The sequence below is a fragment of the Periophthalmus magnuspinnatus genome, chromosome 21 (assembly GCF_009829125.3).
Source record: "Periophthalmus magnuspinnatus isolate fPerMag1 chromosome 21, fPerMag1.2.pri, whole genome shotgun sequence".
Classification (NCBI taxonomy): domain Eukaryota; kingdom Metazoa; phylum Chordata; class Actinopteri; order Gobiiformes; family Gobiidae; genus Periophthalmus; species Periophthalmus magnuspinnatus.
In genome coordinates, this window is record NC_047146.1 from 4,056,690 (window position 1) to 4,313,332 (window position 256,643).

Consider the following 256,643-nt stretch of genomic DNA (forward strand, 5'->3'; position numbering starts at 1 on the left):
GCAGGCTCCGGCCAGGCAACGCCTCCACTGACGCTCCTCAGCCGAAACGAGGGTCCTGTCGATCTGGGAGGTGGCGGGGCAGCGCGTAGCTCCGGCGAGACCGGTGATCGGCGTCCCTCTCTCTGACGCGCCCGTAGCCGATTGTCGATCCGGTTAGTGAGGGTGATGAGGGACGGAGGGTCGGAGGGTTCGACACGAGACACCAGTTCCTCTTTCAGATGCTCGTTCAGACCCCGCACGAAGACGGCCCGCAGCGCGCTGTCCTTCAAGTCCACCTCAGCCGCGTGTGTCCAGAAATCAATAGTATAATCCGCTACCGTCCTGGAGCCCTGGTTGAGAGTCAGTAGGCAGGAAGCCGCATTGTCCTGGTAGTGCGGGTGGTCGAACACCTTGAAGGTGGAGATGAACTCGTTAAAATCCAAAGTGTCCGCAGGTGTATTCATTAGCCGTGCCTCAGCCCACTGGAGAGCCCTTCCCCGAAGTAATCCACACATATAACGAATCTTAGCGGCCCCAGAGGTAAAGCGAGTGGGACACTGCTGAAACATGAACTCACACTGGAACAGGAATCCCCGACAGAGGTGAGGCTGACCTGAATATGGCTCCGGGTCCGTGCCTCTCAGCATGACGTGGCAGCACCCCAGCTGCAGCAGGCGGGGCAACGAGAAGCGCGGCCACTTGGTGGTTGAGCTGCGCCACTTGTTGAGACAACGTCCTGTTAAGATCCAACAGAGTCCGAATAGATTGTTCGTGTTGTCCTAACACCACCTCATGGTGGGAGCGCGCTTGCCGGAGCGCCTGGTCCGGGCCCCAGTCCGCTTGGTCCATGATGGCCAGACCGTTCTGTTGTAACGGCTTGTGCGGGTGCGGACCAAGGAGTGCAGACTCAGGGCAAGTTGACAGTGTTTATTTACAGAATAGTGAATTTCAGTCTTTAACAGTTCAACACACACGAGGAACCAGGGAGCGGGAGGCAGGCCAGGCGGGCGGAGTGCAGGTCGGGGACAGGAAAGCCAGAACCAGAGTGAAGACAGGAGCGGGACGAGACCGGGACAGGCAGGGCCGTCGTAGTCCAGAGAGCGGGACCCAAGGCAGGAGGCAGGAGGCAAGCAGCAAGCCGGAGACCAAGACAGGACAGGTGGCAAGACAGAGGGATGACTGTACCGGAGCTGGAGCGCAGAGGCAGGAGCAGGAACGAGCGAGGGCAGGAATCTGGAAGGTGGCAAAAAATCCAATAAGAGCATGCAGACGGGCAACAAAGATGCAAAACTGAACTGGAGCATTCACGTTTACACGCGGACGGTCTGGCTCCGAGTGTAGTCTGCCGAGCCCTCATGTACTCAGCAGCAGGTGAAGGTGAATGCGCTGATGCGCTCCAGGTGCGTGCGGGAGGAGTCAGGGACTCCGCCCAGCTCCAGGCAGACAGGTAGGGAGGGGAGAAGAGAGCACAGCAGGACAGAAAAAAACAGGCATCATGACAACTCTACCAACTGAGCCACAGTCGCCACATGCCTGAAGCTAACTGTAGGCACTGCTCTGTCTGAAACTCTGTCACTCAGACGAACTTTATTTTCCTCCAACTGTCGAATTGATCAGACTCCTGAAAATGTGATTTTTAAATGCATTTTGTATTTTTTCTTGAGGTTTCGGACAATCTTAACACTTTCTGGTTGGGTTTTCTAATATTTGCATAGCGTAACCATGACAACTGCTGAATATCCATCATAGAGATCCATGTAGAAACCCCCTCAACAGGACGCCCTCCATCTGACATTATGACATCACCAAATTATAGAAAGTCAAATTCCCTCTGAGAACGAGAGGCTGTGATGTCACATTATTATTATTATTCCACACACAAACACCAGGGGGCGTCGGCTTCACTGTGGTCACCTCCTGAAATAAAAATATGACGACTTGAACCAGCCGCACTTTGTCCTTCAGCGTCCCAGTTTAAACAACCCTCTGATTATAGAGCAGAGCGCCCCCCGCTGGGCCGACCCTCTGCCTTTCACAAGACGGACGCCCCCTCACACACACACACACAGAAACACACACACACACACACACGGAAACACACACACATACACACAGATATATATACACACACACGGACACACACATACACACACACCTCCTTAAAGGCCCTTGATTTTTCCCATGTAATTGAGCACAGTGTGTCTTTCCCAGTATATATATATATATATATATATATATATATATATATATATATATATATATATATATATATATATATATATATATATATATATATATATATATATATATATATATACATATATATATGACACGTCACTGTGACACGCCCACTGTGATGCACTTTTTATTTATTGATTTGATTGGGACAGACTGTATTATTGATCACACATGGTAGAACACTGTTCAAAAAGTCTCCACCTGGATTTAACTAAACAAACAGGTACGAGCCTCGTGTTGGAGAATCACTGCAGGGGCGATTATCTTTCAGCATTTCTTAAACAACCATGTGGAAAGACACGTCCTGTGGTTATGGATAGAGTCAAATCATTGGCATCAAGCAGAGAAAACATCTGAGGAAACTGCAGAAACTACTCAAATTGCCCAGGGAACTCAAGGGACTGAACAGCTGTGTAGCCTGAAGAAAACCACTAATCAATGAACCGACCTAACTGAAAAAAAAAGCCTTTTTTTCCAGCCTAACTGGAAAAAAAAGGCTTCAATTTGCTAGGGAGCATAAAGATTGGACTCTGGGGCAATGGAAGAAGGTCATGTGGTCTGAAGAGTCCAGATTTAACCTGTTCCAGTGATGGGCTCCTCAGGGTAAGAAGACAGACAGATGTGACGCCCATCAGGCCTAGTGCCGACTGTACAAGCCTGTGGAGCAGTGCTATGATCTGGGGCTGCTGCAGTTGGTCTGGTTGAGGTTCAGCAGCAGAATGAGGTCAGCTGACACCTGAATAGACTGAATGACCAGGTTATTCCATCAATGGATTTTTGGGCATATTCCAAGATGACAATACCAGGATTCATCGGGCTCAAATTGTGACAGAGTGGATCAGGAGCATGAGACGTCATTTTCACACATGGATTGTCCACCACAGAGTCCAGACCTTAACCCCATTGAGAATCTTTGGGATGAGCTGGAGAAGCTGCAGCGTCAGACTCGACCATCATCAAACAGGTGAAACATTCATACAACACCGGATGGAAATGAATCTTGTAACATTGCAGAAGTGAAATCGAAACAATGTCACAGCGAATGTGTGACATAACCAAAACTACAGGCGGAACAACCAAATATTAGAGTGTGTGACCTTTTTTATTGGTGGTGACTTTTCTTTTTGTCCAGGCAGTGCAAATACAGCGGATTAAAGCCAAAGGATCATCTCCATTGCACAGTCCAGTCGCTGCACTCGTCTGGTCACTGGTCAACCTCCGAGTTCAGACAGGTGGATCAGCCAATCAGGGACATAATAAAGGAGAAATAATATCATAGACTGAAAAATATGTTGGATTTCTGCAGAATTTGCCACGTAATATATTTTGTCCTTCCTTATTAAGCTGTGTTACTCTGATGATCTTTTATTACATTATTGTTTTATTCTGTCTCGTTAAATCGTTGCACCAAAACGCCCAAACTCATCACAAGTCTTTTTTTTTTTACAAACTTAGTTTTGTGTTTTTTTGTTCTAACAGACTCTACATGTCTGTAACTCTCTGAGGAATCACACATGAAACATTTAAACGTCTCTGGAGCAGAGTTTAGGACAGGACATGTGTTTTCCATTAGAGACAGAGGAGCACGTTATGTCAGATTATTATTCTACTCCAACGCACTGATTTACTTTATACAACAGTAACACAGGGAGAACATGCACAATCCACTCAGACACATCAGGAGTCGAACCCACAACCTCCTCACTGAGGGGGGGAGACAGGATAACCACTCTGCCGCAGTAAAACTCTCTTAAAAGTCAAAAACTAACTTTATAACTTTATATTTTGGTAGAAGAACAAACATGGATGTAAATCATAATAAAAAGGACAAATTAAATGAAATGTGTTTGATAAATGTATTTATTTTATTTAATAAAAGTCGTTAACAGTGTTGTGGATCTTTTAAACTGACAGATCTGAATCTGGCTGGATGTTGAATCTTTGTCTCTTTAAACTTCAGACTCTGGCTCCAGTTCAATTCAGGAAACGTCTCTCGTCCGTCTCAGACTCGTCATTTTGGTCTTAAATGTTCATATTAACCCTCTACACGATCCTGGGGTTTTTACTTCACTATTGTGTCTGTAAATCAAGATATGAACATAAATAACAGACAAATCAGCGTCTTCATTTCCCAAGGTCGCTCCCGCTAGTGTTAGCAACAGGTTTGATTGACAGCGTTGCTAAGGTCCTGCTCGCTGTTAAACCACTGGTGTGGGCGGGAAGGGGCGTTACCTTCTTCAGCCTCGCTCCTGATTGGCTCTTTAGTTGCTATGATACTCGTGATCGGAGTTTGAAATGTGGTGCTACAAATTCATCCTTATAACTGCTCCAGCCTCGATGAGCTTCATTTGACTGAAGGCAAACGCTGTGGGTGACGTCACACTCACTCAGTCACTTCTTTATACAGTCCATGATCTGAACAAGTAAAAATAAAAGTAAAGGTTTTTCAGTGTTTGTGTCTGGACATGAGGTATGGGGCCCTCCAGAGGATGTACGGAAATTTTTAGAAATTGTATTATTTGTGTAAGGGAATGTTTTTGTGAGAGAACACAAATACAAATTAAAGCCGCAAGCGGCATCGAACGGCCCTCGCAGGCCGGCCGCAATAAAAAAGACGCGCCACTTGTCCCTTTTTTATTGCGGCTTTGGGCTGCAATTGTCACCAAACAAGTCAAAACACATTGGAAGTGCTGATGCACAAAATGCAAAAACATGGGTTTTCCAGGCATCGCCATGGCAACACCGTGCAAAATACAAACTTGGCCCCCGGGACTTTTTTGTCGGGGACGACCTGAAGAATCACTATGCCAAATTTTGTGTTCGTCGTTGACGGTAATATGTCATTATAAGACTTTGAAATGTACGAAAATTTGGAAATTTTCCCATTAGGATAACATGGGCGCTTTCGCGCATCGCCATGGCAACCCAGTGAAAAATATGACGTGGGTGTGATTGACTTTTTTGATCAGGATGACATGAAGAGTCATGGTGCCAAATTTCACATTATTCCATGAAACTAATATTTTTCCCATGAATGGGAAAAATTGGGAGGTTTCCCATTAGGATAATATTGGCAGTTTGGTGCATCGCCATGGCAACACGGTGCAAAAGACGACATAGGTCTGATTGACTTTATTGATTGGGATGACCCAATGGAATTTTGTGTCAAATTTGGTAACATTTGGGAAAACTAAATTTTCGGTCCTCCATACAAATGTATTAGATGTTCTGTAGGGGGCGCTATCGTGCCAATTTACTTTCTGTGATAATGAGTAGCTTTAGGCCCGAAAGTTTTACAACTGATTTGAATTTGAGCCAAATCGGACTTTGCTTGCGCAAACGGGAGCAAATTTTGACTTTTGAAAATTGCAAAAATTCCGATGGAATTTTGTGGCTTCACCGCACGGAAACCGTAAAAGGGATCATCATAAATTGGATAACTTTTGATGCCCCACTTGTCTAGATGATGTACAGTGAATTTCAGCCCTGCAGGTGAAGCGCCTTCAGAGGAGTTGACGAAAATGTGACGTCAGCGAAAACGCTGACTTTGCATTTTGGAATTTTCAATCCAAGATGGCCGACTTCCGGTGCGTCAGAGGGCGTGGCCATAATAATCTTTTTTATTTGGCATCACTTGAAGAATGCGTGTACCAAATTTCGTGGCTCTACGCCAAACTTGACGTCGCGACGTCTCCCATTGACGCAATGTATTTTGACTTTTGCAGGGGGCGCTGTCGCACCATTTTTTTATGCCCAATGATGCACCACATAAAAAAATAAATTTTTCGGCAGACCTGAATTTTGGGCAAAATTTGGTGAGTTTTTGAATTCCTGAAAATGTGCCTTCACTCATACAGAGATGGGTGTTCAGGGACAGGGAAACTCCTGCTCTTGTTCAGTTCACTCTGTGTGGCTGCTCCTTTGTGCCCTGTGTTCAGGTGATGTCCCTGTACTTTGACCTCAGACCTGAATCTCTGCTGAAGCCAGGCTGCTCTGACTCTAAGGATCAGAATAAAAATCTGCTTTTGTGCATGAGAAGGACAAAATACACACGTATGTATCCTGAGCATATAAGGCACGTTTTGGACCTCCATGTGGGTGGAGCCTCGCACTGGTGCCATGGGGAAAGTATCCGTGATACCACAGAGCTGTGTGGTACAGTTGGGACAGTCCATAGTGTGTACTCTGCTGTAGTCCAGAGGAAAAGCAGCATGTGTCTGATACAGAGACAGAGAGCAGCTCGGGTTCAGTGTGGACACAGCTCCATGTCCTGAGGACGGCTCTGCGGGACATGTGCACAGAACACCAGAGTGCACCAGGACAAGACGAGAGCAGAGTGTCCACACACCAGAGGCCCGGTCAGACACACAGCAGCAGTGACCAAGTCTCACTCTGTCCATGTTCACTTTGTAAATAAGACGTGTCTTGTGTAAAAATGAGGCTCTGGGCACGAGCTTTACACGCCTCACTCTTAAATACATCACTTTCATCTGAGCCTAATTTGAATTATCGAGGTGATTAGAAGTTCAAATGGATTCATCCACAGCAGTTCTCCTTGTGCATAAAACTTTTGGAAATAATTCTCCAGTAGTTTCTGCATCTGTCGATAAAACCTCTGCATTCTTTTGAGCCAGTGCGTAAATCTGTAGTTTTATTTTCCAACATCAAATGATCCATAAAGAGCTGTGCCTATACTCCATGTTGCATTGCTTTTATATTTGCGTTACGTCGCAAAAGTATTGTGTTCACCCACATGTTTTATTCTCACTCCGTCCCCTGGAGGGCGCTGTAGTTTACAGTATCTTTTGTCAGTTAATTTCATTAAATCCTGAGGAGTGAATCCTGAAGCAGATTTGATTTTTTTCAAGATAAAACAAAACAATAGTGATATGAACAATAGTGTTACGTCCATCAGGACAGACACGTACACTTCACTCCTTATGTTTAGGGCCCGCTCTACCTTTCAGGGGCCCCTGACAGAGGATGCCTCCTGGTGATTCACATTTGACACATTCTGACTCTCATCACTTTGACCTGTTGTATTTGTGTTTATCTGAACATCAGACTGAAAACATCCAGAATGACACAACTACAACAGACACAACAACAACGCAAACATATAAGAACAACACAAACATAGAAGAACAACACAAACATATAAAACACAAACATATAAGAGCAACACAAACATATAAGAGCAACACAAACATATAAGAACAACACAAACATATAAAACACAAACATAGAAGAACAACACAAACATATAAAACACAAACATATAAGAACAACACAAACATATAAAACACAAACATATAAGAACAACACAAACATATAAAACACAAGCCCTGTGCCCAACAAAACCTGATATTATATTATTTTCAATATAAATGTATGGGCTCTTGGGGGCCCCCTGGTGGCCTCGGGGCCCTAAGCAGCTGCTCAGTCTGATTCTAGTCTGGACCGGCCCTGGTTAGATTGATGTTATACACTCACCTGAAGGATTATTAGGAACAACACACTAATACGGTGTGTGACCCTGTCGCTTTCAGAACTGCCTTAATTCTACGTGGCGTTCATTCAACAAGGTGCTGATTCATTCTTTACAAATGTTGGCCCATATTCATAGGAGCATCTTGCAGTTGATGGAGATTTGTGGGATGCACATCGAGGGCACGAAGCTCCCGTTCCACCACATCCCAAAGATGCTCTATCGGGTTGAGATCTGGTGACTGTGGGGCCATTGTAGTTCAGTGAACTCAGTGTCATGTTCAAGAAACCAATTTGAAATGATTCGAGCTTTATGACATGGTGCATTATCCTGCTGGAAGTAGCCATCAGAGGATGGGTACATGGTGGTCATGAAGGGATGGACATGGTCAGAAACAATGTTCAGGTCGTCCGTGGCATTTAAACGATGCCCAATTGTCACTAAGGGACCTAAAATGTGCCAAGAAAACATCCCCCACACCATTACACCACCACCACCAGCCTGCACAGTGGGAACAAGGCATGATGGATCCATGTTCTCATTCTGTTTACGCCAAATTCTGACTCTACCATTTGAACGTCTTAACAGAAATCGAGACTCATCAGACCAGGCAACATTTTTCCAGTCTTCAACTGTCCAATTTTGGTGAGCTCGTGCAAATTGTAGCCTCTTTTTCCTATTTGTAGTGGAGATGAGTGGTACCCGGTGGGGTCTTCTGCTGTTGTAGCCCATCCGCCTCAAGGTTGTGCGTGTTGTGGCTTCACAAATGCTTTGCTGCATTCCTCGGTTGTAACGAGTGGTTATTTCAGTCAACGTAGCTCTTCTATCAGCTTGAATCACTCGGCCCATTCTCCTCTGACCTCTAGCATCAACAAGGCATTTTCGCCCACAGGACTGCCACATACTGGATGTTTTTCCCTTTTCACATCATTCTTTGTAAACCCTAGAAATGGTTGTGCGTGAAAATCCCAGTAACTGAGCAGATTGTGAAATACTCAGACCTGGCACCAACAACCATGCCACGCTCAGAATTGCTTAAATCACCTTTCTTTCCCATTCTGACATTCAGTTTGGAGTTCAGGAGATTGTCTTGACCAGGACCACACCCCTAAATGCATTGAAGCAACTGCCATGTGATTGGTTGATTAAATAATTGTATTAAGGAGAAATTGAACAGGTGTTCCTAACAATCCTTTAGGTGAGTGTATTTGCAGATCCTGTAACAAACCCAGTGGGTTCTGTGGTTATTTTTGTATAAAATAAAGTTAAAGCTCTTAAACAGATCTGTCTCTTCAGTGTTCTTCCCTGAAGCAAAGGAACTGTCCTCTCTTTAACATTCACCTGTTTCAGCTGAAAGAACTGAGGAACCACATCCCACCATCACAGCTCATTTCATTTTTCATAGTTTTTATTAATATCATATTTTTTCAGACTAAAATAACATTTAAAAACAGATGAAAACTATAACAGTGAGTGTTGGGAAGTAACTGAATGTACTGAGAATACACATTCAGAGTACTGCATCCTGGTCCAGTTACTCTTTCATTTGGTGGTATTCAGAAAACAGTCACTTTCCTAAAATCCAAAGAAACACATGACAGTATTTGATCATGTTTAGACTTAATGAGACTTTTGACACATGACGATTTTAGATTTTATTGGACAAGTGTTTGCCCCGACCACATGGCACTGATGAAATCACCAAAACACCTCTCCCCTCCTCTCTCCCCCTCCCTCCCCCTCTCTCCACCTCTCCCCCTCTCTCCTCCTCCCTCCCCCTCTCCCCTCCTCTCTCCTCCTCTCTCCCCCTCTCTCCTCCTCCCCCCTCTCTCCTCCTCCCTCCCCTCTATCTCACTTCTTTGTCTTCATCCTCTCTCTCTCTCCCCGTCTCTCTTTTTTCTTCTACCTGACTCTCTGTCCCTCTTTATCTCCCTCTCTTCCTCTCCTCCTCCCTCCCCCTTTCTCTTCCTCCTCTGTCTCTTTGTGGTTTGTCCCCATTTGAACTCGTTCCTCATAAACTGTGACTTTCCTGTCTGTTCCAGATCATTTGGTTCATGACTGGAGGATTGTCCACCCCTCTCTCTTTCCCTCTCTCTTTCCTCTTTTTCTCTCTCCCTTTCCTCTCTCTCTCTCTTTTTCCTGCCCTGTCTTTTTATCATCTTTTAACCCACCCCCTCTCATGCCTTCTGTCCATCTCTTCACACTATCTCCCTCTTTCTCCGTCTCTTTTCTTTCACCTTTTTTTGCTCTCCTCTCTGTTCCCTCTTACTCTTTTACTCTCTCTTCACTCCTCTGTTTCTCTCGCTCTCCAATAGCTCCGCCCACATCGTTATAGTCCTGGCTGTGATTGGTCTCGTTGATCCGTTCTGTGTTGTTTTTTTTTTCTTTTTCTGTTTTTATATTTGTTTGAAGCACAAGGACAAGAACATCTGCTGGTATTTGTCGGGAAATAAAATCTAGTCGAGTATATTTTTATTGACCTTCTTTTAATGCACTTTCTTTTATTTTGTAGCCACTGTTCCCACTGACAATTAAGATTCAATTACAATTTATCCCCTGCACATAAGGAATTAAATGTATTCCCTTCACCTCAGCTTCAGACCTCAGGGGAGACCTCAGGGGAGACCTCAGGGGAGACCTCAGGGGAGACCTCAGGGGAGACCTCAGGGGAGACCTCAGGGGAGACCTCGCTCAGGTTCAAGATCTGGTCTGTGTAACGTCAACACAAAGGTTCAGACTACGGACCGAATTCAGGAAGTCAGAATAAAGCAAATCCGAGAAACAAGAAAACAAATAACTGAAGCTTCACCGGCAGAAATAAGAGCTCCGCCGTTTCCTCAGCACGAAGACGACGACAGACTCTTGACGGAGATTTGGTCAGATGAAAAATGTGAAGAGGCAGATGAAGAACACTCACAGAAAAGGCGACGCGTTTGATGTTTTTCCAGTCGTTTAGAGGAAAGAGGATTTGAGGAGATGACGGGCAGTGTCGATACGCTGCCGGGTCACTTCAGGTAAACACATTCATCACTCCGAAGAGTCAGGATACTTTTTTTTTAACGCTTAAAATCTCCTTTTGTTTGATTTTAGGCGGCGTCATTCTGGTTTGGCTCAGCGGATCGTTAAAAGTCAGCTGCTGTGGAGAGCTGTGTCTTCCTTCAGTGTGGTGCCTCATTAGCCCTGGACAGAGGGATAAGAGTGACCGGAGGGACCTCACTGATGTTCTGGGACAGTGTAGGAAAAGACACTTATCAAACCCATGGGCCGCGTAATGTCCTGTCCCAGGGCAGTGTTCACATCCCGAAAAGTTGGGGTAGTTACCAACAACACCCTGCAAAATGACAAAGTAAAAACCTTTCCTGTCGTACTAATAATCTGCTGAGTTCTGGGGAAAGCCAAGATGCCGATATTTGTCCCATCACTGCACCAGCGCACCGCGGAAAACCTCGTCTTTCCTTGAAACCGGCTACAATCCCTTTGAATCTCTCCGGTGATGGAGGTGGAGGTGAACAGGCTTCAGCTTTAATGGCTTCTTTGCTGTGACTACAAACATTGACACGGCCGATCCACATTTGAGACAACAGACGCCTCCACAGACGCACAGCAACACGGAGCTCCACAGATGTTACGTGTTTTTTTTTTTTCGTGAGTTTTGGATGTAAATGATCAGAGAGAGTAGTAAAGGTGGACTTTCTTTTTCTCGCCAACCAAAAGAAGAAAAACGTACTTTCAAAAACACAAAGGACTTGTTGATCCACAGGAAAATGACTCACTCATGAATAAAAGTATTGAAATAGTTGTTAAAATATATACGAATACACAGATTTGTATATAACCTGGTAAAATATAAAATAAATCTAGGCCATGTACAAGAGCTGGGGCAAAGGAATACAGAACAAAGATCTAAAATAATAATACAGTCGTCCCTCACTATATCACAGTTCACCTTTCACGGTCTTGCTATTTTGGGGATTTTTTTTAGTGCAGTTTTACATGTTTTTTCCAGTTTATGATCGTGCATTGTGTTGTGCGTCCTGATTGGCTGTTGGACTGTAGACCATTGTGTCGTGCGTCCTGATTGGCTGTTGGACTGTAGACCATTGTGTCGTGCGTCCTGATTGGCTGTTGGACTGCAGACCATTGTGTCGTGCGTCCTGATTGGCTGTTGGACTGCAGACCATTGTGTTGTGCGTCCTGATTGGCTGTTGGACTGTAGACCATTGTCCATCAGTCTCCTCCGTGCCGTGTCTCCTGTCCAGTACAGAATGTGTTCAGACAAATTTAAATAAACGTTGGATCTCAGTGTGACTCTGAAGTGCTGTACGTTTGCAATTTGTTTTCTCCCCGACAAAACTCACGATGTCGATGAAACGTTCTGCACCGACAAAGACGCCTACGAAGGTTTGAACTTTGAGAGGGTTTAAACGAGAGAGAAATGTGAGAAAATGTTAACGCCTGTGTGAGAAAAGTGTGTAAAGTGTGTGGTGAGGGGTTTGACAGACAAAAACAGAGAGAATAACTGTAAAAAAATAAAGGTAATACTTTGCAGATTTCGCCTATTGCAGATTATTTTTAGAACGTGACCCCTGAGGGTCCACTGTAGTATCTTTGACATAAGTTTATCTGTTACTTAAAGAACCTTACAAACTACTCACTTCTCGACCTTTGACCTTCCGTACTCTCCTGTTTATAAAACAACCGGAGGGGACGAGCTCTGGACTCTCAGCCTCCACTGAAGCGTCTCCTGTAAAACAGTGGGATGGATTTAGCAAAAATAAACATATACATCAATTTACTGAAAAATACTGAAACAAAAGTTCATTTGAATGAAAAAAACGTCCTTCTCCTTATTAACCATCGTTTACACTTTGTCCTCATGGAATGTTCTCATTCTCCACCTGAAGAGGTTCAGATCTACGCCCTCATACCGGCTGGAGTCAGTGATGTCGTACATCTGAACAAAGACCTCGTGGTGACATCAAAAAACACAAGGACAACTGTCCAAAGTACAGTGAAGGAACCTTTGAACTTAGTAACCTGCTGTTTGAGCTTTACACAGGACTCAGGATGTTTCAGTCTGGTGAGGATCATTTCACACCTTGGACACACTGTCCTGGGCTGTTATTGTTGCAAAAAGATACATACTCCAGTACGTCCAATAATACTGCACCACCAGGACTGAACCAGGAATAAACCAGTATTATTGGAGGTATACTACCTACCTTCAATGTGATAACCACATAAAAAACAAGTTAAAAATGTTCAGAGAAAATTAAGGGAACCTTAACACTCCAAAAGTAACGCTCTGCTCACCTCAAAATGGACAGATGCACATTAGTCCTGGACACATCTGCAGCTGTCGTCCGTGTGAGTGGATCTCTCCTTCACTGTGGTTCTCCTCGAGATTTCTCTTTTTCCCTCTGGGGCTTTGAGTTTTTCCTTGCTGAGAAGGAGGGTCTAAGGACAGGGAGGGAATGTTTATTTATATAGTTCAGAAGTGAAGAAGCGGTTTGGTCGAGCAGCATGAGCAGAATTTTATTTTATTTTACTATGGAACGTACCTGGATAACACAAACAGGTGTGTTAGCTTCACTGTAGTTCGCTCAGAGTACAGTGGTCCCTCAGAGAACGACGCAGCACCACACAGATACATCAAAGGCTTTAATACAAATAAACACAAACATAAAAGTTATAGTGACGACTCACCTCTTGATTTAAATGAGACAATGACAGACTGAATTGTGTTACAGTACGTCATGAGGCTGCAGCTGTGTTTTTTTTAAGTATGTCTATGGTAAGTGCGTGAGGACACTTATCATAAAATGCACATTAAAAGAGAAAAGTGCAGAATAAAACCCTTTCAGTCACATCCACAGCTAAATAGAACCGTTTGAGCCTGGATTTAAACACTGTCAAAGCAACAAAAACACCACAGGTACAGTAAGAACATCATATTATGGCCCCGCCCTAAACCCTACAGGAAGTCGGCCATATTGGATCAAAATCACTCACGATCGTTTCCTCCAACAGTTTTCATCAAAAACACTTCAAACGTGGTCAAATACATAAAATCCATGTGCAATAAAAGGTTAATATTTGATTTTAAGTAAAACGTTGGGTGTAGTCATGGTGATTTTTCAACAAAACACCAGCGTATACTGAGGTGATGTTGTGACGACGTGTGAGCGGGACGTAACTGAAGGCCCAAGGGTGAAATACACACGGACCGTCACTGCCACACACAAATGTACAACACACACACACCGACACACATGTACAACACACACAAACACAGACATGTACAACACACACACTGACACACACACATGTACAACACACAAACACACACACACGTACAACACACACACACGTACAACACACACACTGACACACACACACGTACAACACACACACACGTACAACACACACACTGACACACACACATGTACAACACACACACACCGACACACATGTACAACACACACAAACACAGACATGTACAACACACACACTGACACACATGTACAACACACACACTGACACACACACATGTACAACACACACACACACGTACAACACACACACTGACACACACACATGTACAAGACACACACATGTACAACACACAAACACACACACACATGTACAATACACAAACACACACACACATGTACAACACACACAGACACACACACATGTACAACACACACACACACGTACAACACACACACTGACACACACACATGTACAAGACACACACATGTTCAACACACAAACACACACACATGTACAACACAGACACACACATGTACAACACACACACTGACACACACACATGTACAACACACACACATGTACAACACACAAACACACACACATGTACAACACACACACATGTACAACACACAAACACACACACACACATGTACAACACACACACATGTACAACACACAAACACACACACATGTACAACACACACACATGTACAACACACAAACACACATACACATGTACAACACACACACATGTACAACACACAAACACACACACACATGTACAACACACACACATGTACAACACACAAACACACACACATGTACAACACACACACATGTACAACACACAAACACACACATGTACAACACACACACTGACACACATGTACAACACACACACTGACACACACACATGTACAACACACACACACACGTACAACACACACACTGACACACACACATGTACAAGACACACACATGTACAACACACAAACACACACACACATGTACAACACACACACATGTACAACACACAAACACACACACACATGTACAACACACACAGACACACACACATGTACAACGCACACACACACGTACAACACACACACTGACACACACACATGTACAAGACACACACATGTTCAACACACAAACACACACACACACATGTACAACACAGACACACACATGTACAACACACACACTGACACACACACATGTACAACACACACACATGTACAACACACAAACACACACACACATGTACAACACACACACATGTACAACACACAAACACATGTACAACACACACACATGTACAACACACAAACACACACACACATGTACAACACACACACTGACACACACACATGTACAACACACACAAACACACACATGTACAACACAGACACATACATGTACAACACACACACTGACACACACCCCTACAACACACCCACACACACACACATGTACAACACACACATGTACAACACACCCACACACACACATGTACAACACACCCACACACACACACACATGTACAACACACACACACACACAGGCACATGTACAACACACATGTACAACACACACACCCACACACACCCCTACAAGTGTCTCTGTCCACACACACACACACGCCCCCCCCCCCCACCACACACACACACACACACACACGAACAGGTCAAGCGTTTCTAAATGTCCTCAGGTAAGTTTTGATTGACAGGACCAAATTGGATTTTAAAATGAGGTGTCAGTCTGGTTTGAAGTGTCCTGTTTTAGAAATGTGGAAACTGTGTCCCCACTGTCAACATTTGTGTCCTCGAAAGACCCAGTGTGTTGAGAAATGTGACTTTTTAAAGAGAAATCAATTTAACTTGATTTTAATTTGTTTACGGGCTGTTCAGCACCACGGACAGCGAACAACACGGCACTGACCAAACAGAAAAAAACTAAACCAGGACTGAACCAGGTCTAAACCAGGTCTAAACCAGGACTGAACCAGGACTAAACCAGGTCTAAACCAGGTCTAAACCAGGACTAAACCAGGTCTAAACCAGGACTAAACCAGGACTAAACCAGGTCTAAACCAGGACTAAACCAGGTCTAAACCAGGTCTAAACCAGGTCTAAACCAGGACTAAACCAAGTCTAAACCAGGACTAAACCAGGTCTAAACCAGGACTAAACCAGGACTAAACCAGGTCTAAACCAGGTCTAAACCAGGTCTAAACCAGGTCTAAACCAGGTCTAAACCAGGACTGAACCAGGACTAAACCAGGACTGAACCAGGACTAAACCAAGACTGAACCAGGTCTAAACCAGGACTGAACCAGGTCTAAACCAGGTCTAAACCAGGTCTAAACCAGGACTAAACCAGGTCTAAACCAGGACTAAACCAGGACTAAACCAGGACTAAACCAGGTCTAAACCAGGTCTAAACCAGGACTAAACCTGGACTAAACCAGGACTGAACCAGGACTGAACCAGGACTAAACCAGGACTGAACCAGGACTGAACCAGGACTAAACCTGGGTTAGACTGGCCTCTTGTGGTCTGTTACTCTCTAATACACACTGTCCTTTAACAAAATCAATCACATCTCTTGTAGATTCTGTGGTCTTGGTTGTAGTTTAGTAGTTTAGTCCTGGTTCTAGTTGTTTCTGGTTTCTTCCTGGATAAGGTTTGGTTTTTAGTCCTGGTTTAGGGGGGAGCGTGGGAGAGGGAGACTGGAGACTGAGCCCAAACATAAGCACTACCTGCTTAACCCCAACCTGAACCCTGAGCTTCACCTGTTTGAACCCAGATCTTAAGCTTTAAACCACATCAATCTAATAAGTCAAGGGTTGAGTAACCCAGGACCAAATCAGGACTAAACCAGGACCAAACCAGGACCAAACCAGGACCAAATCAGGACCAAATCAGGACCAAATCAGGAGCAAACCAGGACCAAACCAGGAGCAAACCAGGACCAAACCAGGACTAACGTCATGGGCCTGATTTTTGTCCCATAAGAGAGCAGGTCCCCATCGTGTGTGCACAAAGTTGAGCTCCATTTGTTCAGTTTAAATTATTCATATTTCATTTTCTCTGAGCTGGAATCTGACAGGAGCCTAATGAGAACAGCTTTAACCTTTTAGTTTGAGAGCAGAGGAAGGGTGGGACTGGGACCAGGCCTGGACACTGGACAGGTGCTGGCTTACAGAGGGACAGAGATGGCAAAAGTAAAAAAATAAAAAAATAAAAAAATCAATCACTTTTGTCCCTAATAATGGTCAATCTTAATTGTCAATCTCCAAAGTCTTATGTCTGCTCCAAACCAGGAGGATTGTCTATAGATCTCTCCATTAAAAAGGGTCAGGGGAGGGGCCAGGTGAGGGAATGGGGAGGGGCTAGGTGAGGGGAGGGCCAGGTGAAGGGAGGGGCCAGGTGAGGGGAGAGGGCCAGGTGAGGGTTCAGGTGAGGGAATGGGGGAGGGGTTAGGTGAGGAGAGGGGGGAGGGGCCAGGTGAGTGAGAGCAATTAATCAACAATCAGTTTACAGATGGTACCTTTTATGAGGCTGTCACCTTTTCACACCTCCCTCCCTCTTTCTCACTCTCTTTCCCTCTCTCTCTGTCTGTTTCTCTCCACACTGAATAGAAGACCTTGAAAAACGGACGGGTATTATGCAAACTGTACTTTTTGGAGGGCATCTGACACACAGGGACCCGAGAGGCTGGGAGGGCATCTTACAGACGGGGAAGGCAGGTTTCTTGTCCTCTCCTGTTCCAAAGTTTATCCTGTTTTTCTGGGCTGTTGCTCCGGTTTTAAAAATGAAAAATTCCGCTCTGCTCTTCATCCTCATCATCATTTATTCAGGCTGACCCAAAATGGCCGCCACGGAGCCTCAGTTTCTCAGTGAAGACGGCGTTCTGCTGCGCTCACTGGAGAATACTGTGCCAAAATATGATCCATAATGAATAAAGTCACATGCATTTATTAAACCTGAACCAGGGCACACACAGACAGGGAGGAAGAGGAGGAGGAGGAGGAGGAGAGAAGAGGGGGGTACGGAGAGGGAGGGAGGATGAGAGAAGAGAAGAAAGAAGGAGAAGAGGAGGGCACAGGGAGGAAGGCAGGAGAAGAAGAAGAAGAAAATGAGGAGAGGAGGGGGAAGAGAGGGACAGAGGGCAGAGAAAGGGAGAGCAGAGAAAGATGAGGAGAGGAAGAGGAAAGGAGAGAAGAGAAGAGAGGAAAGAGGGGAGGAGAGATGTGAAGAAAGAAGAGGACAGAGGGGGAGGAAGAGAGATGGAAGAGGAAAGGGGAGAAGAGAGGAGGGGGGAAAGATGGGAGGAGAGATGTGAAGAAAAAAGAGGACAGAGGGAGAGGAAGAGAGAGGAGAGGGAGGACAAGAAAAAAGAAGGATGGAGGGAGAGGAAGCCTGTGCACAGAGGGAGGGAGAGGAGGAGGGGGAAGAGGGGGAGAGAAGAGAAGAGAGGAGAGAAGAGAAAAGAGAAGGACAGAAGGTGAGGTAGAGAGGGAGCACAGAGGGATGGAGAGGAGGAGGAGGAAGAGGGGGAGAGAAAAGAGAAGAGAAAAGAGAAGCACAGAAGGTGAGTAAGAGAGAGGGCACAAAAGGGAGGGAGAGGAGGAGGAGAAAGAGGGGGAGAGAAGAGAAGAGAAAAGAGAAGGACAGAAGGTGAGGAAGAGAGGGCACAGAGGGAGGGAGGAGGAGGAGGAAGAGGGGGAGAGAAGAGAAGAGAAAAGAGAAGGGCAGAAGGTGAGGTAGAGAGGGAGCACAGAGGGATGGAGAGGAGGAGGAGGAAGAGGGGGAGAGAAAAGAGAAGAGAAAAGAGAAGCACAGAAGGTGAGTAAGAGAGAGGGCACAAAAGGGAGGGAGAGGAGGAGGAGAAAGAGGGGGAGAGAAGAGAAGAGAAAAGAGAAGGACAGAAGGTGAGGAAGAGAGGGCACAGAGGGAGGGAGGAGGAGGAGGAAGAGGGGGAGAGAAGAGAAGAGAAAAGAGAAGGGCAGAAGGTGAGGTAGAGAGGGAGCACAGAGGGATGGAGAGGAGGAGGAGGAAGAGGGGGAGAGAAAAGAGAAGGACAGAAGGTGAGGAAGAGAGAGGGCACAAAAGGGAGGGAGAGGAGGAGGAGGAAGGGGGTGGAGTAGCGAGAGAGGAGGGAGCAGATGAGACAAAGTTTTACAGGTGCAGTTTGAAACTTTTCTGCTGGAGGCTCTGTCACCTGCTTGTCTCCATGGGGATGGAATGTCCCACAGTACGGCTAAACTCAAATTACAGGTGTATTTATTGTAACAAAACCTGCATTCTTACTGTGAGTGGAGTCGCCTCACCACAGATCTGACCTGTAACTGGCGGTGTTACCTGCTTGTCTCCATGGAGATGATGTCAAAGCTTCTTATTGATCCTGTTTAAAGGCGTGTGTCACTTTTTCTTTCATTTAAATAAAGTAGAAACAGCTGGGACACGTTTAAACCTTCACTCTTTCTCTATCTCAGTGAGAATAAACTGCTCAAAATGTGTTTATGTTTCATTTTAGACGTGTCCATGTTTTAATGACGGTGCGTTTATCGTCAATCGGATCGAAAAAAAATGTTTAAAAAAAGTGTAAAACTAGAACCTGCAGATTATGGTCCAGAAAAGCGCGCGCCTGCAGATTCCTGTCCCTGTGCACGCGCCTTTGCACACCGCGGTCATGTGACGCCCACGAGGCAGGTCGCAGCGGAAGCAAACCAGCCTCGTGAGCCTTGCGTAAAGTGCGCAGACTCCCTCGTCCCCGGTGCGCGCGCTATGCGGAAACAGCGTAAAGGGCTTTGGAGAGTGGCGCCTCGACTGCGGCTGCGGACGGAGCTTTTTGGTACCGAGCGGAGAGGAGATGCACACGGCACTCGAGTGAGGTAACGATATAAAAACACGGCTTTGTCCCCCGCGCGCTCATACCGCGTGGACCGGGCAGGCTTTACGCAGCGTCACGGAGCTCTCCACACAGACACGCGCGCTTCTGTTTGACACTTTAAAGTCACAGCTGTTTGAAAAGCTCAGGGCTCGTGTCCAGAGTGTGCTCCGTGTGCTCCGTGTGCTAGCAGCTTTAGCCGCGTCGGTGCGTAAAAGCGGAGAGTTTAGCGCTTTTTGAGGGGCTGTGGTCAGACAAACCTCCAAACCTCAGGACGCGTTAAGGCCTGAGTGGCGGACAGGTCTGAGCGCAGAGACGCGGAGGGACACGTCGTGAGGGGAACGGGTCGATAACTTGTGGCGCATTTAGTGGAGGGTGACGGGACTGCGGCACGGGGGCAGCCGGAGCTCAGCGGGTGTGTGCGGGCTACTGGAGCCACGGAGCCCCGCGCCCACCACCACGAGTCCACAGCGCTTAAAAAAACAACAAAAAACACTCTTGTTCCACGGGTTCAGCGCGCACAGAAAAGTCATATTTGATGTATAGTGTTTATTTTAGAAGTTGTGTTGAATTGGGTAGTACATGTTGCATTTTAATACACTGGATCAAAGTATTTAAATAAACCTGGATGTTGTGTTCTATACTTGGTGCTCATGACGTGGTTAAAGCTTGTTTCCGTCTTTAGGCCCTGATCTGTCCCTCTGACTAATGGTCTAGAAACAGAGTTGCCCTTATTTAGTCGTGTCTAAGTCCTGGGCAAACCTGATCTTGTACTTTCAGAGCCTCAAGGTGGAAAAGGGCTGTATAAAAACTGTTTTGTAACCGTTTAGTCCTGGTTAAGTCCGGCTTTAGTATGTCCCCCTCCAGTCCTGGTGTGAGTCCCGTCTTGGTCTGAGTCCTGGTTTGAGTCCCAGTGAGTGCCAGTTTGAGTCCCGGGCCTGGTCTGAGTCCCGGCCCTGGCCCCGGCCCTGGCCCCGGCCCGAGTCCCGGCCCGAGTCCCGGCCCGAGTCCCGGCCCGAGTCCCGGCCCGAGTCCCGGCCCGAGTCCCGGCCCGAGTCCCGGCCCGAGTCCCGGCCCGAGTCCCGGCCCGAGTCCCGGCCCGAGTCCCGGCCCGAGTCCTCTTTTCTCACACAAACCTGTTGAGTTGAATGAACTTAACCCTTTAAGTTCCGACTGTAAAAGAATAATCCGATCATTTCCGTTTGAATTGCATTAAAGCATATTTCACATTTTTTTCAGCTGTTTGAACTTCCAGACATAAGATTAAGATCTGAAGGTTTTTTTTTTTTTTTTTTTTTTTTTTACTTTGAAAATGCCAAACCCACATACTTCAGTTTGTGCAGAAGTTCACGTTACCTGTAAAAATGGAAAAACGTCGGAAGCCAAAGTTAAAGAAAAGCTGACCAGAATGGGAAGAAAGAAAAAATGGTTCAGACCTGGTTCAGACCTGGTTCAGACCTGGTTCAGACCTGGTTCAGACCTGGTTTCAAACTATTTAAATCTTAGTATTCTGGTTTTGAAGCTAGTTTAGACCGTATACTCCTGGTTTAGACCCTGGTTTTGTCTGAGGCACTAGAGTGGACCTGTCTTGGGCAGATTTTTGGGCCGGATGCCCTCCCTGTCACAGTGGAGTGGGGGTGGGGGCTGGAGTGTCTTGCCCAGGGACACAATGCCAGTGTGTGCTCAGGGGTATCAAACCGGCGACCCGTGATTAGCTGTTGAACATGTTACAGAATGGTAAGATTATCAGATTATAAACTGATTAAATTCTGTGATTATGTTCAGAAGTAGCGCAGAGCGAGCTAATGCTAATCCTCACTGTTCTGAATGAGACTGTGACATTAGCGTTAGCATATGGTTAGTACATGGGAAAACATACAGAGAAATGTTTATGTATGAAGTGAACTGAATGAACTCAAAAAGGGCAGTCCTGGTTCAGTCCTGGTTCAGTCTGGGTTTAGTGTTTATTCCTGGTTTTGTTGTAGTTCAGTACTGGCTCCATCCTGGTTTAGTCCTGGTTTAGACCGGTTTTAGACCCATTTCGGTCTAGTTTTGCATTGACTGTATTGGAATTACCAACCACCACTCTCCCCCAATGAACTGGTTTGTTATTCTAAGAAGGTCTGAACCAGGTCTGAACCAGGTCTGAACCAGGTCTGAACCAGGTCTGAACCAGGACTGAACCAGGACTGAACCAGGACTGAACCAGGACTGAACCAGGACTCATTCCGGTGATGTCTCCCATGCCCCACCCCCTCTTCTCTCTCTCCTTCCACCTTCTCCCCCCTCTCTCTCTTTCATCTTTATTCAGCTGTGCTCCAGTGAACACTTCTCAGGCGTCTCTGACCCAGGTACAAATTACTACAAGCTACTGCACTTTTCAAAGGATTTCAGTCGTGTACATCTTGCTACTGCAGTTTTTAAAATATTCTCTGCGTGTACTTCTCGTTAATGCATTTCTTGTGAGTGTTACTGGTATTTTCTGTGTTTTCAAATCCTTCTGAAATGAGTTAAATGCTTGTGAATGAAATCATGCACGCTCAAAGACACAGCACTTTTCCATTTAAAGGATCAAATTTGAGATCAGCTTCATATTGGCATTTTGTTTTTAGGGATGCACCGATCAAACTTTTTCAGTTCTGATACCGATTTTGATTCTGTGGCTTTAAGTATCCGCCGATATTGACCGATACCAACTCCTAGAATGAAAACAGCTTTTTATATTATGAAATGGCATTTATTTTGTAGAAGCAAATGTGTTTTGTGGCTGTTATTTATCTCTCAAGTAACAAAACAACAACAAGGACATAGTTTTACAAAGGTCCCTCGTTTTTCGTGAGGGTTACGTTCTAAAAATAACCCGCAATAGGCGAAATCCGCGAAGTATCAGCTTTATTTTTTACAATTATTCTCTCTGTTTTTTGTCTGTAAAACCCCTCACCACACACTTTATACACTTTTCTCACACAGGCGTTAACATTTTCTCACATTTCTCTCTCGTTTAAACTCTCTCAAAGTTCAAACCTTCGTAGGCGTCTTTGTCGGTGCAGAACGTTTCATCGACATTGTGGGTTTTGTCGGGGAGAAAACAAATTGCAAACGTACAGCACTTCAGAGTCACACTGCGATCCAACGTTTATGTAAATTTGTCTGAACACATTCTGTACTGGACAGGAGACACGGCACGGAGGAGACTGATGGACAATGGTCTACAGTCCAACAGCCAATCAGGACGCAGAACACAATGGTCTACAGTCCAACAGCCAATCAGGACGCAGAACACAATGCACGCTCATACGATGTAAAAAAACATGTGAAATTGCGCAAAAAAAAATCCAAGAAACAGTGAGGCCACGAAAGGTGAATTGCGATATAGTGACATTTACTCTATTACATCCGTTTTGACGCCCAACCAGGATATGGCTGTACTCATATTTTCAAGCTGATCCAGTACTTCTTTCAGTATTTACAATTTTACTTCCTGGTTGGAAATCATGACATCACGCTAGGAAATTCCGTAACTGTTACTGGGCTGGAATTATGATTTGAAAAAAAAAAATACAGGTAAACATCTTAAAGTATCAGAAAAATGTGTTTCTTTGATATAAATTATGCCTAAAGTTTAGAATTCTCCACGGTGTAATGCCATTGTCAATCTACAAACTCTTTAAATCTGTACTTCCTGTCATTTTAAACATATTTTTTTAAACTTTTACCTTGATAGTTTTCTTCACAAATCGCTTCTTGATCATTTATATTGACAAAAGGTTTTATCCCACCTAATGAAGTCAAAATGATAGACTCATAAAAACCTGTTGTAGGCGTTTTTACGTATTTTTCCTTTTTGTGCTAAACCTGTTTTCATTCTGAGCTGATGTTGTTGTTGTTGTTGTTGAAGGGAGTCGTTTGCACTTTCTTGGTTCAAAGTTCAGGGGTCAGACTAAAACTCTTCACATGGAAACAAGCTGAACTAAACGGGATTATTATAGAGAAAAAAGAGATTGTCCTTGAGAGTGAAAGTGGATCTGAGGAGGAGGAATACAGCAGGAGTGATTAGGTCAACGTAAGTAAGAACAAAGGAAAAACGATTGTGTCACAGCAGAGATAAAACTGGTTGTTTTAAAGCAGACATAATCTACGACACCCGTTGATCATCGTTTTAATTTGCACGTGTTAAATCAATATAATAATCTAAAACGACTTGATAAAAGATACAAGGCCGCTAATTTCTGCGAGCTGACGTCTCCGTAAACGAGTGAGTAAATGGTGACGGGAAACTACTGCAGCAGGATTAAAAACTCTGACAAGTCAAGTTTGCCGGATAGTTCTGATTTAATTATTCAAATTAGAAGATTGTAGGTTTGCGTTGACGTTTTAAAAATTTGATGACGTTATAATTTCAGACGGAGGGCTTACGTAACTCTTAAAAGAAATCTCCGAACTGCTCTGCAAACGGTGAACTTTCCCGTTATTTGTTTGGGATCGGCTCCGCAAACTTTATATATATACACACACTAATCTTACGTCGTGAAGTCCTTTCAGCTGACAACGCTCACGTCTTTGCGGTTTGCGTAACGGCTCCACTTTCTGAAGCTGTCGCGCGAAAATCGTTTGACTTTTGTTTATTTACACTGACAGAGAACACGCTGAGCTTTGTAATTACTTGTGCCAAAAAAAAAAACAAAAAACTGGCACAAACTTGATCATAAACCAGCTCAACAAATCTGCAATCGAACAGTTACACAGCAAATTCCACCTGGGAATCCGGACCCGTCTCCGGCTCCGTTTAAACCGCAGAAAACAGAAACGTTACCTAGTGTGTGTTTAATATTTAGCAATGCTGTGTTTTTTGTTCTGTATCTGTGTTCTCTAATGCAGCGTGAATGGCCCTGGTTGTGTTTTGTGTTTCCATGTGTGCTCCGTGCGGTGGTCAGGTGAGGGTCTTGTGAATGGGCTTACAGCTTCTCTCCGCAATAACAGTCCCATTGTCAAGAGACCTACTGAGGAATTACATAAGAAGTAAAGTTTTCAGAGCCAAGAGGGCGCTGCGACGTTACTACTAGTATCGAAACTAGACTCATTCGAGCAAGGTATCGACAATGAACCTTTCCTGAATAACTTTGGAACGATGTCGAGCTGTATCTTTCAAAAGTATCCATGGATCACTACGACTGAGGGATTACACAGATATAAGGCCACGCAAATATAATGATGTATTTATAAAAGAAACTACTGCCATTTAATGTTGAAAATCACATTCTGTCGTTTAAAGAAAGTGTTTTTTTTTATTTTCATTGTGGCATCTGGATCAGTAAAGTTTGTAGCAGTTGCAGTAGCGATCGCTGATGTAGTAGTAGTACTGTTTACTTGTATTGCGATGTGGTATTTTGACACAAAGGGGGCGTGGCTTCACAGATCAGCCTATCAGAGTTCGGGGGGGAACTTCCTGGTTTTGGTGGTTAACAGGCGTGAAAAGGAGAGGGACAAATCAAAACTACTACTACTACTACTGAGAGAGGAGTACTACTACTGCTACTACTACTACTACTACTGTTAATACTACTACTGTAGAGGGAGGGGCGATATCAAAACAAAAGCAAGGAGTGAGAGAGTCCAGAAAGAAGTAAATTTAAGGAGGGAGAGAAGGAGTGAAAGAGGAGAGAGGGAGACTGCAGAGAGGTGAGTGAATAACAATACACCACATGGTTCTCAAACAGCGGGGTGCGGACCACTGGGGTATTTCGGATTAAGTTCAGAGTGTTTGTTTCCAGGTTTAATGCTGCACTTTTGACAGTTGATGCTGGAATTTTTAGTTCTGGTTTAATCCTGGTTTGCTCCTGGTTTAATGCTGATTTAGTCTTTGTTTAATCCTGGTTTAGTTCCTATTTTAGTCCAGGTATTAGTCCTGTTTTAGGTCTGGTTTTAGTCCTGGTTTAGGTCTGGTTTTAGTCCTGGTTTAGTCTTCTGTAGTCCTAGATTTTTTAACTTGATAGTCCATTGAAGATAAAACTTTTCAAATGCAAACAGTTTGATTCTCTGCATTTTTTTCTCCCCAAATGTGACTTATTTATTTTGCAAATTAAGCACTTTTTCTCTCTTAAACGAACAAATGATCCGCGTTTATAGTCTCATAAAGAGTGAAAGTCCAGACCCTTCGGAGAGGCTGTGGTCATATAAACCTTTATGTGATCGGTGTGAAATATGTGTGACAATTGCTGTGACTGACTCTCTGCACTAAACATAAACGAGCAGTAAATCAACCAAAGTGACCAGATTTTTATTTTTGATTGGAAAAAATATCAAATTGCGTTGTTTTTTTGTGTGTTTTTTTTTTTTTTTTTTTACAAGCATTGTGAATATATGTGCAATTTATGTTTTAATAATCGCTGTTCAAAGTTCACATTTTAAACACATCCAGAAGAATTCACAATAAGCCTGAAATCTGAGAAAATAACACAAAAATCACATTTCAGAACATGTTTGTACGGATCTAAACTACAGAGTTAGCAGTTTTCATGCCAAATTAGATAGGACATTTTATTGTTTGAAAAGGAATTAATGGTACTTCAAAACCGTAGCCTTGCATTCATTCAAATTGCGATGAATCTTGCTGTCCTAATTTTTGGTTAAGACAAAACTTTGAAAATTAATATGAAAATTAGTTAGCTAGTGAGTTCTAATTTGTAAAAAACTAAACTGAGGCTTGAAAATAAATTACAAGTAACTACGCTTAAACAAAAACACAAAAGGTTTCTGTTTTAGAGTCTCTGTGAAGAGGTGGTAAAAGCCAAAAGTTTAATCTGTCAACTGGACAAATCGTTGTAGGAGTGAAGATGTTTCGCTGCTCGTTCAAGCCGCGTCTTCAGTTCTGGTCAAATTACTGCTGGACACTGCCTTATATCTGTCATAAGGGAGGAACTACTGAAACTGTAAATAGCTATTGTTTCAGTTAATGGCCTATATTCAACCTGTAATGGCCCTACTGGATCGCCCCATTGTTCTCTTTGTTTTCTTTGTTTGCTTTGGTCTGAGGATGGAGTTATATTTTGGGGACAGGTGATGTCTAAGACCCCCATTCCTGTTCAAGAAAGAATTGTCTTTCCTAACAAAAATATCATCTTTAACTCTCCTCTCAAACCATTTCTTTCCTCTGGCTCTGATCTGACCCTCACTCTGTTCAAAGGAGTGGTCAGTGTCTTTGAGATGTAGATGAACAGCAGACTGTGGTCCTGAGCTGCTCTCTCGATGGTGTTGGTCCATTCTCTTATGGAGCGTCTGTTTAATTTCTCCAGTGTAACGCTCACTCTTCACTGAATGGAGTAAACACATTACTTTGTTTGTGGCTGTAGGTTTTGTCCTTTGGGTGAGTCAGTTTCTGTTTGTGTTTGTGGGATTGAAATGGACCAGAATCTCATACTGTCTGAAAATTCTCTGAAGTTTTTCAGACACACCCGCTGTGTAGGGAATGGTAACACCTTTTCTTCTGGGCTCTCTGTTGTGCTGTTTTGTTGTTTTTTTTTTAGCTCTCTTTGATCTATTGAAGGCCCATTTAGGACATCCACAAACAGAGAGGGCTTTCTCCACATGTTGTTCCTCCTTCACTTTTCCCTCTGTGTTTGTGGGCACCACTTGAGCTCTGTGGTGTAGTGTCACTCTGAGTTTGTGCTGCAGTGGACGGTGTGAGTCAAACAGCAGGTATTGGTCCGTATGTGTGGGTTTCCTGTAAACTTCTACCTGGAGTCGCCGTCCTCTCCTATTGTTACTGCACAATCTAAAAAGGCCAGTTTGTTCTCCTTGGCTTCTTCCCGTGCGAACTTGATGTTTGGATCCACAGCATTAATATGTGCAGTAAAAGGCTCCAGATCCTGAATTTTGATTTTAGTCCAGTTGTCATCCACATATCGATACCAATGTGTGTGTGGAGTACCTGGAAATGCGGTCAGTGCCTCCTGTTCAAATTGTTCCATGTATAAGTTTGGCACAGCTGTGGATTTGCCTGTAAAAGTTTCCTCTAAACTGAAAGTATGTGGTATATAAACAAATTTCCAGCAGTTTCTGTGAAGAGATGCTTTTTTTTTTTATTAGCTGTGATCTATAAGATTAGTTGTTGGAGACCTGAAAGTATCTCTGTGCGTCAGATGCCCTCCCAACCTCCTATATCCCTGTGTGTCAAATGTCCTCTCATCCTCCTGTTGCATATCACTGTGTGTCAGATGCCCTCCCCGTCCTCTTATATCACTGTCCTGTTACACTGAGATGGGGGCAGGTCAAGTGTCTGTAGTTGATCTGCAGACGTGGTTGGATAAATGTAGTGGGAGATTGGACCTTGTCACTGATAAAAAATGATGAGGGAATGATTTGGCTTTGTTTTTTATGGCTTTGTTTTGGTTCATTCTGGTTTTATGGTCGGTGGTTTATGCCATGACCTGGTTTCTTAGAGAGTATGTCTGAACTGGGGGACTGAACCGGGGGACTGAACCGGGGGACTGAACCGGGGGACTGAACCGGGGACTGAACCAGGGATTGAACCAGGGACTTCTTTTGTTCTGGCATGTACTTTTCAGCTTGTTTTTCTGTTCTACTAAAATATTGAAATCTCAAAATTTAAAATGATGGTTCTTTCTCCCTAAAGTCCTTGTTTTAAAGCTTGTTTGGGCAAGTCCTGGTTTTGTCCCTGTCAGCTACTCTAGTAGACCTGGTTTAGTTCTTATTTAGGCTTATTTTTGTCAGTATTGGTTTAAATTTAATATGCTATTGTGTAGTCACGATTTCAGGTTTAGTCCTGGTTTAGTTACTTAGTTATATTTTCTATTTAATTTTTATTTTTTGCCTTTTCCTATTGCACATTTTAGTTGCATATTTGAGCGAACTTTGGGTCAGAAAAAGCTGCAGTGTCTGCGGTCTCATGATCACTTGACTTCCCCTTTGGGCTCCTTAGACAGAGCTCATATTTCCGACTTTGCCTACGCCACTGAATTCACCGCAGGCTCCTGGTCTCATCAATGAAGCCTCTGTATTTTCATAAAGTACTTACATTTAGAGAAACCCCATAATGTGCGGCCTGGTTTATGATTAATATCTCTGTAAGTACTGGGCCTATTCACATGAAACAAAAACTGCTAAAATCATACTAATCTCGCACTTGTTCAGTTACTGGTGTTTTTATTGGGGAAAAAAATACCTTGAGAAACATTGTAATCCCTCAGTCTTTCATGTATGATCCATATTAAAAGAGAAATTCAATTCTGTCAACTGGGCGAAAGTTTTAGAGTGAAGATGTTTCGCTGCTCATCCAAGCGGTTTCTTCAGTTCTGGTCAGATTATTGCTGGACACTGACTTATGTCCATCTGAAGATAGAATCACACTGAAACTAACACAAAGTTTCTGTTTCTTAGCTAGATCTTTTAAACTACACAAAGCGAGAACTGTGCCTGAGTCATATTTTGCATTATGGTTCAGGCCCTCATGGTGCTCTCAGACCTATTAGCATACTGGCTATCACATTGTTTTCCTTGTTTTGATTTAGGGCTGAGGGTGGAGTTATAGATAGGAGATCAATGACTCATGATCAATGGCTAAGATCTGTACTTCATTATTTTCAAAGGAGTAGTTAGCGGCTTTGAGATGAAGATGTACGGCCGATTGGGGTCCCGAGAAGCTCTTGCGATGGTGTTGGTCCATTCTCTTATGAAGTGGCTGTTTAGTTTCTCCAACGCTCACTGCGCTCTTCACTACGCTGGATGGAGTAGACCGCATTACTTAGTTTGTGGCTCGGGGTTTTGTCCATTGAGCGAACCTCCTTCTGTCTTAAAGTGTTTTTATTGTACATTCTTACTGTCAGTGGGCTCACCTCTCCACAGATCTGACCTGTAACGGGGCCCCGGTGGCATCAGCTGCTTGGCTCCATGGCGACATAGTGCACCTTTGAAAAGTACTCAGATTCTGATGAGATATTGGTTTTATCTTTGATGCTGATTAGCTGTGATTGTTTGATCAGTTTTGGTTTATCACTGTAGATAAAAGAGACAAAGTTTATCTGAGTGTCTCCAAACACGTCAGGACCGAGCATTCTGTCAAATATTTAAATGTTTGATCTATTTATCCGTCAATACAGTATGATTATTGCAAGTGGATTTCAGCTTCCTTTCATAATGTAGTAATAAGGGATGTAGTCTGCTAAAGAAATTCTTGGTGCTGCCGATCGATTAGTCAAAAAAAAAAAGGAGACTTGGCAAAAGCTCTTAAAACTATCAATTATCCCTATGTATCTGACCCAAACTGCACTCAAGACTACACCTGCAGGGGGAGTTCATGCAAAAAACTACTATTTATGCAGAAAAAAAATACTAGGAAACAACGCATTTACGCAAAGACTCAAGATTCAAGTGGTGAATCGTGAGTTTAATCTGACTTTTTACATATAAATACTAAAAAATACCAAATCTTCAATGAACTCACTCACTCATTTTTCCTTTCTGTTAACCAAAATTTGTATCAGTCCACTAATTATGTTGACTAATACTCGAAACACACTGCATGAGCAAACGAGCCATGTGTCTTCTGGAGTGATGATACACAGTAGTGAGCTTAGACGAGTGGCCAGAGCTGCTGTCTCTCTGTTTCTCTTTGGTGAAGTCTAGACCAGAGTAAAGTCCAGACAACAAGCCTATCCAAGCAAAAATGTGTTTGTCTTCAACATCTGTTAGCTGGTTAGGTCAGACGTGAGACTTAAAGAAAATAAAGTGTAGTATCACTGTCAATCCGAGCCATTCTTCCCTCTGATGTTTAATGAACGTGTGATGGACCCATACTTAGGGCTGGGTGATATGGGGGGGAAAAAAGAATCACCATTTTTTTTTCGCCATATGGATCGATCTCGCACCACACGTTTCGCTGTTGAGTAAAATGTGCTTGACTTATCGAGATCGGCCAAAGTTTAGACAGCAATCTACTCATCTTTTGTATTTTGGCACAGCTGTACCTGTACTATTGATCCTGATTGATGTATCAGTAAAAGCATCATTTCTGTGCATTTTGGCTGAAACCGCTTCACTGTGCGAGCCTCGAGCGGGAAAAATGTGTATTTTGGATTGGCGAGTGGCATCGGCTGTCTGCACACCCCAGTCTGATACACTAGACGTATTTGTACTTGTGAAAGCAGCCTGGCGACTTCCTGCATGGACCACTTGGCTTGCCGTACCACTTTAAAATGCGCTTGCAGTGTGGTTCAGGCTCAATTTTAAAAAGTCCAATCATGATCTCATGCTTGTGATGATCTGTTTTGGTAAATTCAACTCTATTTCTCTATTTAATAAAGCTGTACGCTCAAAACATAGACTTCCCAATCCCCTCTCCAATTGATTAGCCTCTACAATACAAATATAGAAAGTCATCATGAATTGTGATAAAATAGATATTGTTATCCCGCTCCCCGAAAATCGCACACCCCTATGCAGCATGTTCAAATACATCTACATCAAATTAATTAAAAATACATTTGGAACCCCAAGCAATATTGAAAATTGACTTGTAATTTATGTCAAACTCTTTCTCTTTTTAGTCTTTAATTATTTTCTCTTCTCTCTTCTTCTCTGCAGAGCCCCTTGTTCAGGACCATGTTTGTCCAGATGTCCTCAAAGTTCTGCCTCTTGTGTTTCCTCACGATTCTGCTCCAGCCAGTTCACCGGTGCCACGAACAAAACGCACCCAAACTCCACCAAAAACATCACCACAACCACAGCCACTCCCACAACCACTCCCACCCGCACAGTGCTTCACATCCTCCGGGGGGTGTCACTCTGGAGGAGGAGCAGCAGTTTTACATTGCGCAGCTGTTTCGGCGCTACGGCTCCAGCGACCGGTTGGACTTCGCCGGTTTCCAGAGTCTCTTGTTGAGCTTGGGTCTGGGGGAGGTTAAAGTGGTGGAGCTCGACCACGAGGAGCTGGGGCACGACCATGTGGCACATCTAGACGTCCTGGACATTCAAGATGGCACCCACTCACACGTCGCCAATCCACACGGACACGGACATAGCCACGGAACGCACGTGCACAAATCTGGCAGAACGCAAACCGAGCAGGCGCCGACAACATGCACGTCTCACACCACGGCAGCGAGTCCGGAGCAAAAAACGACCAGACGAGACGGGAACGTAACGCTAAATGAGCAGAAACATGCACATAAACACAGAAAACAGGATCCACATTTGCACCACGGACACGGGCACAGCCATCACCACGGACACAATCACCATGGACACAATCACCACGGAGACGGGCACAATCACCACGTAGAGGGGGCAACACAAAATGGCGACCATGTTCACGAAGAGGATGTGAGGCCAAATGGAGGACAGCTAGAGACTGAAGATGGTGCGAATCAGCGGAAAGAAACAGAACTTGATCACCACGACAATCATGGACACATCGACAGTGACCACGGCCATGACGATCACGCCCACGACGCCCACGACGGCCACGATGGCCACGCCCACGACGGCCACGCCCATGATCTGGGACAAAATGGAGCAGGTTCTGAAGGTTCAACACATGACCAGGACCTTGAGTTGGCACAAAATGGCCGACAAGAAGAAGCAGAGGATCACAAGCTTTTGCAGGATTCTGAGAGTTTAAAAAGCCAAGACCTGAGACCGGATCCCCACAGCTCCACAGTGCCTCCTGCAGGTGTAGAGGAGCAGGCAAAGGAGAGGAGGAGGAAGGGCAAAGGGCAGAAAGGTCGTGGGAGGGCTCAGATGGGGGAGGGAGGGGGGAGGAAGAGGAGAGAGGCTGTAGCAGACCTGAGCACGCCCACGGTACCTGCTCTGATTGATCCACGGCATCAAGGAGGCTCCGCCCACCAACACGAAGAGGTGAGACATAAGTTTTTAGTTAAAGTGCATGTGACAGGTTTGACTACTTATTTCATGAACATTGTTAATGTCATATTTAAAATCTGAAGAAAAATCTTGCCTAGATTTTTCTGTTATTTTTATTATTATTTTGGTGAAGGTTCTCAGTTTAAACCCATAACTGTTGCCTGGCAACGATAATGTGAGGGACAAAACCTCTCCAGACTGCACAATCGCTATGATTAGAGTAATAAAAATAACACCTTTATTCCACCAAACCAAGTAATAATTAGAAAAACATGAAAACCTATCATATTCTCTTTAAATGTTGCAATTACATGACATCACTGAACAACTCTATAGGGATTGTACAATGTGCTTCCGGGACCATCTGGCTGATTTCTAGGGCCCTGTCCCATTACTCATCCTTGCATTTGTGAACTTCAGATACGCATTTCAGGTGAAGTGTGCATCGTGTCCCAATTCTTTTGAATAATTTGATCCACAGTTTGTGGCCAATTCAGCAAATGATTAAAACAGGCCCACAGCCTGTGGGTTTCTGATTAATTAAATTAATTGAACAGCTGTTTTATGCAGCTTGGATGGTTACTCTGCCACTGTCACTACTCGAGTTATCTGAACTGCAGACTGTCCCAATTCTCAATTTTTTCACCCCTGTTCCTTGTGCATTTGTGCACTTGACACACTTTCAGAAAATGCACACTTCATTGATGTGTCAAAATTCTCAGGTGCTGTTTAACTGTCAGATTGCTAATTTGTTGGAATGGTTTATGGTCAATATCTCTAATTATATGTAATTACTGGGGCGACAGTGGCTCAGTGTTGGAAGCGAGGCTGCCAATCTGCGCCATCTGTCAGTCTGCCCCAGGGCAGCCGTGGCTACAGTAGTAGCTTACCATCACCAAGTGTGGAAATGAATGAATAATGACTATAGTGTAGCGCTTTGACAAGCCTGTAAAGCGCAGTACAAGTGTAAGCCATTAGTATTATTGTTATTACTGGGCTTATCCACATAAAACAAAAGCTGGCACCACGTTCAGTGTTAACCATAACCCCTCTCTGTCTTCAGTGCCTGAACCTGACCCAGCTCCTCACAGACTTTGGTCTCAGTGCAGACTCGCTTATCTCTCCAGTTCAGTTCTCGTACCTTTGCCCCGCCCTCCTCTACCAGATCGACCGCCGCCTCTGCATCCGCCATTACCACCAAGTGGAGGTAGAGAGCCAGGCCCTGGATCCGCCCAGCTCAGGTGAGATCTGAACTGGGACTAAACCGGGACTGAACTGGAACCGAACTATGACTGAACTTGCCTGACCAGCCAGTCCCTTCTAAATTCAATTTGAATCCAGAAGGGTCTGGAATCGGCCATAGAGAGTGAAAAAAAATTCCGTCCTAACTTGGGACAGCCCAATAACAGCCACTAATTTGTAGAGCGTGTCTCTCAAAAAGACTCAAAAATTCTTGTCTCATTCAGAACAAAATATATAACTTCTTTAACTTCTTCTATAACCTGAGCAGAGATAAATAAGAGTTTGGTGCTTCGATTGTTGATTTTGCACAAATCTGCTGCTTCTTAGTGTGTTATTTTTATTTTCTTGTAAACTCCAATGTTTGTTTTTGCACAAATGGACCAGGCGTCTCTCTGATTTAACCCACCTGTCAATCACACCCTCTGGAATTGGGAAGACTGTTCCAGACCCACTCGTCTTTATAAAATTTTGTGTGGTTCTGGGTGGACAGGTCAGGACTGAACCAGGATTGTAGGAAAGTGTGTCCTCATTTGACCCATCGTCCTGCACTAGAGGAACAAGTGCCACAGTTTGAGAAACACTGCTCTAAATGATCAAACTGCCTTGTAGAGTTACTCAGGTGTTACTCTGCTCCTGTCCCTGCTCCTGTCACCGTGACACCTGTCGCCAGGCGTTGTGTCGAGTTGTGTTTTTGATGGACAGGTTTAATGATGGGTTTGAAGGATGAGGGAAAAGGACAGCACAGACCAGTGGAGCAGAGGAGGAACTGCGCCTGCATCTGTCAAACTCAAGGACAAAGACAAACAGAAAGAAAGAGGAGAGAAAGGATGAGAGAAAGAAGAGAGGGGCACAGACCGTGTTAGGTTACATGAAGGTTTGGACCGAAAACTGCGATGGTGCATTTTTCAGTTGCCCACCCTGAACCCCCCTCTCTCTCTTTCTCTCTGTCTCTCTCTCTCCCAGTCTTGGTGTGGCTGGGGGGGTTCATCTCCATCAGCCTCTTCTCCCTCCTCAGAGTGATCCTGGTGCCCTCCCTCGCCCTGTCTCCTCTCTTTCTCGCCTATAGTTTCAACCTTTCGCTCTTTTTGTCCCATAGTCTGGGTGTGGCTGTGGGGCTTCATCACCATCATCAACCTCCTCTCCCTCCTTGGAGTGATCCTGGTGCCCTCCCTCGCCCTCTCTCTCTCTGTCTTTCTCTCTTTCTCCTGTAGTTCTAACCCCTCTCTCTCCCTCTCTCTCCCGTAGGTTGGGTGTGGCTGTGGGGCTTCATCTCTATCACTATCATCAGTCTCCTCTCTCTCCTCGGAGTGATCCTGGTGCCGATCTTGGATCAGGGATGTTTTAAGTTCCTGCTCACCTTCCTCGTGGCGCTGGCTGTGGGCACGCTCAGCGGAGACGCGTTGCTCCACTTGCTGCCTCACGTGAGTACTGCACCGAACCACTCCATGACATCACCAGGTAGAACGGAGCAATTCAGTGTCTTTAAAGTGCACCTTTGCCAAACTCATTCTCATTACGTCACTTCACAAGTAACCAAATTTGAGGCTAACAGCTATTGCTTTTAACCTCGTTTAAACTGCTCCACTCCTCAGTACGTCAGCAGGTGATGTTCTTGTGCCCTCTGCTGACGGAGGACAGTGTGGTCTGTATTAGTTTTCCATACGTACATTAAAGTGTCACTAACAAACATTTACACTTCTCCCACAACCACATTTCAAATAAAGCTTCTAACCTGGGTAGTACCTAGAGGACTAAAGGGGAGTGTGAGAGGGGAGGAGGGGAAGCACCTGCCTCTTTAATAGTACTTGAAAATTTTGACCAAGCTGCAAATTTACCCAGTTTGAAAAAAAAAAAAAGACTAGAAACAGTAGATCATGCTATTAAAACACTGCATACACAGTCAAGTAGGAAAAACAAGTTATTTAATGTTACATAACGTAAAGTGGAACTAAATACAAAGTTTTTTTCTAACACCATGCAAATTTTGAAACGTACATCCTGTTTTAGTTTTGGAACCTGTTATCAGTTATAAGTTAATTTTAACATACATTTTTGTGCATTTGTCTTTCAGTCCCAGGGGCAGCATGACCACAGCTCTCCTCATGAAAAAGGCTCTGATCTGGGCACAGAGTTCGACGGCGTGTGGAAGGGACTCACAGCTCTCGGAGGAATCTACCTCCTCTTCATCATCGAGCACTGTCTGGGCATGTACAAGCACTACAAGGACCACAAGGTACGGCCTGGTTTAGTCCTGGTTTAGTCCTGGTTTGGTCCTGGTTTAGTCCTGCTTTAGTCCTGCTTTAGTCCTATGTTTTCTGTCTTTTTCTCAGTCTAAGCAGAGCAGTGATGATGGAGGAATTGGAAGGAAACTTTCAGACCACAAACTGAACCGACGCTCGGATGCAGAGTGGCTCAACCTCAAAGCTCTGCCTGAAGGTAAAAATGTCCTTTCAGTAATGGCATCCCTTTTGGAAGCTTTTGTGAAAAAATAATTTCACTTTTGTTTATTTAACAGAAGACATTGAACTTCATGCCACCTTGTTTCATGTGGATAGGCTCAGTAATTACAAATTCTAACCATAAACCAGATCAACAAATTTGCAATCTGACAGTTAAACAGCAAATTCCACCATAGAATTCTGACCCGTTTCCAGCTCTAACAGGATTCTACCATGTGCTGATGTCATGTGTCACTGTTCAGTTTAAAATTCTTAATCGCTACGGTAACAGTCCTAATTTTTCATTATTTTCAGACCCAGACAGCAGCACAGCGTGTGATAATGGACTCAGTGACACTCAGCTCACAGAGGTCCAGACCCCAGACTCCCCCTTGGCTCAAACTGACGCCCCTGCACCCTCCCCTCCACCTCCTGCACCTAAGAAGAACGGACATAAGACCCATGGACACTCCCACGGGCACTCCCACGGGCACTCTCACGGACACTCCCACGGGGGGAACTGTCACTCAGACCAGGACATGAAGGACGCAGGCATTGCGAGTATCGCCTGGATGGTCATCATGGGAGACGGGATGCACAACTTCAGCGACGGACTGGCCATAGGTGAGTTCTCTCTTTTGCCTGTGCTCCTGTCTGCTCCTCTCTGGCCCCGCTCCTCTCTGGCCCCGCTCCTCTCTGGCCCCGCTCCTGTCTGGCCCCGCTCCTCTCTGGCCCCGCTCCTCTCTGGCCCCGCTCCTGTCTGGCCCCGCTCCTGTCTGGCCCCGCTCCTGTCTGGCCCCGCTCCTGTCTGGCCCCGCTCCTGTCTGACCCCGCTCCTCTGGCCCCGCTCCTCTAAACTTGTTCTTTTTCAGGAGCTGCATTCAGTGCTAATCTGACTGGAGGCATTAGCACGTCTGTGGCTGTCTTCTGTCATGAACTCCCTCATGAACTGGGTAAGAAACTGCTCTTTCTTTTTCGAAAATATGACTTAACATTTCAAACTATTCTTGGCTACTTTGGGGACTTTGTGAAGAAAATATTATTTTATATGCAAAATTTCTCACAAGAAGTGCAGCTGGACATTCAAGTTTCTCTTTTAAAATCAGGATTGAATTCATAACGCTCTACAGCACCACCGTTTTAGAAAAGACTGAAATATGAACTGTTAAACTAATCCAAGAATCCCATGCATTTCAGAACATGTTGTGGACGTTTAACTTCAGGGTTAGCATTTTTTACACAGATTAAGCCCCGTGGAGACACAAGGAGGGAATCTGACACACACAGAGAGGGCATCTGACACACACAGAGAGGGCATCTGACACACCGGAACATTTAGGACTCACAGCTGACATGAGATTACCCAATGAACTGCAGCACTGGAATTTGAATGGCTGCATTTTTAAGAGTTTGATTCGTCATTTCTCTGCTGGAGATTCACCAAATGCTTTTACTTCCTGAGCTCCTCTCTTTGTCACCGTCTCACCGCATAAGAAACGATTCTGTTCATCAAAATGTTCAAAGTCAAACAACATCAACTATGAGACAACAGAGCTGCAGAGAGGAGGGGGCGCTATTGGCTCGGAACCAGGGGGGCTGAACCAGGAGGGCTGAACCGGGGGGCGGAACCAGGGGGGCGGAGCCAGGGGGGGCTGAACCAGGGGGGCTGAACCAGGGGGGCTGAACCAGGGGGGCGGAACCAGGGGGGCGGAACCAGGGGGGGCAGAACCAGGAGGGCTGAACCAGAAACCAGAGGACTAAACCAAAGACCAAACGACGTCATGATTAAGACCAATGAGACTAAACCAAGGTTAAACCAAGACTTCTTCAGGGCTATGGCACAGCTTTAAAATCTAAAATAAAATAAAAAAATAAAAAATAAAGATAAAAAAAACAAAACAAAATGAAATAAGTACACAGCTGTTCTGTTCTTAGCAGCTTGACCACCACTACACTGATAAAACTGATACATTTCTGTATAACTCTGGTTTTGTGTAGGGATATACAATATAAGTTTCCAGTATCAGCTGATATTGATATTCAATACTGATATTTTTAGTGCTTTTTGAACAGAATAATGATTCAAAGTGGAAATAGAAGAGCATTGATATGGCCGTATGTTACACAAATTCCTGTAACAAATTAATTTATATCCCAGATAAATACATTTTGCTTCTATTTTTGCAAAAGTGAAAAGTTCAATTGTGAGCTTTAATTTAAGAATGGGGCTGGTTGTGGACGTTAAAAGCTAAATATTGGTATTGGCACAAGACGATATCGGAGATCGGTGTCAACTCAAACACCCCACATCGGCCCTTCACTAGTTTTGTGTGTGGTTTTCCAGGTGACTTCGCGGTGCTGCTTAAGGCCGGGATGAGCGTGAAACAGGCCATCGTGTACAACGTCCTGTCAGCTCTCATGGCGTACGTCGGCATGGTGATCGGCACTGCGGTCGGGCAGTACACGCACAACCTCACCAGCTGGATCTTTGCAATCACTGCGGGAATGTTCCTCTACGTCGCCCTCGTCGACATGGTAACAGAGCTTTACTTTTTAATATTCTCGAGGTTTAATCTAACTGTTTGTCTTTTGAAATGCAATGGTTGGCACTTACAACGAGAAGGTTGAGGGTTGGATTCCCAGACTGTGAAATTTGCATGGTTTTATATTTGTCAAAAAACTGGCTGAGGCAGAGGGAACCCACCCAGGCACAAGACATTTTGACACAAGCAGCATATAAATGTTTTAGTTTGAAGAACATATCATCACAGCAAAAATATGATCCATCACCCACGTCTGTATCGCTATGGCCAAATCTTGTTCCCAAATGCAGCAATGTGATTGGCTGATGTAATAACCCTTTGTTCCATGCAAGTCCAATATGTTATGAATAATATACCTGTTCTACCCCCTCCTCTCTCTCTCCTTCCCTACCTCTTTCTCCCCCTCTCCCCTCTCATCCTCCCTCTCTCTCTCTAGTTGCCGGAGATGCTCCACGGTGACAGCGAGGATCACAAACGTTGCCAGGTTGGTCACTTCCTGCTGCAGAATCTGGGCATGCTCAGTGGCTTCTCCATCATGCTGCTCATCGCCATCTTCGAGGACCAAATCGTGTTTGACTTTGGATTCTAGCTCCTCCTCCTCTCACCCTTTGCTCCTCACCCCTCCTCATTGCTCCTCCCCCTCTCCTCCTCTCTGTGGCAAACATATCAGCTCAACTTCGCACATTCTTGGGACATTTATGGACTGAAGAAATGCAGGATCTAAAACTGCCCAGATGTTGTTGCAAAAAAGGAAACTCCACACTCACCAGTTAAGTGACTTAAATATTTAGTTTGAGTGGTTTGGGTTTAGGTTTATTGACTTTTGATTGATCTGAGTATTCAAACCAATAGAATAAAATGGGTTCAATTGTATTTTATTTACATATTAGTTTATAAACAAATGTATGAAGTCCTTAAGCAGTTTCCTTTTTTGCATCAACATGTTTAGTTGATCAGTCTGACGCTGTTTCTTCCAAAGCTGCTGTCAATGTTGTGTGTTTGTCCTTGTTTTGTGATGTCATCATTCTGCACCCATGTGTGTCCCGCTGTGGGACATTATAATTATAAGTCCTGTCTTTGTGCGGAGCCCCGCCCCCTGAAGCAGCAGCACAACTTCTGTGTTTTATTTTGAAATAAAGCTGGGCCTCATTCTGCGAGATTTACAGCACCAAAAGTGCAGTCACATTTTTTCCGTGGAAGCAATAAAATATATAGGTTTATAAATAAAAAAGGAAAGCACAATAAAAATACTAATAATGATGTGTGAAAATCAAGCGATAATTTCCTGGAAAATGTCTAAAATGTATTTTTTTTTTAAAACCCAAGTCAATTTTTTTGGTGGTAAAGCACATTTGTGTCTTATTCGAAAGGTCATGGGTTCAAACCTGAGTGCACAGTAGTAGTATTTTTGTAGTAATACGTTTACATGAACCAATTTGAAATGGCGTGTAAAGAACAATGAATGAGGCCCAGTGTTAAACTAATAAAATATTTTTTTGCCAAAATGAATAAAATTTGCTGCTGTCATTACTTGTTTTATATATTAGATTTTTCACATGTATTTTTTTTAGTGCTGCACTGTAAAAACTGTTAGAACTAATAATGAAATGATACCCACACGTGTCGTTTTTCTGAGGCTGGAAACGCTGCTGCCACTTTTTTTTTTTTCTTTTTAGAGTGCCTGCCGAGTTTTGGACAATCGTTCAGTTTCTGTGCGTCCCTCATGGGGGCGCTGAAGGTGCTAACCACTGCTGTATGACACTGTAAATATTGACTTACTTTAGGCTGTTTTTTTGTTTTTGTTTTTTTTTGTTCATAGTTTTATGAATTATTTTTGTCAAATGCTGATTTTTGTTGCAGACAATCTTTTTTGTTTTTAAATTATGCTGAAGGGGATCATTTACATGTTGTCCCATAATGCATCAGTGATCATATTGTTGTCATTTACATATTCCATCATGTTGTATTGGAGTACTTCTGCAGAGTATAATGATTTTCCTTTGACAGCGCAGCTCCTTCAGAAGTTCTCATGACCTCTGACCTCTGCTCTCACATTCCTTTGTGGGTTCTTTACTGTCACTGTGTGACACAGACTCACTGTAAAAATGAATCATTACAACATTTAATACAAAGGTGTGACTCATTATGTCACATTTATGGCTGTACAAACGAGTTTAAGACTGAACCACTCTGAGGCACCTCCTGACCAGGGCTGGGGCTCAGATCTAGAGACGGTGGGTTCATGTCTTTCTAAATGAAGGTCCATTCTTTTAGTTGAATAAATGTTTGTTGTGGTTTAAATCTGTGTAAATGTTAAGTGCCATTGATGCTGTGCTTCAATAAATGAGCATTAGTCAAACTACATTCTCATGTCTCTTGTCTTCAAAATGACTATTTTCTTTGGAAAACAACTTATTTTTGTTCCACATAGAATTGATACATTGAATTGCTCTTTGGTTTAATCTTTTTTTTTTTTAATTCAGAGAAAAATAGTGGAGCTTTAGTGACATTTGTAACAGGAAACAACTACAGGTTCAACTAGACGTATTCAGGCCTTATATGAGCAAAATCCTTAAATTAAAATTGGACGAGCACTGCTTTAGTTTAGTTGTACACTGTAAAAAAAAATAGATGCACAAATGATGAATTCAGAATATAAATGTTTTTGGTCTGTTTATCTGTTAAATAAGCAGAACATTTATGGACAACGGGCCTGTTGGGTAATCAGACAAAAAATAATTATAAGTCAATAAAAGCCAAATGATCTGGGACTTGTGAGTAAAAACTTGACCATGTAAATATTTAAATACCTAAATGATTCTACATTTAAATGGGTCAGTCACTATAAATTCAGTTGTTATTAATTGAACCAGATACCGTCAAAATGTGTTATTGTGATAGGTCTAAATTCAAGTAATTTTCAGTCATGTAGATTCATTCTTGTAACATGTGGACAGAATGCATCCCTCTCCTGTGTTGTCTTTAGTACTGCAGTAGTGGTAGTATAAGTAGTATAGTAGTAGTATTTATGAGCTTAGCTGGCAGAGCAGAGCCACGCCTCTCCTGATCCAGTGTTCGGGGGGTACATCAGTGTTCAGCGTCATGGCGATCACGTAGTTTGTGGAGTGTCCGGTGGTCGACAGAGTTCCTCGTCTCTCGCTCGTCTTGTAAACAGGAGACAGGTAATTCAGCCTCTGTGGGATTTCCTGACGCTTACACGGCTTCAGCCACATCTGAGAGAGAGGGAATCAACATCAGCATGCAACTGTGTGTCAGATGCCCTCCCGTCCTCCCGTATGGCTGCGTCAGATGCCCTCCCGTCCTCCTTACATCCCTGTGTTTCAGATGACCTCCCATCCTCTTATATCCCTATGGCGTTTAAACTAACTGTATGTAAGCTTTCGATTTAAAATGATATAAACCCAACTTGTTCAGCTCATAAAGCTCAGTGAGTGAATTCTGGAGGTTCTTATCTTTCACACAAGACCTGTCCATAAAGTTGTTTTTTTTAAACTGAGTGCAGCTACGTACAGTTCCTTTAACTGAGATTGGGGCAGGTCAAATGTCTCCAGTTAATCTGCAGATGTGGTTGGATAAGTGGCTGCTTCTGATTGGCTGACAGGAATAATTTAGTTGTAAAAGAAATAGTCTAAAAAAAACCTCTCTGGGTTGGTTAAGTTCAGACATTGCACAGGGACAATAGACACATTATTCATGAGAGAGTCCCTGTGCGGTTTAAAAACATAATGAAATCTGATGGAGCCGCGTCCAAAACCAGAGCCTGTTTTTGTTTAGGAGCATTTAAATAAATCACATTTTCTTCAATAAATAATAAAGCACTTGTCTCCAGTTCCTGTCTCAAAGTGCTGCAGCTCAGAGGAAATAAGGGAGTTTATAAAAGACTTTCAGCTACATTATTCAGTGAAAGGCAAAGACTCAAAACTATTCATTTTTAAAACTTCCTGATTTTATTTGTGATTTTAGACCTTTTTCAGTCCTAGTTGGGATCTCGTCTAGTCCTAAATTAGTCCTGCCTAAATCCTTGACTTCATTGTCCTACCTCAGATCTGTTTAATCCTGATTTAGACGTGGTTCTGACTCGCACTTCTTATAGCCCTAGTTTAATCCTGGTTTAGATCTAGTTTAGTCTTTGGTTAGACCTGGTTTATTCCTGGTTTAGTCTTGGTTTAAACCTGGACGAGGGCAGGACTGAACCAGGTCTAAACCAGATGTTAACCAGATATTAACCTAAATATCCTTAATCCTTAATAAACTTGGTTCAGATCTTGTTTAGACTTTCTTTAGTGCTGGTTGTTCATCTGTTTATAACTCTATAAAATGTCAGTGAATCTAAACAGCCTCCAGGACCTGGTTCAGTCTGATTCTTAGTAAATCTAATCAAACCTTGCCGTATGATAATTATGTAAATTAAAAACAGTGTAGACCTGTTTTCATTACTCTCATTACAGGAGCAGAAATGTTGTGACAGCTTAAGGACATGTAGCAGACTTTGTAATTTAATTTAAACCAATAAAAATATAAATATCCAAAGGCAAATAGATCCGATTAATGTAATACCAACATTTACAGTAACAAGTGAACACCCAGTGAAAGTGATATGAAGCAGTCTGGTGAAGGACTTAAAAAAACACCTGATGATGTCATAAGGTGTAACAGAGTGAGCTGTGCAGGGGGAGACAGACTAAAGCTGCAGGTTTACCGAAACGTGTGAATTAAACAAAACACAACTCCAGGGATGTTTTTGAGGAGGACACTACATTAGATAAAGCTCCACTGCGGAACAATTGATGACATTAGAACAGGGGTAAAGAGAGGAAAGGCAGTGTATATGATCTTTACGTGAAGTGATTTCAGACCCATGTACGAGGAGGCTCACCGGCGGCATGGTGTCGTGCAGCTCTTTGGGCAAAGACTCGGTCAGCACTTTGGTCTTTCGGTCCCAGCGTGCTCCATCCAGGAACAGGCCTCGGATGTAAACGCCTGAAACATGAAGAGGGTTAAATAACGGCAGAGCACAAACATTAAACCATAAAGGATATACACAAATGTGGAAGATTGTCCTCTCAATTAAACCAATGAAAACATATTGTCCTATTAGCAGAAGTACAAAATACATATTTATGTTTTTTCAATCATATGACTTTTGACCACTCAATTATTACATTATTTTGTTAAGAATTGTTCATTGCTACGGCAACAGTCAGACATTCATCATTCTCCAACCCAAAATATACCCACTGTAAATGTTTCATTACAAATGTTATTTTTTGTCAGGCGTTCCTGCAACAAACCAATGGTAGGTTTTAATTCTCGATGGCCTTCCAGTCAAAACTAGTGAAGTTTGTGAAGTGTCCAGAGACACCACAACAGAATACATGTGAGTGAGATGTAACCCAGCTTGAAGTTAGTAATAATTTAGAATAATAAAAAAGTGAAGAGTGAAAGAGTGAAATAAGTCTGTAAAATAAATACCACAGACCCATAGACCTAAAGGCTTTGAACAGAGCTCCGTGTCAGACCTGACCTCAAATTCTGCAAGAGAAAAGAAAAGAAACAAAATGTTGTTCTACGTTCCTGATCTGGGCAGGACTAAGTCTGGACAGGAAGGACTGAACCAAGACTATGGACTGGGGGCATTTGAGCCTCACGTGAAGAGCAGCTGCTTCAGTCAGTAAAAAATGTTTTGGTTCAAATAATGTTTGGATTTCCTCTGCTACTTTTCAAATAGAGAATTAATACTTTAAAATGACAGAAAGCTGTTCAATCATGTTTGAAATCAAGATGATGTGGGTTTTCTCATTTTTCAGAATTCTTTATTGTCAAATTAAAATAGACAAAAGGTCATACACTCTAATATTTGGTTGGACCACCTTTAGCTTTGATTACGTCCCACATTCATGTGCAATGTTTTGATTTCATCTGACTGCTGCACAAAGCTTCTCCAGCACATCCCAAAGATTCTCAATGGGGTTAAGGTCTGGACTCTGTGGTGGACAATCCATGTGTGAAAATGACGTCTCACGCTCCTGAACCACTCTGTCACAATTTGAGCCCGATGAATCCTGGCGTTGTCATCTTGGAATATGCCCGTGCCATCAGGGAAGAAAAAATCCACTGATGGAATAACCTGGTCATTCAGTATATTCAGGTGTCAGCTGACCTCATTCTTTGAGCACAGACTGTTGCTGAACCTAGACCGGACCAACTGCAGGAGACTTGTACCTATTTCCTTGGTTAAATCCAGGTGGTGACTTTTTTTTGGCCAGGCAGTGCATTATTCTTTGCTCTGTTTTTTTCTCTGTTAAAAGGTCATCAAATTTTCATCAAATATAAGGCAAAATCAAGTTGTTTATTTTGTCATACTCAATAATGGCTCAGTTGGTAGATACAATCCCTGCTTAAAGAAATGTATACTCTTTTCATTTGACGAGACACTTCTCACTCCTCACAGGTTTGACTATGATTGGACATATGACCAGAGAGTGACTCAGTAAAAGAATAATGCTCCAAATATTAAAGAAAAATTGCTCTTGTTGTAAATTTGAGTCTTGTCAGAAAAGTCAAAAATGCTCTTAGGATGTGTTCATCCAGGCACATGGACCACATCGACATTGGTATTTAATTGGAACTAAATTTGGAGGCCAGAACCAAATCAGGACTAAACCAGGCCCAAACAAGGACAAGTGTGAATGTGCCCTTAGATTGAGGTAAAAAATGTATTGATATTGGATGATGATGAATGACTAAAATGAAATCAATCACAATAACACCAAGATTTTCTAACAGAAATGTGCATTTTTTGTGATTTCATCTTAGTTTTTTCTATGTAAAGTTTTTTTAAGAGTCTGACTAGGCATACTATAAAATTAACCCAAAACATTTTTTTTGAAGTATCACAATTTTCTCCACAAACCACAAAATCTCCTGTCTTATTCTGCATAAAAACTGCTACTCTAACTGCTAAGGTTAGATCTGTACAAACATGATCTGAAATGTGATTCTTGCATTAGTTTGTTCATCTTTCAGTCTTTTTGTCAGTTCCTCTGGACATGTTTAAAATCTGAATACTGAACACAAATCTGCAAATCTAATCGCAATAAAATCTAAATAGCAATTAAATATTTTTCCCAAATAATTCAGCCCTAGCAGTTGATGTGAGAGACAAAGTGTTTCAAACTCTTCCTGTTCAGCGTACCGTCATTTGGAGCCTTGTTGTATGGCTTGTCATCCAGGACCTCGAAGTCAAAGCCCAGAAGGTCGATGGGAACAGTGTACTTCCGAGCGTAGTTCTGCTGCGATCCAGTGAGGAACGCCTGAGTGAAGAAGAACCCGGAGACCCAGAACACAGCAGGAGTGCCCTCATCAAACCAGTCCTGAAACAACAGACACACAGTAAGAGGAGCAGAGGAGCAGAGCCAGAGGAGCAGAGCCAGAGGAGCAGACAAGAAACAGGTGTATCTCACTGGACTTTGACACAAAATGATTCATTGTTAAAGAGCATGAAGTGTGAAAGTGGTTTGAGCAGATGGCTGCAGTGTGAGGGGAATCTGAGTGAATGGAGACTTCAACTGTGGAGCAGTGGAGGAACCAACTCAGAACCAAAACAGAGAGAACAAAGAAGATCCAGTCTGCAGCCAGGACACAGTGGAGAATACAGGCTGGGCACTAGGGTTGTCAAAAGTATCTAAAATCAGATACTAATCAATACTAAAACTCATATCGCAAATAGACTCATTTAAGCAGATATGGATACTAAAAAAGTCACATTCACAGGATTTAAGAATGAGCTTAAGCTGTATCAGAACAAGACCACATAGACTAGTGTACTCCCATGGACCACTATGGAACTAACAGATTACCCAGATCACATGGTAATATAAAATAAAATACTATTATTTAATGTTGAAAATCACATTCTATTGTCTAAGGAAAAAGTGCTTTTTATTATCATCACAGTACTGGAATCAGTATGGAGTATCGAGTCTATTCCTTAGAATCGAAATCAAGTTTGAAAGTTTTAGTATTGTGTTTTACTATTGTGACAACACTACAGGGGACAGAGGGAGAGGGGGAGTGTTTGGGTGATAGAGGCAGGGAGTGTTGTAGTGGAGGAGGTGGGGGGTGTTGTGTTTTTAAGGTTAAAAAATGTCTGCGTGACTAATTACAGTGCTTACAGCTTGCAGTACAGTAGCCTCATATGATCCACATGTGTGTATCACCCAGTATCACATGTTCACTGGGATTATGAAGTCTGGCTCTAGAAATATGAACAGCACAAACAGGCTGATGAAGTCTGGACTGGAGAGATATGAACAGCACAAACTGAAGCTCCCAGGGGGGCTCCGTAAATACCAAAGGCCTGATATGGACTGAGCACATGACATCTGACCTTTACAAGAACAAACCAGGACTCTGTGGCCAATACCACAGTGTCTCTATAGAACCTACTATGTGAACAACAGGCTAACCCTCCAGCTATAGGTACTCCTGACCAGGGTCATGGCTCAGATCTGGTCCACTGCCCCTGACAGGTTTCACCCAGAGACACTGGAAGAATACAGTTTACAAATACAAAAATGCTAGGTCCATCCTTCATGTCCACAACATTACTACTTGAGTTTGTAGAATAATTCAAACGTTCGCACAGAGATTTGTATAATATTTGATCAGGACACAGCAAGAGTAGCATGTGTTTGTGTTTGTTCCCATGGTTACGCTGTGTCACCTGGAGGAACTTCAGCCTCTCCAGAAAGTCATTGACGTAGCTGCCCAGAGGCTTGAGGCTAGGGTAGGACTTTTTCTTCCACATGGCAGGGATTCTTCCATTCAGGATACTGTTCACCACCTCCTCCAACTCTGCAGACATCACCACCAGACCCTGGGCACAGAGGAGACATCACAGGGTCAAGCTAGAGCTGGGTTTCAGATGACATTACAACATTTTATATTTCAATAATATTTAATACAGATGGAAGCAGCTAAAATGAATACTATTAAAATGCACATTTGTGTTGTAATAAAGTAAGTTCTTAGGTCTCATCACTAAGAAAAGATCAGGTTCAACATTTGTGAATTTACCTTTTTTCACTACAGATTTAGCACAATGTAATCAACAAAACGAACTGTCCCGTCGGGGAGTATGACAGCATCACATCCTAGAATCTGAAAACCACAAATTGAACTTGGGCACATATGTGTTACGGGCAGCTTGAGTGATGGAACAACGTAATAAGGTGCTGGGTCACTACTGGTACATAAATACATGAATAAATAAATAATGATGTAGGCTTGTGTCAAAATTAATAGAAAGTAAAATTCAAAGGTTAAAAATTGTCATAATTTGTTATATCACAGTTGGTTTAGTCCTGAATTAGATCTTAGTGAGTATGGTCCTTGTTTACAGCTGTTTCGCAATAGAGATTTGTCTTATTTTAGTTATGTAGTGGTACAACTGCTTTAATCTTTACTGTAGAACATCACATGTCGCATCACGCAAATCTAAGCTCAGGTTTGTGAATGAGGGAGATGCTGCTGGGCAAAACAAAAAAAAACAAAAAAAAAAAACAAGAGCAGACAACCACATTTGACGGAAGCCCAAGATCAAGAAGAGTGAAAAGAAGAAAGGTCCTGTCTTAAGGCGAGAGACGGAGGAGGGGAGGGGGCAGTTTAAATAATGAACTTAAAGAGGGGGTATTATGCCTAAATTTCCGGAGCTTTGTACCTTGTTATCAAGTTGTTTCCTTATCTAAACACGCCTCCAGTGGCTTTCTGAATCATTCGTGCATGTTGGAGAGAACTTGTGGTCTCTCATGGGCACTATTCAAACCCTCATAGAAGTGTAATACCGCCGCTTTAAATTGCTCATAAGAAGTATTTTTACACAATTGCTTTAGGCTTTATGCATCTCAAGCACAGACGTCAAAGTGTTATCCTTGTTTGATCCTGGTTTGAGCCCAGTGTAGTCCTGATGTAGACTTAGTTTGGTCCTGTTCTAGTCCTGGTTTAGTCCTAGAGTCTAGAGTTTCCCAGGGTTGTTGCGTCACAGGCAGAAACCCTGAATAGTTTTTAAGCCTTGAATGCTTATATATATATAACATGTTGGGGGGATTGTTTTTTTTCGCCATGGATATTCCTTTACTGTTAGTAGATGTAGACCTACACCAGATTCCAATATAGGACTCCCAAGCTAAAAAATAATGTCTGGTTCAATACATGGTCATTATTTTAAGTTCTAAAATATGAGCTGGCTAATAACAGTACAAAATAAAGCATATATGTGTCGTTTAAGTCTCAGTTTTGATGAATTCACCCTCATTTCTGTTACGATATTTTGCCATTTAGTTCACTGCATATGCCATCCCCCTGTTCCAGCTGCAAAATCCATGTAGTAATCTTCTAAACTCTAAAATGTTAACAGATTTCATAATTATGCTAACTGTGAACACCTTACAAAGATGGCCGACATCTCCACACTGGGTAAGAGCTCTCTTCTGCATTTGGTCTTTATTTCAGACACATCTGAGCCTGTTTATTCACACAGTTGGATGTCCCTGAATGTGGCGTAATTACTGCTAATAATGGCTCTAATAATCAAATGTTTTTGAGCAAATTTGATACGAGCTAAAACTAAATGATGCCTGAGTGCTTTCCGTTCAAACTCTATGGTTAATTATGAACAGACCCAGCGTGATGAGAGATTTTTGCGTCCTTTTTGAGACGGTGAAGATGAGATGTGATTTTTGGAAACATCGGTTGATTTTGAAAAGTGAGGGCTGTGCTGTTGTGTATAGAGTATAAATCTGGCGCAGTGGATCCATAGAGAGAGAATGTGGAAATTTTGGACAAATATTGCGCTTGCAGCAGCGGCGTCAGATGGTGATTCATAGCGTGAGTGTTTATCTACGGCAGATACAGTGATGAATGGACTCAGCAGATGGCCTCTACAGTAAATATTTGAGAAAACAATGCACTGTGCAGTTCAATTTAGTGAAGTTACAAATGACAACCTGGTGTAATAGGTTTGGACTGTTGTCTGTAGGATGAACATGGGACTATAGAGAAGTGGTGCTTCAAACGTTCAATATGTAGTGCAGTTAATGCTGTGCCATTAGTAATATAAAACTGACAGTAACATAATAATACTAATACAGTAACACTACTAATAAAACTGCTACTATACTACTACTAATAATAATAATATATTTTTTAAATGTATGAGCACCTTTCAAAACACCCAAAGACACTGTACAAAACAAGTTAAAAACAAAAACAAAAAAACATTGTACTGTATTGGCATGTTCCATGAAGCAAAATAAATATATCTGTGCTGCAAATTATCACCACAGTATATTCTATAGTGCATATACTACATCACAAAATGCTTTGGAAATAGCATGGTACTGTGTTTTAAAATTCTGAAAAAGAGAACTATCCATCCATCCATACATTTTCTTCCGCTTATCCGGGGCCGGGTCGCGGGGGCAGCAGTCTAAGCAGGGACTTCCAGACGTCCTCCAGCTCCTCCGGTGGGACCCCAAGGCGTTCCCAGGCCAGAGAGACATAGTCCCTCCAGCGTGTCCTGGGTCTTCCCCGGGGCCTCCTCCTGGTGGGACATGCCCATAACACCTCCCTAGGGAGGCGTCCAGGAGGCATCCTGAGCAGATGCCCGAGCCACCTCAACTGGTTCCTCTCAACGTGTAGGAGCAGCGGCTCTACTCCGAGCTCCTCTCGTGTGACCGAGCTCCTCACCCTATCCCTAAGGGCCACTCTGCGGAGGAAGCCCATTTCAGCCGCTTGTATCCGCGATCTTGTCTTATTAAAGTCTTATAATGTTTACATTTTTATTTATACTTCAGATGTTCTGTAATTATGTGAGAGATAAATAACAGCTAAATAAGATAAAACTGATCCATTCAAATTTTTATTTTTGTGCTAATGGATAACTTCGGGTATTGGCAAATACTTAAAAATATAGTATCAGAATAGGCATCGGAACTGAAAAAGCTGGATTATGTCACGAAAAGCTAACAACAACTAGAAAAAAAAGCTTTATAATTAGATGCAGACAGTACACAGCAGACTTATTTTGAGAGTGGTTTGTACAATATATCTGTACTGGGGCAGGACACATTTTGCTCAAATACAGGGGAAAAACAGGGCCTTTTAACTGTTTGCACATGACATCTTGTGATTGAGTGCTCTTGAGCTGTTTTCCAAAGAGTATTTTTGGCTATAATGAAACTTCAAAAGCAGTTTACAAAGCCTAAAGAAAACAATGGACCACTGTATTTTCCAAATGAAACATTAAAAGCGGATCTTTTAGCTCTTTTCAGTGATATGTGCTTAAATGTTAGCTGTGTAAGAGTTAGCACCTTGATGGCCTTCTGGAGGTCCGCACAAGAGCTTCGGATGGTGCGCAGCAGGTTGTTGAAGCGGCCCATCTCCTGCACCAGCACAGTGTTCATGCTCTGATCGTAGCTCGTGGGGAACTTCATCATCGCAGTCTCCAAGTCGAAGTCAGGAGGAAGTTTACTCAGAACGTCAGCCGCCACATCGAAAACCATGTCATCAGAGGACTGGCCATCCCCACCTGTGGACCGGGACTAGACAGAGACAATACGGTTAGGACCGGCCCACAGACAGGACATGCAGACTCCACTCAGAGAGATCAGGAGTCTAACCCACAAACTCCTTACTGAGAGGAGAGAGGAAAACCACTCAGCTTATGTTGCTATAAACCTAATAACATACCACGCTTGAATAGATTGAATAAATTAAATGCAGAATTAGCCTGTTTGGCCTTATAATGCCGTGTCCTATATAATTTGGCGTGCGTAATTGTATTCACCTCTTGTTTCGATTGGCTGTGTCTTGCTCCATCACGGCTTGTTTATCTGTCGGCTTTACAGCAATCATTAATTTGTCCTGTCAGGGCCGGGCTAGAGCAGGAGAAGGATGGTGTTGTGGTTTAGCGCTCAGATGAAGATGCATGGATAAAGGCTGCACGCTCCACACATCAGTGATATCACATCTGAATCGCATTTATCCCTGTTCTAATCGCAGCATAGACACACGGGGCTCGCAGCTCGCTCACCCACTAAGCAACTATTAGGATCCTCGTTAGACATTTGTTAAACTGCAGCAGGAGATGAAATGATCGTGATGGCTGTTTAAGTGACCGTAAAGATGGCATTATTTCTCCGTAGTGATCAATCCTCACTCTGACCAACCACAGGTGACTATTTAAAATAGGGAGGGCTTTATACTCCGTTCAATGTCTCTGATTGGTAATTTAATTTAGATTTTTTATTTAGTTTAAAGGTCCTATATTACACAGTATTAACTCTCGTGAGCTTTAAGTCATGTTGTAATGCTGTTACCTCATCAAAAACATAACCTAGTTGTGTTTTGCTTCATTTACACATGTTTGAGTAACACTTTATTATTAGTCTGTCTACATCTCCAAAGCTCAAAATGTTCTGTTCCACCTTGTGATGTCACGTAGAGGTAGTTTTCAAGTGAACCGCTCCTTTTACCTTTAGCTGAGAGATTGGAAATTCCAAGGCTGAAATTATCCAAATGATTCTAGTGATTCTAGTGAAGGTGTGTGGAGTTTAAAAACACAGTAGAGCACTTCCTGTATCGCCCATGACGTCACAAGGTGGAACAGAGAGTTTTCTGTTTTGCGAGAAGAACGCAGCCTAAATCTGCAGGGTTTGTGTGTTAAACATGTGTGAATGAAACAAATCACAACTTCCGGGATGCTTGTGATGAGGAAACAACAATATAACATAGATCAGAAATGTTTGTAATCAGAAACACTTGGCTTTAAGCAGGTTAGTCTTGCCTGATGTCACATAGTACATAAAATAGCAGTAGCCACTGGAGCCAGGATACACTTTTGACTGTTTTTGATCGGAAAGCTGCAAATTTACCTAGTTTGCACTAAAACGGACTAGGGAGAGCACTATGCTATAAACACAATGTACACAGTTTAGTAGCAAAAGCAATGATTTGGTGTTTAGTTTGGCTTTAAAGTTAAAACTGAGTATGTGTGGTTCGATCTGGTTTAGTCCATGTTTAGACCCATGGCAATCCCAGTTTTGGTCCTGTAGTTGTTCACACCTAGGAGTAAGTCCAGATATAGTCCTTTAGACCTGGATTCGGCCTGGCACCTTGAATTAAATTTCAATTCAAGTTTTGAAAGTTCAGTTGGTTAAGTTGAGTTGGTCAGACCGAGTGCAGTCCAGTTTAAACCTGGTTTGGTCCTAGTTGAATATGAATTGAGCTCTGAGTGAGTTGATTCAATCCTGTTTTATAGTTTAGTTATAGAGCTGGGTGGGTCTTGATTCTAGGGCTGTGGTCTGTCATTCATTTTAGTTGATTAATCGGTTGATGGTGTCAAAATTTGTATTAGTCTAGACAAATATTATAAGGATTTATATGAGACAACAGCAGAAAGGAGAAGATATGGAGTAAGTTACCTGAAGATGTGAAAGTTAATTATGAGTTTAACATACATTGTTTCTTGGTACTTTTTCTGCATAAATACTTGTTTTTGCATGAACTCCCCCTGTGTACTCCTGTGAGTGCAGTTTGGTCAGATACATACATAATAGTTTTGGGAGCTTTTGCCATACCTCCTTTTTAGTGGACAAATCGATCATCAGGACACGTCTTTAGTCAACCAAGAATTTCTTGACTACAGTCCTACTTGATTCGGTGCTGGTTTAGACCTACCGTACTTAAGACCTGTTCAGTCCTAGTTGAAATGGTTAAATACATTTTCACTGCTGGTTCTGAAAAATAACTCATAAGAAAAGTACTGAAAAAGTGATAGGTTTGTGAGACATTATTGTGCCCTGCAGCTAGGGCCCAGGCTGTTCCAGCACAGATCACACTGTTCCTGATCAAATAGAATCGTTTAAATGTCATTTACCCCACGGTGCAGGACATTCTGTAATAGACAGATTAAAAAGTTTGTAGGGACTGTGCCATATCTGCCACTTGGGCGACTTAGAGAAGACATAAAGATAAGATAACGGAGTCTGATGAGGACCGAACCATTTGGGAAAAATAGTCGGCCTTTTTGTGACCCTAGCCCCTTATAAAAAATTATACTACGGGTAAAATCCAGTGTTTTTACATATCATGTATCACATATCATGTCTGTTCATTAACATGCACTGTCCCAATTAAATAAATATCTGTATTTTTGTCTGATTAGATTTGCCATTTATGTTGGAATTACATGATTCTGTTCAAAGTTCACATTTTAAAACATGTCCAGAAGAACTGACAAAAACACTGAAATCTGAACTGACAAACTAATGCAAGAATCACATTTCAGAACATGTTTATACAGATCTAAACTACAGGGTTAGCAGTTTTTATGCAGAATACGAGAGGAGATTTTGTTGTTTGTAAAGGAAATACAGCCTTTGTGATTTGCTAATTGTGGGTTTGATTCAACTGTGATTAATCCTGCACCTCTAGTTCCTGAGTAAATCAATGATGACCAAAAATGTGGACTGAAGCAGAACTAAACCAGGTCTAAAGCTGGTCTAAGCTGTTCATTACACAAAACACTCTCACCCAGAGGTTGACTATATTCAGTTTAATTTGTTAAACTGTAAATGGCCTGAGAACTGAACTAGGTCTTAATCCAGGAATACTTCAAGCAGGAATAAATAAATAATGTTTAGGCAATGAAAAAAAAATAAAATGATTTGAATAAAGGGAAGTTGCAAAATGTCAATCCTCTATAATGATTATTTCTCATCCTGTACCATTAAAAAAAAAGTGTATACAAAGACAGAAAGGACCACAACTAATATAATCCAGGGCAGAAAACACACGTAGTGAAAATAATGATATTCACAGGGAAAGTGAGAGCCGGTCTTAAAATCCCTGCAAATATTAAATCAAACCATTTTGACAGTTCTAACTGTTGGACTCAGTAATGAAGCAAACCAGGTCTCAACAGCTCTAAACCAGGACAAAACCGGGATTTACAAAATACAAAAACATGGACTAAACTAGGTGTAAATCAGGCCTAAAGTAGGTAAAACAGGTCTAACCAAGGTTGAAGTCTAAATCACAACTAACCCAGGATTTAAAAGACTAAACCAGGATTTAGACAGTTTCTTTTAACTTTGGTGTCACTAATCTTTGTTCTCTATTCCACCCCAGGTCTCAGGAAAGATACACACAGATTCAAATTAAAGGAGAGTCCAGAGCTGCAGCAGAGAGGATAATGGCATTCTCACATCCACAGAGAAGGTTTGAGTTTAAGACAATGAGATCATCCATGAGAAGATCAAACTATTCTAATCCAATATTAATCCTGAGGTGAAAGTGAGATTAAACAATGGACTAAACCAGGTCTTAACCGGGTCTAAATCAGGAAAAGAACGTGTCAAAATGAAGACCAGGAATGACACTAAAGGAATGAACTAAAACAATGTTGATTAAGATCTAAACCAGTTCAAAGACGTAGAGTTGAATGTAAAGTCAGGTTAACGTTCTTATTCATAAAAAGTGATTTGATAAAGCTGGTCCACAGACTAGATGAATGGTGGATGCTGATTGATTAGACAATGTGAATGAAGGATTTCTCTGTTGTTTAGTTTAGAGTAGGAACAGATTTTTCAGACAAACATTGTGATTGCGATTAGATTGGCAATTTATGTTTTAATAATAGGATTCTGTTCAAAGTTCACATTTTAAATAAATTTAAATAGACAAAAAGCTTGAAATACAAACTGACAATCAAATTTCAGAAACATTTGTACAGATCTAAACAACAGGATAAGCTGATTTTAGAAGACTTTTAAAGATTTTTTTTTTTTTTTTTTTTTTTTTTGAGATTTTGTTTATGGAGGAAATTACAGTACTTCAAAAATAACAGCCTATATGATTTGATAATTACATCTATTCAAATAGTTTATAGCCCCAGTGACGGGAGAAACATCTCTACCTGTAAATTGCTGTAATCCCTGTTTCTGACTCTGTGACACATCCTAAAATGAACATATAGACAGACAATATAATCTAAATGAAATCTAAATATTAGAACCATGGCATTGAAGGAGTTTTGAAAATCCCTGTCTTAGGGAGCAGGGGGAGCAGCCGCCTCAGCAGGAGCAGACTTAATGAGCCTCCTCACACAAAGCCAGAGCAGAACACGGTAACGAGGATCGGCCTTTGTTCTACGTCAAAGACATGTGCCTTTATTTATGAATGTGGCTCTAATGACAGCAGAGGTGGTGTAGCGGACAGGAGGGAGATGATGACAGAAAACAGCAATGATCTGCACGAGTACAATGGAAGAATAGACTGTGTTTGAAGCTCATCTGTGTGATCCAACTCTGAGCTCTGGAACAGAATAGTTTCAGTTGAGTTTTTGCAGAAGGTTTTCATTTTATGGTTGGGTAAAATTACAAATAAAAAAAAGAAATGTAAGACCTTCCATCATACTGGTCAATACACGACTTTTGATGTATTTTATTTTCTTCTTAAAGAACAAATATAATAATCATCATCATCATCATCATCATCATCATCATCATCATCATCATCATCATCATCATCATAATATAAGGTTTTTATTCTGCACTTTTCTCCTTTAATGTTAATAACAATAATAATAATAACAATAACAACAATAATAATAATATATATCTATGCTAGCATCAGTGTTGGTGATAATGAGAAAGATGGTTCTATGTTTACACGATCACCACAAAAGCATGACGTATTATCAGAGAAAATACATGTTTTTTTTCTCATTTTTAGATTGTCTGATGATATCGTCAAAATATTGGCCACAACAAAAAGAGAAATACTGTATATTAGGGGAAAAAATCCATCCCTAATATCTATGCTAAATATGAACTGGGTCTTATCAGGAAAAAGGTTTAAACTAGAACTAAACCAGGACTAAGCCAGCACCAACCCAGAGGAGGGTTTGAGAGGGAGCAGAGGAGATGATGAAAACATAAATGATGTGAGCTGTGAGGAAAGATGGTTTGGAGGTTGGTTGTTTTGTGGATCAGACGTGTGAAGCCAAATCTGCACAGGATGACACTTTCCTTCTGAGCTGAGCAGAACAAGAGTGGTTTTCTGAGTTTGGCTACTGCTGACACAACACTTTATTCTTCTATGAACAATGACATTTTACAGGTTTCTAGTCATGATATGACTCAAATAACGACTTCTACAGTTGGGTAGATTCTGTTTAACAGTTATCGTTATCAGTAAATTAATTATGCTTGTTGAGTATTCTGCATTAAGGTTTCATAGAAGTTTAAATGCAGGAAGCTCATGAAACACAAATTGGTCTGGTTCAAAGCCTGAAAATAAGTGTCCAAAACATTTGCTGGAACTGTACATACAGATGGGAGCATCTTGTCCAGTAGTCGCCGTGTTCCAGATAGAAAGTGAGTGATTTGGCTTCATCGACTCCAGCTCCAAGTCACCAATTCTCCAATCAATAATAAAACTAGTACCGAAACTAGATACTCAGGTCAGGTATCAATATTATGCTGAAATGTAAGACTGTAAAATGTAAACTGTGAAATAATTATTATTCTATGGAGATGCAGGAGTTTTCTGTTTAAGACTGTTGCCCCAATGCGTCTTGATGTTAATAAAAAAGTAAGAGCACCATCTGGACACCCTCCAGGACCTTTTTGCTGTGAGTGCGGTGCTTAAACCTGTTACCTGTGTGAGGAGAATAGATTCAAATAGCAGCTGCGTCTCCGCCTGGTCTTTGGTGATGTCTGCGTTTGAGTTCATCCCAAAAATCTCCGGAGATGGATTCAGTGGGAGAGCCTTTGTGTACTCGATGTAACTGTCGTACTAAAGAGAGAAAGAAAAGACAGAATGAGAGATGCACATTTCAACATAACAACAAGTGGCGTAATTACAATCAGTGCAGCAGCAGCCCTGACGTTTATTGTAATGAGTATGTAAATGAGCCCGATGAATAAAACATGGAGCAGCAGGAGGCGAGCAGGGAGTAAAAGACAGATAAACTGTAGAAGATGTCGAGTGAGTTAACAAATAAATCAGTTTTTTGTTTTGTTTTTTTGGTAGTGGAATCCCGCTGTGAGCCGCTATCACTTTAACGACTTTTTAAAGGTAGCGGCGCCTGCAGTAATGAGATCTAAACAAACAGCATTAGAAGAGTTTTACAAAAAGGAGTGGACAGACTGAGGATGAGGAGGAGATGGTGATTAGGAGGAAGAGCACAGAGGAGAGGCTGTCGGAACGCACATAACGAGCATGCATCATGCTGACAGTAAGGACAGCAGTGCACTGATACCAGGAGCTTTTGTTTGTGGAAATTGGGACAAAATATGTGAAATTAATGATGGTGAAAACTGATAGATTGGAATGGAGACATTTAGATGGATCTGAAGAGGCTGAGGCTGGTTTGTCATTGTTGTACCTCATTTATCAAAATGACTGTAGGCTGTGGGCTATAAAGAACAATGGTATTAGCTAATGACTATTGAACATTGTAGAACTCCTCTATAGCTCGTTACAGGCAAACATGGACTTGTGCATTTCTATGCAGTTTAGCTGAATGTAGTTACTGTGCAGTACTGTATTCATAAAATCTGAGCTTAAAGAGGGAGTATTACATTTCTATGGGGTATTCATTGTTAACACATAACATATTTAGATCACTGTGTTACCTTTTATTGTTTTAAAATAATAAAATATTCACATTCATTCATATACAATATATACAATCAGCTGCATCCTGCTAATGAAACTACTGCACATTGCATCAGGTTTGAGAAGTTGTAGTGTGTTGTTTTGTATTGTGCTTTTTAAAATTTTGGGCAGAGCATTGGACAGGCTCTTACTACCCATAAGGATGGTTCAAAGAGCACCTGGAGAGATCACTAGATTACTCAAATAAAGTTAGAGCATAGTAGAAAGTTCCAAAAAATCCACTTTGCATAATATCCACTCTTTAAACCTGTAGGGCTAATTTATCAATTCTTATGGCCACGTAAGTGCAACATTCTGCTTTGCCTTTAATCTGGTGATATGATACATATCACGATATGCAAGCCAAAATACATCATGATATATCCTGATACTAAAGCAAAGGACGATATATTGCTCATCCACAAGATTTCCACAATCATTTTTTTTACCCCCCTCCTGCACCAATACAGGTCATAGTATGAAATTGTATTTTATTATATTATAAGTGGTGTGTGCGTAAATGATTGGTGGTGGTCCATGGCACAGATTGGCTACATATTATTATCAATCATATGTAAGATATGCGTGCAGCTTGTACTGAACATCGTTATGTGGTTAGTCCTTTAAATGATGTGACTCACATCGCCCTCTGGTGGTGCATAGTACAGTCCGCTGGGGTCAAACCTGTACCCCGGGTCGTGAACCATCTCTGGGGTGTAGAAGATGGACAGGATGGTTCTGAGTGTGCGGCGGTCCCAGTCGTCTGTGACCCGCCCTCCATAGTTACACTCTCCAGTCAGATACCTCAGAGCGTCAAACGGTACCTCCTACAACAACAAGATATTTAAGGTCATTTACAGTTGAAACTGGAAGTTTACATACACTATATAAAAAGACACATGCTTTTTTGCCACTGTCTGATATGAAATCAGGCTAAACATTTCCTGTTTTAGGTCAATTAGGATTACCGAAATTATTTCTATTTGCTAAATGCCAGAATAATGAGAGAAGGTTTGTTTTTTTAGACCATTTTTCATGACTTTCTTTAAAGTCAGAAGTTGACATAAGGTAAAGTTACTATGACTAGGAAAACTATTTTGGAAAACCCAGATGATGATGTCATTTCTTTGGAAGCTTGTGATATGTTTATTGACAACATTTGAGTTAATTAGAGACAGACTTGTGGAAGTATTTGAAGGCACACCTGAAACACACTGCTTTTTTGAATAACATTATGGGAAAGTCAAAAGAAATCAGCCAAGATATTAGGAAGAGAATTGTGGACCTGCATGTCTGGTTCAGCCTTGGTGCAATTCCAGATGCCAAAAGGCGCCATGTTCATCTGTTCAAACAATTATATTTAAGTATAAACACCATGGGAATATCCAGCCATCACGCCGCTCAGAAAAGAGACAGGTTCTGTGTCCCCGGAGATGAACGTGCTTTAGTCTAAAATGTGCAGATCAACCCAAGAACCCAAAAACCTTGTGAAGCTGCCGAAGCTGATAAAAGTGTGTCATTATCCACAGTGAAACAAGTACTGTGCCAACATTGGCTGAAAGGCAACTCTGCCAGGCCACTCCAAAAGAAACATAAAAAAGCCAGATTACAGTTTGCAAATGCACACAGGGACAAACCTGAATGTCCTGTGGTCTGACGAAACTAAAATTAAACTGTTTGGCCATAATGAGCATCATTAAGTTTGGAGGACAAAGAGGGGAAGCTTGCAAACCTGAGAACACCATCCCGACTGTGAAATACGGGGGTGGCAGCGTCATGTCGTGGGGTTGTTTTGCTGCAGGACAGACTGGTGCACTTCACAAAATAGATGCATCATGAGGAAAGAACATTATGTGGAAATACTGAAGCAACATCTCAAGACATTAGCCAGAAAGTTAAAGCTTGGGTGCAAATGGGTCTTCCAAATGGATAAAGACCTGACGCATACTGCCAAACTGGTTACAAAGTGGCTTAAGGATAACAAAGTCAATGTTGTGGAGAGGACATCTCAAAGCCATGATCTCAATCCTCTTGAAAAAGTATGGAAAGGCCTGAAAAGACATGTATGAGTATGGCAGCCTACAAATTTGGCTCGTTTATACCAGTTCTGTCAGGAGGAGAACGGGTCAAAATTCCTCCAACTGTTGTGAGAAGCTTATGGAAGGATATCCAAAACATTTGACCCAAGTCATACAGTTTAAAGACAATGGTAACAAATACTAATTAAATGTATGTAAAGTTCGGACTTTGAAGAAAGAATCTGTGTAATCCCTCAGTTGTCCAGATCTGATCCATAGCAAAAGAGGAAATTTAAATCTGTCAATTGAACAAATCGTTGTAGGATTTGTCCAGTTGACAAATTAAAATTTTTTCTTTTACTCTGAAGAAAGAAATGATAAATTGTCAAAAAAAAATCCTTCTCTCATTACTCTGGCATTTTTTTTATTTTTATTTTTATTTTTATTTATTTGAAGGACAGTGTGCAGATGCATTAAAAAGATGGCTGCACCAGATTTAGCAAAATGCTAATTTCCATCTGTAGTCCTTAGTCACAAACATTAAAAACAATTTACATATGAAAAGTGCAATACAAAAGATAATATACAAATGTGCAAAATGTTCTATACATGGTGCAAACTACAAGTTATTAAAGTGCAGGACATAAACAACAAATATCAGAATAAATACAGTGTAGTCGCTATCAGATGATACCCACGAGGGCAGCATCTGATAGCGCTGTACCTTATTGGTATTGTGAATGTAAACAAGACAGTAATATGACACTAAAACAGTACAATAACACTCATGATCTGGTAATCTAGTGGCCATCAGATGATACCCACGAGGGTAACATCTGATGACCGAATACCCATCTGGTATTGTTAGTGTGAGCAGGACTGATGGTCAAGCAGCCAGTTTTTAAGAGCCCCTGAAAAACTGTGATAATCTGCTATGTTCTTAAGATTTTCTGGAAGCCCGTTCCATTCCTTAAAAGAGAAGGCAGATTGAGAGAAAGCGGACTTTCTTATAGGAACATTGCAGTCACCCCTAGACACGGACCTTAACACTCGACTTGTTAGTTGAGAGCGAGGCTGTACATATTTCTTTAGTGGGGGTGGGGCTGCATCATGCAAGATTTTATGTACCAGGCGAATATCAGAGAACCTGATCAAGTTGTCAAAGCTTAATATTTTAAATTTGTCCAATATGTTGCAATGATGGTAACGTCTGGGCTTTTTATCGAGAATTTTCAACGCCTGATTATGCAATGATCTGAGAGGATTTAGTACTGTTATTTTGGCTTGAGACCATGAGGAGATACAATACAAAATGTGAGATTTAATCATAGCGTTGAGATAGGATTTTGCTGCTTCTAATGATAATGAGCTTCTAATATGTTGGAAGTTAGCGATGTTGAATTTCAAGACATTACAAACCTTTTTAATATGTTTTTTAAAATTAAGGGTAGGGTCTAATATGATTCCCAGGTACTTAACTTCCTCGACATTTTTAAACATGTAACTATTGACAGAAATGTTTGGACATACAAGTTAGCAAAGAGAAATAATTTTGTTAATTCTAACTGACCTAAAACAGGATAAGTTTACTCTGATTATTTTTTTTAGTTAAATGGCAATGTTTAAAGGTTTTTAATACTGCAAGCAATATTTATTTGTTTTTAGTAAGATTTAATCAAAATTGTGATGAATAAAGACAGACAGATAAGAATGGGTGATAGAAAAGGAAAAGCCTGGATGCTGTCTCTCATTGCACACATTAAAGGGACACTGAAGCAGTCCCCTCGGTCAGGTGAGTGTTCGAGCTGCTGTTGTTGGGGCATGAGCAGATGTTGCAGTGTCTCCTCCTTAGATTATGTTCCCGTGTGTGTGTGACCATAGAGTTGGGTCCAGATGGTGAGTGCAGAGACAAGACTCTACAGAAACATATCCCTGCAGCCTCAGTACCGAGCTGCAGGGGAATACACAGACCATATTTGTGACTGCAGCAGCACTTAAGTATTCAATCAGTGAGAGTGCATTTACATAAAGTCAAGGAAAGGCACAGGTATTACAGTTTAATGTCATGTGAATCAGCATGTTCATGTATTTTGAGTTAGAGAGGTTTACTATAAAGTCAGTGCCACAAGTGTAACATGGGCATAATCAGGCAGTGTGGGTTGAATGTAAAACATTGGGGGTATTTAATTGTATATTTATTTATTAGACTCCAGTTTCTTTATACTCAACAATAAATGTGTTTCCCTGTTAACTAAAGTAAATTGTTGCATTTGATGCATTTCTTATTGAGGTTGGTGTTGATGACTGGGCATTCAGTATGAGACATATCCTGTATTCATGGGTTTCAGGCAGATAATTTCTTTGTGATTTTAAGGCTTTTGCGAGGACTTTTCTCCATATAATATTCAGATTTGAACTGCTTAATTCGTAATGGAGGACTGTGACAGCGACTGTGGCTCAGTGGTTAGAGCAGTGATCCCCCAACCCGAAGGTCAGAGGACCAATTCCTGCTTGGACGAAGTTCTATTGTTATGTCCTTAGGCAGGTAGCCTCACTTCCATCACACTGCCCCAGGGCAGCTGTGGCGACGATAGTAGCTTACCACCAGAGTGTGGAGTGATTGAATAATGACTACAGCGTAGTAGTTTGAGAGGCTTTGTACAAGTGTAAGGCTTTATCATTGTTATTCACACATTAAATTGTTGTAGGATTAGTGTTTATGTATTGTATCATATGTACTCTGTGGGCCAGACCTGGTACTGCTCTAAAAACATGTGCAGCTGCTGGACAGAGATGCGTAGGTCGGTCTCGTTGAACTCGTAGGGAATGTTCCAGCCCAAAGGTCCAAACTTCCTTCTCTCCTGAGTCAGAGCGTGGAAGAAGCACAGGCCGTACAGCAGCTTCTTAAACACCGCCTGAAACCAAAGAGGAAAGACATCAGGAAAAGAAGAGGAGGGGGAAGGAGAAACATGGAGGATCACAAAAACATGAATATATAGAGACTGGAGAGGACCACAATGAGCACACAGAGACTAGAGAGGGAAGAGAAGAACATCTGAACTCTGTAGGCCTTTAGTCAATTAATTGGTGGATGGCATTTTAGTCGACCAACATTTTTATTAGTCTTCTAATAATTTTAATTAGATAATTACAATTTATATGGGACAATAGCAGAAAGGAGAAGTTAGTGGGTGAGTTAGCCGAGTATTTCTGTATAAATAGTAGTTTTTGCATGAACTCCCGTGCAGGTGTAGTCTTGTGAGTGCAGTTTGGGTCAGATACATAATAGTTTTGAGAGTTTTTGCCACACACCTTCTTTTTAGTCAACTAATCGATCGACATCTTTTTTCTTTCATTGCGCTGAAACCCATAGTTCATAGGAGGGCTTCAGGGTACTGAACATGTCTGTCTGTCTTTTCTTGTGTTTGTTGTTGTTGTCATGGCTTCATTCTTTTTTATTTTATTTTTTATTAATTATAATTGTTTATTCTTTTAATTATTGTAATTATTGTAATTTTTTTGTTTTGGTTGAATACAAAAACAAACAAAAAAAGAAGCTCAGAGGGAGGACAGTCTTATACACTGAGACACTAACTACATTCACTAAATGATGAGTATAAACTATCAAAAAGGAGAGGTATCATTTCTTCTGAGTATGTTCCAGTCATGTCACAGATAGCTAAACTATATTGATAAACTTGAGTTGCAGGTTTGAGAAGCATGTACCGGTTTACAGGAGCTGTCGAAGAACTCGGGGTCAGAGATGGGGTCCATGAGGAAAGAGCGTGCGATGTTGGAGCGTAGACCTTTAGGGGCTTCGTTGGTCATCTTCACCCCGTTTTGGAGCACTGCCACTGGGAATGTGGGCGAGGGGTAACTGGTCAGCCACAGCCGGAAGTCTGGGTGAGTCGTGTCTGGATTTAGCTCCTGGACAAGAGAAACTGGTCTGACTCTTGCTTTCCACTGATAGTAGCTGATATTTAACAGCAGTAGAACTCTGTGGTGTGACTAAGTCCAGTAGTGCATTAGATTAGCACTAGACAAACAAAAAACAAAAGTGAGTGATATGAGCACACTTCTGTCCCTCACATGGAGTTAAAAACATTTTAAAACTTGAATAGTGAATTCATTGTGCTCATACTGTACTTTAGTATTGGTACATCTATAGTCATTAGCAGTAATAGCACTTTAGTAAGAGTACAGTAGTATTACCATACTAGTACTTTAGTGTGGGTATATATATATAGTGGTATTAGTACTCCTAGTACTTTAGTATGGATACAGTAGTATTAGCTGTACTAGTACTTCAGTATGGGTACAGTAGTATTAGTGGTAGTACTTTAGTATGGGTACATATACACTGTAAATTTTAGACACACTTTGAACTTTGTTGCCTATACAACAGTGCTGCTAATTTATAGATTTTTACTGGCTGCCGGGCGGCACTTTCTAGCAGTAAAAACAAAAGTGAAACAGGGGAAAGTTTTGATTTTGAACTGTCGTTTTGCTCATCATGCACACATCCTCATCATGGAAAAGACACAAAGATATGCAAATGATGCAGCTTTTAAGATAAATGCAATCGATCTGGCATCAAAGAAGGAAATAGAGCCACTGCACGTAAGCTTGGCGTTAATGAATCGATGGTGTGATGTTGGAGGCAGCAGCGGGAAGAACTTAGTCAATGTAAAAAGATGACAAAATCTCTCAGAGGAAATTAAAGCAGATGCCCCGTGTTGGTGCTGTTTTATTTTCTAAACCTGAAGGTATATTCATTCCATGTTGATGGCGTACTGCTGATTTTCAGGCACAGTTTGAAAAAAAGTGTGTCTTAAAACAAAAAAATCCCCTCCGTGTACTGTCTTTTTGTGTAAATATCTCAGGTTACAACATGAAAATCTGTGGCTTATATTCAAGTGCGGCTTATATATGTACAAATTTATTTTCTTTTAAAATTTTGCTAGAGCGGCTTATATTCAGGTGCACTGAAAAGTTCGAAAATCACGGTAGTACTAGTACATTCTAACCTCACAGACTCGTTCCACTATGCTCATGTTGTTCTTTAGTCTAGATAAACCTATAGTAGTATTTGCAGTACTTTAGTACGGGCACATACATAGTAGCAGTAGCACATTCTAACCTCACAGACTCGTTCCAGCGTGCTCATCCAGGATGTGGCCAGGTGGCAGTTCTGAAGCACCACCCACGTACCCTCTTTGATGCCGGTGGAGATCATTCCCATAGCGATGGGGCCCTGGCCTTGTCCCAGAGACAGAGAGGTGAGCTTGTTCCCTGTGAAACCCTACAGGACATACACGTATCTACAGTTAACGCAGTTAGATACTCTCAGCTGCGTTTTACAGACAAACAGATTGACCACATATCTGACAGAATGAGTAAGATTGACTCAAACCAGAGGCCGTCAAGCCCAATAACAAAATGGTTAAAAGCTCCTAGAAGTTGAATAAGTTAGTGGCACTGTCACCCTCTCGTCTCCAAACTTCAGTAGCGCAGCCATGGGGTCAGACCCGGGGGAGAGGATGAAGATGAGTGGAGCACAGCAGTGACTGTCTCCAAACGCCTGTGACAGGTTAAAGGGCGGAGTCTCAATGAAGGGACGGCCTAGAGAGTCAGTGACAAACTCCTGCACCATTGGGACCACCTGCATATACAAAATTTAAAAAACAACTATGATGATTTCAATTAATAGATAATCATGAATACGACTTCTTCTATGATTCCACAGGCCCATCTCTTTTAGAGTAGATTAGACTGTTTTTGTTATTGTTTATATTAGAATAAATCTTATGTTATAGAAGTGTGCTGTATAATAATCTAAATGTAGACTTGCCTTGTCTGGGCGAAGGCAGCGGATCACTAACATCCGCTGGAACTGGCTGAGTTTGTCCTGCCAACCCTCAGGGAAGGGCGTCTGGTGAGGGCTCTGGCGGAACACAAGGAGATATATATATATATATATATATATATATATATATATATATATATATATATATATATATATATATATATATATATATACACATATACATATACATATACACACACACATATGATGGCCGTTGATGGTTATAATACCAGAACTGGAATTTCTTGGAATTTTTGTGGTACAAATAAAGGTTCTTTTATCTTATACAGGTTAAGTGCCTTTGTTACTTTTCAGTCACATGACTGAACGCACCTCAGAGTGTCAGTGTCAAACCTCCAAATATTTACGGTAAACTTCTAAACTACTTCAGATTTTTACTGCCACGGCTGTTCAGAAGTAGACAGCTGTACGTCATTCTCTCTCTCTTTCCCATTCTTTTCTACCTGCTCTGTTGCTTCTCTTTCTCTCTTTCCTTCTTTCTCTCTCTCCTTTCCCTCTCTTTCCATTCTCTCTCCCTTCTCTTTCCCTCTCTCCCTCCTGTGGTTCTCTCTTGTTTGCTCCTCCAGTCATGTCAGTGTGATGAACAGCTGTGTGCCTCAGAATTAAATAAAGCCTGATTTTACAAGTGGAGCTGCGCAGGTTTAATTAGAGGGAGGTGTCTGTGATTGGAAGTACACGGCGACGCGGGACAAACTGGTGCGTAGCTGATTGAACATCTGCTGAAGCCAGAGAGAGTGGAGAGATTTGATGAGAGAAAGATTAAATTGGCACTGATTCTGGCATCCACAGTATCAGACAGACAGGTTCACTGCTGGTGTCACAATTGTACAGAACTGACAAAGAAATGGAACGCGTCTAAAACAGGAGACGACGCACAGGGCCACACTTCTATGGTTTAATCCACGCAAAGACAGATGTCACAAAACAGGAGGAGATATTCAAGATGACAACGCTGTTTGAGAGTTTAAAGCAGTGACAATTTAAAGGCCGCGTGTGACAAGGCGTTCATTTTACAGGAAAACTAAAAAAAACTGTCCAATCTTTGATCACTCTCTCCAAACCAGAACACTGACAGACACGAGGCCAGAGCTGTTTACTTTTAGTGCTTTAGAATATGCATGCACTGACACTAAAGAACACATATTACGCATTCTTATGGCTTTAATCCCATTTTAAACATGCCTTTAGTCACTGTTCAACCAAGTATTTCACATTTTAGAACGTAAAACACTTTTTAATGTTCAACTCCATTTCCAGTAAGATATTCATGCTGGACTCCCTCTGCTGTCAGCAACAAGAATGTACATTTAGAAAGTAACTGTAGTTCTCGAGAAGTCTGTGTAAGTCCTCCGTCATCCAGGTCTGATCCATAGTAAAAGCCAAAGTTAAATCTGTCAACTGGACTACAACCTTTTTGTCCAGTTGACAGATTTAACTTTGGCTTTTACTATTTAGAAAGTAAACAAATGAAGTCCGTTTCCCCATGAATGTCGTGTTAATAGAGCCAAGCATTCGTGGTGAACTCAATTTGACCGCAGAATGAGTCCAGTGATGGTTTATGGGAAGTCAGGAGTTTTGTCTGTGATGCAACTAAATTAACAAAATGCAAACTAAGCATTTATGAGAGTCAGAGATGACTTTAGATTCATGGATTAATGAAGCAACTGTGAATGGCGCAAAATACAACTCCAGGTATGTTTTTGACAAGGAGATAACAGCAGAACATGGTTAAAAGCATTTTTTTTTTTTTAATTGCTGAAACCCAGCCATAATGTATAAGTATATAGTGCAGGGGCCTCTAAACTTTTCCTCCGGTGTGCTACCTTTACAAAACAAAAATTCCATAAAGCTACTAATTTTATTGAAATTGAGTTGATAAGAGCCACACCATGCCTTAAATGCCTCTAAAACATAAACCATTACCAATTTATTCGTGCACAAAGTTAAGCATGAAATTAATCACATTTTAGTTATTCAGCACAATATGTATATTCAGCTACTTGCGAGCTACTTGGAATGGAAAGAGCTACTGGCCACTCCTGGGCTATAGGTTGAGGAGTCCTGATATAATGTATATAGTGTATAAGTAATTCTAGTATATACTATATAAGTAAGTATAGTATATAGTATATATGTACACTACTACATAGTACATGTAATTACAGTTACACTCACAGTACTGTCATAGACGCTCTTCCACTCATTGCGGAGCCGGACCAGGTCCTGTCTCAGGCCTCTAAAGTGCTCCATGTTGGACAGTCTGCAGATCTCGTCCCAGGACGTCTTTGGGAGCCAGGTGCAGGGGTTAGAGTGAGGGTTATCCAGGCCTACACCCCCAGTGAGAAGGAATCTCCACTCGGACTCATCCACCTACAGCACAGAAGAACAGGTATTATACTACTGAGATCTGAGCCATGAGTCTGGTCAGGAGTATCTAGCGGGAGGATTTGCCTGTAGTAAAGCTTTAGGCCTAAGTAGATGGATAAATGTGTTGTTGAAAGATGCAGTACCACAAATAGCCTCCTCATGGCTCCTGGTAACAGTTCACAAAGCCCTTGTTTTTACAGCCTCACTCGAGTCATGGCTGAGGATAGAGTGAGTCAGTAACTCAGGCAGCAGCTGTTCACACAGATGTTCCTGACAAACAGCCCTGTATTACTCTGTCTGTGCGACACAAATGGGACACATAGATCTCCTGTTATGGTATTACATAAAGACTGTTCTGTTGCTTTAGGGGCTGATCGAACCCCTCCCTCTGAGATGAAAAGCACAGATTTTATATTGCCAGGTTCAGCTGTTCTGAGCTGATTAGGACTTAACTGAGAGGACTGTGACCAGATCTGCCTAAATATTTTAACACATTTTAAGCTCTGTATTGATACTTTGCAGTGACATCACGTTGGGGACGTTCTTCATATATGTCTATGGCAGAATGTTTAGCAGGCAGCATATGACATGATGTACACATTAGCAAACACTGCCTGATAAGTTTTAGATTGTCTAAAAACAACGAAATGGATTTAAACAACATTTTTTCAGGAGCCTGTGATGAAAATGTGCATTCATGGTCCTGTTTGGGTGTTATATGTCTATAATGTCAGTTGAGAGGGATTTGTTTAACAGCACAGATCAGGTCACCTACTGTAGGTCCAGCTAACTCAGTTCTTTATGATCAGATTGTGTTAAATCAAAGCTCAGATCAAAGTCTGTCTTGAGTAACGAAGCTTCAGATAGAGCTGTGCCTATAGATAGCTTCACCCCAAGAGAATGTTGATGACATCAGCTGCAAAATATCAATGGAAAAAGTGAAATGGAATATCTGCAATTTGCTCAGCTAAAGTTGCAATATGTTGCGCAGTGGAGCTGTACAGAGGGGACAACTCCAGTTTGTTGTGAGGTTGTGTTTGATGGAGTTGTTCTAGTTTGTTGTGAGGTTGTGTTTGATGGAGTTGTTCCAGTTTATTGTGAGGTTGTGTTTGATAAAGTTGTTTCAGTTTGTTGTGAGGTTGTGTTTGATGGAGTTGTTCTAGTTTGTTGTGAGGTTGTGTTTGATGGAGTTGTTTCAGTTTGTTGTGAGGTTGTGTTTGATGGAGTTGTTTCAGTTTGTTGTGAGGTTGTGTTTGATGGAGTTGTTTCAGTTTGTTGTGAGGTTGTGTTTGATGGAGTTGTTTCAGTTTGTTGTGAGGTTGTGTTTGATGGAGTTGTTTCAGTTTGTTGTGAGGTTGTGTTTGATGGAGTTGTTTCAGTTTGTTGTGAGGTTGTGTTTGATGGAGTTGTTTCAGTTTGTTGTGAGGTTGTGTTTGATGGAGTTGTTTCAGTTTGTTGTGAGGTTGTGTTTGATAAAGTTGTACCATTTTGTTGTGCATTAGGAGGTTGATGCTGAGGCAGAAGGAGAACAGAAGCTTGTCCTTTTCAAACAGAGAGCGACACACGTTCAAGTACAGGGAGTAAGTGAAGTGGTCCTTTAAGATCTGCAACCTGAAAAATAAAATAAAAACTTTGAATAAAAAATTGAAATTATGGAAATCCGCAGTGTATTTGGTCTACACAAAATAAACATGAATAGAACAGAGCAGGTGGTCTGCAAAATCTGCAATTAAAATGTGAATCAGGAGAGGGTACTGCGACTAAAGAAAACTACCGGTAGTTGGGGGAAAAAAAGAAAGTTACCAAATCTTGAAACAAACCCAAAATTAGAAAATGAATTGAACCAAAAGTTCTGAATGAACAAGGAAGGCTCTCATTATTCATTATTTTAGAGCATCTGTGCACATTTCAGTGGAAGTGCATGTGACAGTTGATTGTGGGTTTTGTGTTGGAGTTTTAAGTTTGTTTTAACTTTGTAAAGCACTCTGAGTTACCTTGTACTGTATGAAAATCGCCTTATAAATATAAAAGTTGGATTGATTGAATGAAGTTACTTAAACTGTCCCTCGCCTCTGTCCCAAGCTGAATTTGAACTGTAGATCTCATTTGTGAGTCTCAGATCTTAAAATAATGATTCTCTCCTCTGTCCAATTTTATATCTTATTTTTATATCATATTCTCATCTCTGCCCACACCTTTCTCCCAGGTCGGCGCTCTTCTCTGAGTTGTCGATGGAGCCAATGAACAGGTTGATGAACCAGGTGAGGGAGTACTGGTACATAGGCTCGATGTTGGCCAGGTCTGCGATGGAGAAAAACAAGATGGCCGAATGCACTGCGATGGGCGTGTACTCCATCCGTGTGGCGTCAATCTTCTTCTCCGTCACCTCGGCGATGCTCTGCTTTTCTGAGATCTCATTGGCCAGGACTTTGGAACAGGATAGAATCTTCACGGCAGTTTCATCGTCTAGAATGTTCCCTTGAGATGAGGACAGCACCTCCAAGATCTTGTCCTCGATCTCCTTCAGCTGTCTGTGAACAAGTTAACACCAGGTTCGTCTATTAGAGCAGCTCAATAAGTATATCATTATATCATTATCAGAGGCATAGATTAGCCAAAAATTGTACACAAGTTAGAGTAACCTAACTTCAAAAATAATATTACTCAAGTAGAAGTAGAAAATGGTAGTTCAAGAAATTACTCAAGTAAGAGTAACTGTCGGAACATAACATCTAATTTCTAATTTGAACTTACAATAATTTGAAGAACAAAGCATTAAATGATGCAGAAAATCAGGTAGTTTTAAAGGATGAACACAAAAATGAGACAAACTAAGGAGCGTCTGAAGGAGCGTCGCAAGAAACACAAATGTTCAAATCATTCCTATTGTCAACATAAAGCTTTTTTCACTTGTCACTTACTCACAGAGGGAACAGTAACCAAAAGATTTACTCAAGTAAGAGTGCAGTTACTTCAATAAACACTTTACACAAGTAGGAGTAAAGGTATTCTGCTAGAAAAGTACTGTTACACAAGTACACAAGTAAATGGAGTACGATCCACCTCTGATTATTATCACTGTAAATCAATTACAATATTCAAGAATCTACAGTAAATGCATGATTAGCTATCAGTAATTAACATATATTAAACCCATATACAAACATGGATTTTTATAAAAGTAAATCCATGTTTCGAATAAAATAAAAATATACCAAGGTGTAGTGGTAACTTTCGTATGTTGGTCTTAATTTAGCTTTCTTACTTTTAACTAAAAGTGTCAAGATGGCGGCTGCATCACATCATTATATCCTGTGTTTATGTGGCATGTAGTCACACTTCATATTCCATGTAATTTTACTTTACAATAATATGTCAATTCAAACTACAGCACGGTGAAGCAAGTGCCTTTTTAGATCAATATATATTGCTAGCACTTAACCAGATGTGCGGACCAGGCAGAAACCAAATATAGAATGTAATTGGGCCGCGTTTCGTGCAGGCTTGTGGTGGATTAATAGTTTGTGGCGTTGAATGTGGGTCATTACAAAAGAAAGTAAAAGAGCACACTGAAGATGAGAATAAAACAGGGCCAATGTGAGAACTCCGCAGGGGAAAGCCACACTCACAGTCACATGGGAAATACAGGGAATAATACAGAGATGCTCCCAAAAGCCTCTGACTCTGCTCCTGCTCCTCTCCTTCCCCACTGCACCTCTCCTCCTCCTCTACTCCTCATCCTCAGCTTTAGTGTCCAGTTACCTCTTGTTCCTCACCCCCTGTGATAGCGCCCCCTCTCTGTAGCGTGCAGTTACCTCTTGTTCCTCGCTCCCTGTGATAGCGCCCCCTCTCTGTAGCGTGCAGTTACCTCTTGTTCCTCGCTCCCTGTGATAGCGCCCCCTCTCTGTAGCGTGCAGTTACCTCTTGTTCCTCGCTCCCTGTGATAGCGCCCCCTCTCTGTAGCGTGCAGTTACCTCTTGTTCCTCGCTCCCTGTGATAGCGCCCCCTCTCTGTAGCGTGCAGTTACCTCTTGTTCCTCGCTCCCTGTGATAGCGCCCCCTCTCTGTAGTGAGCAGTTACCTCTTGTTCCTCGCTCCCTGTGATAGCGCCCCCTCTCTGTAGTGTGCAGTTACCTCTTGTTCCTCGCTCCCTGTGATAGCGCCCCCTCTCTGTAGTCTGCAGTTACCTCTTGTTCCTCGCTCCCTGTGATAGCGCCCCCTCTCTGTTGTGTGCAGTACCTCTTGTTCTCAGCTCCCTGCAGGATCAGGGCCTGCTTCTGTTCCTCTAGGTCGGGTCTCTCTCGGGCTACGACGATCCCGAGCAGCTGGTCCTGGATTCCCTCGGGAGTAATCATGAAGTTCAACAGCGTCACCTACAGGGTGCAAGTGGAACATGAGGACATTTTTACAAGACTTCACCAAAAATGCTCCAAAATAATGATTTAACCTCTGGCCAATAAAGAGATCCCTGAGGAACATTCCATGGATAGCGCCTCAGTGACATATCATTTATTAGTTTATAAGAGCAAACAGATTTTTAAAACTTATCATTCTAGTAAACTCTTTTCTCTTTTGTCCTGATTAGTGTTTCTGAGTGCTGCTACAGAACTTTATTAAGTTCTGTTTATTTTAAATATAGTTTGATTTTATGTTATTATTGTATGTGTGTTCATTAGAAGTAATGCTGAACATCATTGCAGAAAAGGTAGAGTACGTAACTTTCTGAAGGTAGAACATCACCGGCATGATTCCATGGAAACAAAGTTTCATAAAGTAAAAGCCATACTTCGGACCATTCTCCATGGAGCTAGATACGTTTTATGCCATACTGATGATGAAGACTGTATACAAATATATCTATATATACATATTATTTCCATGGAAACAAGCAGCAGCAAGCTCCAGGTCAAAGGTCAGGTTTGTGGAGATGCAAGCCCACCCACAGTAAGGATGCATGTTTTTCAGTGCAATAAACAAAACCAAAAAAAAAAAACAACCCAACATGCTTTTATTGAAATATTTTTCAGCTAAAAGGTTACATACTGAGGCTTTAAAGGCAGAATACACTGCACCTGGTTCAGACCTGTACAGAACTGAGCAGCTTTGGGCCTGTGCAGCGGGACTCATTCAGTCTGCATTTGAAGCATTTGTGTGTCTGAGGTTAAGAGCCCATATCTGCTCTGGAACACACCCAAATGAACAAGTGCACTTTGCCTAATCCTATTTCTATCGACGCCGCGCACTCAACCAGCGGCTGTTTACGGAGCTGCCGCCTTCTCACACCCAGCGATAACTGCCCCCGTCAATAACATGAGCCGAGGAGGCGAAGGGAGTTAAACCTGATATAAAGGACGTGTAAGCACATTACAGTTTAAATGATTCGATAGATATAGATTGGCCACTAATTCACAAGGTAATGGTGGATATTATAGTGATTTTTGTTATTGGACGTGTTCTATAATCTTTAGACTTGCACTCAGGCACTGTCAGAATCACTGTCCCGATTTTGTGCCTAATATAGTCAAGGTTTAGTCCAGGTTTAGTTCCTGGTTTGGTCCTAGTTTAATCAATAGTTGAGTCCTGGTTTAGTCCTGTGTTCACTCGTTTAATCTTGATTTAGCTCATCCCAGTTGAGTCCCTGGTTTACTTCCTGGGTTTGTCCCTGGTTTTGTCCTAGTTTAGTTGTTGGTTTAGTCCCTGATTTTGTCCCTGGTTTTGTCTTGCTTTAGTGGCTGGTTTTGTCCCTAGTTTAGTGCTGGTTAAGATTTGATTTGAACATGGTTTAATCCCTGGTTTATGTTCAGGTTTAATCCTGGTTTAGCCCTGTTTTAGACCCGGTTTGGTGCTGGCTTAGTTCCATGTAAAGTCCATGGTCTAGTCCTGGTTTAGTCCTGGTTTAATATTTAGTTTAGCCCTGGTTCAGTCCACGTTTAGCCCTTGTTTAGTCCCGGTTTAGTCCTGGTTTCGCCCTTGTTTAGTCCTGGTTTGACGTTGGAGAGAGTTCCCTAAAATGACCACACACAGTTGCACATCACACAGATTTTATCAGGGGGCCAATATTAGTGCAGTGCAGATTTGGTTTGATTCTTAAGCACAGCTCGTGGCGATAATAATATCAAATGTATTGTGCGATGGAGGAGAGCCGGGGGCACAGATACGGTGAGGGATGGTTGAGTGGTTGTAATGGCCGCCCATAACGAGCTCCGAGCAGCAGCACAAGTGAAATGTGATCTGGGGTAATGCGTTTCAAAGCCAAGCGCTCGCTAATGTTATTTAGGCTAATGCTCTTTCTGTGTGCAGGAGAGGAAGAGGAGGAAAGGAGGGGAAGAGAGGAGGAGAGGCAGAGAGGAATAGAGAGAGGAGGGAGAGAGGAGGAAGTAGAGAGAGGAGGAAAAGTGGGTGAGGAAGAGAGAGGAGGGAGAGCAGAGAGGGGGAAAAGAGGGTGCAGCGAGAGAGGGGAAGAGGAGGGGAAGGAGAGATGAGGAAAGAAGGGTGAGGAGAGAGAGGAGGGAGAGGAGGAGAGAGAGAGAAGAAAGTGGAAGCTAAACACAGCAGGAACAGTGTAGATACAGTGTGTTTATGTAATATATGTAAGATGTATGAGATTTGCACAACATTATAGAATCCCCATACTTTAAACTGAGCTGAGGATAGGTCAGAATTCTGTCAGACTGCAGATTTTTTGACCTGGTTTATGGTTAATATCTCTGTAATTACTGGGTCTATCCATATGACATTAAATTCAAATTCTAAAAAAAAAAACAACTTTGAATATTATGTTGTCAGATTCAAGAATGTGAGTGACACCTAATGGGCAAATGCCTTTTTAATTATTGGGGCTCCGGGGGCAAGCCATTTAACATGTTTTACTCTGGATGCCCTTCCTGCAACCAGCCACATTACTGTGAATGGAGTGGTCAAAGTGAATATAGTGTGGAGGGACATAATGGCAGTGTGTACCTCAAACCAACAACCTTCTGCTCTGAAGCTTTCAAACTGTCAGCAGCAAAGCAAAGGACTGAAAATGTTACATCCTGGCATCTCGTGGTAGTTGATGTAAATGTGAGGTTGGAGTAACAGCAGATGTCTCTGTTCTTCTTGTAAGTTTAATATGTATGTAGACAGTAGCAGCAGACTTGGTGTTTTTCAGATTGTAGAATGTGATGATGTCTTACTCTCAGATGGGAGCAGGAGTCAGGTTCCTATTGATTACTTTGTCTTATAAAATATGTGATGTCTGTGCACTAAATGGGGTCTTAAGTTTTACATATAAATGTTGTGAAAATAGTGGTTTACTTTCCATAACTTGTTTTATAATGATAAGAAGGACCAGAGGAGAGAAAGAGAGAAGAAAAGGTGAGGAGCCTCTGGATCAGAGGGAGGGAGAGCGGGGGCAGATGGCACTGCACACACAGAGAAAACGGACTTTTAGTCAAATTGTGAGGATTTAAAACTTTGGAAACTCAAGGACACGTGAGGAGACATAAAAAGACAATCTGTGGCCCTGACTCAGAGCTTTCACCTAAACAACTGAACAGTAAATCCTCCTCTTCAGTACCACACACTATTACTGCCACACGACTGGCTGTGGACCTGGTGATTAAAATGCCTTATTGTTGAGATTGCCCAAAGTTCTGATCGCAATATTTCAATTTTTGGCACAGCCCTAATTGGAAGAATAATAATTTTAGCTGTTCCCTAAAAATGTGAAAGCAGCTTGAATAAATACCTGATACATGGTTGTACATGGTTGATGGTGGTGAGAATAGAGATCTGATGGTAGATAGAACATACTGGGTACAGACAGTTCCTTTACCTGCCATCTCAAACACACACAAGTACCCCTTCAAGACTAAAAGTGTAGTGTTTCTGACAGGAGACCAGCTTATTTTTACTTTCACTCAAATAAAAATTGGAAAAGGAAGGAAAATATGAACCCCATTCTACGGTTTGCTAAGTATTTTTGACCACAGTGGAAGAGGGTGAGACACTGCAGGTGGTTTGACAGAGTACAAGGGTTTGGGTAGAACAGCTGTAGCAGAACCACTCATATTATTAGAAGCAGAAAAAGTAGAAGTATTAGTAGCAGACAGTAGTAGCCGATTGGATGACAGTAGGAGACTATTTAAAAAAAACACACAATAGACGTGATATAAGAGTCAGGTTAGAGGAGTGCAGCACAGAGAGTACAGGGAGTTCCTTCATGACAGAAAAATTACCACTGTAAGTATTACATATTGACAAGTTTGGAAAGTCACTGGAAGTTTACGAGAACGATGAGTAAAGCACAAGAAGTCAATATAAAATAAAATCGCTCAGAAGTTAAAAATTATAGTAGTAGAAACAGTAGTAGCAGTAGCAGTAGTTGGACTTTGATTCCTGCACACTGTAGTCTAATTGACGGTAATGTCTCCATTTTGAGTATTTTTTCCTCAGGCTTCACTCACAGCTCTGAGCGGGCCCAGGTCTAAACTCATTATTCTCATAATCAGCGGTCTTTAACATATTCATGAGATAATTTACATATTCATGAGGCTGAGAGAACTATCAACACAATCAGGGCAAAACGGTACAGTATAGACCTGTCGTTTTAGAACAGCGTCTACTGAAGGAAACAACTCAAGAATGCACTGCCCTAAAACTAGACTGTCAAATGTATTTTTTATCATAAGTTCATAAAGAGTTTTAAAATTTCAAGAAAGTGTTTGTGTCCCAAGGACATTCAGTCTGATTAAGAATTGTCTGTCTGTGGCGCTGGGAAAGTAAAATGTAATAAAAACTGTCTCCCATTGTCTTTTTCAGTAATTACAAAATTTCATTAAAAAGGTCTAGAAGAATGAGAATTTCAAGTAACAGTTTTGCAGTGACATGATTGTCCCATTGTGTTTCATTGTGTTTTTCGATGACCCTCCCAGCCCTCTTGATCTCTGAGTGTGAATGCCCTTCTTGTGCTACTGTGGCAGAGTGGTTATCTTGTCTCCTCCTCTCAGTAAGTAGGTTCTGAGTTAGACTCCTGATCTCTCTGAGTGGAGTTTGTTATTGTGGCAGAGTGGTTATCCTCTCTCCTCCTCTCAGTAAGTAGGTTGTTGGTTTGACTCCTGATCTTTCTGTGTGAAGTCTGTTCCTGTAGCAGAGTGGTTGTGGGTTAAATTACCTTGACAGATGTCTCGGGGAGATAGTGAGGGTTCCTGAGCTTGGTGGTGATGTAGAACCTGAAGTCTGGGGCGTACTCAATGGTGGAGTCTCCCAGGCGGATGCACAGAGCTCCTCCCTGTTTGAAGGTCTGTCTGAGCAGCAGAGGCTCCAGGATGGGGTCCAGCTCCTCTCCAACGTTCTCCAGAAGAACTGCACCAAAAGCACTTGGTTTAAAATGGAGACACTGGGACTGACAGAAATGTACTTGTGATCGTTTCAAAGTTCATCTTATCCATGATGTTTTTATGGTCGAAATCACTGACACTTATGATAGCTCTAGCACTCTGAGACACTTTTATGCATTCTCTCCTCCCTTCCCAGTAACACTTGGGCGATGCCACAGCTGCCCCGGGACAGACCAACAAATATGTGGCTGGCATTCTGTGGGTTAAGTGTCTCCCTCCACTCTCACTCAAACATTCACAAAAGAAGAAAGAAAACACTGCATTTCTGCTGGGGATGTGCAGGGTTACTCAAACATGCAAGAAAACATAACTGTAGGCATGTCTGTGATGAGGATAACCACATTAGAACAGATTTAAAAGCTCAAAAACATTGATTTACTAGAATATTAGCAGAACAGAGTATGAAAAGCGGTTTAGTTTTTAATACTTGGATTATATACATAAACATCTAGCTCCCACAGATGAATATTGTCATTGTGTCCTTGGGCAAGATGCTTAACTAACCTTGCCCACAGTGTCTGCGTACACTGGTGTATGAATGTGTGAGTGAATGGTTCATTGATGTAAAGTGCTTCGAGTGCCTTGAAGGTGGAAAAGTGCTATATAAAAATGTGACCATTTACCATTTTCCTCCTCTTTAAACACCACTGGAGAAGTGCACTCTTCTCGTCCTGCTGCTGAGCTCCCTTCAATTGTTTGCCTTGTTTTGTTTCTCTGCTCCTGTCTCTGCTCCTGCCCTTGCTCCTGTCTCCTCTCCTGTCTCTGCTCCTGTCTCTTCTCCCGTCTCCGCTTCTGTCACTGCTCCTGTCTCTTCTCCCGTCTCCACTTCTGTCACTGCTCCTGTCTCTTCTCCTGTCACTGCTCCTGTCTCTCTGCTCCTGTCTCCACTCCTGTCACTGCTCCTGTCACTGCTTCTGTCTCTCTGCTCCTGTCTCCTCTCCTGTCACTGCTCCTGCTCCTGTCTCTTCTTCTGTCTCCGCTCCTGTCTCTGCTCCTGTCTCCACTCCCGTCACTGCTCCTGTCTCTTCTTCTGTCTTTGCTCCTGTCACTGCTCCTGTCTCTTCTCCTGTCTCCTCTCCTGTCACTGCTCCTGCTCCTGTCTCTTCTTCTGTCTCCGCTCCTGTCTCTCTGCTCCTGATTAATCTGGTAATGATCCTTAGAGGTAATGCAAGCGTGTGATGAGCTTTACAATCTGCCATAACTGTGGAATCCGAGTGCTCCCCTGGGCTCTGCCTCTGTACAATTGTTCCAATGTGTTTTTAATGGACTCGACTCGTGCACATTCGCAGAGCCCACACCGATGCACCGTTTCCCCCAGGCTGTTGCCGTGCTGGGGTAGTTAATTAGGCCAATATATGTGAGGCTACAACAATAAAACATCATGACTGTCAAACATTAAACCAGGGCGAGAGTCTTTAATGTCAGCTTGACCTGATAAAAGTCACTGGATTTGATTGTGATAATGATGAATGGGATTTGCATATTGATATAACACACACGATGCTGAAAGTAGTGGTAGGCTGGTTAAAGGTAAGATTCCCCCTAAGGTGTGTCTGACAGAGGAGAGAGGAAAGAGGAGATGCTCAGTGCTTTCTGTGCCACTGCAGAACAGGACAAAGGCTGTTTTTCAAGTACGAGCTGTGAGAGAGCAAGAGTGCCCCCAACAGGCAGCACAAAGAACTCACACTGTTCGAGAGAGAGAGAGAGACAGAAATGAAATCTAACAGAAGCTTCAAACCAGAGAAGACTGTATGTTATTGTTCATAAGTAAATTAGTGCTCAAATCATTATAGCATCTGCATCTAAGATATAACCAAGATGTACACTTCAAATACTTGCCATTAGGAGAGCTCAACTGTGCACACCGCCCCATGAATGCCATTTTCATCATTCTCAGTCATATCTAAAAAAAAATCTGCTCATTAAGAGTTAAAAGGCCAAGTACTTATGGAGCAACTTGTGCTCATAATAATTTAATTTAATTACAACAAATAATGTTAAAATAAATTTATAAATTCAATAAAGTGACATATAGTTTTGTTTGTTTGTTTGTCATTTTATGGTCATTAAAGACTTACTTCTCACTTACTACTTTCTAGTACCTAACACATAACATATTTATTGTAACCTTTTTTTGGTTTGAAAATACTATATTCACCGAAAAGATCCTATTGTGGCGACAGTAACTCAGTTGGTAGAGTGTTTGTCCACTGATCCGAAGGTTGGCGGTTCAAATCCCGCTCTCGATATAAACATCATTGGTTGAGCGGTCAGATCCACTGATCCATAGGTTGGCGGTGCGATTCTAGCTCACACAGATGAATGCTGTTGTTGTGTCCTTGGGCAAGACACTTAACCCACCTCGCCCTCAGTGTCTGCGTACACTGGTGTGTGTGTGAATGGGTGAGTGGTTCCTTGTTGTAAAGCGCTTTGAGTGCCTTGAAACGCTATAGAAAAATGGGACCATTTACCATTAACACGTGTAATAAATTTCATTTTAGTTTTTGACGCTGAGTCTCCCCTCCCCTTGCTCCCCGCACTAAGTCACTCCCCCTTCAGAGCACTATCACAACACAATCAGCATGCATCCCGCTAATGAAACTATTATACATGGCTTCAGGTTTGTGACGTTGTAGTGTATTGTTTGGTATCATGCTTGTGTATGGTTATGGAAAATTGTTGTGTGTGAACATGGGTGACATTGGCTTGTGGATGGAGCCTTGTACAGGCTTGTACTGCTAACCATAATGAGGGTTCAAATAGTACCCGGGAGAGATCGATAGATTACACAGACGTGCATGGATGACATCCAAAACCTCTTCAGGCATTTTTTGACGAGGGAACGTTACAACATGGTAGAAAGCTCCAAAAGGAAAGCTCAAAGGTATGAAGCAAAACAAGCAGAGGATGGGACAAGTGTGTGAGCATAATAATGATTTAAAGTGTGTTTGTTAGTGTTTGTACCTGGAGTGCCAAACTGAATGCAGTTCTCCAGAGTCCTCACAAAGTCGCTGTCGCTGAGTTTAATGATGTGCAGACTGTTGGCCTTCTCCATGTTCTTCACCCATTTATTCGCCTGGCCCTGAGGATCGATCATCAGAGGCCACCGCCGTGCGTTTCTGTTCAGGCAGAAAGTACCAGAATAAGGAGCAGACAGGAACTGGCAATAGGAGACAGGAGCAGACAGGAGCACACAGGAGGAACAAAGGATGTGGAGGAGATAGTCAGAGGGGCAGAGGATGCAGAGGAGAGCGCATTAAAGGAGCAGAGGAGAGCGTCAGATGGTGCAGAGGAGAGGGTCAGAGGAGCAGATGATGCAGAGGAGATGATCAGATGGAGCAGAGGAGGAGAGACGGTTCCTTCTCACGATATCATGATGCCATTGTCGATGGAGAAGCTGTCTGAGGGCAGTCCTGCAATTGTCCAGGCCCTGATCTTAACGGGGTCTCCCAGGGAGTTCATCAGGGACATGTGTGGGGAGCAGGGGATGGCTTTGGACTTACACAGAGACATCCACTCCTGTGTCTGTTCCTGTGGGAAACATGGACAATATAGGTAATCAGTGCTCTAATGCCTTTCACTGTGTCTTTTCATTTTACATGTTAATTGGGCATTTTCAACCGTTTATAAAGGGTCATTATTACCGTATACATTTAGGTTAAGGCTGGCTATTGTCCCTGAGGCCCAGTACCTGTCTGTAGCTGGAGGTGAAGGCTCCCAGATAGGCCACAATCCCTGCAGAGATGAGGATGTCTCCAATCAGGTTCTGGTAGAGTTTCCCCAGGTTCAGAGCCATCTCACTCCAGCGGGTCTTCTCTCCTCCCAGCCCTCCAATCAGCTGTTCCGCCCGCTCCATCTTCTTACTGCACAAGTCCACCTGCAGGTGAACAACACAACTGTAACCAAGATTTAAAGTGCATCTGACAGGTTAGACTACTAATCTCTCTAAAACATAATTATAACCATTCTATTTATGTTTTGCTAAAAATCTTAGTCTAATCTAGTTTTGTTATTTTGGTGAAGTTTATAATTTTACTTGGCTGGACATGGGCTGCAGATGTGACATATACCGAGGTACGTTACCAAGCCACCATAATTTAAACTAGGGCCACTTAACCTAATTACACCATAGCTATTATATGACAAATAAAAATAAATGACAATGCCATTACTTTCTTCCATCTATATTTAAACTGTCAGAAAAATGTTTTCCTTGCGTATAAACTGTTGCATTTTCGATGGATTTGATGACAGTTGATGACATAGGTACAGGGATTGTGTTTTTTAATTCATTCACTTCCTACATTTATGTACGATTTGTTTTCTACTTGTCTTCACAAAGTGCGACTTGCCTGATTTAAAATTAGGATGACTATTTACCACAAGTACTACCCCACCAAACCAGCTAATAGTAAAAAAAAAAAAAAGAAAGAAAAATAAAGGAATCTGTCAAATGCAACCAGGAAGTAAAGCTGTTGACTAAAAACATGCCCAGTGTATTGATTTACTTATCAGGATCTCACCAAAAATAGAAGTACTAATTAACACCCGCTTCATGAAAAGGCAGATTAAACTGTTCAGCCACTCCCAAAACTCCAGCTATAATACTCCATGTTTTCTCCTTTCTGCTGTGGACCACAAATCCTTACAATCCCTTTAAAACCATTAGCTCTTTGAAAGATCTCTGTGTAATCCCCCAGTCGTCCGGATATGATCCATAGAAAAATTCAAATCTGGACAAAGGTTTTTCAGAACTGAAGAAGCCGCTTGGATCCCTCTTCGAACCTTTGTCCAGTTAACAGAATAGAATTTTTGTTTTGTTACTAATAATAACTAGTCATAACATTAGTCAAATAATAACAAGTTTGGTTGACTAAGACACCATCGAGCAATACATTCACTGATGGAAAAGGATTACAGCCAAACCAGCTAATAGTCAGCTACTTTGCCTATAAATGACTCAAGTCATTCATATAAATACACTCTTTACTCCAACACTCTATCTCCACCACATCTCCACAGCAGCTGTACGATCTTCACCTCCACAGTGCCCTAATAGTCCCTGATGTCTAAATGGATTTCATAGTTCCCATCTCTGGACAGGAGGCAAAGTTCTGTACTTGGTACCTGGTTCTCGAGGTCAGCCTTTTCTTTCTTGTGGGCCTCTAAGGTCTGCTCCAGTTTGCCCAGTTTGTCCTGCACTTCTTTCAGATCAGCTTGTTTCTTCTGTAGACCCTTCATGGCCACTCTCAGCTCTCCTTCAGCCTGAGCCAGCTTCTCCTTCTTAGGGGCTACCACCTTTGCCACTCTGCAGCAAACCACAAACTGTTATCGACACTTAGACTTAGACACATGAAAGCATGTTGGCACTACTGTAAATTAAGTTCAAGCTGAAAATGTACCCAGATATAGAGTTTATTTTTGTTTGTTGTTTTGTTCTGTTTGTATTGCCTTTTCACTGATGTGCACTACTACAGTAGATTATCCATAGTACATTGATTTGTTCTCCATTACACTAGTTTTAGACAGTGAAGTGTTCAGGGGGCAAAAGCATGCATTTTACTGTATACATAAAAGAACTAAACATTATTACACAGTGTAGCTCCATGTGGCGTCCTGTGGGGGGCACTCACTTGTCGTACTTGTCCATGGCACACACCCACTTGCACATGCCCTCTGCTGCAGCAGAGGCTGTTCGGATCTTCTCGGGGACAAAGTCTGGGTTGGTGATGTACTTGTTTCGGATGACGGTCATTAACTGTGGGGGGATGTTGTCTTTGTCGTACTCGTGCAGACTCTGGAGGAACCTCATGTCTCCCAGCAGCTTTTTAGCAGGACCCCAGAAGTCCTCCACTTTCTTCCCTGATCCCGACGGGTCTGGGATACGGTCCGGTTTGATCCCCTTCAGGATACAGATGGCCTCCATCACCAGCTTCACTGCAGTGGGAGGGCTCTTCATGGATTTCACGACCGTGATGTCCTACAGAGGAGACAAAACTCATTAAATACATTAAGAAGGCAGACTAACCTTAACCATTGCTCTAACCCTAACCTTAACTTTAACTTGTTTTCAAACTTAAAAAATAACCCTATTGCTAAACTTCACTTTGAAAAAAAACAATCACACCATTGTCCTTTCTGATCTGACACTCAACATTTACCTATATAAATGTATCAGAGTGTGGCAGGCCCCTCCGTGTAAAAACATGTACCTGATTTAAAAATGTACCAGATATAAACATGTACCTGTGGGGTGAGAGTGTTGAGTGCAGCCAGAGCAGATTCCAGGATGGGCATAGCCTCTGCCAGATCCGCGTCGCACTCGTCTTTGATAGCTTTAGCCGCCATGGCCTGTTGGTTGGCAATGGCTTCATCCACCTTCACCACCTTCTCTGTCTCTGCCGCCTCCAGAGAATCATGCTCAATCACCACCATAATCTCGTCCACCTTTTTACTAGCCACACGGAGCTGAGGCTGCAGCTCTTCCAGCTCCATCTGCATCAAAGCCACCTGAGACGCTGCAGACTCCAGCTTCTCCAGACCCACCTCATAACGTCGCTTCATCGTCATCACATCACTGTAGAGAGGGGCAAGAATACAGCAATGAACCAGGTTTAAAATAAGGACTAAACATCAAGACTGAGCCAGGACTGAACCAGGACTAAACATCAGGACTGAACCAGGACTAAAACAGGGCTGAACCATCACTAAAACAGGATTAGTCCTTGTACAGTCCTGGATTAGACCTGGTTTAGTCCTGGTTTAGTCTGAATGTACTCACGCTCGTTTGGTCTTGAGCAGGGCCTTGAAGGTGGAAATGAGCTCCAGGTAGGAGGTGGGGGTGACGTAATTGTGGCGCTGCAGCTCTGAGTGGAAGCGCTCTGACAGCTGGATGGTGGAGGTGTGGAAGCTCTTGCACATGTGGATACAGCCTTCTCTGGACTCCTCTGACAGCTCCACATCCGCCAGGAACCGACTGGCCACAGCCTGCAGAGCGTCCTCAGGCCAGCTCTGGGTCAAACAAAATAAACCAGAGATCTTGCTGTAGTCTGTCATGATAATACATTTTGAAGTGCAACATATTGCACTAGAAATATTGACAATAAAGGATAACCTTGAAAGTAATTTATGCCAAAAATAGCAAAAAGTTTCACTACTACAAAGAAAAAGTACCCATGATAAATATTGACCCCTAAAAATGATGGTTCCATCTGTGTATTGAATGTATTGAATGATAAGTTGATACAGTTATTATCATGACAGACCTATGTATAACTCAGTCTTAAACCCAGTCTAACCCAGGTGAAGCATACCTGGAACCAGTTGATGGTGCAGCAGTTGATGAGTGCGGGGAACCTACGTAGCCGGTCCCTGAACGCGTCTCCAATGGGGCTCATGGCTAACACCACATGGAGCTGTGTTCTGCATCGTTCCAAAAACATGTTGAAGAGAGAGAGAGAGCTGCCATCCGTCTGCTTCTCTCTGTCCCTCTGTCTATCCAACACTCGCATGCACTCACAGATCTCCTGCTTCTCATCCATTGCAAACAAGTTTGGCACCTGCACCACAACAATCACATAATAATCACATAAGAACCTTTTCAACACTGTGTTTGAGTGTGGCTCTGAAAGTGGAGCCTCACTTCTCCAGTGTTGAGCAGGTTCCCGATGTCCTCCAGGAAAGACTCCATTTTGATTTGTGTGTCGGTGAAGAGGAAGACGCCATGAGCCTCTCCCTGAGTGGACTTCCTCATGATCATCTTCAAGTCGTCTCTCCACTCTGTCGTACCGTATGTCTTTGAGATCTCCACCTGGAACACGTCAAGAAAAGGACTTAATGAAATATTATAAAAGTGTATTAATCAAAATGTACTTGCGACTTTATTCTAATGTTAAATTATATTTACCGGTAATTACTTGAGATAAAGTTTTTTATTTTATTTATTCAATATTTTGAGTCCATTGAGAACACCTTCTCATTTGCAATGACGACCTCGTCAAAAGGCAACACACAGCCCAAACAGAATACAGTCACAAACACTCACACATCAATCATAATGTGAAACAATGAATCATAACATGAGACAGTGAAACATTTGCAGATTAAAGATATAAGTGATAAAAGCATGTGCACTAAACACAAACTAAGTTTTAAAGTCTGTTGTAGGTGGTTTTCTTACCATTTTGGAAGACTGATTCAAATAATTTGATTATAAAATCTAATCTAGTTTTAGTTTATTATTCTTAGATCTACATAATGACGACTAACTACTGCACCTGGAAGAGCTCGGCCTCTGCCATGTACGCAGCCAATCGTGTGAGGGACTGCCGCCCGCTGCCACCCACGCCCACGAGCAAGGCGTGCCCGCTGGGCTGCTTGAGGATGCGTGATATCCGGCACACGTGTTCTATGGCGAATCGGAACAGCACCAGGTTCATGGGGGCCTTGCTGATGTTGTTGTATTCATTCAGATGCCCTTCCACCACCTGCCGCAGCTGGTCCAGGTTGAAGACCTCGCGGTAGTTTCGGTCATCTCCTTTGGGGTCGTGGAAGTCGCAGAACATGAGGCTGCGCAGGTCGTCCTCTGTCACTGTGCCGTCCTGATCCTGGTCTAAATGCTGGAACAGTCGGTGGAAGTCGACCTTTAGGTGAGATTTACACACATCCTGTAAATGAGACACAAGCCACGCGCGATCCGTATCATGCACCAGACGGTCATAGTAAACTCGCAACACCTGGAACAAAAGAGGAGACATGTTTTATAATGTGTCTCACTGATCATGTAGTAGTTTAAACATCCACAAGCATTTAGTTGTGTACTATCATTTTAATAATTAATGGTCTTAGTCAATAACACACAGGGACACACATTGTAGGAGTACTGTCTCATACTCACCTCGTGCACCCAGAGGCGTTTGATGACCGCGGGCTCGGTTGCAGTCTCTGGCCTAGAAAGACAGATGCCCTGAACCACTCTGGACACGTCCCTCAGGTTAAACAGGTAGTGGGATTTGGCAGGAGTTGGGAGTAGGTTCTTAGTGGCTTCCTGGTAAACAGACATGGTGCTATGGACCAGGTCTGATGTGAGAGCAGAGAACTCTTTGGGGAAAGAGAACCTAGAGAAGAGAAGAGAAAAGTAAAGTCATATATTTCACCACACACCATGTTTACATATGAGTCAATGGTTATAATAACATATAACTGTGTAATAATGACACTACCGTATGGAGAAGTGCCACTGGATGATCCTTGAGAAGATGGTATACATGGTTTTGTCGTCAAAGTCGTTGATGGTCACAGTGTTGAAGTGACGCAGGAAACGAGGGGTCACCGGGTTACGACCTCCTCCTGAAACACAACAGGGACATTCAATCAGAGAGATCAAAATGTGGACTGCTTTTGTGTGTGCGTATGTCATTCATTCATGCTGGAACTAAATTGTTTTTGTGGTTTCTTTCAGTCTGTTGTTGATCTATTTAAACTTTTGCTTATGTATTTGTCTCGTAGTTTTAACCCTGTTTTACCAAGTGACCCTGTGTAAAACCAGATGAAACCCATCTCATTTCCTGGTTGAACCTCTCTTACCTGGAGGCCCCATGGCGCAGATGATCTGGATGTCCACCAGCTGGATCATGGACTCCTTGAGGTCATACCAGTTCCAATGATCTAACCACTGCCTGAGCAGCTCCACTGGAGGCTGGGCTCCGTACACTTCTCTGGCGGGCATGTTCACGTCATCCACAAACACCACCTGGAGAGCACAAGACAGGTGAGGTAAAGCTATGCAATACAATCATTATTAACTTCAGACTGCATATGCATTAAAGGATCTGTACCCGATTTTTCATGTAATTAAATCAAATCTGTCCCAATACAGATATATTGTAAAAGCAGCTTTTAGGGTGAAAATTATACCAATGTCTGCCACTTATGATACAGCATTTTATTCTCATGAAACAGGAAGTGTGGTGATAGCATGCTAGTTGCTTTATTGTGACATTAAACTCTGCTCTGGTCTCTGAAAGTTGTGAATAGTATTTATAAACTAATCACAGTGAACACTTGTCAGAAAACATTAGATAAGTGAGGAAAAACTTTGGATCGCTGCAAACAGTATAAAATGAACTAGTTCTGTTTATCATGTTTTTAAGATGTTAAAAATCCGGTACTGCCCATTTAACTCCACTTTAAGACAGCTGTATGCAGGTTTATTATAACATGCTTGGACTCTGGTGCAATACCATCTTCTTGCCAAGCGGGGGTCCAAACACTCCTTTGCGGCGTTTGTCCAGCTTTGACATGATAATGTTCTGAGTCTGAGCCGCTGTGGTCTGAGCCGAGAAGTTTATGAAGAGCGGACTGTACACCTCTTTCTGCACTTTATTCAACAGGAAGTCCTACACAGAAAAAGACACACACAGACACGCAGAGAGACACTGTTTTAAAAGCTTGGGGTGATCTTTATATATCAAATTGAACTGGTCTGCACATAATTTAATCAATGAGTACTGTACTGATGTTGGTCCCAAAGAACCTTTGGTATCTTGGTGTAATCCTATCACACTTTTGTTTAGATCTGGTTTAGTCCTGTTTTAACCCTAGTTTAGTCCTGGTTTAGTCCTGTTTTAACCCTAGTTTAGAATCAGAATCAGAAGAATCAGAATCAGAATCAGAAGACTTTTATTGCCATAGTCCGTGAACACAGTTCACAAACTAGGAACTTGCTTCGGTGAAAAAGTGCAACATAAACACACTGAATAAATACAAATACAAATAAGGGCATGCACAAAGTTAAAAAGATATGCTTAAAAAATAAAATGAAATACTTATATAATACTAATACTAATACTAATATATAATATTAATATAGTAATTAGTATTATATATATAGTAATATATAATACTAATATAGTCCTGGTTTAATCCTGTTTTAACCCTAGTTTAGTCCTGGTTTAATCCTGTTTTAACCCTAGTTTAGTCCTGGTTTAGTCCTGTTTTAACCCTAGTTTAGGCCTGGTTTAGTCCTGATTTAGACCTAGTTCAGCCCTGGTTTAGTCATGGTTTAACCCTGTTTTAATCCTGGTTTGACCCTGGTTTAGTCCTGTTCTCCTCAGACTCACAGTAACGTAGACGCTCTTGCCGGTGCCTGTGGGCCCAATGAAGATGGTGGGTTTCTGGTGACTGACGAGGAGTTCCATCAGAGCCATGTACCGCACTGTGTTCTCTGTAGGGACGATTATTTCATTGAACTGACTGTCTTTACTGATGGGAGGGGCCGATTTCAGCTCCTCTGTCCACAGCTGCCACCGACCTGCGCCCTAGGGAGAGAGGGGGTAGTTTTCGGGTATTAGAAGGTTATGAATGTGTGAGACCTTATTGTTTCTACACTGGTATTGTTCAATCACTACGTTTACATGTATGCCGAAGAACCTGTTTACTCACGTTTTAGATCAGCAGCGACAACAAACTACAGACTACAAACTATTGTTTAATTGTTTTGGATTTTGTTGTTTTGCAGAGTTCTCTGTGCATGTAAAAGTAGTGAGTGAAAGTACCTCTTTGATGAAGCAGTACTGATAGACAGTGCCCTCTTCAGGCAGAGGCACAGACAGAGCTTTGCAGGCCTCAGTATTGGTTAGAAGTCCATATTTGCTCCTGGTCTGAGAAGACAGAGGTCCAATCAGAAGCTCCCTCAGAACCAGGTCAAACTTCTGCCGACTGGGGTCATCACAGCTGGCCCCAAGCGACCACACCAGGCTGAACACAAAGATGCCCTAAGACACAGAGAGGAGGTGTTAGAGAGGAGGAGTCGGGGCCAGAGCAGAAGGACCAGGATTACAGGAGAGGAGGGATAGTTGTTGCTAACGTTATGGTCACTGCAAAACTCCACTCAGGTCTCTGAGTTCTGGAAATTGATAAAGTTTAACGTTTCCATGGTTGCCATTGTTGTGGTTGGCTACTCTTGTGGCTGATTGACTGACACACTGAGCAGTTTTTAATTTTACATTTCTAATATTAATATTTTGGAATTTTGACCAACCAAGAAGTGCAGTTTGTGCATTTCAAAGGACAGAAATAAAGGACTCTTGGGTTGTGTGATTTGAACAGTTTGCTAGCCAGCTAGCTCTGAAATACTGCAGAATTTTTACACTAATTCAACTGGCTTTATACACCAAAATTAACAGAAGATGTTCCAGAGGAAACACTTTGAAGGTCTGGTCATCTCATTGCCATCCAAAAGAGAGAGGGCCTTCCTGTTGTGTGTCCTGAATTCTCCTGACTCCCCCTGGAGGCTGACTGTTATGCCCAGGCTACAGGACATAGAGGATACAGACACTTTTGTCCTGAGGGCTGTTTATTCACCCCAAACTGCCCTGACACAGGATCTGATGACATTGATAATTGATAATTGATTGACAAATTCATCGTGGTGAATACTTGGGATGCTTTGAATGCATAAGATAAGTGTCCTCACTTATCTTATGCATTCAAAGCATCATATTTTTGGATCTCTGCAAACCATTTAAAATGAACTAACTCTGTTTTTCACGTTTTTAAGAAACAAAAAATCAGATACAGCGCCTTTACAGTTAATCCCTGAAGTGATAATATTTTTGTTTTTGGGTAGTTAGTTGTTTTACCATAATTTGGTAATCAGGACTTGATTTCACAATGATGGCGCAGACAGCAGAGTTTAGTGTAAATGAGGGAGCAGAATAATGAGGCTGGGCCCCTGCTGCTGGAGTCTGATTAAACACGATACAGATCTGCGTGGAGGCCATAGCACTGCAGCATTAACACAGACACTGGGGTTTCACACATTTAAAACTATATCTATTGGAAACAGGAAGCCTAAGATGCGGGGGTGAGTCATCAGACACAAGTCTCAAAGATTTTTTAAATTATAATAGTCGACATGTTCTTTCTGTTAGTGTGTGACTGAAATGTAGTATCTGAGGGATATTTTCTCTCTCAATTTGACCAATCCAGATCTGATCCTGGTCAGGAGCACCCAGCTGGAGAAGCATGTTTTAGGTTGATCGTGTTTGGATCTCTAATCTGCATAGTCACGGTGGGTAAATGGGGCATGGACAGTTCTCTGCAGGTTATGGAGGGAAGACAGTATAATAACAATATTTTATAGTCATTTTATTCAATGAGATGTGGATAAAGGTATGAAGAGGTTCAGTGGAAGATAGGACCATATTATATGTAAAATCGTAGAGCAGGAAACAAAAGAAAAAAAGCTATTTTTGAACAATATGCAAACGTGTCCCCCTCGCGCTCCTATCAGTCGACTCTGAGAGGAGAGAGAACAGACGCTGCCTGGTGTTTTTAATCTGCATTCACAACGAGCCAAAAGCAGTGATTAACCCCAGCCCTCACACAGGTGGAGACTGCACCATCACAAACAACTCATTTACATACAAAATGTCAGATTCAAATGTACCTCTCCTCTACCTCCTCTACCACTCACCTCAACCACCATCAAATATATTCTGAGCTCATGGGTTAGTCTTGCTGTAGACCTGGTTTAGTCCTGGTTTGGTTCAGTTCTGGCTAAGACCTGATTTAGGCCTGGTATAGACTGATATAGGTTTAATTCTACTGATGGTCTGATTTAATCAAGTTTAAGCTTTACTATTTATTGCTGGGTTTTTTGAAGACATCACAACATTCTATAGTCCAATATTCTTTAATACAGACGGGGGCAGATATAAATAATATTGTTCAAATGCAGAAAGTGCTTGAGTCTAGTTAGTTATAGAAATGATCAGGTACAAAATTTGATTATTTTCTCAAGAAAATACAATGTAATCAATGGGGACATCTGGCTCTTGCTCCCACCTGGCAGTATGACATAATCACATTGTAGAATCTGAACCCAATAGAAAAGGAGTCCATGAAACACAGCTGTAAGTCCTGGTTTAGTTCTGTTTAGTCCTCCTTTAGTTCTGATGTAGTTCTGGATTAGTTTTGGTTTAATCCTCCTTTACACCTGTTTTAGTCCTCCTTTAGTCCTGGTTTAGTCGCGATGTAGTCCTGGTTTAGATCATGTTTAGCCTTGGTTAAGTTCTGTTTTAGACCATGTTTAGATCTGGTTTTACCTCCAACCAGCTGCACACTTCCTCTCCTTTCATGGCCTTGATCTTGTTCTCGTCCTGGAACTCGTCCATGTTACAGTCCATCAGGTTCATCAGGGACTTCACCAGATTTGTGTCTGAGGTCGGAGACAGCTCCTATGACACATTAATTACTTTTATCTATAATAATATAATTTAAATACCTAGAAAGAAAGAGAAAAATACTTCTGCAGTTAATGTGTATTTCTGCAATAAATGTGTACTTGTGCAATACATGTACATTTGGGCAGTACATGTGTATTAGTGCAGTACATGGGGTTGATAATACCACTTCATTGGTGTGTACCTTGGCGGCTTTGCGGACGAGCTCGAGGCAGGTGGGGATGGTGCGGTCGAACAGGTCAGTGATCAGCGTCTTATGCACTGAGCTGACAGTAGGGGGCAGTGTGTTGAGCCAGGACACCATCAGGGGCCTCCACCCGAGCTGGTGAGGCTCCATGTAGATCATCCCACAGCGAGACACCTATAAAAAGCACACACTCATGTCAGTGTGCACAGATTTAAACCAGATGCCCATCCTGACATCCTGACACTCATTTATGAAGAGCGTGAATGAGAGCGTGTGATTGGTGGTGGTCCAACATATCCAGAATTGAGACTGTCAGTTTGCCCCAGGGAAGTATGGAGTGAATGAATAATACAATATGAAGAGCTTTGGGTGTGTTGAAAGGTGTTATATAAATCCAACTGTTGCCTTAATCTAATGGATATGAAGATACGGATGCCCATATCTTCATATCCATTAGATTAAGACAACAGTGACTCAGAGGGAACAGTTATCAGTTATCTTAGTAGAATGGTTGACAGTACAAATCCTGCACAAATCTGTTCTGACTTTTCATTGTGTCATTGGGCAAGGCACATTGTCCTCCTTGCCTGTGTGAATATGTAAGTGTGACCATGTGATTGGTGGCTGATAAAAGACTAAGGCATTACTACCGTCACTATGATTACTGTGGTTTTCCTGCCCTATTAGTGCACACTGCCGTGTAAAGGGTGTCATCTGTGTGTTCAGTGTGGAGTCTCTGACCGTAGCTGGAGATGCCACTTCCAGGTCCATGGGCTCAAAGATCAGGCTCATCTGAGGAGACATCTGGATGATCTCTCCGCTCATCAGACACAGCTTCTTGTTGTCGTCCAAAACCGTGTTCATGTTCTCAATCCACACGGCGTCCACCGGACCATCAAAGATCAGCCACTTCCTGTCTGGGCTCTGGAGACAGGAACAGGCAAGGTCAGTATGCTGTCATCATAACACAGTTGCTCAGACAGTCACATTATTTTAGGTTTATTCTGATCTGAAATTGATTAAAATCTACTGCAACCCTTGGTCTTGTTTTATACCTATGTTGAGCGTGGACACTCTTGGTTTCACCTGGTCCTATCTGGGGTCTGGTTTAATCCTGGTCAAGTTCCAGGTTTAGCTCTAGTCCAAGGATGATGTTCTCTAGTTCTCGTCCTGGGGTAGTCCTTGATTTAGACCTGGTTTAGCCCAGGTGTCTTCCATGTTCTAGCCCTGGTTCATGCAAAGTATATTTGGTTTGATACTAGATTCGTCTTCTTAGTTAGTTGTTGTTTTGTTAGTAGTCATGTTCAGTTCTTTAAATTGGCAGTATGTAAATTTTTAGCCAAAAATAAATTAGATTAAAAAAAACAAAACATGCGTCCTTACTCTGAGAGGGCTTGCATCTCCACAAACCTAACTCTAAGCATGATTTTGACTTTTTATTTCCATAGATTCATGCAGGTGAAGGTTACAGAAAGTTTCCAAAAAGTTACACACTGTAATTTTAAGTGTTTAGTTCATGTACCTTCAACGATTCCTTCTTTGTAATAGGATTCTACACAGAACTTGCCCAAGCACAGTCCTTTCTACCAGTTTCTCAAATACAGAGTAATTCCTACAAACTTTATGATTTTGGTGTTGAAGTAGTTCCTGGAGGCAGGGCTCGTCTCATCCACAGACACCAGTTTAGAATGAACCTTAATGTAATTTATATGAACACGGATCCAAGTTGGAGTCGGGACAGAAACATGGCGTCTTTTATAATTACTTGTTGGTTATGACAAGTACAAGACGCCTCTTCACATCGCCACAGCTCAAAATGACATGTTCATTTGGAAACTCAGACAAATGGGTTTATTACACAGACGATTATAGGCCCACATCTGAATGAATGGAGCTTTGTTTACTGTCGGAGCATGTTTATACAGAAACACAATTAAAGAAACTGGCAGTTCAATTGGAGTCAACTTGTAACAGGGAGAATGAAAGAGCAAGCAATTATTCATACACTGAATGTGCTATGAGAAAACACTTTTTATGTGTGAAGCAATGCAATACCAAGCTGTACAATAATTACTCACTAAACAAAGTAAACAAGCCTAAAGTGTGTTCAGTATGTGCAGTGGAAATGATTCTGACAATACAAACAGCCTTATGGAGGCTATAAGACTTCCTCAGAAAGAATAACTATTATGTTTTCAACTGAAACTATTACAATACAGCTTAATTTTAACTTTATTATGAGGTAAAAACATCCTGCACTGATGCTCTGCTATTGTCATTATTTAGACAATATAACAAAGCACAGAATCAAATGTTATTTCATTCAAACCTACACATAGTCAATCTAATCCTTCACTCGCAGAAAAGGTTTTAAAGGCAGTCATCTGGATTCATAATAATGATGGCAGCCAAAACATCCTGATTACGAAAAAATTGTCCTGATGACCTTTGAACCCTTTTCTAACCATGCGAATGTGCAGGCAAAATGTGAATTGAAATGTTTTGTGGAATTTCTGTCATTTCTTCAGGTTTAATAGAGACAACAATGACACAATGAACCAGCAGCTACAGAAATATGGAGTTTAGTGACAGTCACAGTAGCAGCTTAGCAGTACTAACTTGCCTAGTAGCAACATCCTAACTTGTATTTGTATCAAGTCTTTCCTCTGCTCTCATCTCTGAATATTCTTGAGTCAGAACCAAATCTAGAATTTCTTTGACAAATCTGTACTATGTCCTTTCTATTATTTTCTTTTTTACTCATAAGCACCACCATGTTGACATGAACAGCCATTTCTACAACTGGTTAATCCACCTGTCAATCACACCCATAGGAAATCAGACAGGATACAATTTCTGGACTCAAACATCTTTGTAAAGTTTAGTCAAAGTGTGTGGTTTTAGCCTGCAACAGCAACAGCAGTATTAGTAGCAGTAGAAATAGTAGTTGGCGTTGTAGTAGCAGCAGTAGTGGTAGCAGCAATAATTATAATAGTAGCAGTAGCAATAGTAGTTGCAGTTGTAGTAGCAGCAGTAGCGGTACTAACTGTTGTAGCGCTAGTAGTAATAGTTGTACTAATAAAGTATTAATTGCAACAGTAGCACTAGTAGAGGTTTGCGGTTACCTGTGAAGAAGCAAAGCCCCTGTAGCTCACTGCCAGGATGCCGTCTGACCACTCGTGGGACACAGGGTCAAACTGCCCATACAGCTGCCCCATAGTGATGGACTTAGGGTTCAGTACGGCAATCTGCACTGCATTCTCCTCCATCAGTCCCTTCACAAACACACAAGATTTACAATACTACAAGGGATATCGGAAATGAAATGAAATTAAACTTTTCTGAAGAGCTTTAGAATGATCTTGAGCTGTATCAGAACAAATATAGGACGACACAGACTAATATACGCCCATGGACACTAGTACAATATTAGTAAACAATACAACGTAAAGTAATCTCCTTCCTTCCCTACAAAAAACACAATATTACAAAACACAATAGTACACAGATATTACATGATGAAATTAACTGTAGATTTGGGGTGGGTCCTTTAGGGGTGTCATAAATGTATATCATATTTGGAGCCGAGCACGATTTCGATTTCGTCATGATTCATGAACATGTGTCTTTATATTGCCTTGAAGAGCTAACTAAAGTTATCTGCTTCTTCTGAAACTTAGCAGTTAGTTAAATCCAACTGTCACTCACTCAGAACGTTTCCACACCAAAATGGGGTGTGGAAAAGTGTCCTGTTCAGACCACGCCTTCCTTCACCTCTCACAGCATTACATACTCAAGGCTTGTTTACTTTGTTTAAGCACAGACCTGCAGTCAAGAGAAAATCGCAATATTAACAGAGGGAGATTTGAATCACCATTTTGCCCTGCCCTACTTTGAACCGGAACTGATCTTTTCAGTGCCAGTGTCTAAGAATTATTGTGAATTGGACCAGATCTAACCCAGATCTGTAACAGGACTACATAAGGTCTTCTAAAGAGCTAAACCAGGACTTTAAATGGTTTTCAGATTCATACTCCCAGATGAGGGCAAAAGCTTTGCCATGAAACAATATTCATTTTAACTGTCTCCATCTGATTGACCTATAGAATTAGGGCTAGGTGATATGGTGATAAAAATCAAATCATGATCTCATCCATGTGATGATCTGTGATTCTGGTAAATTCACCATATTGTAATTCACAATATCTCTACTTATTGAAGCTGTACGCTCAAAACAAAGACACTTTTTCCCAATCACTTCTCCAGTTGGTTAGCCTCTGCAACGGTCAGAGAGGATTCAACCCATCACAGTGAAGCTTGAAATTTTAGAAGAAGCAGATGACTTTAAATACTTCTTACAAGGTAATATAAATATAGAACGTCGTCATGAACTGTGATAAAACCAAAATAATGATATTGTGATTTTTTGCCATATCGCACAGCCCTGTAATGTTCTGATGCCATCATCTATAAACTATGTCTTATGTATTTCTAGATTACTAACTAAAAGTTTATAAAAGGAGGTTAACAAAATTGATCAATTAGATTGACTTAAACAGAGCTACATAAGATATAGTGTATTGTTACTAAAGTTAGACTTTAATCTGAGCTTTATTTTAATACAAAGAACCGTCTTAGTTGGAACTACAACATGAGGGCTGATTTGTGCTAAACATGTCCCATTCAAATAACATTACACTTACAAACTAGCTAGCGTTAGCTAACAGTTTTTCAGTTAGTCACTCTCACCTTTTTGGTTGAAAATCAAACACCTAAACAGGACCGTGAACACTCATGTTGATCAAAATATATTGTTTGAATCCATTTTGTATTTTTTTTTTGAGTTTTCAGATGATCTTAAAACTTTTTTGACAGTGTTTGCTAATGTGTGTGTCGTGTCACCATGGTAACATTCCACTATAGACATACATGTAGAACCCCTCAGAGTTATGTCATTGCAAAGTATCAATACACAAAATGGCATTAGTCTTCATGATCAACCCAAAAAACCTGCAGTAGATTTCCTCTAAAGAGTCTTTTTGCTCGTCCAGTACGCACATAACGTGGACTGGTATCACATGTGGATGTGGCCATGGAGCAGACTGGACAGGCTGCCCATACGAATTCACAGAGAGACGCAGTGAGAATTGTGTCTGTTTGTGCACGCAGTGATGAGTGAACGTCCACAAACAGAAATGACTTTGATAAATGTGTTATTTTCTCCACCGGACCTTCAGCTCTCAGCCCCCCATCCATGTAAATAATACTGACTCATACACTGATCGATACCCACCGAGCGGAGAGGGGGGAGGAGGAGAGGAGAGAGGAGAGGGAGAGGAGGGAGACAAGAGGAAAGGAGGGAGGAGAGGGGGAGAGGAGAGAGGAGAGGAGAGGGGAGGGAGAGGAGGGAGACAAGAGGAAAGGAGGGAGGAGAGGGGGAGAGGAGAGAGGAGAGGAGAGGGGAGGGAGAGGAGGGAGACAAGAGGAAAGGAGGGAGGAGGGGGGAGAGGAGAGAGGAGAGGAGAGGGGAGGGGAGGGAGAGGGTGACAAGAGGAAAGGAGGGAGGAAGGGGGGAGACAGGAGAGAGGAGGAAGGAGAGAGGAGGGAGGAGAGAAGCAGGGAGAGCAGGGCGGGAGATCAGAGGGGGAGAGAGGGGAAGAGGGGTGGCTCGGGTGTGGAGAAAGAAGAGGAAAGAGAAGAGGAAAGAGGAGAGAGTGGGGAGAAAGGAAAGAAACACTGAAAGAGAGAGGGAAGAGAGCAAAGATGAGCATACTGAACTGACAGGCGATGGATGAGTTTACCACAAAGTGAAAATGAGGTGGAGGATAGGCACTGGAGTTTTACAGACGAGATCCAAAACAGAGGCAGAAATCTATAAAACACTATTAAGATCGAATGAACAAAGTGATGATGATAAATCTGTACCTCACAATATGAGCCATGTTTATCCAATATGAAATGCATGACAATATCACAGGGATTTACTGTGGGAACAAACCAGAGCTCATTTCTCAATATGAAACTCCATTCACATCTGAATGGGGGTTTCTGCCCCCATCTCAGTTTAACACCACAGGGATATAGGAGGATGGAAGGGCGTCTGGCACACAGGGATACAGGAGGACTGGATGATATCTGACACACAAGGATGTGCGAGGAGGGGATTTGACACACACCTTCTTGCAGACGTCACTGAGTGCAGTGGCTAGCACTCTGTAGGCGCTGGTCTTGCCTCCGAAGGGCTCTCCCACCAACATGAAGCCGTGGCGGACGATCATCATCTCGTAGATCTGCAAGATCTTCTCTGAAAAGAAGGGGGTCATCTGCAAGTTCATGAGTTTGCAGTTCTCCTCGATGGCCTCCAGAAGAGTCCTGTAGTCACGCTTCGGCAGCTGCACCCCGGGGAACAGGTCAGAGGTGATGCCCTGTGGAGGAGAAGAGGTCAGAGGTCAAAGGTGATAAGAGAGAGGGGAACAGGTCAGAGGTGATGCCCTGTGGAAGAGAAGAGGTCAGAGGCAGGCATGAGACGATAAACAATAATATGGTTTATCGTGGTAAAAAGGGTTGACAATAATAGTTCGTGGAACTTTTTATATAATTGTGATAATTGGTAACAAAGATAATCGCCATTGTGTCACCAGAATGGACAGAAAAAAACTACTTCTCCCTGACAGTCTCCTCTAGATCACTGTTGTTTTCACTTATAAAAAAAAGTACAATACTTTAACAGTTGTTTAAATATACAACCAATTCATAATATTAAAATTGTAATTATTCATGACCAGAACATTCTTAAGTTGTCAGCAACAATAATTATTGTGATATAATCGCTAGTCGGAATTATTTTGGCCATGATAATCATGACACCAAATTTCAATATTGTCTAGAGGTGATGGGGGGGAGGGGTGTCACTCCCCAGTTTTTAGTCATTAGCATTATAGACTTTTCATTATTTTACATGACAGAAACGGTTAAAAATGTTCTCTGTCAGTTGAGACCTTAAGGCAAAAGCACACCGAGACGGTTTGACGTGCAGCAAAAAAACTGCCTCCATTATTTTCTATGAGCGTACACACATCGGGTATGCACCTGCTTTGTTTAGAGTTTGTTGAATCGGGACGTGGAACCGCATCTGACAACACTGGCTTTTTGCACTTCTGCAGTGAGTACAGACATGTCTCTGCTTTGTGACCGACAGAAACACTGCTGTAAACTTTGAGGAAAGGCATGAGAGCTTCAGAAGGGGCAGGAAAGTGATGGCGTTCAACACCACCTCCTCTTTGCTTCTCTTTGTTCATTAAAACATTGTCTCTCACTGAACTCACTATAACCTGTTCAGACCAGCGCCTTCCCTCACCTCTCACAGCCTCACACACTCAAAGCTTGTTTACTTTGTTTATCTGCAGACAAAACTCCTATTTAAAACAACAGGAGTGGCGTTAAAGCCTATTTAATCATCTTTAGTTATCTTAAATAGAGTTTGCAAACTGTATTTTTAGAAAAATATTCAAACCGAGCACATTCAATATTGCAGTGAAATCAGCCTCCATGTTTCTCTGCACTCATCTGTTTGCTCTGGGTTTGTAGCAGTTAAATGTGGTGTTTACATTGGCCTCACATTTACCTTCAAATAAACATGTTTAAAGAATAAAAGGTGTAGTATATTCAGTGTGGTTTGTCTGTGTTTGTGTTGCTGTAGTAAATAACAAGAGTCTGTGCAGAAGAGTCTGGGCATGTGCATCTCGAATTATGGGGCAAATTTGGCTCTGATTCAAATTTGGGAATCACAAAAAGGAAAAGTCAGAGGTCAGATGTCATGTTCTGTGGCTCAATTTTGGCATCTCTGCTCTGAGAAAACTGTGACATGATTTTTTTCTCTTTTCAGTTACCCCTAGCAGCTACCACACTACTATTACAACACTACAAGACTACACTACATTACAACTGCACTACTACAGCACTCGTACACCACTACTACAGTACTGCTACAGAATTACACTAGTACAAGACTACTACAGCACTACTACAGTACTGCTAAAGAATTACTACAGCACTAGTACACCACTACTACAGCACTAGAACCTCATTACTACAGTACTGCTACAGAATTACTACAGCACTAGTAGAGCACTAGAACCTCATTACTACATTACTACTACAGCATTACTATAGCACTAGTACAGCACTACTACAGTACTAGTACAGCACTATTACAGGATTACTACAACACTAATACAGCACTACTACAGGACTAGTAGCACACTAGTAGAGTACTACTACAGCACTACTACAACAACACTAATACAGCACTACTACAGTACAAGTACAGCATTGCTACAGCACTACTACAGCACTAATACAGCACTACTACAGGACTATTACAACACTAGTACAGCACTACTACAGGACTACTATAACACTAATACAGCACTAGAACAGCACTACTACAGCATTAGTACACCACTACTACAGCATTAGTACACCACTACTACAGTACTAGTATAGCACTACTACAGCATTAGTACACCACTATTACAGTACAAGTACAGCACTACTACAGCATTAGTACAGCATTAGTACAACATTACCACAGCATTAGTACAGCACTACGACAGCATTAGTACAGCACTACTACAGCATTAGTACAGCACTACTACAGCATTAGTACAGCACTACTACAGCATTAGTACAGCATTAGTACAGCACTACTACAGCATTAGTACAGCATTAGTACAGCACTACTACAGCATTAGTACAGCACTACTACAGCATTAGTACAACATTACTACAGCATTAGTACAACATTACTACAGCATTAGTACACCACTATTACAGTACAAGTACAGCACTACTACAGCATTAGTACAGCACTACTACAGCATTAGTACAGCATTAGTACAGCACTACTACAGCATTAGTACAGCATTAGTACAGCACTACTACAGCATTAGTACAGCACTACTACAGCATTAGTACAACATTACTACAGCATTAGTACAACATTACTACAGCATTAGTACACCACTATTACAGTACAAGTACAGCACTACTACAGCATTAGTACAGCATTAGTACAGCACTACTACAGCATTAGTACAGCATTAGTACAGCACTACTACAGCATTAGTACAGCACTACTACAGCATTAGTACAACATTACTACAGCATTAGTACAACATTACTACAGCATTAGTACACCACTATTACAGTACAAGTACAGCACTACTACAGCATTAGTCCAGCACTACTACAGCTTGCCCTGGAGTGAGGATCTAAATGCCGCTGACTTGCACAGTGTGGAGCTTTAGGAGGCTGTGTGAGTGCTGCAGTCGCCTAAAGAGGAGCAGAGTCTGACCTCAAACAGCTTGAGGTCGTGAGCGAGGAACTTGGGCAGATTCACATCAATGATGGACCTCAGCAACAGAGTGTCTTCATTATCCTCGGGAAAGGCCAGCTGCATGGACGCAACATAGATCAGTGCAAACATAGTTCTGTGTCTAACACTGGAGGAATATCACAGAATACTCTGCACTAAACTGAACAAATGCACAACTGAAAATGAAACTAGAATGAATAACAAATTACCAGGGTGAAAATGTCAACAATTCCCATTGAAACATCGAATATTTTGTTGATTGCTATAACAACAGTGCTAATTTTTATTTTTTTTTAATCACTCTGCAACAGTATTTCCATGGATATAGGGTATACTTATTTCAGTAATTATAATTTATTAACCACCACTAAGTCAAAATCTACACTACTAGTCAAAAGTTTGGACACAACATTTTTTAATACTTTCTGCATTATATATACATACAGAAGGCATAAAAAATTAAGCAAGATATATGGAATTATGCAGCAATAAAAAAACAAACAAACAAAAAAAACAAACATATATCCTCAAAGTAGCCAACCTTTGCTTTGTCAAATATATTGAGAGGTGAGGAGTTTTTTTTCTTTACTACATAATTCCATACATCTTGTTTAATATATTTGATGTCTTCTGTATTTCTATAAAGTGTAGAAAGTAGTCAAAATAAATTTAAAAAAACATTGAAAGAGATGATGTGTCCAAATTTTCTACTGGTAGTGCAGTTTTAACAGTAAATTCCACAATACAATTCTTAATGCCTGCTGTGAACTACAAGTTGCTTAGAATACTATGACACATAGATGGTAAACAGTCTGGATTGGGTTTTGTGTGGAAGATATTTTGCCTTTTATCCAAATTGTGGGTGAAATCAAACTGCAGAGGGTCATGCAGCATCAACGTTCTCCCAAACCTTGAGGTTGCCAGCAGCAGTTAGCACAGACTTGACAGCTCTCATGCCGTAGTCATAGTGGTGTTGAGACGACAGTTGTTCTGAGCAGAGCCTGTAGGTGGCGACAATCTTCACAGAGAGGGGTCGAGCGGTCACAAAGCCACAGGAGTACAGCACGATCTCAGCGATCATGGCGTAGTCCGGAACCATCATGGCCACCGTCCGAAATAGGGCCTTTGGGAATCACACAGGGAAGGGAATTCCACTGTTACATAGAGGGAGGTCCACTATCACATATAACAATAACATTTAAGTATTCAGGGCTGAGTAAACAGTACAATATTAAATAAGATCTAAGTGACTAAAGAGAAAAAATTTGTGTTTTTATCAACATCCCAAAAACTGATAATACTAAAGACATACCCTACAGATCGATTAGTCGACTAAAAGGCACAGAGGCCTGTAACTGGTAAAAGCTCTCTAAACCTTTCAGTATTTCTATGTTCTGACGCAAACAGCACTCACCATAACTGCACTTTTTTATACAGAAAGGTACTACCTAACCAACACTGTTTTTTTTTTTTTTTTTTGTGGAGTGCTTTGATTCTTTGCCATGTCCACGTCCAAAGTTGATCTGCAGAACTAGTCATATACAGCTTTCTGCCAACAGTTAGGCTGTTAAATCAGATTCTGATTGGACGCTATATTATTTCTACTGTTGCAGTGGATTGTGGTGGCTGTGTGACACACAATTTTGTTTTTATGTAACATAAGAATGACAAATAAACTAATCTAATAATATGTAAAGGCTAGAATCATGATTCATGATTAACTCCCTTCAGCTGTCTGACTTCATGTGCTGCTGCTCTTGTCCCATATAAATCCTTATTACCTAAATTAAATCATTGGTCAGTTAATAAAAATGTTGCCTGAGTAAAATGTCATTGACCAATTAATCGACTTCAGCCCTGTTGCAAACTAGTAATATTTCAGCTAATGTTACTTGCAAGAGCTGATTAATAACTAATCATCCCTTTGTAAGGCAGGAAAAGGTGTATGAATGAGAGGGGAGAGAGAGAGGGGTTGTACTTTGAGATTGTCAGGGAGCTCAGAGCGTCCTGCGTATCCAGGGTTCATGGTGATGAACACAGCACAAGACGGGTCCAGCTTCAGCTCTGTGCCTTCAAACAGGAGCATCTCAGAGTGTGCTGCGATACCTACAGAAGAATATGTGCTGTTACATGTGAAAGAGATACATGAGACAGAGAAGACATGGTGGTAAGTGCAAACCCCACCTCTCTGTATGGTGAGAATCTGCTGTGCCACTACAGACAGCACCTCCAGGTCAATCCTGTTAAACTCATCAAAACAGGCCCATGCTCCACACGACAGAAGACCCTGAGCACAAGGACATGGTTTAGGGTTAGGGTCATATGTACATATGATGTGTTGGTCATGACACAGAACAGCAGGAGGGACTAACTTTGAAGAACTTCCCCAAAGCAATGTAATCAAGTCCATCAGAGCAGTTGAACACCACACACTGTTTGGCCACTGCTTTGGCCAAGTCTTTGGTGGTCTCAGTTTTGCCTGTTCCGGCTGGGCCCTCAGGGGCCCCTCCTAAGTGCAAGTGGAGGGCCCCAAACAGGGTTCTAGAAGAGATAGAAAAGAAATTACATTTATTGAAAAAAAAAAGATCTAGAACTAGGTATACATTTTAGATTGTTATTGTTGTAGTAGTAGACTAGCAGCAGTAGTCATAATACAATTCATATCAGTCAATAAAGGCGAAAAGTCCTTCAAGTAGCTAAAAGCAGACACTGTAATAATATCAATAGTTCTAGTAGCCGTGGTCAGTAAGAGGGAGTTGTAGTCATAGTAGTATTTGTAGAATTGGCATTATTTGCCTGTGCAGTGATAGCAGCAGTAGCACTAATTGAGTAATTATAGTAGTAGTAGTAGTACTAGTAGTAGTAGTAGTACAAGTACTAGTATTATTAGTAGCATTGGTATTAGCAGAATAGCACCTGTAGCAGCGGTCAGTGAGTGGTGTGATGACCAGACGCGGGGTGTTGCCCAGATACTCGTATCCGTACGGCAGACCTGCATTGATCATCTTTGTCTGGAGGTGGTTGTCCTGGTCACACACCGCAGCACACAGACATTTAAAGCAGACATATTGTGCTTGTGTCTGCTATATAATTAGAAAACATTAGAAAACTGTGGTGCCTAGTGGGAGCTGAAGTCACTGTAAACATCATCACAACAAAGTGTTCACATTAGCAAGAGTCCTGCATGAGTCATACACGTATCACCGATTAAGAAAATGAAATTGGGAACGAAGAAAGAAGAGAGCAGACGGCATATGTCGGTGGCGGTGAAAACAGGAGTTGATCAATAAAATGGCACCTTGAAAATAAGTGATTAAAGATTGCTGGAACATGCACAAATCATGCCAAAATATAACTTTAGGTGAGTAAATGGTGAGGGGAAAAAATATAAAACATGGTTAAAAGCTGTACAGAGATGATTTTGCAGTATATCTCTGCTTTAACAAAGAGATTCCAGGACTTCATCTAAACAGCAGACACCACTCAGGGAGAACAGCTGCTGTAACGATGTAACAAGGGGATTGTCATGGTATGTACATTCATATATATATTCACATATAGAACTGAAACTGCCGGAGGGCTACATTTCAGAGTACCTCCGAGAGAAATGACGAGGGTTATCCGTTGTTTTTTTTTACTTTTCGAAACTCAACACATGCTTTGTTCTTGTAAATCAGGAGTAACACATTAACAACTTGATTTCTGTTAAATTAGAGTGGAATCTTAAGAGTGAACATGAGGGGAAAAGCTGTTAGTGCCTAGTGGGTTACACAATATTAAAATAATTCAAGTCAATATTTTGGCGATCAGAGGACATCCCTGCAAGCCATCAAACATGTGATAAAAATGCCTTTAAATGTTTTGGTTTTTAAACTGCTTCAAAAGAGAAGAGACCTTAAAGCTCTAAAATGCTCAAATATTACTGTGTACCCATGATCACACTGCAAATTTCTTATTATTCACAATTAATACATATTTTTGCAGCTGGTTTCTTTTTATGGATTAGGCAAATACTCGCTCTAATCTAAATGTTCTTATATAAAAATAAACTATTTTAATATTTAGATCCCTGGATAATGATCTAGAGTGACAGCCCATTTGAGATGATGGTCACGTACCACCCAGTAGTATCGCAACTGACTGAGCCACTCGAAGTCGTTCTCATCGCTGATGCGTTTCTGGACCAAAGAGGCCAGAACATCTCGAGCATGAACGTCCAGCACCACCAGAGCGCCCAGGGTCACACGGTTCTGTTTGGACAGGTTCCCCCGCACCAGAGCCACAATGTCATCGATCTGACGATTATTCTGCTCCAGGTAGGCCTGTAGAGCCTGGGGAGTCAAATACAATAGGCACATTGTTAAATTGTGTTCACCCATATGTGATGTTTAGTTGGAGTAATGCAATACGTGTACACATGTATGCTAAGGAAATGGCCGTAAAAGTTATCACTCTAAACTAGTGTGTTTATTCTATATCAACACAATGTCACAAACTGTACTTGTGCTAAACAAATAGTTCTAGAAAACGTTTTTACTAAAAGTGAAAAAGCACATTTTGAAGCTGTAGGGGCGACCCATTGAGGTTGTATTAATTAGTTAGTTAGTTAGTTACTTTATTGTCCCCGAGGGGAAATTTGTCTTCACAGTCAAAAACACAGAGAAAAAACGCCATACATACATACAATGCCACACAAACACATCACATATATTGGACAAACACAAAGGCAGGTAATTGACATTGTAAAAGTGCATAATGATAATTAGAGTTCCGTAGTCTATAAATTGTTCAAGTTAATAATGGCTGTGGGTATGAGACTATTTTTGAAGCGTGCTTTGTTACATCTGAGAGTCCTGTATCGTCGTCCTGAAGGCAGTAGAGTAAAGTACCGGTGCAGTGGGTGAGTGTGGTCCTGTGTTATTGTCTGTGCTATACGAGTGATGGCTTTAGAGTTTAACTGTGACAGACTGGGAGTAGGGAGACCAATGATTTTTGATGCTAGGTGGGTTATTTTTGTAAATGAATTACGGTTTTTAACTGTGAGCATGGTAAGAAAACATGGTGAGCAGTACAGTAGGACAGGTTGGATGATGCTGGTGTACAGAATAAGCAGTAGATGTGGTGAAACATGGAGTCCTTTTAACTTACGGATAACAGAAAGTCTTTGATTGCATCTTTTTGAAATGTCCAGAGTGTGAAAGTCAAAAGTCAGTTTATGATCAATTGTGAGTCCAAGATATTTGAAATGTTCAACAGTGTCTATTGTGATATTGTCAATACTGGTAGGGTCAAATATTCCAGGGCCAAAGGTCATTTCTTGTGTTTTCTTGAGGTTGAGTTGAAGATGATTTTCTTTACACCATGTGGTGAAGTGTGATACAGAGTTCTGATATTGTCCAAGTGATGTGCTGTCTGAGAGAAGTCCTAATATAGCTGTGTCATCTGCATATTTAATGTATACTGTTCCAGGTGATGGGCTGGTGCAGTCATTTGTATATAAAGTATATAGGAATGGACTTAGTACACAGCCCTGTGGCGCTCCGGTGTTGGTGGTAAGAGGGGCTGTGATTGCATTATTAACTCTGACAGCCTGTTGTCTGTTTGAAAGAAAGCTGTGTATTATTTGAATGAGTCGTGATGGAACCTGGAGTTGGTTCAGTTTTGATATGAGTCTATGGCGTTGAATTGTGTTGAAAGCGGAGCTGAAGTAATGTAATGGCCAAGTTCACTGCTTTGTTTATAAGGAGTGCATCTGGTCACCCTGCGATTTATTACTGAACACTGTATTATTTCTATAGGAAAACCTGTTTATTTTGGGTGTGATATGTAACTTTAAAATGTGACTGTAATGTTCATATGCAAAAATAATGAATACAATATAATTTTTAATAATGCCCAGTGGTTTAGTCGTGGAAACTTCAGCGCATACGCCAGGCTCTGTGTCGGCCTCAGTGTTGTGAGACTGATTCTTAGCACCAATAATATGCTGAATGTCGTCCCTGCTCGTCACCCCCTTTGACACTTTGCAGCTGATGTCATCAACACTCCTTGACCCTTGACCAATCTGACCATAAAGAATTAACCTAACTCTCAAGTTACATAGTCACAAGCTAGCTAACATTAGTCGCTCTCAGCTTTTTTGATGAAAATCACCTAAACAGGAGGAACATCACCGCTTGTATCGATCACAGGCTCCTGAAAATATGTAGTTTAAATGCATTTTTGTATTTTTTTCAGACCATATGATATCAGCTGTGTTTGCTAATGTGTTCATTCTGCCATAGACATGCAGCACCTCCCAGCATGATGCTACTGATAAGTATCTACTAAGTTTGATCTACAAAATGTATATAAACATAATATTTTGTAGATCAAGTGGTCCCACTTAGGTGTGACTTTCAACTAAAAACTTAACTTAACTCTAACTTTAGTATCAGAGCTTCAGACAGAACAGTGCATCCAGCTAGCTTCAAGCTCTCCCCCATAGAATGCTGATGACATCAGCTGAAAGGTATCAATAGATTTTGAAGTAAGTCTGTTAGGGGCTTATAAAAACGTTTTTGTAATGCTGCCAATGCATTTTGAATGACATTCCAACCTCTCACTCGACATTCCTGTGGTGTATAATTGATACGGAGGCAGGAAAATGTCAACCTCTGGATCTATTTTTAGAACACACACATTCTACCTAGAGTTGATCTTTATGGCGCCCCAATAAAGTCCCCTCTGCAGCACTTACAGTTTGAACTCCTCGTGTCGCAGTAAGTCATATCTTTTCAAAGGTGTTGGCTTGCACGCTCATTCTGCATATTTACGACTGGCCTTTTGACAACATGAGGTGAGTGAATCAGTGTTCGCAGTGTAATGGGATTATCACAGGCTTTAATTTAATTCGGTTCATAAATGTCACACAGCAGCTGGTGGTTCTGATTTACAGCAAAGAAAAACAGTAAAGCTTTATAAGAGACCGGAGCATGTTATAGGGCAGAGTTATGGTGTCTGTATGAGGAGGGCAGTGGAGGGCGGCTGATAATACTACAGAAAACAGGTCGTATTCATCTCACACAACAGGACAGCCAGCTATAAGAATAATATGGTGCATTTGTGAACACAGAATCAGAGCCACTGGTCTAAAGAGGCAGGGGAGAGATGAGGACAGAGGTAGGGCCACAGCTATTAGTTTATCATCTGAACATGATACTGTTATTTAACGCCCATTACAGGTTTAATATCTACTTTTAAAGATAACACATTATTTATCAAGCAGATTTTTTCTAACTGAAAATTTGAGATTTGAAAAATAATCTGGTTGCAATTCACAGGACCTGTCAGACTTGTCTGACTGAGGGGGTATGGGGGTACACAGAAGTACAGCGGTTGGGAGATGGGGAGAGAGGCAGTTGCCATGGGAACAGGGGGAGGCAGGAGGATGCTGCAGAGGAGGATGTCGTCGCCATGGTAACGCTAGACCAGTAAAAAGAGTTTGATCCACCGACTGCAGCAGTAATGAAGACAAACGCCGGGAGCCTGAGCGCTGTCACTGAGCTGCATTATGTAATGGGCACAGGATAAAACAGATATGGAGGTTTAGACACAAACACTGCTCTGCCTCGGCTGGATTCTGAGCCAAGATTCTGGTCCTAATAGTGAAAGATCCTCAGGCACAGACACGTCGCTGTGTGGTCATTTCTGCTTAAAATAGGCACAATGTGAATAAATGTATGTATGTTACTTGGAGAAACAGGCCTCTAAAAAGAGCATTTTGAGCAATAAAGGAAAGGAAGGGGCTATGTAGAAAATATCAGATGCCCTCCCATCCTTCTATATCCCTCTAGTATTTGTGTCTAGTAAACGTGAGTTTGGTTTGTGTGACGTGAACTAAACGTGAAGCGTTTGATTCAAAGTGACCTGGTGTCCTGACTTGAGACTGACCTGGTGTCCTGACTTGAGTTAGACTGACCTGGTGTCCTGACTTGAGGCTGACCTGGTGTCTTGACTTAGACTGACCTGGTGTCCTGATTTGATGGCCTCGTGAATATATTGGGTCCAGTAGACCTGAGACACACACAGGACGGTTTGACCGGGCCAGGCTCGGACCCAGTTGATCCTCGGGTCTTTGGGATAGGCAATGATTGCCCCCCCGATCACCTGGAAAAGCAAAATGCAAGTTGATCATCACAGTATTCATCTTAAAACCAGTATCAAACTGAAGGTCCTGGCCTGAGGAGCCAGAGTCTACACTCTAGTCTCTTCTGCAGAGGGGCAGCTTAAGTCCTGTTGTCCTAAGGGAAGGAGGTGTTACTCATCTTGCAATTTCTTTATTTATTTATTCTTTATTTTTCTGCTGCAAAAATGAAATTTCCCATTGTGGGACAAAATATTATTATGATTTTTTTTTTACAAAAAAATCTCAAAACTCACAAAAGAGATCAGTTTTTTGTTTATGTTGCTAGCACTGACATTTTTGTGTGTGGAAAAATACAATTTCCTTGTTATTTTTAGAAGCTTTTTCAGTGCAATTTGAAACTTTAAAAAGTGCTTTTGAATAAAGTGGTATTTTTCAGGCAGCTCTGTGCTGAGAGACTGCTGTGGGCTTGTTATTTAGAAAACAACAGTTCACCTTTTCGAGTCATAAATTATTCAGAAACCATTTACCACCTATAAATAAGACATTGGTTTCTACCCCCTGGTGCAGCCCAATAAATAAGGGCCTATGTTTAGCCAGCTTGTTAGTTCTCCTCTGTACTATCAATTTCTGTATTCAACACAGATGAATCACTATTGTGAAATTAATGTGATGATACATCGATGCTATAGTAGAGTAGATATAAAACATTCTATTCTGTTTAGGTCTGTAGGCCTTCAGCAGTTTGTATACGTCAATTTTATTTAGATGGTAAGGATTTATATGGGGCGACAGCAGAAAGGAGAAGTGAGTGAGTTTTCTGAAGATTTGGTATTTTTTGGTATTTATATGTAAAAAAGGCAAATTAAACTCATGATTCAAAAGTTGAATTGGTCTTTAAACAAATACATTGTTTCTTAATGCTTTTTTCATAAATTGTTGTTTTTGCACAAATGCAGATCTAGTTTAGTGAGTCCAGTTTGGGTCAGATACATAGAGACACGTAATAGTTTTGAGCACTTTTGCAAAGCACCCTTTTTAGTCGAATTACCAATCAGCAGGACATGTCTTTAATCGACTACAGCACTACTATCTGGCTCATAGTTGAAATCTGGGTTTTGAGAGGCAGCATGAGCACTCATATTATTCACTAAATAAATGTGTGCTTATTTTTGTTTGTTTGTTGTTGTTTTTTTGTACCATTATTGTGATCTAGATTTAGTAAATACTTTGATGCATCAAAAAAGTGTATTAAATGTTGTGAGTTGATTTTTTTGTTTTTACCATAATTGTAATTGACTAGAGCAGTAAGTGTGACCTTGATTAAAATTAGCCTTCCTCTGGTGCTTTATAAGACTTAGATCAACATTCGGTTTAATAAAGTTGAACCTTGTGCAGGGAGGCGATCATGCCGGTCTCCAGCTCCAGCAGCCACTTCTCCACCTGTCCACGGGCTTTGGAGGTGGAGATGATGTTGAGCAGCGGAACCACCTCCCCCTCCGAGCTCTTCATGTGAGTGATGTCGAGAACATCAGTGAACACCACACTGGCTATGCCCTCAAAGCACTTCTTTAGATGGGGCTGCACACTGCACGACGGGAGGGGAGGGAGAGAGGGAGGGAGAGATGGAGAGAGAGGGAGGGAGAGAGGGAGAGAGAGGGAGGGAGGGTGAGAGAGAGGGAGGGAGAGAGAGAGAGAGAGGGTGAGAGAGAGAGGAAGAGGGAGGGTGAGAGAGAGAGAGGGAGAGAGAGAGGGGGGGAGAGAGGGAGAGAGAGAGGGAGGGAGGGAGGGAGGGAGGAAGAGGGAGAGAGGAAGAGGGAGGGTGAGAGAGAGAGAGAGAGGGGGGAGAGGGAGAGAGAGAGAGGGAGGGAGAGAGGAAGAGGGAGAGAGAGAGAGAGAGGAAGAGAGAGAAAGAGAGAGAGAGGGAGGGAGGGAGGGTGAGAGAGAGAGGAAGAGGGAGAGAGAGAAAGAGAGAGAGGAAGAGAGAGAGAGAAAGAGAAAGAGAGAGAGGAAGAGGGAGGGTGAGAGAGAGAGAGAAAGAGGAAGGGTGAGAGAGAGAGGGAGAGAGGGAGGGTGAGAGAGAGAGAGACAAAGAAGAAGAGGGAGGGTGAGAGAGAGAGAAAGAGAGGAGGAAAGAGAGGTGAGGAAGGAAGGAGAGAGTAGAAGAGAGAAGAGCATGGGAGGAGAGAGAGAAGCAGAAAGAAGAATTTACAATATTATGATACCATGCATGTTTTAAATTAGATGTAATACTGAATTCTGTGGTTGCCATAGTCATGGTTGGCTGCTGTTTTGGCCGACTGGCACATTAAGCAGTTTTTAAACTTTTTAAATTTTTATCTTGAATTTTTAACTTAACATTTTGGGATTTTGACCTACTAAGAAGTGCAGCATGTGCAGTTCAAAGGACGGACATGAAGGACTATTGGATTGTGTGAGTTAAGCGGTTTCCTTTTCCTGCATCCATGGTGACCCTGCAAGGAACTAGCTATGCTAACCAGCTAGCTCTGAAATGCTACAGACTTTTTACAACAATGCAACAGACTTTCTACACTAATATGATTGAAGACATTCCAGAGGGAGTCGAGAGAGAGTGAGACTTAGGAGAAGCTTTCCTGTTGTGTGTCCAGAATTCACCTGGTTCCCGGTGAAGGCTGCTCTGACGTCCAGGCATCAGGACAGAGAGGAGGGACACCTTTGTCCTGAGGGCTGTTTACTCACCTCAAACTTCCTAACTGGCTCTGATGACCCTAGCTGTGATTAAATTGCTGCTTGGATATTGATGAAGTGATTGATGAACTGTTTAATCAATACATGTTTTTATTTTTTTGTAATTGTGAGATGTGCATGGGCTACAAGTGGAAACTAGCATTTTTTACTAAAACCTGGCACAAGACATATTTTCTTTTTTATAAGGTTAATGCCTTTGTGTTAGTGTCTGTGCTTTGTCTCTGATCAAATACATAAATTCAAATTAAATCCAAGGGCTGTTTAACTGAGACTTGGCAGAACAGGTAAAATGTGTATGTTTATCTGCTGATATTATGGTGTGGCTGGACAATGGATCTTGTCACTAACCAACCAACCAACCTCTGTACTGCCTTCAGAAAGAGTTTAGTGCAACAATACTGCCCCCTGTTGACTCCTCAGTGGTACAGGGAGTAAGATAATGAGGCTGGTGTATGCATTAAGGTCAAAAGGTGATTCTAACCACACACTGTGAAACATGTACGATGTATACACACACACAACACATTCAGCTTCTGGCAGTTACCGTGTGGGGTCCTTGGTCTCTGAAAGGATCCCCAGCAGCTCCTCATTGGACAGGAAGAAGAATCGTGGGAAAAACAGACGTTTTTTCTCCAAATAATTGTTCAGACCTTTCAGAATCAGCTCCAGAAAATCATTGGACTTTTTTAACTTCTCCAACATCTTGTCAAGGGAGATCACTGCCAATACATGCTTGTCCTGCACACATGGAAAGAAAAGCACAAGACAGTATTTAATAGTAGTATTTAATGAACTAAATCAGGACTCAAATAATTGCCGGGTTTCAGATGACACCACAACATTCTATAGGGCAATAATATTCAATACAGATGTGGGCAGCTAGCATGAATATTGTTAAAACCCAACTTTCTGTGGTTATATAGTGAGCTCATGAGTCCAGTCACTAATAGAAAGGATCAGGCTCAACATTTGTGAATTTACCTTTTTGATAGTTCATAGGAAAGTATAATGTAATTATCAAAAATGTCTTGTCTCCATCTGGGTGTATGACATAATCACAATCTGTAAACCAGCAATAGCATTTTTATGGGAAGAAGTATGCTGGTCTAGGACATATTTTATTCAGTCATCACAAAATAAATAAATAAAGATAAAATAGAATAGCTAAATTCCTTGTTACTGCTGTGTTTCAGACATCTCATCACTCCATTCTTTTAAGTGTTGCCTCTAGGGACCCATCTCCAGATCTTGAACGGGTATCTATAGCTGGAGGATTAGCCTTTCCTTTTGTGCATGTTTTTTAGGTTTTGAGAGGAGCACTGGCTCTGTCTGTCACAAATTTTGATGTGCGATATATTGCTGAAGAAATAATATTGAGACTGTTTTTTCCCACAAACACAATAACCCTACAGCAGGATTATCCCAGTAAAAAATTTTCTATATGTACAATATCATTGAAAAAATGAGCTGCAATAAAGAAAAAGCAGAAATTTTACACTTTAATACTTAGTATCTATGAGTCCTAAAAGTCATAGATTCAACATTTACAGCTCAAATCTTAGTATAATATAGAAAAATAACTAAGAGTTCCCCACTAGTACAAAGAAAAAGTGCCCGTGGTAAATACTGATCCCCAAAATTATTGTTTGATTCATCATTTACTGAACAATAAATCGACACAGTAATTTTCATGACAGACCTAGAGAATGATACCACCACATACACATACATACACATGGCAGCAGTTGTATAAAATCTGGCCATGTATATATTTATGTTTCACTGTTGTTGTGGAGCTCTATAGCAGCTCTGTGGAGTGACAGACCCTGTATTTACTGTGTTTGAAAGGCACAGTCCATGAATCCTCAGCAGGAGGCAACTCTGAGCATAGAACAAAGAAACACAGAGGACGAGGGTGGAGCGAGAGCAGCCCCCAGTGGACAATCCCGGCATTACATTCTAATTACAAAAGAACTGATAAATATTCTGTTTTGTGTTGTTTTAAAATAGATCAATTAGATCCTGTAGTTTGAGTGTTCCTCTGACAGTAGCCCCTCACCAGAGCCACTTGCTTCATGGTCTCCCTCCAGGTCTTGTCCACAGCACTGAACTTGCGCCCCTCCTCGGGCATCTGCATCATGATGTCAGGAGAGCTGAAAATAGGCTCCAGGTAAAGCCACGTGGACTGCACCTTCAGCCACTCATCCAGGATCTCCTGTAGCAGCAGCAGCTTATCCTCCCACTCCCTGCACAGGACACAAGGGGGCATTACAGTGTGGTATGAGGTTTGCTGTTAGCTCTCAGCTCAAAGGGAGGCACAGGAACAAAAACTGATTTGTATTTTTCAATTTTAAGACTTTTCAAACTAAATTATAGATTACATAAATGATAAATTATAGAAATAGAAAAAACTTAAAATGAAGTTTGTGTCGATCAGAGTGCTAAATACTTGTGTAGATAAAACATTAAAAGGCACAAACTACAAGACAATAATTATCACTTCCCAATAGGAGCAATTTTCTAACCCTGTTGTCCATTTTATTTCATAATAAATAACTTAAAACAACAAAAAAAATCAAATATTAATAAAATAACATGTTTTAATGTGTAAATGTTGACATAGTGTGCAATGTGTAATCCAGAGCACACCTGATCTCCACCTCGAAGGGCCTGATGAAGGGGGAGCCTCTCATGGTTTGAGTCTTGACGATGTGGTCGTCCAGGAGCATTTGGATCTCCTCCACAGAGCACAGGATACTGGTGCCTGTCTCTTTGTAGGCCAGCAGGTGGAACTCCATGTCCTCCCATTCAGAGCTCATCTTCTCCATGGCCTTCTCCAGACTGTATTCTTTACTGGCCGTCTCGCTGATGCCCTCGAAGCTGCACAGGAACGGCTCAAGTTTGAGGGACAGGAAGTGGGACACATTGGCCTGCGGTGAAGTGGGGTCTAGGGGGATACCGGCCACTTCAGACATGGCTGACCAGTGTCTCTCCCTCAGACCAGGGTTACACAGCACCTATTATACAATATAGAGCTGTGACACCTATGAACACAGCATTATGAACACAGTACTATAAACACAGTATTATAAACACAAACAATGAACACAGTACTTTAAACACAGCACTATGAATATAGTATCGAGCTGTGACTGAGAATAACTCATTATTTTGTTATTTGTACCTTAGACAGCTGGTTTGGTTCGCCTGCTTATCAGATGGCAGAAAAACTGTATTATTATAACAAATATTTGGAGAATGGGCAGTAATTGATATTTTGGTATTTCTGGAATTTGTAAATAAATAAATTGCCTCACCGTTCTATTTTGAATGCATATGAGGCTACAGTATTTGTCATACATTGGTCCTTTGTAGTGTTTTTGCATTTCATATCTGCCCACAACACCTTTAAAATGGTTCAATGTTCTGTGCACTACAATGACAATAAATCTGTGATTCTAAACCACTGTCTGTCCAAACCAGGAGCCATTACTGTTTCACCCTTTTGTTATCTTTTATCTTTAAAGACAAAAGAAAAAAGAAATTCTTGGTTGACTAAAGACATGCACTGATGATCAATTAGTCAACTAAAAAGGAGGCGTGGCAAAAACTGTAAAAACTATTAAGTATCTCTGTGCATTTGACCCAGGTGAACTAATTTGTGCTATTAAACAAGTCCCTCTCAAATAACATTACATTAACAAGCTAGCTATCTCTCTATATATTTTATTTATTTTTTAAATTTATTTATTTATTTAAAAGGGGACAATGCACATTAATCAACATTACAAAAAAAAAAAAAATGTAAATGTGCCCGAGTTAGCTGACTAGAGCTAGTTTTCATCGGTTGTCCCCAGGCCAGATGTAACAAGGCAACCTACAATTAAGAAAACATTCAAAGATAAGAATTAAACATATTGAACGACAATATAATGTGGACATAATTAAAAATATGTACATTTACAAATACCTATTTACAATCAATACTCACAAGACTGAGTTTAAACAAGCCATTTTTTGGCATTCTTTTTAAATGAAAAGAATGATGAAGTCTCTCTAATGGCTTCAGGCACTATGTTCCACTGCTGCTTTGACTGAGAAAACTGCCTGACTAAAGGCTGATCTTCTGTGAGGAATAACACAGTCTGCCCTCGCTGCTCCTCTGGTCACTCGGCCCACCCTCACTAGATCTAAACTTTACGAAATCACCCAGTGGCGGCGGAGCAGTGCCATGTTTGATTTTATAGACCAAAGAGATGTTTTTAAATTTAACCAAATTATTCCAATTCAGCAAATTGTATTTTTGTAGAATGTGACAATGATGATATCTGTAATATTTTTTATCCAATGTTTTTAGAGCTTGTTTATAAAGTGATTCTAATTGTTTTATTGTTGTGAATGAAATATTGGACCAACTGACTATGCAATATGTAAGATGAGAAATAATCATGGTAAAGAAATACAATTTGGCAGCTTCAATTGACAGACTATCTCTGATGTATTTAAAATTTGACAAACAAAATTTTACTTTCTTGCATAATTTTTGAATATGAGTTTTGAAATCAAAATTTGAATCTAAGTATAATCCAAGTATAATCCAAGATACTTGAATTCTGTAACTACCTGTATCGTTTGGCCTGCTATTGAAATGGCTGGCATTGTTTGTAGGTTACTTTTGGAGAAATAAAGATAATATAAAGAATATATATAAAAGAATATATAAATATAACGAATATATAAAGAAAAACTATGCAAAAAAATCTTCAGCTAACTCATTCACTCATTAATTTTGTCTCTTTTTGAAGATGATTAGTCAACTAATACAAATTTTGGTCTAAGACACCATCAACTGATTAACTGACTAAACGACTAAAGGCCTATGGCCATATTAAAGTCTGACCTGGACCATGGGGATGTGCTCCTTGAACTGCTCGACTGTGGCCTTCACTGTGCTAGAGATGTGCAGAGCTTTGGGCACGTCTCCGAAGCCCTTCTCCAGTTTGTACAGAGTCCTCCAGTAGTTCCCTACATCCCCCTCCATCTGGAGACACAAAGCAGTGAATATAACGCTCTACTCTCCATCGCTGCAGAAATGCACAGGGCCAGTTTCATGTGTTTTGCCCCAGTACAGATATAACTGAATTGAATATGCAGCTCTTGTGGTCAAAATAAGTCCTCTGTGTACTGTCTGTATCCAATTATAAAGTGATTGTGATTATAAAATGATTCCTGATTATGCGACTTATAAAGTCCCATAATCAGGAAGTGTGCATTAGCATGATAGTTGTTTGCTTTACCGTGACAGCAAAACTCCGCTCTGGTCTCTGAGAGTTGTGAAAAGCCCTGATAAATTAATTGTGGTGAATATTTAGGGTGCGCCCGGCCACTCTGCGGAGGAAGCCCATTTCAGCCGCTTGTATCCGCGATCTTGTCCTTTCGGTCATTACCCAGAGCTCATGACCATAGGTGAGGGTAGGAACGTAGATTGACCGGTAAATCGAGAGCTTCGCCTTCCGGCTCAGCTCCTTCTTTACCACAACGGACCGATACAGCGACCGCATCACTGCAGACGCTGCACCGATCCGCCTGTCAATCTCCCGCTCCATCCTTCCCTCACTCGTGAACAAGACCCCGAGATTCTGTCCATAAATATAATGGACAGAACCAGTGAGGGTGAGGAGCTCGGTCACACGGGAGGAGCTCGGAGTAGAGCCACTGCTCCTACACGTTGAGAGGAACCAGTTGAGGTGGCTCGGGCATCTGCTCAGGATGCCTCCTGGACGCCTCCCTAGGGAGGTGTTCTGGGCATGTCCCACCGGGAGGAGGCCCCGGGGAAGACCCAGGACACGCTGGAGGGACTATGTCTCTCGGCTGGCCTGGGAACGCCTTGGGGTCCCACCGGAGGAGTTGGAGGACGTGTCCGGGGTGAGGGAAGTCTTGGAGTCCCTGCTTAGACTGCTGCCCCCGCGACCCAGCCCCGGATAAGCGGAAGAAAATGGATGGATGGATGGATGGATGAATATTTAGGATGGTCAGAATGCATAAGGAATGTGATTAATAACTTTGCAAACCGTTTAAAATGACCTAGTTCTGTTTTTCTTTTTTTTATTTTGACAGTAAAAAACAGGTGCAGCGCATTTAACTTATACATAATGTGCAGATTTTTCTTGAATTGAGAGTCAGACATATCTCAAAATAAGAGGTCATGTAGTTATCATTAAGAAATAAATCTCAACTTCTAAATCTAAACAAAACTCAAATGCAGACGTTCTGAATACAAGTCTCCTATAGATTCTGTATGTTTGCAGTGTAAACAGAGTTTGACCCTTGCCTTATCCGGGTTGACCTCAGACATGGACCCGTGCAGCCACTTGTCATGATGCTTCAGGAAGTTGGACGCCGTTTCATAAAGTCTCAGAAATGGAGTGAGTTTCTCCTGGATTTTCTTCCTCTGAGGATACTGAGAGACGGGCCAACTGAACGCTTCCTCCTCACGGTTAAACTCATCAATCTACAAATTAAATATACAGTCATATAATGCGTGCGCATTCCTATTGATACTCTGCAGTGACATCACACTGGGGATGTTCTGTATGTATGTCTATTGATACTTTGCAGCTGATGTCATCAACATCCCCTGGGGGGGTGATGCTAACTGTAGTTACTGTTCTGTCTGAATCTCTATTACTCAAGTTAGTCTTGAGGTTTGTTTTAACACAATCTGACCATAAAAGAATTGTCTTGGTAGTATAAAGTACTACCAAATCAGTTCACCTGAAACTAAAACAGGTGAACTCATCTGTGCTGTTAAACAAGTCCCTTTTGAATAACATTACATTAACAAGCTAGCTAGCATTAGCCAGCAGTTTTTCAGTTAGTCACTCTTACAATTTTGGAAGCTCAAACAACTAAACGGGACCATGAACGCTTGTATCAATCACAGGCTTGTGAAAATGTGTTGTTTAAATAATTTTGTTATTTTTTTCTTGAGTTTCAGACTATCTAAAAGCTTTTTAGGCTGTGTTTGCTAATTCGTGCATTGTGTCAGCATGGTAATAGCTGAATATTACACTATAGGCATGGACGTAGAACCACTCCAGAATGGTGTCACTGCAAAGTATCAAGAGAGTTCATCACCTTTCTGTAGCAACAAAACATCTCATGTTAGAAGATTGCGTTGACAGACTTGTTTAACAGCACAAATCAACTCACCTGTTGTAGTTCCCACTAAGTCAGTTCTTTATGGTCAGATTGTGTTAAAACAAAGCTCAGATTAAAATTAACTTGACCAACAGTGCTTCAGATAGCGCAGTGCCTCTGGTTAGCTTCATACCATACAATGTCGATGACATCAGCTGAAAGGTTGCTGAGGAAGCCAACTTCTGCTGAATCTCTAAGCTGCTTCCTGATATTGTCTCTCTGCTACAGTAATACCTTCTCCAGGGCCACCTCCAGCTTGTGGTGCAGACGTTGGGCCTTATTCAGATATTTATCGAGTTCCTCCAAATCTCCAAAAGTGACAAATTCTTCCACCTGTGCAGCGTAGCTCTCCAGCTGCTCCACGAATCGTTCAGAGCGTTTCTGCAAAACACAGAGAATGAGAGACAGATGCAACATTTACTGCAAAGGAAAATAATGGCCTGTTTCTTGTACGATCATGCGTATTTTATTTTTCACTTCAGGGCCTTGTTACTATGGAGCATGTCTGAATCTCCAGGGATTGTATTTACAGCAATGAGCAAACCCTAAGAATTCTCATACACGGACAACACAAGTCATGTACAACAGATAAAAATTCCCCAGCAAAGGTTTTTAAGGACCAACACTAGCTCAAGATCTGGAGCTCAGTCCTACTATTCCTGACAGGTTTAACCCAGAGATACTGAAGGATGGGTCAAATGCAGAGGAAAAATGTTCCTATGGGGACAAAAAAGTGAGGCACAGGATGTAGAGTGGTTGTGATATAACCAGAAAACAGGTGCAGGTGTAATTATAAATGTTTATCACTAGATCAATCAAGTGCATCCGTGTCACTTATGTAACAATTTAGCTTGTTCTTGAAATGTGTTCCATTTTTGAAAAATAAAAATAAAATAACCAAAAGCTTTTTTTTTCCTATTGCAGTTCTAGTGCAGTGTTTTTAGACATAGAGAATCATGAGATCTTGTATTAAAAGATCCTGAATCAAAGCTCAAAAAACAAGTGAGATATTGATCTTGTTTATCAATATCCTAATAAATATGTCATCTATCTATGAAGTAGTCCCTTAGAAATACATTTTATACCCTGCTGTTCTCTTCTGACAGGCAGAGATAGCCATCCTTCTTTTTCATATAAGTCATGATACTAAAATATCAAACTCGATCTTGATACTAAGGAATAGACTTCATACTCAATATTGATCCAATATCATGATGATCATAAAAAAAACTGTCTTTCTTTAGACAATAGAATGTGATTTTGAACATTCAATACTACTACTACATTCAGTAGTACTTTATACTACCATGTGGCTTTGTATCTGTGTAATCACTGGTCCAGGTAGGTTCCATAGTGGTCCATGGGAGTATACCAGTTTGTGTCTTATAGTTACACTGATACGGCTCAAGATCATTCTTCAGGAAAGGTTCATTTCTGTCCTGTGAATATGTCTTTTTTAGTATCAAACCTGTTAAAATGAGTATGTCGTTTCGGTACTACTTTTAGTATTGCTGGCTGGTGGAGGATGGCAGTCATGTCTCTGTCTCAGGACAGCTGTGGCACTGACCTTGAGCGCGTTCTGGTACTGCTCGGTCTTCTCATCCACAATCTGCCGGTGCTGCCTGAACACGGACGGCATGCGGTCCAGCCACTCCATGGTTTCTGCATTGAGCCTCATGTCCAGAGGAGAGAACATCACAAAGTCCACAAGGAAACACAGCTGGGAGTTTGAGTCCATCAGCCTCTGATGCAGCTGCGGCATCTCTGCGGACTGCACCTTCTTCACATAGGCCTGAAGACCCAGGTGCACAGAACAGGAGAGGTCAAGTTACAGAGTGAGTACATACAAATGTGGGCAGTGACAAGACTCAGTAAAGATAAAATAATAGACTCAAAACCAGACTTCAGAGCTAAACCAGGAATAAACCAAAACTAAACCATGACCCTATGACTGGTTTAGCTACTCATTTGACTAAAACACAGTTAAGATCATTATGATCATTTCATTTAGCTAAACATTTTACATTTTTTCTACCTTTTTTAAGGTTTAAAATTTTACTTCCTGGTTGAAAATCATGACATCACATTAGGGAATTCCATAATTGTTCATAACTTAGCAACCACATTGTACACTGGGTCAAAACTCCTCTGTACCTTCTCTTATATTTGTATTTGTAAAATATTTGACAAATACAAATAAAAGAAACTGTGCAAATTGTGCTGAGCACTTGGACAGAATTCAACCTGACACAAATTTGTTTTAAAACTCTCTACTTCCTGTAACTTTCAACATTTTGATTAATGACTGGTGTAAAACTATATTTTATATTTTCAACAGGTATAATCCCACATAATTAAGTCAAAATTTGAGAATTATAATAACCTGTCATATCCACTGTAAAATTAATTCTAAAAAAGACAAAAACAAGGCTAGGTCTAAAACCCAAGGAAAAAACTTTCCAAATAAACAAATTTATGAGAATGAATCACCTTGAGTTCAATGAGCTTCTGAGTGTCCGGTGGAATGCTCAGGGCTGTCTCTGCGATCTTCTCAAACTCCACACACAATCTGAAGAACACAAGTTCAGACCCAAAGCTGTGAAAATGTTGACTTAAAACTCGAATGCCACTAGTGCTGTCACAATACTAAAATTTCAAACTCAATTTCAATGCTAAGGAATAGACTTGATACTCAATACCAATCCTACGACTACGGCGATAATAAAACACATTCTTTCTTTAGACAATAGAATGTGATTTTCAACATTAAATGGTTGTACTTTCTTTTATATTCCCATGTGGTCTTATATCTGTGTAATCCCTCAGTATCCAAGGTCCATAGTGGTCCATGGGTGTATACTATTCTATGTGGTCTTACACTGTACTGATACAACTCAAGATCATTCTAAATCTACTCAGGAAAGGTTCATTTCTGTCCTGTGAATGGACAAAGGTGAATAAGGTGATAAATGTGAATAACTGAACAAAGGCCTTACTGTCTGTTGATGTTCTGGTGGTCATGTAACATCCTCGTCACCAGTTTGTCCTTCAGATCCTGAGCTCTCTTGGTCAGAGCCTGGATCACTTTATGAGACTGGACCTCAAACAGCCCCAGACGCTCCACCTACAATCACACCATATAGGTCAAATGAAGGTAATTAAGGTATATCTTATAGTGTTTCCTACAGGTTTATACAGAGACTAAGGTGGTGATTTTTTTTTTTTTTTTAACTGAAGGACACTATTTACATCTGCTGATGAAATAAACAGTGATTAGAAATTAAATACTTCTATATATTTATGACTATACTTACAACCATTAATTTTGATCATTGTTTTGTTTAGCTACTTTTTAGACTGAATCATTTGGATCAGTTGAGAACAGGAATTGCCTATTGCTACAAAACAAAAGGTAAAAGGAGCTGTTAACTTGAAAACTACTGGTTGATGACATCACAAGATGGAACAGAGCATTTAGAGTTTTGGAGATGTAGACGGATCAATATAGGATTACTCAAACATGTGTGAATGAATCAAAACACAACTCCAGTTCTGTTGTGGATGGCAGTGTTTAAAGCTCACAAGAGTTAATTTCACATAATATATAACCTTGAATACAAAACCTCATGATTACCGTATATGGAGTGAACTGGATCTGCTCCATCAGCTGCTGGTAGTGGATCACCTCCACCATGATCTCCTGGAAGCTGTGTGACTCAGACAGGAAGTGACTGATGTCCTCCTGCGCCTGGTTGTTCACTAAAGGGGCGTATTTATCAAAGTTTCTGAGGTACTCTCTGGGTTTGAGACTCTCCTCTCTGAGCACTCTGAGCATCTGCTCACGATGGGCGTCCAGGACCTCAGGCAGGATCACTGGCCTCAGAGTGCTGCTGCCAGAAGGGGGCGCCGGCTGAGACAAAAGCAATCACTGTGTGATAAACTTACACAAACTCTCCTGATCCACATGGGATATGTAAACAAATATATTTATTTAATTGTGATGATAATTTGGGATTTATTAACCTTGAACAGCAAGATGAATTCTCAAAATATTTATGAGTTCACAAACCATCCATCTTGGCATGGACCCACTGTAAGGTTAATCAAGTGGGCAGACCAATCAGAGAGCAGCATTGAGGTTTGTGCGGAAGGCAAAGACCAAATGACCAAACGAACCAAAACAAACATTTTGTTTTGGTTCTATTTTGGATGCTATTTTCGCATCAGGACTATTTTGTTTGTGAAAAACATGAAGAACATCAGAACTTTGTGCTTTTGTGGACAGATGTCTGTGCTTTTCTCTCAACTGGATGAAACAAAAGTTGGACTTCATGCCTTGTTCTGCTGTTGTGACCAATCAGATTCAAATAACCATCATGACGTTCTGGGTTTTTGCCTTCAGCAAGAGCCATTCCAGATTGATGTGTGGAGCTCAATTCAGAGTGCTACAGATATCAATCTGGCAAGAGCCAGGTTTGGGATTTGTCATTCTCCCTAAAGTTCAAGCTAAACACAACTAAATATTGAACTTAACCAGATGTGACTGACTCATAGTTGTAAAAGTTGAAGCAAATATGAGAAGGGGGTGTTTTTAAAAAGTCTACACTCCTCATCATATTTTTTCCACATATAAACCCTTGTTCCTTGTTTCTCCCTGACTCTACTCCTTACACAGTTGGTGTAGAGCTTAGTTTCAACTCTGGGCACCACAGCAGCTGATCGCAGCATTAGGTCAAACACACTCAGAAGAACCTCCTCAAATGTCTCCAAATCAGGCTCAAATCTGATCTCACTGTTGACCAAAACCAGGTGCAGCACGAAGCCGGGGTGCTCGAAGGCTCGCTCTGATGGCTGAAGAAAGGGAAAGGGAAAGAAATTACTACTACAAATACTCCAAGCTACATTTACCTGTTTTTACATGAAACCCTGGGTATGAACTTTTGTGTGTCAAGTTCAGTGGTAGTCAGTGGTTACATGCACTCTCAAAATGTGATTATTATCTTTTTTTATTTTTATTCTGAGGTTATTTAAATGACATGTAAACAGCAAAATCATCTGATTTCTTTCTGATCACAGTGCTTCTGATTACTCACATTAGAAACCTTTTCTACAAATACTATTACTATTACCTCCTTTACCATTACAACTACTAAACCTCCTCCCACTGTTGTACTGCTCTGTGTTAAAGTGTTAAAGCAGAAGCTTACCGGATGCTGTGTGATCATCTGGCTGTAGTCGCTCATAGACATCAGCAGAAGCTCCTGCAGTTGTCTGGTCATGAGCGCGGCCGCACAGTTAAAGTACGACTTAAACCTGGACGAGCTGCTGTTGTTTGGCACCTGCTTCTTTTTAGCTCCTCTGTAGAAAATGGACTGTACCTCCGTCATCCAGCTGGGTTTGACAAGGAGAGAACAGTCAGTCATTTGTCTTAAATATTGAATATAATCTGAGATGGCAGACGGACATTTTGAGCAGAAATTTTGTGAACTGTTCAATGTGTTGCCCGATGATCTGATTAAACTCCTGGAGCTCCATGGACTGTTTGCGATTGTGGAACTCATTCACTGCGACCAGGCGCTGAGACTTCAACCTGAGAGAAAAGACAATAACATTCACCTGATGTGGCTGAGCTGAGCTGGCTTAGTATGGCTCTGGATTTAGTTTCACTTTAGTTTGATACGTGGAGAAGACTATAAGAACAACAGATAGTGCTGATGCTCCAGTGCCTTTTCATACTTATATTTCAGCACAAATCTGCTTTCTTTGTGGTTTTATGATGTTTACTGGGGTTCACTGTTGCATGGTCAGCACTTTGGTCATTTATGGTATTTAAATGTGCCATACAAATAAATTAGACCTGTCTTAACTATTCTTACAAATTAGTTTGAAATTAATTTACTGAAGAAGTGATGTTTAATTATCAGCCAAAACACTGTCTGCTTTAGTTTGTTACAATAATTTATCTTCCTGATGGATATTTTTAAAAGCGGTATTATAAATAACATATGTAGATCAGCATGTTACTTTTTATTGTTTTGAAAATGCTATGTAAACAAATCACGAAGTTACTCATGCCTGGGTGACATAAATATCTTCAGACATGTTTTTGATGAGGCAACATTATAGCATGGTACAAAGCTCCAACAAGTTGCTCTGACATAATACCGACTCTTTAATTGTTTATGATCAGAACAGAATAGGATTTGAGTGTAAACAGCTCCATGAGACTCACGTGAGGTGGTGGTGCCACAGCCCCATCATCTCGATCATGGGGGGGCTGAAGCAGTGCAGATTGTCCCTGATTCTGGTTCTGTTGTGGAGGAAGGACTTGTGCCACTGCTTTGGGACAACCATGATCCTGGAGCATGATAAAAAATGGCATAAGACTTTCATTATAATGGCACATGTACTGCAGTGACTGGGGCAGTGCAGGTCTGGACTCACTCTTGTCTGTGGGAGGGTATCTCTGTGTTTCTGTCACTATTAGGATCCTTCAATCCCTTTAAGACAAAGTTCACTGCAAAGAGTGAAATAACATCAGTCTCATTCATCATTACATATATAAAGGTTTTCAGGTTTTTCTCATTGTTTGGTTTGGTGGGACAGTGCCTGTAGTCAATATTTATCAGTATTTATTATTGATCAAGAGGCAGTTCGTGGACAAAAGTTTAGAAGTACAAAAATACAGAAAGTTCTAAAATGTAATTCCTCTTACCTATGACACCAACAAAAATAATTCCATCCAAAATGCAGGGACAAGGAAAGCATTTTTCTGTCAGTTTAAATGTTTATTCAACAAAATAAAGGTCTTGTCATATATTTTTATTGGTCTAATCCTACCTATTGTGTAGTAATAAGTAGGTTTTGGCCCTTGTTTACATTATGATCGCTAGGTTATAATCATGAAATTACATCTACATATTTGCTGCTCGTGTCCAAAAAGGAAGTGAAATTATTAACTTGAAATATTAAATGCAATTATGTTCACTTTGATTTAGTGAAATGAGTTGTCTAATTCGTCATATATAACAAACTTTACAATTGTGTTTTAAAAGGCATATTTACTCTTTACCAGCCCAATTACACCACTTTACTATATACTTTACGATATACTTACTTACTTTATTATGTTCCTGTTGGTTTCTTGTTGTTATTTGAGATATTTCCCTAAGTTTATCTACTATACTTTACAGAAAATGTTGAATTATCTGTGTGTTTCTAATAGCAGAATTTTACCGATGGCTTTGGTGACGCCGACGCTGTACTCTTCTCGGACTTCGGTCTTGAGCAGCTCCAGACTCGAGTCCGGTTTCTGTAAATGCCCCGGGACCAGGTTCAATATGTTCTGTAGCATGTCCTTCTCCATCTCTGCAGCCCTCTCCAGCTTTATTCCAGCCAAGAACTGACAGAAAGACCAAACAACACTCTTAGAACATCAAGAACAAGTTTAACATCCTCTGGTCACAGTGCATTTTACCATGTCATCCATGTCCATAGGTGCAGTCGGCTCATCAGCTGAACTATGGCTAAAATCAAGCAAAAATGAAGCAGTATTTACAGTTCAGTAATATTTATATATATGATCTTCTTTGTTAACAGGCTTTGTACATCAGAGCATCCTTCCTCTCTCAAGCCTCATTCACACAGGTCCCAGTAAATTGTCAGGTACAAAATGCCAGAACACTCAGCAGTGACCCCCATTCACACAGGCACCAGTCTTGGCCTGTGAATATAGTAAATATATACAATAAACAATAATATGAAACCAAACCGTAAAGCAGAATTATCCCCCAAAAAGTATTTTTAATGTGCAATATAGTTAAAAACACAAACTGCAATAAATAAATAACAGAAGGCAACACTTAATATTTAGTTTCTATAATGAACCATAGAAGTTCATAATTCAACCTTCTACAGCTCAAATCTCATTATGGTATGGAAATAACCAAACTTTATCCCACTAATGCAAAGGAAAAAGTACTAAGTAAGTAAATACTGACTGCCAAATAGTGTAGTATAGTAAGATATAGTGTTTATCTAGACATCCAACACTGTCAGATCTGCTCTCTTCACACTTAACCTGCATTTGGCCTGGAAAATTTCTGGCTTCATTCACACATCAAGCCTTCTCTGCATATTCCTGGTCATTGTAACAGGTACTGACCCGGGAAATTCCCAGATTAAAAATGGAAGGATATCAGTTCTGGAATCTGGTTTCCCCGGTCAGGCTGTATGTGTGAATGGGGCTATAGTCACACTAATCACTCATTGTAGAATTGACAAAGAGAATCAGACCTGAATATTTTGCGTTTGCCGAGACTTCTCTGCAGCAGCTTCTGTCGGCTTTCTCTGAAGTTGCTCTTAGTGGAGCTCTTACCTAGAACCACTTCTGTAAAATAAAACATTAACATTAAATGAATCAGTTCAAGTCTCACAGATGTACACAGATGATATTAAAAAAAACTCACTCTGAGATCCATGGCCAAAGGGAGGGGAAAACGGGGGCTTCATGTTGTGCGATGGTTGTTTACTCTGAACAAAAATAATCAAAGAATGAGTTTGATTAGAGCAAAAACAGCACAGATGCAGTTTAGCCTTAGCATTTCAGCTTATAAAAGTATTGTGTTTAATAGCAATGTTCTAATATTAGGCACCCTGAAGATAAGTTATTAGTTATTAGTATCAGAAGAACTTTTTCCTAAATTGCACTTTTTCTTACAAATTTTCTGACCCTATAATTTTACTCCTAACATTTTCACTGAAGTAACAGTACTCTTACTTGAGCAATATACTGTATAGTGTAACTGTACTCTTACTTGAGTAAAAGTTTGAGGTTATTCTTCCCAGTGTGATTAAGTCTAAAAGTGGCATAATTTTATACTGTCAAAATAAAATGACAAAAGCTTTATGCTGACAATATCAAATGACTTGAAAATTTGTGTTTCTTGCGCTGCTCCTTCAGATATGATTTAGTTTTTCTCATTTTTGTGTCTGTTTGAAAATAGATTTTGTGCATTTAATGTTTTGTCCTTCAAATTACATTCACTTCTAATTATAAATCAGATGTTAAGTTACCGTACTCTTTAAATTACTCTTACTTGAGCAGTAATTTTCACAAATACTTTTTTAATGTTACTTGAGTAATTTCCTGGACCACAGCTTTGTAGTTCTACTTGAGTACCGGTAATATTATTTTCAAGTAACATAATTCTTACGTGAGTACAAGTTCAGCTACTCCATCACCTCTGGATAGGTTATAGTTTGTATTATATATAGTATATATAGATATTGTTTTCATTAGTAAAAAAGTGTGTATAAACTGTACTTGTAAGGATAGATATAAGGGGAAAGTGGGACCGTCGCTGATCTTTGGTTTCTTCTGGCTTGGACTCTGTAAAAGGAGACACACTGTTCATACAAATATCACACACACACACACACGTGGTCAGACGCCACCATGAATAAACAGGTTTAATAATAATATGAAGATCTCAAGATGGTGGGCAAAAGCTTTAATATGGATAAATATTGTTAGAGTCAAAGTCAGGACTAAACCAGGACTAAAAGTAAGTCTAAACCAGGACAAAATCAGCTCTAAGCCAGGACTAAACCAGGACTCAACCAGGACTCAACCAGGACTAAATACACCAGCACAAAACCAAGTCTAAACCAGGAGGATACCAGGAATAAACCAGGTCTAATTAAACCAGGACAAACCAGGACTAAACCAGGTCTAAACCAAGTCTAAACCAGGAATACACTAGGACTAAACCAGGACTAAACCAGGATTGACCCAAGTCTAAACCAGGACAAAACCAGGTCTAAACTAGGTCTAAACCAGGAGGAAACCAGGACTAAACCACGTTTAAACCAGGACTAAACTAGGTCTAAACTAAGTCTAAACCAGGACTAAACCAGGTCTAAACTAAGTCTAAACCAGGACTAAACCAGGTCTAAAGCAGGGAAATCAAAATACAGTTGGTGAAATAAAACGTAGTAAACTAAACTAAACTAAATGTTGATTGTTTCTCTGACTGTTATAGAGCCTCACATTCAGTTTACAGCCGTTAACCTCATCACTGTGACGTTAGCTCATGTTTTTTATGGCAAAGTAGCTAAAATTTACATTAAAACGGCCGAACAATATTTACTTTCAGATACCGCTGTCTTACCTCTGCGCTGGCCATGATTTGTGACGTTTAAGTGCTTTTTGTCGCGGTTTTGAGGAGCTTTTCTTGAGTTTGTGTCGAGTCCGATAGCGGCGGGACGTTAGGCTGTTGCTAGGGCCGTTGCTAAGGAAGTCAACTCACCTTACTTTGATGTCCGCCGCCATAGATTAATATAGAACTAAACCAGGATTAAATCAGGACTTAACCAAGACTAAAACAGGACTAAAACAGGACTAAACCATGTATAAAACCAGGACTGAACCAGGTCTAAAACAGGACAAGACTAAACTAGAACTATTCCATAAAATATAATAGTAGAGTGCTAGCTAACACACTATTCTTTTAGCTAGTTGTATCATGAACAGAGAAACAAGCATCACAACCGTTTATCTTGTTTATTTACGACAGGGTTTGCAGTTAAAATAATGAGTGAAAAGACACAAAAACCAAAATAAAGAAAGGATAAATAAAATATTGTTCTTCAAGACTAAACTAGACTTATTACATAAAATATTACATTAAGTTATGAGTGCTAGCTAACACACTACTGTTAGCTAGTTGTATCACAGAGAAATAGAATAGAGAAACAACACCACAACCGTTTATCTTGTTAATTTATGACAGTTAAAATAATCAGTAGAAAGACACACGAGCCAAAAAAGAAAGGCTGAATAAAATATTGATCTTTAAGATAGAATTTACCAGAAAACATCCACACCAATCAAACAGCAGCATACATGGGCTTTGTGACATACATTTACTATTAAAACATATGACTTTTAGAGTTAGTGCAACTTTAAAATGTAAAAAAATATATATATTTTAACATAAGTTTTCATATTATTGCATGAAATATGTAATAGTATGAAAGCCCTACTCACTTTCCCCCACTATGATATAATTATAAGTTAAGCACTTGACAAACTTAGATTTCTGTTTTTACAAAAGAATGAAACAGAATTCGTTCTGTAAATTATACATAAACCAACAGCAACCGCAGCATTCAGGGCCAAACATTTTTCAAAGGCGTCCATTTTGGCTCAAACACATTCAGTACCATTCTGGTCAAGTGAATTGTGTTATACAACCACTAAACAAGGACTAACCCAGGTCTAAAACAAGGGCTAAGACAGGACTGAACTAGGTCTAAAACCAGAACTAAGACAAGGCTAATTACATCAGGACTAAATCAGGTCTAAGACAGGACTAAAACAGGACTAAAACATGATAAATATTTAACATAAACCAGACCTTCTAATCACGTCTAAACAAGGACGAGGACTAAATCCAGCTCTAGACTTGTTATTGACCAAATTGTATTCCAGAAGTCTTTTGCTACTTAGAATGATTTTGTAATTTGAATTGTATTACCATTTCGCAATTTCAAAATTTGACCTGACAAAGGACTAAAGCCAGATCTAAAACAGGACTAAAACAGGACTAAAACCAGGACTAAACCCAGGACTAAACCCAGGTCTAAAACAGAACTAAAACAGGACTAAAACAGGATTAAAACAGGACTAAAACCAGGATGATAAGAGGATGAAAACCAGGACTCCGCAATGTAAAAACATGTCTAAAACCAAGACTAAAACAGGAGTAAACAAAACCTACGAGCCAGGACTAAACACAGGCGAGGACTATATCGAGGCCTAGACTTGTTTTTGATTGAATCGCATTGTGTATTTGTTATAATATAAATCTAACGATAAAAAGCTGTTCCTACTATACTGTGATAGTGATAATCAGATGTTCTATGGTCTCTTCAGCCCTGGAAGTGTGAGCTCAAACCTGTAAGAAAAATAATTTTATGTAAGAGATGTAATGAATAGAACAATAAACATGGCCGTTAGTGGATTTACCAATCTGTGACACCTCTCAAAATATCCAACTGAGCCAGATCGAGCATCACCTGTGGACAAATGAGTGAGCGGTGAAAAATAGTCTAATTACAAATCGTTTCCTGAGTTAAAATAGTCCATTCTGACCATGCCGATGTCTTTTCTCTCTCTGGTGTGGAACATTTTGTGATTTTTTACAGCTACGTCCAACTTCCGAGTTTTGGCTTCTTCATAAGAGACGTCAAACTCAAATCTGAAAAGAAGGGAAAAAGTAGGGAAGAAAATGGACTAAAGCAGGACTAAAGCGGGGACTAAAGCGGGGACTAAAGCGGGGACTAAAGCGGGGACTAAAGCGGGGACTAAAGCGGGGACTAAAGCGGGGACTAAAGCGGGGACTAAAGCGGGGACTAAAGCGGGGACTAAAGCAGGGACTAAAGCAGGACGTAAACCAGGACTAAACCAGGACGTAAACCAGGGACTGAATCAGGACTCAACCAGGACAAAACCAGGACTAAACCAGGACGTAAACCAGGGACTAAATAAGGGACTGAATCAGGACTAAACCAGGACAAAACCAGGGAGTAAACCAGGACTAAACCAGGGATTAAACCAGGGACTAAACCAGGAACTAAACCAGGTACTGAATCAGGACTAAACCAGGACAAAACCAGGGACTAAACCAGAACTAAACCAGGAGTAAACCATGACTAAATCAGGGACTACACTAGGACTAAACCAGAGACTAAACCAGAGCTAAATCAGGGTCTAAACCAGGACTAAGACTGCAGATGAGTTACCGTACTTGTCGTTGAAGACTGGGTTTAGGGTCCTCTTCTTGACATGAGTCCTCTTTCGGTGATTCCAGGATTGGTCCGGGAGCAGATACAGGCGAACATACGAATCTGTGCCGTTTTCACTGCAGGGAAACAGCTCTCTGAGGAAACACACGGGATGCACGAATTTGAAATCTCCAATATTATGATCCGCAAATGTTGAACCTTTTCATTATTTGTTTGGAATTAGCTCCACAAACTTGTCATATTAATCTTGCGGCTTAAAGTCCTTTCGAACGACAACAATCACGTCTTTGGCAGCCACTTTCTGAAGATATTGTGAAAGAATAATTGGACTTTTATTTATTTATACCGACAAAGAAGACGTTTTGTGTCATGTGGATAGGCCCAGTAATGACAGAGATATCAGGCAAAAGGCAAATGAAGTATTGAAGTGGACGGGGCTGTTAAACTCAATTATGATTCTCTAAAATGGTTGTTTCAGAGCAAATTAAAGATGTCCAGTTGTGGGGTTTTTTTGGTAAATATAAATAAATATGACTTCTTTACTTGGGGAATTTCAGAGTGCCGCTCGTGTGTGACAAAATGGAGTGAACCCCCACATGTTTGATCCCTGTGTGACCCCTGTGTGACCCCTAACCTGCAGGCATCCACCAGCACGAGGAGCTTGTTCCTCAGAGTGGCGTATTTCACGGTGAGGTGGATCTCCCCGAACGAGCCGCCGTGGTTCCTCACAGCTCTGGACAACACAGAGACAATAGTTTTACAACAGAAGAAATACACAACACAGAGACAAAACTCTTAGAACAGGAGGAACATCACACCACATGACACATGTCACATGGAGGTCAGAGGTCAGGGTCATGGCCTCACACAGACCGGCCGACTGTCATAGCTCTGTCGTATATTGCTACAGAGATATACTGTGATAAACGATGATGCTGAAACTACTTTATGCCACTGACACAATAACAAGAATACAAGATAATCTTTTTTAAATAGACAGTATCATTAAAAGGCCTGAGCTGCAACTAATAAATAGCAGAATGAAGCAATAATTAGCCACAGAAGTTACTTTTCCAACCCTCTAAAGCTCAAACAAAAATACTAATAATAATCTAGCTAGAGCGGAACATAACGATTAAAAAACTCTTTTCAAGACAACTCAAGGATTTTGAGCAAAGAAAAAGTTTAGGATCTGAAAATATGCAAAAACTAACACAAAGTCCAACCTTTATGAAAGCCGTCTGCCCTCGTCTGCCCCCCGTCTGCCCCCACGTCTGCCCCCACGTCTGCCCCCACGTCTGCCCCCACGTCTGCCCCCACGTCTGCCCCCGTATCGCTGGGCAATACGCCAAAAATCTCACAACAATCATTGTATCCCGATTCTTGTACTTAATATCTTCATAATGCCTTTAGGCTGTCAAAGTCTTCTGCTGAGAGTTCTTCACAGTGTGGAGCTCAGAGCCGTATAGAGGCTGATTAATAGGAGCCTCGTGGATCGTGTTGAGCATAAAGCTGCATTAAACAGATAAGATCAGAATCACAATCTGACGATATGACCACAGATCAGATTGTTATCACTATATTGCTTAAACCTAGTTTACTTTGCGCTCTGTGGGGAAAAATCCTTTCTGGGCTGGAGAGGATTTTTTTGCTGCAGTACCGCAGACTGGCCACTAGTCCCAACTCAAGACAGGTCTAAGATGCAGTACCATAACAGATCTATGCTGGGCTTTCCTCAGAGGTCAGAGGTCACACTCACTCTGGGTAGTTGGCACCCTCTGCCAGGTCGAAGCGTGACGAGGCGATGGAGTTGTCGGACAGGAGGCTCTGGGAGTCGTAGCGCCTCATACTGGAGGAGGAGGGGGAGTGCAGCGTGTGAGAGCCCGGAGCGGCGCTCGGATTCTGAGACAAGGGTTTAGATCCAGACTCGGGGACCTGGACCGGGGACTGGGTCCAGGGAGCAGAGCTTTTGGCATTGAGGGTGGGCTTCTCTGTAGGAGGGGCAGAGCCAGCTGTCTGAGGGGCGGAGCCTGGAGGAAGGCTGTAATTGGCCGACGCAGAAGAGGATTTGAGCTCAGTTGGTTCGATCTTTGGAGGAGGTTTATCTTCTGTCAGAATCTACAAAAACAGGAACCGTATACAGTCTGTAAGTTTACAGTTTACAAAGTACATATTAACATTTTAAAAAGAGTTGGACACCATTGAGTTCACTTTTTAATGTTTGAAGGTAAAAGAAAACACTTGACCAATCCTACCATGTAAAATGTACTGAGCTGGATGATTATCGTGCATGTTCTAGTTTGAGCAGAGAACATGCAAACTCTGCAAACCCAGGGCCTCACAGCTGTGAGACATGACCATAGCTTGTCTCTGGACATAGCTAGTCCACTAACCATTCCAAACAGGAAGTGAGCATGAGCTGACTCGACTCCATCCACTTTGACTCCAATTTACTTTGTGTTGAAAAAGTTTTTGCTCCTCTTTCAGTAACTGCTGCTGCCACGCTCACCATTTTGATCTTGAAATGCTTGTATGTGTGTGTGCATGTATATATGTATGCATGTAAGTGTATTATGTGTGTGTGTGTGTTGTGATCTCTGACCCTGAGTGTGGCCTTGAGCTTGATCTGACTTGTAGCGCCGGATCTCTCCAGCAGGAAGCGCTGGTCCAGAGTCATGTCTGAGATATGCAGGAGGCGGCTCAGAGGAAGAGTCAGGACACCCAGGGAGGTCTTCTTCTCCGGCTCCTTCACCTGCAAATATACACAATTATTTCTACTGCTACTACTACTACCACTGCTACAGCTACAGCTACTGCTACTGCTACTACTACTACTACTACTGCATTAGTCTTACACAGCACTTTTCCAGACGCTCAAAATCACTTTACAAGTCTGTATTATTCATTCACTCCACACTCGGCGGTGTAAGCTTCTATTGTGCCCATATTGCCTAGTGTGAATGTGATGTGTGATATGTGAGTGTTGATGGCGGGAGGGGCCAATGGTGCAGATTGGCAGCCTCACTTCTGTCAATCTGCCCCAGGGCAGCTGTGGATAAGTGGATATTTTATACCTAAACTCCTCCCTTAGCCCTGATAATGAGATATAGTGAGATCAGAACCTGCACTTGTAGTTGTTGTGTATTGATGTTGTGCACAAAAAAGGTGAAGCCCTCTTCCCAAACGGGGTCTCTGGACGCGAACACCACCTGCACACACATGACATTTTAATGGACAGAAGGTTTTAAATATAACAGGACTCAAATGTACTCAATACTTTTAAAGTCATATCAAATGTTTGAGTTTTAAACCAGTCCTTACCTTGCTTTTCTGCACGTCTTTGTCCACAGACAGCTCCACAAACGAGTTGGGGTTTACTGTTCTCTTTGTTAACTGCACAAATACAGCAGTTTAAGCATGAACTGAGTTTATTTATTGTTGCATAAAAACCTCTTTAATTAAACTGTCAAGAGATTTTATTTATTCATTCATTCATTTATTTATCTGGCAGGGACATTGTAGTGCTATAGTTTCAACTCCCATCCCTGTCTGATCTTTTCAATTTTTATTTATTTATTTATTTTTGTTTTAGTTTTTAATCTGGGCAACTAAGAAAACTGCAACAAAAAGACAAGCGTGTCATGAAAATGTGATCCTGAAGCAGAAATTAAATATGCAAAAGCGCGGTGACATCACAGCAGCAACAGCCAATCACAGAGCAGGATTCACACACGGAGAGGAGATGCAAAAACCCTCTGTGACACGTGTGATTGGACAGTACAGAGGAGCGACGCAAGCAACACAAGCACAAAGCCCAAAGTGTACTCACAACACTAAACCTACAGAGGGAGTTCAGGCAAAAACTACAATTTATGCAAAAATACTAGGGAACAATGTATTTATATAAAGACTTAATCATCTAAACAACTAAAGGCCGACAGCTCGAAATTAAGATGCAATGTTTTATGCAAAGAAATGCAAAGTGATGCTGGATATTTCAGATTGGTGCAAAGAAAGCAGCAGAGGCGGAGTGTAAAACTGTAAAAGCAGAGACTCAGGTCCCAAAGAAATCAAAGCAGAGCAGAGCTGTGAAGGGAGAGTGTGAGGGATAAAACGATCAGCAGGGGGCAGCAAAGGACAAAGAAAACTTCAGGGATTATTGTTTTACTATCAGAGGCTCTTAAATCTACTTTTGGTTATAATTTTTCATAAATAAAAATACCAAATTAGAGAGAACATTTGGGAAAAAAAGCTTTATAGTACTGCTGCTGCTACTACTGCTACTGTAAAACTAGAGCGACGATTATACCAGGTCACTCAGGCTGTGCACATTCCTGGCCTGTTCTGAGGGAAACCTGACTTTGGCTTTACAGATTCCTCCGCAGATTCTTTTCGGTGTAATAATTCCCCTGTGTCTGCACGCACACTGCCGAGTTTACAGGCTCTTTACAGACTCGCAAAGAATCGGATCATTGTCTCATTTCTAGAGTTTATTTAAATGTTGTAAACAGTTCCAAACTCAGGTGCGTGTAATCTGATTTCAGTCTGATCCTGATTGAAAAATGAAAGGGAAAATGTTACAGATGATTTAATATGAATTGTACTGTAGATTTTTAGAGTTTTACCTGTTACATTCACTGACACATGTAAACACCAGTGCTGGAGCGTAACAAAGTAAAAGTAAAGTACTATAGGTGTCTGTACTTTACATAAATAGATTTTAAAGTATCATTTTTACTTTCAACTTCACTACATTTTTGAACTGGACTGAAAAGTAAGTGTTTTTTTACTGTAGTTTGAGACCTGCTGAAAAGGCTGAGGGTTTATTTTTAACCCGTTCATAATTTGATCAAATATAAATTAAAACGGCTAAAAAAAAACGACGCACTACATTGTCTTTGTTCAGCTCAAATCTTTATCAAAATCTCTACATTTGAAGCTTTATAAGACGCAAAATACTTTCACTTTTGACTCTTTAAGTACATTTTTAAACAAATACTTGTACTACTTTTACTTATGTAGATTTTTTCATGTGTTTTTTCTATGCTCTAGTATCTATACTTTTACTTAAGTATCAAAATTGAGTACTTCTTCCACCTCGGTTAAACACACACCGGAATCTGATCTAATTCTTGTCTTATCTGATTACTCTAGCGATGCACACTCTAAATCTGATTATGATCTGATTTTCTGTCTTAGAAAACTCTGAAACTTCTGAACATGGTCCCTCAGACGACTCACATCACGTTCTGTGGTTTGGATTGGGGATGGGACAAGATCTCGTGAGATTTTTTTCCCGCTTTAGTTTATATTTAAATTAGACAAAAAAACAGTTACTAGGAGGTTTGATCTCTTGAGAAGCTGTTGTTCCATAAACTACGTCTGCTACTACAACAAAAATATTGTGTTTTGCATTTAAATGACCTCCCTCTGCTCGGACTCGTCTGCAGAGAGGCGGTGTTAGGCGGTGATATTTTAGTCATACTCGTTTTTCCTGATGTTCTCCGTTGTATTTGAGCTCCTCAGGTCTGGGTGTGTTCAGTACAGTTTAAACCGGGTGACACACTGTTTACCTTTGTACTGTAGCTTCAGTTTATTGAATCGATTACAGATGTTTTCTCTCGTTTATAACCAGAGGGGGGAGAGCAGAAAAAGATTGTTTAAAAAAAAAAAAAAAAGTTGCTTCAAAGTAATAATATAATTCAAGTAGAAGTATAAATTAATGGTCCAAGAAATGACTCAAGTAAAAAAGTATTTGGGAAAACTACTACTGTATTTTCCGGATTATAAGTAGCACTTTTTTTCATACTTTGGCCGGGGGTGTGATTTATGTGAATTATGTTTTTTTTTTCTTCATAATTATGCATTTTTTGTCTGGTGCGACTTACACTCCGGAAAACACAATACTTAAATAAGAGAAACTGTCAGGACATAACATTTGTCTTTCAGATTATATTCACTTCAAATTGTAAAACATTAAATAATGAGACAAACTAAATCACATGTGTCAAACTCAAGGCCCGGGGGCCAAATGCGGCCCGCCATGTCATTTTATGTGGTCTGCGACAAGGTAAATTTAAATGTATGACTGTTTTAAATGTCAGTTTATCAGGAGTTACGCGGTTACACGGAGATAGTTTTTATATCTTTGCAAATTTGAGACGAACCACTTTGCTGATGTGGCCCTCGGTGAAATTGAGTTTGACACTCCTGAACTAAATCATACCTGAAGGATCAGTGCAAGAAACACAAAGGTCCAAATCATTTCTTTTTGTCGACGTAAAGTTTTTGTCACTTGTAGACGTACTCGCAGTGAGAAGAGGAGCCACAACTTTTTATAATTCTGTTTAGGTTTGAAGTAACAGCTATGAGTTTTCCCTAAAGCTGCACTACGTTATGTTTTCTGGTCTCCAAGGAGATGTCATCGCTTTGCCTGGAGTATTTCATTTATTCAATTACAGCCGTTTTCTGCAAAACACTTTGAAAAAAAATGCATTCTCGCTGTCAGTGGGGTCACCTCTCCACAGATCGGACCTGTAACTTGGCCCGATCTTGTCCACTGCTCGTCTCCATTGAGTTACGCAAGTTTAATGCCATACTGTGTAATATTCCAGGCAAAGCAATGACATCTCGATGGAGACGAGCAGGTGAAAAACGACCCTGGTGCTCAAAAATATTTGTAAGACACAAAAAAAAAACAATTTTTAACAATACTGCCCAGTTTGAGTCAACTTTACTGTAAAATATAGTTTAAAATATCTTCCAATGCAGTACTACTAACTACTAACAGCTAAAACTTCTAAACTAGGATAATGAATGAAACCAAACAGTAAAATAAAAGTAGAAAATGAGTAAAAATAAGAGTTCTTACCCGTGCCTCTCTCTCTCTGTGCTTGCCGTGTTTCTGATTGTGCGTGATCTCACTGTGGTCTTTCTGCACAAACATCCAAATTTAGATTAAAAAAGCGAAAAATATGACACTAAATACAAAGCACATTTCACACACACAACTCTGTAATCTCCAGATATGATTCGCTTGTGTCCTGGAGCCGTCAGAACACACAGCCACGTATGGACCGTGTGACCTGGTTTACGGTTAATATCTGTGGAATCGCTGGACCTGGCCACAGGAAATGAAAAACCGACACAAGTTTCAATGTGGTCGACGTGTTATTTATCAACACGAACGTCTTGGTAAATACAACAGAAAGTGTCCTTCAAAAAGGTAACTGTCAATATGATGAACAAGGCAATAATCGACTGAGAAATGATACACCGCCTGGACAAAAAAAATATTCTTGGGAAATAAACTCAAATCCAGAGGTGGAGTGCTGCGCTTTACTGATCAACAATCTAGCAAAGACTAACTGAACAGAGGGAGTTTAATATAGACGACCCTGGGCTGATTAGCAAATGAACGGCAGCTGCAGGTAAAACAGGGAGGTGGCAAAAGAAGGACCGGAACGGGCTGGGAAACGGAGCTGGGGATAAACGCGTAAGCAGGCAAAACTGTGACATTATTTGCAAGAACCTAAACCCACAAATCCTGTTCAGTAAATCCTCCGCTTACATCAAATTCTCCTTTTATTCTCCTGATGTTGTAGCCACAGCTGCCCTGACACCAACTGCTGAAAAGTGGCTGCTCTACCACTGAGCCACCGCTGCCAACGTGTTCAACTTGAGAAGGACAAAAGGAAAAGCTGATGGTTTAAATCCGTGGGGAAATGTCCAGTCTCCTGTTTTTGTGTCCAGCTCAACGTCTGAAGGTGTGTGAAAAGTGCAAAACTTTTACCTAGCAACCGTAGGAACCAATCGTAAAATTACAAACCATCTTTCTCCTCAATTTCCCAATAGACATAGAATTCCAAGGGCCAAAACTCGTCTTTATCGCACAAAATAAACAACAACATCTTTATTTTGTTAAATTAAGTCAGAAATTGCCTCTTTGTGCATAAATTGTCTGTATTTTGGACATAGAGGGATTCTGTTTTAAAACGCAGCGCTACTTTCTACAAACTGCCACTTAAAACTATGATATTTAGCACTGTACTTTCCCACCAAACGGAGTAAAAAAACGTGAAAACCTGAATGAACTTTAACAAACACGATTCTGTGAGATATCAAATGTTTTTGTGTGTTTTGACTGACCGGGAGAGCTGAGGCATTGTCCAGGTAAACGGCCAACATGGCACAGGCCAAACCATCGTCCCTCTGAAATGAAGATGAACAGATCAACAGGGCAGTGCGGTTTGGCTCTGAACACGGTTATAGTTAAGGTCCATTTTATTGTCCCTGTAAATATGTCCTCTGCATTTGACCCATCCTTCAGTATCTCTGGGTTAAACCTGCATTTGACCCATTCTTCAGTGTCTCTAGGTTAACCCTGTATATGACATATTGTTTAGTCTCTGAGTTACAACTAGTTTAATGGGTCAAATGCAGGGGTAAGTATGACCTAGTTTAACCGGGAGACACTGAAGGATGGGTCAAATGCAGGTTTAAGTGTGACCTAGTTTAACCGAGAGACACTGAAGGATGGGTCAAATGCAGGTTTAAGTGTGACCTAGTTTGACTGGGAGACACTGAAGGATGGGTCAAATGCAGGGGTAAGTATGACCTAGTTTAACCGAGAGACACTGAATGATGGGTCAAATGCAGGTTTAAGTATGACCTAGTTTAACCGAGAGACACTGAAGGATGGGTCAAATGCAGGTTTAAGTGTGACCTAGTTTGACTGGGAGACACTGAAGGATGGGTCAAATGCAGGGGTAAGTATGACCTAGTTTAACCGAGAGACACTGAAGGATGGGTCAAATGCAGGGGTAAGTATGACCCAGTTTAACCGGGAGACACTGAAGGATGGGTCAAATGCAGGTTTAAGTGTGACCTAGTTTAACCGAGAGACACTGAAGGGTGGGTCAAATGCAGGTTTAACTGTGACCTAGTTTAACAGAGACACTGAAGGATGGGTCAAATGCAGGGGTAAGTGTGGCCTAGTTTAACTGAGAGACACTGAAGGATGGGTCAAATGCAGGTTTAAGTGTGACCTAGTTTAACTGAGAGACACTGAAGGATGGGTCAAATGCAGGTCTAAGTATGACCTAGTTTAACCGAGAGACACTGAAGGATGGGTCAAATGCAGGGGTAAGTATGACCTAGTTTAACCGAGAGACACTGAATGATGGGTCAAATGCAGGTTTAAGTATGACCTAGTTTAACCGAGAGACACTGAAGGATGGGTCAAATGCAGGTTTAAGTGTGACCTAGTTTGACTGGGAGACACTGAAGGATGGGTCAAATGCAGGGGTAAGTATGACCTAGTTTAACCGAGAGACACTGAAGGATGGGTCAAATGCAGGGGTAAGTATGACCCAGTTTAACCGGGAGACACTGAAGGATGGGTCAAATGCAGGTTTAAGTGTGACCTAGTTTAACCGAGAGACACTGAAGGGTGGGTCAAATGCAGGTTTAACTGTGACCTAGTTTAACAGAGACACTGAAGGATGGGTCAAATGCAGGGGTAAGTGTGGCCTAGTTTAACTGAGAGACACTGAAGGATGGGTCAAATGCAGGTTTAAGTGTGACCTAGTTTAACTGAGAGACACTGAAGGATGGGTCAAATGCAGGTCTAAGTATGACCTAGTTTAACCGAGAGACACTGAAGGATGGGTCAAATGCAGGGGTAAGTATGACCCAGACTTGCTGTAGTACTGTGTGTTACCTCTTTGAGCAGATGGGGGTCAGTCTGGAGAGAAAGCCACTGCAGTTTGAGGTGGACCTCCCCACTCTGAGCGCCCTCTAGAGTGAACCACTGCAACAACAACAGAAGAAGAAGAAGTAGATGAAGTAGATGAAGTAGAAGAAGTAGAAGTAGTAGAAGAAGAATAAGAAGAAGTAGAAGAATTAGAAGAAGAAGTAGAAGTACAAGAAGAAGTAAAAGAAGAAGAAGTAGTACAAGAAGTAGAAGTAGTAGAAGTAGAGAAGAAGTAGAAGAAGTAGTAAAAGAAGTAGAAGTAGAAGAAGTAGAAGAAGAAGGTCAGATGGAGTAAACACAAATAAACAAGAAATCAACAAATCAATTAAAACAAAGAAATAAACACAGATAAATAAAAAGTAAATATATAAGAAGTTCTGAAGCCGAGTCTGAAGTCGGGCTGCAAATATGAGAAAACAGTAACAGTAACTATGTTTGATATGTTTGATAATCAGTACTTTTTATGGCAAATTTGAGTAATCCTACCAATATAACCTAAATGACATCATATCGAGCCTTATTTAAAGTATGAAGTCAAAACTCTACACGGCCCTTGGTGAAAAGAGTTTGGGCCCCCCTGATTTAAAGCACAGATATGGACATGTCTTCTTTTACTAGTCTAACTGTAAATATAAAAACAAACTAAATCAAGGCCAACCCAAGTCGTAGACCTAATAGTTGTTGTCACGATACAGAAATTTCAAACTTGATACTCAATACAAATTCTTATACAACAATAATAAAAAACATGACTTCTTCAGACAATAGAATGTGATTTCCAACATTAAACTGCAGTACTTTCTTTTTTATTCCCATGTCGCCTTATATTTGTGCAATCCCTCAGTCGTAGTGGCCGTATACTAGTCTGTGTTTCTTATACTTGTTCTGAAACAGTTTTTTAGTATCGATACCTGCTCAAATTATTTCAATAAATCATGAATAAAACTGGTCGTTTCATCAATGTTACTTTCAAAAATCAGTGCATTTCTCCTTTCTAAACTGGATAAACTTGTGATATCAGTTATTCCGATATTGATTTTTTTTTTTTATTTTGATATATTTGTGCAGCTCTGGTCTGAAGCAGCAGTTTACCGTGTCCATGACTTTGTTTTTCTTCACCTCCCCCAGGTCCAGATTGTACCTGCGCTCACACAGTAAATACAGATGTTAGTACGTCAGCGTCCAGTTCTTCATGAAGGACTCAAATCGGGCATCGCTGCGGTTCATCCGTAGATTGCAAGTGCGACTCCAGCCAAATTAAGCTCATCGAGGCTCACAGTATCATAGCAACCGAAGAGCCAATCCAGAGCGAGGCTGTTAAAAGTAATACCCGTTCCCGCCCGCGCATGTAGAGCGGACAGAGTCTTTAAAAGGACGTGCGCCTGATGTAGGGCCAAGTATTACATGTCCAGATACTGTTTATTACACATGAGCTGCACTGATGTCATTATTTGATCCAGTGTTTGATGATCTAAAAGTAACTGTGTTGTTTTCTACGACAATGACAATAAAATCTCTTGAATCTATTTGAGTAAAATGTGTCTTGCCCCAGTTTATTTTGTATAAGCAGGTCTTGAGGTCAAAATAAGTCTGCTGTTCGCCGTCTGCGTCTAATTATAAAGATTTTTATTGTCCGAGAATCAGGGAGCGCGAATTAGCATCGGTGTTTTTAGCTTTTTGCTGACGGCAAAACTCCACTCTCTCTTATAAACTCATAGTGGTGAATAATTAGGATGCTCTGAATGCAGAAAGAAAGTGAGGAATGAGGGGGGAGGAGTCTGGGGAGAAAAGAGGAGGAGGAGTATGGGGAGAAAGAGGAGGAGTCTGGGGAGAAAGAGGAGGAGTCTAGGGAGAAAGGAGGAGGAGGAGTCTGGGGAGAAAGGAGGAGGAGGAGTCTGGGGAGAAGGGAGGAGGAGGAGTCTGGGGAGAAAGGAGGAGGAGGAGACTGGGGAGAAAGAGGAGGAGGAGACTGGTGAGAAAGAGGAGGAGTCTGGGGAGAAAGGAGGAGGACGAGACTGGGGAGAAAGAGGAGGAGGAGTCTGGGGAGAAAGGAGGAGGACTAGACTGGGGAGAAAGAGGAGGAGGAGTCTGGGGAGAAAGAGGAGGAGTCTGGGGAGAAAGAGGAGGAGCAGTCTGGGGAGAAAGAGGAGGAGCAGTCTGGGGAGAAAGAGGAGGAGGAGTCTGGGGAGAAAGAGGAGGAGGAGTCTGGGGAGAAGGAGGAGTATGGGGAGAAAGAGGAGGAGGAGTCTGGGGAGAAAGAGGAGGAGGAGTCTGGGGAGAAAGAGGAGGAGTCTGGGGAGTGGGAGGAAGAGTCTGGGGAGAAAAGAGGAGGAGGAGTCTGGGGAGAAAAGAGGAGGAGCAGTCTGGGGAGAAAGAGGAGGAGCAGTCTGGGGAGAAAGAGGAGGAGGAGTCTGGGGAGAAAGGAGGAGGAGGAGTCTGGGAGAAAGGAGGAGGAGGAGTCTGGGGAGAAATAGGAGGAGGAGACTGGTGAGAAAGAGGAGGAGGAGTCTGGGGAGAAAGAGGAGGAGGAGTCTGGGGAGCAAGAGGAGGAGGAGTCTGGGGAGAAAGAGGGGGAGGAGTCTGGGGAGAAAGAGGAGGAGGAGTCTGGGGAGAAGGAGGAGTATGGGGAGAAAGAGGAGGAGGAGTCTGGGGAGAAAGAGGAGGAGTCTGGGGAGTGGGAGGAAGAGTCTGGGGAGAAAAGAGGAGGAGGAGTCTGGGGAGAAAGAGGAGGAGTCTGGGGAGTGGGAGGAAGAGTCTGGGGAGAAAAGAGGAGGAGGAGTCTGGGGAGAAAGAGGAGGAGGAGTCTGGGGAGAAAGGAGGAGGAGGAGTCTGGGAGAAAGGAGGAGGAGGAGTCTGGGGAGAAAGGAGGAGGAGGAGTCTGGGGAGAAATAGGAGGAGGAGACTGGTGAGAAAGAGGAGGAGGAGTCTGGGGAGAAAGGAGGAGGAGGAGTCTGGGGAGAAAGAGGAGGAGGAGTCTGGGGAGAAAGGAGGAGGAGGAGTCTGGGAGAAATAGGAGGAGGAGACTGGGGAGAAAGAGGAGGAGGAGTCTGGGGAGAAAGAGGAGGAGGAGTCTGGGGAGAAAGAGGAGGAGGAGTCTGGGGAGAAAGAGGAGGAGGAGTCTGGGGAGAAAGAGGAGGAGCAGTCTGGGGAGAAAGAGGAGGAGGAGTCTGGGGAGAAAGAGGAGGAGGAGTCTGGGGAGAAAGAGGAGGAGGAGTCTGGGGAGAAGGAGGAGTATGGGGAGAAAGAGGAGGAGGAGTCTGGGGAGAAAGAGGAGGAGGAGTCTGGGGAGAAAGAGGAGGAGTCTGGGGAGTGGGAGGAAGAGTCTGGGGAGAAAAGAGGAGGAGGAGTCTGGGGAGAAAGAGGAGGAGGAGTCTGGGGAGAAAGAGGAAGAGGAGTCTGGGGAGAAAGAGGAGGAGTCTGGGGAGAAAGAGGAGGAGGAGTCTGGGGAGAAAGAGGAGGAGGAGTCTGGGGAGAAAGAGGAGGAGGAGTCTGGGGAGAAAGAGGAGGAGGAGTCTGGGGAGTGGGAGGAGGAGTCTGGGGAGTGGGAGGAGCAGAAGGAGCTGAGCGGAGATCTTCTCACCGTCCAAGGAAGTCGTCTTTGTCAGTGTCTTCGTCGAACAGCTCCAGCTCCAGCTCCTGTCCCGGCGCCTCGTGGACCACAAACTGAGGACAGCAGGAGGCAGCAGTGAGTCCCCCTCAGTGGAGCTCCACAGTCCCGCCCATTTTTAAATCCAAAGTAAATTTTCCATTCATTATTCCCATGGACTTTTTAAAACTGTTAATATTAAGAGACATTGTGGAGGTTAACCAGCTGTGGTAATATCCAGAACACGGCTGTTTTAAGTCCAAAAAGTCTGACGTCTCTGGTGAAAACTGGCATTTTTAAATCTGTTTACAGCGTCAACTACAACTAAAAATGTACTTGAACTAATCACTTTAAAAGATTAGAATTAAAAGACTTTAATTATTCTATTTTCTTCACATTGGCTGCACTGGAAAAGATCATGGGATAAGCCGGAACCAGGACTAAACCAGGACTAAACCAGGACTAAACCAGGACTAAACCAGGACTAAACCAGGACTAAAGGCAGAGTTTCAGACCAGACCTGGTAGACCTCGTTCCATTTGGGGTGCAGGTTTTCCTTGATGGTTTTGCTCTTGAAGTGTCTGTTCCCGACTCGGAGTGTGGTGTAAGGATCCGACTTCCCCTTCACCAATCCCATCATGTACGTGTCTTTGGCCATGAGGTCCCGAGCCTCGAGCAGGTGAACACGGACCACGCCCTGAGAGAGAAGAGGACGAGGGTCAAGATCAGAGGAGGCAGAGGAGAGGGTCAGATGGAGCAGAGGAGAAGGTCAGATGGAGCAGAGGAGAAGGTCATATGGAGGAGAGGGTCAGATGGAGCAGAGGAGAGGGTCAGATGGAGCAGAGGATGCAGAGGAGGTCAGAGGAAGCAGAGGAAGCAGAGGAGGTCAGAGGAGGTCAGAGGAGGTCAGAGGAAGCAGAGGAGGTCAGAGGAGGTCAGAGGAGGTCAGAGGAAGCAGAGGAGGTCAGAGGAGGTCAGAGGAAGCAGAGGAGGTCAGAGGAAGCAGAGGATGCAGAGGAGGTCAGAGGAAGCAGAGGAAGCAGAGGAGGTCAGAGGAGGTCAGAGGAAGCAGAGGAGGTCAGAGGAAGCAGAGGAGGTCAGAGGAGGTCAGAGGAGGTCAGAGGAGGTCAGAGGAGGTCAGACGATGCAGTACTCTGTGTACTTACCCGGGGCATGGGGAACCTCATCTGGTCCACTTTGACCTGGTCGATGAGGGGGAAGCACATTCTGTTCGGCAGCACCATGATGGAGGCAATGATGTCCATGATGGTTTCCTCAGACAGAGAACTGCAGAGACAGGACACATTTATGTTTATGAAATTTCTAAATACAAATAAAACCTACATTTGTTACATGTTCAAATCAAATATAACTTTAGGATGATAACACACTTCTAATGATGATTTATCCTTAATTGCAAAAACATTGTTATTTACGTTATGATTTGGCGTTTTGAAGTAGAACGAGCCATGAATCGGTGCTAGTGAAATGTGGAGGTTCTGAGCTTTCACATGAGGCCTGTCCATAAACTGAGAATGAGAAAAACTCGTATTTGTCCTCAATCTAATGAAATAACGACAGATCACATGTTCTAGTCTATCGTTCCACACTGAGCTGGAGGACAGGTCAGACTTCTGTAGTAAAATTCACCTTTTAACTGTCACAACACAAAGTTTTACCCTGGTTTGTGGTTAAAATCTCTGTAATTATTGGACCAATCCACATGAAAGGACTTTAGGAAAAAGAGCTGAACCACAGACACAAGAATGAAGGTTTTTTGTGAAGAACTTTGTACATCAGCTGTACCTGAAGGCCGGGCTGTCCAGAAGGTTGGTGGTTCCTGTCCAGTTGATCTGCAAAGTCTGAAAACGAAATAGCAACTTCTGTGTTTAAATGCTGAGAGAGGTCAGAGCACTTTTTCACCAAAACATCATTAACATCAATATATTTATGATTTTACTAACAATTCTGCCTGTTTTTTGTTTTTTCTTTCGGTTACCTAGCAACCATGGTGTAAAAAAGGGCCAAAACCTGTCGAAAAACTGCCACTTAACTGATGTAAAACTATGATAAATACTAAGCACAGGCACAAAAAGCACCAAAATTAGGAAAAAAAAAAACATGAAAACCTGTCACACGCACTCGCTGACACCGTACATTTTATTTCACCATTTGAAAAACAAAACCGGGGCGAAGTTGCAGTGAAACTTACGGGGCGTCTGATGAAGAAGAAGGTGACTCCGCCCACTAAAGGGACCTGTCCAATCAGAGGCTCCAGGATCACGCGTATCATCCCCTGCAGCTGAACACAGGACACGAAATCTTCATTTAAAAATCATCGAATGGACTTTATTGTCAAACAACTGCTCTTCACTTTACACTCACGATTAAAATTAGACGTGTGAAAGATCGGAGGTTTGTAGTTTACTCTTAGTATAGTCATATTTTCAAAAGCTAAATGTATTTTTCTGCTATCACAATATAATTCCATCCCGTTTTGATAAAATCCACTATAGATTATTGTCATCGCTAATAACAGAGGTGTGTTTTTTTTGCTACTGAACACATTTGTACTTTTATGTTAATATTATTGAGGATTTAGTTTGAGATGTGGTGATGAGACTGGAGCTTTGTGTAAAACATGTGCGTACTTATTGCAGTATATCGAAGTTACCTGTCACGACAATCACTATATCGACTTTTCGTTCAATAAATAACAGACAAAACGACACTTTTTGGGGGTCAGTATTTATCGTGGAGACTTTTTCCTTTACCCTAGCGAGAAATCTTTGGTTATTTTTCTATACTATGATGACATTTGAGCTGTAGAAGGTTGAATTTTGAACTTCTACGACTCATTATCGACGTAAGCCAACTACTTGAGTGTTGCATTCTGTTTATATATATATTCTGTTGTATCGTACATTTAGAAAACTTTTTGGAGATACAGTTGTCCGTCGCTAAATCGTGGTTCACCTTTCGCGGTCTCGCAGTTTCGCGGATTTTTTTGTGTGGAATTTTACAAGCTTTTTTCCAGTGTATGAACGTGCATTGTGTTCTGCGTCCTGATTGGCTAAGGGACTGTAGACCATAAATTTACATAAATGTTGGATCAACACTACAGCGGAGCGGCGCCAGGACGGAGCGGCGCCAGGACGGAGCGGCGCCAGGACGGAGCGGCGCCAGGACGGAGCGGCGCCAGGACGGAGCGGCGCCAGGACGGAGCGGCGCCAGGACGGAGCGGCGCGGTCAGAGGAAATGTCAAATACGTCTGAGTCACTATTAATTACTTAAACAAAAGAGAAATGTGAGAAAATGTTAATGCCTGAGTGAGAAAAGTGTATAAAGTGTGTGGTGAGGGGCTTTACAGACAAAAACATAGAGAATAATTGTAAAAAATAATAAAGCTGATACTTCACGGATTTCGCCTATTGCGTGTTATTTTTAGAACGTAACCCCCGCGATAAACGACAGACCGCGGTATAAAAATTTGAAATAAATCTCCAAACTTTTGATCCGTAAACGTTGAGCTTTATCATTATTTGTTTGGGATTAGCTCCACAAAATTTCCGTATTAATCTGTCTTAAAGTTTTCAGAAAAGTAAAGTTTTCAGGAGCCCGAGATCAAGACGAACGTTCACGGTCCTGTTCTACAAAAAGATGAAGGTTTGAAGTTTGAGAGAGTTTAAACGAGAGAGAAATGTGAGAAAACGTTAACGCCTGTGTGAGAAAAGTGTATAAAGTGTGTGGTGAGGGGTTTTACAGACAAAAACATAGAGAATAACTGTAAAAAAAAATAAAAGTAAAGCTGACTACTTCGGGGATGTCGCTTATTGCGGGCTATTTTTAGAACGTAACCCCCGCGATAAACCAGGGGCCACTGTAGTTCTGCTTTATGGTTTGTTTTCAATATTATCGTTTATCGTCTATATTTACTTCAGCGATATATCACACTTCAAAAGGCCTAAGCGTCTGTGCAGTAAACCGTACTGTATGCTGCTCTTATCGAGTCTTACTTTGAGCCCTTTGACCCCGGCGGTGATGGGAGGCTTCACGTCTGCGTCGATGTCCACGTCTCCCGACCAACTGCACGCACAAACACACACACACACACATTAGGTCTCCCAGCGCTAAGTCACTCCCCCTTCGGAGCGCAATCACGACGCAATCACGGTGCATCCAGCTAATGAAACTACCGCACGTCGTGTCAGGTTCGTATCATGTTTTTGTATATTTACGGAGGATTGTCGTGTGGAGCGTGGGTGACGTGGGTGACGTGGGCGGAGCTTTGCACAGAATCGTACAGCTAACGGTAAGGGGGGTTCGAAAGGAGCACAACAGTGACGGCTCGACCCGGTTCTACAAGAAAATTACTTCATTTCATTTTTCCCCACAGACCTTTCGAAAAAAAAAAAAAAAAAGTCTTAAATCTAAAATGGGACGACAAGACCCATCCTTCTACTTAAAATCTGTTCCTGAAACTTTATAAACCCCTAAGTTATTAAAACATTTTGCAGAATCTTGCATTTTAAACAGCCTTTTTACGTTATGGATATTAGTTAGTTAGCTGGTTAACCTCTGTGTTTCCTTTGAACTCTTAATATGTGAATTTTTGGAAAACTCTATGGGAAAAATGAATGGAAAAAACACATAAGGAACCTGCGCCGACTTCGAAATTAACTAAATTACTCTAAATTACTCAAAACGTACATCTCAAACTTCTTCGGGCATGTTTTGGATGAGGGAACAATGTTACTTATAACAGTAGAACGCTAATAAATGAATAAAACGTCAAAAATAAATACATTGATTTTGCATAACACCCTCTTTTTAACCACAGTCACTAATCTTAACCTAAACATCGCACTTAAAAATACACGTTAAAACTGAGACTTGCACAAAAAGTTATCAGTTTTATCAGTTTCATAATGTTCCACTTATTTTTGATGCGTGATGTTTTTATTCTCACCTGATATTAAGATCCAGAATCACCTCTCTCTGATCGACCTCGTGTGTGTAAGCTTTCATCCCAGTGATCCTCAGAGGCTGAAGAATAGAACACACGTCACCTGTACATGTGTGGGTGTGTGTGTATGTGTATGTGTAGGGGTGTGTGTGTGTGTGTGTGTGTGTGTGGGTGTCGGGGTGTGGGTGTGTGTGTGTGTGTGTTTCTTACCACATGTCCAAAGTGCACCTTGGTGAAGGTAAAGGTCTTCAGAGCGGGGCTGGACTGTCGAACCTGAGGCTGAATATTTGTTCTTAATAATTTCTCCATAAACATTCCAAAAAAGGGCCAGGCCTGTTCCAGGACCTGAAGAACCACAGAGACCATGTCACTAGACTAGCACAATATACTACTGCTACTACTACTATTACTACAACTGTTAATACTCATAACACCTGCTTCTAGTACTAGTTCTTACACTATGTCATATACCTGTACATTCTAACATTTAACAGGAGTCTAGACCTGACCTGGTGCCAGTGTATAGTCTATTAGCCAGGTTTAGGTTTAGTCCTGGTTTAATCCTGGTTTAGTCCTGGTTTAGTCCTGGTTTAGTCCTGGTTTAGTCCTGGTTTAGTCCTGGTTTAGTCCTGGTTTAGTCCTGGTTTAGGCCTGGTTTAGACCTGGTTTAGTCCTGGTTTAGTCCTGGTTTAGTCCTGGTTTAGTCCTGGTTTAGTCCTGGTTTAGTCCTGGTTTAGTCCTGGTTTAGTCCTGGTTTAGACCTGGTTTAGACCTGGTTTAGACCTGGTTTAGACCCGGTTTAGACCTGGTTTAGACCTGGTTTAGGCGAAGCATCCTGCCCTGAGGTGATCCTTGCAGAAATAAGGCTGACGATATGACAGAAACAAACAAACCAAAAAAGTACAGTTCTATCCCTTTTTATGACCGTTGCCAATTTTCTATTTGATCTTGTTACATAAACATAGAATTTTAAATTATTTTCCTCAGTGTAAATAATACAGACTTTTAATCTGTGCCATTCAAGACAAAAATAATCAAATATCTTCCTCCAGAGTCGTGCGTCTGCTCCAAACCACAGGATTTTAGTGACAGAGTCTGTGCACCTCTGCTTTAAAACACCAGCGCTCATCACCATTAGACAGGGTTAAAAACAGATAAAAGGTAGAACTTTGGGAGACGCACATCATGTTATAAACACACACATTTATTTCAAATATGCAAACTATAAAACAGAAGAAAAGAGCATCCACAAATCAAAATGAAAGATCTTATATAAGGCTACAGTACCTTATTGACCCAGTCCACTTTCTCCACCTCAGGAAAATTCACCTAAACACACAAGACACACTTATTTTAGTATTTACTATTTTAATAATTACTCCTCTGCACCATGTATTCACTGACCCTCCTCACTGACCCTATATATAGATGTATTTGAATATAGACATTTAGATACATTATACATGAACATCAAAACACCAGATGTAAGAGTGACATCAAGGAAAAGGCAAAAGACTGATGAAACAACTCAGAATAAGATAAAATAAGATAAGATCTGCCTTTATTAGTCCCACAGTGGGGAAATTCCAGTATTGCACCGCACAGTTAAAGAACAGAAGGAAAATGGTACATGCAATAAAACAAGATAATAGATAAATAGCTTAAAATAGACTTAAAACTAAACTAAAAATAGACTCTAATGTAACATCTCTGTAAAATGATAGTTTATGTTTAAGTCCTAGGGCACTATGACTAATGCTACTCTTAGCACTATTGTATTACACTTTTTCAGTAACCATGACAACCACGAGTGACTTTGGCTTTAATGCTCACTGTGGTGCATGAACCACTGGATTCAAAGCACTATTCTGCCACATGGGTTTATGTATTTTATTTGTGCGTTGATTAGAAGTTTGTGAGAGTGTAGGAGTGGAGCGGAGTGTGATCAGATATCAAACATTTAGCTCACACCTGTTCGACCTGTTTATGCAAATGAGCTTCTGTCACCATGGAGACGGCACAGACCAGGGCACAGGAGAGAGGAGTCCTGATTTAAAACATAGAGGAGTCCTGATTTAAAACATAGAGGAGTCCTGATTTAAAACATAGAGGAGTCCTGATTTAAAACATAGATTTAAGTCCTGGAGCTGGACCTGGTGCAGTGACACTTGTGGCTCAGACTTGGCTCTTTAAAGACCTCTGCTGCTGTGGTGCAGAACAGGCGTAGGTCGGTACCTGGGTTAGACCTGGCCTCGTGCCTGAGGTCTCTTAAACTCTCACTTCATCATGTAATCTAAGATCTGCCCCTGTAGTGAAAAGAGAAGCCTCTCACCCAGGACGCGTGCTGCAGGGAGTTTTGGAGCTCCGCGTGGATCACCCGGGTCTCGTTGTCCTGCAGCTCCAGCGCGGTGCCGATGCGCGCATCTTTCCACTCGCGGTTCTTGCTCCACCAGGTGAGCAGCAGCATGATCAGCAGCACCCAGCTCACACTCAGCCCCAAGGATCCCGTCAGGTACACGGGGTAGAGCAGCAGCACGCTCCGGCCCAGGTACATCAGAAACTCCATCAGGATCCGGTTCACCGTGGACGACTTTAGGGCACCCTCCTGCAGCTCTGTCCCGTCCGAGGGAGTGACCTGGAGCTCCGCGGGCGAGGACATAGCGCCGGGTGTGTGTGTGTGTGTGTCAGGGCGCACACCGGAGAACGAAGCCCAGAGCCGAGTCTCAGTCAGAGCCGAGTCTCAGTCAGGGCGCGCACCGGAGAACGAAGCCCAGAACTGAGGTGAAACTGGGAAACTCCGCGGAGAGAAGCTGAGCGGAGGAGCGGCGCGTTGGCTCCAAAACTTCCGCGTTTGTTTGGGACACACCTGCGGCGAGGGCGGGGCCGAGGGCGGGGCGATGGGCGGGGCTCACCGGGCGCATTCCAAACGAGAGACGATTTGACCAAACCAGAGAGACAAGAGAGAGACAGACGCGTCCTGAGACCAGTTTGTCCTCTACAGTCTGAGGACGAGGAAACTAAGACACATCTGCCAAAACTCTCACCTTTACGCAATCAAACGGAGCACTTCAGGTCTACAGTTCAGTCCAATAGGCTGCGTTCACCTTCTGTATTGTGGTCACGTGACTTCAGACAGAGGGCAGACTGTGGGACTCTGGGGGAGAGCCACTGATTTTCAAAGAAATGTCCAAACTCACAAATGTTGAACTTTCTCTTTATTTGTTTGGGATCAGCTCCACAAACTCATCACATTAATCTTATGTCTTAAAGTCTTTCCCCTGACAACAATCACGACTTTGGGGCTGAATAATGGCACTACTTTCTGATGCTATTGTCTTTTTATTTATCCTGACAGAGAGGAGGTTTCTTAAATGGTCAAATGGCTCCACCTGCTGTGCGGACTCATAATTACAGCTCGTTTTTCAGTGTCAGGTCAGACTGTTTGTTTCACTAGAACATATAAGGACGCCATTATATTTTATTCCTATATTATATTAACTGTTACGCATTTACAAACATATATTGCTTAGTTTTTGTTTGTTTTTTCTAGTTTGACTTTTTTTTTTGAAGTTTTTATCATTTTACTTCCCAGTTGGTCACGAGCAGCAGATGTGACAGTGAAGTAGACACAACAGAAACTATAATACAAACAAGGGACGCAAATTGACCAATAAAAATAAATAAGAACATTTTTTGCTGGTCTAACTTACAAGCCAAAATCGAGATCTGAATACATTACCTTTATTTTATTTTTTATTTTTATATATATATTTTTTGTTATTATACTATATTATTAGACTGTATTATTTCTCTGTTTATTTTGTATTTACTTTGTTTTCAATGTGTATTTATTACTATTACTATTATTATTATTATTATTATTATTATTATTATTATTATACAATCGGATTATAACCTGTACAGCTGCTGTTGAAATTGGTACTTGAATAAAAATGTAATCACAAAATAAAAAAATAAATAAGAACACATTTATTTTGTTAAATGAAGGTCTAAATTGCTTGTCAGTTGTGTTGTCTGTTGCAAAGGCAGAGCGACTCCAACTTCCTCTTTTTGTAGACACTTTCTTCAAGCTTTTTCTTACAAACTGTCACTTAAATGATGTGGGCTAAAACAATAAACATGACAGAGATTTATCCCAGGCTCTATCCCACCAAACCAAGTCAGAATTATACAACATGAAACCTGTCAGATGCACAGAAAGTGTAAATAATCTTGAGCATTCATAATGTCTGCCACTGATGTTTATGCTAACAGTGTTAATCCTCTCAAAATATCATATTCATTGTTGTAAATTTTCCCAAACTTGCTGCATTTAAATCCCTTTTGTCATCTTATATAATTTCTTTAAACTATTGTTCAAACCCAAAAGCCCTGAAAACCAAAGCACTTTGCACAGAATTTGGAATTTAAAATGTACTACTGTATTTATTTTTTTTATATTTGTTTCATATTTTTGCACATGAATGAAATGAAATGTAATGAAATGTAGTGCTTAATCCTCTTGCCGTTGTTCATTGTTTATATATTTGTAATAAATTAATAATAATTTAAAAAATGCTAGCAGTGTTAACAAAATATATTTAAGCACTTTGCTCATAATTTGAAATATAAAAATATAAATTTACTGTACTGTATTTTTCTACATTTCTTTAATATTTTTGCACGTTGCTGCTGTTCTTGTTTATATATTTGTGTATTTGAAAAAAAAATCTTTTTCATTCGGAAATTCTGTGTACTCATGTATAATTTATATAAACTATACACGTGATTACATAAAAAATAAATAAATGCTAGCGGCGTTAATCCTATCAAAATATCATATTCAAGCACTTTGCATAGAATTTGAAATATAAAGACTAAACTATACACGTGATTTAAAAAAAAAAGTATGGCAGTGCGTGGCTACGGTGGAGATAAACAGCACGAATGAGGCAGAGCGCTGCGAGCTGACACTTCAGAATAATGGCACAATAATGGCACAATAATACTCAACAGGCACTAACAATGACAAGGCCAAAATAAAAAAAATAAAAAAGAAATGCGGTTCTTTTAGGATGGAATAGGCGTCGGACAACGTGGAAACAGAAGAACAAACAGAAACATTTAGATCTGCTGATGCGCATCATGACAAAGCAAGAAGCAGGCGGAGCATCAACTTGATGAAGCCACAACTACTGCACCAGGAACAAGTAAGGCCACATTTAAAGTCTCAGTTTGATTATTCTGTCATTCTATTATTCATTTGAACTTATTATTTAAGGATAATAACCACCGAGTAGTAGAAATGCTCATTAAAACTATAATTATATGTTTTACAGACAAAGTTGATGTAATTTTCACTGTATCACTTGAGTGCTACAGTATACGTGTCATAACGACGGGCAAGGGAGACCAAAAAGACACAACTCGGGGAATAGTTTGACAGTGTTTAATTACAACAGAAGTGCAAAAAGACGGTAGATCAAAGTGTGAACTGGGGAGAGCGCCCTGGTCCAAGGTGAAAGCGAGAGGAGCAGGGTCTGAGACAGGGCCGGGGGGAGTGATGTGACGTCCCGTATCGAGGCCTCGGAGCTACACACACGCTACTGCCACCACTACAGTATACATGTTTCGCACTTCCTTATTTTGCTGACAGTTTTATTAACAGACTTCCTGCAAAATGCCGCACACTTCAAAATCATGCCAACTGATATTTTTGCGTCCAGTAGATGTCCTACTAGAGCAAATGAAGCTTCAAGAAGCTTTGCACTGAAATGAAACAACTGGATGAAAGGCTTCGATGCTTCTTGAAGCTTCATCTGCCCTTCATCTGGCGGTGGGGAAAAGCAGGGTCGGAAACGGGAGGGCAGAGCAGGTCCAGGGAGCAGGATCTGGTGGAGCGAGAATAACCAGTAAATAAAAACAAGAACAGAGCTAAGCAATGAGAACCACACAGATACACGGACGTAACCCTTTTACCAAGCTGCTCGTTATTATGAAAGTTTAACCAATGGTAAAAGAGACATCTCAATGAATAAAACCTTTGTCTAGGGTAGAAGTATGATTCTAGCTCTTAAATTGAACAAATAACTCCGAGGAATATAATTATGAGAACCAAGATGCAATGTACATTTAAATATTTTTACAGTGTTTGCTTTTACAGTGTACAAACGACAAACTCACAGTAAATACGTTTTAGACTTTTCTTATTTTGGAAAATTGTTAGGAATCAAAATAAATTTCAATAAATATTAAAATTTCTCCCTCAACACTATAAAGTCAGAACAGGAGTGCAGTGGGTTTGATATTATGCTCTTGCAGTTTTACGGTGGCGCGTTGGAGCTCAATGTAAAGTCCAATGGGAAAATACGTGGAATAATCCTACCAGTCCGTCGTTCACTTTCACGTGGAAAAAGATTTCTGAAGATGGGACACAGAATGTGCTCTCCTGTCTGTCGTCCTCACAGGTGAGTGTGCAGACTCGTCCGTGGCCACACCGTCTCTGTCCAACTGACTCTGAAGTGAAGTAGCACAAATACGGCGCTAGCTTTAGCTTAGCTCTTTTTCAGCGCGGTTATCAGAAGACTTCGTGAAAACTCACCCCCAGGCTGTGCGTTAAGTCCTCCGAGTTCTCCTCGAGTCCTCAGCAGTCCTCCAGAGCAAGGGGGAAAATCTTCAGAGTTCGCTGAAACGCGGCTTTCACTAATGTTTCTGTATTTTCGTACGAGCTTCTCTCCATTGACTTGTTCTTGCCGTTACAGCGCAGTCTGATCTTTTCGCGCTTCTCGGACGTTCTCTTTTCTCATACGTGCGTACGTCATCACGTACACTCAAATCAAGTAACATTTATTATGGGGTATTTTTAAGCTTTTGTTTATCAATCATGAATTTTCATATTTAAATGTTTTAACACTTGCAAAATGCATATTTAACTATTTTATGAACTTACAAAATGGAAATTTTACTCTATAATATGAAATAAAATACATTCTCAAGATGAACAAAAACAAATAATCTTAGCTGGGTGTCAGGTCCTGGCTCCTCTTATCCTTCTCAGGTGTGGTTGATTGGTGATTAGTCCCAGGTGTGTGTGGGAAGAGCCAAAAATCTCCACCCAGCTTCAGGCTTGGACACGAGAAGGAGTGGGGAGGTACAAAAAGGGACAGGACATGACAACATGTCATTGTGCAAAATGTGAAGATTATATAATGTGAACAAAACTCTCTCTTAAAGATGTGCATGTCTCAGTTCCTCCAGAACAAGAGTCCCACCCTAAGAAAGTGTTCAACCACAGGAAAAGAGGTGAAATTTAAGTTTCATTGTGTGCAGATGTGTGCTTATCTGGTGTCATTTATTTAAAAATATCTTTAAATATTGATCATTAAATATTGTTTCTAGTCTCATAATACAAGTCAGAGCTTCATATAAAAAAGCTAATTGTGTTTTCAAAATTTAGTTTATCGTTGGCATGGTTTGGTTGGCAGTTCATATTTTGCCACAGTTAAACTAAATATACTTCTAATAGTGTTAATATACTAGACAGGTTATGGACAAGAGCTTTGTCTATTTCATTGTAATTATATAAAATCTCTTATTAAAATTAATTTGATGGAAATTACTGATGTAATTTGATTCTTTAAATAGATCTTGTAAGTTGATGGTGCTCACAGTGGTCAACAGAGCGCTCAGGGAGTCTGTGTGTTTGCTCAGAAACACTGATCAGAATATAAATCTAATGTAGTCTATGCCTGGAGTTGCAGGAGAATGTGGTGGATCACACTGAGTCTGGTGCTGCTCTACAGCGCCACCTTCAGTGTTTTTGGCTTACCTCCTGATGTGAGCTGTAAAAACAGAGAGGGCAACGATATCGACTGGTGAGTCACTGCACGCTCATGGCACGTTGTTTTCAGATGTTTTATGTTTCAAATGAGAGAAATGTAATGTCATACAAATGAATAAAAGAAAAATACTAAATGTTCAGAGATTCTTGATGTGAATTAGTGTTGTCACGATTCTGAAATTTCAAATACTAAGGAACAGACTCGATACTCAATAATGATTCTGATACCACGATGATAAGAAAAGAACACTCCTTTTTTAGACTAGAATGTGATTTTCAACATTAAATGGTACTTTCTTTTACATCCCTGTGTGTCCTTATATCTGTGTAATCAGTGTGCAGGAGGTTCATAGTGGTCAATGGGCGTGTACTAGTCTATGTGTCTTATACTTGTTCTGATACAGCTCAGGATCATTCTAAAACTATTTAGGAAAGGTTCATTTCTGTCCTATGAATGTGACTTAGTATCGATACCTGCTCAAATGAGTATCTAGTTTTGACAATGGGCCTGTCATGATATTCAAGTTATTGTTCAATAAATGGTAGATGGAGCAAGCCGAGGTATGAAAAAGCTCCTAAATTTATTCAAACAGTTTTGCTGTTTAAAGCCATTTCTCCCTTGCCATCCTGACATAATGCTCTGTTTAGGTTCATCATTTACAAATCCCCTGTGGTGGAATACAGGCGCACTGGTCTGAGTTACATGTACTTCGACAGTACAGTGAAGAAGCATCCGTATACGCTCAGCCATCAGTGATGGAGACGGCCCTCTGGGGCGCACGCTCCAGCCCATGCTCCGCTCTGTGCACTCCATGGTACCACCACTTCACATTTACAATGTGTTTCACTATAGACAGATTAAACTTAGCATTATATGAAGTTATCAGTGAGATCATTGTAGGTGAGAGGGATAAACAATCAGACAAATGGCGTTTGACAATAAAACCAAATCAGCACATGGGCTGTCAGGATGACCTGTGGTGAGAGTAGTTGATAAATATGTGTATATTTTGTATAAAAAAAATCTTAAACCTCAGTTTTGTTTCAGCCCCCAAGTTTCGGGTTTCTGAGCTACAGTGACCAGCCTCCAGGAGCCAGTGCCAACATCAGACTGTTTGGACACAGCAAAGGTCAGAGGGCATAAGTCTCTGTCCAGATGATGTCTCTGTCTCTGTCCAGATGGTGTCTCTGTCTCTGTCCAGATCGTGTCTCTGTCTCTGTCCAGATCGTGTCTCTGTCTCTGTACAGATCGTGTCTCTGTCTCTGTACAGATCGTGTCTCTGTCTCTGTACAGATCGTGTCTCTGTCTCTGTACAGATCGTGTCTCTGTCTCTGTACAGATCGTGTCTCTGTCTCTGTACAGATCGTGTCTCTGTCTCTGTACAGATCGTGTCTCTGTCTCTGTACAGATCGTGTCTCTGTCTCTGTACAGATCGTGTCTCTGTCTCTGTACAGATCGTGTCTCTGTCTCTGTACAGGTGTGGTGATGGGGGACATCAGTTCTCAGACTGCTCTGTGGATCACTCACAGCACTCCTCAGTTCCCGTTCAGGAGGGACCAGAACCGTTTTTGGCCTGACAGTGGAAATGTCAATGGCCAGAGCTTCATGTGTGTGTCTCTGCCTTTCTCTGAGCTCAAAGGTTTAGGTAAGAAACAGACACACCAGTTTAAAGCCCATTATTTAAGATAAATTAGGGATCCACCAATCAGATGCTGGCGTCGGTATAGGCACTGATCCTGAAAAATTTGTTGGCTCAGATATCGGTACTACCGATATCCTATATATGTGTGTTTGTGTGTGTGTGTGTGTGTGTGTGTGTCCTGAGATCTTCTGGTACTGTACCTAATATCAACCGATACCAGTGCAGAGATGGAAAATAGCAGAACTGGTCCAAATGTGGACTAGCTGTTATTTATCTCTCACGTAGCTACAGAACATCTTATAAACAATAGTTCAAACATTGCAGATTTCTGGGTTCTTGGGTTGAAATGATCAGGTTCAACATTTGTGCATTTACAACCATCAATAAACTATGATCATGTATGATCATATGTAAAAATAAGGAGTTAAATTAAAATAGACTCAATATAAATACAAAACATTGTCCTGACCATTGTCCTCCTGCTTTCAGGGGAACATCTACAGAACATCCAGGCGTATCCGTATGATTACGACCTTCCCGACACTTTTCCAGATGAGTTGAAGAACGCAGCCAAATGGGTCAAGTCCTCCACAAGTCAGAGCAAACTACGAGTAATGCACACCAGAGGAAACCAGGAACTAAACCTTATGGCCAAACCGCTCGGACACAATGCTAGTGGTGAGAGGGAGGAGCTAACCCAGACCTGCAGACACAGAGCAGAGGGGCGGGTTCAGAGCACGGGGCCCGAGGTCACAGCCCAGGGGCGTCTCATGATGAGGGATGGAGTCTGACGACATAGATGGGGCATAGATATGTGTTGATGACGGAGTGATGACTTAGATGGGGGATTCTGTTTTAAAACTCTATCCTCTGTATTTTTGTACTTTTCGACTTTCCTTCACAAACTGCCACTTAACTCATGTAAAGCTGTGATAAATGGCCTGTGCAGATACTGAGAATGAGAAACACTTGTATGTGTCCTCTATTTGCACGTTAAGGCTCTGGCAACCTGTATTTTCAGTTGTAATTCTGGCACTTAAAAAAACCCCATCTGTGCGTAGTTGATAAATGTTTGTTTTTCAGTTTGTGCGTGTGCTTTTCAGATGGAGACCTGTACGTGAAGCTGGCCAATGCATTCAATAGTGACATGTCTGTTCAGACCTGGGGATGCCAACGGGGAGGAGATAAGAGCTTCTGCCCGACAGGGCAATGGAAGGTCAGAACATTTTCATTTCAAGCATCTACCTACCAGGCAAGTTCACATGGCAAAAGTAGAAGAAAAGAAGATTCAGCAAAGAATGACATTCATATCAGCAACATGAATGTCATTCTTTGTTGAATCTTGTTATATTATACTTTTCAGAGGGCATCACTTCATTCTATTGGCCAATAATGTGTAATACAGACGGGGGAAGCTAAACTTTGGATCTATTTGCTGGATATTTTGATCAGGTTCAACATTTGTGAATTTACCTTTTGGATATTCCATGGCAAAGTACAATGAAATCAATAGTAGGATCTGAAAAGCACCAACAGAGGTACCTTTGGTTTTCATTTTTCTGTATGACGTTGTTGTCCATGTTGCCATAGACTTATATAAATGGACATAGCTTACCTGCAAGTGGCCACATTCCAAATAGAAAGTGAGCACGGGCGTGTTTCAGCTCCATCGACTCCAATTCTCCAATTCACTTTCCATCGAACAATGGTGGCTCCTCTCTAACTGCTGCTGTCAGGCTCATCATTCTGACCTTAGTGTTCGTATTTACTTGCTCTACATGATGCTGGGGTTTTTATTTCACTGTTTCATCCAGAAATAACAATATGAACATTAATAACAGTGCAAAGGCCTTCTTTCACTGAGATCGCTCTCTCCAGCAACAGGTTTGATTGACAACGTTGCTACCAAATATGGTCCGTGGTTGCAGATTAGCAGCTGTAACTTCTAGCTCAATTGGCTTCATTTGTTTATTGGGCATTGGCAGGGGACGATAGACTAAAAGACACTTCAGGTCCACACAGCCCCAGAAACCTCTTATTTAAAGCTACCACTGTCCAGATGTTTTTAAGACTGTAATAACACTAATACACTAATATAATTTAGCAACTCACTGCTGATGTTGCGACCTCATCTGTTTATCTAGAAGTTCCAAACTCAAGTTCAAGATTACTGTTTAAGAAAAGTTCAATTTTGCCATGGTTATGTTTTTTCAGTATCAATACTTGTTAAACTGAGTATATATTTTTGATACTAGTTTACTTTTGACAACCATAATAGGTGATGAACGTGGAGGAGATCAGCACAGCCCCGGCCACGTGGAAAACCGAGCAAGACCACTCCAAATGGGGCGTGACCACCAGACAGAATATCGCCTGGACCTGTTTCGGAGACGTGAACCGATCTGAGTCACAGTACCAGCGCTGGGGAGGAGCTCTGTGCATCAACGACGCACAAGTCAACGATGCCTTCAAGAAGTTCATCAGTAAACAGCTGCCATGTCGCAAACGCCCTCTGACCTGTCCCGACTCTGACTTGTTTGACGCTACCCGCACTGCCTCCTTTGGTTAATGTCCAGATCCCAGTCTGTCCCTGTGTTTCTGTGCTGTCTGAATCAGTGTCTGAATCTTCCAGATGTTACGACAGTTAATAAGGAAAAAGTGAGGTCCTGCAGATGGAAAAATGGTCAAAAATGATGAAATGCATTTAAATGACAGTCAATAATAAAACATAGATTACAAGCACAAGTGTCTCCGCTTTGTCTTTGTCCTCTACTATGCAGTCAGCAAAGGTGGAAAGTAACTTAGTACAAATACTTACGTTACTGTAATGAGTAGATTTTATGGGTAATTGTACTTTTTTGAGTAGAATTTTAAACCTGTGCTTGTAATTTGGCATAATTCAAGAAATGTAATAATGACAATTAGAATCATGAGTACTGAGTACAGCACAAGTCTCAGTCACCTGTCTCACCTGTCTCACCTGTCTCACCTGTCTCACCTGCCTCACCTGCCTCACCTGCCTCACCTGCCTCACCTGTCTCACCTGTCTCACCTGTCTGTGCAAACTGCATCGTCTGCTCTGATTGGACAGAGCTCAGAGAATGTGCAGGTTAAGGTTTAAAATTATTACGTTCAACTTTAAACTGTGGAATTTATATTAAATACTGATAAACTAGTAGATGTAACTTGTACCAAGTAATACTTTTCATGTATACTTTTTGCTTTTACTTGAGTATAATTTTGACAGCAGTACTTGTATTTGTACACGTTTAGCCCTGTATCTGTACTTTTACTTGAGTACAAAACTGCAGTACTCTTTCCACCACTGGTAACACATTTTTTATGTAATTGGAAGGAAAAAACATGAAATAATGCACAAAATAAAGTATTTTCAAAGGATAAACACAAAAAACAGAGAAATTAAATCATATCTGAAGGAGAAGAGCACAGATGTTCAAATCCTGTAATATAGAGCCTTTAAAAGTTTGTAAAGATTGTGACATTGTGTTTAATGCTGCGTAAAACAGTATCACATGTGAAAATAAATGAATAAACTTTATATTTTGAAAACAAATTGAACACACGCTGAGGCTCTACAGGAATGAAGTGTACGGTTCTGCTGTATGATGAAAAAATAACAAAAAAGGATTTTATTTGGGGCATAACATTGGAAAGAGGAGCAGAGGTGAGAGGAGGAAGAAACAGAGAAGAGAGGAAGGAGAAACAGAGGAGGGAGGAGCAGAGAAGAGAGGAGCACCAGAGAGAGGAGCAGAGAAGAGAGGAACAGAGAAGAGAGGAACAGAGGAGAGAGGAGCAGAGAAGAGAGGAACAGAGGAGAGAGGAGCAGAGAAGAGAGGAACAGAGGAGAGAGGAGCAGAGAAGAGAGGAACAGAGGAGAGAGGAGCAGAGAAGAGAGGAACAGAGGAGAGAGGAGCAGAGAAGAGAGGAACAGAGGAGGGAGGAGCAGAGAAGAGAGGAACAGAGGAGCAGAGAAGAGAGGAACAGAGGAGGGAGGAGCAGAGAAGAGAGGAGCACCAGAGAGAGGAGCAGAGAAGAGAGGAACAGAGGAGAGAGGAGCAGAGAAGAGAGGAACAGAGGAGAGAGGAGCAGAGAAGAGAGGAACAGAGGAGAGAGGAGCAGAGAAGAGAGGAACAGAGGAGGGAGGAGCAGAGAAGAGAGGAACAGAGGAGCAGAGAAGAGAGGAACAGAGGAGGGAGGAGCAGAGAAGAGAGGAGCACCAGAGAGAGGAGCAGAGAAGAGAGGAACAGAGGAGAGAGGAGCAGAGAAGAGAGGAGCAGAGGAGAGAGGAGCAGAGAAGAGAGGAACAGAGGAGGGAGGAGCAGAGAAGAGAGGAGCACCAGAGAGAGGAGCAGAGAAGAGAGGAGCAGAGGAGAGAGGAGCACCAGAGAGAGGAGCAGAGGAGAGAGGAGCAGAGGAGGGAGGAGCACCAGAGAGAGGAGCAGAGGAGAGAGGAGCAGAGAAGAGAGGAGCAGAGAAGAGAGGAGCAGAGGAGAGAGGAGCAGAGAAGAGAGGAGCAGAGAAGAGAGGAGCAGAGGAGAGAGGAGCAGAGGAGAGAGGAGCACCAGAGAGAGAAGAAGAGAAGAGAGAAGGGAAGAGCAGAGGAGGGAGGAAGAAGAAACAGTGGAGAGAGGAGGGAGAAGCGGAGGAGAGGAGAGCAGAGGAGAAGGAAGCAGAGGAGGAAGGAACAGAGGAGAGAGGAGGGAAGAGCAGAGAAGAGAGGAGCAGAGGAGCAAGTGAATTCACTGTAGCTGTATAATAAACACTGTGAACTACATCCAGCAGGTGGCAGCAGCTGCACCATTTAGGAGTAATTTTAATTATTATCAAATATAATTTAATCTTAGACACTTGATGCTCTAATATTACACAGTTTTATTTGCAGGTTGAATAAAAAAACAAAATAAATAAATAAATAAATAAATAAATAAATAAATAAATAAATAAATAAATAAATAAATAAATAAATAAAATAAAGCCACTCACAAATATCAGACTCTGCTTCAGTCCAAGATGTTTGTTTGTAAATGGCACAGCTCCTCTATAGTTCATGAAAATGTGAATAACTTGAACATTTATAGAAGTTAGATAAAAAAAATAATAAAAAATAGGCTGTTTGGTTTAAAAGTACATGGTTTTGTGTATCTCTTGCAATAGTTAGACGTTATTAAGACCAATTTTAAACCTAAACTGTCACAGATTAAGTTCTACATGGCTCCTGTCAGACCCACCCCGCGCTACCGGTAAAAGGTGCGTCCTGTGCGTCCTGTGCGTAATTTCGCTTCGGTGTTACTCGGGTAGGGGCCACATACTTCTACTTCTGGAGGAGGCGGGTTTGTTTCGTGAAATACTTGAAAACAAAGCGCCGATTTCCTGAAATGACACGACTGACGCTCGCGCTGAAAACGAAAGCGCAGACTGCACATGGTTCCGTTGGAGACGAGTGCGCAGCGGCGAAGCGACAGGTGAACGACCAAATTCGAACCCTGCTGCTTAATTAACAGCATTTAATTGATCCCATCGTGTAGTTTTGATAGTAAAAAGCGTCGTGTTTCGTCGTAGCATGAGCCAGTGGAAGCGGATACAGCAGCTGGAGATACGCCACTTGGAGCATGTGGATTATTTATATGATGACAACTTTCCCATGGACATCAGACAGGGACTGGCCTCCTGGATCGAGGCTCAAGACTGGTGAGTTCACGTCATTTAATCAATATTCCATCATAAACCTTTCCATTTGTGTATAAACGTATGTATAGCTACTACTTCATATGAAAACAAACACTCAGATGGGCTAATTTGGCTCAAAACCTGCATTTTTTAATAAAGTATCATTATATAAAAAGCTTACTTGACACTCACCAATTCAAATATCCAGTCAAGTCCAAGTTATTAATGTTTCTCTTGTCAGGGATCGTGTACAAATTCATTAATCTTACAAAAGAAAAGATGATTTGCACCAGATTTAGCTCCATGTGCAGACCCAGGGCAGGTGGACACACATTAAAACACAACATTTCATTGCAATTACGTTATAATAATAAAAGTTCATCATTAACCTTTGCAGAAAAATACAATAAATGTCCCCTAGTCCAATACATGATGTTTCCTACCCCGAGTTGCATGATAATTCTAAGTGAGGGAGTGTTCAGGGTGCAGGGTAAAGCCTAATTACGTGGAGATTAATGAGTAACTAATTAGACGTATAGCAATATGTTGAGCGACTTTTGAAACTATTTATGAGTGACTGAGTGTTTGAGAGTGGAAGATTTCTTGATTTTTCTTTTTTCTTTTTTTCTTTCCAGGGAGCTTGCCTCTAACGATGAGTCCGTTGCCATGGTGATGTTCAGTAACCTTTTGACCCAAATGGAGAAGGTCCGATCCCAGGAACAAAACTTTCTCCAGAGACACAACCTGAAGATAATACACCAACAGCTACAGGTAACACGGCCGCGGTGTAAGGGATAGTTTGGCTGTCACGTTTCTGTCAGAGAAATGCCTGTTACCATGGAAATGCGCCGCGTTTGTGGCAGCAGTGTGGAACGTTCATAGCGATGCAAACTTTAAATGAATGTTTTGCATTTAGCATCTTAAAACTCTCTTATGTGACGTCACAGTCCTGAGCTCTTTAGAGGCTGATGACCAGGAGCAGCAGGTGTGAAGTGAATGAAACAGTGTAAAGCAGCTTTGGTGTGTAAAATCACTATATCAAATGCAGTATCAGTAGTGTAGTAGTACTAGTTGTAGTGACCCTGGTAATTACAGTGGCTTTTCAGGTTTAAAATAACTTTTGTAACTTGAATGACATTCTCTTGCAATGTTTCTAAATGTTCATAAAGTAAGAGGAAGTAGTTTGATTCTTATATCATTTACCAAAGGTGAACAGGAAGTGACAATGCCCAGAGAAACTGCAGTATTATTTTTAGTGTATATACTGTAGTAGCGGCAGCAGCAGTAAAGTAAATGTGGTTTTAGTAGTTGCACAAGGTTCTGTCGTGGATAGAACACAACAGACAGACTTCAGCAGAGGTGTTACTAGTCAGTACTACTAGAACTGACTGTGGTTGTACTTTTCACCACAAGCAGTTAGTAAAAGCAGTAACAGCAATAATCAGTAATTACATTCATTATTACAGTAATGTTATAGTCATTTATTATAACATTAGATGTAAAAACATTTCCTGAGACAGTTTATAAGAAGCCAGAGACAAATAATATGCATTATGCACAAATAATATGCATTATGCACAAATAATATGCATTATGCACAAATAATATGCATTATGCACAAATAATATGCATTATGCAATAACTATATATTGTTTTGTGATAATGATATTATTGCAATATTTGAACATACACAATATGTTCAATTAAATACATTCAAACTAGTCAAACTTAACACAGACTAAACTAAGGCGGAATATACACCCCCCCCCCCCCCCCACACACACATATATATATATATATATATATATATATATATATATATATATATATATATATATATATATATATATATATATATATATATATATATATATATATATATATATATATATATATATATATATACCAGACTGTCTTTTTCATGAGTGTCCTGTTAAAATATAGAACAATATAAACAACAACAAAACAAACAAACAAACAACTACATAGGTCCATTTAAAACATTAAAAAGGTGTGAGTTTAAATGTTTATCACCAGATTATGAAAGTGTTTTAGTAGCATCAATCTTTCCAGTTTTGCATTTTCTTTGAAATGTTTTCTATTTTTGGGAAGTTCTAGTGTTTTTACACTAATGAGATCTTGTATTAAATCTGTATCAAACTTCAACAAACAAGAGAGACATTTAGTCTATCCAGTAGTTCTTTATAAATACACTTTATACAGTGTCATGTAACACGTCTGAGGCCGACCTACGTTTTCAGAGTTTAAAGTGATGGGTTTTAAATTCTTCCCCTGTTATGAAATGAAGGACTGAGTGAAACAGTGAATCTAAATCTGTAAATAGCCCATCACTTAAATGTTTTTTGTATTTTTTTGTTGTTAGATCATTTGCATTCAATGATAATTTAAGATTTTAGGGGATTGGATTTCACTAAAATTTTGATGCAATAGAGGGAGCACTTTCATACAAAACAGCACCATCTGCACATAAATGTACGAGGCTTTCTCTTAAATTGCAACCAATGGAATTAATAAATATAGTGAAAAAGTAGCAGGCCCAAAATTGAGCCTTGGGGAACTCCTTTGCCCTTAAAAATCTGATTTAAAGCCATTGACTGCTAAAGCCTGGGTTCTGTTTGAAAGATAATTTTGGAACCAATCACATGTAGCTCTGTCAAATCCAATCTGCTTCAGACGCTTCAAGAGGATTTTACGATCTATTGAATCAAAAGCTTTAGTTAAATCAATAAAAAGAGCCACACAATATTGTTTGTCAACAAGGGCTGTGAAAGTGTCATTTTGTGGTTGCAGTGAAAGCACAAAGCCCATTTATGAAACCTGATAAGACTCAAAATAGAGCATTTGTTTGGATCATTTATAGCTCGATTTGCAACTAACTTTTGTAAAACTTTAGATATTGGCCAGAAATTATTTACATTTTTCGTTGTCCCACTTTTATGCAAAGGCAATACATGTGTAGTTTTTTTTATAATTCTGGTACTATTATTTAAATTTATAAATTAAAAATATGTAACAGAGGTTTAATTAAATATGTGTCATCTAGTAATAGAAGTTTTGGATCAAGGTCGTCAGCTCCTGTGGACTTCTTTAGCTCTATGGAACGGAGAGCATTTAAGATCTTCATGTAAAGGTCTTAGAGAAAATGTGCCTGTTTTCTGTCCGAGGTTTAGGTTCAACGTGATCAGGATGAGAAGGGCCAAAACATTATCCAGATCGTCACATGCAGAGATAAAATACCTATTAAAAGCATCACCTATTTCCTCCTTAGAATTTACAATAACTGAATCCAACAAAATATCAGTTGGTAAAGTATAAATATCAGGTTCTGGGACGGATCGTACTGTCTTCCAGAACGTTTCCGGATTTCCATGACGTGAAGTAAGAAGTTTTTGCCTTTCTAACTCTGGATAAACATCTTTTTCTCTTTCTCCAGTCCAAATCTGACCGAGTTGTGGTGCAGTTTTCCAGGCAGCATTTCTCTCTCTAATTAAACTTGCAAAAAAACAACAACAACAACAAACCCTCACAAACAAACAACAAACAAACGGAACATTTACGAAATAACGATTGAAGCTGTGTCTTCTTGTAGCGAGCGTAATGTTCTGAAACTCGAGTTCACTGCTGAAATGAATATATTTCCAAAAACGTAGCAAAGGCGCTCGCACTTCCTGTCTTAGTCAAAGCCCGAGCTCTGAGAGGAAGTGATCACACTCCTGCGGCCACAAGGTGAATTTATGTGGTTTGATTTAGTTGTGAGTGAAATTAAAATAGCCTTAAATTTCATTCAAAACACGTCCAAAAGCTTTGTTGTTTTTTTTTAGTCTCGGGCTTTGTGAAGTAGGGTTTGTCAAGCGGTGGGGAGCGGACAAAAGTGGTCCAATGTGGTGAAGTTTTATCTGGGGCGTGACCGCAATATTTCCAGAGTTCCCACGCAGAAAAGTTTTGTCTACTTTATATTCAAATGTTAAAGGAATTTACTGTGTGTTGTGGTTATTAATTTGTGAGACGGGGTAAAATAAATGAAAACTACAATTTCAAACTTAATTTCGACACTTAGAATTTTACAATATACAATAGTAATAGTATATAATAGTTGTCTGTCGCCGTATCGCAGTTCACCTTTCGTGGTCTCGCTGTTTCGCAGATTTTTAAAGTGGAAATTTACAGAGTATGAACATGCATTGTGTTCTGCGTCCTGATTGGCTGTTGGACTGTAGACCATTGTCCATCATTGTCAATTTTGTTGGTTTTTTTGGCTATTTTGAGTTGTTTCGTTTGTTTTTTTTATTTTATTTTTTTACTTTTTTTTTTGTTATTTTGAGTTCATTTTTAATTTTTATTTTATTTTATTTTTATTTTTTTTTATTTTTTTTTTATTTTTTTTGTGTGTCCTCTCTCTCTGACTGCTGCTGTCAGACTCGTCATTTTGGTCTTAGGGACTGTAGACCATTGTGTTGTGCGTCCTGATTGGCTGTTGGACTGTAGACCATTGTGTTGTGCGTCCTGATTGGCTGTTGGACTGTAGACCATTGTGTTGTGCGTCCTGATTGGCTGTTGGACTGTAGACCATTGTCCATCAGTCTCCTCCGTGCCGTGTCTCCTGTCCAGTACAGAATGTGTTCAGACAAATTTACATAAACGTTGGATCGCGGTGTGACTCTGAAGTGCTGTACGTTTGCAATTTGTTTTCTCCCCGACAAAACCCACAATGTCGATGAAACGTTCTGCACCGACAAAGACGCCTACGAAGGTTTGAACTTTGAGAGAGTTTAAACGAGAGAGAAATGTGAGAAAATGTTAACGCCTGTGTGAGAAAAGTGTATAAAGTGTGTGGTGAGGGGTTTTACAGACAAAAACATAGAGAATAATTGTAAAAAAAATAAAGCTGATAATTCGCTGATTTCATCTATTGCGGGTCATTTTTAGAACGTAACCGCCCGTGATAAACAAGGGACCGTTGTATAATGTAATTTTCAATGCTGTACTGTGGAACATTCCATGCAAAGCAATAACATTTCCATGGAGACAAGCGGGAGACAAGTTGCACAATAACCTTTTGATAGCGTTAGTCAGTTTTAGTTTTGTTAGTTTTTTTCATAAAACGCGACAGTAGTTCAGTCGGTAGAGCATTTTCTTCCACCGATGTGAGGGTTGGTGGTTCGAATCCCGCTCTCAACATAAACATCACTGGAAAAACGGACAGATCCACTAACCCACAGATGAATGCTTCCCGTGTCCATGGGCAAGACACCAAACCCATCTCGCCCACAGTGTCTGCGTACACCGGAGTATGAATGTTTGAGTAAAGTGACTCGAATGTGGAAAAAACGCGATATCAAATGTGACTATTTACCATTTACAGACCAGAGTGAGTAGGTGAGGTGTTCCCCTTTTCACTGAAGACGTCTTGGTACTTTTCCCAGGCCTTTTTGAATGGGCAGTGTATTTGTGTGGCTGATGTAGATTCTGTGTTTTAAATGCCAACACTGTAAAGAAATGACTGTTACGATGATGTGGCAAAGGGAAAGTTTTCAGTTTAGACTTTATTAACCCCTGATGGGAATTATTGCATCACAGTATCTCAGTAGTACAAGAAACAACGAGTCTGTTTTTGGAAGTTTATGTTGTTTTTTTTTACTATATATATATATTTTTTTACATTTTTTTTTCTTTATTTTCTTAATTTTTTATTTCGATTGCTGCATTATTTACATGATTTAGAGAAAAATATCTACTTGTGAGTAGTTTTTATGCAGAATAAGACAGGAGATATTGTTAATTATGGAGGAAACTGCGGCACTTCAAAAACGGCATCCTTTGCAGTTTGCTAATTGCGTCCGTTCAAACTGATTTCGATTGATTTTTGATTAATTGTGTTTTTAATATAAATATAAACCCACCCGCCTTCCTTCGCAGTTTGAAAATCAGGTAGTCTGCAACTTTAAGATCAACTTTTAAAACGGCTGTACAAAATGAACCAAGAATAGACTCATTTGACTCAGTTGATTTTGTTTTTTCATGGCGTAATGGAAATTTAACCCACGTTTCAAAGTTTTAAAAAAGTTTTAAAAGTTTTAAAAAAGGCCTTAAGACATTCTTTAAAAAAAAAAGTCTTATTAAGTTTTATGACTTTTAACTGTTAGTACTACTACTATTAACTATTTAATGTTTGCGAATGTAAATTGTAATGTCTTTTTATACTTATTGCCTTTTCTGATTTGTAGTGTTTTTGTATGTTTTTTTTCTGTGTCTGTAGCACTCTGAGATTTCTTTGACATGTAAAGTGCAATACAAATAAAATGTATTATTATTATTATTATTATTATTATTATTATTATTATTATTATTATTATTATTATTACGTTTCCACACGGTTGTCCCTATAAACTCTTTTCATAAATCAGAAGAATAATAATCCGTAGTCCCATATATCTTAGTAACAGCTGCGAAAATTAATAATTGTAGTTTGCCGCACCTTGTTAAAAATGTCTCAATTAAATCCAAATCTTATGGACAAACTGGTCTTACAGTCTCTTAACATTAACGATACTTCATTGTTTTGATTTCCACTTAAGCCCCGCCTCTTTGACCCACATATTCACCATAAGACGACATCATAACTTTCCTTCCAGGTTCAACGGGATCCCTCTGTCATTCATCATTACATAATTTTTTAATTTTTTTTTTGCTTTTTTAAATTTCTGTGCAAAAACTATACATTTAGTCTGAATTTCTTCTTGCAAGTTTTTTTCAGACATCAGTTATAGTTGAAAGCAGAAAGTATTAACACAGTTTTTATGACATTTGTACTGGATTCTTGCAAAACACGGTCGTTCCTGAGCAAATTGATGTTATAAAAAGTCCATAACTAACTAAAACATAAAGAAGAGGCTGCGTTCTTATGTTATTTGGCCCTTTTTAGCAGTGCTGCACTTTCAAAACTGTGAAAATAACCTTGTTTGTGTAATGAGACACAGTGTATACTTAAAATGATAAAAATATTCATTCAAATTCTGTTGTTGTTGATATTACACTTAATGTTTTGTGCAAGATGAATGAACCCCAACCAAGACATGATCAATAATTGTCTATTGGTGTTTTTTTTTCTTCAGGTTGTAGAATGTGAATGATGTGATGCTAACTGTAGGCACTGCTTTATCTGGTGCTTGTTCGACTTTAATCTGAGTGTTATTTTAAGACAATCTGACCAGAAAGAGCTGGTTCAGTTTGATCTACCGTTGAGCTGTTTTTGTGCCGTTAAACAAGTCTCTCACACAGTCACAAGTTAGCTAGCATTAGCCAACGGTTTTTCAGTTAGCCACTTAAACAGGATCATAAACGCTCGTACTGATCACAGGCGTCTGAAAATGTGCTGTTTAAATCCTTTTTGCATTTGTTTCTTCAGTTTTCAGATGATCTTAACACTTTTTTTTGACAGTTTGCGCTCATGTGTGTTGTGTCACCACGGTAACTGCTAAACATTCCAACATAGAGACACATGTAGAACACCCCCAGCATGATGTCACTCAAAGTATCACTTAACAGCACTGCAATTTGTCACGAACTAATGGTAATTGCTCAAAATAGGAACGTGATAATTACTATTACAGTGCGGACTAGTTTTACCGAGTCAGGAATTCACCGCAGTACAACAGAACAATTTTAATTTTAGCTGCTCGCATCTGTATGAACCTCCTGAGACCTGGTGTCCTCATATGTGGACAACACATTTTGGGTTTAAAGTTTAGAAGAAGAACAGCAACAAGAACAGCAACAATACAAAAAAAAAAAAAACAAAAAAAAAAAACAATACAAAAAAATACAAAAAAAAACAAACAATACAAAAAAATGTAATGTTCAATTTAGAATATCCGTAAGAGTTTAGAATCTTCAGAATATTTTTTTATATATATATATATATATATATATATATATATATATATATATATATATATATATATATATATATATATATATTGTAAAGGCTCATGTGTCCTGCTCCTGTCTGCAGCTCTTCAAATGAGACACATTGTTCCAAGAGGCACCATTGTTGTTTCTCATTTTGTTTTTACTCAGGACAAATGTTGCTGTGTTCAGGGTCTTAATAAATAGTTTTTGCAAATCATTATCAAATGTTTTATCAAAATGATTAAAAGTCCACATATGAGGACATTGGATTTACATCACTTTTCTCTGAAACCACAGAATGTAAAAAAAGATAATTCTTTGTTTCTATCATCATCAGGTCCCAATCAGCCCAAATAACAAAGAGAAATGAATAAAGCCACGAAAAAGCTCTGGTCTTAGGAGGTTAAAGGGCCTCTTTTGTGCTAATTTCTGATCTATGTTATAATGTTGTTTCCTCATCAAAAACATACCTAGAGTTTTGTTTTATTGAGACGTTTAACACAAAAATCCTGCATACTTAGGGTGAGTTCAGTAGAATCATTTGGATAATTTCAGCCCTAGAATTGTCAATTTGCACTAAACTAAAGGTAAACGGAGCTGTTAACTTGAAACCTACCGCGTCATGACATCACAAGGTGGAACAGAGCGTTTTGAGACGTCGACAAACTAATAATAAAAGGTTCCTCAAACGTATGTGAATGAAACAAAATGACTATTATGACTTAAAGGTCGAGGGCCAATTTAGCACAATATAGGACCTTTAAATATTAAATTATCATTAGAATTTTGTGACGTCATCAGACTGAAACTCAGCGATATTTTCCAGGTGAAATATTCATCTAACCCCGCCCTCATGGCCCGTGTCATCTGCAGCTGTCTGAAGGAGGAGCGGAGGATCCTGGAGAGCGCCTGCATGCAAGAACAGGTTTGAGTCGAACCTTTTGTGTGGGTGGAAAGTCCCTGTTTGTTTTTTTTTTTATCAGAGAGTCTACTGGGAAAAGTGTTCGCTCAAGAGGCAGGAAGAGGAAGTTACTGTTTTTTTTATTGGCTGTGTTTACGTTCTGCCATTTGATGATGTAATAATTTCAGATGAAGAACAGGGAGCTTTCTATAAAACTCTAAAGGGAGATTCACAACCTCCGATCCACAAAAATATAGTCACATTTCTTCCTTCAAAAAGACCCAGACATGTCAGTTAAAATTAGAAACGACCTAACCTCAATAAAAATTTGCATTAGGATTAAAATGAGTCACTTGGGTCTTTTTCTATGGAGTTTTGCTTCGTGTCAACTCAGAAAATTTACAGTAGGTACAATCCTCCAGCTAAGGTAGTCCTGACCAAGATTAGCAACAAGATCATGGAGATGCGTCCTCACTGCTTCTAATGAGGATGGGTCAAGTGCAGGTTTAACCCAGAGACACTAAAGCCGTTACAGTCGTCTAACCTACTGGAGACAAATGCAGGATAAGTCTCTCTAAGTCTGGTTTTGACAGTTTACCTTTGATTTTTGACATGTTTTTAGGTGGTAAAAAGCTGCAGATGTTACTGATTTGATGTGGCTGTTAAAGTTCAAGTCTGAGTCCATTATTACCCCCCAATTTCTAGCCCGATTTGAAGGTTTTAGAGAGAAGAGACTGGAAGCGACTGCTGACTGTTTCTGTGGCTTGAGTCTTGTCTGAGTTTATCTGGAGAAAGTGAATCCACTGGCCCATATTCACCTGCTGCCAGTGAGAATGGGTCAAATGCAGAGGACACATTTCTCTACGGGGACAGTAAACCGGACCTTAACCTTAAAAACTGAATGTGCAGCGATACCGTCTGTGTTTCAGGGTCCACTGGAAAAATCACTGCAGAATTCTGTGGCGTTGGAGAGACAGAAAAACATAGACAACCGGGTGGGGCTGATCCGGGGCAGTGTGCAGGTAAAACAAAAACTCACAGAAAAATGTATGTCTTTTACTATTAAATATATATAACGAATGTATTTAATGGGGCCTAGCTCATGGACCAAGCGGTGAAGTTTATCGAGGACATGCAGGACGACTTTGACTTCCGTTACAAGACTCTTCAGTCTCGAGGTCAGCACATTTTCGCGCATTGAATGATTTTGAAATGTCCTTAGATGTGTTTTAGCTGTTAGATAAAAACATGATCAATAAGTACTGCAAAAAAAAAACAAACAACAACTGTAATTAAGTTTTTTGTCATATGACCAGCTCTATTTGTGTTATGTCTGTGTCCGAAAGTCCACCCTAAACCCTCATTCTTTATCGGACTCTAAAGCGCCTCATTCACAGAGCGATTCGGACTCAGCTCGCTACGTTCAGGTCGTGTGACTCTGATGTCTACGTGGAGAAAAGTCTAAAGGCTAAACTCTGATAAAACCTGATTTCTGTCATAAATAATGATCAGATTCGACTGGGACGCGAGTGTTAATGGACTAATAACCAAAAAAAAGCTTGCGTCAAACTGGATCTCATGTAAACAAACTGGATTCATGACTTTTTAAAAATCTGAGATGTGGAAATTATCGCTCTGTTAGCAGCTCAAGCTAAGGTAAGTGGCTAACGCTAACAACTTAACACAGCAACGGTTTGTTTAAGAGTGTTTTAATCATAATCAAGAATCAACAGTGCGATAAATAAACCTGCGCTTCTATTTGCGTCATTCAGTCGTGCTATGTCCAGTTAAAGACCTGTCGCTCCGCTGTTTGTTTTTCCAACTCTCCCAATGCATCATGGTCTATATTCACCAGTCTAGTGACCACTACTTTTCAAGGTGCATCGTGGGATTTTGAGTGCACTATTTTCTCACCAACTGGACATTCAGACACCACTAAAAATGGCGTGTCTCCTAAAAAGTGTGGACATTCGGACACAGCCTAAGATATTTTAGTTTATCCTTATCTTATATTGAATTTTGTTTCTTAATTTGCGTTTTTGTTTCGCTTTTGCTTTCCCTAAATATGTATATTTAAAGTTAAAGGTCCTATATTACACAAAATTGACTCTTATTAAATTTTAGCCATGTTCTAATGCTGTTACCGCTTTAAAAACAGACCTGGAGTTGTGTTTTGTTTCATTCACACATGTTTGAGTAACACTTTATTATAAGTCTGTCTACATCTCTAAAGCTCAAAACGCTCTGTTCCACCTTGTGATGTCATGAAGTGGTAGTTTTCAAGTTAACAACTACTTTTTACCTTTTAGTTCAGTAGTAGATTGGCAATTCCAGGTCTGAAATCATCCAAATGATTCTAGTGAAGGTGTGTGGAGTTTAAAAACGCAGTGGAGCACTTCCTGTATTACCACATGATGACATCACAAGGTGGGATAGAGTGTTTTCATTTTGAGACATGAACTCAGCCTAACTATGCAGGGTTTGTGTGTTAAACATGTGTGAATGAAACAAAAAAAAAACACAGCTCCAGGTCTGTTTGTGATGAGGACACAACATTAAAACATAGATATAAAAAGTGTAATATAAATCCTTTAATCTCGCAATTAACCTTTTCAGGATGCCGCATAATACTGTGTGGGTGTAATGTACATTTTGTGGTTTAGATCAGGCGGAGAGGAACTCTGAACATATGAAGCAGGAAGTAACACGACTGCAGGAAATGCTAAACCGACTCGACTTCAAGAGGAAGGTAAACACTTCATTAATGTGATTGACGCAAACTGTGGTGTGAGCCATCATGTGGAGGTGCTTCACTGTGTTTTTAAACTTCATACACCTTCATTTGGATAATTTCAGTCATGGAATGTTCAATGTGCACTAAACCAAACATGAAAGGTAACTGTTAACTTGAAAACTACTGCCTTATGACATCACAAGGTGGAACAGAGCATTTTGAGCTTTGAAGATGTAGACAGAGTAATGATAAAGATTTACTCAAACATGTGTGAATGAAACAAAACACAACTCCAGGTGTGTTTTTGAGGAGATAACAACATTCTAACATGGCCTGAAGCTCAGAAGAGTCAATTTTGCATAATATAAGATCATTAATATTATTCTAAAGTTGCGTCCCTTGGCCGGTTCAGGAGGTCCTGTCTAAGATGGACATCGTGGTGAAGGAGATCGATGATGTGATGAACTCTCAGCTGTACCCGGAGCTTCAGGACTGGAAGCGCAGGCAGCAGATCACCGCCATCGGAGGACCTCAGCTCACTGGCCTCGAACAACTACAGAACTGGTACAGCACAGCACAAACTTTATAACATAGCGTTTTCATCCTATTTGGTGACATAACGTTGACTTCCACTCATTTTCAGAAGAGTGATCCTAACTTTAACTCCCTATTCAACCCATGTTAAATAGCGTTAGAGCAGCTCAGGACCCCAATCTGCTGTCCATCTCAAAGCCACTAACCGCTCGTTTGAAGATAGTGAGGTATAGATTTTAGCCGAAGAAAATAAATGGTTTGGAAACAGGAGTTAAAGGGGCAATTTTTGTTAAGAATGACAATCCTTCTTTGTAATCGCGAAGGAAGAGATTGCAGACTAGGTGGAGAGTTGAAAGAAGATTATCTGATCAGACAGCAGCACATGCGTTACATTCAAAGGAGTTTTTCCAGTACTTATAGCCCGAGAAAGGTACTATCTATAGAAGGCTGGTCTCATTTTACATTTTACATACTGTCCGTACAAAGTTATAAATGGATACGCAGTTAGCTGTTTACAGAAAGGCAGAATACGTCGCTAAAAGATGCTTGCAGTCACTGAAAAGATGTCACCCTGAAGATGAAGAGCTGTGTCGCGTGACCGAAGCAGCAGGTTCCAGTGCAGACATCTTAAAATAAGTCCGTGTTGCATTGAAATAAGTTCACCTCAGTGTTTGTGACTCCGTCCTTAGACCTAAATCTAAAGAAGGAAACAGTAGTGAGAGCCAGTCTGCTGATAGAGAGAGCACCCATTAGAGGCCTGAACGATTATGCAAAATATGACTCAGACGCAATTTCTCGCTTGGTGTCGTTCGGAAGATTTAGCTGACAGTGAACAAACAGGTGCGGTAGTTTCAGTGTGGTTAGATGCTCCCTTCAGATAAAGATAATGCAGCGTTCACTTGGCAGAATTGAATCTTTCTTTTGCTGTGGCTCATACCTGGACGGCTGAGGGATTAGATTACGTAAACAGCCTCTTCCCGTATTGCAAACATTTCCAATATCGCGCAGCTCTAGAAAACTTTACAGAAGCAGCGAACGTGAAGTCCCTCATTATAATTCAAACAGTTTATCTTGGGAATCCTTGTCGTCTTATGGCAGACCAAGTTTCAACTTTAGTGTCTCCGTATAGATCACATGTGTCAAACTCAAGGCTCGCGTGCCAAATATGGCCCTCCACGTCATTTTATGTGGCCCTCGACAGGGTTAATTAAAAGGTATGATGTCTTAAAATCTCAATTTATCAGGAGATGCACAGTTACACAGCCATGTTTTTACATCTAGGCAAATGCATATGCAATATTTGTAACTTGAATGAGTAAAAAAATACAGAAACAGTTAATGAACAAGTTAAAAAATGTGTTAGATTTATTTTACATCTGGCCCTTTGAGAGCAGCCATTTTGTTAACGTGTCCCTCGCTGAAAATGTGTTTGACACCCCTGATATAGATGTTATTGGTTTGCTCGGAACATTCCACAGCGTAGCATTAAACTTTTCTATTTTGCATTTATTGAGCTGCCTCTCCACAGATCTGTCATTTGTCTCGCCGCTTGTCCCCGTGAGGATAAATGAGTTCAACGCGATAACTCCGTGTCCGTGTAGCAAGCAGCCGGCAGACCCTCCGCCCAGAAAAGTTACATAGTGCGCCTTTAAATGCTTTTACCGTCAGTTTCTGTGTTTTATCCCCAGGTTCACGCTGACAGTGCAGAGCCTGTTCCAGATCAAACGGCAGCTGGATAAACTCGGGGAACTGGTTTTAAAAGTGACGTACGAGAGCGACCCCATCCCGCTGCAAAAACCCCAAATGGAGGACAAACTCAAGTACCTCATTTACCACCTCATCAAAAGGTACAAACACACAAAATATAACAACAGTTTTTATATCGTTTACTTGGTTTAAATTGAAAATACGTGTGGAAAAATACATGTAGCTACAAAACATGTGGTTGATGTGTAACACTAAGTGGGGACGTGAAGTTTGAATTCACACATTTTAAGGAAGTCACGTTTTATCGCCGTTGTTTGTATTTATAAATCGTTGTGTGAATATGTGTTTGGACGTAAACTCACACATATGTAGTGTGTCGTTGTTTTAATGAGGTCAAGATAAAGTTTTTTAAGGATATCTCTGAAAAAAATAAAAATACAAATGCATTTTCTTTTTATTGTTTAAGGGTAATGATAGTAGTTATGTCTCCTCTCTTCCCTCCTCCCTCTCTCTCCTCTTCTCCTCTTTCCTTGTCTCCTGTCTCCTCTCCTCCTTCTCCTTGTCTCTGCTCCTTTCCTCTCCTCTCCTCTCTTCCCTCTCTTTGTCTCTTCTCTCCTGTCCTCCCTCTCTCATCTCCCTCTCGTTATCTTCTGTCTCCTCTCCTCACTCTTCTCCTCTCTCCTGGTCTCCTCTCCTCTAGCCTTGTCTCCTCTCTCCTCTCCTCCCTCACTCTACTTATCTCCTCTCTCCTTCCTCTCTCCTTTCTTCTCTCCTTCTCTCCTACCTCCTTTTCTCCCTCCTTGTCTCCTCTCCTTTCTCATTGTCTTCTCTCTCCTCACCTCCCTCTCTCCTTTTCTCCTCTCCTCTTTGTCTACTATCTACTAAATCAAATAAAAATGAACGTATCCAAAGTAGTTGATTCTTTTTTGAACCTTTGGTTGTGTCAGTTCGTTCGTGGTGGAGAAGCAGCCGTGTATGCCCACACATCCACAGAAACCTCTCATCATCAAGACAGGAGTCCAGTTCACCACCAAAGTCAGGTATCAGGAAGTCATGTGACTAATGCACTGAGGCCTTTGTCTCATCACGTTCTCGTCATGTTCTTTTCATGTTCTCATCATGTTCTCGTCATGTTCTTTTCATGTTCCCGTCATGTTCTCGTCATGTTCCCGTCATGTTCTCGTCATGTTCCCGTCATGTTCCCGTCATGTTCCCGTCATGTTCCCGTCATGTTCTCGTCATGTTCCCGTCATGTTCTCATCATGTTCTCATCATGTTCTCATCATGTTCTCGTCATGTTCCCGTCATGTTCTCATCATGTTCTCATCATGTTCTCGTCATGTTCTCATCATGTTCTCATCATGTTCTCGTCATGTTCTCATCATGTTCTCATCATGTTCTCGTCATGTTCTCGTCATGTTCTCATTTTCTTATTGTGATTATCAGGTTGCTGGTTAAACTCCCTGAGGTGGATTATCAGCTCAAAGTTAAAACAACATTTGACAAGTATGATTTTTGTTTATTTTGCTTGAACAAACTTTCCCTCCTTCCTGTTTACCAAACATTCACTGTCCCTCCTCTGTATCTTCTGCCGTCCAAACCATGTACTTTATTCAACCTGTGGAATCTTATTTAGTTTTCATTTTCCTTATTTTCTTTGCTGTTTAGGGATCTTCCACCTGGTAGAGTGTGAGTATCCCACAACTATTTCTCTCAAGTAATATATATTTTTGGAAATTGTGAACATTTTTGTGAATTCTTTTTTCATTTTCCTCACAAGTCGTCAGTTTTTTATTCTTACAAACAACACTAAAGTCATGGACATTGAAGACTACTCCAACGGCTGCCTCTCAGTGGAGTTCAGACACCTGGTAGGTCCAATAAAGACATTTAAAACATTATAGGGATATTTACAAAAACATTATAGGGATACTTTTATCTGTTTGTAATTTGTCATTTTATTCCTATGTGTTATTTTTATTTAATCTTTAGATTTTAAGGGTTTGTTGTAAAAATATCTTCATACTTTTATTTTACAGCAACTAAAGGAAAAGAAATACATCAATGGGACAAAGGGAAATGAGGTATGAAATAAGAGATTTTTCATTTCAAATCCGATCATAAATAGTTTTGGTTCAGTTTTTGTTTGAAACTTGTTTAATCTGCGTAGTCAAGGCATCTGTGCTTTACTTAAGTACATTTTACAGTGGATACTATTAATTACTTCACTAAAATTGACAGCAGTATCTGTACTTTCTGCTCCACTACATTTTTTAACTGGACTGAAAAGTAAAAAATACTTTTCATTTGATTTGAGGGGTTATTTTTACCATGTTCTTGGAAACATCACACTAAAGTCTTCAAGTTCCAGCTTCAGCTTTAAGCAAACTTCATACAAAAAAATTAAGAAATTGATTTGTATTGAGTACTTCATCCACCAATGGTCCATATTCAGCTATAGACGGGCTCATAAAATGAAATGAACTCAAGTTCTGTTTTCAGGGTCTGTTGTCTGTGACTGAGGAGCTTCACTCTCTCAGTTTTGAGGCTTGTTTCACTGTGCAGGGCCTCACCATCGACCTGGAGGTGAGCAGCAACCTGGACCTGCTTTAGTCCTGTTTTAGACCTGGTTTAGTCCTGGTTTAGTCCTGTTTTAGTCCTGTTTTAGTCCTGCTTTAGTCCTGTTTTAGACCTGGTTTAGTCCTGGTTTAGTCCTGTTTTAGTCCTGTTTTAGTCCTGGTTTAGACCTGGTTTAGACCTGGTTTAGTCCTGCTTTAGTCCTGCTTTTGTCCTGTTTTAGTCCTGCTTTAGTCCTGCTTTTGTCCTGTTTTAGTCCTGCTTTAGTTCTGCTTTAGTCCTGGTTTAAACCTGTTTTAGTCCTGTTTTAGTCCTGTCTTAGACCTGATTTAGTCCTGTTTTACTCCTGTTTTAGTCCTGTCTTAGACCTGCTTTAGTCCTGTTTTAGTCCTGCTTTAGTCCTGGTTTAAACCTGTTTTACTCCTGTTTTACTCCTGCTTTAGTCCTGTCTTAGTCCTGCTTTAGTCCTGCTTTAGTCCTGCTTTAGTCCTGCTTTAGTCCTGATTTAGTCCTGTTTTAGTCCTGATTTAGTCCTGTTTTAGTCCTGATTTAGTCCTGTTTTAGTCCTGCTTTAGTCCTGTTTTAGTCCTGTTTTAGACCTGTTTTAGTCCTGATTTAGTCCTGTTTTAGTCCTGTTTTAGTCCTGTTTTAGTCCTGTTTTAGTCCTGATTTAGTCCTGTTTTAGTCCTGTTTTAGTCCTGTTTTAGTCCTGTTTTAGTCCTGTTTTAGTCCTGTCTTAGACCTGTTTTAGTCCTGTTTTAGTCCTGTTTTAGTCCTGTTTTAGTCTTGTCTTAGACCTGTTTTAGTCCTGCTTTAGTCCTGTTTTAGTCCTGTTTTAGTCCTGTTTTAGTCCTCTCTTAGACCTGCTTTAGTCCTGCTTTAGTCCTGCTTTAGTCCTGTTTTAGTCCTGTTTTAGACCTGTTTTAGTCCTGTTTTAGTCCTGTTTTAGTCCTGTTTTAGTCCTGTTTTAGTCTTGTCTTAGACCTGTTTTAGTCCTGTTTTAGTCCTGTCTTAGACCTGTTTTAGTCCTGTTTTAGTCCTGTTTTAGTCTTGTCTTAGACCTGTTTTAGTCCTGCTTTAGTCCTGTTTTAGTCCTGTTTTAGTCCTGCTTTAGTCCTGCTTTAGTCCTGTTTTAGTCCTGTTTTAGTCCTGCTTTAGTCCTGCTTTAGTCCTGCTTTAGTCCTGTCTTAGTCCTGTTTTAGTCCTGTTTTAGTCCTGCTTTAGTCCTGCTTTAGTCCTGTCTTAGTCCTGTTTTAGTCCTGTCTTAGTCCTGTTTTAGTCCTGTCTTAGTCCTGTCTTAGTCCTGTTTTAGTCCTGTCTTAGTCCTGTTTTAGTCCTGTTTTAGTCCTGTTTTAGTCCTGTTTTAGTCCTGCTTTAGTCCTGATTTAGTCCTGCTTTAGTCCTGCTTTAGTCCTGTTTTAGTCCTGTTTTAGTCCTGCTTTAGTCCTGTTTTAGTCCTGTTTTAGTCCTGTTTTAGTCCTGATTTAGTCCTGTTTTAGTCCTGTTTTAGTCCTGTTTTAGTCCTGTTTTAGTCCTGTTTTAGTCCTGTTTTAGTCCTGTCTTAGACCTTGTTCATCATACCCTGTGTATTGCGTGTCCAGATCTGTTCACTGCCGCTGGTCGTCATCTCTAACGTGAGCCAGTTGCCCGGAGGCTGGGCTTCTGTCATGTGGTACAATCTTCTGACCGATGAGCCAAAGGTAAGTCAGTACTATGGACCTACAATACGACCTTTTATAAGCCCCTCTGCCCTGGAGCCAGCTCGACTAGTGGCCCGGAAACAAGTCTCCAAAAAAAAAAAGGCAATGCTAGGGTGACCAGATTTACAAAAGTCAAAACTGGGACACCCGGGTTGGGATGACCAGGATGATAATTTTCTGTGTTTTAGCCAAACAAATGACAATATATTCCCCTCTTGCTTCAAAATTCATTATCGTGACAGGTCTAGTAAATAGGGACCTTACGTTCACCTTACACAATGCAGTTTTTCTGAAATCTAACTGGACACTCTGCTCCGTTTTAACACAATCTGACCATAAATAACTGATTTTTAGCTTCAATTAAACAATCATCAGGTTTTTTGTTTGTCACTCTCACCTTTTTTGTTGAAAATCAAACTCCTAAATTAAACCATAAACACTTGTATCGATCACACACTCCTGAAAACGGGTTCAATTTTCTACTTTTTCTTGAGTTTTCAGACTTTCTTCACCTTTTTTTTTTTGTCAGCATTTGCTAATGTTCGCTTTGTGTCACCACGGCAACCGCTGAACATTCCACCACAGACACGCATCGTCACGTCAAAGGACCAACTTCACGACATGAACCTTTTTTTTTTTTTTTTTTTAATCTAGATGTTTATTGTTTTCAAATTATAACAAACTCACAGATGAGAAATGGCAACCGAGAACTAATAGAACGAAGAACTGATACAACATGAACTTTGTTCACCCATTTAAAGCAAAACGACGCCATCTTTGATCCATCTTTCACATCTTATACTTCCATCTATCGTGTATCTATCATCTATGTATTAATAATTGATTTCATGCTAATTATACAACAAACTTTCTACGTTATAATATTTGATCTCACTGCAGCAACGTTCATCTTAGTTATTGTGTCAACTTCCAACAAAAAAGTCCCAAATCTACACGTTTAATCGGCTGTTTTCTGCACAGATTTTTCTAGCATTGCTCATTTCTTCGATTGTTTCCCTTCAGAATCTGACTTTCTTCACTAACCCTCCTCGGGCGAACTGGACTCAGCTGTCGGAGGTTCTGAGTTGGCAGTTTTCAGCTCAAGCCGGACGAGGTTTGGACAAAGAGCAGCTCACGATGCTCGGCGAGAAGCTGCTGGGTACGTGTGGCTATTCATCACATTTCTATTACAATTATGATTATTATGATTATTATGAGCTAATCAGTTATAAAAATGGTGCAATGAAGAGACTGAGACTTTTTTTTATTTATTTATTCGATCATTACACTCAAATCAAACGTTATTCAACTTGTATTCTATCACGACCGAAAGGCTTTAGGCTGAAGTAAAGAAAAATACTTCTAACTTCTGACTCATTTTAATAATAACACACAGGAATTCAAGGAAAAGCAGCATCAGTTCTACGACATATGACTAAATATCGCAGTTCACCTTTCGTTTTCATTTGTTCGTTTTGAATAATCGTGATTTCAGTTATGATTTAAATAATTGTGAATTCTTTCCGTAATTGTGCAGTCGTAAGTGTAGCCTTGTTTGCCACGACCCAGTTAGCTAACCTTTCCCTACACTCTAACCCACGTGTGTCAAACTCAAGGCCCCCGGGCTAAATGTGGCCCCCCCCATGTCATTTTATGTGGCCCACAACAAGATCAATTAAAAGGTTTGACTGTATCTCCTGATAAACTGACATTTTAAGACATATTTTTACATCTATGGAAATGTATATGTAATATTTGTAACTCGAATAAGAAATAAATACAGAGAGGGTTAATCAACAAGTTAAAAAAGTAGTTTATTTGCATTACATCTGGTCCTTTGAGAGTGACCGTTTTGCTGATGTGGCCCTTGATGAAAATGTGTTTGACGCTGCTGCTCTAACCTAAACTGAACTGTTCCTAATCCTAATCCTAATCCTGACCTTAACCTCCTGAGACCCGTTGTCCTCATCTGTGGACAACACATTTTGGGTTGTTTAGGCCACAGTGCAAATTTTTAGCAACAGCAACAAGAACATGTTCAATTTTGAATATTTCTAAGAGTTTAGAATATTTATTTTTTTCTTTTTTCTTTTCTTTTCTTTATTTAGGGTATTTTTATTGTATTTTAATTAATGTATTTATTACTATTTATTTATTACTATTTATTTATTTATGTATTTTATTTATTTATTTATTTATTTATTTTTTTTTTCTCATTTTGTTTTTTACACAAAATGTATGTGTTCAAGCACTTAATAGTTTTTGCAAATAAAGTCCTGCAAGAGCTCAGGTCTCAGGAGGTTAACCTGACAGTGGAAAACATTCATTTTTCTCATTTGTTTGTAAAGCCAGTGATTCAAAGTGCTGCTTTTGTGGCGTAACCCTAAGCCTTACCCTAACCCTTCCAAGCACACAGAGATTTAAACTGTTTTTGACCCATAGTAATGACAGGACTTATCAGAATAAAGTGCCTTAAACTGTCGTGCGCCTCTTTTTCCAGGTCATCACGTCTCCTGCAGTGACTATCAGGTGTCCTGGTCCAGGTTCTCAAAGGTGAGTCAAAAACAGTTGATGGCATAGCACCATCTAGTGGCCAGAAACAGCAGAACTGAGAGACTGAATCACTCGAGCTTATTTCCATTTTCAGGAGAACATTCCAGGGAAGTCGTTTAGTTTCTGGATGTGGCTGGACTCGATTCTGGAGTTGATCAAGAAACATTTACTGCCAGTTTGGAGCGAAAAGTAAGTCGTAAATCATCAATATTAATGAAGGGAACTTAGAAAGATAAGAATTAAAAAGTAAGGGACAACTCAGTTCAGTTCTATTTGTATCGTACATTGAAATACAACTTCAACACGAGAAATTTTGATTTAAAGTGAAAAAAAATCTATAATATGAATAAAACAGAAAAACAGTTGGTATGGAAGACTATAAAAAAAACTAAAAAAAAAAACACACAAAATGTCCTCAATTATTTATTTCATTTAAGATATTTATATTTATGTATTTGTTTATTTATTATTTTTTACAGTTATATAATGGGATTTGTGAGTAAAGAGACAGAGCGCATTCTCCTGAAGGACAAAGAGCCCGGGACGTTCCTCCTGCGTTTCAGTGAGAGTCACCTCGGAGGGATCACCTTCACCTGGGTCGACCGCGAGGACAACGGTGAGACCTGGTTTAGTCCTGGTTTGGTCCTGGTTTGGTCCTGGTTTAGTCCTGGTTTAGACCTGGTTTAGACCTGGTTTAGACCTGGTTTAGACCTGGTTTAGACCTGGTTTGGTCCTGGTTTGGTCCTGGTTTAGTCCTGGTTTGGTCCTGGTTTAGTCCTGGTTTAGTCCTGGTTTAGTCCTGGTTTAGTCCTGGTTTAGACCTGGTTTAGACCTGGTTTAGACCAGATTTATTCCTGGTTTAGTCTTCGTTTAGACCTGATTAAGATTTAAACCTGATGTAGTCCTGGTTTGGTCCTAGTTTAGACCTGGTTTGATCCTCATTTAATCTGGTATTTGTCATGGTTTAGACCTACATATATTACCGTTACTCCTTATTTATTCCGGGTTTAGTCTTGGTTTAGTCCTGGTTTAAACCTGGTATAATCTTGGGTTAGACCTGGTTTAGTCCTGTTTTAGTCCTGGTTAAATCCTGGTTTAGTCTGGATTTTGCCCTGGGTTAGACCTGCATAGTTTACTCCTGATTTAGTCCTGATTTAGAACTGATTTCTTAGTCTTGGTTTAGTTTTGGTCCTTGTTTCGTCTGGATTTAGTCCTGGTTTAGGTCTTGTTTAGTCCTAGTGTAGTCCTAGTTTGATCCTGGTTTAGACCTAGTTTGAACCTGGTTTACTCCTTTAGTCAGTGAGGACTGTAGAGCTGCTGTTCAGACGATACCAAACCCTCACACATTAATCATTAAAATCATTAAAAATATGTTGTGAATTGATTTGAACTTTCCGTTTCCATCCAGGAGAGGTCAAATTCAACTCTGTGGAGCCTTACACCAAAAACAGACTGAGCGCTTTGCCTTTTGCCGACATCATTCGCGATTATAAAGTCATTTCTGAAGGAGTGGTCAAAGAAAACCCTCTCAAGTTCCTCTATCCAAACATCCCCAAAGACGAAGCGTTCGGACGACTCTACAACAGCCCGCCGAGCAAAGGTGAGACCGGGAAGTACATCTGACACTTAAATGTGACGTGCAACTAGTGGCATCGCCTGCTTGGAAATGAATGAGTTTAATGCTGTACTGTGGAACATTCCAGGCAAAGTAAAACCATGGCAATACTGTCTTTAAGTTTAGGCCGGGTTATAGTATGTGTCAGTTTAAATAAAAGAAACTTACATAAGCCTAGATACTCAGCATTCACATAGCACTGGAACGTAACAAAGTGAAAGTAGTAAAAAAGTACATTTAAGTACAACTTTTAGGTATTTGTACTTAAGTTTTAAAGTGGATCTTTTTTTTAACTTTTACTTGACTACATTTTTGGACTGGACTGAAAAGTAAACTTTTTTTTTTTTTATTATTGTCTGGTTTTATAAAGTTTGGAGCCAATTTGAACAAACGAAATATACAAATAAAACCGACCAGAAAAAATGATTCAGTTGTTTCTGTTGAAGCAAATTCAGCTCAAATCTTTATCAAAGTCACCACATTTGAAGCTTTATTACATCCCAAAATCTGTGTGAAATACTTTAAGTACATTTTTTTTGCTTTAATAAAGTCGATTTTTTCATGTGATACTTTTACTTGAGTATTTTTTGCTCCAGTATCTGTACTTTTACTTACCACAGTCGTAGTCTAGGCTTTTGTGGCAGTGGTAGGACCTAGAAATAATTTTAAGTGTCACTAAATGTTGTTGGAAGTAGTAATTCAATCCCATTTTTGTTTTTGCTGTATTTTTAGCTTATCCATACATCCCGTCCACACTCATCCCCATATCTGAAATGCGGTAAGTCACTACTGGAGTTTTGATATTAATCTGCGAAGTATCAGCTTTATTTTTTACAATATTCTCTATGTTTTTTGCTGTAAAACCCCTCACCACACACTTTATACACTTTTCTCACACAGGCGTTAACATTTTCTTACATTTCTTTCTCGTTTAAACTCTCTCAAAGTTCAAACCTTCGTAGGCGTCTTTGTCGGTGCAGAACGTTTCATCGACGTTGTGGGTTTTGTCGGGGAGAAAACAAATTGCAAACGTACAGCACTTCAGAGTCACACTGAGATCCAACGTTTATGTAAATTTGTCTGAACACATTCTGTACTGGACAGGAGACACGGCACGGAGGAGACTGATGGACAATGGTCTACAGTCCAACAGCCAATCAGGACGCACAACACAATGGTCTACAGTCTAACAGCCAATCAGGACGCACGACACAATGGTCTACAGTCCAACAGCCAATCAGGACGCACGACACAATGCACGCTCATACGCTATAAAAAAAAAAAAAAAGTGTGTAAAATTGCGCAAAAAAAAATTTAAAAAAAATCAGCGAGACCGCGAAAGGTGAACCGCGATATAGCGAGGGACGACTTTACACTTTTATTCATTTTTTTCACGGTTAGTTTAATAAAATAATGGATTCTACCTCTGTCATTTAATCTGTCGTTGAAAAATCATGTTTGTCCAGAAGCAGCAGCAGCAGCTCCAGTGTGATCAGCACCCCGCCCCCCTCTCAGTCCCCTGAACCCCCCATGACCCCGGGAGAGTTCAACATGCTCAACGAACACTTGTGCTTCGACATCGACTCGGTAAGTACACAAACGCACACAAAGTACACACAAGAGAATACGTCAGGAGGGAAAACGCCTGGTCTCCTTGTCCTGGTCCGTGCTGGGACGAGAGGTCGTTCGGAACGCCAGGTGTTATAGTGAGGCAGTACTTGAGGCGCTCTTAAAGTACAGAGTTAAATGATTACTTCAGTACTTTTCATGTGATACTTTTACTCTTAAATCTGTACTTTACTTAAGTATCAAACTGGACAAGACAGTAAAAGTTGACATTAGACATTAATTAACAACTTCTGATGTAATTATACTGAGTGGTTAGAAGTCAACCTCACAACAAGAAGGTTCTGAGCTCGTTCCCCGGGTCGCTCAGGTCGCCCAGGTCGCTCAGGTCACCCAGGTCGGAGTTTGCATGTCGTCACATGTGGGCACTCCGGTTTCCCCCATTAACCTAAAACTTGCACAACAGACGAAATCCTCCAGCTAAAACAGTCCTGACCAAGTATCTCAAGATCTGGGGATGGTTCTCCTGCTCGAGAACCCAGAGGCACTGATGGGTCAAACGCATCGGACAAAACTCCCTACAAAAATGTGGACCTTAAGCTTAATTTAAATTCTAAATCTTTGTTTTGTTTCACAGATGACCTCCCCATATTCTGAGTGAAAACTGATGTCTTATTTCTGGATGAACTTTCGTCTCTTAAAATGAAAATGCTGTGAAGTGAGCGCAGCCTGGGTGGACGTTCAGCCACAAGAGTAACGACGTGTTATATTTACAGTCTTTGGATTTCTGTGTGATGCTAATGTGTTTTGGGGTTATTGTTTTTACTCGTTTCTTCTATTTTTACTCTGAGTTTGTGTTTTTTTGTATTGTTTTGCGTTTTCACTGTTTCATTTTATTTTTATATTGCTCGGCCCTGGTCATGATCTGATGTATTTATTTTCACCTGATGAAAAATAAAGAATAATAATAATAATACATTGTACAAGAAATGTGAAGACAACGTGAAATCTAAAACTTTTAAGTGGTTCAACATGTGTCCAATACAAAACATGTGAGATGGTCATAAGATACAAAACAAGTGGAAGTTTTACTGCACAAAATATGATCTTAAATAAGTAGTATTTATTTATATTTACTTCTTAAAATGAGATTTGCCACTAGAACAAGCACAAAATATCTGTGTTACTTAAAACTTAAAAAAGACAAGTATTTTCTCACTTAAAATAAGACAAACGCTGCTGCTGTTGAAATAAGACAAACGGACTTGTTCTATTGGCAAATCCTGTTTTAAGAGTCAAATTCTACTTAAACCAGGCTCATATTAACATATTCTCATAAGACTGTAGAGAAGGTATCAACGCTGGTCATGTGGACACGTTTCAGCTCCATCCAAAAGACATTTAAAAAAAAAAAAAATCTTGACAATTTCTTTTGGACGGGAGCTGAAACGTGTCCAGACGACCCCTGTTGATACCTTCTCTACATCGTACCACTGCTGGACAAATGAGGGATTACACCGTCCCATGTTTAATATTCATTTCTAAACTTCACAGTCTATAGTTTTTTCCTCATTCTTTAAACCGGAAGTAGCTGTGTTTTTGACGTACCTGAGAACTACATGTTCGAAGCTTGACTCTCTTGATTCTTATCATTTTTACGAGGAATCACGTGACTCCCCGAGAGCCTTTGTTTATGTCAAAAGAGCGCCGCCCCCACAACCGGACGCCACTCCCACACCTGAATCCAGCAGTGTTCTACAGCAGAGGAGGAAACGGGGCTGAACACAACAATAACACATTATTTATGTTCAATACACGCCTCGATGCTAAAGGTTTGTTAGTTATTTAACCTCCAGATGCAAACGAATAAGTGTCCAATATAAACCAACCTGTGTTATTATTGTCAGAGAGAAAGATTGAACATTGGAGGTTTGTTTGAATTTCCCCTGCCTTTCCTTTAAAGCAATCATTTTCAATATCTGAACGCAAACAATTATAAAGATGCTCTTAAATTTTCTGGTGGAAGTTCTGTACTTGCTTGTCTCCATGTAGATATTATTTCTTTGCATGGAATATTCCACATGTGACAAAATGGGCCTTTTTAATATTACCATTTTGTTTGTTCGCACTTTCACATGGTCATTTTCAATCATTTTCTAATACAAAACTAAATAGAACTATCCCGGGTTTGTTTAGTTTTTCAATTAGTTGAATCACCACACACTTGTTAGTTTAAACATATTTTATTTAGTTAAATGTGTCAATTACAGATGTTACGCTCCAGTCTGTGATCTCGGAGCAGCGTCGGGCTCATGAACCCGAAGTGTTGCGAAGCCCTGATTCGACGTCGGATTCACGTGGCTAAAAATCACGTGACCATGACATACGGGGCTTCATTTCGCCAACACTACGTTTCGAGCTCTGATTGTGCGCTGCTTTGTGGGAAGTTTGAAGGGGATTGGCTTGTAATTATGTCATAGCTATAAAAGAGTTCAGATAAGATCAAAAGGCCTGTCTAGTGAATGTAAACCCCCTAATGCCATACATATAAATACACAGCAGATGTCGCTGTTCTAACATCACTCTCTGCTTCAAAACAGTGTGCCATTTCAAAGCAGGTGTTTCATAGTGATTCAGTGGTTCACGGGGCTTCAGTTTCTCCAACTCTAGTGTCAATTCAGTTTAATACAGCAAGACACTTACCTGCATCTCCACATGGTCCAAACAAAGAGGGGGCGTGGCCTATGTCGGCCATTTTTATAGACTTGGGTGTGGTCGCGGTCCAGACCATGTGGGGGGGAGAACTGGTTTAAGTTTGTTTATTTCTTTGTGTTTTTGTTTCAATGTTTTAAGTGTTTATGGTTATTTTGTTAAACACTTTAGTTAAGGGACTTGTGCCCGAGAGATGGTTTTACATTTAAGATACTGCTAATGTTCTACCCACAGCACCTGGGGAAGAGATGGTGTGGACCAGGGGGAGGTGCTTCCGGTGCAGGAGGGTATTTTATCAGAGTTAATTAGACAGAGTGGAGACATCAGTGTAGCCAGGGCACACGTGGCTTTTTCCCTTAGTTATTTAAATTTTGTTGCTTAATTTTGTTGAGCACCGTAAATTTTTGTAAATATGTATTATTTTTTGTTCACGGGGGACCACAGCGCTGATAATAAATTTTGTCTTTGTCTTTGTTTTTTTTATTTTTGAGTCTGCCTCCTACTTTGATCACTTCGGGCCCGCTTCCCCACACCACAGTATGGCGTTAAACCAACAGAAAACTTTGAAACTTTAGTCCTATCTGGATGCACGATTCCACTGTCTTTTATATATCGTTTGCACTTTTTCTTTATCTACTCCACAATTCCAGTAGTAATTATTTTAACTCATTTAGATAGCTCGGTCTTTCATCACTCATTACACTCAAATGTAACTGAACAGTATTAGGTTATTTACTCTGGTGAAAGCAAAAGACGAAATTAAATCTGTCAACTGGACAAATAGTTGTAGGAGTGAAGACGTTTCTCCGCTTCTTCAGTTCTGGTCAAATTGCTGCTATTACTGGACACTGCCTTATATCTGTCTGAAGGGAGGAGCGAACTACACTGAAACTGTAAACAGCTTTTGTTTCCAGGTTCATCTTAAACGACACTATTCAACCTTTAACGACCCTGCTATTGTTCTCTTTGTTTTGGGTCTGAGGATGAAGTTATAGATCAGTGAGAGATTATGTCTCAGGCCCAACAAAAATAGCTTCTCTAACTCTCCTTTCAAACCATTTCTTTGGCACAGATCTGAACCTCACCATCTTCAAAGGAGTGGTCAGTGTCTTTGAAATGGAGATGAACAGCAGACTGTGGTCCTGAGCTGCTCTCACGCTGGTGTTGGTCCATTCTCGGGGTTTTGTCCTTTGGAACCAGTTTTTTGTGAACCAGTTTCTGTCTTTAAGTGTTTGTAGGTTTGAAATAGACCGTAATCTTAAACTGTCTTAAAATTCTCTGAAGTTTTTCCGACACACCCGCTGTCTACTCTGATCTACTGAAGACCCACTTGAGCGGTTGGTGAAAGTTTTATTTTGAAAGCAGAAGTAGTGAGAGCTGCATTGAGCAAACTTGACATCACATGACCAGTGGGAGTACCTTGTGGATAAAAGCACCTCGCTCAGTGCAGTAGGTACTTTCTGTTTTGACTTCTAGTAGGAATAGGTCTTTCAAAGTTTCTCCAGCCAGTTTATTTATATCGTCCGATATTAGAGCCTTGCAATACTCCGTTAAGAGCATTTTTTGGAGCTGAAGCGCACGATAAAAAACAGCAATCACGATCATTTACACAGCTAACAAACATTTAGGCTTTGCACAGGAGAATAGAAGGTCCACAGACCGGTGATCTTTAACATAAACTCCACCTTCTGTAGATTGCCTGTCACAAGGAAAAACGTTGTAATTTTCAATATTCATTTACTCATCATTTATTTTTGGCTGGCCAGGTTTTAGAAAATATACATATACCTGGATCTGTTTGATATGTATAATTCCTAGTCCCTTCCTTGTTTTGAAGTTGTACATGTTGAATAGACTCTTCAGGGATACTAGGCCTGTTTGAGATTGTTCTGAATGAAATGGGAGACTGTCCGTTTATGTATTTGTGTAATTTTAGATCTACTTTATTGTGAAAGCTGCTATGGGTCCTGGTTCAGACTGTTTTTTGTCTTTTTATTTTCACCTTGATGGTCAGCTACTAGGCCTGTCACAATACACACCACATCAGGGGTCTCAGACTCGCGGCCCGTGGGCCAACTGCGGCCCGGGGGCCCTGAGTTTGTGGCCCCCACCTTAATATGAAAGTTTAATGTTAGTGCGGTGAGTTTGATGTGTATGGCACTTTACAGTGTTGTGTGCGGAGCAGAACAAACCTACCAATCACGGTGGGATCTATGGCTCTCGGGGGCGGGACATCGGTCGGGCTTGATGCAGAGAAACATTTCTCAGTGAGTGAAAGGCCGTGTCCCAATTCGCCAAAATGCCCTTAGGTGCACCATTCCAAGTGTGTGTCCAAAGGCAGTTACGTAACTTGCGTCGGGACAAGGGCTGTCCCATTTCAGTGCACCCTGACTGATGAACGCGCCCGACACATATGCCCTTCGTTTCCAGCGTTTCCACGGAGATCGGCCATGCACCCTTCATGCACTGCAGTATCCCATCATGCACCACGCCTACGCAAAAAAGAGAAGAAAATGGAGTCCGCTGCGCAATACACATTCAAATGTTTGTACTGGTTTATCTCTCCTACAACAGAGCGACATGAAACTGTTAAATCTGAATAAAGATCTGTACAGTGTGTTTGATGATTAAAAAGGAGGGAAGTTACATGGAATAAAGGAATGTGCAGTTATTCCTAGACAATGAGAGACATTTTTATCATTAGAAATTATTACTGCAATAATAAGAATAATGTAAGAATGTTTGTTTCTGGTGTGAGCGTCAAAGACCAAGAGACTGAAACATAAAGTCAGAAGGTTTCATGAGTTCCACGGGTAAAGTGAACAATGAAGCAACAGACTCGGGAAAGGACAGAAGAGAGTCCTGAGATGTGACTGTGACGGCTTTTATAGGGTCCCCCAATAATAAAATGAAATGAACTGGCACGGCATAGAAGGTAAACGGCGCCCTCTACTGGTGATAAAGTGTTTTAGCCACAAATCAAATTAAACCTGCCCCAAATACTGAATCGTTAAACTGCAATATCTCACAAGGTTTATTTTGTTAAAGTTATGAAGAAGCTACAATTGGGGTAAAAATCACCTCAAACCTGATATTTGCCTATTGATATTCAAAGGGAAAGATCAATTCTTTACTCCATTCAATCTAAACAGAAATAAACGGCTGCGACGATGACACCTTGACTTTTCTTCTATTAAATAATAAATAATGAAAAAATAACGCATGTCACTTATGTATCAACGCGCAAAGACAGCAGTGGAAGTGCGGTCCGTGGTTTAGGCCTGTCTCATTTTGGTAAGATGGTGGCTACACTGAGGAGTACACATTTTCACCCGGGTACTTCAGTGGGTACTTTGAAGGGTATGCATTTGGCGAATTGGGACATGGCCAGAGACAGACTGAGGTCTTGCAAAATTGCTGCACTTGAAGAGGTGGTATTTTACTTCTATGTCGTATTAACTGCAAACACATAACATATTTAAATCACCATGTTTCCTTTTATTGTTTTGAAAATGCTATAATCGCTAAAAGGAACTTTTTTTTGTTTGTTTGTTTTTGACGCTCTGATTCTCTTTTCCCTTTGCTCTCTGTGCTAATTCACTCCCCCTTCAGAGCACTGTCACAACACAATCAGTGTGCATCTCGCTAACGAAGCTACTGCACATCACATCTGGCTTGTCAAGTTGTTGTTGTGTACAGTTTGTCATGTTTTTGTAAATTTATGGAGAAGTGTCATGTGGGAGCGTGGGCGACGTAGGCTTGTGGGCGGAGCTTGTGGGCGGAGCTTTGAACAGCGAACCTTAAACAGGGTTCGAATGAGGCCTGGGAGATATCACTAAAACATGACCCTTCTGAAAAGTGTGTGTGCAGTGGCTGGTCTCTGCCTGTAGTGGGCGATAGAGATGATGACCAGCAGGTTGAGCAGCACAGTGAGCAGGGTGATGGTCGTGAGAGCGCTGAGGCCCAAAGCTGCGTCTGGGCTGGAGTGGAGGATCTTCCTGCACGAGTTGTTGATGAGAGGGAAACACAGCTCTATGGCGTCATTTGACTATCTTTAAGTTGCAACGCGTATACAGAAATCGTAGCGCGCAGTATCTAAAAGTGAGCGGTGAAAATGTGAAAGCAAAGCGCGCATGTGTCTGACTGCGCGCTGTTTACTCTCCAGCGCCCTCTCTCTTTCTACCTGTGCGCGCTACGGTTTTTATTTTCTTCAGCGAGCGCCCGCTTTGGTTATTTTTTCTTCAACAGAAATACGTCATCAGAACAAGACTTGAACAGACGATCACAGATCCAAGTTATTGGGGAAAATCATGGATTAGGGTAAAATGCATAACATAAACTTAATTATAAAGAATTAAATATTTGTGCACTACACCATTAAATGATTATTTTCTAAATTACATTAGTGTAATTATATTGATTTATACACAGGTCAGATTGTACTGTCTCTGCATGTTGCTTTTGTACATTGTACCTGCTGCAGCTACACACATTAAAAAGCACAATTGTTTGATTTCATCACCAAATTCACCTTTCTGGAGTAGCCATCCCCATTTACAAATATCACAATATTGTATCTAAAAAGTACATAATAAATGTTACTATATATATATAAAGTAAAACATTTTATAAATGTAGAGAATATCAGATTAAAAAAACACACGACTTTGGTTTAAAAATCACACTTGCTCTGCTCTGAGGCAGATATAAAAATACCTGATAAAAAAAAAAAAGTAGTAACTGTAGCTTACAGTATTTAGGTGCTTGTGTGTAGGTGGGTGTGTGTAGGGGTGTGTGTGTAGGTGTGTGTGTGTAGGTGTGTGTGTGTAGGTGGGTGTGTGTAGGTGGGGGTGTGTAGGTGGGGGTGTGTAGGTGTGTGTGTGTAGGTGGGCGTGTGGGGGGTGTGTGTGTGTAGGTGCTTGTGTGTAGGTGTGTGTGTGTAGGTGGGTGTGTGTAGGTGGGGGTGTGTAGGTGTGTGTGTGTAGGTGCTTGTGTGTAGGTGGGCGTGTGGGGGGGTGTGTGTGTAGGTGCTTGTGTGTAGGTGTGTGTGTGTAGGTGTGTGTGTGTAGGTGTGTGTGTGTAGGTGGGTGTGTGTAGGTGGGGGGGGGTGTGTGTAGGTGCTTGTGTGTAGGTGGGTGTGTGTAGGTGGGTGTGTGTAGGTGTGTGTGTGTAGGGGTGTGTGTGTAGGTGTGTGTGTGTAGGTGGGTGTGTGTAGGTGCTTGTGTGTAGGTGCTTGTGTGTAGGTGGGTGTGTGTAGGTGGGTGTGTGTAGGTGTGTGTGTGTAGGTGTGTGTGTGTAGGGGTGTGTGTGTAGGTGTGTGTGTGTAGGTGGGTGTGTGTAGGTGTGTGTGTGTGTAGGTGCTTGTGTGTAGGGGGGTGGGATGAAAATTGCTTTATAAATAAAGTTAGATTATTAGATTGATAAAATCAGTAGATTAGTATATTAGTATTCGGTGTACTCTATCATTGCTGTAGAAGTGGTGCACATATGTTATGCTGTCTGTAGTGAGTAGTGTATAATGTCCACAGTTTTCTCTAGGTAAAGTATTTTGCAAACCTTATTAGTTTGTGATTTGTATCAATGTGCACCAGTGACAAAGGCCCCCGGACAACAGCAACAACAGCTTTGCTGTCCAGTTCTTCATCAGACATTGACAAGTATGTTGTTTTGGTTGAAATGCCCTTTTCTTTCATCCTTCTGAAAATGGTAATCTTACTAACACCTAAAAGACTGGCCACACACACATTACAGGCAAAGATATTTCAAGGAGATTTTGAAGGAAGTCAGATGCAAACACAAATTTAGGTCTTCCTCTTTCCCCTTGCTCCAAACTAAAGTAAGTGGGACGTTGCTCATCTTCAGTGGCAGACTGAACAAGTCGACCTAAATGCTCCAGACCCTCAATAATGGCTTTAGGAACATGGAATATGCGGGAAGCTGCATTAATCAGGATGCATTCTTGATTGCACGCATACTCCAGATAATCCAGATCCACAGTGGGCTGATGCAGGGCCCACTGAAGTCTGATCTTTAGCCGCTCCAGTATTTCATTAAGTATTTCCTACAAAATACAAAGTTCATGCTTTACAACACACATAGGTCTACATCTTTGTTGCAATAATCCTTTCACAAATACACATATGACATGTATACATATTGCATAATTCATGCCAGCATCAGTATCATAGCCTATCTCAACGCGCAAAAGTGGATAGATCCTCTACTTTAGATCCTCGTTTTAAATATCACATGATATCATGATAATTTTGTATCTTTTTTTAAAAAACATGAAACTATCACGTATTTCGTGAAACCATCATGTGATTTTGAGATAGTATTATGTCTAAAGTACTACAGATTTTTTTTAATTTTTTTTTTTAAGTTCAGATTTGGCAGTTATATGCTGATATTAAATTGTACAGACTGTAAAATTACAAATTCTGTGATAAAGAATAAACTTACGTTTGGGTTGTCCATGACTTCTCGATATCAACTCAACGTCTCACTTCTGAGTCTGACGCTGATGATAAATCTGTGATTGTCTGTTCAAGTCTTGTTCTGATGACGTATTTCTGTTGAAGAAAAAATAACCAAAGCGGGCGCTCGCTGAAGAAAATAAAAACCGTAGCGCGCACAGGTAGAAAGAGAGAGGGCGCTGGAGAGTAAACAGCGCGCAGTCAGACACATGCGCGCTTTGCTTTCACATTTTCACCGCTCACTTTTAGATACTGCGCGCTACGATTTCTGTATACGCGTTGCAACTTAAAGATAGTCAAATGACGCTATACAGCTCGTCTTCTGCCTCCATGATGAAAGAGAGAGGAGAGAGAGAGCTCAAACCCCTCCATCACACCTCTTTTATCGCTCCAATCCCCCCATCCACAAAGCACAAACAGCAGGGGAACAACACTCACGGGGTTGAGTTATACAAAACACACAACATTGTGTTATTCACTTTGTTTTGTTTTCTATATTTTTATTGATGTGTGGATAAATATACAGGAGATTTAGACAAATGTATACACACTGTTTCATTTTTATGGAGCAAAAAACGTAAATAAAATGAAAAAGATGATCTGTGTGTCACAAACGGGGACACAGTCGGGTTGGAGTGTTTGGTAATAATAAAACTATGAAAAGAGCATAATGTTGTTTCTCTCAGTCACGACTTATTCACTTATCTTGAGTCAGTTTTATCTGAGACACTTCAGTCAGTACAACTGAGTACATATTTTTGTGTTCTGAACATTTTCAAGCACATTTTCTGTATTTTGGCTCAACAAATGACAATTTGACAATTTTAGGGCTCAAAACTGGAACTGTCCCGGGTAAATAGAGGCGTCTGGTCACTGAGAGAACTGAAAAACTGTTGGCTAATGCTAGCTAGCTCGTCACTAATGCAGTGCTTCTCAATTATTATCTATCATGCCCCCCTTTAAAGAAGAAAACATTTCGCCCCCCCTCTGAAAAAATAAAAGAAATGAAATGAAATAATGAAATTTAATTAAATATCAAATAAAAAAAATGTAATTAAATAAACATCAAATGAATAAATTAAAATTAAATAAATATCAAAATAATACATTAAAATTAAATAAATATCAAATTAAAACAAGTAATCTAGCAATTTGGTCGCCCCCTCATATGATGCTCAGTGCTCGCTGCTTTAAGTGACATTCACAAAGTGGATGATTGTTGTTAATATTTGACACGTTTACACTGAAAAAACTCCAGCGTCTTATCAGCGTGACTGAGGTGTAATGAGGCGTCTTAACTTATTTGGCTTCATACTGTCCACTGCCAAAGCAGACACACCGGTCTGTCCTCGTGTCCCACCGGAGTCACGGTGAAGCCAAGTGCTCCATACTCTTCATCAGACTTCCTCGTCTTATTTTTCGGGTGACTTTACCTCTGTCTATATCTGCCTTTCTTTTCATCCCTGTTAAAATGTTTTCCATTGTGTCTCTTTAGCAAAAGTGTTTCTTGTTCACTGTCCTGTGTCACGATCTGTTCACTCTCTCCTGCTCTTTGCTGTGTGCGCTGCGTAAAGTACTACAGTGTCATACGCTCTATTTGAGAACCACTGCACTAATGGATAAACTGCTGGCTAATGCTAGCTAGCTTGTAACTAATTGATACATTGTTGGCTAATGCTAGCTAGCTTGTGACAAATAAACTGTTGGCTAATGCTAGCTAGCTTGTGACTAACTGATAAACTGTTGGCTAATGCTAGCTAGCTTGTGACTAACCAATAAACTCTTGGCTAATGCTAGCTAGCTTGTGACTAACTGATAAACTTTTGGCTAATGCTAGCTAGCTTGTGACTAACTGATAAACTGTTGGCTAATGCTAGCTAGCTTGTGACTAACCAATAAACTCTTGGCTAATGCTAGCTAGCTTGTGACTAACTGATAAACTTTTGGCTAATGCTAGCTAGCTTGTGACTGATGTTATTTGAGAGGGACCTGTTTAACAGCACAGATCTGCTCATCTGTTGTAGTTCAGATAAGTCAGTTCTTTATTGTCAGATTGTGTTAAAACAAAGTTCAGATTAAAGTCTAAACAAGCCTCAGACAGAGCAGTGCTTACAGTTAGCATCTCACTCCCAGGGAATGTAGATGACATATTTATAACATTTTTGACCTAAAAGGAAATATTTATAATTGTTCAATATTTCTTCACATGAGCTTTCACATTAGATAAAACATTAGAACAAGTTTATAAAATAAATAAACATGAAAAAGTCACATAATCACAGTATTTCACAGAGTTATCTTTTTAAAAAAAACTCTCTTAAAACTCTGTTGGTTTGAGTGAGTTCTTTATAGAATACTGAAGTCACAACATGGCCGCGGAAACTGGATTTAGGTTATTCTGGTTACCACGGCGATAATCTGTCTAGCCTTTATAATACATTTATGCCCCCTGCTGCTGGAGCAAAGAACGACACACACAGAAGTTCAAATGCCATATTTAAATGTTTTATTTGTTTTACAACTCATTTATTTTGAAAATCCACAGGTTTGTGTGATACAGACGTTTACTACACATTTAATAAACATTGGAGTTATTCTTATTCATGGAGTTATAAGGATAATATGGACACATGTATATGTAATATCTGTATAGAACACACACGTACCAGGCCGGTTTAACCAAAGTACAGAGCAACTCAGGACAAGTTTAAATTCACAAAAGGATGAGGATTCAAAAAGTTTATCAAAAATCTGCCAAAGTGTCCTATACAAAAATAAACACAAGCAAAAGAATTCTCACTTCTCACTTCCCAGAAGTCACTCTGTATTTACACAAATGTCCTGAGCACCAGGAGCTCACATCTGGACCGGTCTAAGTCCAGGTCTCACGTGGATCTGAACTGGTCTAAGTCCAATGAGGTCCTCTCTCTAGCGCCTCCCTCTGGCCCGGACCTGAAACAGGTAACAGCACATCCACAGGTCACAAAACAAAGTGTAAACCAGATTTTAAACCAGACCTTAAACCTTAACCAGGACTAAACCAGGACTAAACCAGGACTACACCAAGTTGAAACCAGGTTTAAACAATATCTGAACCAGGTCTAAACCAGACATTAAAACTGACCTTAAACCAGACCCTAATCAGGACTAAACCAGGACTAAACCAGAGCAAAACCAGGACTAACCCAGGTCTAAACCAGGTCTAAACCAGGTCTAAAGGTCCAGTACCTTGCAGTAGTAGTAGAGCATTGGAAGGATGTAGAGGAGCTTCAACAGTAGAATGAGCAGGACTCTGATGATCAGGGCTGAGTCTGAAGCTGCAACACAAAAGTCCCAGATCAGTCCAGACCAGGACCAAGACCAGGACCAGGACCAGAACAAGAACCAGGATCAAGAACCAGGACCAAAACCAGGATAAGTTTGTGTGACGATTTGACCCTCACATGACCCCGTGTGACCCTCACATGACCCCGTGTGACCCTCACATGACCCCGTGTGACCCTCACATGACCCCGTGTGACCCTCACATGAGGCTGTTGCTGGACGTACCTCCCAGAGAGAGCTGGAGGCTGGGGCTCTGAGAGGAGAAGCTGTGGTTGAACACATGCAGGTGGTAAACACAGGTGTAGTTTCCTTTGTGGGCGGGGCCAGTGTCAGAGAACAGGAAGTGTGCGGAGTGATTGACAGCGGGCAGGGTGTGGTTCTGACCGAGGGGCGCCGTGGGAGAGAGGAGCTGGAAGGAGCCTCCCGGGTACTGTGGCTCCACAGAGCATTTGACCCTGAACTTTGACCCCAGCAGCACCCGGACCCCCTGCGGCAGGGCCTCGGAAACCCCGTCAGACACAGACAGAGAGATGACCGGACGATTCAGTAAGTCTGTGGAGAGAGATGATTGGACAGTGAAGAGGAGTGTGACGCAGAGGAGTGTGTGTGACGCAGAGGAGTGTGAGACGCAGAGGAGTGTGTGCGACACATTTTACACCTGACACTCCTCTGGAGCAACTACACAAAAAAACATCTGAGGAAAAATGTTCATTAATATGAGCAGTTCCTTCACAAATAAATAAATAAGAATAAGACGAGAAAAAACATCTGAGGAACATAAAAATGTAAGATCAGACTTTTACCTGAACACTTCACCTCCAGAACCGAGGAAGAGGAGGAAGAGGAGGATGAATCAAAGACACAGTCTCTCACTGCAGACTTCTCCACACAGTAAGATAAGACACTCCACACTGGACTCTGTGGAAAATCCTCTCTCTTTTCTCCATAAACAGCAGAGCCACAGTCCAGGTCTCTGCACACAGCAGCTGTGTCCTCCAGGAGCCAGGGTCTCTTAAATTCATAGGGCCCCATCCGTCTCCACTCTCCTCTGTGTCTCACCTCCACAGTCCCAGCACAGCGACTGGCCCCTCCCACCAGCCTGAGCGGCTCTGAACAGACAAGAGACAGAGTGAGGCCCCGCCCCTTTACCTGAGCAGTGAGGCCCCGCCCCTTTACCTGAGCAGGTGAGGTTGACAGCGGCTCCAGAGGAGCAGGTCTCTGAGCCGGAGCGGGGACAGTCCATCAGAGCAGACTCATGGCCCTCACAGTGGAACGTCTGCTCCAGAGGAGAGAGCGCCCCCTGGAGGAGAGAAGGAGCCCCACAGCCCAGCTCCCTGCACAGCACCTCTGCCCCCTGCTGGTCCAAGGCCCCTTCACAGACCCAGGTCCAGGACTGGTCCCAGATCTGCACTGATCCTGAGCACAGACTGGGCCCCGAGACCAGACGCACCGAGTCTGTGGACACACATGTGTGACATCACCGCTCTGAGCCAATAGGACACACACAGGGCTGTGACATCACCGCTCTGAGCCAATAGGACACATGCTGCATTCATCTGAGAGACGTCCTCCTCTTTAGTCCTGGTTCAGTCCTGGTTTAGTCCTGGTTTAGTCCTTGTTTAGTTGTGGTTTAGTCCTGGTTCAGTCATGGTTCAGTTCTGGTTCAGTCCTGGTTTAGTCCTAGTTTAGTCCTGGTTTAGTCGTGGTTTAGTTGTGGTTCAGTCCTGGTTCCGTCCTGGTTTAGTCCTGGTTCAGTCCTGGTTTAGTCCTTGTTTAGTCCTGGTTTAGTCGCTGTTCAGTCCTGGTTTGGTCCTGGTTTAGTCCTAGTTTAGTCCTTGTTTAGTCCTTGTTTAGTCTTGGTCTAGACTAGGTTTAGTCCTGGTTTAGTCCTGATTTCGTCCTGGTTTAGTCCTGGTTTAGTCCCGGTTCTGTCCTGGTTTAGTCCTAGTTCAGTCCTGGTTTAGTCCTAGTTTAGTCCTGGTTTAGTCCTAGTTCAGTCCTAGTTTAGTCCTGGTTTAGTCTTGGTTTCGTCCAGGTTTAGTCCTAGTTTAGTCCTAGTTTAGTCTTGGTTTAGTCCCGGTTCTGTCCCGGTTTAGTCCTAGTTCAGTCCTGGTTTAGTCCTAGTTTAGTCCTGGTTTAGTCCTAGTTCAGTCCTGGTTTAGTCCTGGTTTAGTCCTAGTTTAGTCCTGGTTTAGTCCTGGTTTAGTCCTGGTTTAGTCCTGGTTCAGTCCTGGTTTAGTCCTGGTTTAGTCCTAGTTTAGTCCTGGTTTAGTCCTGGTTTAGTCCTGGTTCAGTCCTGGTTTAGTCCTGGTTTAGTCCTGGTTCAGTCCTGGTTCAGTCCTGGTTCAGTCCTGGTTTAGTCCTTGTTTAGTCCTGGTTTAGTCGCTGTTCAGTCCTGGTTTGGTCCTGGTTTAGTCCTAGTTTAGTCCTTGTTTAGTCCTTGTTTAGTCTTGGTCTAGACTAGGTTTAGTCCTGGTTTAGTCCTGATTTCGTCCTGGTTTAGTCCTGATTTCGTCCTGGTTTAGTCCTGGTTTAGTCCCGGTTCTGTCCTGGTTTAGTCCTAGTTCAGTCCTGGTTTAGTCCTAGTTTAGTCCTGGTTTAGTCCTAGTTCAGTCCTGGTTTAGTCCTAGTTTAGTCCTGGTTTAGGCCTGGTGTAGTCCTGGTTTAGTCCTAGTTCAGTCCTGGTTTAGTCCTAGTTTAGTCCTAGTTTAGTCCTGGTTTAGTCCCGGTTCTGTCCCGGTTTAGTCCTAGTTCAGTCCTGGTTTAGTCCTAGTTTAGTCCTGGTTTAGTCCTAGTTCAGTCCTGGTTTAGTCCTGGTTTAGTCCTAGTTTAGTCCTGGTTTAGTCCTGGTTTAGTCCTGGTTCAGTCCTGGTTTAGTCCTGGTTTAGTCCTAGTTTAGTCCTGGTTTAGTCCTGGTTTAGTCCTGGTTCAGTCCTGGTTTAGTCCTGGTTTAGTCCTGGTTCAGTCCTGGTTCAGTCCTGGTTTAGTCCTGGTTTAGTCCTGGTTTAGTCCTGGTTCACTTGTTACTAAACACGTGAGAAGTGAATCTCTGTAGTTTTCACAGTAAACATGACAGACACCAGTCTAAACTGTGTGTGTGTGTGTGTAGTGACTGAGTGTGTTATGTGTATAATGAGTGTGTTATGTGTATAGTGAGTGTGTTATGTGTATAGTGAGTGTGTTATGTGTATAGTGAGTGTGTTATGTGTATAGTGAGTGTGTTCTGTGTATAGTGAGTGTGTTGTTTGTATAGTGAGTGTGTTGTTTGTATAGTGAGTGTGTTGTGTGTATAGTGAGTGTGTTGTGTGTATAGCAAATGTGCGTGTAGGGCCGGCCCAGCCTATAAGTGAACTAAGCGGCCTCTTAGGGCCCCGAGGCCTCAAGTGGGCCCCCAATCTTGCAACCCCCCACAGTATACATTGCATGTAGTGCTCGTGCAGTACGCACTACTCACACGTCTCCACTGTAGCGCAGTAAGTGCACTCTGTAGTGCACACATGATGTATTTGTAATGACAATCTGGCAACCAACTGAATGACGCTACACCTGATCTTGCGATGATTGGCCAACTTTATTGTAGTTGAGCACGAGTTTGGAGTAAACAAATGCATAATGGAACTGTACTGTGCCCGACTTTTCCGAGTTTGTTTTCATCGTCTTCATCGTGTCGAAACGAAGCTACCCGTCGGGTGTGGAGAAGCGTAAAAAGAAGAGAAGAAACATCAATCTAGAGGTAATGAGTGAATCTTACACAGAGGTTACTGCAATTGTTAATGTGACAAGTTACGTTATCGTCATTTTAATTCACAATGTCGCCACCCACTGCTATCTCGAGTATGTCAGCATACTATTAGCACTTAGCATAGCATCTAGTATGTCAAAGTGCTATTAGCACCTAGCATAGCATCTAGTATGTCAAAGTGCTATTAGCACTTAGCATAGCATCTAGTATGTCAAAGTGCTATTAGCACTTAGCATAGCATCGAGTATGTCAACATGCTATTAGCACTTAGCATATTATCTAGTATGTCAGAGTGCTCCTTGACATACTAGATGTTATGCTAAGTGCTAGCACTTAGCATAGCATCGAGTATGTCAACATGCTATAAGCACCTAGCATAGCATCTAGTATGTCAACATTCCATTAGCACTAAGCATAGCATAAAGTATGTCAACATGCTATTAGCACTTAGCATAGCATCGAGTATGTCTACGTCCTATTAGCACCTAGCATAGCATCTAGTATGTCAAAGTGCTATTAGCTCTTTGCATAGCATCTAGTATGTCAACATGCTATTAGCACTTAGCATAGCATCTAGTGTGTCAGCATGCTATTAGCACTTAGCATAGCATCTAGTATGTCAAAGTGCTATTAGCACTTAGCATAGCATCGCAGTGGCAGGTGTACAGGAGGCGGGGCCCAGGCCCAGTACAAGGTGGTCTGTGTTTGTGACCTTCTTCCCAGTAGTGAAAGTCATGTGTCGTTATGAAACATTTTCATGATCGTGTTTCCTGCCTGTGAATTATGTGTGTGTGTAGTATATTGTTGTTAGCTAGCTAGCGGGAAATCTGCTGTTGTGCATCTCTTAACATTAAATCCAGGCTAAGGCGTTGCTGTCAGTCTCACTGTCGCTGCGGTGTTTGGTGCTACATTGCTCGGCTAAATTATGGAGAGAGCCTGGGAGCTAACGGGACACCGGTCTTTCACATTTGTAGAAGACCAGAGCAGCATAATAAAGCCACGGTTAGTAACAGTCTTATTTTATTCAATGCCATTTATAAACTATATATAACTATTACATAATTATAATCCCTATCCCTAAACATTTCACATTTTACTTCAAATTAATGCAGATTCATAGATACAAAACTCATTGCCTATGATCCAGAGGCTGTAAAGTGTAGAGCCATGTGGCTCGTGACGGCAGAAACTTTATTTAAAAAGAGTTTAAGGAAATGTCTGATATTTCAGGGTAATGTTTAACAATCTTTCAATTGTTGGATGTTTGATTGAATTTTAATCCATGTTTAAATTCACTTTTTAAGTTGCATAAATGTCTTTTTTTTATCCAATGCACCACCACAGTGTTCAATTTTATGTATTCATAAGGTTAATATTTGGGCTTTTTGCCTCTTCCTGCACCTGTATTTTATTTATTTATTTACTTATTTTTGGTATAAACTGTGTTGTTTTAATTGTTATTTTCATACAATTCAATAATGGTTTCATCATTATTGTCATTATTCAGGAATTTGGATTTACATTTAGTCTGACTGTGTTTTATGTTTTTTTCTGCAAAGGCTCTTTAGACAAGTTCTTTGCCGTTGGAGATGAAGTGACATCCACATCTCAAGATGCTGCTGAAGATTCTGAAGCTGGTAATGCCTGGTGATAATAACTTAATACTTAAGTAATTTATCAGAGTGTACACATTAGTAATTTATTGATATAAATAAATACAATATGGTATTCAACACATAGCCTTTTTTTTGTAACACAGTTTGACTCAATGTTAAAGCCAATATTGTATTAAATTATCTATACTAATCTATCAACAACAGACTGACTTCAGTCACTTACTCTTGGCAGTGTTTATCATATCAAACATAAATATATAAAGGAAAAAGTATATTTAGTGGGTCTTATGTTAAAACTGATTTAGTCTAAACAGCTGTTTTTTGTAAAAAATATCTATCATATATTTTTACAACCTGTACGTTTATTCTCACTTTAGCCAATAGGGCCACATTATAATGCACCACCTTTTTTGACACTGGTCTGTCTGACTTAAGATCCTTGATGTCTGTGGTGTGTTATTTATACAGCCTGTAATCTGTAGAGATCTGTGCAGTATCAAGATGCAATGTGGGATTTGTGTTGCAGATGTGGTGAGGGCCCCAAGGAAAATTCTGCTTAGGGCCCCCGAAAGGCCAGGCCCTGTGTGTGTGTGTGTGCATATGGAGTGTGTTGTGTGTTACATTTGCTTTTGTGTGATCGTTGTTCTTTTCTCTGTTCTTTCTCTTTAGTCCTGGTTTAGTCCTGGTTTAGTCCTGGTTTAGTCCTGGTTCATTAATATGAGCTGTCCCTTTACAAAGAAATAAATAAGAATAAGACGAGAAAAAACATCTGAGGAACATAAAAATGTAAGATCAGACTTTTACCTGAACACTTCACCTCCAGACCCGAGGAAGAGGAGAAAGAATCATAGACACAGTGTCTCACTGCAGACTTCTCCACACAGTCATATAAGACCCACCACACTGGACTCTGTGGAAAATCCTCTCTCTTTTCTCCATAAACAGCAGAGCCACAGTCCAGGTCTCTGCACACAACAGCTGTGTCCTCCAGGAGCCAGTATCCATAGAGCCCCATCCGTCTCCACTCTCTTCTGTGTCTCACCTCCACAGTCCCAGCACAGCGACTGGCCCCTCCCACCAGCCTGAGCGGCTCTGAACAGACAAGAGGCAGAGTGAGCCCCACCCCTTTACCTGAGCAGTGAAGCTCCGCCCCTTTACCTGAGCAGTGAAGCCCCGCCTCTTTACCTGTGCAGTGAGGCCCCGCCCCTTTACCTGAGCAGGTGAGGTTGACAGCGGCTCCAGAGGAGCAGGTCTCTGAGCCGGAGCGGGGACAGTCCATCAGAGCAGACTCATGGCCCTCACAGTGGAACATCTGCTCCAGAGGAGAGAGCGCCCCCTGGAGGAGAGAAGGAGCCCCACAGCCCAGCTCCCTGCACAGCACCTCTGCCCCCTGCTGGTCCAAGGCCCCTTCACAGACCCAGGTCCAGGACTGGTCCCAGATCTGCACTGATCCTGAGCACAGACTGGGCCCCGAGACCAGACGCACCGAGTCTGTGGACACACATGTGTGACATCACCGCTCTGAGCCAATAGGACACACACAGGGCTGTGACATCACCGCTCTGAGCCAATAGGAAACATGCTGCATTCATCTGAGAGACGTCGTCCTCTTTAGTCCTGGTTCAGTCCTGGTTTAGTACTGGTTTAGTCCTGGTTTAGTCCTGGTTCACTTGTTACTAAACACGTGAGAAGTGAATCTCTCTGTAGTTTTCACAGTAAACATGACAGACACCAGTCTAAACTGTGTGTGTGTGTGTGTAGTGAGTGTGTTGTGTGTTACATTTGCTTTTGTGTGATTGTTGTTCTTTTCTCTGTTGTCGACTATTTTACATCAAGCTGTCGAGGGACTGAAGATGGAAATGTTCCACGTTGGCTTTAATCTTTACATATTTACATTTTTAAATGTTCATTAATATGAGCTGTCCCTTTACAAAGAAATAAATAAGAATAAGACGAGAAAAAACATCTGAGGAACATAAAAATGTAAGATCAGACTTTTACCTGAACACTTCACCTCCAGACCCGAGGAAGAGGAGGAAGAATCATCGACACAGTGTCTCACTGCAGACTTCTCCACACAGTAAGATGAGACTCCCCACACTGGACTCTGTGGAAAATCCTCTCTCTTTTCTCCATAAACAGCAGAGCCACAGTCCAGGTCTCTGCACACAGCAGCTGTGTCCTCCAGGACCCAGGGTCCATTATATCCATAGGGCTCCATCCGTCTCCACTCTCCTCTGTGTCTCATCTCCACAGTCCCAGCACAGCGACTGGCCCCTCCCACCAGCCTGAGCGGCTCTGAACAGACAAGGGACAGAGTGAGGCCCCGCCCCTTTACCTGAGCAGTGAAACCCCGCCACTTTACCTGAGGAATGAGGCCCCGCCCCTTTACCTGATGAATTAGGCCCCGCCCCTTTACCTGAGGAATGAGGCCCCGCCCCTTTACCTGAGCAGGTGAGGTTGACAGCGGCTCCAGAGGAGCAGGTCTCTGAGCCGGAGCGGGGACAGTCCATCAGAGCAGACTCATGGCCCTCACAGTGGAACGTCTGCTCCAGAGGAGAGAGCGCCCCCTGGAGGAGAGAAGGAGCCCCACAGCCCAGCTCCCTGCACAGCACCTCTGCCCCCTGCTGGTCCAAGGCCCCTTCACAGACCCAGGTCCAGGACTGGTCCCAGATCTGCACTGATCCTGAGCACAGACTGGGCCCCGAGACCAGACGCACCGAGTCTGTGGACACACATGTGTGACATCACCGCTCTGAGCCAATAAGACACACACAGGGCTGTGACATCACCGCTCTGAGCCAATAGGACACATGCTGCATTCATCTGAGAGACGTCCTCCTCTTTAGTCCTGGTTCAGTCCTGGTTTAGTCCTGGTTCAGTCCTGGTTCAGTCCTGGTTCAGTCCTGGTTCAGTCCTGGTTCAGTCCTGGTTCACTTGTTACTAAACACGTGTGAAGTGAATCTCTCTGTAGTTTTCACAGTAAACATGACAGACACCAGTCTAAACTGTGTGTGTGTGTGTAGTGAGTGTGTTGTGTGTTACATTTGCTTTTGTGTGATTGTTGTTGTTCTTTTCTCTGTTGTCGACTATTTTACATCAAGCTGTTGAGGGACTAAAGATGGAAATGTTCCACGTTGGCTTTAATCTTTACATATTTACATTTTTAAATGTTCATTAATATGAGCTGTCCCTTTACAAAGAAATAAATAAGAATAAGACGAGAAAAAACATCTGAGGAACATAAAAATGTAAGATCAGACTTTTACCTGAACACTTCACCTCCAGACCCGAGGAAGAGGAGAAAGAGGAGGAATAATCATCGACACAGTCTCTCACTGCAGCCTTCTTCACACAGTAAGGTAAGACTCCCCACACTGGACTCTGTGGAAAATCCTCTCTCTTTTCTCCATAAACAGCAGAGCCACAGTCCAGGTCTCTGCACACAGCAGATATGTCCTCCAGGAGCCAGTGTCTATTGGGCTCCATCCGTCTCCACTCTCCTCTGTGTCTCATCTCCACAGTCCCAGCACAGCGACTGGCCCCTCCCACCAGCCTGAGCGGCTCTGAACAGACAAGAGACAGAGTGAGGCCCCGCCCCTTTACCTGAGCAGTGAGGCCCCGCCTCTTTACCTGAGGAATTAGGCCCCGCCCCTTTACCTGAGGAATGAGGCCCCGCCCCTTTACCTGAGGAATGAGGCCCCGCCCCTTAACCTGAGCAGTGAAGCCCCGCCCCTTTACCTGAGCAGGTGAGGTTGACAGCGGCTCCAGAGGAGCAGGTCTCTGAGCCGGAGCGGGGACAGTCCATCAGAGCAGACTCATGGCCCTCACAGTGGAACGTCTGCTCCAGAGGAGAGAGCGCCCCCTGGAGGAGAGAAGGAGCCCCACAGCCCAGCTCCCTGCACAGCACCTCTGCCCCCTGCTGGTCCAAGGCCCCTTCACAGACCCAGGTCCAGGACTGGTCCCAGATCTGCACTGATCCTGAGCACAGACTGGGCCCCGAGACCAGACGCACCGAGTCTGTGGACACACATGTGTGACATCACCGCTCTGAGCCAATAGGACACACACAGGGCTGTGACATCACCGCTCTGAGCCAATAGGACACATGCTGCATTCATCTGAGAGACGTCGTCCTCTTTAGTCCTGGTTTAGACCTGGTTTAGTCCTGGTTCAGTCCTGGTTCAGTCCTGGTTCAGTCCTGGTTCACTTGTTACTAAACACGTGTGAAGTGAATCTCTCTGTAGTTTTCACAGTAAACATGACAGACACCAGTCTAAACTGTGTGTGTGTGTGTAGTGAGTGTGTTGTGTGTTACATTTGCTTTTGTGTGATTGTTGTTGTTCTTTTCTCTGTTGTCGACTATTTTACATCAAGCTGTCGATGGACTGAAGATGGAAATGTTCCACGTTGGCTTTAATCTTTACATATTTACATTTTTAAATGTTCATTAATATGAGCTGTCCCTTTACAAAGAAATAAATAAGAATAAGACGAGAAAAAACATCTGAGGAACATAAAAATGTAAGATCAGACTTTTACCTGAACACTTCACCTCCAGACCCGAGGAAGAGGAGGAAGAGGAGGAAGAATCATAGACACAGTCTCTCACTGCAAACTTCTTCACACAGTCAGATGAGACCCACCACACTGGACTCTGTGGAAAATCCTTTCTCTTTTCTCCATAAACAGCAGAGCCACAGTCCAGGTCTCTGCACACAGCAGCTGTGTCCTCCAGGAGCCAGTCTCCATAGGGCCCCATCCGTCTCCACTCTCCTCTGTGTCTCACCTCCACAGTCCCAGCACAGCGACTGGCCCCTCCCACCAGCCTGAGCGGCTCTGAACAGACAAGGGACAGAGTGAGCCCCGCCCCTTTACCTGAGCAGTGAGGCCCCGCCCCTTTACCTGAGTATATCTTTCTTTTGTTACTGGGGCAGAGCAAAACAAAAGTTTCACTTCTGTCACCTGAACAAAAGCTTTAGTGCAGTTGTGTCAAAGTGGGGCCTACGAGCCAAACTAGGCCCTCCAGGGGCTCTAATTTGGGCCACAAGGGGGCTCTGAGATTTTAAAAATGATCTGTTTTGATTCAGTTTTGTCGTGAAAAGACTGTCAGGAGATGGAAGGAGGACAGTCCTGTGGATTTCCTCATTTTTAAATCATATATTTGTTTGCAGAGAAAGCACAGACTGTATAAAGAAATAGACTAAATGTGTGTGACGTCACCCACAGCGTTTGGCTCCACTTAGTGATGGGACTTTTGGCTCTTTCATGGGATCTGAATCTTTTGGATCTGTTCTTTTCAAAGAGCCGTTCAAAAGACTGGCTCTTTTATTATTTATTTCTATGACAGAAGCCAATGTGAGAACTCATTTTATACAAACTAATGACAGAGAAAAGTGAGACCAAGGCTCAGATGTGTTTAAGACGGTTCAAACTGAGAGTGGGAGAGTTTACACTTTGGAATTATGAACATCTAAACTAAATGTTGGACTACAATATTAATAATAACGAAGAATCTGTTACTGTTCATATGATGATCTGTTTTTCTGCACAAGTCTCTCGCTCGTGTCGCTCTGATTCTGTTCTGATTCTTGTGTCGGTTCAGCATCAGTGTCAAAATCCATATAAATTAAAAAGAAATGTCACATCACCAGCTCCAGTCAAATGAAGCTCATCGAGGCCTGCAGTTATAGGGCCAATTTGGAGCCATGTTCCATATTGGGAATTACGACTGAGTATCATAGCAACCAAAGAGCCAATCTTTAGTGAGGCTGCTCCACTGGTTTAGCAGGGAGCAGGCGCCTAGCAACACTGTCAATCAAACCTGTTGCTAACGCTAGTGAGAGAGACGTCGGGGAAAGAAGACGCCTCATTTGTCTTTTATTAATATTTCTTGATGTACAAACACAATAGTGAAAAAAACAAAACAAAACAGGATCATGTAAAGCGAGTTAATACAAACATTTTAAAACCAAAATGACTAGTTGATCTGAGTGGAGTGTGCATGTTCTCCCTGTGTTACTGTGGCAGAGTGGTTATCCTGGTGTGTGAGTGTCTTTACCTGAGCTGTTGTCTTCTGCCAGGAGCCCTGCACACACAAAAGTCATGTCACAAAATGGCGGTTGTTGGTCACATGACACAGAGCTTCACACAAAATGGCGGCTGTTGGGCTCATTAAAGCCACAGGCTGGTTTCATTCGTCTGATGGAAACAGGAAACAGGCCTGGTCTGATCAGGCTGTGTTTGAGTTTAGAAACACTTTTTTATTAAATAAATGTACATTTATTTTCACATGTTCTGAGACAGTTTCAGACACACACGAGCCAGTTCCCCTAAGACTGAAGTAGCTGCAGAGTGAGGCCAAAAGACACTTTGACAAAGAAACAGTGGTGGAAGAAGTACTTTCTTTTAATTAAGTAAAAGTACAGACACCAGAGCAAAGAAATACTCGAGTAAAAGTAAAAGTATCACATGAAAACATCACACTCTTTATAGAGAGCCGTTTAACCAACCTAGCAATTTGGTCGCCCCCTTATATGATGCTCAGTGCTCGCTGCTTTAAGTGACATTCACAAAGTGGATGATTGTTGTTAATATTTGACACGTTTACGCTGAAAAACTCCAGCGTCTTATCAGCGTGACTGAGGTGTAATGAGGCGTCTTAACTTATTTGGCTTCATACTGTCCACTGCCACAGCAGACACCGGTCTGTCCTCGTGTCCCACCGGAGTCACGGTGAAGCCAAGTGCTCCATACTCTTCATCAGACTTCCTCGTCTTACTTTTCGGGTGAGTTTCGTGCGTCTCTTTACCTCCGTCTATCTCTCCTTTCTTTTCATCCCTGTTAAAATGTTTTCCATTGTGTCTCTTTAGCAAAAGTGTCTCTTGTTCACTGTCCTGTGTCACGATCTGTTCACTCTCTCCTGCTCTTTGCTGCGTACGCGCTGTCTACAGTATCTACAGTGTCATACACGGAGTCATACTCGCCCCCCGGCATCTCACCCCTATTTGAGAACCACTGCACTAAGGTCATGATATTGTTGATTTAAGTATCCTAAAGTCATGTATAAAGCAAAGTGCCATGTATCACCTGTAAACATTCAAAGACTTTGAGATAAGAACAAGTTACTACAGCCAAAAAGGAACAAAAGTGTTCAAACAGATTCAGAACCAAGAATATGGAACGAAACAGTGAAAGGAGTTCATTTATGGAGTCATCTGGACAAAGACCAGGATCCACAACAATAATGAGATTTAAGAAACACATGAAACCAACTCATTAAGTCTGAAAAAAGAAAAGGAAAGATCTGTTTGTAAAGAATGAGTGTGATGGAAATGAAATACTTTGAAATGTTTTATATTAAGTTCATCATGTTTTATATTAAGTTCCTGTGAAAGTTTCGTGTGGAGAAAAAGCAGACGGCTCTTTCTCCTCCGTTTCATTCATGTCTCGTATGTTTCACTTTATGACACTGTTCATGTCGTTTTATATTTTTGGAAATAAATCAAAGACAAACAAGTCTCACTTACCCAAAGTGTAGACGAACCAGACCAGGACCAGTGCTCCCAGAGCCATAACCAGGACTGAACCAGGACTGAACCAGGACTGAACCAGGACTGAACCAGGACTGAACCAGGACTGAACCAGGTCTAAACCAGGTCTAAACCAGCACTGAGACGTGTCTTTAAGAGTTTCCTGTTTTAAACACATTCTTATCTCTTCATCGTTTGTGGGTTTTCTTGGTAAAACTAAATAACATCGTCATAATCTGATGTTTTTTATAATTCAAATATGTGTTTGAATGTTCACTTTTTTAAAACTGTGACTAAACTAAACCAGTGAGGAGCGATGTCCAGTGTGTCTGTGTCCAGATGTCCCCCACGGTCAGTCTCTGCGTTTGGACCATTTGCTGATGTGATTAAAGGTCCTATATTACACAAAATGGATTCATGTGAGCTGTAAGACGTGTTAGGATGTTGTTTTTTCATCAAAAACAGACCTGGAGTTGTGTTTTGTTTCATTCACACATGTTTGAGTAACACTTTATTATTAGTCTGTTACATCTCCAAAGCTCAAAATGCTCTGTTCCACCTTGTGATGTCATGAAGTGGTAGTTGTCAAGTGAACAGCTCCTTTTACCTTTAGTTCTGTAGAGATCGACAAATCCAGGTCTGAAATGATCCAAATGATTCAAGTGAAAGTTTAAAAACACAGCAGAGCACTTCCTGTTTTACCACATGACATCACAGAGTGGAACAGAGTGTTTTCTGTGAGAGAGAAGAAGAACATTATAACATAGATCATAAAATAACCAGACCAGGACCAGACCAGGACCAGACCAGGTCCAGACCAGGTCCAGACCAGGACCAGACCAGGTCCAGACCAGGTCCAGACCAGGACCAGACCAGGACCAGACCAGGACCAGACCAAGACCAGACCAGGTCCAGACCAGGTCCAGACCAGGACCAGACCAGGTCCAGACCAGGACCAGACCAGGACCAGACCAGGACCAGACCAGGACCAGACCAGGTCCAGACCAGGACCAGACCAGGACCAGACCAGGACCAGACCAGGACCAGACCAAGACCAGACCAGGTCCAGACCAGGTCCAGACCAGGTCCAGACCAGGACCAGACCAGGACCAGACCAGGACCAGACCAGGTCCAGACCAGGTCCAGACCAGGACCAGACCAGGTCCAGACCAAGTCCAGACCAGGTCCAGACCAAGTCCAGACCAGGTCCAGACCAGGACCAGACCAGGTCCAGACCAAGTCCAGACCAGGTCCAGACCAGGACTATAACAGGAGTTGGAGTCCTGTAGTGTAGAATAGGCCTGTGCTCACACACAGTGGCCTGTTTCTATTCAGGGAGAGCTGATATGACAGGGGTCATCAATAGGCGGCCCGCGGGCCAAATCCGGCCCATTGGCCAAAGGTTTAACAATATAATATTTTTGTGGTGTGACTGTAGCACGAGGGCCGTGTGCTCCGTGTGCTCTGAAGTCTGCTCGTTAGGGTTAAGGTTAGTCCGCTCGTTAATGAGGAGCATTACTTTGTACTCTGTACTTTCTCCGTCGCCTCCGATCTTTTGGAGCCACTCGTCAGATCCTCCTACTGTTCTATACTGCTGTTATCCTCAGTGTGCTGCAGTACTGTAATGCTGTGTGGTACAGCTGCTTGTCCACATCAGTAAAGTCTGGACTTAAACACCTGATCAAGATCTGTTCTAAGACTGTGGGTCAGCCATTAGAAGGTCAGTATGAGGCTGCCTATCACAATAACACAATACGACTGGCAAGAAACATCATTTCTGACTCTAACCATGTTTTGAACTGTGAATATGCAATGCTTCCATCTGGGCGACGGTTCAGTGTTCCACGATTTAATAAGGTTAGGCTGAAGCATTCTTTTGTTCATCAGTCAATCCTTAAAATAAACAAGGAGCTTAATCCATAGCTATCAAAGTGCTAGAAAGTGAGTAAATGTGTGTCACTTGAATTAATGTTTGTATCGTGTCTGTGTCGCATGTGTGATGTTAATGTGAAGCAACGGAGCCACTGTTTTATGTGCAAGACAAATTTCAGATCTCTGATCTGACAAAAAGTATTAACTATCTATTATGTGCAGCAGTGATGTCGTCTTGAGTTGGTCATAAATATGAAAACAGGGGCCATTTAACATTTTTACAGAACATGGTCTGCAGTTGAAATCAGTTTGAGATCTGACATGTTTTGAAGCGTGTGCAGCTCAGAGCTGCTGTTCTGAGAATTGAACCACAAAGGCCCATTTTATCAGAGTGAAGGAAACTCACTATCAGCCAGTATCACGCTCTCATATTTCACACTCTTACTGTGTTTTTGCATAAGTCAAGCAAATATATAGATTATACAATATAGAATAGGTTATAAAAAAAATAAATAAAACAAAAAAGTGAAGAGTGAACAACAAGAGGATTCATCCAATATTATCTGTTCAGTTCAGTTGAGTTAAACCTTATTTTTTGTAATTGTAGATGTTTCATGACGTGTTTCATTAAGATCAAATGAGATGGGGGTGTTTTTTGTTTCCAGTTTATTAAATTTAAAAGTATCACAAAATGCACCACAGACTTGAGGGTTTGATAGTTCGACAGCTGCCGACTTCACTCCAAAGAGAAACTATTGGAGCAACTTCAGTGTTTTTTTAAGAGTTTTGGACAAAATATCAAATAGGCTTTTCCAGTAAAATATAATACTAGAACAGTTCCAAAACATGTGAGCTAATGAGGCTGACTGCTGTTTACATGTGTCACATAAAGGACAGTGTGAGTTTTGATAGATGCAGTCTATGCAACACTTTAAACTGAATAAGATTGAGTCAAATACAAACAGAGGAGGAGTGCTCATTCTCTGGAGCTTTTGTCCAGTGAATATCAGTAATGATCATGCCCAGGTCCTTCTGACACACATCTTGTAAGTGATGTAGTTTGGTGGTACAGTCCATAACTGACACAATATTATGAATTTTAGTCACCAAAGCTTTTTAAAATGGACAGAAATAGTGTAGATGCAGAGTCAGGAGGCTGATTTAGAAAGTAAGACAATGAGCTCTTTATAAAACTTCTAACCTGCAAATATTTGAAAAAAACAAAAACCTTAATACCAACTTAAATTTACTCTGCTCTCACTGGGACGTGTGAAAAGTAAGAATAGTTCTTTTATAGTGTGTACACTCCTCTGATTCATTGATTAAAGGATGTATGTGACAACAATGGGGCAAATTAATGGTTATTTACCAACGGCATAAGCAGAGAAAAGTCCTTCCATTCAGAATGTTTCCTTAAGTGAGGCAACATATGTATTGAGTGAGAAACAACTGTGTTTTTAATGTTTTACTTAAAGACTGGAAGAGCAGAGTAAATGAGAGCCTTAAGGATGTAGGAAGGCAACAATCATTGTCCATCCTCGTCCAATCAGCTCCCTGAGACCAAAACAACAGTGACCAATGATAAAGACGGAGTCTCGCTCACCCAGTAAGTGAGTAAGAAGCTGCTTCAGCCCCAAAACGGGAAGAATGACAGCACTTTTTGAGGATGAAGTTCATATTCACTACAGTTCATGAAGTTGCTCACGAAGTCAAAATACATTGTGTCAATGGGAGACATCCTGACGTCAACTTTGCCGTAGAGCAGGGGCGTCAAACTCATTTTCTTCAAGGGCCACATCTGCAAAATGGCCGCCATCCATGGCCAGATGTGACTGTGCGTCAGTGTAAATGTCACTAAATGTAACCGAATGTCGACGTAGACTGTACTGACCCCGCCTCATAACACAAAAAACATACAGGTTTTTCTCCTCAAACCACAAACTTATATTCACCTTCACCTTTTTTCCTCCCAACTTCCTTCCACGCCGACAATTTTCCTCTTCATGAACATTTTGTGATGATTATTTGCAAATATTTCTCAGCTCCACTTGCTGGGAAAATCTCATTAGTTTATTTTCAGTGCACACATTACAGTATAGACTTAAATTAAAAGGCATGGCTGTCATTTTAAAATATCTTCTTGCGGGCCACATAAAATGACGTGGTGGGCCGCATTTGGCCCCTGGGCCTTGAGTTTGACACATGTGCCGTAGAGCCACGAAATTTGGTACACGCATTCATCATATTATGGCCATGCCCCCTGACACACCAGATGTCAGCCATCTTGGATTGAAAATTCCAAAATGCAATTTGAGCATTTTCGGTCACATCACATTTTAATGGGAATGCTCCCACATTTTCCCATTCATCAGAAACATATTAGTTTCATGGAAAATTGTGAAAATTGGCACAATGACTCTTCATGTCATCCTCATCAAAAAAGTCAATTGGAACCGTGTCATATTTCTCACTGGGTTGCCATGGCGATGCGTAAAACAGCCCATGTTATCCTAATGGGAAAATGTCCTAATTTCTGTACATTTCAAAGTTTTATATTGAGTTATTACCTTCAATGAAGAATGTGAAATTTAGCACAGTGATTCTTCTTTTGGCTGAGTTTGACGACAAGTGCAGCCCACAGCCCCAATAAAACAGAGGCAAGCAGCACGTCAGCGCCTCCCACAGGAGCGCCGGGTCGGCCGAGTGAGGCCCGTGAGGGCCGTGCTTCACACTTGTGGTTGGCTTTTATTATTATTAATAATAATAATAATAATAGTAATTTATTGATAATTATTAATGCATGAATCAAAATACAACTTTGAGCAAACACATAATATTATGATAATGATATTAACCATTTTCTGGTTAAATGCTCATAAATGTGGCCTTTGCACAATATGTTTTCTAAATGTGCCCTGGTGCTCTGGTCTTCAGTTTGAAACGTGACCTTTGACCTCTCACCACATCACATTCAAACTGATACAACTGAAGGTGTTGCTGCACATCACAAATCCAATCCACACTGGTCCATTATGAGAAGCCCCAGGACCCAGGAAAACGAGCAGCCATCGAAATAAAGTCAAAAGAGTAAAGGGCCTTAGTGGCTACAGTCGGTCAGAGCTGTTTTTGATTCTTGATGATCTTTGATGATCTTTGAGGTTTGAGGACTGCAGGTTCTGCCTTTTGCCAAGGACCAGGTGACTACTGTATTTTTTCTCTGTAAACCAGGGACTGCAGATGGAAATTAGCTACTTAGCTATAATCTGGAGCAGAACATCTGTTTTATGCTTAATGTCTCTGTACATGGTCCCTTAAATAAAGACTAAACTAAACTAGGTAATTGGTAAATCACATTTTTATATAACACTTTTCCGTCTTCAAGACACTCAGCCCTCACACTTTACATCAAGGAATCACTCTCCAAGGACACAACAGCATTCATCTGTGGGAGCTGGAATCGCACCACCAACCTGTGGGTCAGTGGATCTGACCTTAACCAATGATGTTTATGTCAAGAGCAGGATTCAGACCACCAACCTTCAGATCAGTGAACAAACACTCTACCAACTGAGCCACTGTCTCCTCGGTGTGCGCTGGGACAGATGTAGCTTCTAAATGTGAGGCCTTTCTGTTCGTCTTATTCATAAAACAGCATTTCATGTATAAACTTTCTCCCACACAGAAATATACATTAAAAAAGTGTTACTCAAAACAACACTATTATAAAAGTGAATGAGCCTAGAAATCCAGCTTGGACATCCAGAGGGCGTCTATGGAGCGACTATATACAGAAACATTTCAAATTAAAATAAGAACATAGTGTGCAGGCTTGTTTTTTAGGTTTAATACATTTATTTCACATTTACATATACATTTTATTTTATAATTCTTAAAGTATCCTGCTATTCCTGGAGTTGGGCTTGAAAATCTGAAGTGTTACGATATGTTTAATAGACTTTCTAAACCAGGGGTAACTAAAAGCGTAGATTATGGGGTTTATACAGGAGTTGAAGCAGATGAGCCAAACCTCAACAACTCCAGACAAAGGGTCTAGGTGAGGGGTCTCAGCCGAGAGAGTAAATGCATAATATGGACTACAACAGATGATAAAAACGATGAGCAGAACCCCTAATGTTTTGGCTGCTTTTAGCTCCATTTTCTTTGCCCCTGAAGGCTGCAGACCCAGAGAGGTGATTTGAGATCTCAGGGCACGGGCCTGCGACACTGCAACGGTAAACACTTTCAAATACAGCACCGTGATGATCGTGAAAGGGCTCACCAAACTGATCACTATGTCAGCAATTCCTTCTTCTGGGTGTACTAACACAAACACACACTCGCCAACGCACGTGTTAAAGACGCCCGGCTGTTTGACAAAATCCCTCATGATCCAACTGACGTGAACAATAACAGAAATCCAGCAGATACAAACGCAGGCTTGAACACGTCTGATAGTCACTTTAGAGTGGTACAGTAAGGGGTCGCAAACGGCTATGTACCGATCGGCCGATAAAAGAATCATATTCCCGCACGAGACGCCGATCACCAGGTATCCGCTGACGAAACAGACGACGCACGAGAGGTCACCGAGCAGCCAGCAGCCCCCAAAGTAGAAGATCTGGAAGGGCATCTGGATTGAGCCAACGAGGAAGTCTGTCACGGCCAGAGAGAGGAGGAGGAGGTTAGTGCTGGTGTGGAGCTGCCTGGAAAATGAAAGAAATACAGTTTTATATGAAAAGCTGTTTTAATAACATCCAAAACATTTATCTTAAGGTTAGTGTGATGGATCTCTTCTAAATGAATAAATAAATGAAAAAAACTCTGTCTGACTCAGTCTCTCACACTTACACACACTGGGTTTCCATGATTTTTGGGGGATATTACATTGACTTCCATTCGTTCCCTGGAGACTGATCCTAAACCTTAATCATAATCACTTCTATTAAAACACAAATTCATGATGTATATAGATTTTAGTCCCCTCAGTGTGATAAATACCTGCACATACACACATGTTTCGTCCTGGTTAACGTCTGTTTACCTGCTGCATTCTGCAAACGAAATACAAACATTCACCGTTTCTATAGTGCTATGCTATGTAACGTAAGTGAGCAGTTATTTGTGCCTGAAGTGTGAGATGGAGATGATGACGAGCAGGTTGAGGACCACAGTCATGGCCGTGATGGCAGATAACACGATGTAGATGACGGTGCTCTCCAGCTCTGGGCGTGGGCTCCTTCGGCAAGAGTTGTTGATCGTTGGGAAACACAGCGCGGCCTCGTTCGGTGCTTCCATGGTCTGATGTTCTGAAGTCATCACACGGGCAAAGCGTTTTTTTGTAGCAGTGAGGTGTCTCTCCGCCCACTCTCAAAGGCAAAAACCTGTACGTCACATTCAACCATCTCAGACGTCTGCGCTAGAACTTCTACAACTTAACTTCATAAATGAGAGAGCGGCTCAGTTGGTAGAGTGTTTGTCCGCTGAAGGCTCTAGACATAAACATCATCGGTAGAGCGGTCACATCCACTGACCCACAGGTTGGCGGTGTGATTCCAGTGTGTGTGTACACTGGTGTGTGAATGTGTGAGCGGTTCCTCGATGTAAAGTGCCTTGAGAGTCTAGAGCACATGTGTCAAACTCGAGGCCCACGGGTCAAATGTGGCCCTCCACATCATTTCATGTGGCCCTCGACAGGGTAAACTCAAAGGTGTGATGGTCTTAAAATGTCATTTTTCCAGGACATACACAGTTACACAGGCATATTTTACATCTAAGCAAATTCATATGCAATATTTGTAACTTGAATAAATAACAAACACAAAAACAGTTAATTAACAAGTAAAAAAAAAAGTAGTTGGATTTATTTTGGATCTGGCCCATTGAGAGCAGTCATTTTGCTGATGTGGCCCTCAGTGAAAATGTGTTTGACACCCCTGGACTAGAACGTGGAAGAATGCAACAGAAAAACATGTCCATTTACCATTTACCATGTACCGTGCTGGTTTAGAGCACACAACATGTTTGAAGTGGACTGTGCCGAACCCAAGCCTACGGTGTAGAATTTGTACCATAGACTGTATAAAGACGTGGACTAAGTGAGTCACCGACAGCAGCTCCAGACAAATGAAGCTCATCGAGGCTAGAGCAGTTATAGCGGTTCATTTTGAGTATCATAGCAACCAAAGAGCCAATCTGGAGCGAGGCTGTTGAAGGTAACGCCCCTTCCCGCCCACACCACTGGTTTAGCAGGGAGCAGGAGCAACCTCAGGGAATGAAGGCGCCTGATTTGTCTGTCCTTAATGTTCATATCTTGATTTACAGACAGGTTGGCTATGTCCATTTATATATACAGTCTATGTTTTGTGCACTTAAGGACTGGCCTGCTAGATTTCTGGCTCAGAAAATTATGTTCTGCAAATTGAACTTTTGCCAAAACACAAATAAAATAGGAGCATGGGAGTGACGAGTCATTGGCAAACAAATGTTCACATATTGTATCTTGGGCCTCGTCTCTAGTCCCACCTGGACCTTGAACCCCTGTTTAACGGCAGCAGTTCAACGCTTTTTCTTAAACTCATGTCTGCTGATCAAAGGGTCGATGTTTTTACTACTTCAGCTGACAATAAAAAAGTAATGACACCAAAATATATATTGAAGATTTTATTAGAAACTTTGTTATGCAGTTTAGCAAAAGTGTAAACACAGAATACATTATATATCTTAAATGTGCGTCTGAACTTAAAGAACATTAACAGCAGATAAATCCAGCTCCTTCCTTATAAGTGCCAGCCCTGATGAGCTTCATGTGACTCGAGCTGAACGCTGTGGGTGACGTCACACTCACTCAGTCACCTCCTTACACAGTCTATGGTTTGAACTGTCAAAAAAAAGTGTTTCTTCCATCTTCATAAACTGTGACTTGACTGGAGTAAAACCATCGGCACAAAGTAATATACTTATATAATATACTCATGTAATACTTATAATTTATGAAGCATTGTACGTGTTCTTAGACGTCTATAACAAAACCATCTTTTAAAGACAAACGATGATAATAAATGATACTGTGAAATGCCTTACACCCTACCATGTTGTGCCTAAGCCTGTCGCGATAACACATTTTAAACTTCGACATATCGCTGAAGTAAATATAGACGATAAACGATAATATAGAAACGCATTTATACCACTGACACAAAAACCCGAGAGCAGATTTAAACCACATAAACTATTCTAAATCATCAATATTGTTAAAAATCAATAACTGCAATAAATAAACAACATAATGAAACTCTTAGTTCGTTTGTGTCTAAAATGACAGATTCACTCTTTACATTTTCCAGTCTCTAGATCCAGGTTTGACTATCTGCATTGTCAGAATGAGTTTGATTGACTTCCTAAACCACGGGTAGAAAAAGGCATAGATGACAGGGTTCAGACATGAATTAAAATGCGCCAGCCATATCTCAATGTCCACTGAGGAAGCATCTACTGCAGTGTCCTCGCCCAACAGACTGGGGACGTAGTAGGGACAGAAACAGACCAAAAAAACAACCACAACTATGCCTAAAGTCCCAGCCGCTTTAAGCTCTTTTTTCTTTGCGGTCACGTTCCCCATCTGCGGCATGTTTGCGGATAAAATATGGGAGCGCGTGGCACGAGCTTGGGACACGGCCACCACAAAAACCCTCAAATATAAGACGATTATGATGAGGATGGGAATGACAAATGTGCACACGAGATCTATTGCACCAGATATGAAATGAATTATGACCACACATTCTCCAGCGCAAGTGTTGGACATACCTGGGTGTTTCAGCTGATCGTGCATTATGACCATTCTGTAAACGACGGACAGAAGCCAACACAGTAAAATACATGACTTTGTCCTTTTCATCGTGACTTTAGTGTGGTAGTTTAAAGGGTCACATATGGCGATGTATCGGTCGACTGATATAAGCACCATGTTGGCCACGGAGGCGGACGTGATGATGTAATTGATGAGGTAATAGGAGCTGCAAACGATGTCGCCGAGATTCCAGCAGCTTTCGATGTAAATGATCTCAACGGGCATTAAGACCAGGCCCACTAAGAGATCCGAGACAGCCAGGGAGAGGAGGAGGAGGTTGGTGCGAGTGTGGAGCTGCCTGCAGAGAAAGCGCACGGTTAACCTCCCGAACACATCGCAGACGTTTAGTTTTAAAACGCAAGTCAGTGATAGAAACTTAGAACATAGGGAACGTCAGAAAGCATCAGAAAGCCGAGTTATAGTCCTATGTATGGATTTAGCAGCACTTTTATAAAACAAATTCAGAACGCAATGTTTCTTTTGCATTACTAAACGTATAAAACCGGCTCCTTTCAGATATTAAAATAAAAAAACAGTTTGGTCCAAGCCATTTTGACTTATTATGAATCACATCAGTACTTTGTTACTGAAGTAAAAGTACAGATAGAGAGACAAAAAATCTACTTAAGTAAAAAATATTTAAGTACTCATTTATAAATAGTAGTTTAAGACTAAAAAGTAAAAGTATTTCACACATGTCTTGTTAGTTGTAATGACATTGATTCAAAATGATACATATTTAGGTCATTGAATCATAACAAATCAATTTCTGTTTTGTTTTTTTCTCATGAATTTTGTGTATTTATTTTGTTTGTTCAAAGCCGAAGCTTGAACTCTAAACCTTTAGTCAAACATGGTAAAAATAACCACTCAAATCATATTAAAAGTACTTTTTACTTTACCGTACTGTTCAAAAATGTAGTGAAGTAAAAGTAAAAAGTATCCATTGTAAAATATACTCATGTAAAGTACAGATACTTACAAATTCTACTTCAGTACAGTACTTTACAACTTGTACTTCATTACCATCCACCACTGGTCACAAACATGTTCCTTCACAAATCAGTGACTAAACAAGCAAAAGAAAACAGAAATAGTGCCGTACATTTGTAATAATATTCTTACATAAACATATGAGCCACTAGCCTGAGAACACATTAATATGACAGTGAGAATATGAGTTTAGTGTTTTACATGTTCACACGGAGATGGGTCAAGTCTGCAAATAAAACCAGAAGTGCAACAAAACCACTCCTGTTTGCCCTGTTTGGAACGACGACATCAAAAGCTGTTACTTCACATTTACAACAGAGTCTGGGGTTAACCTGAAATGAGCGATGGAGATGATGACGAGCAGGTTGAGAGCCACCGTGATGAGGGAGACGCAGGACAGCAGCACATATATGAGCATGGCCTCCACGTACGGGTGTGTGGGCTTTCTGCACGAGGAGTTCAGATGGGGGTAGCAGAAGACGTCTTGGTCCAGGGAGCCCGACATGGTGAGATACAGACGAGAGACGGAACTCCGGAGCTCTAGAGAAGAAATGTCCACTTACACCGGCTTATATGCGTGCTCCTCTGACGTCAGCTAGCGTGTGCGCCGGCTAAATGAGGTCCACGGGGAACTGCTGTGGTCAATGATACTTTAAGATGTTGATGCGTTTGTGACATTTACATCGCAACAAGAAACAAACAACATTATGAGAACGAAGCTGATTGTCAATCCTTCTTTTTTAAGCCGTTAAGTATAGTTTCCCTTCAACTTACTTTTAGAGAGAAGAACCTAATCTCTATATTGTCCCACGATATTTTGAGAGTCCAATAACACTCTGATCAGATCATTCCAGTGAGATTATTAAGATCTAATAAACGTGGAAGCCTGAAGATGTTTGCCTGCTAATCCGAAGTTTCACCATGAACATGTGATGAGGTATTTTACGTCACTTCACCAAGGACACCTCCAGCTGGCTCCTTGTTGGTTTTTCTTTGCTCTGTCTGACCAGCATCATCAGAGGTATAATACTCCCTACAGTGGAAGCATGGACAGATGTGGACAACACTAACACAATGCGTCGAGTTTACAAAGTACATCTCCCACATGTTATTGCCATATGAACTATCTCGCAGGACTTCAGGGGCTGGCCTCTTGGTTTAGTCCTGGTTTAGTCCTGGTTTAGTCCTGGTTTAGTCCTGGTTTAGTCCCGGCCTCCTGCTGGTCCCAGAGCCAGGACTAAACACAGGGAATCAGCGTTTGAGTTTTGTGCAGCTAAAACCTGGAACAGTCTTCCTGAAGACGTGAGACGGGGCTTTACTTTGACAATGTTTAAATCCAGGCTCAAAGGGTGAAAGGGTTTTATTCTGCCTCTTTTCTTTTAACGTTACTTTTATGATGATTATTTATAATTATTTGGTTTGTTGTATTGTAATTTTAATGTCTTTCTTATTCTGTAAAGCACTTTAAATTACTTTGAATTATACTATACAAATAAACTTGCCTTGCTTTAAATGTCCATGTCTCTGGGTCTCGTACTGATGTGGAAACGTCTCCTGAATCTTGTGCCTCTGAGGTCGGCCCACGCTGTGAAAACGACCTCACGCAAAAGGTCATGCTTTTGAGATGAGGTCTGAATTAATTCTGCACCAAATTACCACGTAACTTTGAGGATGTACGATTGGTGTAAAAATGACCATGAGCCTTAGAATGAAATTAATCATCATCATTTAATGAGATAAAATAATAGAATCTATAAAGAAGTGAAGTGAGTGTGACGTCACCCACAGCGTTCAGCTCCAAATGAAGCTCATCGAGGCTGGAGGTTACAGAAAGAGGAGCCAGAACACGCCCATGATCACCTCCTATTTGGACCGCCACAGCTAGCTGGGTAGCTATGTCCATTTCTATATACAGTCTATGAGTAAAACATTTAAGTTTTTGTATTAACTGTAGTAATCATTGTGTTATTTGGCCTGATTTTGGTATACACTATTTTTTTAATTTATTATTATTATTTTCTAATCAAATGCATTATTATATGTTTTTAATATATGTTTTCAAATCCTTTTGCGGCCCCGGGCTGAGTGTCACGTGACCCCCACTTTGGGAAACAATACTTAAGAAGTTTAATGCTATGGTCTGGTTTTGTTTTTTTTTTAAAAGGGGCTCATGTGAGTCTGTCAAGTCTTTGCTACGTATTAGGTTTGTACATGTTTTTCACTGTATATTATTAATTCAAATCTTCATTTTGTTTTCATCCCAATGACTGGAAACAACCATGTGGAAAAAAAAACTATGTAATGTAGGAAATAAAATACATTGTCTTTACCAGTTCCATTTAGGTTCCTTTGTTCAGCAGATCACCTGATTAAGTAAAGCTGTAAAGGTTTTGTGCATTTGGAACTTTTTCTGAAGCCAAGACTAAAACCAGGTAGAGAAGACATAGTACCACAGCACAAACCCTGAAGTCTGTGAGGATCTTTGTGGAAGAAGGACTTTGAATGAGGACAAGGAGTAACAGTCTTTAGGCCTCAGAAATAATGTCTTTAAATATATTGTTATGCAGAGCTGTGATGTTGATCTAGCACATGGCATGTTGTTTTTCACACCTCTGATTAACCAGGTGTGAATATGCGCTCCCATAGCAGTACACACAGGTACACTCCCACAGCAGTACACACAGGTACACTCCCACAGCAGTACACACAGGTACACTCCCACAGCAGTACACACAGGTACACTCCCACAGCAGTACACACAGGTACACTCCCACAGCAGTACACACAAGTACACTCCCACAGCAGTACACACAGGTACACTCCCACAGCAGTACACACAGGTACACTCCCACAGCAGTACACACAGGTACACTCCCACAGCAGTACACACAAGTACACTCCCACAGCAGTACACACAGGTACACTCCCACAGCAGTACACACAGGTACACTCCCACAGCAGTACACACAGGTACACTCCCACAGCTCTGCTGTGCCACAAGACAAATTAAAGGTGCTAATAGCGTCATTTAACTTGTCCCTATCAACTTTGGCCAAAGTTTGATATAGTTTGAAAGAAAGTGACATACACACTTTATCAACAGCTTTATTCAAATCACCAAAACAGCCGTGGAGGTTAATAATGGATGCATAGACAGGACTTACATTATTGTGTCACTATCCACTAAATAAAAATATAACACCCATTCTCGTGAACATAAGCAAACATTTACAATTGTAGTTTGGTACAATTGTCTTTTTTCAGTAGCTAAGACACTATCACATCTTTAGAAGGTCTTTATGTTCTCTGAACTATTACTAGTGAACAAAGTAAAGTATAAAGACTATTATTATTATTATATTGCACAATGGCCCCCTTAAACCATCCTAGAAAGTTATATAGAAACACCACAAATATGAAGAATGAGGTAAGGAATGAAGATAATCCCCACAGACTCAGACCCTCTGCTGACGAGACCTCATTACCACGGAAACCACCTGAAAACACAATTCAGAAGAATTCAGCTTAGAGAGCTCGAATCAATTGTCTAAAAGCAAACCCCACTGTCAAGATCTGCCATTTTTGTAGCAGCAGTGAAACAAATCCATAGAGATGCATTAGTCAAAACAACTTTAAAAACGAGCAGTGGAACAGAACGAAGCTGCTGGGTCACTGATGGTAAATATATCACTCTATGTGTCAGAAAATGTTTGAGTGAATGAAGTTTAGCATCTTAAAATTTCCACTGGCTTAACATTAGACGAACTGAAAATTACCTTTAGGAATTCCGACCGCAAGTATCATAACAACCAAAGAGCTAATCCGGAGCGAGACTCAATCAAACATGTTGCTAACGCTAACAGGAGTGACCTCGGGAAAGAAGGTGCCTGATTTGTCTGTTTTTAATGTTCTTGTTGGAGGAGGATTATCAGATTGTCACGATCCGTACTGCTCCTGTCCTTGTTTTGCCTCCTACCTTGTTCCTTCCCTCCCCCACCTGCCGGAGCCAGAGCTGGGATGAGCTCCTGGCTCCTCCTGAGTTTAATTCACAAATTGTAAATAAACACTGTAAATCTTGCCCGAGTCTTGCACTGTTTGGTCCGTTCTGCCTGCCTTTACGACACAGATGGCCTCAAAGAGATTCTGTCAAACCACCCGACGCCTCAGTGCTTCATCAACATTGTTTACAATGAGGGCGGAGAGCTGCTGACCTTGACTGGGGATGTTGTGGCACGGTGGAATACTTGCGAGGAAGAAGCAAAAACTGGGGACCCTGAGGCGGACTCGTCCATCACCCTGGCTGGAGTCACTGAGATGGTTGGCAAGCTCCTTGATTCTCGGTGAATCCGTCCCGAGTACCTTAAGTCTCTGGATGTTGTGGGACTATCTTGGCTGACACTTCTCTGCGACATTGGAGGACAGTGCCTGTGGACTGTGGTCCCTCTGTATAAGAAGGGGGACCGGAGGGTGCATTCCAATTACAGGGAAATCACACTCCTCAGGCTTCCTGGTAAAGTCTATTATTGGAAAGGAGAATTCGACTGATAGTTGAAAGCAGTGCGGTTTTCAACGGGTTGCGGAACTACTGGATCAGCTGTATATGCTCCTCCGGGTCCTCGAGGGTTCATCGGAATTTACCCAACCAGTCCACATGTGCTTTGTGGATCTGAAGAAGGTGGTGTCCTTTGGGGATCCTCCGGGAGTATGGGGTCCGGGGCCCTTTGGTAAGAGCTGTCCGGTCGCTGTAAGTCAGACCTGTTCCTGGTGCATGTTGGAATCCGCCAGGGCTGCCCTTTGTCACCAGTTTTGTTCATTGTATTTATGGTCAGAATTTCTGGTGCAGCCAGGGGCCAGAGGGGGTCCGGTTCGAGAACCACAGGATCTTAACTGAGCTTGGAGTAGAGATGTTGGGAGGAGCCATCTGAGGTGGCTCGGGCATCTGTTCAGGATGCCCACTGGACGCATCCCTAGGGAGAGGTTCTGGGAATGTTGCACTGGGAGGAAGACCCAAGACACGCTGGAGGGACTATGTCTCTTGGCTGGCCAGGGAAGGTCTTGAGGTCCCACCAGAGGAGGTGGAGGACATGTCTGGGTTGAGGGAAATCTGGAAGTCCCTACTCAGACTGCTGCCCTCACAACCCGGCCTCGGATAAGCGAAAGAAAATGGATGGATAATGTTTATGTCTTGAGTTACAGAGACAATAGTGAAATAAAAAAATGGGGATCATGTAAAGCAGGTTAATACACACATTTTAAGACCAAAATGATGAGTCTGACGAGTCTTTATTTGGATAGCATAATTGGTACACAAAGTAATCCAAAGTTCTTTACAGAGAAAGAAAGACATTGGAATCACAATACAGACAAATCAAATCATAATAATCATCATAAAAGTAACGTTAAAAGAGAAGAGGCAGAATAAAGCCCTTTCAGTCACATGCACAGGTAAACAGAACCATCTGAGCCTCGATTTAAACATGGTGAAAGTTGAGGCCTGTGTCACATTTTCAGGAAGAATGTTCCAGGTTTTAGATGCAGAAAACTTAAACGCTGATTCTCCATGTTTAGTCCTGACTCTAGGACCAGCAGGAGGCCAAGACTAAACCAGGACTAAACCAGGACTAAACCGGGACTAGACCAGGACTAAACCAAGACTACAGCAGGAATAAACCAGAACTACATCAGGACTAAACCAGGACTGAACCGGGACGACAGCTAGAGGCCGATTCCTGAAGTCCTCCTCATGTGAGATGGTTCATGTGGCTCATGTGGGAGATGTTCTTTGGTGCTGGTCCATGCAGAGACTTGTTCACACAGAGCTGCTTTAAAGTCTATTTTCTGAGCCACAGGAGCCAGAGCAGAGACCTGAGCACAGAACTTATTTACTCGTAAATTGTCCAAACTTAGCATTTAGTATTTACTTAGGATGAGACAGCACTTAAAAAAAAAAAAGCCCCAGAAATTCAAAGTCAATACGTGGTTTAGAAAATGAAAAACAATGAGCTCCTCATGTTTATTTCAAACATCACACTGACATCACACTGTCCAGTAAACTGCAGACTGATTCCTCAGAAATGACGCAGTAGTTTCCAGTGGAGATGGACAGGGTGGGGAGTCAGACTCTAAATATATAGAGTGTTTGAAAGTTCTCTCAGACTGGGGGCGTGTCAGTGTTGTGAAAATGGACACTCTGGAATTGGAGTTCTGCTTTCCAACATTGAACAACTCCTGCAAGAAGACCCTTCACTCTGAGCCACAAGCCACACTGATCTACAGCGTCCTGTCCACCATCACTGTCCTCACTGTGGTCCTCAACCTGCTGGTCATCATCTCCATCTTCCACTTCAGGCACAAATAAACCTACTTTTTTATATGTATTTTCAATATGCTATCCAAAAATGTGTATACTTTTAACAGCGTTCCCACACTTTGCTTGAAATCTTTTTCCAGGACTTTCCTAGGACGTTTTAGCATCTGCAAACACATGACCCCCTTTTTTGACTAAAGATATAGCTTAACTTTTCCACAGTCCACAATGATGTACATCAATCAAACACACTCATTATGTTTGTGTTTTCATATGTATGGGACTTTGCATTATGGCTGATTGCCTTGAATATTCAGACAAAGATTAAAAAAGATGTTCTTGTTTTGAATGAACAGATGGAGAACACGTATGGACAGAAGTGTTGGCATTTGAATGGTGCTGTGTGCTTTATGGTTGCTCTTTTAAAACATGAAATTAGGGACAAGATATTTTGTGATGTAACAGTCTCTTGCCCAATAATACCACAAAACAAAAGGGGGAGATGTGGCAAAAACATAATGTAACATAATATTTCTAATTTCTATCTAATGCTCCATGTGTTTTCCAGGTTTTCCGCAAATAAACATTTTCAAAAACTGACCATGATCCTGTGTTAACAACTACTTGTTTATTTTCCAGGCAGCTTCACACCTGTACCAACCTTCTCCTCCTCTCGTTGGCCTTCTCAGACTTCCTTGTTGGTTCAATCCAGATGCCCTGTCAGATCTTCCATTACAGAGGCTGCTGGTTCCTCGGTGATATTACTTGTGTTGTTTATTACTTCTCTGGTTTTCTGGCTGTCAGCGCCTCTGTGGGAAACGTGGTGCTTATATCAATAGACCGGTACGTGGCCATCTGCGACCCATTGTCTTACCCCGCAAAGGTGACTGTAACGCGGATAAAAGCCTGCATAGGTCTGTGTTGGATATTTTCTATTGTACACGCGAGCTGGATTCTAAGAGACATGTTTAAACAGCCTGATGTGTATAATTCTTGCATTGGCGAGTGCATGCTCGCAGTGAACCACGCTGAAGGGACTGTGGACATAGTCGCCACGTTCATCATCCCGTTTACACTCATCACAGTGTTATATTTGAGAGTTTTTTCTGTGGCGGTGTCCCAAGCCCGTGCCGTTCGGTCTCATATAGGCACCATTGCTTTGCAGCGTTCAGGGGCGATGGCAAAGAAATCCGAGCTAAAAGCAGCCAAAACTCTGGGGGTGCTTGTGACAGTTTTTCTCTTTTGCTCATGTCCATATTATGCCTTTTCAGTGGCAGGGGAGAGTAACCAGATTGGGGCTTCATCCGGAGGGGTACAATTATGGCTCATCTATTTTAATTCATGTGCCAACCCTCTAATCTACACGTTTAGCTACTCGTGGTTTAGGAGGTGTATCAAACGGATTGTAACGCTCCAGATTCTGCAGCCGGACTCCAGACAAAGCAACGTACTATAAAGTCACAATGTTTTCACTGTGTGTAAAATGTATGACATGGAAATTATACATCAACTAAAAGTCCTGTCTAAGAGTTCTATATATTGAGTATGTTTGGGTGTTAGCCTGTTCATTTATCAGCTGAAGCTATCAGCTCCAGTCATATTGTATTTAGAGGGGGACAAAACCTGTTCTTATTTTGTTCTTATCTATTTCTGGCACAAAAAAAAAAAAAAAAAAAAAAGTCCCAGTGTGCTACATGTCAGAGTGCTAAGAAAATATATAGGCCAAAATTATATGATATTATATTGTATTACATATTATATTATCCATCCATCTTCTTTTGTTTATCCGGGGCCAAATTGGGGGGGGCAGCAGCCAAAGCAAAGACTCCCAGACTTCCATCACACCAGACACTTCCTCCAACTTCTCTGGCAGGACCCTAGGCCAGCTGAGAACCATAGTCCCTCAAGCGTGTCCTGGGTCTTTCCCAGGGCCTCCTTCCGGCACCAACTTTTATCAGTCGAGAACCTTGGCCTCAGATTTAGAGGAGCCTGAGCCTGTCCTACATGAGCCTGTCCTACATGAGCCTGTCCTACATGAGCCTGTCCCACATCAGCCTGGTCTACATGAGCCTGTCCTATGTGAGCCCGCCCTACATAAGCCCGCCCTACATGAGCCTGGTCTACAAGAGCCTGTCCTACATAAGCCTGTCCCACATCAGCCTGGTCTACGTGAGCCTGTCCTATGTGAGCCTGTCCTACATGAGCCTGCCCTACATGAGCATGTCCTACATGAGCCTGTCCTACATGAGCCTGCCCTTTTTTTAAATAATAAAAATGTAATATGAGGAGATTATTAAATATTATTCATACTCCAAACAAAGAAAATCAATATGCTGAAATTCTTCTTCACCTGGACTTGGACAAAGTCTTTGACAAGTTAGAATGGGATTATCTTTTTTTGACCCTGTCAAGATTTGGATTTGGTTCCTCTGATAAAATGATCACAGGCTCAACCTCAAGCTTCAGCAAAGTCTTTCCATTTTCCCTCATACAAACAGAATATGCTGGAATAAAACATGAAAAAACTGTGCTTTAAGTCTCTTTATTTGCCCGTGATGTTTTATTGTACATTTCTAACCCTTTACACTCAGTCCTGCTCATCATGGATTTACTGAAGGAATTTAAAGCAGGATCAGGAACAAATACAATTTATCAGTGTAGTTTTTTTCCCAGTTTACTCTAAAGCTAAAGTAATCCAAGTATTTTTAGTACTCTTCCATTTGCAATATCTTCTCATTTTCAATAAAGGATAGCCTTCACTCAGGATTATTGTGGTCTAATAAAACACAATTTCTCTAAATTATATGAGTGGAATAAATTGCATTAAGAGTGAGACAGTGTGCGGGAGTTTCCTTTATTCTTCAGACAAGTGCTCCACCTCCTACGTACCTGTCGCCCAGTCAGGTGTGCAGAGTTTACACAGAAACTAGGTCTAAATTATATGAGGAAACTAAGAAAAGCAGAGAAAGTTGGCTTCACCTGCCTATTACATTAGCAGGTTGTATTCATACAGTTAGAATGAATGTTTTACTAAAATGTCTCTTTCTGTTCTAACAAATAGAGCTTTTTTAAACAGCTAGGCTCACTAATATCAACGTTCATATGGAATAACAAACCCCTTTAAGAAGGAGCTTCTGCAGAGGCCAGTTTGTTATGGTGGTATGGGATTGGCCAGTCTGCGTCGTTTTGGTCTCAGGGAGCTGATTGGACGAGGATGGACAATGATTGTTGCCTTCCTACATCCTTAAGATTCTCATTTACTCTGCTCTTCCAGTCTTTAAGTAAAACATTAAAAACACAGTTGTTTCTCACTCAATACATATGTTGCCTCACTTAAGGAAACATTCTGAATGGAAGGACTTTTCTCTGCTTATGCCGTTGGTAAATAACCATTAATTTGCCCCATTGTTGTCACATACATCCTTTAATCAATGAATCAGAGGAGTGTACACACTATAAAAGAACTATTCTTACTTTTCACACATCCCAGTGAGAGCAGAGTAAACTTAAGTTGGTATTAAGGTTTGTTTAATCAAATATTTGCAGGTTAGAAGTTTTATAAAGAGCTCATTGTCTTACTTTCTAAATCAGCCTCCTGACTCTGCATCTACACTATTTCTGTCCATTTTAAAAAGCTTTGGTGACTAAAATTCATAATATTGTGTCAGTTATGGACTGTACCACCAAACTACATCACTTACAAGATGTGTGTCAGAAGGACCTGGGCATGATCATTACTGATATTCACTGGACAAAAGCTCCAGAGAATGAGCACTCCTCCTCTGTTTGTATTTGACTCAATCTTATTCAGTTTAAAGTGTTGCATAGACTGCATCTATCAAAACTCACACTGTCCTTTATGTGACACATGTAAACAGCAGTCAGCCTCATTAGCTCACATGTTTTGGAACTGTTCTAGTATTATATTTTACTGGAAAAGCCTATTTGATATTTTGTCCAAAACTCTTAAAAAAACACTGAAGTTGCTCCAATAGTTTCTCTTTGGAGTGAAGTCGGCAGCTGTCGAACTATCAAACCCTCAAGTCTGTGGTGCATTTTGTGATACTTTTAAATTTAATAAACTGGAAACAAAAAACACCCCCATCTCATTTGATCTTAATGAAACACGTCATGAAACATCTACAATTACAAAAAATAAGGTTTAACTCAACTGAACTGAACAGATAATATTGGATGAATCCTCTTGTTGTTCACTCTTCACTTTTTTGTTTTGTTTTATTTATTTTTTTTATAACCTATTCTATATTGTATAATCTATATATTTGCTTGACTTATGGAAAAACACAGTAAGAGTGTGAAATATGAGAGCGTGATACTGGCTGATAGTGAGTTTCCTTCACTCTGATAAAATGGGCCTTTGTGGTTCAATTCTCAGAACAGCAGCTCTGAGCTGCACACGCTTCAAAACATGTCAGATCTCAAACTGATTTCAACTGCAGACCATGTTCTGTAAAAATGTTAAATGGCCCCTGTTTTCATATTTATGACCAACTCAAGACGACATCACTGCTGCACATAATAGATAGTTAATACTTTTTGTCAGATCAGAGATCTGAAATTTGTCTTGCACATAAAACAGTGGCTCCGTTGCTTCACATTAACATCACACATGCGACACAGACACGATACAAACATTAATTCAAGTGACACACATTTACTCACTTTCTAGCACTTTGATAGCTATGGATTAAGCTCCTTGTTTATTTTAAGGATTGACTGATGAACAAAAGAATGCTTCAGCCTAACCTTATTAAATCGTGGAACACTGAACCGTCGCCCAGATGGAAGCATTGCATATTCACAGTTCAAAACATGGTTAGAGTCAGAAATGATGTTTCTTGCCAGTCGTATTGTGTTATTGTGATAGGCAGCCTCATACTGACCTTCTAATGGCTGACCCACAGTCTTAGAACAGATCTTGATCAGGTGTTTAAGTCCAGACTTTACTGATGTGGACAAGCAGCTGTACCACACAGCATTACAGTACTGCAGCACACTGAGGATAACAGCAGTATAGAACAGTAGGAGGATCTGACGAGTGGCTCCAAAAGATCGGAGGCGACGGAGAAAGTACAGAGTACAAAGTAATGCTCCTCATTAACGAGCGGACTAACCTTAACCCTAACGAGCAGACTTCAGAGCACACGGAGCACACGGCCCTCGTGCTACAGTCACACCACAAAAATATTATATTGTTAAACCTTTGGCCAATGGGCCGGATTTGGCCCGCGGGCCGCCTATTGATGACCCCTGTCATATCAGCTCTCCCTGAATAGAAACAGGCCACTGTGTGTGAGCACAGGCCTATTCTACACTACAGGACTCCAACTCCTGTTATAGTCCTGGTCTGGTCCTGGGCTGGTCCTGGTCCGGACCTGGTCTGGACCTGGTCTGGTCCTGGTCTGGTCCTGGTCTGGTCCTGGTCTGGACCTGGTCTGGACCTGGTCTGGACCTGGTCTGGTCCTGGTCTGGTTATTTTATGATCTATGTTATAATGTTCTTCTTCTCTCACACAGAAAACACTCTGTTCCACTCTGTGATGTCATGTGGTAAAACAGGAAGTGCTCTGCTGTGTTTTTAAACTTTCACTTGAATCATTTGGATCATTTCAGACCTGGATTTGTCGATCTCTACAGAACTAAAGGTAAAAGGAGCTGTTCACTTGACAACTACCACTTCATGACATCACAAGGTGGAACAGAGCATTTTGAGCTTTGGAGATGTAACAGACTAATAATAAAGTGTTACTCAAACATGTGTGAATGAAACAAAACACAACTCCAGGTCTGTTTTTGATGAAAAAACAACATCCTAACACGTCTTACAGCTCACATGAATCCATTTTGTGTAATATAGGACCTTTAATCACATCAGCAAATGGTCCAAACGCAGAGACTGACCGTGGGGGACATCTGGACACAGACACACTGGACATCGCTCCTCACTGGTTTAGTTTAGTCACAGTTTTAAAAAAGTGAACATTCAAACACATATTTGAATTATAAAAAACATCAGATTATGACGATGTTATTTAGTTTTACCAAGAAAACCCACAAACGATGAAGAGATAAGAATGTGTTTAAAACAGGAAACTCTTAAAGACACGTCTCAGTGCTGGTTTAGACTTGGTTTAGACCTGGTTCAGTCCTGGTTCAGTCCTGGTTCAGTCCTGGTTCAGTCCTGGTTATGGCTCTGGGAGCACTGGTCCTGGTCTGGTTCGTCTACACTTTGGGTAAGTGAGACTTGTTTGTCTTTGATTTATTTCCAAAAATATAAAACGACATGAACAGTGTCATAAAGTGAAACATACGAGACATGAATGAAACGGAGGAGAAAGAGCCGTTTGCTTTTTCTCCACAGGAAACTTTCACACGAACTTATTATAAAACATGATGAACTTAATATAAAACATTTCAAAGTATTTCATTTCCATCACACTCATTCTTTGCAAACAGATCTTTCCTTTTCTTTTTTCAGACTTAATGATTTGGTTTCATGTGTTTCTTAAATCTCATTATTGTTGTGGATCCTGGTCTTTGTCCAGATGACTCCATAAATGAACTCCTTTCACTGTTTCGTTCCATATTCTTGGTTCTGAATCTGTTTGAACACTTTTGTTCCTTTTTGGCTGTAGTAACTTGTTCTTATCTCAGAGTCTTTGAATGTTTACAGGTGATACATGGCACTTTGCTTTATACATGACTTTAGGATACTTAAATCAACAATATCATGACCTTAGTGCAGTGGTTCTCAAATAGGGGTGAGATGCCGGGGGGCGAGTATGACTCCGTGTATGACACTGTAGATACTGTAGACAGCGCGTACGCAGCAAAGAACAGGAGAGAGTGAACAGATCGTGACACAGGACAGTGAACAAGACACTTTTGCTAAAGAGACACTATGGAAAACATTTTAACAGGGATGAAAAGAAAGGAGAGATAGACGGAGGTAATGAGACGCACGAAACTCACCCGAAAAGTAAGACGAGGAAGTCTGATGAAGAGTATGGAGCACTTGGCTTCACCGTGACTCCGGTGGGACACGAGGACAGACCGGTGTCTGCTGTGGCAGTGGACAGTATGAAGCCAAATAAGTTAAGACGCCTCATTACACCTCAGTCACGCTGATAAGACGCTGGAGTTTTTCAGCATAAACGTGTCAAATATTAACAACAATCATCCACTTTGTGAATGTCACTTAAAGCAGCGAGCACTGAGCATCATATAAGGGGGCGACCAAATTGCTAGGTTGGTTAGATGGCTCTCTATAAAGAGTGTGATGTTTTCATGTGATACTTTTACTTGGGTAGTTCTTTGCTCCTGTGTCTGTACTTTTACTTAATTAAAAGAAAGTACTTCTTCCACCACTGTTTCTTTGTCAAAGTGTCTTTTGGCCTCACTCTGCAGCTACTTCAGTCTTAGGGGAACTGGCTCGTGTGTGTCTGAAACTGTCTCAGAACATGTGAAAATAAATGTACATTTATTTAATAAAAAAGTGTTTCTAAACTCAAACACAGCCTGATCAGACCAGGCCTGTTTCCTGTTTCCATCAGACGTATGAAACCAGCCTGTGGCTTTAATGAGCCCAACAGCCGCCATTTTGTGTGAAGCTCTGTGTCATGTGACCAACAACCGCCATTTTGTGACATGACTTTTGTGTGTGCAGGGCTCCTGGCAGAAGACAACAGCTCAGGTAAAGACACTCACACACCAGGATAACCACTCTGCCACAGTAACACAGGGAGAACATGCACACTCCACTCAGATCAACTAGTCATTTTGGTTTTAAAATGTTTGTATTAACTCGCTTTACATGATCCTGTTTTGTTTTTTTTCACTATTGTGTTTGTACATCAAGAAATATTAATAAAAGACAAATGAGGCGTCTTCTTTCCCCGACGTCTCTCTCACTAGAGTTAGCAACAGGTTTGATTGACAGTGTTGCTAGGCGCCTGCTCCCTGCTAAACCAGTGGAGCAGCCTCACTAAAGATTGACTCTTTGGTTGCTATGATACTCACAGTCGTAATTCCCAATATGGAACATGGCTCCAAATTGGCCCCTATAACTGCAGGCCTCGATGAGCTTCATTTGACTGGAGCTGGTGATGTGACGTTTCTTTTTAACCCTCTGATGCATGAATTATGAAAGCCTTGGTCAAGATTTTTTTCTGAAGTGTTTTTATTCTTCTCAGGACATGAAACAACATTGTGAGCTGCCTGTAAAAATGAATTAACTTGTGTTCTATTGTAAATATACAAACACACATTTCTTTTTATGCTTTGAAAAACATTTCAACATTTTTTGGGGGAAAGTTCAACACTGTTTAGGCGCAATGTTTAGGCCTGAATAAGAAAACTAGAGGAAATTTACTTGCAGTTACACCGAGTGACCACTGAATTGACCTCAAAGGAGTGTGGCAGCAGAGAGCACTCTAGAGTCTGATATACAGCTCCACCATTTAAACCAATGTATTAAAGAGAAAGTTATGTTTTAGTAACTGTCCTCTGCAGTGACCACTATGCACCAGAGGGTTAATTTATGTGGATTTTGACACTGATGCTGAACCGACACAAGAATCAGAACAGAATCAGAGCGACACGAGCGAGAGACTTGTGCAGAAAAACAGATCATCATATGAACAGTAACAGATTCTTCGTTATTATTAATATTGTAGTCCAACATTTAGTTTAGATGTTCATAATTCCAAAGTGTAAACTCTCCCACTCTCAGTTTGAACCGTCTTAAACACATCTGAGCCTTGGTCTCACTTTTCTCTGTCATTAGTTTGTATAAAATGAGTTCTCACATTGGCTTCTGTCATAGAAATAAATAATAAAAGAGCCAGTCTTTTGAACGGCTCTTTGAAATGAACAGATCCAAAAGATTCAGATCCCATGAAAGAGCCAAAAGTCCCATCACTAAGTGGAGCCAAACGCTGTGGGTGACGTCACACACATTTAGTCTATTTCTTTATACAGTCTGTGGTTTCTCTGCAAACAAATATATGATTTAAAAATGAGGAAATCCACAGGACTGTCCTTCTTCCATCTCCTGACAGTCTTTTCACGACAAAACTGAATTAAAACAGATCATTTTTAAAATCTCAGAGCCCCCTTGTGGCCTAAATTAGAGCCCCTGGAGGGCCTAGTTTGGCTCGTGGGCCCCACTTTGCCACAACTGCACTAAAGCTTTTGTTCAGGTGACAAAAGTGAAACTTTTGTTTTGCTCTGCCCCTCAGATATACTCAGGTAAAGGGGCAGGGCCATGATGCTCAGCTAAAGGGGCGGGGCCTCACCTGCTCAGGTAAAGGGGCGGGGCCTCACCTGCTCAGATAAAAGGGCGGAGCTTCACTGCTCAGGTAAAGGGGCGGGGCTTCACTGCTCAGGTAAAGGGGCGGGGCTCACTCTGTCTCTTGTCTGTTCAGAGCCGCTCAGGCTGGTGGGAGGGGCCAGTCGCTGTGCTGGGACTGTGGAGGTGAAACACAGAGGAGAGTGGAGACGGATGGAGCCCGATACATTTTATAAACCCTGGCTACTGGAGCACACAGCTGCTGTGTGCAGAGACCTGGACTGTGGCTCTGCTGTTTATGGAGAAGATAGAGAAGATTTTCCACAGAGTCCAGTGTGGTGGGTCTTACCTTACTGTGTGAAGAAGTCTGCAGTGAGACACTGTGTCTATGATTCATCCTCCTCTTCCTCCTCTTCCTCCTCTTCCTCGGGTCTGGAGGTGAAGTGTTCAGGTAAAAGTCTGATCTTACATTTTTATGTTCCTCAGATGTTTTTTCTCGTCTTATTCTTATTTATTTCTTTGTAAAGGGACAGCTCATATTAATGAACATTTACATTACTTTTTTCCTCAGATGTTTTTGCTTCAGAGGAGTGTCAGATGTAAAATCTGTATCGCACACACTCCTCTGCGTCACACACACTCCTCTGCGTCACACACACTCCTCTGCGTCACACACACGCTCCTCTGCGTCTCATACACACACTCCTCTGCATCACACACAATCCTCTGCGTCACACACTCCTCTGCATCACACACACTCCTGTGCGTCGCACACACTCCTCTGCGTCGCACACACTCCTCTGCGTCACACTCCTCTTCACTGTCCAATCATCTCTCTCCACAGACTTACTGAATCGTCCGGTCATCTCTCTGTCTGTGTCTGACGGGGTTTCCGAGGCCCTGCCGCAGGGGGTCCGGGTGCTGCTGGGGTCAAAGTTCAGGGTCAAATGCTCTGTGGAGCCACAGTACCCGGGAGGCTCCTTCCAGCTCCTCTCTCCCACGGCGCCCCTCGGTCAGAACCACACCCTGCCCGCTGTCAATCACTCCGCACACTTCCTGTTCTCTGACACTGGCCCCGCCCACAAAGGAAACTACACCTGTGTTTACCACCTGCATGTGTTCAACCACAGCTTCTCCTCTCAGAGCCCCAGCCTCCAGCTCTCTCTGGGAGGTACGTCCAGCAACAGCCTCATGTGAGGGTCAAGGGTCACACAGGGTCATGCGAGGGTCACACGGGGTCATGTGAGGCTCAAGGGGCCACACAAACTGATCCTGATCCTGATCCTGTTCCTGGTCCTGGTCCTGGTCCTGGTCCTGGTCTTGGTCCTGGTCTGGACTGATCTGGGTCTTTTGTGTTGCAGCTTCAGATTCAGCCCTGATGATCAAAGTCCTGCTCATTCTACTGTTGAAGCTCCTCTACATCCTTCCAATGCTCTACTACTACTGCAAGGTACTGGACCTTTAGTCCTGGTTTAAACTTGTTTTAGACCTGATGTAGTCCTGATTTAGACCTGGTTTAGTCCTGGTTAAGGTTTAAGGTCTGGTTTAAAATCTGGTTTACACTTTGTTTTTTGATATGTGGATGTGCTGTTTCCTGTTGTTTCAGGTCCGGGCCAGAGGGGGGCGCTAGAGAGAGGACCTCATAGGACCTTAGACTGGTTCAGATCCACATGAGACGTGGACTTAGACCGGTTCAGATGTGAGCTCCTGGTGCTCAGGACATTTGTGTAAATACAGAGTGACTTTAAAGTGTCTGACAGGTTCGGACGATTCTCTCATTTCCACTTCATCTGGAGGATAAAACATGTTTAAATATAAATGATACTTTTACGGTCACCTCGCTGGGGGGAAGGAGCCTGAGCTTGTGCGGGAGGTTGAGCGCTACCGGCTTAGCATAGTCGGCCTCATCTCCATGCACAGCTTGGTCTCTGGAACCCAACTCTTTGAGAAGAGTTGGATTCTCCATTTCTCTGGCGTTGCCCGCGGGGAGCGGCGGCGAGCTGGTGTGGGCTTGCTCATTGCCCCACAGCTCAGCCGCTGCGTGTTGGGGTTCACTCCGGTGAACAAGAGGGTCGCATCCCTGCACCTTCGGGTCGGGGACAGGTCTGTTGTGTTGGCCTACGGGCCGAATAGAAGTGCAGAGTACCCGGCCTTCTTGGAGTCCCTGGGAGGGGTACTAGACAGTGCACCAACCGGGGACTCCGTTGTTCTCCTGGGGGACTTCAATGCCCATGTGGGTAATGACAGTGACACTTGGAGGGGCGTGATTGGGAGGAACGGCCTCCCCGATCTGAACCCGAGTGGTGTTTTGTTATTGGACTTCTGTGCTAGTCACAGTTTGTCCATAACAAACACCATGTTCGAGCACAAGGGTGTCCATCGGTGCACGTGGCACCAAGACACTCTAGGTCGGAGGTCAATGATCGACTTTGTTGTCGTGTCATCTGATCTCCGGCCGCGTGTCTTGGACACTCGGGTGAAGAGAGGGGCTGAGCTGTCAACTGATCACCACCTGGTGGTGAGTTGGATCTGCTGGCGGAGGAGGAAGTTGGACAGACCTGGCAGGCCCAAGCGCATCGTGAGGGTCTGCTGGGAACATCTGGCGGAGCCCTCTGTCAGAGGGGTCTTCAACTCACACCTCCGGGAGAGCTTCTCCCTGATCCCGGGGGAGGCTGGGGACATGGACTCTAAGTGGGCCATGTTCTCCATCTCTATTGTCGATGCAGCTGCTTGTAGCTGTGGTTGTAAGGTCTGCGGTGCTTGTCGCGGTGGCAATCCCCGAACCCGGTGGTGGACACCGGAAGTAAGGGATGCTATCAGGCTGAAGAAGGAGTCCTATCAAGTCTTGTTGGCTCGTGGGACTCCTGAGGCAGCTGATGAGTACCGGCGGGCCAAGCGTGCCACGGCTCGGGCAGTCACAGAGGCAAAAACTCGGGGTTGGGACAAGTTCGGGGAGGCCATGGAGGAGGACTATCGGACGGCCTCAAAGAGATTCTGGCAAACCGTCTGACGCCTCAAGAGGGGGAAGCAGTGCTTCACCAACACTGTTTACAGTGCGGGTGGAGAGCTGCTGACCTCGACTGGGGATGTTGTGGTGGTGGAAGGAATACTTTGAGGATCTCCTCAATCCCACTGTCACGTCTTCCAAGGAGGAAGCAGAAACTGGGGACCTGGAGGCGGACTCGTCCATCACCCTGGCTGAAGTCACCGAGGTGGTTGGCAAGCTCCTCGGTGGCAAGGCTCCGGGGGTGGACGAGATCCGTCCTGAGTACCTCAAGTCTCTGGATGTTGTGGGGCTGTCTTGGTTGACTCTGCAGCATCGCGTGGCGGTCGGGGACAGTACCTGTGGAATGGCAGACTGGGGTGGTGGTCCCTCTGTATAAGAAGGGGGACCGGAGGGTGTGTTCCAATTACAGGGGAATCACACTCTTCAGCCTCCCCGGTAAGGTCTATTCCAGGGTACTGGAGAGGAGAATCCGACCGATAGTCGAAGCTCGGATTCAGGAGGAGCAGTGTGGTTTTCATCCTGGTCGCGAAACACTGGACCAGCTCTATACTCTCCATCGGGTCCTTGAGGGTTGATGGGAGTTTGCCCAACCAGTCCACATGTGTTTTGTGGATCTGGAGAAGGCATTCGACCGTGTCCCTCGTGGTGTCCTTTGGGGGGTGCTCTGGGAGTATGGGGTCCGGGGCTCTTTGCTAAGGGCTGTCCGGTCCCTGTATGACCGGAGCAGGAGCTGTGTTCGCATTGCCGGCAGTAAGTCAGACCTGTTCCCGGTGCATGTTGGACTCCGCCAGGGCTGCCCTCTGTCACCGGTTCTGTTCATTATATTTATGGACAGAATTTCGAGGTGCAGCCAGGGGGGTCTGGTTGGGAACCACAGGATTTCATCTCTGCTATTTGCAGATGATGTTGTCCTGATGGCTTCTTTGAGCCAGGACCTGCAGCAGGCACTGGGGTGGTTTGCAGCCGAGTGTGAAGCGGCTGGGATGAGAATCAGCTCCCCCAAATCTGAGGCCATGTTTCTCCACCGGAAAAAGGTGGTTTGCCCTCTCCGGGTGGGTGGAGAGTCTCTGCCTCAAGTGGAGGAGTTCAAGTATCTCGGGGTCTTGTTCACGAGTGAGGGAAGGATGGAGCGTGAGATTGATAGATGGATCGGTGCAGTGTCCACAGTGATGTGGTCGCTGTATCGGTCCGTTGTGTTGAAGAAGGAGCTGAGTCACAAGACGAAGCTCTCGATTTAAAGGTCAGTCTACGTGGATGGATACTTTTACGCAAATCAAGAAGCAGTTTGTCAAGAAAACATGAAAAAAAAATGCTTAAAAAATGACAGGAAGTAGAGGCTGTGTCCATATTCGCCAAAGTGCCCTTAAATGCACCATTCGAACGTGGATTTAAGGGCTTACGTAATTTTTGGCACAAGTCCTGTGCCATTTCATGCACCGAATGAATGTGGTCGAACATGTGGTCTGCGTTTCCATGGAGATCGACCATAGCCGAAACGTACATCCGAGCACACTTCATGCACTGCTACACCCCATCATGCACTGTGCCTACAAAAAAAGAGACAAAAATGAAATGCACTACTCAATACATGTTCAAATGTAAGTACTGCTTTACGTCACCGACAACAGTGCGACATGAAACTGTTAAAATGTGAGTAAAAATCTGTATGAGGTGACTCTCAGTGAAGTCCTGTTTATTTGAGTTTACAGTAATCGCTGTGGAACTGACCAAACGGATTGATAATTATCCCTTACACTTGTATATTAGTGTAGCTGTTGTAATGTTTAATATTCATCCTTATTTAAGAACATTCTTTTGTCTTTACTGAGCAACGAGCAGACAGCAGAATTTATCCACCTGAGGAGGGAGAATGGACACTTATGCACTGTCCGTGCACTTCTCCGTAAGCGCACAGACAGTGGTTGAAGTACGCTCCATGTCTCATTTCCGCGCCTACACGGAGGAGTACCCTCCATTGAGCTGATACTTCGAATGGCACTTCGAACGGTACATCGAAGGGTATTAACGGTGCATTTGGCAAATTGGGACACGAGTTTTATTTAGAGAGCCCCAACTGATGACATCACACTGATGACATCACATTGATGACATCACATTGATGACATCACACTGATGACATCACACTGGGAGAATTATGTCCAAAGGTTTGGCACAATTTACACATGATTTAACACTTTACACATGATTACATCCAAATATTTTTTTATTAAATATTTGTATTTGTCAAATATTAATCTCTGTGACATTAGAGGAGTTTTGGCCCAGTGTAACACATGGTTGCTTGGTAACAGTTATGTAATTCCCCAGTGTGATGTCATCAGTGTGATGTCATCATTTACAATTAGGAAGTAAAATGTTAAACTTAAAAAAAAAAAAGGCCAACTGGGTTCTTCTTGTGTAAACTTTTACAATCATAAATTTGTTTTAGTAAAAATTAGTCTGACCTGTTGTAGGCACTTTAGTCATGTGACTGCTTCTGTTATGTTTAGTTACACAACAGTGTTAGTTACACTCTAGTGTTAGTCACACTCTAGTGTTAGTTACACTAGTGTTAGTCACACTCTAGTGTTAGTTACACTCTAGTGTTAGTCACACTCTAGTGTTAGTTACACTCTAGTGTTAGTCACACTCTGAGGTTATTTAAACACTAGGGTTAGTTACACTTTTTATAACCATTCTTTCGCCTGTGTTTAATATTGTGTAGTGCACTTTAGCTGATGTTTGATAAACTTTTTGAATCCTCATGTTTTCAGAGACACTTTAATTCAATTCAATTCAATTCATTTATTTTTGTAACGCCCAAAATCACAACAACATTTGTCTCGAAGGGCGTTCATGTTTTGGTTGATGGGGGAAACCGGAGTACCCGGAGGAAACCCATCCAGACACGGGGAGAAACATGAAAAACTCCACACAGAAAGGCCTGGTGACCCGGGGATCGAACCAACCTTCTTGCTGTGAGACATGAGTGTTGCCACTCAGCCACCGTGCCACCAACACACAAAAAACAAAACAACAGGAAAAATCAGACACAACAGGAAAAATCAGATACAACAGGAAAAATCAGACACAACAGGAAAAATCAGACAAAACAAGAAAAATCGGCCAGGCGAGGAGGAGGAAGACCAGACGAGGAGGAGGAGAGCCAGGCGAGGAGGAGGAGAGCCAGGCGAGGAGGAGGAGAGCCAGGCAAGGAGGAGGGCCAGGCGGGGAGGAGGAGAGGGAGAGCTGTCATCGGGGCATCTGAAAGAGATACATTCCACAGGGGGAGTGGGACAGGGGACAACATGTGAATAGCATTGCTGATGAGAAAATAGGACAAAGCAGAGGATAGTGCTCAGGTTGCCATACTTCCCCCAGCTAGTTATCTCCTACTGCAGCTTATCTTATCCCGGGTTTTAATGTCCCTAACTCCCTCACTAAGTAACCTGGTCATACGCTATACCGAAGAGGAAGGTTTTAAGCCTGGTTTTAAATACAGAGACTGTGGGGGCCTGTTCAACATCAGCAGGGAGTTGATTCCATAGCACAGGAGCTTGGTAACTGAATGCTCTCCCTCCCACTGTACTTTTGGACACTCTAGGAACCACTAATAACACTTCTGGGTATTTAAACTTGTCCTGAGTTGCTCTGTACTTTGGTTAAACCGGCCTGGTACGTGTGTGTTCTATACAGATATTACATATACATGTGTCCATATTATCCTTATAACTCCATGAATAAGAATAACTCCAATGTTTATTAAATGTGTAGTAAATGTCTGTATCACACAAACCTGTGGATTTTCAAAATAAATGAGTTGTAAAACAAATAAAACAAATTTAAAATTTAAATACGGCATTTGAACTTCTGTGTGTGTCGTTCTTTGCTCCAGCAGCAGGGGGCATAAATGTATTATAAAGGCTAGACAGATTATCGCCGTGGTAACCAGAATAACCTAAATCTAGTTGCCGTGGCCATGTTGTGACTTCAGTATTCTATAAAGAACTCATTCAAAGCAACAGAGTTTTAAGAGTTTTCTTTAAAGATAACTTTCTTAAATACTGGGATTACTTTTTCATGTTTATTTATTTTATAGTGTTGTAACAGTTGGCACAAGGGACCAAAGATACAGAACTCGGGGAAAGTTTAACAGTGTTTATTTACAAAGTGCAACGTCAACAGGAGTCAATAGGTGAGTCGGGAGCGAGGCGTGGGCCGTGGTCCAGGGGCAGAGTGTAAGAGTCTGAGGCGGGATGGACTGTACCACTAGCAAAGAGCTGGGTCAGAAGCGCGAGAGAGCTGAGCAGGTCCAGGGAGCAGGATCTGGTGAGGAAGCAAAAGTATCCAGTTTAGCGAGAGCAAAAAAGGTAAAAACATGAACAGAGCCAAGCGAGGAATACCACGGAGGTACGCGGACGATCTGGCGCTGAGTGTCAGGTCCTGGCTCCTCTTATTCTTCCCAGGTTTAGCTGATTGACGATTAGACCCAGGTGTGCACGGGAGGAGCCCAGCTCTCCACCCCAGCTCTAGACTCAGACACGTGATAGGACAAAAACACAAGGCATGACAGGCCAGGATCATGACAGTACCCCCCCCCCCCTTCCCCAAGGGACACCTCCAGGTGGACCCCCAGGCTTATCTGGATGGGCGCGGTGAAAATCCCTGACCAATTTAGGGTCCAGGAGAGGAGAGAGGGTACGATTGGCTCCTGGATGGCAGGCGAACCAGGCGAGAGCTATGGACCCACTTTAGTACCCTCGAGCGGGCAGCATCTGGAACAAAAAGAGTGACAGGTGGGCCATTACCTGAATCAGGCTTGTTTCTTTGGGCATCCCGGACCAGGTCCTCGATTGCCCAGTGGACGGCTGCAACAACCTGGTTAGGAGGGATGATGAGTTCTGGGTCAGTGATGGACTCCCCCTGAGCGAACTGACGAGAGAGGGCGTCTGGCTTGATGTTACGGGACCCCGGGCCGTAAGTGAGAGAGAAATTGAACCGACTGAAGAATAAGGACCAACGGGCTTGGCGGGAATTGAGACGTTTGGCAGATTGAATATAAGAAAGATTCTTGTGGTCAGTCCATACCAAAAAGGGTTGCTCCGCCCCCTCCAACCAGTGCCGCCACTCCTCCAACGTGAGCTTGACTGCCAGCAGCTCGCGATCCCCCACATCATAGTTGCTTTCTGCTGGAGACAAATGATGAGAGAAGAAAGCACAAGGAAACAACCGATTGTGGGGTTCAAACCTCTGGGAAAGGACAGCCCCCACTCCGGTGTCCCCACCTCCACGATGAACTGGCGAGAGGGGTCGGGCTGATGGAGGATTGGAGCGGAAGTGAAGAGGCCCTTCAATTTGTTGAAGGCGGACTGGGCTTCGAGGGTCCAGGTGAACTGTCTGGAGTGAGAAGTGAGTTTGGTGAGAGGAGCAACCACATGGCTAAAGTCCTGGATGAACTGTCTATAAAAGTTGGCAAAACCAATAAATCTCTGGAGTTGTTTTGGGTTCTTTGGTACCGGCCAATCAGTCACGGCTTTAATTTTTTCCAGATCAGCTCTCATCTGTCCACGCCCCACGATGAATCCCTGAAAACTAACCTCCTCAGCGTGGAACCCGCACTTCTCGGCCTTGACGTACAGTTTGTTCTCAAGCAGACATTGGAGGACCTGCCGTACATGACTGTGAGAAAATCAAGATATCGTCAAGGTAAACAAAGACAAACCGCTTCAGAAAATCTTGAAGGACATCATTAATAAGGGCCTGGAAGACTGCGGGAGCATTGGTTAGTCCAAAAGGTATGACAAGGTACTCGAAGTGTCCCAAAGGCATCTTGAAGGCAGTCTTCCACTCTTTCTCCTCCCTTATGCGTACCAGGTGGTACGCGTTCCGCAAATCAAGTTTAGTGAAGATAGTGGCTCCGTGGAGTGGGGTGAAGGCGGAGTCAGTGAGAGGTAGGGGGTATTTATTTTTTACGGTGATGTTGTTGAGGCCTCTATAGTCTATGCAGGGATGTAGAGTCTTATCCTTCTTAGCCGCAAAGAAAAACCCTGGATGGACGGATAAGGCCCGCTGCTAGGGGATCTCGGATGTACTGCTCCATAGCTTCCCGTTCTGGCTTTGAAAGATTATAAAGATGGCTGGAAGGCAAGGGTGCACCAGGCAAGAGATCTATGGCGCAATCATAAGGGCGGTGGGGAGGGAGCGAGAGCGCCCGACTCTTGCTTAAAACGTCTCTGAGATTGTGGTACTCCTCCGGTATGGAAGAAGGGACCGGCGGGTCAGGGGAAGGATTAGGGATGGAGTGGGTGCTCCCTGCAGGGGGCAGGGCTGATTGTAACCAGTGAGCGTGACAAGAGACACTCTACTTCAAGACCTCTCCCCGGGCCCAATCCAAGACGGGATTGTGGGCCATGAGCCATGGGTAGCCCAAGACAAGCGGAGCGGAAGGGGTGGATATTGGGGGTTGAGGAGCGTATCCCGGTCCAGGTTGGCGACTGATGTCTCTCCCTTTGGCACCTCTGCAAACGACTATCTATTCGGTTGGCAAGCGAAATCAAGGATCTCAGGTCGGGGGGCTCCTCAAGACAAACAAGTTTAGTTGATCCCTGAGTCCCCTCAAAAAGACGGCTTTTAATGTGCTGTCAGTCCAGTTCACTTCCGCAGCCAGTGTCAAGAACTCCATCGTGTAGTCCACCACTGACCTGGATCCTTGCACAAAACTTAACAGGCGGGAAGCGGCATCAGACTGATAATGCGGATGATCAAAGACCAGTTTAAACTCACTGAAAAAGTCATCAAAAGATACCTGGTCTAATGCAGTACTCAAGAATTTCGCCTCCGCCCACTGAGTGCTCTTCCCCTCAGCAGTCCACAGATATAGCGTGTCTTGGCAGCATCAGATGTGAAATGGACTGGACGCTGTTGGAACATGGAGAGGCATTGAAAGAGAAAACCCCGGCAGAGGTTAGAGAGGTTAGGCTGACCTGTGTATGGATCTGGATCAGTGCCCCTCGACTCCAGAGGAGCTGGCGGCGCCATGGTCCCGGAGGCGGCAGCGGCGGGGGGAGCTGAGGACGAGGCCTGGTTGGTGAGTTGAGACATTTGCTGGGTGAGGGTCTGGTTACAGTCGAGCAGGGTCTAGATTGTCTGTTCATGTTGCCCAATTATCACCCTGTGGTGACAAAAACAAGGCATGACAGACCAGGATCATGACATATAAACGTGTTCTAATGTTCTATCTAATGTGAAAACATATGTGAAGAAATATTGAACCATCATAAATCTTTACTTTTAGGTCATAAATTCTTCTTGTATTGATACTTTGCTGCTGATGTCATCTACTTACCCTGGGAATGTGATGCTAACTGTAAGCACTGCTCTGTCTGAGGCTTGTTTAGACTTTAATCTGAACTTTGTTTTAACACAATCTGACAAAGAACTGACTTATCTGAACTACAACAAATGAGCAGATCTGTGCTGTTAAACAGGTCCCTCTCAAATAACATCACAGTCACAAGCTAGCTAGCATTAGCCAACAGTTTATCAGTTAGTCACAAGCTAGCTAGCACTAGCCAACAGTTTTTCTGTTCGTCACAAGCTAGCTAGCATTAGCCAACAGTTTTTCTTTTTGTCACAAGCTAGCTAGCATTAGCCAACCGTTTTTCAGTTAGTCACAACTAGCTAGCATTAGCCAACAGTTTTTCTGTTCTTCACAAGCTAGCTAGCATTAGCCAACCATTTTTCAGTTCGTCACAAGCTAGCTAGCATTAGCCAATCGTTTTTCAGTTCGTCACAAGCTAGCTAGCATTAGCCAACAGTTTTTCAGTTAGTCGTTCTCTCAGAGTGACCAGACGCCTCTATTTACCCGGGACAGTTCCAGTTTTGAGCCCTAAAATTGTCAAATTATCATTTGTTGAGTCAAAATGCAGAAAATGTGCTTGAAAATGTTCAGAACACAAAAATATGTACTCAGTTGTACTGACTGAAGTGTCTCAGATAAAACTGACTCAAGATAAGTGAATAAGTCGTGACTGAGAGAAACAACATTATGCTCTTTTCATAGTTTTATTATTACCAAACACTCCAACCCGACTGTGTCCCCGTTTGTGACACACTGATCATCTTTTTCATTTTATTTACGTTTTTTGCTCCATAAAAATGAAACTGTGTGTATACATTTGTCTAAATCTCCTGTATATTTATCCACACATCAATAAAAATATAGAAAACAAAACAAAGTGAATAACGCAATGTTGTGTGTTTTGTATAACTCAACCCCGTGAGTGTTGTTCCCCTGCTGTTTGTGCTTTGTGGATGGGGGGATTGGAGCAATAAAAGAGGTGTGATGGAGGGGTTTGAGCTCTCTCTCTCCTCTCTCTTTCATCATGGAGGCAGAAGACGAGCTGTGTTTCCCTCTCATCAACAACTCGTGCAGGAAGATCCTCCACTCCAGCCCAGACGCAGCTTTGGGCCTCAGCGCACTCACCACCATCACCCTGCTCACTGTGCTGCTCAACCTGCTGGTCATCATCTCTATCGCCCACTACAGGCAGAGACCACTGCACACACTTTTCAAAAGGGTCATGTTCGATGTATTGTAGCAAAATTCTTTTTATGTTGTATAAAATTATTTTGAGCTTTAAGGTAGGACAGGTGTATTATCACATTTTCCACAATTATGCTGTTTATTTCCACACTAAACTCAAACTCGAGTTGCTTCTTTGAACTAAACAGACCCGTTTTAATGCTGTAGACTCCACTTTTCACACAACTACTGATTGTTTTTGTATGATTTTGCTTTTCCTCTGCAGGCAGCTCCACACCTGCACCAACCTCCTCCTCCTCTCTCTGGCCGTCGCAGACCTGATGGTGGGCACACTGGAGATGCCGGTGGAAATCCTCCTTTATCGCGGATGCTTCTTTTTAGGAGACTTTGTGTGCAGCATGTATGGCTTCGTTAGCTTTCTAGTGATCAGCGTCTCTGTGGGTAACATGGTGATGATCTCTATAGACCGATATGTCGCTATTTGTGAGCCTATGTCTTACCACACAAAAGTCACTTATAAACGGGTTCAGGTTTGTGTTGTTTCGTGCTGGTTTTTTTCTACAGTGCACGCCGCCTGGATGTCGAGGGAGCTCCTTCAGCGTCCCGACAGGTATAACTCCTGTTTCGGAGAATGCGTCATAGTCGTGAATGAGGCCGAAGCGGCGTTTGACCTGCTCGTGACGTTTTTGGCGCCGATCAGTGTGATAACAGTGTTGTATATGAGAGTGTTTGTGGTGGCAGTGACTCAGGCTCGAGTGTTACGTTCTCAGGTTACATCTGTGTCAGTGAAACGTTCAGGGGCCAAGAAGTCGGAGCTGAAAGCGGCGAAGACCCTCGGACTGGTCATCCTCATGTTCATCGTTTGTTCTTGTCCGTATTATGTTTATACTCTGTTATATGACAGTGGCCTCACACAGTCCTCGGGCGCCGCGGAGCTGTGGCTCATTTATCTGAACTCCTGTATAAATCCCATCATCTACGCCTTTTGTTACCCGTGGTTTTTGAGGGCCAGCAAAAACATTGTTACGCTTCAGATTTTAAAGTCGGGCTCCAGTGACACGATCCTACTGTAAAAATGTAATTTTTGTGAAAGTCAAGAAGAATAAAAGAAATATGATATTATGAAGATTATATTTGATACTAGCATTAACTCATTTATATGAACTCCTGTAGCACAACAGGAGAACATTTAATGTGACAGTGGTTCAATTCTGTAGTTGTGTCTTTAGGCCAGACACTTCACCCACCTTGACCAGTGTGAAAGCAGCATGTGTGTGAGTGAATGGTGGTCAGTGGGTGCAGACTGGCAACATTATAATAATAATAATAATAATTACACTCAGGTCTGAGCACATTACACTGGGAAATGTGGGCTGGATAAGCACTGAGCTATTTTGCTGTGTAGGGATTGTCGTTCCTGCTGTGCTGGACTAGCATCTACTTGTGGCAGTGGTTGAAAGCCTTGGCTTAGCGAGTGGTCACAGAACTCAGTATAGTTGTTTTTTATTGTTCTTTCTGGTGGGCAGTGGTAGAGGATCAGTTTTGATTGGTACAGATATATCAAGTAGTTCCATCTCTTCACATATTTCTGCTTGTTGTTGTATTTAGTCGAGTGTCCTCTGCTCTGGGTTGAAGGATGGCATGGTGACTAGTTGGGGCCATTGTGGGTCTGCGTCCTCCTGGATAGACGACTCTCAAGCTTGAGCCTCAGCTATGGCAGCTGCATCCTCTTTCTGTGACTTGAGTAGGTGCAGATCTGCATCAAGCTCTGCTCTTTTCTTAAGTTGTTCTATTTGCTCCTTTAATATTTCAGCCTTAGCGGCCTTTGCTTTTTCCCGAGCTCTTGCAGCAGGGACAGATGAGTTGGTGTGCTGGCTGGTCCTGGTCTACCTAGACTGGTTCTCCATAGTTTCTTCTAATGCCTGGTCTTGAGGAGTTGCCATGATAATTTCTGTGGTATCTTCTTGATGGAGCTTGTTAAGATGAACGCTAATGCCTTTGCTACATAATTCCATATATCAGTAACAAAAAAACAAACAAAAAAAACATTGAATGAGAGGGTGTGTCCAAAGGTTTGACTGGTAGTGTAACCCAACCAAAGGCCTTTAATCTGAGCGGCCACAGACTTGACACTTGGCCTCAGGTCAGGAGAAGCCTAAGTGCATGTTGTTGTATTTTTAAAAAAAGGGGCTCATGTGAGTCTGTCCAGTCTGTGCTACGTATTACCTTTGTACATGTTTCTCACTGTATATTGTTAATTCAAATCCTCATTTTGTTTTCATCCCAATGACTGGAAACAACCATGTGAAAAAAAACAAAACAATGTAATATAGGAAATAAAACACAGCTTCTTACTTTTTCGTATGTAAATGCTTTTATTTACCAGTTCCATTGGTTGGTTTGTTCAGCAGATCACCTGATTAAGTAAAACTGTAAAGGTTTTGTGCATTTGGAACTTTTTCTGAAGCCAAGACTAAAACCAGGTAGAGAAGACATAGTACCACAGCACAAACCCTGAAGTCTGTGAGGATCTTTGTGGAAGAAGGACTTTGAATGAGGACAAGGAGTAACAGTCTTTAGGCCTCAGAAATAATGTCTTTAAATATATTGTTATGCAGAGCTGTGATGTTGATCTAGCACATGGCATGTTGTTTTTCACACCTCTGATTAACCAGGTGTGAATATGCGCTCCCACAGCAGTACACACAAGTACACTCCCACAGCAGTACACACAGGTACACTCCCACAGCAGTACACACAGGTACACTCCCACAGCAGTACACACAGGTACACTCCCACAGCAGTACACACAGGTACACTCCCACAGCAGTACACACAGGTACACTCCCACAGCAGTACACACAGGTACACTCCCACAGCAGTACACACAGGTACACTCCCACAGCTCTGCTGTGCCACAAGACAAATTAAAGGTGCTAATAGCGTCATTTAACTTGTCCCTATCAACTTTGGCCAAAGTTTGATATAGTTTGAAAGAAAGTGACATACACACTTTA

At 41.7% G+C, this 256,643-nt stretch overlaps 11 protein-coding genes and 1 long non-coding RNA gene across 14 annotated transcripts; 5 read left to right on the forward strand and 7 right to left on the reverse strand.

Moving 5' to 3' along the window:
* Positions 1-19,799: 19,799 nt before the first annotated feature.
* slc39a10 (solute carrier family 39 member 10) lies at positions 19,800-41,327 on the forward strand. Of its 2 annotated transcripts, none has more exons than XM_033987382.2 (10): positions 19,800-19,883; positions 31,478-32,749; positions 33,819-33,996; positions 35,243-35,418; positions 36,069-36,230; positions 36,328-36,433; positions 36,751-37,059; positions 37,308-37,388; positions 38,780-38,970; positions 39,415-41,327. In XM_033987382.2, the coding sequence occupies exons 2-10, from the start codon at positions 31,496-31,498 to the stop codon at positions 39,565-39,567; spliced, it is 2,610 nt and encodes an 869-aa protein (XP_033843273.1). In that variant the 5' UTR covers positions 19,800-19,883; positions 31,478-31,495; the 3' UTR covers positions 39,568-41,327. The 2 variants fall into 2 exon arrangements, with proteins under 2 accessions (XP_033843273.1, XP_033843274.1); XM_033987383.2 differs by lacking the exon at positions 19,800-19,883 and adding an exon at positions 25,489-25,558 and having other exon boundaries at positions 39,415-39,761.
* Positions 41,328-41,982: 655 nt separating this feature from the next.
* Positions 41,983-127,728, reverse strand: dnah7 (dynein, axonemal, heavy chain 7). Its single transcript, XM_033987157.2, has 64 exons — positions 127,717-127,728; positions 127,476-127,641; positions 126,684-126,756; positions 126,472-126,597; positions 125,704-125,829; positions 125,447-125,630; positions 124,911-125,090; positions 123,874-124,149; positions 123,236-123,363; positions 122,730-122,808; positions 121,807-122,031; positions 120,474-120,620; positions 119,371-119,550; positions 117,940-118,080; positions 115,689-116,056; positions 115,099-115,285; positions 113,584-113,777; positions 111,699-111,897; positions 110,192-110,332; positions 106,303-106,515; positions 105,101-105,210; positions 104,557-104,725; positions 104,369-104,471; positions 104,163-104,290; positions 103,095-103,307; positions 102,164-102,262; positions 98,985-99,233; positions 95,934-96,083; positions 93,550-93,732; positions 92,806-92,982; positions 92,484-92,615; positions 89,931-90,149; positions 89,496-89,693; positions 88,617-88,772; positions 87,961-88,126; positions 87,597-87,723; positions 87,272-87,491; positions 86,652-87,110; positions 86,018-86,185; positions 85,689-85,934; positions 85,157-85,386; positions 84,622-84,952; positions 84,009-84,355; positions 83,503-83,683; positions 82,067-82,252; positions 81,743-81,906; positions 81,340-81,494; positions 78,150-78,340; positions 73,235-73,368; positions 71,192-71,527; positions 70,481-70,607; positions 68,805-68,999; positions 66,594-66,686; positions 66,228-66,404; positions 65,883-66,044; positions 64,469-64,669; positions 63,496-63,657; positions 59,366-59,551; positions 57,723-57,860; positions 51,371-51,601; positions 47,725-47,877; positions 46,195-46,372; positions 43,876-43,979; positions 41,983-42,211 (listed from the first exon to the last, which is right to left on the reverse strand). The coding sequence occupies exons 1-64, from the start codon at positions 127,726-127,728 to the stop codon at positions 42,005-42,007; spliced, it is 11,586 nt and encodes a 3,861-aa protein (XP_033843048.1). The 3' UTR covers positions 41,983-42,004.
* A 3,060-nt stretch (positions 127,729-130,788) lies between these two features.
* On the reverse strand, positions 130,789-154,204 carry esyt3 (extended synaptotagmin-like protein 3). Its single transcript, XM_055230596.1, has 23 exons — positions 153,688-154,204; positions 152,643-152,684; positions 151,566-151,700; positions 151,359-151,435; positions 150,406-150,475; positions 148,602-148,691; positions 148,196-148,251; positions 147,556-147,676; positions 146,910-147,086; positions 146,384-146,466; positions 143,896-143,944; positions 142,771-142,860; positions 141,198-141,260; positions 139,921-139,983; positions 136,371-136,442; positions 136,172-136,258; positions 135,652-135,801; positions 134,809-135,167; positions 133,684-133,782; positions 133,052-133,183; positions 132,397-132,502; positions 132,271-132,320; positions 130,789-132,199 (listed from the first exon to the last, which is right to left on the reverse strand). The coding sequence occupies exons 1-23, from the start codon at positions 154,012-154,014 to the stop codon at positions 132,163-132,165; spliced, it is 2,535 nt and encodes an 844-aa protein (XP_055086571.1). The 5' UTR covers positions 154,015-154,204; the 3' UTR covers positions 130,789-132,162.
* Positions 154,205-157,169: 2,965 nt separating this feature from the next.
* On the reverse strand, positions 157,170-158,020 carry LOC129457292 (uncharacterized). Its single transcript, XR_008649178.1, has 3 exons — positions 157,957-158,020; positions 157,741-157,871; positions 157,170-157,246 (listed from the first exon to the last, which is right to left on the reverse strand). It is a non-coding gene; the product is annotated as an uncharacterized LOC129457292 (long non-coding RNA).
* Positions 158,021-159,119: 1,099 nt separating this feature from the next.
* LOC117389476 (plancitoxin-1-like) lies at positions 159,120-163,476 on the forward strand. The gene is made up of 7 exons (XM_055230715.1): positions 159,120-159,229; positions 159,844-159,911; positions 160,233-160,325; positions 160,674-160,841; positions 161,328-161,516; positions 161,942-162,054; positions 163,117-163,476. Exons 1-7 carry the CDS (start codon positions 159,120-159,122, stop codon positions 163,405-163,407), a joined length of 1,032 nt encoding a protein of 343 aa, XP_055086690.1. The 3' UTR covers positions 163,408-163,476.
* A 2,765-nt stretch (positions 163,477-166,241) lies between these two features.
* On the forward strand, positions 166,242-191,292 carry stat4 (signal transducer and activator of transcription 4). Of its 2 annotated transcripts, none has more exons than XM_033986848.2 (23): positions 166,242-166,547; positions 167,162-167,297; positions 175,282-175,380; positions 176,286-176,378; positions 176,456-176,534; positions 178,020-178,105; positions 178,503-178,654; positions 180,313-180,471; positions 181,279-181,371; positions 181,778-181,837; positions 182,000-182,020; positions 182,112-182,202; positions 182,371-182,415; positions 182,834-182,917; positions 184,510-184,608; positions 185,632-185,767; positions 187,109-187,161; positions 187,256-187,350; positions 187,641-187,777; positions 188,570-188,761; positions 189,509-189,554; positions 190,243-190,363; positions 190,980-191,292. In XM_033986848.2, exons 1-23 carry the CDS (start codon positions 166,420-166,422, stop codon positions 191,001-191,003), a joined length of 2,229 nt encoding a protein of 742 aa, XP_033842739.1. In that variant the 5' UTR covers positions 166,242-166,419; the 3' UTR covers positions 191,004-191,292. The 2 variants fall into 2 exon arrangements, with proteins under 2 accessions (XP_033842739.1, XP_055086572.1); XM_055230597.1 differs by having other exon boundaries at positions 166,294-166,547; positions 190,246-190,363; positions 190,980-191,251.
* Positions 191,293-202,743: 11,451 nt separating this feature from the next.
* LOC117389477 (uncharacterized) lies at positions 202,744-203,886 on the reverse strand. The gene is made up of 3 exons (XM_055230716.1): positions 203,658-203,886; positions 203,080-203,406; positions 202,744-202,847 (listed from the first exon to the last, which is right to left on the reverse strand). Exons 1-3 carry the CDS (start codon positions 203,884-203,886, stop codon positions 202,744-202,746), a joined length of 660 nt encoding a protein of 219 aa, XP_055086691.1.
* A 2,646-nt stretch (positions 203,887-206,532) lies between these two features.
* Positions 206,533-212,974, reverse strand: LOC129457309 (scavenger receptor cysteine-rich type 1 protein M130-like). Its single transcript, XM_055230717.1, has 7 exons — positions 212,755-212,974; positions 211,954-212,232; positions 211,660-211,778; positions 211,482-211,596; positions 210,659-210,937; positions 210,381-210,510; positions 206,533-206,581 (listed from the first exon to the last, which is right to left on the reverse strand). Exons 1-7 carry the CDS (start codon positions 212,972-212,974, stop codon positions 206,533-206,535), a joined length of 1,191 nt encoding a protein of 396 aa, XP_055086692.1.
* An 8,516-nt stretch (positions 212,975-221,490) lies between these two features.
* Positions 221,491-222,911, reverse strand: LOC117389478 (trace amine-associated receptor 4-like). The gene is made up of 2 exons (XM_033987161.2): positions 222,742-222,911; positions 221,491-222,319 (listed from the first exon to the last, which is right to left on the reverse strand). The coding sequence occupies exons 1-2, from the start codon at positions 222,909-222,911 to the stop codon at positions 221,506-221,508; spliced, it is 984 nt and encodes a 327-aa protein (XP_033843052.2). The 3' UTR covers positions 221,491-221,505.
* A 2,035-nt stretch (positions 222,912-224,946) lies between these two features.
* LOC117389523 (trace amine-associated receptor 13c-like) lies at positions 224,947-226,963 on the reverse strand. The gene is made up of 2 exons (XM_033987206.1): positions 226,791-226,963; positions 224,947-225,763 (listed from the first exon to the last, which is right to left on the reverse strand). Exons 1-2 carry the CDS (start codon positions 226,961-226,963, stop codon positions 224,947-224,949), a joined length of 990 nt encoding a protein of 329 aa, XP_033843097.1.
* A 5,676-nt stretch (positions 226,964-232,639) lies between these two features.
* Positions 232,640-234,221, forward strand: LOC117389479 (trace amine-associated receptor 1-like). Its single transcript, XM_033987162.1, has 2 exons — positions 232,640-232,806; positions 233,405-234,221. The coding sequence occupies exons 1-2, from the start codon at positions 232,640-232,642 to the stop codon at positions 234,219-234,221; spliced, it is 984 nt and encodes a 327-aa protein (XP_033843053.1).
* A 19,244-nt stretch (positions 234,222-253,465) lies between these two features.
* Positions 253,466-254,699, forward strand: LOC117389327 (trace amine-associated receptor 13c-like). The gene is made up of 2 exons (XM_033986981.1): positions 253,466-253,629; positions 253,892-254,699. The coding sequence occupies exons 1-2, from the start codon at positions 253,466-253,468 to the stop codon at positions 254,697-254,699; spliced, it is 972 nt and encodes a 323-aa protein (XP_033842872.1).
* The last annotated feature ends 1,944 nt before the right edge of the window (positions 254,700-256,643 follow it).

Bases quoted from the DNA above. Each gene is read 5' to 3' on its own strand.
- slc39a10 (XM_033987382.2), top strand. From the start codon at position 31,496: ATGTTTGTCCAGATGTCCTCAAAGTTCTGCCTCTTGTGTTTCCTCACG. The intron at 36,231-36,327 runs GTACGGCCTGGT...TCTTTTTCTCAG, and splicing joins AGCACTACAAGGACCACAAG to TCTAAGCAGAGCAGTGATGA. The intron at 38,971-39,414 runs GTAACAGAGCTT...CTCTCTCTCTAG, and splicing joins ACGTCGCCCTCGTCGACATG to TTGCCGGAGATGCTCCACGG.
- dnah7 (XM_033987157.2), bottom strand. The intron at 105,211-106,302 runs GTACGTGACCAT...GTGTGTGACCAG, and splicing joins AGTTGCGATACTACTGGGTG to GACAACCACCTCCAGACAAA. The intron at 89,694-89,930 runs GTACTTTCACTC...CTCTCTCCCTAG, and splicing joins AGTACTGCTTCATCAAAGAG to GGCGCAGGTCGGTGGCAGCT.
- esyt3 (XM_055230596.1), bottom strand. From the start codon at position 154,014: ATGTCCTCGCCCGCGGAGCTCCAGGTCACTCCCTCGGACGGGACAGAG. The intron at 152,685-153,687 runs GTGAGAGGCTTC...TTGTGTGTTTAG, and splicing joins CCCTGCAGCACGCGTCCTGG to GTGAATTTTCCTGAGGTGGA. The intron at 133,783-134,808 runs GTGAGTGTGACC...TGTGTTGTCCAG, and splicing joins GAGGGTGCCAACTACCCAGA to AGCTGTGAGGAACCACGGCG.
- LOC117389476 (XM_055230715.1), top strand. From the start codon at position 159,120: ATGTGGTGGATCACACTGAGTCTGGTGCTGCTCTACAGCGCCACCTTC. The intron at 159,912-160,232 runs GTACAGTGAAGA...CTTAAACCTCAG, and splicing joins GAGTTACATGTACTTCGACA to TTTTGTTTCAGCCCCCAAGT. The intron at 162,055-163,116 runs GTCAGAACATTT...CAACCATAATAG, and splicing joins GCCCGACAGGGCAATGGAAG to GTGATGAACGTGGAGGAGAT.
- stat4 (XM_033986848.2), top strand. From the start codon at position 166,420: ATGAGCCAGTGGAAGCGGATACAGCAGCTGGAGATACGCCACTTGGAG. The intron at 178,106-178,502 runs GTAAACACTTCA...TGGCCGGTTCAG, and splicing joins GACTCGACTTCAAGAGGAAG to GAGGTCCTGTCTAAGATGGA. The intron at 188,762-189,508 runs GTGAGACCGGGA...CTGTATTTTTAG, and splicing joins CAACAGCCCGCCGAGCAAAG to CTTATCCATACATCCCGTCC.
- LOC117389477 (XM_055230716.1), bottom strand. From the start codon at position 203,886: ATGGGGCCCTATGAATTTAAGAGACCCTGGCTCCTGGAGGACACAGCT. The intron at 203,407-203,657 runs GTAAAAGTCTGA...CTCTCTCCACAG, and splicing joins TCTGGAGGTGAAGTGTTCAG to ACTTACTGAATCGTCCGGTC. The intron at 202,848-203,079 runs GTACGTCCAGCA...TTTGTGTTGCAG, and splicing joins CCTCCAGCTCTCTCTGGGAG to CTTCAGACTCAGCCCTGATC.
- LOC129457309 (XM_055230717.1), bottom strand. From the start codon at position 212,974: ATGGGGCCCTATGGAGACTGGCTCCTGGAGGACACAGCTGCTGTGTGC. The intron at 211,597-211,659 runs GTGTGCAGAGAC...GATTTTCCACAG, and splicing joins TCCTGGAGGACATATCTGCT to AGTCCAGTGTGGGGAGTCTT. The intron at 210,511-210,658 runs GTAAAGGGGCGG...TTGTCTGTTCAG, and splicing joins TGTCAACCTCACCTGCTCAG to AGCCGCTCAGGCTGGTGGGA.
- LOC117389478 (XM_033987161.2), bottom strand. From the start codon at position 222,911: ATGGAAGCACCGAACGAGGCCGCGCTGTGTTTCCCAACGATCAACAAC. The intron at 222,320-222,741 runs GCACAAATAACT...TTCATTTTCCAG, and splicing joins ATCTCCATCTCACACTTCAG to GCAGCTCCACACCAGCACTA.
- LOC117389523 (XM_033987206.1), bottom strand. From the start codon at position 226,963: ATGTCGGGCTCCCTGGACCAAGACGTCTTCTGCTACCCCCATCTGAAC. The intron at 225,764-226,790 runs GTTAACCCCAGA...CTTTCTCTGCAG, and splicing joins ATCTCCATCGCTCATTTCAG to GCAGCTCCACACTCGCACCA.
- LOC117389479 (XM_033987162.1), top strand. From the start codon at position 232,640: ATGGACACTCTGGAATTGGAGTTCTGCTTTCCAACATTGAACAACTCC. The intron at 232,807-233,404 runs GCACAAATAAAC...TTTATTTTCCAG, and splicing joins ATCTCCATCTTCCACTTCAG to GCAGCTTCACACCTGTACCA.
- LOC117389327 (XM_033986981.1), top strand. From the start codon at position 253,466: ATGGAGGCAGAAGACGAGCTGTGTTTCCCTCTCATCAACAACTCGTGC. The intron at 253,630-253,891 runs GCAGAGACCACT...TTTCCTCTGCAG, and splicing joins ATCTCTATCGCCCACTACAG to GCAGCTCCACACCTGCACCA.